General features: G+C 44.6%; 5 protein-coding genes across 15 annotated transcripts; 2 read left to right on the top strand and 3 right to left on the bottom strand.

Annotated features, from left to right (window-relative positions):
• Window positions 1-74,352: 74,352 nt before the first annotated feature.
• SPRING1 (SREBF pathway regulator in golgi 1) lies at window positions 74,353-87,510 on the bottom strand. Of its 5 annotated transcripts, none has more exons than XM_006128318.5 (6): window positions 87,373-87,510; window positions 86,539-86,787; window positions 84,231-84,384; window positions 81,061-81,212; window positions 77,796-77,909; window positions 74,353-76,029 (listed from the first exon to the last, which is right to left on the bottom strand). In XM_006128318.5, the coding sequence occupies exons 2-6, from the start codon at window positions 86,653-86,655 to the stop codon at window positions 75,946-75,948; spliced, it is 621 nt and encodes a 206-aa protein (XP_006128380.1). In that variant the 5' UTR covers window positions 86,656-86,787; window positions 87,373-87,510; the 3' UTR covers window positions 74,353-75,945. The 5 variants fall into 5 exon arrangements, with proteins under 5 accessions (XP_006128380.1, XP_006128379.1, XP_075754298.1 ...); XM_006128317.5 differs by having other exon boundaries at window positions 87,207-87,415; XM_075898183.2 differs by having other exon boundaries at window positions 77,796-77,861; window positions 86,539-87,418.
• A 3-nt stretch (window positions 87,511-87,513) lies between these two features.
• RNFT2 (ring finger protein, transmembrane 2) lies at window positions 87,514-135,386 on the top strand. Of its 6 annotated transcripts, none has more exons than XM_089775286.1 (12): window positions 87,526-87,658; window positions 89,762-89,856; window positions 90,825-90,974; window positions 92,839-93,333; window positions 98,739-99,217; window positions 101,016-101,092; window positions 103,142-103,242; window positions 108,409-108,562; window positions 119,418-119,567; window positions 127,725-127,790; window positions 128,747-128,848; window positions 132,673-135,386. In XM_089775286.1, the coding sequence occupies exons 4-12, from the start codon at window positions 93,251-93,253 to the stop codon at window positions 132,805-132,807; spliced, it is 1,347 nt and encodes a 448-aa protein (XP_089631412.1). In that variant the 5' UTR covers window positions 87,526-87,658; window positions 89,762-89,856; window positions 90,825-90,974; window positions 92,839-93,250; the 3' UTR covers window positions 132,808-135,386. The 6 variants fall into 6 exon arrangements, with proteins under 6 accessions (XP_089631413.1, XP_075754292.1, XP_089631412.1 ...); XM_089775285.1 differs by having other exon boundaries at window positions 90,808-90,974; XM_006128314.4 differs by lacking the exon at window positions 90,825-90,974.
• A 25,548-nt stretch (window positions 135,387-160,934) lies between these two features.
• Window positions 160,935-161,237, bottom strand: HRK (harakiri, BCL2 interacting protein). The gene has a single exon (XM_089775154.1). The coding sequence runs from the start codon at window positions 161,235-161,237 to the stop codon at window positions 160,974-160,976; it is 264 nt and encodes an 87-aa protein (XP_089631280.1). The 3' UTR covers window positions 160,935-160,973.
• A 5,636-nt stretch (window positions 161,238-166,873) lies between these two features.
• On the top strand, window positions 166,874-248,571 carry FBXW8 (F-box and WD repeat domain containing 8). Its single transcript, XM_075898175.2, has 12 exons — window positions 166,874-167,277; window positions 172,294-172,398; window positions 177,927-178,091; window positions 179,141-179,229; window positions 201,558-201,715; window positions 213,903-214,099; window positions 219,504-219,710; window positions 237,024-237,151; window positions 242,073-242,246; window positions 245,952-246,068; window positions 246,764-246,908; window positions 247,312-248,571. Exons 1-11 carry the CDS (start codon window positions 166,909-166,911, stop codon window positions 246,906-246,908), a joined length of 1,854 nt encoding a protein of 617 aa, XP_075754290.2. The 5' UTR covers window positions 166,874-166,908; the 3' UTR covers window positions 247,312-248,571.
• On the bottom strand, window positions 246,821-286,715 carry TESC (tescalcin). 2 transcript variants are annotated; one of them, XM_075898176.2, is made up of 8 exons: window positions 286,412-286,715; window positions 266,283-266,352; window positions 261,262-261,342; window positions 256,281-256,342; window positions 256,044-256,105; window positions 255,833-255,940; window positions 254,355-254,402; window positions 246,821-253,341 (listed from the first exon to the last, which is right to left on the bottom strand). In XM_075898176.2, exons 1-8 carry the CDS (start codon window positions 286,467-286,469, stop codon window positions 253,264-253,266), a joined length of 567 nt encoding a protein of 188 aa, XP_075754291.1. In that variant the 5' UTR covers window positions 286,470-286,715; the 3' UTR covers window positions 246,821-253,263. The 2 variants fall into 2 exon arrangements, with proteins under 2 accessions (XP_075754291.1, XP_006128375.1); XM_006128313.5 differs by having other exon boundaries at window positions 256,281-256,420; window positions 286,412-286,713.
• Window positions 286,716-288,358: the final 1,643 nt, after the last annotated feature.

The following is a 288,358-nucleotide window of genomic DNA, read 5'->3' as shown; positions in this document are numbered from 1 at the left end:
TCAGCCGCTTTTCCAGAAAAACTTGCCAGCTGCCTACACTGGCCACTTGAATTTCCGCAAAAGCACTGACTTCCTACTGTAAGAAACCAGTGCGACTTACAGAAATACTGTGCTGCTCCCATTCGGGCAAAAGTCCCAATTGTGCAAAAAGTGCTTTTGCAGAAAAGCATCCGTGCCGATCTAGATGCTCTTTTCCGCAAATGCTTTTAACGGAAAACTTTTCCGTTAAAAGCATTTCCGGAAAATCATGCCAGTCTAGACGCAGCCCATGGTTCAGTAACTAGAGGGAAAGGATTGCAGGGCAGAAGAATGTAACAGGCTGGCAAGTGTTGGGCTGGAATGCCACGCAGCTGGTACTGATCCTGCTGGGAAAGGGTTAATTGAGTTCTGGTGAGTCCCTCCCACCCTGATATAAAAGTGAGTATGGCTCTATAGGGCAGGAGTGGGGAACCTCAGGATGTGGCCCTGGGCTTGCCTGGATCTGGCCCCCAAGGTTCATGGCTCCTCTCAGCATTGGGGAACCTGTGCTGGTTCTCCAGTCCTCCCACTATACCTCTGTGGGGCTGGAGCACACAAAATCTATTAGGCTGGCATCCCTAGATTCTGGTGTGGGAGGGGAAAGTGGGGAGTGTCTTTCTCCTTCTCTGTCAGGGGCCTCTTCTCACTTGTGTGTGGCCCCTGTCAGATTTTCCTATGGGTCAACAGCACCTGACACAAAAAAGTCAAGAAGAGAGAGAGATTTTTAGTCAGACTATTCTTATATTCAGAGCACGGCTTTCTGCAGGTGGAATCCCTTCCTGGAGATTCAGCAAGCCACAAGCTGCTCTTATCAGTTATCTATTGATATATTGTGTTAAAATTCCCGTATCAGCTGCACTGTGGTAGGCCAGACTGGGTATGAATTCAACTGAGTTGACTTGAATTGCAATAAGCAAGGTTCACTGCCTACAAATTTTAAGCTCGTTTCAGCTGGCATTCCAGCATATGTAACAATAAAGTCACACAGGCATCTAGTTTCGCAAAGAATTTTAATGAATGAAGCAGGAATATGTAGGCATATCTGAGTCCTTCCTTCTATTCAGTAAAATGATTCTTGTGACTTCAATAAAGTTCCTTATGAGCTGGTATAAGATAACACTTGTGCTGAAGCGGGGAAGGGGTGGGAGGGTATGGAGCAAACAAGTGGGCAAGAATTCATTGCTGTCCACTCACGGGAAACTTCACTCTGGAGGGGTATGTCTACACTACCCCGCTAGTTCAAACTAGCGGGGTAATGTATGCATACCGAACTTGCTAATCAAGCCCGGGATTTGAATTTCCTGGGCTTCATTAGCATAAAGCCGGCGCCGCCATTTTTAAAAGCCGGCTAGTGCGAACCCCGTGCCGCGCGGCTACACGCGGCACGGGCTAGATAGTTCGAACTACGTAGCCATTCTGAACTATCTGTACTCCTCGTTCCACGAACTAGCGGGGTAGTGTAGACATACCCGAGCTGAATAAAGCTGAACACCTCAACAACTCAACCTCTTTCTAGTATGGAGAACTCTTGTGAAGATGTGTCAAGATGTATGTTAGTAACGAATTAAATAAGTGTTCTGAATTATTAGTGTCAGACCCTAACTTTATAAACAGACATGGCCTGGAATTATAGATAACTTTTTTTGTGTCTCCTCTGTGGAACAAACAGCTACAATGTAACTTCATGAAGGAGTATGGCAAAACCACCACCATCGGGATCTTCATGACATGATACAACGGCACAGTTGCAAGGTTCAGAATCAACTGGGTACTCTTAATCTGGTGAATTAAGCATGCAGAATGAACACAGGGAGTAACCTGGGGATTTTTTGATGGGCATTCAATATAAACTCCATAGTATCTAATGTAAACTCTATGAAATTGGCATAAAGGACACAAGCTCTATCAGCAGACAGAATACCCAACATTCTTGGTTGCCGAACTGGGCAGTCACCCAAGAAACTGAAAACTATATAGCGTGATTGGAGATAGATCTGAATATTTATCTTCCACTTCTTGCACATTTTCAAGACAACAAAAATCCATCAACATGCCAACCCCAAAACCCAACAACCCATCTGATAACTCAGATGCAATCTTAATTTTTGTTCTTCATCTGGGCTCAAGTCTTTGCTGATCACTACGTTATTCTGTTTTGGATGTGGCCCAGCCCCATCACCTGTTGGTTTTTACTAATCTAAGGTGGGAATGTTTTGAGATCAATGATTAGTAGGGAAGGGGGCAGCATGCAGAATCTACTTTATAATGTACTCCACCGCCTGTATCAGGTTATGGTGTGAACAGAGGTCTGTACAAACTGGAGCTTCCTTGTGTCCAGATCCATGAAGTTACTCAGCTGTGTGGTGCCACCTATTACTTTAGATAGGACAGGCCCAGCCCGCAACATTTTGGCACCTGAGGAGGGGAGCTCAAATGATGCCCCCATGTTCATGTCCCAAAATCTTGGGCCAAAACTTTGAAAGGTCTCAATTGTGCCTTCTTCCTGCTCTTTGTGCCCTCCTTCCTCCAGCACAGCACTCCGCAATCTCTGTGCATCTAGAGCAGAGAGAATACATATGCCCCAGCAGCAGACACAATTTTCTACACTCTGGGTCCTAGTGGCACCCCTCCCCCCCAGTCTGGCACCTGAGGCGGCTGCCTCAGTTTGCCTCATGGTAAGGCCAGCCCTGAGATACGAGCACAAGCTGTTCCCTCCATGCTCCAGCATAGTTCAAACCACAACTCACAGATGCTGAATCTACTTAGGCCCTGTTTCCTCAGCATATGTCTACACAGTTGCGTGTAGCTCTATATAGCACAATTTGTGTAGCTCAAATTTGGCGCTGTCTACACAGTGCTAATTTCAAAAATAGTGTGCTATTCTGATGAGTCCTTTTATCCTCACACAATGAGGTTTACAGGATGTCAGAATAACAAGCCCGTTATTTCGAATGTATTTCAAAATAACGGGCTTGCTCTTAAGAAACTCAGAACGCTAATTCAGGGTAATGGTTGCTATCCCGAAATAAATCCGCTATGTAGATGTACCCTCAGAGTGTTCCAGCTTAGGCACAGTTGCAATTTGCCAGTTAAAATAACACACCCCTGAATGGAAAGAAGATTTCACTAAAAACTTTCTGGGGGAAGATAAAGCAGGAGGAGGCAGACAGGGAGACAGAATTTGGGAGTGGAGGGGTCATTAATTAAAAAAGCATTTGGGTTTTTTAGACAGGCAATCTAGGACTATGAAAATATCACTCATAGTCTATTATTGCTGCCTGTTATGTGCACTGCTTTTGAGGTACTGGTAGATCCTGGGAAAAGCAGCAATTTATATGCAAAAACATAGCATCCTTTTCTGTAGAGGGGTCTGGACTAGACTTGATTCTCTTGAAGAGCTGTTGTGCTCTAATGTAGTCCACATGCTGTGTGTGTGTGTGTGTGTGCGTGTGTGTGTGTGTGTCAGGAGCTGGTATTTCAGTGATAGACCCAGTGGAATACATAGGGTATGTCTAGACTGCATCCCTCTGTCGGCAAAGAGGTGCAGATTAGGCAGGTCGACATTGCAAATGAGGCAGGGATTTAAATATCCCGTGCCTAATTTGCATAAAAATAGCCACCATGTTTTGCCAACTCAGCACTTTGTCAGCAAAAAGCGGCAGACTAGAGGGGGATCTGAAAAGACTTTCTTTCTTGACAGATCCCCCTCTAGACTGCCGCTTTTTGCTGACAAAGTGCTGAGTCGGCAAAACATGGTGGCCATTTTAATGCAAATTATGCACGGGATCTTTAAATCCCTGCCTCATTTGCAATGTCGACCTGCCTAATCTGCATCCCTCTGCCGACAGAGGGATGCAGTCTAGACATACCCATAGAGAATGTTTATATTATAATGAAACACCTGCAGCTGGCCTGGGCTAGCTGATTTGGGGCGCACAGGGCTCAAGGTGTGGTGCTATATATTGCTATATAGATGTTCCAGCTTGGGCTGCAGCCCAGGCTCTGGGACCCTCCCACCTTGAGGGGGCTCAGAGCCTGCGTGTCTACACTGCAGTTTTATCATTCCCCTGCCTGAGCACTGCAAGCCCAAGTCAGCTTGCACAAGCCAGTGACAGGTGTTTTACTGCAGTGTAACTGTAGCCATAGATACCATTCAAGCCCTGGACCCAGTGTTTTCATTGCCTCCCAGATAGCCAGTTAGTGGAATGGTGCTGGACAAAGCTAAAACTCACTTCGCCTTTCTCCCTCAACAAGAACAGCTCTGAGGAATGAACTCTCCTGTCTCTTCCTGTAGGGCTGTGAGCTACATAGGGAGCTGTCCTTCCATCCTCCCAACAACTTATTAAGTCTGTGAGGCCCAAGCAGACTGATAAGCAGGGAGTGCCAGCTGAGAAGGACTGCCGAAATCATAGTGTTAATGACCTAGAAAGCAGAAGGAAAATGATAATTAAATTTGGGTTGGGGAGGAGAGGAGTTGGTGGTCAGCTCTGAAAAGGGTAGATATCAGAAATCAATTTGCATAATAATTCTGTTAACAACAATGGGTTCCTAGGACTTCTATTTAAAGGCTGTAATGTTGATTTAATGGGGAAAAAATCTCATACAGTTCCTTTAGATTTTTTCAATTAAATTAATGTGATGGGCTTTAATGGATATCTAAAGTAGAGAGTGTGATTAAGAGAAATGCTGCATAAATTATACATATATATTTTATAAAAGCACTGGTGTGTGGCCCTGCTATGCGAAAGATTTTATTCTTAGGTCAAATATTCAGTTATAATTCTATTTAAAAGAAACATCACTCTTCACAGGGGCTAACCCACTTTTCTCTCAGGTCTTTTATCCTTGCCAGCACTTCACCAGGCAACAATATTGTCTTACTAGGTCAAAAATCACCAAGGACACTGAGCTTCCAGTTGCTTTGTGTTAACATAGCACATAGCACAATGGAGTCCTGGTTCATGACTGCCTTTCCAACCCCAATAAATAAATAACATAATAATAATAAAAGCTACCCCTGGGAGCAAAAGATCAGAATGCATGCCGCCTTCCAACACTTTCGGATTTCTCCTGAACCAGACACGGGTGGGTGTTGCAATAACACAAGTAACATTCAAAGTAAGGTTTTATAATAGGCAGCAGCAAAACCTCACACCAGCATCATCTTAACTTCTTGAGTAGGCACCTCAAAAAGCTGCAAAGGATATTAGACATGCAACCACAACATCCAATATATTCTGCCATAAAAAAAAATCTTGGTTAACTTTGAAATAAGCTTACTAGGTGGCATAGCCCAAATTCAGACTGTAAGAAACAAGGAAAACAAACAGTTCAGTCATTCTACACCAGATCTACTCACCTCACTGGTTCCTGTTCAACCTCAACTACCACCCTTCTACCACAGATAGCCCATATATCTCCACCTTCATCCTGAGTCTCCAATGTGCAGCCTTAACTCCCACTGTGTTTATAGGCTATGTGTTGTGACATTCATAGAGCTGACAAGCCTCTCCTAAGCTATATTATATGAATGTCAGTCCTCTGGTTTTTGTATGGGTCCATGACAGGCAGGGGAGTTGGCTATAATAGGTGAGGGAAGGCACTTCCTTCCCAAACCAACAGCCTGGCCCCACTCAGACTCTGCCCCCAGAATATCTACTGTAGGCATATTGCGGGTAGAAGTGTTGCTGTCTCCAAGTGCCCATCCTCTCCATGCTCTGGGGCCAGAGGGACTGGGGCTGCAGCAGTAGTGGTGCCTGGAGTCTCAGTCCCTTTACACCACCAGGGCACCACGACACACACTCTGGGCTCTGAGGGCTGGGAGGGGCAGTGCACCAGAGTTTGGGGGCCCACGGAAGCTGTCAGCTCCCCTGTATATACAATTACTCCACACCAAAAAGAGGTGCTCAACAAGCTGTGCAATTGTTTGATGGAAAGGAGATCTCAGTTCTATTTCCAGCAAAGGCAAAAGCTGCTAGTGTCACTCCGGACAGATTTTCAAAAGGCAGAGGCTTCTGACTTGGGGCTCAACATTAGCTGAACAACATCAACTGTGGGCTAGTATTTCAGAGTGTTTCAGCACTCACAACCCCAAGTGAAATCTGTGGGAGCTTCCATGCTCCGCGCCTCTGGAAATCACCTCCTTAATGCCTCTACAGGATATGAACACTGAACTTTTAGCTGGGAATAAGATATGCTATATGAGCTATGCAAATTGTGTATCTTATTTCTATCTCATTTCAAAATAGCTTATTTCTAAATTTGGGGTTGGGTACACAGTGCCAAATTTAAAAATAAGCCCCTATTTCAAAAAATCCCTTACTCCTTGTGGAACAAGGTTAACAGGGACATTGGAATGGCGAGCCCATTATATTTCAAAATGACGGACTTGCTCAAAAGATGCGGAATAGCTATTTCGGGATACAGGAAGAATCCTGATATAGAGCTGCTGTCTACACGTGCCCTAACTGGGCCTCCAAAAATGCAAGCATCCAAAATTAGTGTCAGCTTTGAATAACTGATATTTAATCACTGTGTTTCAGTGGATTGAACCAAAAGAAATCTGATGAGGTTCAAAAAGGACAAGTGCAGAGTCCTGTACTTGGAAGGGAAGAATCCCAAGCATTGTTACAGGCTGGGGACCAACTGGCTAGGTAGCAGTTCTGCAGAAAAGGACCTGGGGATTACAGTGGATGAGAAGCTGGATATGAGCCAACAGTGTGTCCTTGTAGCCAAGAAGGCTAATGGCATATTAAGATGCGTTAGTAGGAACATTGCCAGCAGATCTAGAGAAGTGATTATTCCCCTTTATTCAGCACTAGAGAGGCCACATCTGGACGACTGAATCTAATTATGGGCTCCCCACTACAAAAAAGATGTGGACGCATTGGAGAGGGTCCAGCAGAGGGCAACCAAAATGATTAGGGGGCTGGAGCATATGACCTATGAGGAGAGACTGAGGGATTTGGGCTTATTTAGTCTGCAGAAGAAAAGCGTGAGGGGGAATTTGATAGCAGCCTTCAACTTCCTGAAGGGAGGTTCCAAAGAGGATGGAGAGAGGCTGTTCTCAGTCGTGACGGATGGCAGAACAAGGAGCAATGGTCTTGAGTTACAGTGGAGGAGGTCTAGGTTGGATATTAGGAAAAACTCTTTCCCTAGGAGGGTGGGGAAGCACTGGGATGGGTTACCTAGGGAGGGGGTGGAATCTCTATTCCTAGAGGTTTTTAAGTTCTGGCTTGACAAAGCCCTGGCTGGGATGATTTAGTTGGGGTTGGTCCTGCTTTGAGCAGTAGGCTGGACTCCTCTTCCAGCGCTAGGATTCCATGATTCTATTATTCAGTTTCTTGATCTATAAAATCGGGTCAGTCACATTTCCCCGCTACACAGGTATGAAGCTTAATTCATTAATATTTCACAAAAGTGTTTCTGATCCTTAGAAGGCAAGTGCTAGTGAAGTGCTCTAAAAATCTTCCATGTTACAATATTTGAAAGAGAAGCTTCCAATGGACAGAAATTGCTTGTCACTTTCCACCTCAATATGTAAGATGATTGAAGTTCAGCATTAGCCATATTGTTGAATTTTACATTTCTTCCATATAGTACAAATAAAGTGCCCTCTGGAAATATACGAACAAAAGTGGCAGGTACCTCCTGAATATTTTTAATCGCTGCCAAAAACAGTCTGATGCTGTTGCCAAAGTCAATTCAGTCAGAATATCCATGGAAAGCATCATGTGGACAGTAGGATAGGCTATTTCACTTGCTAAAATACAAATAGCAAGCGCGTTCTCTAGACCTGCCTCACAATTCCAGTGCCTTGTGTTAGAAACACCCTCTTCCAAAATGTAGGAGTCATTGGCTTTGGGGTTACTGCTGCGGGCTCTGTGCTTGATTCATCGGATCAATGCAGGCAGCTTTAAACCCTCATTTGAATCCCTATGTGCTAGATCAGGGGTGGGCAAGAATATGGCAGCAGTTCTATAGAGTTAGCTCCTAGCGGGCTGCTACCACTATATTTACCTGCACGGACACAGATACCAGCAATTGCAGCTCTCATTGGCTGTGGATTGCTGTTCCCGGCCAATGGGAGCAGCGGGAAGCGGCACGGAGTGGGACACTGCTTCCCACAGCCCCCATTGGCTGGGAACGGTGATCCACAGCCAATGGGAACTGTGATCACTAGTACCTGCAGCCATCCAGGTACCTATTGTGGTGAGGGCTCACCAGGAGGTAACCCTGGCAGGCTGGATCTGGCCTACAGGCAAGTATTTGCTCATCCCTGTGCTCCTACCCCTGGCAGAAAGACTTTCAAATGATGATTATTATTTATGTGAGTTAGTGCAAGAGGCGCTGTGCAAACACAGAACCAAAATATGCTCAATTGCCACAAACAGGATAGATTTTCAAAAGGGCCCAGCCCACTAGGGTATGGCCAGGAATTGCAGCCAATGGGAGTGGTGGGTGTGGCGCCCGCAAATACAAGGTAGTACAGAAGCCACCTGTGCTCTCTCCCTCCCCATTCCAAATGGGAGCTGTAATGGGTAAGTATCGAAAAAGCCATCTGCTTTTTCAAAAGAGAGCGTCCATAGTCTGAACTCCTATGTAACACAGGGAATAACAATTTACTCAAATTAACTCCTAGAGCAGATCTTTTAGAAAAACATCCAATTTTCATTTTAAAATCATCAGTGATGGAGAGTCTTCTACAACTCTTGGTAAACTGCAGAGCAGTGGTAAATTATTCCTGCTGTTAAAAATGTATATGTATTTCCAGTCTGACTGTCTACCTTCAACTTCCAGCCAGAGGATTGTGTTATATTTTCCTCTGCTAGGTTGAACAGCATGTTATTAAATATTTGTTCCCTATGTCAATCACCCCTTCACCTTCTCTTTGTAAAGCTAATTAAATTGAGCTCTTTGGGTGTGTCTAGACTACATGACTCCGTCGATAGAGCCATGTAGATGAGTGTACTCCGCAAAGGGAAATGAAGCAGCGATTTAAACAAGGCTTACAGGATCTTATGACAAAGGGTTCTGGGGTCGGCTGATCCCCGTCTAGACTACCGCGCTGTGCCGACAGTCAGCTGATCGGCACAGCGTGATGGCCATTTTGATGTAAATGAAGCGGCGATTATTTAAATCGCCGCTTCATTTCCCTTTGCCGAGTACACTCATCTACATCGCTCTGTCAACAGAGTCATGTAGTCTAGACACACCCTTTGAGTCTAACACTCTGAGGCAGGGTTTACAGTCCTTTAATCATTCTCATGGCTCTTCTCCGAACCCTCTCCAATTTATCATTCCCTTTTTTGAACTGTGAACACCGGGCACACGATTCCAGCAGGGATTGTACTAATGTCAGATTCAGCGGTAAAATAACCTCACTGTGCTAAAGATTCCTCTGCTTATGCACCCAAGAATTGCTTTAGCTCTTTTGGCCCCAATGTCAACATGGGAGCTTGTATTCAGGCACCCCTAATTTTTTTCAGTCACTGCTACCCAGGATGGTAGCCTTGCTTTGTTATGGCTTACTTTCCTTGTTCACAGACATATACTTTTACATTTAATCATATTAAAACATTTTGTTTGCTTGCATCCAATTTACCAAGCAATCCTGATTTCTCTGACTTCTTTGTCTCCAGAACAAGCATATTTTTCTTCCTTTGTATCCAGAACAAACATACATCAGCATGAAAAGAAGTCATTAATACATCCAGCACTTTCCTCTCAAAACTACCATGATCTCATCACCTCCAAAGCCCAAAGGAAATTAAAGCATGACTCCAGAGGACAGCACTGAAGGATCTGACTTAAAACCTTCAAAAGCTGGGAAATTTCTGAGCAAAGTCTGCAAATCTAGGCATGGATAGGAAAGAGGCTTGCAGTGAGCTGTAATAAAATGATTCCAGACTGCAGCTTGAAAAAAAGAAGGTTTACCATTAAGCAAACAGGAAATCCCAGAATTTATAGATGACCCCATTACAAAGTAAATGTTTTGGAACAAACTGTTCCTTTTCTAAATGCCTGTGTTCCACAGCTTTCTCTTCCCAATTTCTCTCTGGTTCTTTGGTAAACAAGGACCACAGCGACACCTGCTGCCTGTAGTTGCTAGTGTCACTTTGGTAGGTGACACCCAATAAAGACTGCAGCAATTTAGGGCATCAATCTACTCTAGAAATGTTGTGTGTTATACTAAGAACTTCTTTCTCCCCTTCCCCAAACACTACTTTGAATACTTCTCTCATGTAGAACTATAAGACAAACACCATCAGAATGAGAAAAACAACTACACACCTCTCTCTGTCCATACTTTGTTCATTAATTTTCAAAAAGCTAAAAGACATGAGGAATGGGGGTTAAGCAGTGGCTAAAATAGATTGAAACAGGTGAAGTCTCAACATGCCAGTCCAGGAAGTGGCGAAGGGGAAATGCAGAGAAATGCTGCTTTAACCAAGCCTGATAGGAAAAGTAGCTACTTTCTGCTTTTACCTCCACCCATCTGCCCCTGGTCCAACCCTTGGTGAAGAGATGAGCACAAAGTTACCCAGTGTTGGTAAGAGCCAGTATGTGCATGCCACTCGGACTTGGGTCTCTATTTCCCTGAAACAAGGTATGCATGTGCATGTGTTCCAAGCAACCGAAGGAGGTTTTCTGCGGGAGGCAATTTTAAATTAATGGAAATGCCTGGATGTGTCAGATTCAGAACATCCAAAAAGAGGAGAGGCATTTTCCTGGAGGAATGTCCAAAAATTCCCGGTCTCTCACTGTTCCAGTTGGCCTTTGGATTTAGCATCTGACCATACTGAAACCAAGTCTAACAAAGACTCACTCCTTCCTTTCCTCCCAACCTATTCCCTCCTTTCCTCCTTTCCCTGGGTTTGTCTTGATACACCTCTCTGTCCACAGAAAGATGTAGATTAGGCACGCTGAAATTGCTAATGAAGTAGGGATTGAAATATCCCATGCTTCTGGAGTCCCCTTACTAAAGGGGTCTCTGTTTTATTCTGAAAAGACCCCGTGTGCTACACTCCAGACTACAATTCCCATGAGCCTTTGGAAAAAAACAGGAAGAAAGGACTCTTGTGTGGGAGAGGGCTGCTCTCTCCATGTGCTTGAAGAAAGGGGCCTAGCAGTCTGGGACTCTGCCTTGGAGTTTGGAACCAGAGAGGGAGCCAGGCTGCCGCCGAGGTCATTGACCCAGTGGAGGGGCTGTTGGATGCAGCTACTAGATGCCTGTTGGAACTGGGATCTAGCAGGCTGCTTCCGATAGGCACAGCATGAGGCAGTAAGTTTGGGCCTTGTTGGAAAAGTGCTGCCTGGGACAGAGCTGCTGTTTAGCCTGGACCAAATCCTCACTACAGCTGCAACATCAGCGCCCACGCAAGCAAGTCTGGGACTGAGTCTAAGGGTGTGCACGCTCTGGGGTGGGGTCACTGTTGTCTAGCTATATAAACTTAAATTATTGATATGTGTTTTGTTAATGCTATTCATTTCTAATTCTGTTAATCCCAGTTTATTTAAGTTAAGTAAAGATTGTTTATTTTAAAGTATTCCATTAGCTGTATATGATTTGTAGTTGTTGTTTTGGATCCATATTATAGTTGGAATGAGTATGTTCCTGGAGGCTCTCAAGGCACCAGTGTGTGTACAAGGCCAGCCAGGTGGAGGCACCGCCAGTTTACATTCATTGCCAGCAAGGGACTGCAGCAAGGGGGTGGATAGGGCTTTCCCCAACTAAACACCATCACCACTGGGGTGCTCAGGATCTCTTTTGGGTTAAAACACCAGGGCTACGACTACACTGGCCCCTTTTTCGAAAGGGGCACGCTAATTTTAAACTTCGGAATAGGGAAATCCGCGGGGGATTTAAATATCCCCCGTGGGATTTAAATAAAGATGTCCGCCGCTTTTTTCTGGCTTGGGGAAAAGCCGGAAAAAAGCGTCTAGACTGGCGCGATCCTCCAGAATAAAGCGCTACATCAAAGTAGGAATAAGAGATCCTCCGGAATAGGGCTTTATTCCGGAGGATCGGGCCAGTCTAGACGCTTTTTTCCTGCTTTCCCCCAAGCCGGAAAAAAGCGGCGGACATCTTTATTTAAATCCCACGGGGGATATTTAATTCCCCCGTGGATTTCCCTATTCCGAAGTTTAAAATTAGCATGACCCTTTCGAAAAAGGGGCCAGTGTAGACGTAGCCCAGGTGCCCAGGCACACCTGTGAGTGTGACCTGCTCCCCAGTAACCCGGGGAGGAAAAAGGGGGTTACATTTCATTAGCATATACATGGCCTCTGCTTTTTTTTCAAATGCAGCTTTTTTGAAAAAAACCTGGCAGGATAGAGGCAGATCTGTTGAAAATAAACCTTTTTTCAACAAATCCTGTAAACCTCATTTCTTGAGGAATACAGGATCTGTTGAAAAAAGATTTATTTTTGACAGATCCGCGTCTAGATTGCCAGGTTTTTTTTTTTTCCCCCCTGAAAAAGCTCCTTTTCGAAAAAAAGTGGCGGCCATGTTTATGCTAATGAAGCACGGGATATTACAATCCCTGCTTCATTAGCAATTTCGATGTGCCTAATCTACATCTCTCTGTCTAGACACAGCCGGGCCCGTTATGAGGGGAGAGAAAAAGGTAAAATTACAGGTTGAACCTCTAAAATCTGGGACTCTCTGGTCAGAATATTGCTGGACCAGAGAGCCCCAGCTGGCCAGGTTCTGAAATGAGGAGTGCAGCCCCAGAAAGGCCAGCATGATGGAAAGCACAGCCCTGCCCAGCACTGAGGGCAAAGAGCACAGGCCTATCTGGGGTAGGAGGCAGCAAGGCTGGCAGTCTGGAGAGTAGTCCTAGTTGGAGCTGGCGACAGGGAGCAGAGCACCAGTTGAGCTTGGAGACAGCAAGGCCAGCCTCTGTCCAGGACTGGAGACAGCTGGGCAGTGGCAGGGCGTGCAGCTCCAGTTGGGAGCAATACTGACAGCTGAGTAGGGAGCGTTAATCTCCCCGTGTCTGGCAAACTCTGTGTTTCAGGACCACTCAGGTCACAAGGGCTCTGGAGAAGAGAGGTTCAATGTGTACTATAAAGGAAAAAATGAATCATACTTTAAAATAAACCTCACACCAAATTGGACCATTTTTCTCCTCCATGGCAATCATATTGCTTGGATTTTTCTATATCCTTTTTTTCAATAGACATTCAATAAACCATCCTATAGCGTCTCTTTACTATACGCTCCCATGGGAAGTCATTGAGGCATAGTCACTAGACTCTAGGTATTCAAGGGAAATTTAGACTAATACCTAGAATACTCTTGAGAAGAGGAACTTCAGTGCATAGGAGGGTGTGCGGAATTAAACAGGGCCAAAGGGCCATATACAAATATGATTCAGAAGTGGCACTGAGACTATTTTTAGGCGTTTTTTAAAAAATCCTGTCTCCAGAGGTAATAACTTGCCTGAATCAGCTCTTACACATTTCCTGCCCATGAGCTTTGCAGGCATCTAGTGAAGTACTTTAAAGTTTGTGCTGTGAAAAAGAAACCCAGGGACAATGCTAAACCTTTTCTCCTGAAACTGATCCTCAGGAACAGGACTCATTTCACTTTTCTTATACTATCTCTGTCCATGTTAGTCCTTTTCCTATGATTAGGTTCCCAGAGAACTGAACACAGACCTAACATGCAGGCAAAATTGTGAAGTCTAATTTGAGATGAGCTAGAGCTGCCAAATTTGGTTCTGGAGTTCTCCAAAGTTGCAGCAGAGCAGTAAATAAAGTCTGATGCTGTTTGGAACTATTTCTTGGTCAAGCTAATTCTTCCAGGGTCAAATTCTGATTGCATTTATAGTGGCATAGATCTGAAGTAACTTCACTGATTTTGATAGAATTATAGTCATTTCAGCCAGTGCGGATTTGGCCTCTTATATTCGGTCTGTAAAGCTCCCTGGCTGCGTCTAGACTGGCATGATTTTCCGGAAATGCTTTTAACTGAAAAGTTTCCCATTAAAAGCATTTTCAGAAAAGCGCGTCTAGATTGGCAGGACGCTTTTCTGCAAAAACACTTTTTGCGGAAAAGTGTCCGTGGCCAATCTAGACGCACTTTTCCGCAAAAAAGCCCCAATCACCATTTTTGTGATCGGGGCTTTTTTGAGGAAAACAAATCTCTGCTGTCTACACTGGCCCTTTTGCACAAAAGTTTTTCGGAAAAAGACTTTTGCCCAAACGGGAGCAGCATAGTATTTCTGCAAAAGCAGTGACAATCTTACATGAGATCGTCAGTGCTTTTGCGGAAATTCAAGCGGCCAGTGTAGACAGCTGGCAAGTTTTTCCGCAAAAGCAGATGATTTTGCGGAAAAACTTGCCAGTCTAGACACAGCCCCCCTGTGTATTGCTAGAGCTACAAAAATAAACACCACAGCTTAAAAAAGATTATTTAACCTCCCTGCCCACCATCCTCCACACACATACCCTCCCCACCCCCAATATACACACATTTGTGGTAATAAAATTTTTAAAAGGGTGGAAAAACCATAATCAATCAGCTACTTGCTGAATGAGTCAGGTATGTGTTGTCAATGCCAACAGCTTAAGATTTTGTTATGTTTTAAAAAAAATCAGTATACAAAAGGAATATATCAAAGATTTTGGTTTTGTGGCTGTTCTGAATGTTCTACATAAATACTCAAACTGTCATGGAAATGGCCCAATAACACTGGGAGTCTTTTAGTGAAGCTTGCACAGTTTTGAAAATCTAGCCATGAGTGTCATAATGGGAGCTCTTTTGAAAATCTGACTCTTCCAGGCAATATTCCATGTCTGCACTCATGGAAGGGTCTTTGAATTGTCACATGATAACATGCCAGACCATCAGCCAATGAGTCACAAGGCAAGGTTGTGTTGCACTTTGTGTATCTTGCTACTAAAGCCAAACCCAAGAAAGGAAGCAGGTTTTGGCCCTAACCAGAGTGGAAAGCCTTCATTCTGGAGCAGTGGTTTTCAAACTTTTTGGTCCATGGACCACCTGACTCCATGCAAACCTTTCCGTGGATCACCATTTGCTAAAGGAAACTCGGCATTAATTACATAATTATGCCTGAGCCAGTTTGCTAGTGCTCCAGCTAAGGAGACCGGTTTAATTTAAGTTATTATACAGATTAAGAGTTTTAACTTTCTCGTGTTAGTTTATCAAACTTCATTTTAAATAAAGTAAAATATTAATTTAAATCCAACACAAAAGGTTTCAATGTTTTCTTTATTTACGGTAGGAGTGGGGAACCTTTTCTGGGTCAGAAGCCACTGACCCACAGAAAAATCATTTGCGGACCACACATGTGAAAAGCAAAAAAACTCCTCCCCAAACTCCCAACCCTTACTGGTGTGGCCCCCAACTGAGACACCTCACTCCTCTGGTGCTCCAGCCTTACGGGGCAAAGGGAAGAGACAGTGAGGACTGAGGTTCAGGGCTTCCCATAGTCCAGATTTACTTTCCTGGGGTTCCAGAGTTAATGGATTTTGTGGACCCTCTTAGGCTCAGGGGTGGGGACAAAAATGAGGGGTTGAGGGCGGGAGGTAGGGTGCAGAAGCAGGCTCAGGTGCAGTCCCTGCCATGTGCCAGCAGGGCCAGAGCAGCTGGAAGAGCAGTGGCGCATGCAGGACCTCAATCCCATGGGGTGGGGGGAGGGTACCAGATCTGTGTGGGATCCCAGTGGCACTTGGGAGCAGCAGGCAGGGAGCTGGGGCAGCTATCAGGAGCACCAGGGGCAGACTCGCTTGGGGAGCTGGGTCTGGCAGGGAAGGTCTGAGCTTTCTTTACCTTCTCCCACACACACGCCCTCCCATCTGGAAACCAGAGATGGGGCTCCAAGCCTCATGGCCGTGCAGGCTCCCCGCTGCGTGGGGGCAGAACTTGAGCCACAGACCACCTGGGAGGTGGCTGTGGACCACTCGTGGTCCGTGGAAAGCACTTTTAGAACCACTGTTCTGGAGGCAGGTGGCAATGTTGTCTCCTCACATTACTATCAGCCTACATTTTTACCTTTGCAGCCAGGCAAAGGCTGGGAATTTCTCCACAACTCCCACCAAATCAGGTTTGTTTGTTTAGTTTTGTTTTTTTTAATTTTAACACTAGAAGATTTACCCAGCATTTCTCGGATCCTTATCTCAGTTTTTGGTTTTGGAAAATAAAATGAAAACGTACCTGCTTCCTATGAATCGTTGCTCTGGGGTGGGGCTGGAGATGAGGGGTTTAGTAGGCAGGCTGCCCTAGGAAGACAGAACTACCCTAATCCTCTCATTCTGCAGCAGCTGGGAGCCAAGTGCCATTGCTGCTTCAGCTACAGTGGGCACAGCTGGGGGAGGGGTGCATGTCCCTGAGCTGGGGCAGGTCCAATTCATCTGCTCCCTGTGCTCCTCTGCCAGATTGGTGAATGCAGCAAACTGTGCACTTTCCTCTCAATCTCTGACAAAGGGGAACAGCCAGCAGAGTTCTCATATGAATTGGGGAGGGAGCTTCAGTCCCCACCACCAACTTCCTCTAAAGGGGGAAGCTTGGGGGGGTGAGGCGGTCCCAGAGCAGAAGGGATGCCTCCAGCCAGCCCCTTTCTCCTACCTGGTGATTCTGTCTCTTTTCTGTATGGTTTTGTGTGTCCCCATACAAATTGGGGGGGGGGGGGGAGGAGAGGGTAAGGAAGCTTCAACCTGTCTCCCTGCCTTCCCTAAAGGACGCCTGTGGAGGTGGAAGGCTTGGTGCTGGGGCAGTCCTGGAGAAGAGGAACACCCCCAGCCAGCCTCTTGGCCTGCCTGCTAACTCAGACTCTTTTTTCCCCTCTGTCATTTAATGAGAAGCATTCCCATTTAAGGCACACCCCATTGTCCTGGCACAACCAAACCCTGACCTTGCTTTAAGTTAGGATAAGAGGAAGCTGCGTACTGAATGTGGTGGTCCTAGCTCTTACCACTTGGGAGGAGTTTTTGAACACAAAGTCAGACGGATGGACCGACAGACAAACACTCTCAACGATATAGTAGAGGATGACAGAGTTGATTGTAACCTAGAAGAGAGGTGCTTGTAGAACAGTCATTAGCCAAAGTTCTATCATAGCAAATAAGGTCAGAGGACCACCCCAGGGATGTTCAAGCTGGAGCACACATGGGATTCTCTTTGCATTAAGGTCTTGTCTATTCAACTTCATTCCTGATGTGATGGCAAGTTGGGGTTTGCCCGATCCTGCACCCCCGTAGCAGCCAGAACAGTCTCCACCAGCCAGTGGAATAGAGAGGGGTTTATTGATTTTCCAGACTACATCACAGCACATAGGTGATGTGGGTACCAGGGGCAGCGGCAGGGTGGCACAGGCCCCTAGGGTTAGGGGTCCATCACCCCTAGTTCCCAGCTTAGCCTGTTCTCTCAATGCTTCCCAGACAGCTACTGCCTCCCCCCAAAGCCCTGCCCCCCAGCCAGGTGTTGGTCTTCACCTTCCTCCCTTTGTCTCTCTCCCTGGGAGGCTGGTCCTAGGTGTCTGGGTTAATACACATGTGGGTGAGTCAGTGGGAATCACACATCCCAGCACAGGGGGACACCGGGTTACAGAGCAGACAGCCTCCCACTACACCACACCTGAAATGCAGTGAACGTTTGAAAGGGTCTCTATCCCTTCATTGCAAGCGCCTCTCCCTGCCATTTCTGTCCATTGCGTGGTCTTATAAATGCCCTGAGGAATATCTCCACCAGATTCTTGTGCAGGACTTTGGTCCAGATTCTCTAAGATATTTAGGCAATTAATGTCCATTGATTTCAGTGGAAGTTAGAAGCCTAAAATCCTTCCAGGAGCTGGACCTCTGCAGCTAAGAAAGAAAACATTCCCCCACCCCCGCCCAAGGATTTACACAGAGACCAACAGGTGGTAGGACAGGCCTTTGGGAGCTTTAGTCAGTTCTGTGTGGCTATGCAAGCTATGCCCTGCTGATATGTGATGTGACCAATAAAGCATGTAACAAGGAGTCACACAAAAGACGCTTGAAAGCATAGAGTTCCCAGTTACTATTGACATAAAAAACTACTTCTTTCATTTCTTGCCTAGTTCTTGCTCCTCCTCTCACTCCCAGTCTCTTATTCACATCTCTCCCCCCCACCCACTTGGATCTCTATGCAACTACAGCTTGGAGAGACTCCCATGATCCCACCCTGTACTGGCATAGTGTGTCACTGTGAAATATATTCCCTGAAGCTTTCTTCTCTGATGAGCAGTTTGACCATTGAGAATTGCTGTCTATATCCTCTGACCACCTCCAAGTCCCTTTCTCAAGGTCTGTGAAATAACACAGGGTACGTCTAGACTACAGGCTTCTGTCAACAAAGAGTGTCTAGACTGCATCCAGTTCTGTAGACAAAGCTTCTGTCGACAAAGAGCGTCTAGACTACAGCCAGTTCTGTCGACAATCAAACCACTTTGTCGACATGAGAGCGTAGACGCAAAGGGCAGTGTAGATGCAATAACACCTTCTGTCGACAGAACTGTTGACAAAAGGCGTTATTCCTTATAAAATGAGGTTTACTGCCATCAACAAAATTGCTGAGTTCTGTTGACGTTATGTCGACAGAACTCAGTGGCAGTGTAGACGCAGGTGTAGTTTTATCGACAAAAATCCACTTTTGTCGACAAAACCCTGTAGTCTCGACACACCCTGAATGGCACCACCCAAAGGTCTCTCTGGATTGCAGTACATTATTGTTAAAAACATACTGCAGTATAGATAGGCCACATACCTGAAAGGTGGGTGGAGGGGGGAACTACAAAATGGAGGGGCTGCCTCAGTGCTTGCAGATGCACAAGAAAACAGAAGGGATTCAAATGTGGAGCTCACTTAGCTGAGGGATAAAAGTTTGGAAAAGAAAGCCAGGCTACTCTCCTCATCTGACCCCCACGCTTGCTAACACACACATAGGCACACTAAATTCATTTTTACGGGGGTATGTAGCTGCTCACTGAGACACATATTTTTCACCAAATCTTTAAAGGACTCCTCTCTCCACAGCTTTCCTGAGAAAGCAGCCAATTTGTTCTCATAACTGCGAGGAGCCCTGTGACTTGGAAGATGCAGGCACATTGGAATTTCCCTGGAGGCTTTTACTCATCTACTGTGTTGCTGTTCACAGGTTTTAGAGTGAACTATGTGGCTGCCCTTTGTGAATGAGAAACATGACAACTGTCATGGAAACTTTACAAGCTCGTACCATTGCCAAGAAGTCTTAACTACGGAAATCACTGCCCAGTCACCAGGAGCAACATTAGCATGAAATTTCCTATAAACCAGAGGATGATGTAACACTGGACTGGTCCTTATGCAACTATATTATGCATGCTTCCTTGCTCTCTCTTTAAAGGTCCTAACTGACCAGATCAGGTGAGCAAATGTCACATGACAGCAACTCAGACACAGAAGGTTTTGCCCTTTAGAGGGAGCTGGCTGAGATAGAGAATAGCGGTTCTTCTGGAGAATTTGAGCAGCAGACTCAGCAATGAAAGGCTTTAGGGAAGGTCACACACTAGGCCATAGGTATGGTAAGGAATGGTGACGTTCATCAAATCAAAGACACATCTTCCTCACAATGCAATGAACCATTTTGTTATAATAAACAAATAAACAAATCCCCAAAAGTGGATTTTACTTGAAGCATGAGTGTATTGGGGAGTTCCAAAACGGGAAGCTGAGGGGATAAACACCTGTCCTGATGAGGGTAAGATAACCTCATCTGAGATCAGTTTAAACTTCAGGAAGATGGAAGACTTGCTTAAGGCTTCAGGCTTGATGCTTTGTTGAAATTTGTCTACTTTATAATTTTGTTTACCCATTTTCCAACTATAATGCAGCTATTTAGACAAAACTTAAATATTTTTACTACCATGCCATGAGCTCAGATCAGGATTAGACACAATGGTAGAATCCTGGTTTCATCTCTCTACCCTACAGATTTCCATAATGCAATGTCACCTATCTATAATATAAAACTCCAAGACAGTCACTATGGGTATGTCTAGACTACAGGCTTTTTTCGACAAAAGTTTTGTCGATAGATACTGTCGACAAAGCCTCTGTCGACAAAGAGCATCTAGACTACATCCAGTTCTGTCGACAAAGCAAGCCACTTTGTCGACATGAGAGTGTAGATGCAAAGGACAGTGTAGATGCAATAATGCCTTCTGTCGACAGAACTCTGTTAACAAAAAGCGTTATTCCTTGTAGAATGAGGTTTACAGCCATTGACAAAACTGCTGAGTTCTGTCGACGTTATGTCAACAGAACTCAGTGGCAATGTAGATTCAGGTATAGTTTTGTCAACAAAACCCTGTAGTCTAGACACACCCATTGTGTGTATGCAGTGTTGATGTAAGAAAGAAAGAAAGAAAACTCCCAGCTTTGGGTTTCAGCTGATATTTGATTGCTGATATAAATATTACAAGCTGTATCAGCAAAGCTGCAAAAATGCCAGTCATAAACCTTCGGAGAAGGAGTTTAAAGGGAAGGCTGACATAGCAAGTTCAGAGCCAGTATGTACTCGGAGACATCCTGAACAGCTAAAAATATGTAGCAGTATTTATGGAGAAAGCCAATAGGAAAACTTCTCCTCTCCAACTCAAAGGGAAGAGGGGTGGGCAAAGTTTTTATGGAAAATCCCCCAGCGCATCCAGTTTATGAACATTTTGTGTATGTTGGAATAGGCTAGCTAGCTGTTCTGTTTGGTGTAGCAGCCAGCCACTCCACACTTGTAATACTGGAACTGTTGTTAGATGTAGGAGGGGTTTATGGAAATCATTGTACCATCATCTTTAATGACCTCTGCCTCAGCTTGATCAGGTCTTGCTCCTCTCATAGCCAGTAATAAAACCTGATTCCTTCTGACCCTATCAGTATTAACTTCCGCTAATAAAATTTCTACAGTTCCTTTCACTCGTGCATCTCAAATTCCTTTACAAATGAGAACGAAATGTCACAGGATACTTAGGAGGCAGGTAAGAATTATCCCCATTTTACACATGGTGAGACAGACACACAGAGAGGTCAAGGGAATTGACCACAGTCACACACACAGTCTATGTCAAAGCTGTGTCTAAAATGTGTAATCCTGAGTATCAGCCTCGTTGCTTTAATTACTATATCACATTCCATCCCTTAAATAGCTAATACATTAGTAGGAGCTGTGGCAGGAATACGTTACTGGAGAGGGAAGGTCAAAGCAGTCACGAAGGTCAGCTTTTTCAAAAGGGCTTAGCATCTCGCTGCTTCAGTTGAGAACAATGGGATCTACTGCATACAAAGCTTTTTTGAAAGACTGGCTTTATTTGTTGGTGCTGGGCACTTTTGGAAGCCTGCCTGAACAGCAATAAAAATCTGGCCCTACCAAGAGTGCTCTTCTGCTCAGCTGGCAAATAAACCCTAAGCCAGATATAAAATAGAAGGATTTGGTTGTTGTTTTTTTATTGGTGATAATGCAAAGCAAGAGAGAACCCAGCTTGCTTTTCAGATTCCATTCTGATTTTGTAGGGCTGGCAACTGAGGGTCAGAGGAAGTACTTTCTACTGGTAATGGAGCAAAGCTGCTCTGAAGACACTCACAGACAAGCTTGGCATCACACAATGTTATTTTTAAGAGTCACTTCTCAGAGCAGATGCACACTTTAAAAGGAATTCTCAATCATTCTCTGTAACAGATGCGGTGAAAGTGGAGGTCAGCTAGATTACAAAGGATGAAATTGCCTAGAGTGGCAAGCACTCTTTAAATGAGCATTTCTAATTCTATCTGATTTGACAATAGCTATTTTTAACCTATTTGCTCTAATGCAGAAACCCCATGGAGAGTGCAAGAACCCAGTGAGGCCTTTTTTATGCATCTGCACATTCCAAAGATCAGTCCGTTTGGCAGCTTTTGCCAGGACTCAGAGCCCTATCTTCCATTCAGCAGCATGTGAGAGACAAAGGAAGAACAGAAAGGCAACGGTTTATGTCCCAGCTGATGGAATATCTGGGAATGACATTGTGAATGTGTAGCCCTCTGCATCTGCATTAATTACCATTGGTGGTGGAGTATCCATTACCACAATACCTAGATGCTACATTTTAGGACTTAGTATCACTGAATGCAAGTCTATGAAACATAGCATCGGTTGAGATGTTAGGATATCTTATGATATACAAAGTAATTTAAATTTAACTCATATCAGCCGTGTGCTGTACTGGAAAGGAGCTTACCCCAGTGCCTTTAGCTTAAAGGAATCAGTATTGCTGGGACCTAGTGCTGCCTTGGCACAGATTCGCTGATGTGACCTTGAGCAAAACATAGCCTCGTATGATTGCCTGGGCACTCATTAATGGATCTAAAAGTAATTGTATTACTACAAAGCAATTTCAAAAACTAATGGGAGAGAGAAGCTGCAGAATTGGGTTTCATGTACCAGTTTGACACCTGGAAACGAAGTCAGATTAAGGACCTGACATGGCTGGGCCTCTACATTCTATACCTTAATGATGTAAAAAGCCAAGCACTGGGTACTTACAGCCCATTCTATTAGCCTTAGTTAGCACAGGCACTCTAAGGCTGTGTCTAGACTGGCCAGTTTTTCCACAAAATCAGCTGCTTTTGTGGAAAAACTTGCCAGCTGTCTACACTGGCTGCTTGAATTTCCGCAAAAGCACTGACGATCTCATGTAAGATTGTCAGTGTTCTTGCGGAAATACTATGCTGCTCCCATTCAGGCAAAAGTCCTTTTGCACAAAACTTTTGCGCAAAAGGGCCAGTGTAGACAGCCCAGATTTGTTTTCCACAAAAAAGCCCGGATCGCGAAAATGGCTTTCGGGGCTTTTTTGCAGAAAAGCGCGTCTAGATTGGCACGGACGCTTTTCCGCAAAAAGTGCTCTTGTGGAAAAGCGTCTGTGCCAATCTAGACACGCTTTTCTGAAAATGCTTTTAACGGAAAACTTTTCTGTTAAAAGCATTTCTGGAAAATCATGCCAGTCTAGACGTAGCATAATTGACTATATTTTTCCTTCTTTTTCCCTCCCTATCCCATCTTTTTCTCTGCTAAGTATTTGTACCCTGGGACACTTAACTCCATTCATCTGAAGAAGTGAATTGTGCCCACAAAAGTTCATGATACCATCTACAAATGTTGCTAGTCTCTAAATTGCTATTGGACTATTTTTTAAGGTTTCTTTTTTTCAGAGCCTCTGGCTACGTCTACACTGGCCCCTTTTCCGGAAGGGGCATGTAAATTTCACTAGTCGTCGTAGGGAAATCCGCGGGGGATTTAAATATCCCCCGCGGCATTTAAATAAAAATGTCCGCCGCTTTTTTCCGGCTTTTAAAAAAGCCGGAAAAGAGCATCTAGACTGGCCCTGATCCTCCGGAAAAAGTGCCCTTTTCCGGAGGGTCTTATTCCTACGCGGATTAAATCCCCCGCGGATTTCCCTACGACGACTAGTGAAATTTACATGCCCCTACCGGAAAAGGGGCCAGTGTAGACGTAGCCTCTTAGTTTATCAGTAAAATAAGGATAATACCTGCCTCACAGGTGTTATGAGACTTACTTCTTGAACGGTTTTAAGATGTTTGAGGTCACTGGGTGAAAGGTGCTGCAGAAGGACAAAGTATTACAGTAGGCAGTAGGGCTACTCAGTAGATTGTAGCTGTGGTTAGGAGAGCCCCTGCATGTGCGTGGTGTTAGGAAACTCAACACAGCTAATTAGAGGATCATGTGGGTTGGTGAGACTCACAGAACAAAGATCAGAATGGGGAAAGAATGGGACTCTAAATAAGAATGTCTTTAAATACAATCTCAAGTTATAAGTACTATGGAACAACCCATATATTTGGGGCAGCTTTCCAAGAAGCTGAACAACCATCAGGGTCCTGGAAGGATATTCAAACACATTGTCAATCTGTTCATCAGGTCTGGAATAACTGGGATTGTGGTAAACTAAGTGCATTGACAGAACCAGAGGAGACCCAATCTGGATTTGAATGACATTAGGGGAGCCAACCATGAGAAGTATAAACTGGATGTATCTGCACTGTACCTCCTTCTAGCCAAAGCTGATAGTCCCTTCTCTTTCACAAGACACAAATTCACTCAATCTCTAAAGTCATAATGGGAATAGAGACTGACTGTGAATATAAGTCTATATCCCTCCTCCCATTCCTTTGGAAAAGATTTCAGTCCTTGTGAGCCCTCAGTGTGGTTTCCTTGATGTCTCAGCTGTTCCAGGGAAAGTAAATAGGGCTTAAAATTAATTATCAATTAAAATGAGGTTAATTGGCATCAGGCTCACCATCTATTATCCTTGTAAGTGAGACAGTCCCATCCTGCAGAAAAACCCACAGAAGGAACAAGGCCAATAAGACTTAGCAAAGAAGCCAGTTCCCTCATGACCTTTGCTATGTTTAGGAAAAGCAGCTAAAATAAACCCTAATCCTCAGACATGCCATACACTGTCAATAACAGCTATATTTAACTCTTTCAATGCTCTATAGATGCACAAAGCGTCTGGGAAGCAGGAATCCCATGTTGCATTGTACAGCAATTACTAACTGTGACATATTAAATGGGGGTGAAACCTTAACACCCTAGCACACAAAGGGTTAATGTCTTGAAGGCCGCCAGCAAACAGCTGCAATCCTTCCCTTATCAGTAGAGGAAAGGGCACAGCCCTAGGCTTTGGAAGAGCTGGGTTCAAGTCCCTGCTCTACTACGGATGTCCTGTGTGTGCTGAGCAAAGTCACTCTGTCTGCTTCAGTTCTACATCTGTAAAATGGGGGCAATAAAGCTTTCCTGCCTCTGACAGGTGTTCGGAGGATAAATACATTAAAGGTTGTTACGTGCTGTGAGAGAAAGTGCTAGGTAAGAAATAGTCGTTGTTATATTACTCCTTACAAATTCTTGTCTAGTGCAGTGATTCCTATACTCACACCAACAGGCCTACATTGGCAAACTACTCAGACACCTTGAGTACCACACCTAATTTGCAAATATTTACCTGTCAGGAAGAAGGTGTTGAAGATCGGAATAGATGCAAATCCCACTGGTGTCAATGGAAAGATGCTCTTGGACTCCGGGGGTCTTTGGATCAAGCCTATACTGACCCCACAGATAACTACAGGCATGTTACAGGTTGCCTCACTTATCCCTTGTATTACACGTGGTCACTCCTTGATCTAGTTAGTATACACTTCTCAGCCTCCAAGGCTGTTCTTGGAAGTTTAGTGCCTATTGTAAAGAAAGGAGAGGGAGATTTTCAAAGTCACAAATTGACTTTTAATGAGAGTTGGTCACCAAACTGTTCTTTGTGCCTTTAAAAATCCCCTCCCGAATCTCAATGGGACTTTAGAACATTGTGCAGCCACAGGGCAATGGCCTCTCTCTGCAGCGCTGGGACAGAGTGGGAGTCTTATATGTTCCTGGTTGTCTCCTGCAGCTGCTCATTCCTTTTTAGCACAGGAAGCAGAATAGAAATAGCCATTCCTCCTCTCTTTGGCATCCCATTGGCCTCTGTTTCCAGTGTCTTTTTGTCCCTATTTTAACACTGTCTGCTGGCAGAGAAACCGCATGCGTGCACTAGAGTCTGTTCTCAAAATACATAGTAAAGAAACAAAGTAAGAACAATTTGTTCCAATCTGCTATGGCTGGTCTCAGCTGTCACTGCCCTAATGGACCATGCAAAAAGCTTCCTGCTCAGCAGTACCATATAGTGCTGAGGCCTTCCCTTTTTGGAAGCCTAGAAAGAGATTATAATGTAATAAATGGGGCTAATCTGTATACTTCAGAGAATGGTGTACTAGAGGACTCATAAAAGCAATAGAGTGCAAGACTGAAAAACTGGGTGAATCTGACCCTTATTAGTGATTAGGACAACCAAGCAGGTTGATACAGCCCATAGAGGTCCTGCCACTCTCCCGCCCCCAAGCCAATCAGGGATGGGGGAGTGTGCGGTGCGTAGAGTTATCCCTAGTGATTGACTCTAAGCGATGCATGCTGGAGGGCAGGATGGGAGGAAACTTCATGTGCTCCCCTCACCCCCAAGCCCTGATTGGCTTGGGGGCAGGGGAGCGTGCAAAGTCTCCTCCCACTCTGCAAGGGGCTCAGCACTTAGAGTCAACTGCTGCTCTGATTGACCTGGGGGCAGTGGGGAGTGCACAAAGTCTTCTCCCATTGCCAGGTTCGTGGGTGCCTAGAGGGAACTGCCAGCTGTTCAGCACAGCTGGAGGTTCTCTCTGAGGGCGAGGGCAAAGACTTCACCTATTCCCCCACCCACAGACCAATCAGGGCCAGTGGGCAGGGAAGCAGGGCTCCACCCCTTTTGCTTGAGATCCTGCCCCTTCCAGAGTGGCCTGGGGCCACTTCAAAAATTTCTGAAGTAGCCCCCGGTCAAAAATTACTGCCCACCTCTGGATTAGGAGATACTAAGGAGAAGCCATGAGGGGCAGAGCCTTAATGAGTCATGAAGTGTGTACACAATGGATAGGGAATCAGTTAACAGGGATGGGAAGGCAACAAGCTCTCTGTATTCTTCTGTCGCTGCGTTTTTACCCTGAGGTGAGGAGGCAAAGACACAAGAAAGAGAGAGATTATGGTTGTACGGAAGACTACCATGCAAGACCCAGAGTTCCAACCTGACTGAGGGCACAAACGAAAGCCAGTTTGGTAGCTTTGGTCTGAGCCACAACTGTTCTATCTTAGATTTTATACTGACAACCATCTCCCCAGCATCTGAAGGCCTGCCATATTGCCAAACCATTCTGCAGCTTGACTAGATCTAGTTAAATGACAACTTCTGTTGAAGAGAAGCCCAGCCGCAGAATACTAAGAATGCAGCAAGTGTAGATTGAAGCATGGCAGGTAGGGGGAGAGAGGTGCCCATACTATCAGAAGACCAAGACTAGCACCTCAATATTCAGTTAAGAGGCAGAGATATACAACTACCCCCTAAACTATTGGACTTGCTCTTTGATCTCAACTAGGGATATGAAGGACTAGTCGACTATCCAATAAGCAAATGCTTTACTGGATAGTTGACAAGCTTGTCAACTAGTCCCCCCGCCCCTTTGCTGCCTCTATCAGAAAGAGGCAGCAAGGGGGAAAGGTGGAGGAGGGGGTACTTCAAAGAGTCAGCGCCGCATGGAGCCAGGCCCCTGGCTCCATGTGGTGCTGCCGCTTTGAAACACTGCCATGGGAGCCCTCTCAGCATTTCAAAGTGGCAGCACTGCGTGGAGCCCAGGGTCAGCTGGGCACTCCCCCACTAATCCCAGACTTCGTGGAGTGCTTCCTCTTTGAAATGCCACGGGAGTCCAGAATCAGGTTCCTCCCAGCATTTCAAAGCAGCAGCATTGTGTGGAGCCCGGGATCAGTCCCTAACTGATCCCGGGCTCCATACAGCGCTGCCACTTTAAAATGCCACAAGTCAGTGTTTCAAAGCGGCAGCTCTGTGTGGAGCCTGGAATCAGCTGGGGACTCCCCGCTGACCCCGGGCTCTGTGCAGCCCTGCCACTTTGAAATGCCGCACTTGACAGATCTGGGAGCATGTGCGTGGCCTATTTTCCAAAAACCAATCACGGGCATATCACCTTGAGCAATCACTTCTCCCAAGGTAATCAGGTCATCCTCAGGAATATGATATTGCACAACCCACAAACTCAATGTCACTTGAGTTGCCCTCTTTTGGATGAAATGCAAAATCAAAATACCTAAACCCTTCTCAACAGTAAAGATTTCAAAGCAATTTTTGCAAGGGTAAAAATGTTCACTCTGGTTGGTCCTGGACAAGTTAGATAGCTACATTCTATCTACCTCCATTCCCACTCTAGGCGCATTATTATATGTAACTTGGTGCTTTAAATTGTTGTATAAATGGGGTAAATTATAAAAGAGCAAGTGCATTCTATCTAAGAATGGTCTGAAGTGGTTCATTATACATCAATAAGGATGCATAAATTGCATTGTCATTATGTGATTCCACCAGAGGTCACTAGCAAGCTGTGCCCTGCACTAGGGACTTAGGATATGTCTACACTACAGCGCTATTTTGAATTAACTTAATTTGAAATAGTTAATTCGAATTAAGCAAATTCAAAATAACGCATCTAGACACAAAAACTAATTCGAAATAGCATTTTTCTAATTCGAAATAGTGCGTCCATATTGAGTGGACCCTGAATCGTAGGTAAGGCTGGCCAGAACCAGTGCTGGCAGGGCATCACGGTTGGACTTAGTGTGTGGGGCTGCTGCCTCAGGCTATCCGAGGTCAGTGCTTAAAGGGACCCTACCTTCCACCCCGGACAGTCAGTTCTCAGGTTTCTCTGCTTGCTGGTCTACCTCGCTGAGGGACAGCAAAGCATTTGTGTCTTGGAGTGATCTGCTTGCCCTCAGTCGGGACACCACGGCACTCTGCAACATGGAACCAGACCTGACCCTGGGCATGCCGGTGTGTCTTGTGGGGTCGTTGCCATCAGCCCGGCTGCACTTGCTGCAGGCTGCCATCCGAGAAGGTCCATCGGGGGGGCTGTCAGGATCCAGAAGGCCCTGAGGGAGAGCGTCCACCCTGAGGAACCCTCAGAGCTACTTTGGAACTCCCCATCAGGGGCTCGTGCCCCATTCCTCCTTCACTTCCTGTTGTTTGTTTTAAACTTTTTACCTATTAATTTAACTTGGTGACCCCCTCTTCTGTTATGGGAACAAGTAAATAATGTTTCCTTATTTACATTCTCCACACAAATCATGAATTATAGACCTATGTTATAGCCCCCCTTAGTCATCTCTTATTCAAGCAGAAAAGTCCCAGACTTAATAATTTCTCCCCATATGACAGCTGTTCCATATTCCTAATCATTTCTGTTGCCCTTTTCTGAACTTTTTCCACTCTGATGAAATCTTTTTTGAAATAAGGTGACTACATCTGCACACAGTATTCAAGATGTGAACATACGATGGATTTACATAGGGGCAATAGGATATTCTCTGTTTTATTCTCTATCCTTTTTTAAATTATTCCTAACGTTCTGTTTGCTTTTTTGACTGTTGCTGCACTCTGAGTGACTATTTGCAGAGAACTATTCACAGTGACTCCAAGATCTCTCTCTGGAGTGGTAACAGGTAATTTTGTCCCCGCATATTGCTGGGATTATGTTTTCCAATATCCATTACTTTGCATTTATCAAAATTAAAATTCATCTGAAATTTTGTTGCCCAGTCACTTAATTTTGTGAGATTCTTTGGAAGCTCTTCACACTCTGCTTTAGACTTAGCTATCTTGAGCAGTTTTGTATCACCTGCAAATTTGGCCACCTCACTTTGGCAGCATGGTTATTGATGGTGAGAACTGCAGTCACGTCAGTCAATTCTCCAGGAGAAGTGATGATTATTTGGGTATAGCCAGAATGGATAAGAAGTCTTGAACTCACCATAAGAGTTGTTTTTCAATGAATAGTACATCTGTCTCCAATTTAGCCTCTTGTTTGCTTGGGTTTTGCTCATTCTAATTTCTTCTCCCCGACTCCTTCTGACCAGTTTCCCTCTATATTTAGCCTCACATTTTAGACAATATTTGTGTATTAGAGAATATCACCCACACAAGCAAGGTCCATTAATGCAACGGTCTCAAACTCCTCAGTCTGCGCAATCTGCCCTGGGACGCCCACTGGCTGAGGAAAGGGGCAGTGTCCATTACTGCCTCCCAAGCCCCGCCCCTTCCTGCCATCACCCTCATCTCTCTCACCCCATGGCTCCCCATGCCTGTGCATGCAGTTTTGTGGGGGTCCCCAGAGTGCCTGGCACCTTGAGATGGCAGTGTTCATGCCCATCCCCCTCCACTCTCTGTAGTGGCAGAAGCAATGGGGGAAGCAGAGAGCAGTGGATGGGCGACAGGAGGGCAGTGGTTGGGGGTTGGTAATGAATAAGCCACTCCTCCAGCACATGAGGAGTCTAGTCTTGCATGGTCAATTCAGCCAGGACTAGCCAGTCTGGGAGTTTGAGATCCCTGCTTTAATGCTTTTATACATCCTTTGCTCTACATCCATTTCCCACAGGGAAAGTAATAGAAGAGGCTGATAACCTTTCCAGAAGCCATCATTTCAACCTCTATACCAGTCATTCAGGGCTCATCTCCTGAAGGGAACAACATACCAGGCTTCAGATACTGAGATTGCTTTATTTGCTTTCATACCAGCTGCCAAAATATGAAACTCTCAAATAGCAAATAGATGGTTTTCTTTTATCATTTGCAGCCTAGAGTTACTTTTCCTCTTGATGTGGACTTTAGTTTAGCTTAGATTATTGGTGTTAGGGTAAAGAAGGTGTGCAAATGGTGTGTGGGGTGGGGGGTGGGGGAGGGAATTTCAGAGCACAGGAATAGAAGACATGTCAAAAATCATACTATTTCACAATTAGATAGCATCACTGAAATGTCAACACCTTGAAAGGGAAGGAAAGGTGCTAGGCAACCAGCAAACCCTGAGCCGGGTGCATGGGTGGAAACTATGGGCAAATTGCTTCTCAAAAATAAACATGCAGTGGAATCTTCAGGATTTCTACAGAAGAAACAGGACTTCAGTTTTCAATCTCTTACCCAAAAGACACACATTCAACTGTGAAACTGAAAGTATAAGTGGTGGAGAAAAGATGCAAGAGGGAAAATGTGAGGGAGATGTTATCCTTAAAGTATTTATTTGTAAACCTAAGCAGTGTTCTGTTTTACCAAGACAAAACAATGATGTAATGGAAATTAAATGGAATCCAGAGCATTATTAGAAGGAATGTCTCCATTGATTAAATGAATTGCTGACAGACAGCAGCGGCAACGTAGCTGGGCTATCAGTCTTACTTTCTTTGTTTGACATTTTAAAAGAAAATGATGAATGTCATTGAGGTTTTTTTCCCCATTATTATTTGCATGAGGTCAGTGATTCTGCCTCGTGGATTTCAGATCTTCTAGTTTAGTAGGGTCCTGGGCACATCTAAATATTGGCTGGCTGTCTTGTTTGGAGTCACGTTTTCTTTGTTTTTCCCAGTGGGCCTGCAAAATAAGTGCTTGCCTACACACAAACTGGAACTGAAATAATCTAATACCTTTCATTATTGTTTGCAGTGGGGTTGTAGCCATGATATGAGGGAGAAAGGTGGATTTCTATTGGTGAAAGAGACTTGAGACAGACAGGAAGAAAAGCTCTGTGTAGCTCAAAAGCTTGTCTCTTTCACAAACTGAAGCTAGTACAATAAAATATGTTACTTCTTCCTCCTTGTCTCATAGAAATACTTCAGTCAGTTTTAATTCACACCTGAACTCATTTCAGAGCAAGTCTGTATGTAGATATACTTCCTTTGGATTAAGGATGTCTTAAAACTGACTTAGTTACTTCAGTTCCACTTTGAGTGGAGACATGCATGAAATACACTTTTTCAACGTGCTTTTTGGCGAGCAGGGTTTCCATAAGTTTTGAAGATGGTGCAGCTGAGCATGTCACTATGGCTTGTCTTTCAGGAAACATTTATTTCCTGCATTGTGAAACCATCTATTCTGATGAAGGAGGAAAAGAAAAGAGAAAGAAATGTCCTTTTTTAAGCAAACTGATTTATTTTTCCATTTGCATCTCTAGTGAGCTGATCATTATCACTCCTTATGTTCTTCCAGAATGACCTTTTATTTTACATTAAGTCTTGAAGGGTACGTCTACACAGCAGTGCTATTTCGGTATAATGTCTGGTATACTGAAATAGTGTTCTGCGCCTCTGAACAGCATGCCTGTTATTTCAAAATACATTCGAAATAACAGGCTTCTTATTCCAACTTCCTGTAAGTCTTATTCCACGAGGATTAAGGAAGATGCTGGAATAGTGATTTATTTTGAAATTAGTGCTGTGTAGACAGCGCCAAATTTCAAAATAAGCTATTTCAAAATAAGCTACACAATTTGTGTAGCTCAAATTGCATAGCTTATTTCAAGGTTTGCACTACTGGGTAGACATACCCCACGTCTATACTAGGGAGTTATTTTGAAATAACTCCCCCTAGGTCAAAATAATAAGCAGAGCATCCACTCTACCAAGCCCATTATTTTGAAATAACGGGCTGGTTATTTCAAAATCTGTGCTGCTGCTTTCCTCAGGGAATAATGCTAATTTTGAAATAGTTATTTCGAAATAGTTTTAGTGTGGATGCTCCGGTGCTGCTAATTCAAAATAATTGTCCTCTGGAGGCCTTTTGCAGCTGCAGCGCTGTCCACTCTGCATAAAGGGGATTCAGTGGGTATAGGGTACTTAGCTTTCCAGAATATCTTCAACAAGGACCCGTATCAATGGCTCTTAAGTAAAGTAAGCTGTCATGGGATAAGAGGGAAGGTACTCTCATGAACTGGTAACTGACAAAAATATAGGAAACACAGAGTAGGAATAAATGTTCAGTTTTCAGAACAGAGAAAGGTAACTAGTGGTATTCCCTAAGGATCTTTAATGAGATCATTCCTATTCAACATATTCATAAATGGCATGGAGAAAAGAGTAAACAATGAAGTGGCAAAATTTGCAGGTGATACAAGATAATTAAGTCTAAAAGAAGACTGCAAAGAGCTTCAAAAGGATCTCACAAAACTAGAAAAGCAGCGAGGAGTCCTGTGGCACCTTACAGACTAACGGAAGTGTTGGAGCATAAGCTTACAGGATGTGACATGCATCTGACAAAGTGGGTCTTTGCCCATGAAAGCTTATGCTCCAACACTTCAGTTAGTCTATAAGGTGCCACAGGACTCCTTGCCGCTTTTTCAGATTCAGACTAACATGGCTACCCCTCTGATACTTCACAAAACTAGGTGACTGAACAACAAAATGGCACATGAAATTCAGTGCTGATAAATGCAAAGTAATACATATTGGAAAACATAATCCCAACAATATATATAAAACGACATGGTCTAAATTAGCTGTTATGACTCAAGAAAGAGATCTGAGAGGCAGCAGCAATCAAAAAAGTAAGCAGAATGTTGGGAATCATTAAGAAAGGGTTAGAAAATAAGGCAGAGAATATCTTATTGCCTCTGTATAAAACCACAGTACACCCACACCTTGAATACTGCGTGCAGATGTGTTCACCTCATCTCAGAAAAGATATATCGGCATTAGACAAGGTTCAGAAAAGGGCAAAAAACGTTATTAGGAATATGGAGCAGTTGCCATATGAGGAGATACTAATAAGATGGAGACTTTTCAGCTTGGAAAATAGAGAACTAAGGGGTAAGATGATGGAGATCGGATGGCTGCAGTACTGTTTGTATCAGAGCTACCATCCAATGCCAGACTGGTTAACAGCAGGAGGCTGCATTCAGCGATGCACTTACCATAGCATACATATAAAGTGCGCTTGGTGAAAGCATTCAAGGACAGAACCATCTGAGAGCTGTGAAGCGACTTTGGAAAAGGTTTGAGGGATCTTGGTTGATAATCAGCTGGCCAGGAGCTCCCTGTGCAATGCTATGGCCAGCGGGCATTATTCTGTCGTCTGCATTTATACAGGAGGTCGGACTAGATGACTATAATGGTCCCTTCTGACCTTGGAGTCTATGATTTGGTCTCAGCAGATCACCAGATCATATATAAAATCAGATCCACTAGGTCAGGGGTTTTCAAACTTTAGGTCACATCTCATCAAGGCAAGCCGCTGACCAGCTGCAAGATGCTTTGTGTGCCTGACTGTCCGCAGGCACGGCTGCTTGCAGTTCCCAGTGGCCACGGTTCACAGTTCCCAGCCAATGGGAGCCTTGGGAAGCAGTGCAAGCTGGGCCATGACTCCCTACAGCTCTCATTGGCCAGGAGTGGTGATCCACATTCACATGAAGCCGCAAGGAGCCATGCCTGTGGACCATCAGGCAAACGAAGTGTCTCATAACCCCCTCTATTCGCCCCTGCAGCTTACCCTGCTGAACTGCAGCTCAAAACTTGAAAATCTAGCCACACTTCTGGATATCTCAGCCCATTACATTTTATTCAGTTAACTCAGCATGGAGCCTAAAAACTTGGGTTTGGTGAAAGCACATCGTCCAGGAAGGCAGCCAGTCTTCTTTTGAAGCAGTAGCGGGCAGTGCTAGGGTTTAAGAGTTTGACCCAAGAGACTCTGTTCAATGGACATCAACTTCATGCCGACAGCTATAATGTGTGTTTTAAACGCTTTGTGCTGGTCTGCATTATGGATCGGGCTGGACTGGGTGAAAAATGCTCAAGGAACAGAGTGAGGTAGACTTTCTATCAGTGCCTCTTAGAGATGAACAATTTTTCCCCCTGAGCTTTGACAAAAGTTTGTATTTAAAGTAGTTTTTTAAAAACTGTCCATTAAGAGTGATTGATTTTAGATTACTTATTCTACAACATTCAGTCCACAAGGAAAGAGTGCTTAAATTATTAATCATTATGAATACATTTTTCCCAGTGGCATAATTTTATTGTTGTATAACTTCATGCTACTGCAGCATTAGATACCTTCTTATTTTAGCTTCCCCAGAATTGGATCCATCTTTCACTTTTCTAGAAGGTGCTCCCTAAACCTCCATATTTTACATGCCTTCTAATTATTAAAGTTCGGCAAAGCTTAGAAGCTTTTCAGACAGTAGGTAGAATTGGTACATGGCAATGAGAAGTACTTTTCTTTTTCACATTAAGTCCTTGATATTCAAAATAAGTAGCATTGTTTTTCTTCTGCACCACGGAAGCTGTCCACAGCTATACAGGTGCAGCCACCATCAGCCACCATGAACAATATACTCTGGATGAAACAATAGCACCAGAACCTTGAATATCTCAGGAAGCCTAAAGGTAAGGTGGGGAGAGAAAGCATTTCAGAATAGTTTGGTATTTGTCATTAAGATCTTTGGTAAGGTTTGCCTTCTTCCAGCTTTATATGCTCTAGGAAACGCTTAGTGGGATATTTTTACTTTATGCAAAAATATGTTGTTTAAGGCATGAAAGCCTTTGGGAAAACAAGCATAGTCATTATGTAATGATAGCTGTGTGAATGTAATGTCCTGGAAAATCCCCTTTAAAATGCCAGAGTAGGACTTGGAACAAACCCAGATTCTTTGCACCAACTACTGAAAAAGACTTTTAGAGTTTAGTTAGTGTTGTGCAGATACACAAGCAGTAGAGATATGTTCAAAAAAGCTGAGACAACTTGAATTAAAAAAGTTTACCTTAGAGTGCATCACTTGATTAACCCACTGTAAGATACCATGGGTTATCTGCATGTGTATGCAGGGCAGGGGGGACGGCTTTGCAGGCTAAGCTTCAGTTTTGCAGTGCCCATGCTCCCAATTAGATCCATTGGCCTCCCATCCCATCTATTGGCCTCTATGCTATTTACCCAGTGGACATTTCTGGAGGTCACATTCTAGGTGTTTTGTAAAAAAACTAAAGATCTGTGAAAACTCCAAGTACTGTGTTGTAATGAAAACACTCCTATTGGTTTCTTTCTAGTCCCCAGAAACCAGGGCTGTGAATAACCCATGCTCTTTAGGGAAGATCAACAAGAGGCCTTCAACCCTAGTCTTGGGTTTGCATCAGCTACATTTCCAAGGCTTTTTTTTTTGTAAATGAAAACTTGAATTATTTTTTTTACTTTTCTAGGTTCTGCAAATGAGGAGCCCTCACAGCTATGTCTGTGCAAACATGCTGGCTGCGTCTAGACTAGCAAGTTTTTTCGCAAAAGCAGGTGCTTTTGCGGAAAAACTTGCCAGCTGTCTACACTGGCCACTTGAATTTCCACAAGAACACTGACGATCTCATGTAAGATTGTCAGTGTTCTTGCTGAAATACTATGCTGCTCCCATTCGGGCAAAAGCCCTCTTGCGCAAATGCTTTTGCGCGAGAGGGCCAGTGTAGACAACGCAGTATTGTTTTGCACAAAAAAGCCCTGATGGCGAAAATGGCAATCGGGGCTTTCTTGCACAAAACCGCATCTAGATTGGCACGGACGCTTTTCCGCAAAAAGTGCTTTTGCGGAAAAGCGTCCGTGCCAATCAAGATGCTCTTTTCCGCAAATGCTTTTAACAGAAACATTTTTCCGTTAAAAGCATTTGCGGAAAATCATGGCAGTCTAGACATAGCCGCCGTGTCTAGACTGCTTTCCTCTTCCAAAAGAGGAAATGCAAATGAGGAAAATGGAAATACAAATGAAGTGCTGATTAGCATGTTCACTTGCTTCATTTGCATATCTTCTTCTGATCCTTTTTTTGGAAGAGGTTTTTTTGAAGAAAAAAAATAGCAGTCTAGATGAGGTTCTTTCGAGAAAAAAACCAACCTTTTCCGAAAGCACCCTTCTTCCTCAAAAAATGAGGTTTACAGGGTTCTTTCGAAAAAGGTTTTTTTTCCGAAAGAACTATGTCTAGACTGTTTTTTTTTTCCAAAAAACCCTCTTCTGAAAAAGGATCGGAAAAGGATATGCAAATGAAGCATGTGAACATGTTAATCGGTGCTTCATTTGCATTTCCGTTTTCCTTGTTTGCATTTCCTCTTTCAAAAGAGGAAAGCAGTCTAGATGCAGCCAAAGAGATGACCTCAGGGAGCTAAGACTGATTCCCTGATTCACTTTGAATATCAGGAAAGAAAGACATTACATTGGACTCTATAGGCTGTGGGTATCCAGCAGGGCATTGGGGTGAAGTGGCAAGAGCGACCAATGTTACTATGTCAACTTCTGCATTTTGTGCTAGTTGGGATCTTTTCCAGGCTTTCTGGCTTCATTTCTAGACAGGAGCTGCAGGTCATGAATGTGTAAGTCAGCTGGCCAAATCTGCATCTCTCTGGCCTGCTGCAAGTGGAATTTTTTTGCAGTGTGGGCTACTTAGATGTCCAAATGCACTCTGGGGCTGAAAAGGCTGCAGAGGCTGTAAACCAATAATAGCTTTTTATATGACAGGGGACAGATCTGAGTTCATCAACCACTGTAGGTCAGAAGGGATGAAAACCAGGACATAGGATTGCTTGGCATGGTGACATAATACCATTCTGATGTGTATAACTGTCTCTCCCATTTACAACATATCCAAGTATCTTAAATGCTTTGTTACTACAGACTGTCCATGCTATAAGTCCAAGATACGCTCCAAAACACTTGGACTTATAGCAAAACAACTTAAAGTGGGGAATTTTTTCCCCACAGATGACTTCCATTTGAGCAATTTGGGGCGGGGGAGGGGAGGAGAGGGGAGAGGTTGCATGACTTAAGAGCAGGGAATGGGAGGACTTCTAGTGCATCAGTTCCTACAAGCATCAATGACTTTAGTGTGGAACAGATGTATACCAGGGTGACTTGTACTGCTGATCATCAATTAGATATCTTTACTTATCTAACTATTCATATTGATTGCTTGGTCTTTACTTAAAAATACTGACAACTCAGAGCTCATTAGCATGCTGCATATGAGAAGTTTAGATTATTTTTGCCTGCATATAATAGTCGGCACTTCTTTTCATCCTGGAGTATCTTTGCAGACATGGATCTTTGCAGACAACTAGCCAGTGATTGGCCTCTAGGACAGACTCAATTGTTTTGTTTGCTTTATTTTATTTTTTTGGTATTCTATCATCTGTTTGTCTTAAGCTGCATCCCTCCATCATAGTAGTTTAAACTGGAGTCAATGTCAAATTCTAGTTTCACATCCTACTCTCCTTCCAATTGCTTTCTTTGTTTCTTAAAATCATTCTTCTTTACATCTGTCAACTTTTGAAGAACTTTCCTCTACACTCCTTTCAGCCTTCCGATGCAGCTCTGTCCACACCATAGACGGGTACTATTAGTACACCAGTTTGATAATTTTTCACTTCAGTACCAAAGGTACTGCTTCTTATCAGCCCATAATTCTGCCAACTTCTATGCAGCACTTGTAGCTAAAGCACATCTTTTAATCTAATTCTTGATGGCATTACAGATACTGATCCAGCTGCTGAAGTACACATAAAATTGCATTTTTCTGTGACTTCCCCACTACTCTATTTCAACATTTTATCAATTGTCCCTTTCCCAAGATGCAATTGCTTAGCCTGCTTCATATTGATGGTAAATCCAGTTTTCCAAAAGAGTGAAAGTATCATCATTAATTCAAACATATTATTTGCATAAACTAAAGAGTTTAACTCAAGATCATCTAATGCCATGGTCCTCTCCCTTCCCGCGACTCATGTAACACTCTTAATGTCCAGTTTAAGAACAAGACAACAAGTGGCAGTGATTTCATGCTGCCTTATCTTACAGCAAATTTTGACTTTAACCAGTTGGGTACTTTTCCACTATTTCTTACAGCGTTGCAGAAGTCTTCATACATAGCTGTTATAATTGCTTTTATCTTATCTGGCTCTCCTGTTTCCATATTGCTTTCCTGTCAACATAAGAACATAAGAACGGCCATATTGGGTCAGACCAAAGGTCCATCTAGCCCAGTATCTTGTCTGCTGACAGTGGCCAATACCAGATGCCCCAGAGGGAAGGAACAACAGGTAATCCTCACATGATACCTCTCCTGTCGCCCATTTCCAGACAAACAGAAGCTAGGGACACCATTCCTACTCATCCTGACTTATAGCCATCGATGGACCTAACCTCCATGAATCTTTATAGCTCTTTTTGAACCCTGTTAAAGTCCTGGCCTTCACCACATCCTCTGGCAAGGAGTTCCACAGGTTGACTGCGCTGAGTGAAGAAATACTTCATCTTATTTGTTTTAAACCTGATGCCTACTAATTTCATTTGGTGACCCCTAGTTCTTATATTGTTTGAATAAGTAAATAACTTTTCCTTATTCACTTTTTCTGCACCAGTCATGATTGTATAGACCTCTATCATATCCCCCCTTAGTCTCCTCTTTTCTAAGTTGAAAAGTCCTAGTATTTTTAATCTCTCTTCATCTGGAACCCATTCCAAACCCCTAATCATTTTTATGCCCTTTTCCGATCCTTTTCCAATGCCAATATATCTTTTTGAGATGAGGTGACCACATGTGTACTCAGTATTCAAGATGTGGGCTTACCAGGGATTTATAGAGGCAATAAGATATTCTCTGTCTTATTCTCTATCCCTTTCTTAATGATTCCCAACATTCTGTTTGCTATTTTTATTGCAGCTGCACACTGAGCCTATCCTTTCCCCAAATCAATTGTAAAGAGTAACTCAAAGCAAATGTCTTTGTGAAGTTGATGAAAACAGAAAACATTTTAATCTCCAGATGTTTTGCTCCTCCCCCAGAGGAGCCAATAGGATTGCCAGAACCCTGAGCAATGTGTGTGTGTTTGTGTGTGGGGGGGGGAGGGGTTCAGTTCTGTGCTCCCAGATGGTGCAGCACCTCTCCCCCTGCTAGCACTCAGAGCTGGGATTCTGGTGCGTGCCCTGCAACATTCCTGTAGTGATTCTAAAGGGCCCAGGGCTTTGGGCACTGCTCCTACTGTAGTGGAATCACCAGGGCCTGGAGCAATTGCCCCCTTCCTGCCCCTCTCTCCCCTCAGCAGACCTGTCCTTCCCCCAAATCAATTGTATAGAGTGAATATCTGATCAATTCATCTTCAAACTGGTCTGAAGCAGCACTCTTCCTTGCCTACTATTTCCTCTAAACCGGGCCTCAATCTTCTGATAATCTTAATCATAATGAAAGTAATTAAGTTAAAGACAAAAAAAAAAGATGCGTGCAACCAGAATGAAATTTGATTGCAATAAGTTAATGGATATCTATAAAGGTGAGGCTTGGAGGGCGTTTCAGGCCATTAATTTGTGATGAAGAAGTCTTACGACTTGACAGCAAATGAATTTAATACGTAGTTATAAGGCTTGGCCTCCTGATTTGCTTTGCCTAATTGGGTATGGCAAACCTTCATAGCTTGCATTATTTAAACCCAAACAGACTCACCCACAAGCTTCAGCAACATCGTGTCCATTGCCTTCAAGCCATTAGTCTGTTTAAAATACCTGCCCACTAGGACATACCTCTATTGTCTTCACTCTACTTTGATAAGAAGCCATTCAGTACAACTGGACCACAAGGCCCAGAGAAGAGCAATAAAAATGATGAAAGGACAAGAAAATATGAACTATGAGGGAAGACTGAAAGAATTCTGCTTGTTTAGTTGGAAAGTAGAAGACTGAAAGGGGACATGATGGTGGTTTTCAAGTATCCAAAAGGGTGTTATAAGGAGGAGGGAGAAAAATTGTTCTCCTTGGCCTCTGAGGATAGGACAAGAAACAATGAGCTTAAACTGCAGCAAGGGAAGTTTAGGTTGGACCTTAGGAAAAACTTCGTGTCCGGGTGATTAAACACTGTAATAAATTGCCTAGGGCGTTTGTGGAATCTCCGTTTCTGGCGATTTTTAAGAGTTGGCTGGACAGACACCTGTCAGGGATGGTCTAGACCAGGGGTCAGCAGCATACACCACATGTGCCATAAGTGATATGCAAGATGATTTTGAGGGGCACGCAGCCGCCGCCTGCTCTGGAATCTGTGCACGCAAAGCTTGGCCCTCTCCCCCCAGCCTCTGGGGGCTTGGGCCTGGCCGAAGCTGCGTGCAGCCAGGCTCAGCCCTCTTACATCCCTGGTATCCAGGAGGTTGGGCTGGGCCAAAGCTGCACATGGCCACGCTCGGCCCTCTCCTCCTCTGGCCGCTGGGGGATTAGGCTGGGCCAGGACATTCATGGCCAGGTTTGGCCCTCTCTGCCCCAGCCTCCTCGCTCCAGTGCTGCTCCTGGGGGCTGCAAGTCCCAGTACTGCTGCCTGCCAGTGTGTGTGCTTGGGGCAAAGGGATGTAGGGGCAAGGGAGGGAGTAAAGGAGGATGCGGTGCACACTTGAGGCAACCAAGAGAGATTAATGAAGCGGCAAAAATGTAAGTAGGACTATTATTGACTTTAAGAAATATCAGAGGCATGCAGATTATAAATAGAAGTGAATAAGTTAAATCTCAGCACGCCACTTCTGAAAAGTTGCTGACCCCTGGGCTGGGCAAAATATGGCCTGGGGGCCAAATCTAACCCGGCAAGCCACTGGATCCAGCCCTCGAACCCCTCTGCGGGGACTCAGCTTAAAGTTCAGTCTGCATTTCTCTACTCTGCAGAAAGGGGGAGGCTTTGTGCGATCTCCCCATCCCAGTCCAATCCTCAGCTCCAATTGGCCAGAAATAATGGGCCAATAGGAACTGACCCCAGCAAATCTCTCAGCTCCTAGTGGCCAGAAACAACCAGCCAATAAGATCTGAGAGATTGGCCTGGAGGATGGGAGCAATGCAAGTCTCTTCCCCCTCCCCAAGCTGAGAGCAACGTGGGGTTTGCAGCGTGGGGCTGCAGCAGGCAGGGAACCCAGCTTACCTTGGGGTGCTGCCTCTGGCACCATAGCCCCTCCTCCCAACTCCCCACCCCAGGTCACCATCCACCCCCCAGCTCCAGATCACAACTCCCTCTCAGACCCTGCACCCCATTCCCTGCCTCAAGTCATCACCCACAGCCTCTGTAGTCTGCATCCCCTTTTGCCTTTCTCCCAGGTCACAGCTCCCTCCCAGACTTTGCACCCCCACCTAGTGCCCCTCTCCCAGTCCAGAATCCTCTCCTGCACCCATACCCTCTCCCTGGTCGTACATCCCCATCCCGTGACCCAAGTCACAACCCTCTCTTTTGCCCAAACTTCCTCTCAGACCTCACACTGTCTCCTGCACTCCAGTCCCTTTCCTGTATGCCCTTCTGTGCCCAACCTCCATCCTAGACCCTGCATCCCTTCCACAGAAAAGTGCTGCCCTTGACCACTTTCCAAAATCTTGAAGTGGCCCCCTGCCAAAATTATTGCCCACCCCGACCTAGACAGTGCTTGGTTCTGCCATAAGGGCAGGGGACTGGACTCGACGACCTCTCGGGATCCTTTCCAGTTCTAGTGTTCTATGATTCTATGATTCTAACTTTGTTTCCTATGGCTTCACTGGTTTAGCAACTACAACATTTAATCTTTGGGAAAGAGAAAGCTGTGACACCCAGGTATTTGTCTTTGTCAAAACATTAAAGGTCAGAGTTTCAAGACAGAACGCAGCACTCAAAGTCAGGCTGTGTTCTCTCAAAAGTTTGTCTTTGAATGTGTGTGCTGGCATCTTTTGAAAACCTAACCCAAGCTCTTTTGAAGATCTGTCTGTAAGGATGCTTCTCTTCAAGCTACTAAGCTGTTCCAGAGGGAAAGCAGGAAGTTGAGTTGACCTGTCTTTCAGGATCATAAAAGCTTCTTGCTTCAGGATCATATCTCTAACTAGTAGGCTACGTCTAGACTGGCATGATTTTCCAGAAATGCTTTTAACGGAAAACTTTTCCGTTAAAAGCATTTTCGGAAAAGAGCGTCTAGATTGGCACTGACGCTTTTCCGCAAAAGCACTTTTTGCGGAAAAGCATCCGTGGCCAAGCTAGACACGCTTTTGCGCAAAAAAGCCCCGATTGCCATTTTCGCGATCGGGACTTTTTTACACAAAACAAATCTGAGCTGTCTACACTGGCCCTTTTGTGCAAAAGTTTTGCACAAAAGGGACTTTTGCCTGAACGGGAGCAGCATAGTATTTCCGCAAAAAGCACTGATTTCTTACAGTAGGAAGTCAGTGCTTTTGCGGAAATTCAAGCGGCCAGTGTAGAAAGCTGGCAAGTTTTTCCGGAAAAGCAGCTGATTTTCCAGAAAAACTGGCCAGTCTAGACACAGCCTGTAGAGTTTAGAGAGAAGGGAGAAGCTCTCCATATGAACACATTATTATTCCTTAATGGTCTACTGCAAGGCTCTTTTCACCTTCTCTTTTAAAGTCTCATGCTGGCCATGGAGGGAGATAGAATCCTGAACTAGGAGGATACGTGGTCCTATCTAGTGTGGCAATAGGGAATTAGGCACTCAATATATTGGAGAATCTAGTCTTGTGACCAGCTAGCATACCATTGGGAACTTCAACGGCATCCTGAGTCTGACCCACCTTTGGCAATCAGTGCACATTTGGAGGTCAGAATTAAAAGGTCGCTCCTTTTGCAGCTCAGCTCATCTCTTTGTCTTAGATTTCCTACCATACGGTGCTTTTTCTGCTGCAGGCTTCCTTAGTGCTCCCCTTTGTTGATTTAATGCATGATGAAGACAGCTGTCAAAATGATACTGTTGTGGAGTATCTAACATTACCCGGAAGTATTTATTTTTAGGCAGTGTGAAATAACAGTGGTAGTAGATAGAAGGCCGAAGTGTTCCCCTTCTCCTTTTATTAAGAAGACTGTTCGATCTATAACAGGACCGGCCTGTCCATATAGGCGAACTAGGTGGTCACGTAGGGTGCCAACTTAAACGGGACACCAAATGGTGGTGCAATATCATTGAGGGATTTGGAGGTGGGGGTGCCGATTTCATGGTTTGCCTAGGGCGCCAGTTGCTGGCAGCTAGTCTAGGGCCGCCCCTGATCTATAATAGTATGTGCGACAAACAAAAAGTAATTACTTGGCATATTGGACCTCTGATTCCTATTTGGGAGCTTACAACCATTAAGCATTTGGGAAGCAGAGAAAAATACTCAAGGGACATGCAGACAAAGCAAAGCTGATTCACAGTGTTTGGCATACAAGAGGGAGAAAATGATTTATTTAATGTATTGATTTATTTATTGAATATCTCAAGTAGCCACGTAGAAACATGATAGGGAATGGGTTGGCTGTTCCATTTAGTAAGTCTCCCCATCTCTCCTCCACAAGATACAGAAATCCTCCCATTCAGAGATGGGGATGTAAGCTGATCATTCAGGGAACTCCTTTAAACTGTAAGCACATTACTGTGTCAGGACAGACTTCATACTCAAGAAAGTATAGGTAGTGGTAGTTATCCAAAACACTAGCAAATTGCCAGACATTCAGAAACAGGGCTTCACTCCCTTCCTCTCCACCCCCAAGCAAAGGACTCCCTCTTCCCACCTATGATGCAGAGTGAACCCCTCCCCCTCAAGGCCTGGAGGAGTTAAGACAGGATGACAAAGTGGTCCAATTAACTGCCTACGCTGCATCTGGAGAAGGAGAGAGTGAGCAGAGATTTAAGTAGAACTGTCTCAGCTGAAAAAAAAATAGGCAGGAAGCCTCTATAGGGGGCTAGTCTCACAGCCTAGGAGACAGTTCATGTTTAATCCCTGAGAGAAGGACTTGGGGAGGCTGGCAAACCCAGAGTAAAGTCGGAAAGATAGCTCAGGAGACCAGTGGCAAGATAGGACAGTGCAGTCCTTAGCTGCTAACTGAAGGGTTTCTAAGCTGGAACCCAGAATAGAGGACAGGCCTGGGTTTCTACCAGTGACTGGGGATGTGATATAGACATGGCCTGGGATGATGTGTTCTGGAAAGACTCACCCTCTAGAAGACGGGGAAATGTGCATAGTTCGAGAGGTAAGTCCTGCAGAGCAAGCGGCAGCTGCTAAAATGAGGGCTACATAGGGTGAGATAACAAAACTGCCAGGATAGGACACACTATCTGGCTGGAATGAATCCCCAGGATGGACTGCAGGAGATACCATCAGCGGCGAGTGAACTTTGTGACACCACTCCTTATGGAAAACAAGAATTCCCCAGGAGTGAGTAAATAACCATTCCTTATAATGCAGCATCACTTTCACTATTTGGCTGCCCAGTGACAGGGAAATGTTTCTAGCTACATAGACAAGCATGCTTACTTCCCTGGCCACAGTGGGTGCTTTGCTTTTCAGCATGAGGCAATAGCTCCTTTGCCTCTGGAACAGATCCCAGTCTACCAACCCAGCAAGGAACAAAACTACCCTGCTGTGGCACCCAAATCGCCATGAGGGACACATTTCACTTGCTGTCACTGCATTGGGGACAGGTAGCAACCATATGCTAGTTGCCCTGAACTGATGCATGAAAGGCTCACATATTAGAACATAAAAACATAAGAATGGCCATACTGGGTCAGACCAAAGGTCCATCTAGCCCAGTAGCCTGTCTGCCCACAGTGGCCAGCACCAGGTGCTCCAGAGAGGGTGGACCGAAGACATTGATCAAGCGATTTGTCTCCTGCCATCCTTCTTCAGCCTCTGACAAACAGAGGCCAGGGAAACCATTTCTATTCCCTGGCTAATAGCCTTTTATGGACCTAACCTGCATGAAATTATCTAGCTTCTCTTTAAACTCTGTTATAGTCCTAGCCTTCACAAAATATCTTTTTTGAGGTGAGGAGACCACATCGGTACACAGTATTCAAGATGTGGGTGTACCATAGTTTTATACAGGGGCAGTAAGATATTCTGTGTCTTATTTTCTGTCTCTTTCTTAATAATTCCTAGCATCCTATTTGCCTTTTTGATCACCACTGAACTTTGTGTGGAAGTTTTCAGGGATAATTCCAAGATCTCTTTCCTGATTTGTCATAGCCAAATTAGCCCCCATCATACTGTACGTATAGTTGGGGTTATTTTTCCCGATTTGCATTACTTTACACTTACCCACATTATATTTCATTTGCCATTTTGTTGCCCAATCACTCAGTTTGGTGAGATCTTTCTGGAGTCCCTCACAGTCTGCTTCTGTCTTGATTATCCTAAACAGTTTGGTATCATGCGCAAACTTTACCACCTCACTGCTTACCCCTTTCTCCAGATCATTTATGAATAAGTTGAACAAGATTGGTCCCAGGTCTGACCCTTTGGGGACACCACTAGTTACCCCTCTCCTTTCTGAAAATTTACCATTTATTCTTACCCCTTGTTTCCTGTCTTTTAACCAGTTCTCAATCCAAGAAAAGACCTTCCTTCTTATCCCATGGCCATGTAATTTACACAAGAGCCTTTGGTGAGGGACTTTGTCAAAGGCTTTCTGAAAATCTAAGTATACTATATCTACTGGATCCCCCTGTCTGCACGTTTGTTAACCCCTTCAAAGAACTCTAATAGATTAGTAAGACAGGATTTCCCTTTACAGAAACCATGTTGACTTTTGCCCAACAAATTATGTTCTTTTACGTGCCTCACAATTTTATTCTTTACTATTGTTTCTATATTAATATAGGTATGTTGCTCCTTTCATCCCTAACACTTTCATTGGTGGTCAAACTAGGTGCCAGAGGCCTTGACTGTTGTTTTACAACCCTCTGCATCTTTAAAATCAATGATAGATATACAAGGGTACTTTCTTTTGACAAATGCATGGTTAAAATATGGCTATGAAACAACGCTAGACACCATGTCTATACACCACAGCTGGGCTCCTTTTTCTCACCTCGGCTCACTCTTTAGTAAAGTTAAATATCTAGGAAGTGGGGGAGGGAGGGCTGCGAAAAGCAAAAAAACTAGTACAGAAAAAGCCTCAATCTGACAGCCAGCCAAGATTCCTAGATTCTATACAGCAACGTGCCAACCTGAGAGCAGAACAGCACCTACCACACAGATGGAAGGGCGTGTTTGTGGGACCACTCAAATACAAGCAGAACCCACTACCTTCTAGGCATCTCCCTCTGCTGGAGCAATAGGTGCAAGGAAAACACTGCATGATATTTGTGGCCTACTGCTAGGAAGGGGCTGCCATCCACTGAGCTAACATCTGTGCTCACAGCCTTCAAAGTAAAGCAGTCATCCATCCTCGCTCACAGCCTACATTATTTCAGAATATACTGCCTTAGGAGTTTATGAAAGGCTGTGGCAATTCAGGTATTGCATACTGGAAGAGGCGCAAACAATCAAGGTCACACAATGTTGAATAACTGACCAGTAGACCCAGGCCGACGGATTCTGGTCAAAATAAACTCTTTTCCTGGTCATGGCTTTTTAAGTAAGCAGCCAAAAATGTTAGTTTGCTCTGAATGCTAAACCCAAAATAACATCGTCATAAAACCAAGGATTCTGGCAAGCAGACATCTACACCTTAGAATACATTTATTTCATAGGCCGCTGATGTAATTGCTTAATTTACTGTAGTTGGTCTACTCTGACACTTAGAGCAGGCAGTTGTTTTTTCTGCTGTGGGGCAGTGTTAACCTGGGGATCTGAGGCACAAATGCATTTAGTGCATTAAGGTGTACAGCCCATTTATGCAATTGTGCAATGCTAATGGCTTATTTGGTTAGTACTGTTCACTATGAAGAGTGATAGGGCTTTCCATTCTAGTCCAGGAGTCCTTGTCAGCTTTGATGGACTACGTGTTTTGTATCTGCTAGTTCTCTTTGCTGTAAGCTTTTTAGCTCCCCAAGGCGCTGCCTCATAGTTAGGTTATTTCTACCAGATGTCTTGTGTGTGATTTCTCTTCAGAGCATGTTAGCATCACTCCTTAATTATCCAAAGAAAATGCCACAGAGACTGGAAGTTTCAGGGTTGACATATTGGGTAGGTCAGGACCCGGAAGAGAAGCGCTCTATTCCTGGCTTTGGTGACGGCCAGCTTTTGCCTCTTCATGCCTCAGTTTCTCAGTATGTAAAATGGGGATGATAATGAAGTGCTTTTAAAAATCTCTGACATCTACTGATGGAAAACCCGTTAGAGCAACTAGGCATTTATATTAAATAGTGGGGGGAGTGCATATAAGTACAGAGTTACAGGGCCAAATCTAGAATGGGGGACAGAAGGAAAGAAGTTTGTAAGGATCTGCTATGATATATCTGTGTCCTTCATCTTAAAACACCCACCTCAAAACAGTGCTATCTGCCTCTTAAGTTTTATCAGCTCTAATACAACCCCTGTAATTTTAAAGGGGACAAATAGAACCGTTTTACTTTCTTATGGACTCCAAAAAAATGCAGAGATTAAGATAGATCAATGGTTCATGTCCTGTTCCCTACAGAATACATTGTGCTCAAAGGGAGTGGGAAAGGAACAATCAGCAGGTGATAAGGCAGAACATTTCTAAGGATGTGGGTGAGAAGTATTTTTCAAGATGGCTACAAGAAAATAAAAAATTGGAAACCAACACAGCTACTGATTGCCCCAAGTTTCAATGCAAAGTTCAAAAGAAATCGACAATAGGAATGAAATTCTAAAAGAACCCTGAACCACAAAGGAATCCGGGGACTTTTTAAATGACTTGTATGGGTGTGAGTTTAGAGCAGGTGTAAGGTGCCAGGCAATTAGACAACTGGAGCGGGAGATAGAAACCCAGGAGACTCCACTTACAGGGATGATAGTGACCTTCCTCTCAAAGGAGGCAGAGGTCAAAAAACTATGGAGTAAGTACGGGGACAAATAAAAGAGATAAGTGGTATGGAAGTAGGGTCATATGTTTTAGAACAAGGCAAGAAAAGCAACACTGAGTAGATAACTGTAGATAGGAAAAAACAACCTGAGAACCTGGAGACTTTAGTTTGCTATTTATTTACCAAAAAAGTACAGCATAGACAGCAGCAAGAGAAGTTCCCCCAACTGTATGTCGGCCCTGATCTGGAGGGACCCGCCACATGTAGGCAAAAGAGGCAACATCGTGTTCCATGTCTATTCAGTCCTATTCCTCACTGCTTAACTTATCCATCTGTATTGCTGCTAGGATATGACCACAGTTCTCCGGGGGAACTGGACTGTGACCTACTGAGGTATGTGCAAACAGATTTCAGAGGGAGCAATACGGGTGAAAGCATCTCCTTCTAGTAACGGCCCCAAAACTATGTGATGAAGTGGGGAGTTTCTCCCCCGCAACTGGTTTACATGTAGAGGACGTGGGGCTCTGTGTCCCTGTTTGTTACAGGTTTAAAGAGATGGAGAGACAGGGAGTTTGTTGTTAAAAAGGACCAGCAAATGGACTGGAGAATAAATACCCCAGCCAGGAGTGGTCTGAGGTGGACTGTGACAGCTGATGCCCCCGGCAGAACGCGCAATCGGAGCCCCTGCCTGCAGGGCCGTCAATGGACTGACATCATCATCGGGCGCCCCAGGTGACGGCCGAGTTGGCCTATAGTCATGGGCCGCCCCTGATCCCAGCGACTGGCAACCAGGAGGCTCCACTTGGGAGTCATAGCCAGTTCTGGCTGGTATGAGGACAACAGGCTGTGGGGAGAGGGCTCCGGCCTCTGCCAGGGGGGAAACAAAGGGTGAACGAAAGGAGATGCAGAGAGGAGAGGAGGCCCAGACAACTTGTTTATCTGGGACAGTAGACTAAGGACAGAGGTAGGACTTGGGGGATGGTGTTGCTGGATGCTCGGCTGGAAGGGGGAGGGGATTCTGGACTGCAGAGAGAGAGCAGCCAGATCCCACCTGCAGGCTGGAGCTGAGGGACATTAGGCCTGAGCCCAGAGAGTTTCCTATGCTGTGTTCAGATGCTCAGTAACCCCTCTGCTTCCTTCTGGCTGAGAGTCCCTGGGGTCTAGAGATAAGGGTTCCATTATTCTCTCTGTTGCAGACAGGCCCCAGGAATCCAGAGAGATCAGATTCCCTGAGGGGCCAAGAGAGGCATGTTGAAGGGTCAGAGAGATGTGCTTCCAGGAGGTGGAGGGGCCTATGGTTTAACCCCCTGAAACAGAGTGGACCCCCGGGAAGGGTTGTTGCACTGAAGAGGGTTCCTTGGGAACCGTACAAAGTCAAGAGACGGCAAAAGTCCTATGAGTGCATGACACCATCTCATCCTCTTATTTCGTACAGTTTTAAAAACACCCAAAGGTGCAGAATTCATTTGTATTTATTCACTTTACTTCTTTTCTGATGTGAAAGACATTTCTCTGGTTTTCTCTGAAACACCAAGGAGTCTGTTCTGGTGGTTAGATAGATCTAGATAGCAAGTGTGAAAAATCAGGACATGGGGTGAGAGATAACAGGGGCCCCTACAAGACAAAGCCCCAAATACCTTGACTGCCCCTGCAAAACTGGGACATCTGGTCACACTTGTTAGACCATAGGATTTAGCATGAGAACCCCAGAGTCGTCTTCCTGCAGCCCTGCCATAATTTTCTTTTCAGCCAAGTCATTCTTCTGTGCCTTGATTTCCCAGTTGGTAAGATAGGGATAATACCCACTTAATTGGAAAGCTGTGAGGCTTCATTCATTAATGCTGTAAAGAACGTTGAGATCCTAGAGCAGCAGAGGGGGGCGGAGAAACAGACTTGCCCACCTATGCAGAGGGCATGTGACCAGTGCTGATAGCTACTAGACACCACTATTGGATTTATTCCCCGGGGGTTAGAATTAAAACAGGACAAATTTCCCTAAAGGCAGATACTGAGAAATTATTTAATATTCTCAGGGTATGGAAAGAGGAAGTGGCAGAGGATGTTGAAGACTTTCACTTGCAATTATTAAAATGTGTGGTGGCTGCTTCAGTTGAGAAAGAGAAAAAAAAGCCCACCAAAAGTGATTTATCACGAGGACACATACCACGGCTGAACTCAGCATGTGCCACTTAATACGCACACAGAAACGAGAAAGTGGGAGACACTGAAATGTGGCAGAAAAAGTTAAAAAACCTGAAAACAAAAACCAATAACAAAACCCTCCATAGTGCTGATTCCTTCAGAAATGACAATGTGTCCAAAAATTAATGCATAACTCTCTCACTGGGAAAGATGCTCGTAGCTCTAAGAGGAGCTGTCAATCCATTCCTCCTTCATTTATTATGGCTTGTTTGAATTGGGGGAGAGGGGCCTTAGCATTTTTCCTGCTCCTCCTTCAGCATCTTCTTTCCAAAACTACCATGATGAATATCATGTGATATCATAAGTGTGATTTTGAATGTATTTTGATCTCAGCCAAGAAGAAGAGAACCAAGAATGCAGGAAGTTACTTTTGCACATGCTTATCCAGAGCAAGAAGAATCCCGTTTCAGTGCTGAGGTGACTTGGTTCACAGCAGCTCATACCTTGGTACTTATAACGTGAGTGCCGCAGACCACTTTTCACAGACTTTTTATAGCCCTCTCTGTTTTAATCCTTTAAAATTCTTTAATAGGCAGCAGGTTTAAAACAAACAAAATGAAGTTTTTCTTCACTTAGCGCACAGTCAACCTGTGGAACTCCTTGCCAAAGGATGTGGTGAAGGCTAGAATTTTACCAGAGTCCAAAAAAGAGCTAGTTAGATTCATGGAGGTTAGGTCCATCAATGGCTATTAGCCAGAATGGGTAGGAGTGGTATTCCTGGCCTTTGTTTCTCTGGAGGTGGGTGACAGGGGAGGGATCATGTGAGGATTACCCGTTGTGATTCCTCCCTCTGGGACATCTGGTCTTGGCCACTGTTGGCAGACAGGATACTGGGCTACGTGGACCTTTGGTCTTACGCAGTATGGCCGTTCTTATGTTCTTATATTTTTAAAAGTGAGGCTGTGTGCTGGTCATGACTTTCAGTGATGCAAAATGGAAATATCTGAAATTTTTCATCTACACTCATAATTGGTAGCTCACACTTTAAAGTCACAAGGCCCCATCATGATCATCTGCTTTGACTTCCACCACATAGCAGGCCACAAAACCTCATTCCTGTAATAGACCCCTTACCGTCTGGCTGCATTACTGAAGTCCTCAAACCATGGTTCAAACCATGGGCAATTGGTCAAAGCAGGGCTGGGGAAGGCAAGCCCTCAGCCCCACCTCCAGCCTCACCCCTTCTGTTGAGACCCCCTTCCTTTCCTGCACACCCACAGGGAGTCAGGATGGCATGCGTGCTCCTACCTTCCAGTCATAGGGAGGGGAGCATGCCAGTCATCTGAAGAAGTGGGCTGTGCCCACGAAAGCTCATGACACCATCCACATGTTTTGTTAGTCTATGAAGTGCTACCAGACCATTTGTTGTTTTTTCAGTTTACATGTACAGACTAACTCGGCTACCCCCTGAAGCTTATGTTCTTACAGTTATTTAGGCCCAGATCTTCAAAGATGTTTGGATGTTTAATTTCCATTTCCCATTCAATGGGAGTTAAACACCTAAATACCTCTGTGGATTTTCATTTTTGAAAATCCCACTGTAAGTGAGTAAATAATGTGGATTGTAAAGGGTGTTGTCCCAGCTTTTACATAATTTCCCAGAAGAGTTTAATTTTGTGTACCATTATAAACTGCAAGTTATCTGGGACGAGGGCTGTCTTTTTATTGAAGGTTTGTACCGTGCTGGGCCCAAGGCCCTTATCGGAATGCTTAGGCACTGCAGTAATAAAAACACAAAATAAAAATAACTTTAAAAAATAGTTGCCACTTTTGCATTTTACCTATAATTCCCTACCCCCTTTTTTTTCTATAATAAACAGTCAGTTATAATGACCAGAGAGCTCATAATATTGCTTGTAAGGTAGAAAAATTACCCACACCCCAAATATTTTCAACAAAAATTTAAAAAACAACCATTGGAAGTTCATCTATAGAAAATGTTGATTTTTCATTGAAAAAGCAGAAACCATTTTTTTTTTTTTTTTTTTTTTTTTTTTGGTCCAAAACTGAATCAAGGCCTAACTTTTTAAAAGCCTAGAAAAATCACAGAAGCAATACTGGGATGCACAAAGTTGCACTAAGTTGGGCACTTACCCTCCCTATACACTGAATGGGGGCAGAGAATACCTAAGAAGGCAATTCATAAAAGCCTGTGTACTCAGCAGGGAGCCACCCAAAGTAACCTCTGGAAGATGCCAAGCAGAGAGGTTTGTCCTAAATCCCAACGCTATCAGAGGTCGGTGCCTCAATCCAGGTAGCAGGGAGGCTCCTGTCTCTGCTAGCAATGTACAAATGGGAATCTCTTTCAGTTGGACTCAGGAAGCTTCATCACATATGTCATGTTGGTGAGAATGAATGTAGGCACCTACTTCATTTTACAGCCAGAGGAGAAGGCACTGGCCTTCATAACATCTGGCCCTGGGACTTGGGAGTGCGACGGCAAATCCTCTTTCTGCAGGATGTGAACTTGGATATTCCACACCCTGCAGGTGCATACTGTAGCCACTGTGCTGAGGGATACTCTGACATGGTGTTCCTTCAGTCCCTCCAGTTGAAGCTATTCCACTTTACCTAAATAAGGACCCTAGTGGCAGTTTAAAGACTAGAAAAGGGCTGTGTCTGTAGAATTCAGAAGGCCTGGACTCTGCTTCCCATAGGAGAGCAAATTCTCAGAAGAGATATTTAAAAAAGCCCTTCTGAGTCAGAATCTGTTCTCAGTTACACTAGTGTGAATCCACTGATTTAACTGGACTGATTCCCAGTTTAAACCATTTTAAGAACAAAATCTTTCCCTATGGTGAATTTTTACGGCTTGCTACCAATCTACCTCGGTGCCAATTTTTCAGTTCCCTTGAGAAATTTGGGAAAAGGGTAGGGAGGGCAGAAAAAGTGTAAACAAGTATTTCTTTGTCTACTGGTTCATTTAATAATTATGATGAGGTAAGGCACTTTACTACTTCAGAAATTAGACAGTTTCTCCTGCAGATGACTGATGCTGAAAGGCAGAGCAGAGTAAGAATTTGCTTTCACAGAGAGTAAGTTTCCAAAGGGACATTAAGGTGCAAAACAAAAGAACATCAAAATAAGCAATAGGAAGGGGGATTTGATGTTGCCTTAGGCTAGGTCTACACTATCACCGTTTTTTGGAAAAAGCTACGCAAATTGTGCTCCGCAATTTTTTCCAATTGCTTTTCTGGAAGAGGCTTTTCCACCATTTGGCCAAATGACGCAAAAGCCTCCTCTTTTGGGGGAACCTTATTCCTCAAGAATGAAGTACACACAAAAAAAGCAGAAGAGCAAACGTGTTCCTTGGATGCAGCAGAGTTTTTCCGGGATACCTCTGGTATCCCGGAAAAACCTGCCAGTCTATAAGTACCCTTAGAGTTTATGGGGGACAAATAAAACAAAACACATGAATTAACCTAGAAAATTAACACTGTCAGGGAAAGACTTCCTTCTTAAATATTTGGTATGCCTGTTTTCACACTATTTTAATTGGGAGCATAATAATATCACCTTTTTTTTGTCAAATAAAATTTCAGCTGGGTAGCTGTGTTAGTCTATAACTGAAAAAATGAGTCCTGTAGCACCTGAGGGTACACAGCAGCGTTATTTCAGAATAACTAACGTTATTCTAAAAAAATGAAGAGCGTGTCTACACAACAAGCTATTATTTTGAAATAAAGGCGAGCTGCAGGACTTCTTACTCTGACTCCTGCATCAACTCTTGTGCATCTACACAGCACCCTTACCGTGAAATAGCTTATTTTGAAATTTGGTGCATTTAAAGACACAAGGGGTTTCCTGAAATAGCTCTTCTGTGTAGACATAGCCTAAGGGAAGTTGAAGGAAGAGTAATCATCCTTTGACTTTCCTGATGTGTAGACAGTGCCATAAACCGAATTAAGCTATTTTGACTTAAACCATACAAGTAATGTAGTTGAAGTTGCATAGCTTAATTCAGTTTTAGCCCTGCTGTGTAGACATACCCTTAGATACTAACAGATTTATAAATTTATGCCCTAATAAATTTGTTAGTCCCTCAAAGGTGCCAAATAAAATGTGATTGATAAAATAAAAACCAAGACCTAGGTCTCCTAAAAAAGAAATGTTTTAAAAGTAGCTAAGAAATCCGAGAGATACCATGCTCATATTTTCCCGGCCTTCTACATAAAATACAAAATATTATCCAACAATGTTTTTTAACATGTGTTCAAAAATAAACAAACAAATAGCTCCCTGGCTAAGCCTTTTTGTCCAAATCTCTGCCTGGAGAGGATTTTTATGGCCAAGTTATAAATCCTTGAAATTAGGAATTTACAACGGATACAGATGCTTGCTCATAATTGCAATGGCTCCATTAGGCAGTGCTAGAAGAACTGCAGGGCACTGAATCTTCCAACTGTGGTCGATGACTCTGTCTCTCTAGGAACAGCTGTGGAACTGCAGAATTAGGGATATCTGACACACCTCCCTGTGAGCTCGGATCTACGCTATGTAAAGCCTTTTCTGGCTAGGCAGAGCGTTCCTGGAATAAGCCACTCTGAGCCTTGTTGAGTCTGCAGGCACAATGGCTGAAGAATTAATGCATTGAACTTACGCAGTGCCAATCACATGAGGAACTCAAAGGCTTGGTCTACAATGGCAGGGTAGGTCTAACTTAGATACTTTAAATCGATTTTTAAACAATGAGTCCATCCCACCACACCTGTTCCATTGACTTAAAGGATCATTCAAGTCTATTTCTGTTCTCCTGCTTTCATGAGGAGCAATGCTAAATTCAACCTTTCATGGTTGACTTTGCAGTAGTACAGACTCCGTGCTGTGAAAGTTGACATTTTTGGCCTTTGGGAGGTGTTCCACCGTGCCCTGCGGGGACAGCTCTGGCCAGGACTTTCAACTCGACTGCTCTCCAGGTGAACAGGAAAAACCGCAGGAAAATTTGAATTTTATTTCCTGTGTGGCCAGCATGGCAAGCAGACCTCAAGCAGCACACCTGACCACGAGTTCCCAGAGTCACATGCATGGCACCAGCATGAAGCATGCAGAAGATCCTGAACCTCATTGCTGTGTGGGGAGAATATGCTCTCGCAGAACAACGAGGCAGCAAGAGAAATGCTGAGATCTATGCCAAGATCGCAAAGGGCATGGAGGAGAAATGATATGCCACGATCGCCCAGCATGAAAATTAAGGAGCTGAAGCAAGTGTACCAAAAGACAAAGGAGACAAATGGACAATCTGGAGCATCACCACAGACATGCTGCTGCCGTAAGCAGCTGCACATGATCCTAGGAGGGAATTTGACCAGCTTCCCTAGCCAGTCTGTGGATTCCTCCCAAGACACTCCTCTGGCAGCCTCAGGCAGCAGTGAATGGGACAATGTGGATGAGGAAGAGGAGGAGAAGGAGAATGATTAGTAGCGCAACCAATATCACTAAGAACCAAAACATTTTTCTTGCCTTGGAGACAATCCCCTCCTTCTAGGACTGCTTACAGTCTGACACTGATTCGGGGGGGGGGGAGCGCACTTCTGGGGAATTCACATTTTTTTATCTTGTTAAAAGTGGGTAAAGGTGATTGGGTGTGATCTGGTGGCCACTGTGCCTACGCAATGGGAGATCCCCAACTTGTTAATGTGCCTGGAGATGGAACAACAATCCTCCCTGCACATCACCCTGAAGCTCTCAAATAGGAACTTTTTGATTCTTCTCATAAGGTGTCTGTGCAGGCCAGCCTTATTCTGGGAGGACACCTTTCCATGCCAAGCGAGGCAATAAGTGGTCCGGCATCTTTGCAGCACAAAGCATTGCAGGATAAGACCCAGGTTTCCTCTTGAGCAAGGGGTGAGGGAGGAAATGAGTGCATTATGGGCCACTGACACCATGTGCCCAGATCTACCTGCTGCAGTTTTTGACTCAGTGTGCACTGGGAGCATGACCCAGAATGCAAAGGGACAGAGGCGCTGTGGTATAGTCAAGTGCATCACTTTTGAAAACAACAGTAGCCATCCTACTGGGATGCACTACTTTGAATTAGGTTGAATTATTGCACATAGTTGGGACATGTATCTTTGTCTTTAGAAAATCAGGTGCTAAAAAAATCAACCTGAATACATTTGACCTTATCGCTCAGTATATACTTGGCCAAAGAAACTTGTCCAAATACTGGCTGACCAAAGCAGCCCCACTGACTGCGCCAGTGAAGCTATTTAAAATAATAGGGCTCCTGAGGCCTCTCGCAGCTGGCATTTCCATTGCTCCCCTCCTCCTATGGGACTGAAAAGTCCCAGGAGAAGAAGAAGGGTGTCTCACATGTGGCTGGCGCCCCTTAGAGCTGCCATCAGGCACCGAGTGCCCGATTGCAGCTGTAAGGTGTGCAGCGCGCCGGGGGGTGGGGTCATGCATGCACCATGTTCCCGGGGGTGGAGCCACACATGTGTCATGTGCCTGGGGGCGGATCCACGCATGCACCGAGCGCCCGGGGGCGGATCCACGCATGTGTCATGTGCCCAGGGCGGAGCCACGCATGTGTCGTGTGCCCGGGGGCGGAGCCACGCATGTGTCGTGCGCCCACTGCTCGGGACACAGGAATGGCTCAAGCCAGCCCTGCCCAGGATGACTATGGGCATATCCACCTCCCTGATTCTGATGGTGTAGTGAAGGAGAAAGTGCTGACGTGCATCTGTTGGAATAGGCAACAGGTCTGGAAGATGCAGGCATCATGTTCTTTCCCCGACCAGCTGACATTGATGTCGGAACTAATTTTTATGCCTCCCCATAGTGGAGGCACATTATTTTGATTTTGTTAAATTGGAAGTAAAATTTATTTTAGTAATTTTGAAATAGTTTCCTTGAGTCGACATGGCCTCTACGATTCATTGTATAAGAACATCAAGTGATGCCATGGGAACCCCAACAGAAGAAATTCTCAGGACCTTCCTTTCATTATACTTGTTTCTCTTCCCTTTTTTAGCAGCTGGAAGAACTGTAGCGCAGAGCAGTGAAGTGACGTGCTAAAGGTCCCATAGGTAATCGGTGGCAGAACCCTAATTATTGACACATACAGTCTATCATATGGCAACATCACACATTCAGAGAGCCCATCATTGTGTATGAAGTCAGCAGCTAGGCTTAGCTGCAAGGAACTCTGGGGCTTTAGGGTTGCTCCTCTAATCTCCTTTTCAACTGTTAAGTGACACAAACATGCAGTGCAATTTTTTTCTAGAGGGCAGCTGGCTCTTTATAAATTCTCCTCTCCACTTTTTTTCAGTCCCTTTCTATTGTTTAAGAGGGTTGTTTATTATTATAGTTAGTCATGGGTTCAAGAATGCCAAATACAGATCATGCTTTCAATCCTCTCCAATTTCATTGTTTTATGCTTTGTTTTTCAGTACACCAAGCTTTTCCGTCAGGTCAGAGGGTCTTTCAGCAATAAAATCACTGTTGTGACATGTGTATAATCTAATTTTAAAATTAGCTATCATTTATCTAGTACAAGAAAAGACTCCAAGGGAACTATTGCATTACATAGGCTACCCCAGCGGTTCTCGGACAGAGCTATGTGTGTGTCTGGAGATACTCAGGGATGTTCTGGGGGCTACATCAACTCACCTGTTTAATTTCCTTGTGTTACACCAGGCTACCTAAAAACCAGCAGTGAAGTCAGTACAAACTAAAATTATATAGACTGATTTGTTTACACTAATCTATATACTAAACACTAAAATGTAAGTATAATATTTATATTTCCAGTTGATTTATTTTACAATTATATGGTAAAAATGAGAAAGACCATTATTTCTCAGTGAGAATGTACTGTGATTGTATTTTAATGTCTGATTTTGTAAGTTTTTAAAAGTCAGGTGAAACTTCAGGATATACAAGACAAATTAGACTCTTGAAAGGGAAAGAGGAGTTTCGAAAGTTTGAGAACCACTGGTCTTACCTATAATTTTTTACTGGCTTGGTCATCTTTGGCTCAGTGATCTGTAGTGATAATTGTGCTGTAGAACTATGAAATGTGTCCAGTGTATATGCACAGGGTTTATATCAGGGGTAGAGATCCCTTTTAGGGTTGAGCGCCACTGACCTACATAAAAATCAGTTGGGGGCCTGTCACGGGTCTCCCACCTACTGCGGGGAAACGCGCCTGGGGTGCCGTGGGGTCCCAAAGTCCCTTACACAGCCCCTGGCCAGCCCAATAGGAACTAAGCTGCCTATGGTGAGTGATCCGTTGATTTTCCCTCCACTTGCCACCAGGAGGGGAGGGAAGGGGGTCCGGGCCCACCCTCGCTCCGGACCCCAGCCCAGCGCCCTAAGGTGAGGTCAACGTCCTCACTCAACGGAGGGGATAGCCGACCCCAAACCCTCCGTTCTCGGGTTCCACGGCCCCGCCCTGGACCACTTCTTCCCCCCCTCCCTTTGAGAGATTTAATTCACCCACATCCGAGGGAGGCCCTTACCCGACTCGGCCTCCTCCCTCTGTCCCTGTCTGCCTCTGCTCTCTCCCCCCTGAGGGCCTTCCTGGCCCCCTTTTAAATCTCCCGCCGCCGGCCCGTGGCCCCGACCCTTCACAGCGTCACTCTCGTCCGGTGGCCCCACCCCCGGCGCGGGGACGCCAGAGACGTCATCAGCTGGCGCTGGGGCTTGCCCCTCCTGTCCCTCGCCGGCCATTGCAGCCGCGCTGGCAGTGTCCCCGCCTGACCGCACCTCCGGATCCTCCCAGTGGGCCCCGGGGTTGGCCTGAGTGCGGGGTGCGGTCATACCAGATGCTGCCCCGCTACAAGGCCACACACAAGTGAGAAGTAAAACAACTCCCCCCCCCCAAAAAAACCAAAGAAACCCTCACTGACATGGTCCCCGACTAAGAAGAAAGACGCTCCCCCTATTCCTCTTGCACACAAGAGCCTAAGGGGGCCCAGGCTAGTCGATTTTGTGTATTCCAGCCCCATAGAGGGGTTCTGAGGAAGACAGGAGAGCCAATGTTACAATGGCAGTAGGAAGCCCCAAGCCTCGGGGGCTAGATTTAGGAGAGCCAGGAGGCTGCATCTGGCACCTAAGCCTTCCCCCAGTTTATATGGTAAACTGATTATTTCATCTGATTTGATATGCAGGCTGTTAAAGTGGCTCAAAATACTTATGAACATAGAAGGATTCCGTGAAGCGTTTCAGAAACAACATGCTTCCAAGACAGAAATTATTTCCAATAGGACATTAAATAATGTCTGTATTAATGTGCTTCGTCTTTTCTCCTGTTGGTCAGAGACAGCAGCATCTGAAGAAGCAGACTATGGTTTAGAGATGAGCAATAGACTCATCTCCACAGCTGCAATTAACTGTCTTTTCTTCCATTTCTCCTGTGTGGTTCGAAGAAGGGCTGTGTTTTCCTCCTGCTGATGAAGGCTGATTAGCAGTCAAGTGGGGAGAGACTCTGGGGATGGCACAACACATTAATTAAATCAGCTAAATGGTGAGACTTTGATTTATAGCAGAGTTAACTCAACCAGACATTGGCATTTGGTGGGTACCTAGAAGAGGAAAAACCAAGCCAGAAAGCAGGTAGGGCTGGGGAGTTGTACACTTCGCAAAAAATGTGGGGATGCTAATACATGCTGCTGATGGGGGCTATTTTCAGACCCGAAGGACAGCAAGTGGAAGATCAATAACTCTACCTTGTCCAAGCCAAAAAAAAAAAAGTGTTTTTAAAAAAAGTGCACCAACAGCTGGGTTTTTTAAAAAGCTCTTTAATATAATCATATGATAATCTTTGTTTATAAACCACTTTTCATCCTGAAATACCCCACAGTGCTTTACAAACTATAGACAGTACATGAAGCATTGTGCCTGCTGCCTTCAGACACAATAGTGAGAATCTCTGAAGTGCAAAGTGCATGAATTCAGAGCAGGAATAGGGTTCATTGGTGAGTACACTAGTCTGGGAACTGGGAGTTCTGGCTTCTATTCCTAGCTCTGCTTGTGCAAATGACCTCAACTCTATTTGTTTCTCCAGCTGCAAAAGAGGAGGCAATGCTACATAACATCCTTTGCATCAGGCTTTGAAATGCTCAGTGGGTATTAGAGAGAGGACACACAGCATGAGAAAGCGAGGGAAATACAGGGTGGACATTAGGAAAAATTTCCTAACTACCATAGGGTAGTTAAGCAGGGCTTAGCCCCAGGGCCAGAAAATTCTTCTGGGGGCTTGGAGCTAATAGATGTTGTGGAGCATGCCTAGGCTCTAGAGTGAGGCCAAAAATGAGGGGTTCAGTGTGAGGGAGGGGCTGCCAGGGAGCATGCTGGGGTTGGGGGTGCAGGGTCTGGGCTAGTGTTAGGGTGCAGGAGTGGGCTGGTGGTGAGAGTGAGAGTGCAGGGTCTGAGCAGAAAGTAGGGTGCAGGATCAAGCTGGGAGGAAGGGTGAAGGTGTGGGGGCTACCTGGGTGGGTGGGTGGGAGGGAGGGTGCAGGAGCGGGGAGTAGTGAGGGATCTGAGAGGATAGGAGGGTGCAGGAGTCGGGTGGAGGGTCTGGGAGGAAGGAGATGCAGGAACAGGGTCATGGTGGAGCGTCCGGGATGGGGTAGGAGTGTGAGGTCTGGGAGGTCGGGAGTGGGTTGGGGGTGCAGGATCTGGACGGGAGAGGGCAAGGGATTGGGGCACTTTTGTGGCACAGCTCCTGAGAGAGCACAAGAGTCTCCACATGGTTTTGTGCACTGAAGGAAAATGCTCTCTGCAGGCCCACCCGTTTTCCCCCTCTGCTGCTCCTTTAAGCTGCGATTCCAGGCTACCAGCAAAGGCGGAGGTGGTGCCGTCACAGAGCAATTCCCTGCGGTGGGCAGAACCGCTTCCTCCTCATGCCAGTCAGAGCCCACAGGATTGAATTTGGCCTGTGGCTTGCCTGGATCCGGCCCATGAGGGTCAAGATTCGCTCTTCCCACACAGCAGTGTGCCAGCCACACCATGGCTAGAGCAAAACCACTGGCTTGTGACTTGGAGGCTACCGAAGGGGGTTATAGGTTCTCCACCCATGGTCTAGATACCACTTAGACTTGTCTCAGTGCAAAGTACTCAACTAGATCATCTATCGAGGTCTTTTCCAGTCCTTCATTTTTATGATACAAGTGAAATTCCTGTATCTCTGCAATGAAGAGATTTACTTGCTTTTGAAAATACGTTGAGATCCTCGGGTGGAAGGTGTAATAGATGCAAAGCATTACGCCTACCAGCAGTACTTCAAGCTTATTTTAGTATGCATCTTTGCCTTGGTAATTCTTTGATTTGGGGGGGAATAGTTATTCCAAAATAGCTTATTTTGACATAGCACATCTACATTAGGGAAGCCTGCCTCGTACTAATTTTGAGGCTTTCCTACAATGTAGACGTGCTATGTCAAAATAAGCTATTTTGGAATAACTAGTCTGGAATAATTTATTCCAAAATAACTGTGCAGTGTCCTAGGTGAATGGGAGATAATGAAGGAAAACATTCAGTGGGCGATATTTGTCCCTTTCAGTCAATAGTATTCCTATCATGAACTGGGATTGCACTAGTAGAGCCCTGTGCAGATACAAAATTTTGTGTCCATATCCCCAAAAATGAACCATGGCTATCCATGGCTATAAAGCAGATACCTCTGGATTGGCACAGCTCTATGCACCAGTGCCTAAAGGCCTCACTCATTATTGACATGACACTGTACATACACACACAGGCTACGTCTACCCTGGCATGATTTTCCGAAAATGCTTTTAACGGAAAACTTTTTCGTTAAAAGCATTTTCGGAAAAGCGTGTCTAGATTGGCACGACGCTTTTCCGCAAAAGCACTTTTTGCGGAAAAGCATCCGTGGCCAATCTAGACGCGCTTTTCCGCAAAAAAGCCCCAATCGCCATTTTCACGATCGGGGCTTTTTTGCGGAAAACAAATCTCTGCTGTCTACACTGGTCCTTTTGCGCAAAAGTTTTTCGGAAAAAGACTTTTGCCTGAACAGGAGCAGCATAGTATTTCTGCAAAAGCACTGACAATCTTACATGAGATCATCAGTGCTTTTGCGGAAATTCAAGCAGCCAGTGTAGACAGCTGGCAAGTTTTTCCGGAAAAACGGCTGCTTTTCCAGAAAAAGTGGCCAGTCTAGACACAGCCACAGTGAAAAGATGGTTGCTGAGGCAATTGATTCAAAATCTAAGAAAAAACATATACCCCAATGATGAGAGGGAAAAAGGATCCCTACTACTAGAAAGCCAGAATTGTTCCTGCTTGCTTATGGTCACTAAAGATTTCACAATTCATTTCATATAAGGAGATGTGTATGACCCATTGTTCTAGCCACCTTGTGAATCTGGCCATTCTATTTTGCTGATCTAACTTCAACATTCCATGCCTCTTGAAAACAGTGTTTTCTGTTTCTGTCCTAAATTGTTTGCTATGTGCTATTCACACATCATTGCCATGTTTCCTCAAAGGAGATTGCTTTTATCAATGGGTGAAATGGTTTGATGTAGTAATAACTTGCATTTCTTTCATCCCTCCATGCAAGGATCACACAATGACAATAAATTGATCCTCGTCAACATGTGTAGGAGTGAAAATATTATAACTATGAAGAAATGTGGGTCACGCAGGAAGCCTGTCCCCAAACAAAGACTGGAACTCAGATTTTCTGCAGTGCTTTACCAGAAACTTCCTCCTTCTTCCTTAATGGTGTAAGGTTTATAAGCGTGTTGGGAACTTCTGCATGACAAGCACTCTATACATCTAAAAATGTTTTAACTCTGGATTAACTGCATGGCTGGCTCAGTTTTAAATGGATCCATATGCATTTCCTTTTTATCCTGAGAATAAATTTCCAGCATGGTGAGCAGGGGGTTAGCTGTATGACTCCTATTACTGTTAACTTTATTTCAGTAATGAGGTGATAGATGTAGTACAATCACAGAAGCTCACATAATCACAGCGATGAGACACAGGCATGCTGCAATAAATACTGTTCCGGAGGATGACACTGACAGCACTGATAGATTACACTGAGGCTGGCAGAACAGGTGTCAGAGGCAAAATGATGAAGTGAGGTTGAAGATCATGCTTCAGTGTGCAATAATAAAGGATGATAAGGGACAGCATTAGCATAGCTATGAAGGACAAAGACACTAGTCATGGATAGGATGGAGACAGTGAGAATACTCAGCATTCTCAACTTCCACTGAAGCCACTAGAAAAAGAGAATTTCCATGATTGAGCCTTTGAAGATAATGAGGAATAACATAGGGATGATCATGGGGGTATCTAAACTATGGCTTCACAGGTACAGGAAGTCCCCGGGTTACATGGATCTGACTTACATCGGATCCCTACTTACAAACGGGGTGAGGCAACCCCGCACTAGCTGCTTCCCCCCAGCAGACCAGGGAGACGCGAAGCTAGCGCCCCCCTCTCCCGCCCCAGCAGACCAGGGAGACGCGGAGCGGCTTTTCTCAGCAGACACCTAAGCTTGAGAATAAAGGACTGAGGGAAGTGAGGTGTGGGAGAATAAAACTGAGCTCTGGAGAAATGTTTGGCTAGAGTTTCCCCTACAACATGTACCAGTTCCGACTTACATACAAATTCAACTTAAGAACAAACCTACAGTCCCTATCTTGTACGTAACCCAGGGACTGCCTGTATAGCACCTGAGCTGTCATAGCATGGATGTTTCTTATGCCAATAGAAAGTGTTTTTCTATCCATATAGTTAATCTATCACTCCATGACATGGTAACTATGTCAATGGAAGACTCCCTAAGTGCTGTCATGTTAGTCTTGTCTACAGTGGGGCTTAGTTTGACCTAGCTACCTTGCTCAGGGTGCAAAATTTTTCATAGCCCTGAGCAACATAGCTAGATCAACCTATGATTTAAATGTAGACCAGAAGGTCAAATCCACTAATAGAAAGAGAGCTACAGGACTAGAGGGGATAAAGGTGGGTTGGGAAGTAGCATGAAAACACATTACTATTGCAGCTCTGTTACTTTGAATAATAGTTTTCCACCTAGAATTAGGGTTGGAAAGATTTGAGGGAAATTAGCAGATCCATTAGGATACAATTCCCCTCCTACAGCATAAAACCAAAAATAAAGCCTCTATTGATAAGTAAAATTGAAAGGAACAGTTAGATATGTTGCATTTGCAGACAACTTTGGGGCCCCTTTGTCAGTTGTTAGTTAATAAAAATAGTTGTGAAATATTATGATCGCATGTGATGACAGTAGGCTACTTTATTGTTTAAAGCCACAGCCATAAATTCAAACTCTTAAATTAGGCTCCTAAATAAATGTCCTCATTTTTCAGAAGTGCTGAAGACTCATTATAATGGGAACTACTGAGGGAAAATAAGTGAGGGTACTTATTTAAATAGCAATCTATGACCTTAGAAGCACAAATTTTCAATTTATGTAGCTCATAAAAATTCCAAAGCAAAGAATCCAAAATTCGGAATGCTTTTGACAATATAGTTAAAAAACACAAGTTAAGAATCAAGTTAAAGAAAGTTAACTTTAGCAGTCTGTATTTTGATTACTAACATTTAAAGTGTTTGTTTTTCTTTTAAAGAAGAGAATTTTAGAAAACCCACAAAGAAACCACATATCTTAGAATGAAACATCATGTCAAAATATATAATAGTCCATTCCAACTAAAATATAACCATTGTAGATAGTGCAGTGTGGTGCAGAACAAACCCCATTTTACAACTGCCTTGAAGTGCTGTGGTAACTCCTAAATCTGCTTAATGCCTTATCCAAAGTATTCTTCATCTGGACTGACCAAAGTATAAACTGGTTGATTTTATTTTAGTAGGGGGACTCTGGAGACAATAATCTGTTCTAGCTTGTCTTTTGTGAGCCTCTGATTTTAACACTATAGCTAGTACATCTGAGACACATTCGTGACATGAATAAAGTGTCTCTCAGTTCACTTGGATTTAGTGTCTTGGGAGAAACACTTGAATGGGGAAGCTGAATTGTTCCCACACTAGCCTTCCCCCATCATGTCCTTGGAACACAGTGTTTTTTGTTCTTCCATCCCCATTTGCTACAGTGTCTATTGTCACTGCAGATGCTCAAGCATAGCATGGAGAGAACTGATCAATATTTATTTGTTGTGCAGCTCTATATTAACTACATCTCACTTTCCTTTTGACGGTGACACATATCACATGCCGCTGCTGCCGCTGCTATGAGAAACAAGAATTTTGGAAAGCATATTCATTATACGGCTGTTAAAAGTGACAGAGCTTGCAAACCTCACCCTAATGGGGTACCTGAAAATCAACATCTCCATTTGATTAAATGACTTCCAGCCAGTCACCTTTCCCCCTTTAACCTTGATGTAGCAGGGCTGTGACGAGTGCACATAGTGGATCATCAAAAACATTTAATCTGTGCTCACAAATAGACAGCTTAGTTTATTTTAATGGCTTGGTCCCTTGCAGAGTTTCTATCACAAACCTTACTTTTCAGGATTGAATCTCTCAGCTGTGGGAAATAAGATCAAGTGGAAAGCTTGATGACATTGAAAATCCCTATTCGGTCCAAAGCCTGTATCCCGTACCCAACCAAAATACTCATTAACTTTCAAAGGAATTTAGCCTGTCTTCTGGATTTGGTCCTTAAACAATTTTGTAGGACTCAAAGACCATTTATTAGGGTCAGAAAAGTGACTTTGTATAAGTGACAGCTTATTTAACAGATCTGCTCCTGGTGCATGTTCCAATTCTCTTCTCATTTAGTGACAATTAAATGGCACTAACAGATTTATTGGAGCATAAACTTTCATGGGCAAAGACTGCATGCATCTGAAGAAGTGGGTCTTTGCCCATGAAAGCTTTGCTCCAGTAAATGTGTTAGTCTATAAGGTGCTACAGGACTTCTCATTGTTTGTGACAATTAAATGTATTCCTATTATCTTTACAGAACAAAGACAGAACAGAGAGGAAGCTGGCTTTTAGTGTCATTAATCTGAAGAACAAAATTTGGTCTCAGTAGTGATGGTCTCTTATAATTTTATTATGAGTCTTGTAACATCTCCCCCTCCCCCCCCCCCAAATCCCAGTTTCTGGAATCAAATCATTCACCTGACAATTTCAACTTCCATTTAAGAAAAATATTGTAGGCCTCATAGTTGCAAAGAAAAGCTTCAAACCCTGAACATTAAGAGATCCAGCACCAGAATGCAAATAAAAATTAATTTTAAGCTTTTAAAAAAAATCTTATGATTTAAGGCAATTTCTTGAGTTTTTAACCCATGATTATTGAGTATTCAGGTTTGATTAAACTGAATTGGATTTTATTCTGGTTCATCTATCATCAGCAGAATTATTAACTCATTTACAGCTGCAGAACCTTTAGCATGGTCCAGAAAGATCTCACTTGACTCTCCAATCCCAGTTTGGGTTTACAGAACAAGCAGTTCGAAAAAAGCCTCTTTACTCTGAGAGGGTATGTCTACACTACAGTGTTAATTTGAGTTAACTTTATTCGAAATAGTTAATTCGAATTAAGCTAATTCGAAATAATGCATCTAGACACAAAAACTATTTCAAAATAGCGTTTTGCTATTTCAAAATAGTGCGTCCACACTGAGTGGACCCTGAACCAAAGTTATGGCAGGCCAGAACCATGCCGGCAGGGCATCAGGTTAGGACTTAGTGTGTGGGGCTGCTGCCTGAGGATAGCTGAGCTCCGTGCTTAAAGGGACCCTACCCTCCACCCCGGACAGACAGTTCTCAGGGTTCCCCGCTTGCTTGTCTATCTTGATGAGAGACAGCAAAGCAGTCCTGTCTTGGAGTGCCCTAAGTGCCCATACTCGGGACACCACAGCACTTGGCTACATGGAGCCAGAGCTGCCCCTGGGCACGCTGGTGCGTCTCGGGGGTTGTTGCCATCAGCCTGGCTGCACTCACCGCAGACTGCCATCTGGGGGTATGTCTACACTACCCTCCTAGTTCGAACTAGGAGGGTAATGTATGCATACCGCACTTGCTAATGAAGCCCGGGATTTGAATTTCCCGGGCTTCATTAGCATAAGCGGGGAGCCGCCATTTTTAAATCCCCGCTGCTTCGAACCCCGTGCAGCGCGGCTACACGGGGCTCGAACTAGGTAGTTCGGACTAGGGTGCCTATTCCGAACTACCGGTACTCCTCGTTTCACGAGGAGTAACGGTAGTTCAGAATAGGACCCTAGTCCGAACTACCTAGTTCGAGCCCCGTGTAGCCGCGCTACACGGGGTTCGAAGCAGCGGGGATTTAAAAATGGCGGCTCCCCGCTTATGCTAATGAAGCCCGGGAAATTCAAATCCCGGGCTTCATTAGCAAGTGCGGTATGCATACATTACCCCGCTAGTTCGAACTAGCGGGGTAGTGTAGACATACCCTGGGAGGTTCATCGGGGGGACTATCAGTATCCAGGGGGCCCTGCGGGAGAGCTTCAACCCCAAGGAGCACTAACAGTCTCCCTGGTCCTCCCCATTCCTCGTGCCCCATTCCTCCCTCATATCCTTCCACTTACCCCTCCCTAGCCCCCCCTTCCTGAAGTCAAATAAAATACATTTTTTTTCAAAAATAGAAACTCTGTTTATTTAACAAAACAGCAGGAGAGAGGGGGATGAACTTCTGAGGAGGCAGGGGAAAGGAGGCAGGAGACGGGAGGAGAGAGGCTGGGAGAGGGGAGGGGGAAAATTGGGTCGAGGGAGCTGGAAGGGAGAAGCAAGGGGAGGAAGGGTGAGGGGAAGCTCAACGCTCAAGAGTGGGGGTCTCGTCGGGCCACATGTCTTCCAGCACGGCAGGTGCGGGGGCCTCGGCATCCGTGGGAGGAAGGGGAGGAGGGTGTGGAGGTTGAGGAGGGAGAGGCAGGAGGGGGAGAAGCAGTGGGAGGAGGAACAGTAGCTTGGGGGGCAGCAGGCGCTGGAGCGGCACGAGGCAGCACGCTCTGCACCAGGGTCTACAGATGGGTACAGATGGCACGACCCTGGGCAAGCAGCTCCCTCCGGAACTCCCATTCTTCCTGTGCCCGCTTCTCCATGATGCGGGTCAGGGCTCGCAGGGCCCCCAGGTGCTGCTCTCAGTGCCCCTGTCGTGTTGCGGTCATCCTGTGGAACCCTCGGGTGTGGGAAGATGTCTCATGTGGGATGGTGCGCCCTGCATGTGCAGCTGGTGCGGCTGTGGAGAAAGAAGAGAAGTGGTCAGTTCTCTCTGGGGACACAGTGGGTGAAGCCCAGCCCCCACTGTGAGGTGAGGATGACCATGCCCTGCACCGTCAGAGCCGATGTGCTTCCACAGAGGCCATGGTCGGAATGTCTGGCTATCCCTGGTAGTGGGAGCTGCCCCCACGCTGCACCCATGCCCCTGTGCTGTGTATAGTATGGGTGAGGTGGGGGGAGATGTTAGAGGGGACTTGTGCAGGGAGGGTGTCCTGCTGTGTCCTGCCTCGGGGTCAGGAGCATGTCAGGTCTCTTCACACATGCGTGTGGCTATCAGGCCACAGCCCGTGTGGTGCACAGCTGGAGGGACCTGCCCAGGGGTGGCATGGCACGGCACATGCTCACACATGCACAGGTTGCTGCATGATCCGTGGTAGGCAAGGCCCATGCACGCAGTCCCTGGTCTCCCTTCCCGCCCCTCCTCCAGGAAGGTGACAGTGCTGGCACTTACATGGTGAGGCCTCCCCGGACGACCCTGGTGACTCCTCTCCTGGGACTGCTTGGGGGGTCCTGCTGGCATGGCAACTCCTCCTTCAGACCCTGGTCAGGGTCCTCCAGTCCCAGCTCGTGGTCTCCCCAGGGTGGCACGGACCACACTGCCCCCAGGATGTGGTCCAGGGCGTCAAAATGGGGCAGGTGTTTGCCCCTGCTGAGGAGCTGCCCTGAGTGGCCCTGGCGTACTCCTGCCACAGCTCCTGGGTGCACCTTTGGCCTTTCTGGGCCATAGTGGCCGCTATGCGACTGTAGACAGCCACGTTCCTCTATCTAGTGTGGATATCATGCACATTGGGGGCCTGCCCCCAAACCTCAATGAGGTCCATAATCTCCCCACTAGTCCAGGAGGGAGCATGGCGTCTATGACCCCTGGCTGGCTCTTGGGCGCTGGGGGACTGGGAAGAGGATGGCTCGCTGGCACTGGCTGCCTGGCTCATGGTGGGGCCACTGGGTCAGTGGCAGAGACTGCTGGCAGGCCTGGATCTGGCATGTGCAGTCTGGCCAGAGTCTACCCCTTTAAGGGCTCCAGGGCTGTGGGAGAGGAGAGGAGTTTTCCTTGTTTGGCCCAAAGTGGCCACCAGGGGAAACTGGGAAGGGCTGGAGGCCAGCTAATTCGAATTAAGTATCTACACAGCACTCATTTTGAATTAGCTATTTCGAATTTGGCGTTACTCCTCACAGAATGAGGATTACCAAATTCGAATTAAGCGTTCTGCTATTTCGAATTAATTTTGAAATAGTGGTTTGCATGTATAGATGCTATTAAAGTTAATTCGAAATAACGGCTGTTATTTTGAATTAACTTTGCAGTGTAGACATACCCAGAAAAATTTGCTCTGAAGTCACCTGAGACACAAAAATCACAAAGCCTCTTGATACTTTTAGAGAATAACTTTTCAATCTAAATTAAGGCAACTGACTGGACTTGATGACCACTCAGGTTCCCTTTCAGTTCTAATATTCTATGATTTTTGGCCCCCTACTGAACCTCAGAAAGGTTTTTGTTTACACAGCTCCCAGTACCAAAAGGAAAGGGAAGGGTCAATGAGAAATCAGGACTCTGAAACTGAGGCTACAGCTACACTATAGCCTTCTTCCAGAAAAGCTTATGCAAATGAAGCACAGCGTGGAATATTGCTGTGCTTTATTTGCATAATTAATTAGAAGCCACTTTTGCGCAAGATATTCCACGCTATGCTTCATTTGCATAATTAATTAGAAGCCGCTTTTGCGCAAGAGGCTTTTGTGCAAAAAGGAGCTGTGTAGATGGCTCCTTATTGTGCAAAACCCCCCTCTTGCACAAGAGCCATTCTTCCTCATTTTTTCAAATGATGCAAATGAAGCATAGCAATATTCCACGTTGTGCTTTATTTGCTCCCACACACTGAACCCCTCACTTTTTGCCTCACCCTAGAGCCTGGGAGGGGCTCACAAAATCTACTAACTCCAGAATCCCAAAAGAGTTAATCTGGCCTATGGAAAGTCCTTAACCTTGGTCTTCCCTGACCCTCTTTCTCCCTCCACTATGGAGCCGGAGCACCAGGGGAGTGAGGTGTCTCGGTTGGGGTTGGGATTTGTGGGGTAGGTTTGCCTCTCACTGTTGTATGACCCTTGACTGATGTTTCTGTGGATCAGTGGCTCCAACCCAAAAAAGGTCTCCCATTCCAGCTAAATAACGACAACATTGAAACCTTTCATTTTGGACATCAATTAATATTTTACTTTATTTAAAATGAAGCTTGGTAAACTAACATGAGAAAGTCAAAGCGCTTAATCTATTTAATTATTCTGATTAATAATACTTCCTTTCTTACAAGTTATATATGTCTCCTTACGTTATAGCTCTAGAAACCTAATATGAATAATTTAGTATTTAAGGTATTTAGAGATAAGTAAAGGCATTTTGTCATCATGGATGGTTGGCTTGTGGTCCATGGAAAGGTTTGCTTTGAGCAGGGTGGGCTGCAGGCCAAAAAGTTTGAGAACTTCTGTCTTATGGTAACCTCTGCTGGTTGATCAAAAGCGTTACACTGGTGTTGGCCTCACAGCCTCCCTCTGTAGCAGTTGGTCCCAACAAAGACTAAACATAAGAAGACAGCTGAGATTGTAGGAAGCATGTTGAAGTTAATTACTCATAATTGGTATGGACTTTTTAAATACACTGGGATTCCAAGTTTGTATATTATGCAAACCATAAATGGTCCTGCCATCCTGGAATGAGTTTATTTGCTGGGATGACAGAGCCATGTAAATCATGATGGGGTGGCCCTGAAAATGCAATTTGCAAACATTTGAGAGGGGATGCAATTCTCCACAGTCCATAGAGTCTGTACATTTGGAAGCTTCGTTTTTCATGCCATGTGTGGATCAGGACTGACTTTTTTCAAAACTGATTGAGCTGCCCAGGCAGTTTCCCACTCAGTCAGGGCCGAATTAAGGAGGGGGCTAGCCGGACAGTTGCCCGGGACGTCAACCTATGGGAGGCACCTGATGGCAGCAATAAGGGGCGCATAGTGGAACTTACAGCTTCCATCAGGCACCGCGCACCCGGCTCCTGGATTGTGGGCTGCAGCAGCTTCCACTGGCCACCCTGCAGCAGCCGCTTGGGGCGGGGGCCGCGCTAACCCCCACAGTGCCAGCCAGCAGCGCCCTTCCCCCCGCAGCCACGGGGCCCTGCATGGACTGCCCCGGGCGGTCCCAGGCTGCGTGCCAGCGGGGGTAGCTGGGCTGGGCTGGACACAGGCATCCTGCCGCCACCAGCTCCATGTGCCCTCCTCCACGCGCCGGGACAGGGCTGTGCATGCGTCCTCCCACACGTGCTGGCACGGGGCAAGGGTCACGCATACACACTCCCCCAACCCAGGGCGCAATTAAATTGTCTGCCCGGGGCTCCAGAATGGCTCGGTCTGGCCCTGCACTCAGTTATTCCTTCCTTTATCGTATCACCTTATCAGAATGTTGAACTTTCTACTTACAAAGCTCTAAAAGAGCGAGATATAATTTGTATTACACTCATACAAAGAGGCCCCAGCTGGGATCAAGGCTAATCGTAGGAGGAACTGTAGATACAATAAAGACCTTGCCCTACGGGAGGGGAAATAGAAGCACAGAGAGATGAGTGACTTACCAAGGAGGACACAGCAGATCAGTGACAGGGCTGGGAATAAAACTCAAGTTCCTTGCCTTTCACTTCAGTTCTCTGTCCACTGGTCACTCAGTACATTGAGAGAAAATATTTACTTTATATCAGGAGAGCAGGGCCCAATTTCAAGCTCCCACAAAACTGACAGAAGATCAGATATGATCTGTCTCTACAATTAGCTATCTGCAATCTCAGCTATGTGCACCACATACTTGGAATCCCCTTTCTGCTGCTCAGTACCATCTATAACAGTAATTTGTGGTCTTCCCTGCCCATATGAAATTCTGCTTTCTCAAACCACATAGCGCTTGCTATCTGGTCTTATTTTCCATACTGAAGGGTCTCACAAGCCAGGGAGAAATTGTGATCACACTGGCTCTCTCAAAGTCTTGGTCTAAATTTGTTTGCTAGCATAGCCACAATGGTCAGAGGTGTGATTTTTTTTCACATTCCTAACCAACACAGCTAGGTGTGCAAAAACCTGAGGCTGTATATATATATATATATGACAGAGGCTACTATCATAGTTACAGTGCTGCATCTGTAGCACTGTAGGATAGACATGTGCTACATCCAGGAGGGGGATTGTTCCATTACTGGTGTTAATCCACCCCTCTGAGAGGCAGTAGCTAGGCCCATGAAGAAGGCTTCCATCAACCTAGCTGTGTCAGAGGTGGGGGTTTTTTCGGGGGGGGGGGGTCCCGGCCCAGCATGGTCGTTCTCCACACAGTACATGGTGCAGTACGTTAGGTTGTCTTAACTACATCTTTCAAGTGGTGAATTTTTCACATCTCTGAGTAATGGAGCTAGGACGACTTCAAATTTTAGGTTCAGGCCAGGCTTTGTGGTAGATGCAGATGTACTGGCAAAATACAGTAAACTTCCGATAATACATCACCTTTAGGACCCAGGGGGTGCCGGATTATCAGATTTGCCGGACTATCAGAAGGAGGGGGCTATGAGGGGTCTGGAGTGGGGAGGGATGCCACCCCAGACTCATAGTCCCCCCTTCCGATAGTCCGGCTCTGCCCCAAGCGTCCCTGATTCAGCCGCTGCTGGTCAGTTTCAGAAGCGGCTGAATCAGTGACGCCTGCAGCAGAGCAGCTGGAGTGCTGCCGGGTTGGTCCGGTAGCGCTGCTCTGCCCCAGGTGTCCCCAAGTCAGCCACTGCTGATACTGACCAGCGGCTGACTCCAGGAAGCCGGAGGCAGAGCTGCTCTGCCCCAGGCTTCCTGGAGTCAGCCGCTGGTCAGTTTCAGCAGCGGCTGAATCAGGAGGCCTGGGGCAGAGCAGCTGGGGTGCTGCCGGGTTGGTCTGGTAGCACCAACTCTTGGCGCTGCGAGACCAACCCGGCAGCACCCCAGCTGCTCTGTCCCAGGTGCTCCCAAGTCAGCCGCTGTTGAAACTGATCAGGGGCTGATTCCAGGAAGCCCGGGGCAAAGCAGCTCTGCCTCCGGCTTCCTGGAGTCAGCTGCTGGTCAGTTTCAGCAGTGGCTGAATTGGGGACAGCTGGGGCCCTGCCGGGTTGGGTCCCACAGCCCCGAGGGGCAGCGCCACGGGACCTACCTGGCAGCGCCCCAGCTGCTCTGCCCTATGCGTCCCCGATTCAGCCACTGGGCAGTTTTAGCAGCGGCTGAATCGGGGAACCTGGGGGCAGAGCAGCTCCAATGGTCCGGCTGCCCGGAGCACTTCTGGGTTCCTAATGGTGCCGGACCATCAGGAGTACCAGACCATCAGATGCCGGATCATCCGAGTTTTACTGTAGTCCTAAAAGTTGCATTTCCACTCAGGGTTTTAGCCAATATAGCTTTATTGGTATAGCTATATCTGCCCATCAGCGGGCAGTTGCCATGCCTCCATAATCATGCTTCCCCGAGCCCACCAAAAGCACTTTCCAGGGTATAACCTTGTATACTGTGATGATTGTTGGAGCAAGTTGCCATCGGAAGGCAGCAAATAGGAGAAAGGGATTGATATGTGTTGATAAAACTGCTGTCACAGATCCATGAGATATAAATTTTAAGACTTTTCATAGGGACTTGGTGGCATGCATATTATATTTTCCAAGACCTTATCTCACTTGAAATCTTTTGGAAAAGAATGCAGGAAAAAATGCAAGTGAATTTTCACAATTTCACGTATCATAATTTTTTAATTTTCACTTATGCCACATACAGTTTAATGATTATCACAACAGAATACCCTACAATGGAATAAATAATATTTTAACAAAGGGATGTCATAGAATACTGGCCACATTAGTCTCATTTCTTAATTGAGTAAATTGCTTTATCCCAAGGAAGAAATAAGAGGTACTGATTAGCATTCATGAGCATAAAGTCAAAAACATTGGCAGAACACTAGGTGCACAGATATGATAAAGGCAGAAGACACTAGGAGTGAGCTGTTATATACACTAGAACAGCATAGTTTGCCTCAGTCCTGGGACTTTGACTTTCAGAAAACATAAATTTGCTCAGCATTTAGAAGCAATGGAAAAACCTTTCTCCCAACTTTCTTCTTGTAGACTGGCCTCACAGAGGCATCATTTAAACTGCAGCCTACAGGAGTGATAGGAAACTGCAGGGGGAACCAACATTGTATTCAATTAGCATATTAATTAGATTGACATCACAGGCTAGAGGGTCCTCCGAGCAGCAAGGTCACAACCCCATGCTGGAATATCATTAATAAGCTGTTAATAGAACTACTGCAAAACTGGCTGCTAATCTAACTTCAGAGGAAGGCTAGAACCACAAATCCTGACATTTTAGTCTAATTACATCAGGATCTCATTAAAATCAGGATCCCCAAACACCTCGGTCCTTTTGCTTCGTGCGCTGCACAACCAGGAGTGAAGAGTTTTGGAGTTATGGTGGTGTGCAATACAAGCAGCAGAAACCTCAGTACTTCTTCTTGGGTTAAACTTCTCTAACCAAGACGGCAAATGCATCCACTCACAAAAACATGCAGAGTTCTCTTTTCTCTTTCATGATATAGGAACCAAAGGCTCCATGCATTCCAAAGGAGACTTGGCTAGGCCTGTTTAAATTGGAAGGCACACATACACCATGATGATGAGTAGAAAAAAACCCTGACAGAAGAGGGAAATGAGTGATTTTGGTCAAGATGAAGGATGCTTTTCTCGGAGATAATCTATGGATTGAAAGGAGTCAGCCAATGGCTACAAGAAGCATCAATATTTTCAGCAATTCCACATAAACCCAATAAATAATTCATAGTTACGTATAAAGGCTGCATTATGGATGCTGAAAGGTCCTCCAAGAGATAAGCTCAATAGGGATTCTTTACCTTTTAAGCACAAAAAATCCTTCTTCATATCTCCAGCAGTTAGTCTAAAGTCCATGTTCTTTGGGGATATCGTTTAACTTCAATGTACAGATGAAAGCTCTATTATGTCCTTTTCTAAGCTGATCTATAGATCAAATCCATTGTGTGCATCCTAAAAGGTAGCCCTTCAACTAGATTAACCCTTCAAATGATTTCCTCCCACCCCTCCATGGCAGGTCTACAGTGTTTTTCCATCTAAATAGGAGAGGTTTTCCCAAAGAAATAAATCCGAAGCTTAGACTGTAAATCGCTCTCTTTGTCTTTGGAAATCTCAGGAGGAGAGTTTAAGCTGTTGGATGAGCAGCTCTTGTCTTGCTGTTCTAGACACAAATCCCCAGGTTGCTTTCCCCACACGAGTTCCGATTAGGCAGCTTTCAAACAGGCAGAAGCTCCGGGGGATACTCGCCGTAGCAGTACTTTGCAACAGGGTCTCTGTATGTGTTTTCGTGCTGCACGCTCTGTTGGGAAGAGAAGGAAAAGCCCTTAGGAACAGCCCTTAGGAACATGTGTTACTAAAAAGCAGCTCTCCGGTGTAAAATACCTCACTCCTCTTCCACACAAGGCAGAGGTGTTTATAGGATAGGGATGTTAGCCTATAGTCATGTAAATGATTAACTGATAAGACTGGGCTGATCGGTTAATCCTAAGGACCACATGCTCTCCCCGAACCTGCTGCCTCTGTATCAGAGGCAGCAAGCCGAGGAAGGCAAAGCTGGTGCTTGCAAGGAGGTAGCTCCCCTCAAGCACTGGATCCTGCAGAGCCGCCTGCCCCGCCATCCCCACACTGCTGCCTCTGTATCAGCATGGGGAGGGGGTAGCTGGCAGGAGCTGATATACGTGGGGAGCTGGCTTTTAAGATGGCTCTCCAAGCATGCCAATGCTGCGGAACTGCCTGCCCCCACTCCTTCCAGCCTCCCACATAGGCAGTGGGAGGGAGAGGTGGCTGGCGGAATGCTAGAACAGCCCCTGTCTGCAGAGAGCTTGGACCCCCAGTGAACAGGGCCTTTTGCTGCCATGTACTGCTGCCTATGGATCAGAGGCTATGTCTACACTATTGGATTTTCCTGGTATCCCAGAAAAACTCCGCTGTGTCCAGGGAACACGTCTGCTCTTCCGCTTTTTTGTGCGGAAGAGCAGATGTACTCTTTCGGAAGCCCCGTCTTCCTCCTCCCACGAGGAAGAAGGGCTCTTCCAAAAGAGGAGGCTTTTCTGAAATTTGGCCCAGTGTAGATGGATTTCGGAAAAGCTTCTTCCAACAAAACCATTGGAAAAAGGTACACAAATTGCGGAGCACACTGGCTGCCAGCCCTGCCCCCAGGGACTATCAAATAATCATGTAAACACTAAAATTTGATGCGGTTACATGATTATTAAATTAAACAACATCTAACATCCCTATTATATGCCAATGACTATTTCACAGGCACGCCATCTTGGTATCTAGGTATTCTAACATAACTTAAAAAAATTTAGTTGCAACTTTACACCATTCTGTTGCTGAAGTGTAGCCAGAATTAAATACCAAGTGGGCTGGAGTCAGACTGCTCAAGTTCCCAGGAACACATTCTAATCAAATGTCATAGGAAAAACAAAACAAATCCAGGCTAGAGACAAAGGCGTTTCTCCCTCAATGCTCTAGAGACATTTGGATCAATTATCCTTGATTTACGGTGCAGGCATCATCTTTACTTTATAGCAGGAGCATCTGCTTAAGTGCATCCTACACAGGTGGAAGCATCACCCTCACCACCCCCTTCCAACAGGTAGAGTGTCTGCTTAGAACAAGACTCTGCTAACCAAGAAGCCTTGAATTGGCGGTGGTTTCAATTACAGGTACCCAGCACTGGTTTGTGTATTTTTAACATCAGTTAAAATTTCTATAGTCAGCAGACTTACAGAGGTGATTACCCAGATGTATTGTACTGTGAAGTAAACAATACAGGATTGCTAAAGCTGCTGGGAAAACAGGCATACTAATACAGTTGATTGGCCACATTCCAGCTTAGAATTCCCTTTACGGTGTGTCCCTAGTGCTAAGAAGAAATCAGTGTCCGTTTCTACATTGCTCTAGGAGAGCATCATGCCCCTAGTTTAGAGAGAAAGCTGCTCACATATTCCCCCAAGACGGACTGATTAGAACAAGAACATGAGCCCACAAACATGTATGTATAAGAAATATACATTCATACATCAACACCACCCTTCCCATGCCACCGCATCTGACCTGGGATGAAGTCCTGCACTTGGCCAAGCACAACTCAAAGTGGTCTTCCACTGCCATGAAGAGGTTCTGAAAAGCAATAGCTGCACGGTTTAGGAACCGCTCCAGGAGCAGTTGCTGAGAAAGGCAGAAAAAATAAGCATCCAAGTCAGCTAGTTAAGGAAAGGGAATGGAGAACAGTGGATTTTTTTTGTTTATTTTTTGAGGGGTTTTGAACTGGGAGTTGGACTATTAAGGTGACAGCAGAACAGTTTCTCCAAACTGTTCTTGTTACTTTCTCTTCTTAGAAGTTTGCTAGCAATGCATTCTCCATTTGTTAATGATTGAATTCAAAGTGGCCTTGGATTGTGCTTGCTTAGTGGAATATAGTCAAGTGCTGCAGTGCCAACAAACAAGGATCATTAACAGTCTGGTGGCCATTGCTCCAAGGTAGAAGAAGGAAATCTGGTTTCATTTCCTGACTCAAAGTCCCTCCCAGCTTCTGATGCCTCATCAGTAAAATAGGGATACTTCATGAGATGCTTCATCAGTGCTTACAACTCAGACGCTACAGGGATGGAGGCAGTAAGTCGATTTGTGTTTGCCCAAGCCAACATCCCCTGCTACTAGACATTACTCCCAAGCTAATTCAGCAGCACGGAATCATGCCTCTGTTGTTACATACACCGTGCATCCCCAAAACAAATGCCAAAAAGCAGGCCCGTGGCACTTAATCTGACACAGAAAGCATCAACAGTCATCTCAGTTCCACTCTAGCACTGCTGCCACCTTCACCTTGAGTTAAGAACTACTTGGAGGAGCAGCAAAGATGCAGTCCTTCCCTTTGAAGTCTGATGCCAGTTTTGTTGCACACCTGATCTGCATCTGAATTAGGGAAGTCAATGGGTAACCAGCATCACCTCCCCTTCCTGTCCCCCCCTTTAATCTGTTAACTGGTTAAACAAAGTGCTAGACACTATGTTTAACTGGTTAACCAGTTAATTGGGATTTTACATCCCTAATCTGAATGCCAGAATAATCAAAGGGCATAAATTTGCAGTCTAACAGTGACATCTGTTGGCATCCCACATTCCAGACATTCGGTTATTAATAAGTGTCCAAAAAGAAGTTTCACTAGCAGTGGAAAGTTATAATTAGATTTTTCTGGGATAACAGATGTAGTAGAAGCATAAGTAGAGTCATGCAAATCCATGGATATCCACTTTATGTCCACAGGTATCTATATCCACAGATGTAGATGTGTATATCTGGGGGTCATTTGTGTGGATATAGATATAAATTTTGTATCTGCACAGGGATCTAAGCATAAGACATGGTTGTTACTATAGTTGGTTGGAAAAAACTTTCACAGAACTGTATTCACTGAAAAACAGTTCGATGAAAGTCAGAATACGTCACAAAAATCATGTCATTTTGCCAACATTTTATTTTGGAGAAAAAAAGGAGTATCCAAAAACAGCTGGAATGAAACACTGATTTTTCTCTCTTTGGAAATGACTTTTTGTTTTGATTTTTTAAAAATGTTGTATTATATACAATTTATTTTTTTTAAGTTTTATATTATATTAAAAAGGCGAATGGAAACATTTTAATCTTATCAAGAGGAAATGTATCAATTTAACCCAAAATAATGGTGTGGTAAGGCAAAGTGGCTTTTCTTCCATATAGAGAGAGTTACTACCCAATCCACTCCATTCCTCTTGCAGGAAGTATAAGAAAAGAGCAGTGCAGCTCAATTGTATAGAACCAGTGTGGTTAGAAAAGGTGTATCTACATCCGCATCTGCATCGGCAAAAGTGAGCCATGGATATCCGCAGCCACATCCATGGATGTGGATACCCACAGCTATAAAGTGGATATCCACAAATTTGCAGGGTTCTAGATACAAAATTGGTATCTGTATCCGTATCTATAAAAAGAATCTGCAGCTAAGCACATTTTCATATGCAGAAGCAGATACCTGCAGATATCCATGGATGTATAGGACTCTACAGTTGTGGCCAGACCGGAGGAGACAGACGTTCCTCCTAGAGAGCTCATTCAGCAGCCCAGAATCATGCCTTTTCTGTTACACACACAGTGCATCCCCAGGACAAAGGCCAAAAAGTAGGCACACAGCACTTAACCTGACATGCTGGAAGCAGTAGCAACCTTCTCAGCTTCACTCTAGTCCTGCTGCTGAGTTAAACACTACACAGAGAAGCAACAAAGAAGAAGTCCTTCCCTTTGAAAGTCTGATGCCAGTTTTGATGCACATCTGGTCTGATCTGCATCTCTATAGGGTAGGTATCTGAATGTTAGGATAGTCAAAGGGCATAAGCTTGCAGTTTAATGGTGAGAGAGAGCCTGAAAGTGGAAAAGGCAACCCACTACCCCAGGAGATGCAAGAGGAAGAGACGGGGGAAAGGCTGCTTGATTACAAGATTGAGAGCCAGGTCCTAATGGCAACGAAGCAGGAACAGTTGGTAAGAAGTAGCCCAGGGAAACAAGATTCTGGTCCAGTTTTGTTGCTGGGATGTGAGATAGCAACCACATGTTTCTCCACCCATAGCTAGGGCCCTGAGCCGGGACCTGGTGAAACAGGGTGGGTGGGCGCTGTTTGGCACTTCACTAACCTTTAGGCCAGAAGGCTAGCACCAAAAACTTTAATTCTTGCTATTTGCCCCATCCAGGAGGCTACGGGCTATAAACTGTTTAATTGCTCTGCCCAAGCAGAGTGGGCCAGGGCCCTAACTTATGGTTACATGCCCAAGCCGGGAGGCAGAGGGCCACAGACTGCTGAAAAGCTTCGCCCATTGAAAGAGGGCCAGTGCCTTAGAGTCTGTAGTGGACCACCAAAGGCCAGGGCTGCCAGATGATTTCTGGTATGTCATTTCCTCCTTGATGGGGACCTGTGTAGCTGGGTAGAAAGGCTGACAGACGTACTGACTACCCGATGCTGCCCAAAGAAAGCACTATAACTTGCAGGGAGGATGGTTACAAATGCATTTAAAAAAAAATCTTTCCTACAGAATTTTGAAAAAGTACCAGTCTCTTCTTTAGCCGGAATGAAGAAATCTCAAAATCCCTGGCAAAATGGACTTTCCATTGTCCACACACACACACAACCCTAGCTGTTATTGTAAGACAATTTCTTACATGGTCCTAGCAGGTTTTCCCTGTTTTCAGGCTCCCCAATGACAAGGGCACACTTGGCCAGTTAGCAAATTAGGATGCTCAGCCGACTGAACAGCATAAGCACATGGAGCGCTGCTGGCTTTTCATGTACCTTGTTGGGCTGCAGACAGCAGGAAACGCAGTACTCGTACACGCTGCAACAACCGTTGGGCAGGCAGCTGTCACAACTATAGAGCTTTGTACTAGGCACATTGACGTTACAACAGCCGTTCACCAACAGGTCCTTCCTTTCACAGATGTAGCCTGAAAAACAGAGGAAATAGAAGCCATTTACAGAAGTCTCTCTGGTGCTCCTTCTGTTGGAGCAGGGTGAAGTAAAGCAATGGGACTGAAAGAGAGAGAGCATGCACATGTTAAGGACCCTGTCATCTGAGAATGGGCAAGTTTGAGAAATGCTGCTATCCCTCAACACCCAAGTGGCCCAGCAGATGCCCTTTGGAAATAATCACTCTTGGCCAGTCTGTCTCAAAACTCAGCAATTTGTAGATAAAATACATTGTACTAAAATACATTCTAAGGATCAAAACTCACACGCTTCCAAAATGTTTCATAATGCCATATATTTGGGGGCAGGATAATGGTTGGTACAGCTAGATATATTCAAACAACTTAACAATGACCATTTGATAAGGGTGAGTGGCCAGTGGCCTTAGAGCTCTGTTCAATTGAACACAAAAAGGAACTAAGGTAGTTAGACTACAGCTGCGCCACCTCACATTATGAACCAGTCAGATCTCAGGGTGGACCCCCACCTACCCAAAGATCATAGCAATCAGGCATCCCAGTATCGGTTTAGTGGGTCTAGTAAATTCTAGAGATGTGAAGATTTAATTAGTTAACCATTAAGCCTCACCCTTAATGGGTTAGGCTTACCGGTTAAGGTTAACCAATGGGGCAGGAGCAGCTGACAGCCAGCTCCAGGCCTGAAGGGGGCCCACAGAGGACAGGGGCGGCTCTGGTGTCTTGGCTGGTGCAGGCCCTGCCAGTGGCAGGGAACAACATGGGCAGGAACTGATCTGGCTAGGCTGGAGCTACTCTTGCCTACAGTGGGGAGGAAATGTGTTCCAGCCCAGTGGTAGATAGGTGCAGCCCCCCTCCTGGTCCCCATTAAATCAGTTAACTGGTTAAACAACATGTTAGCCAATTAAATGGGATTTTACATCCCTAGTAAAGACATGCTAAATTGACGGCTGATTGCTCTCTCGTGGATTCCGGTATTCCCCCAGAATGAGACGTGAAAACAAAGTCCATGGGAGAGTTTCTTCCATTGACCCCCACAGTTGAGACCCTGCGGCAATTTTACCTATGGTATTGTCAGCTCTAGCCACACTATTCACATAGCCGGAGTTGTGCACCGTAGCTTAGCATTGCCCCATAGTGCAGTGTTTCCTGATTTTATTTGGCCACGGAACCCTTTTCAGCTTAAAATAATTTCAAGGAACCCCTAGGGTTCCCAGAGTAAAATTTGGCAAGCAAAAAAAAAAAAAAGCCCCACCAGACGTGGTTGAGCAAAAAAACCTGCAAAATACTCTGTCTCTTTAAGAGGGGGCAGGGCAAGGCTGCGTTCTCGCGGAACCCTTACTTTCACTTTGCGGAACCCTGGGGTTCCACGGAGCACCAATTGGGAAACACTGCCATAGTGTACAATGTATGTAATTAAGTAACCGTGTAACCGCTGAGAATTTCAGCAGTTTACACAATTACACATGGGGCAGCAGTTGGCTCCCATCTGCCCCCCACACTGTTGCAAGTGGGGGGTGGGGAGGGAGAGGAGCAACTAGCTCCCCATGAGCCCATACTCATGGGGAGCCAGCTTTTAAGAGAAAGCAACACAGGGGAGCCAGCTTTTAAGATGTCCCTCCCATGCGTACCAGCTCCCACACACACACCCCTCCAAGCTACAGCCTCTGATACAGAAGCAGCAGTGAAGAGGGAGAGGACAAAGCAGGCAGCCCCCTGGAGCCAGTACATGCAGGGAGTTGACTTAAAAGTTGGCTCCCCTGCACTCCTGCCTGTGATACAGCAGTGCAGGGGGAGGGAGGCAGGCAGCCCCCGGGAGCCAGGATATGTGAAGAGATGGCTTTTAATCTATCTCCCAGCATGTACCGGGAGCCTGCGTGTAACCATGAATGTTAACCATGTACACATCCCTAGTGTACATCTGCCCTCAAAAACTAAGGTGGGCTAGGGTCATCTTCAGAACTTAGATGGGTCCTTTTAGGTTCTGCAGAAACTAAATCCTGCAGAAAGTATTCTACTCATTTCTCCAAGGCAATACTTAGCCAAATTCCAAGTCTGGCACTCTTAAAAATACATAAAAGTGAAATTACTGAAGTCCTGACTAAATTCAAATGTCAAGTAAATTTCCACTAGCGTAAATTCTTCTGCTGTGGGAAATGTTGTTTCACATGCTACTTCCCTACAATAGAACACTGTCTCCAGATGACATATAGGGAGGCATACCTGGGTGGTGGACAAATGCCTTTGATGTCGACCCCCGCGCGTCCAGACTACCGCGCTGAGCCGACAAACAGCTAATCAGCTGTTTGTCAGCTCAGTGTGGCAGCCATGTAAATTTAAATGAAGCGGCGATTATTTAAATCACCGCTTCATTTTCCTAGGCCTGGTAGCCTAATCTACATGCCTCTGTCTTCATTAAAATAAAAATGGTCGCCGCACTGTGCCGGCTCAGCTGATCGTTGGCACAATGCGGCAGTCAAGACATGGACTGGTCGACGAGGAAAGCCTTTGCCGACTGATCCTGTAAACTCCTTTTCAGGAGGCATAAGGGATCGTTGGCAAAGGCTCTCCTCATCGACTGATCTGCGTCTTGACTGTCGTGTTGTGTCGACGATCAGCTGAGCAGGCACAACACGGCAGTCATTTTTATTTTAATGAAGCGGGGGATATTTAAATCCCCACTTCATTGCCTATGTCGAGTAGTCTAATTTACATGCCTCTGTCGCCAGAGGCATGTAGTCTAGACATACCCATAGAGTGTTCGGGAATGTAGGCAATTATGTCTGGAGTGCTGTTCGGATAACTGCATTCATTCCAGATCTACCTGTTGCCATTACTGAACAGCCTGGCTTCAATTCCAGGTAGTACTCACTGTAAGGAAAGAGTATCAGACATTTCCACAAGAGAAGAATTTACTCTTATGGGAATGTAGGAGCGTGGAAGGAATTGCTATCAGCAAAGAGAGTACACACAGTGCTGAGAATCTTGGTTTACCAGAGAGGCTCTGATCATTGATCTTACCTAGCTCGTCTGTAATGAACAGCTTCCCCTGAACAGAATTTCTGCACTGGTTACTCAGCTGACTGCTGTTACCCAGGCTGAACTGCACTTTCCAGACGATGGGCTCATGTTCCTGAACTTGGAGAAGATTCCGATCGTGTACCGTCCTCTCTTCCTGCAGTGAAACACAGCAATGGAAGTTAACATGCAGTTCCTGTCTCTTACTCAACTCTATGCACCCTTCACTCTGCTGAGCTCGTAACTGTTGCAATTTCCAATACAGAGGTGAAACTGCAAGAAACTAAAGCAGCATGAGCTATCGCTCCAACAGTCAGAGACACTAGTTTACCATATACTGCGTATAACATTAAACCAACATAATGAAGATAAAGAGAGTTGTAGATATTAATAGCAGGACTATTTAACATGTCATAACTCAGACATTATTTTATACCATAAAAGTAGCATTCCCTTCACTAAGTAACTAACATGTATTAAAAGTTATTTTGCCATCTTCTCTCTTTTTCCTTTCCACCGGCCATCAGTCTTCTTTACAAAACAGGGTCACCAACCACAATAAAATGTGCAATTATACAAGGAACCCAAAGCACTTTGTCAACATTCACTTTAAATTAAGCCTTGCAACCTACTCCTGACAAGTTTACTAAATGTTGTTGTTCCCAGGTTAAGGATGGGAGAAAATGAGGAGGATAGTATTTAAATCTAGCTTTCCCAGAAACGTCTGCTAACTTTGGGTGCCCAATCTGAGACATGCTGGGCTTAATTTTCACTGATACAGCCCTTTTTTGACCTGAACTGGAGTCGTATAGAACTGCAGTTTCTCAGAACCTCTGAAAATCAGGTTCTGAGGATCTCTGACATCCCAAATCACTGGCCACTTGTAAAAAAATTGGCTTAGCTTAACATATAGGAAGTCAGTTGGGCAGTTATGGCAGATTCTGAAACTAAGAATCCCGACTCTAATCACTGAAACAAAATCTGCTAATCCTCCAGGCATTCAAAGCTGCTTTTTCTACTCGCTTAAAATAGAGATGTTGTGATATGTAATGGAGACAAATCAAGAACAATGGCCAGATTTATAAAACATTTGGATTGCCTTTGGAAAATCATATTATAGAATGCACTTTTAAATCTGCTTCAGGGGGTAGCCGAGTTAGTCTGTACAGGATAAACTTAAAAAACAACAAAAATACCATATACATGTTTTGTTAGTCTATTAAGTGCTACCAGATCTTTTGTTGTTCTTTACTTTTACATCTGCTGTGCATACCAAAAGAATAAAACAATCCAGGTTTTATGTGGGCATTGCTTAAAAAAGAACAGATGTCAAGAAATGTGGGCCTTACATTGGACTTATCGTAAGACTATAACAATTCTACGGCAAGTATCACCATCAGAAGAATATATTTTTCTTTAAACAAAGATTTAAATTACATGGATAATTGAACAGAGATCATTTACAAGGGAAGGGAAATTCCCTGGTCTTTAATAATAGATGGTTAGTTCATTAAAAAAAATAAACAGTTCACAGATGTAGACATTTTAACGTTACCCAAAGGAGTTAAGTACTCTCATTAGTTTTCACCATTTATATTTGCCTTTTTTTTTTTTTTTTTTTTGCAGCTCACTGAGGTCCCAATCCTTGGAACAGATTTACACATGCATAGATTGTAATAAACCATTAGGGACATTGCTTGGAGCAGCTAGTGACACTTTTTCTCCCTCCTGAGCCATACACAATGCTGCTATCCTGGGTGGAATAGTGGTTCACAGCAGACATCACAAGAGGACTCTTTGATCCCATAACATTTTTCAGTTGCCCTTTAGATTCCATGAACACATTGCTGATGTAAAACTTTCCCTTTGCACAAAATTTCAGATTTAGGCTCCGCACAGTCCCCTTAAATATTACTGATGAGGCGGGCTGAACAAAAGGAACCCTAGAATAAGATTTTGAGATCCATCATTAATGCAAGTTTTACAAAAATAGTACATCAGCATATTATTTTAAGTCTCTCTGCAAAACATTGTAAATAATTTACAAACTGCAACAGAAATCATGTTTAAAATCCCAGACTTTTTACTGCAAGTTTACACAGGGCGTGGGGTATTTTCTGCCTTAAGGAGCTCAGAGACAAGAGGTCCAAACCTGCAGCAATTACTATAATGTGTGGTCATACAATGGGAGGACTTCCAGTAGTAATAAGCACCATATTTGGCATTAAGTATTTCTGGGGGATTGGGCCTTGATCTACAGAGAAGGAGTGAAATGAGGCAGCAAGGGGGAAAGAAGAAAGGCAATACTGACCTGTTTGAAGGTACTGGTAAGGAAATAGATGAGGGAGAGTCCAAATACAATACCAAGGACCCAACGTTTCCTCAGCAGCCTTCGCCACACCATTGACATAAAGTGCACCATTCCCATATGCACCTTTGCTAACACTGCTGTGCTCTGGAACTGCTGGATTTTTTCCCTCTTCTCGTTCTACCTACAGCAGGTTCAGATTTTCCCTAGATTTTTTCTTATTTATCCTCCAATCACTCCACTTCCTGTTATCTGGGGAATGAAAAGAACCTCCAGATATAAACTAATTTTTTCAGGACTGCACTTTTCAGCTGCAAATCAAACTAGTTTGGGAAGACTCTGGAGAAGTTGGAAGAACGTTATTAAAAGAAAAGCACTATGGCTTAAATCCTAACAAGAAGTCTAGGACCGAACACAGAAAGAAAAGCCGCAGCTCTTCCTTCGTGAGCAACTATTTAAACAGAGCTGTTTAGGAGGTACACTTTTGAGGGGGTTCTCTCACCCGAAAATACAAACACAGCTACACTTAGGACCACCTAACTATCTTTACTCAGATATTTAGCAGGAAACGGAGGGAATCTAACAGAGCATTCTAGCTTAGAGAGGGAACCTTTGCTAAGCCAACGTGCCATGCAGTCTTCAGAAAAAGAAACCATCGCACCAGCCCGTACCTCTGTAGCTAGCCCCATTCCCCACCGTGACATGCTCCTAAAAGAGCATCCTAGGACGGATCCGGGGATTGCAGGAGTCTCCTCAGCCTGTCACCTCTCCTTCTTTCTCAGAAAAGGATCAATGCAAAAAAAAAACCCCCACACATCCTATTAGGTCCAGACCCACCAAATCTGAAGCAAAAGTGGGGTTATTTCCTGCTTCTGCTGCTTGCAGCAAAGGAACCTAAACACATCCGCTAAGTGCTTCCGCTCCAGCTGCCCTCCGGATCCCAGCACATGATCCGCTGGAAGGCTGATAGGCTGCAGAAGAAGAGGAAGGGAGGGAGTTACTTTGTGTCTCTCCTGGAAGAGGTGGGGGAGTCGGAAGTCAGCCGTCACATGGGTGGCTTTGTTTATTCCTGTGGGTCTGGCAGGGTTTGGAGGATGGCCCTTGTGAGTGCTGGACACCCAGGGTAGGTGAAGAGGCTCTGTGCTTTTATCCTCCTATCTAACGTGATGTGGGGTTTTGTTTGTACCGTGAGACTGCATTTTGAAAGGGTGGGATTGTGACTAGTTGCGAGCCGTGTCTATATACGGTGCTGCTGCGTTCAAAGAAGGGGAAAATTCCTTTCCTCCTCCCCCATGGAGTTGTTTAGCCATTCTCTTCCATCGTAAATGCTATTTTTCCAGACCTCACTCTAGCTGGGGAAGGCTGAGCACAGCCAGAGGGAAATAATCATTTCGTATCAAATCGAGCACGCCCCAGTCTTAAACCTTGTTAGGTTATCTTCAGATTACAATGACTTTGTGGGGGGCATAGAGGCAGACCTTTCCTGTTGTGCGTGGGGGCATAATAAACAGACCAGGATGTGTGCACCCTAGTTATGCCTTTTTATTCTGTATTTGTACAGCCCCTAACACAGTGTGGAGTTAGCCCTTGCCTGGGGCTTCTAGGTAGTACTGAAGTACAAATACTAAAAATAAAAAACATTTTTGCAGATATGACCCATTAGAGCATTTTGTTCATATACCTACTTAATATGTAGTTGGTATGGTACTCATTGCCTGTGATATCAACATTTGAATACTGTGCTATCTTTGAACATCCACATTCCTCTGTTAGCAAGATGTAGGTAGCCTGATTTTTTTCCCCTGATATAAATGCTTGTGGGCATACAGCACTGCGAGTGGAAAATTACAGTGTGTCACAAGATGTGGAACTGCCAAGTCCAGACCCAGCTCAACCATTCAGGGTTCAAATTAGGTGTCTTGAGATGACATCAGTGGTATCTGGTCTTAGGTTCATACTGTGTATATGGCCGAAGCTCAGTTTTCTTATTGGAGCTGTGCTTTCTTGGTTCCTAACCCCTTGGGTTCTCTACATTGCTCCCATGATTGTGAATGCCTAAAAGGGTTCCCCTCTGCAAAGGCTTTGATAAGAGGAAACATTTGAAAAGACAAATTGGTGGATAGTTATCATACAGCATAAGCTAGTGGAGCTCAAGAACTCCTGAGTTCTGACATTAACTTCTGCCTTCATCCTGCAATCCAACCTGCATGAGCAGATTTCTGCTAGCATATGGAGCCTTGTGGCGGTGCATAGGCCTAGGGAAAGTCACTTAATCTCCCTCTGTCTCGCTCCATTTGTAAAATGGCAAGAATATTGCATATGCATCTTGCAGGGAATGGATGAACATTTACACTGTATTTGGAGTGAGTAAAAGCAAATTGTTGTTATAAGTATTGTCACCGTGAATTGTGACTGTTGCAACTTCAATTTTATTTGGGGGCTGCAGAGAGGAATGTCTTTTGTAATATGTTTTGAACCCTAAAACACATTATTGGATTTAAAAATGTATATACAAAAGGGCTGTCATGAGTTACAAAAAAAGTTTGTAATTTGAACAGTGCTTGTGGTTTGGGGTGTTAATCAGAGCTCTTGAATGGAATTACTTACTTGGAGCTCATGAGTATGTCAACTTATCTGTATACTCGTTGTGTAATGTAGTTTCAGCCATGTTCATATGCAGTTTATGGCTGTCCCAACTCTCTCTCTCTAATTAGAAAATAAAGGAATGTCAGACAGAATGGCTGTTTGAAATGCTGAGAAACCATTTTTGCTGCTGGCTCTTCATCCTTCTATATAGGACGAGGATACACATAATAGACTGTAATCTTCAGGATCAGATTTACAAACTAAGGTCCTCTCTGGCTTTTGTAGATTTCAAAACCCTGTGCTACTCTTTAATAGTACAGGCATCTGCTTGTGTATTCTAGTCAAAATACCCTTTCTCTCTTCATTGGTTTGTCCCTTAGCTCCACCTCTGAGCTGGTTGTGATTCAGTGTTAGGGTTATACATGTGTGTGAGAGGGGAAGGTATTTATACCTTTATGTATAAAGTCTGTATCTGATATCTTTTGCATGGCCTTTTCCATCTTTGCCAAAGAACTGTTTATTCTGGTTCCATGTCTGTTCTTAAGAATAAAGAATGAGGGACTAGGAATGTGGTAACATAGGTAAAATGAGCAGAACAGTTTCCACATTAAATCTTTGTGTTGTTTTTTTTCTTGCATAGCTTCCTACAAGTATAGGCTACACTTCAAACAAGGTTAGGATATTTGAGGGAGTGTTGGGAAATATCACCAGAACAACTATCCTCACAGAATAAAGGTATGTGTTGATCAGGGTGGATTGAGTTAAATCAAGTTTTTTTTTTTTAAATCACTGATTTTAATTGTCATTTAAATCAGCAAGCAGGAAACCTTGATTTAAACCGCTGATTTTATTCTTGTTTTGCATTTGAACTTTCTAGTTATTTTTGTTCATTCTTTTTAGTTCCCATTAAAACATGTTGATTTGTAGCTGCTTAGCCTTTTCACTACATTTTGTGCTTCTTATTGCTAATCTGGAGGATACACACATGTAGACACATTTATTTAAGAATTGTTTAGATTAATTTACATTTATTCAGAGTCTTAATTTTTACCTTTGTGATTAGGTTAGAAAATTGTGAATGACACATCTTATTTACTAGATAATCATTTTTACTTTTGATTTGTGTCAGCTCTATTTGGGTGTAAATTCAGTTAAAATGCACATTTCAATTTTGTTGTATTAAATAAAAACTACTTTTACGATGCTGGATACGCTTTCTTTTTCTTATGTATTAAGAAGCTCATCCACATGCGCTTACATTTAAAATCAAGTAATTTATCAAACAAAGGAAATATTATCTATAGTTACCTGAATTGATTTGTTTCTGATCAAGATTCAAGATTTTAGAATAATAGATTGATCTCTTTTTTGCCTAGTTTTTGTTCTAAGAATGCAAGAGGAAAACAAGATTTCCTGCTTTTTCAAGTTTTCAATTGGTTTCTTAGTGCTGAATGAACTAGGCTTTGTCTACAGTGCCACTTTCAGTGCTAAAACTTATAGTCATTCAGGGGTATGAAAAAACACACCCCTAGCCAATTTGATTTAGTGCTCTCACCCCTCCTTTAGAGTGGACTTTTTTATTGCCACGAGAGCTCTTCCACACTGGTAAAACATGATTACGCTGCCCACATCACAGCGGTGCCGCAGCAATGATATAGTGTAGTTATGCCCTTAATCATTCAACAGAGCCAGTTTATATACAGATTTGACCTCCCTGATCCAGCACCCTCGGGACTTGACCAGTGCCAAACAGGAGAGTTTGGTGGATGAGGGAAAGTCAATTCAGGACCCCTGCCACTGGCTACTCCTGGCTAAACCTCAGACTTCCTGGCTGGCCCCCCCTATGCCACCAGGTAAGCTGGGCTCGTGACAAGCAGGGCTTCTGACTGCGCTGGCCCTGTTGGAGTCTGCTCTTCTGCCACCCCACCGAGCTCTTGGACGGCAGTCCCTCTTCCCCCAGCCCAAGCTGGAATCCCACGGCAGGGCTCCCAGCTGCTGGCCCCCTGCCACCCAACTGGCTGGGTTCCCACCCCTGGAAGGGCTCTTGGCCACCGGCTCTCCACTGGGACTCTGTTCCAGGAACATCCATGATCCTGCCTGACCACGGATGTTGCTGCACCAGAGTCCCAGGTTAGAGAGGTTCAGCCTGTGACTGAAATGAAAACATTCTATCTGCACCTGCACAGGAGGTGACTGCAGTGGGTTCCACTCCTGCTGGGGGAGGTTTTGCTGCCACCAACCCTGCTCCTAGGGGAGGTTTCCCTGGAAGTGGGGCAGGTACTAGCTAAGGATGTTAAATATTGACTGATTGACTAATCGAATAGTCAGTGCATTTTGCATTGACTATTCGGTTAGCTGATAGGGCGCTCTAGGACTGTTGCTATATTTCAAAGGAGAAAGAGCCGTGTGGAGCCCAGGTTCAGCTGAGGACTCCTCTGCTGACCCCAGGCTCTGTGTGGTGCTGCTGCTTTGAAACGCTGCCAAGAGCCCGGAGCCAGGTTCTCCGCGGCGTTTCAGAGCGGCAGTGCCGCATGGAGCCTGAGTCAGCGGGGGAGTCCACGTGGCACTGCCGCTTTGAAATACCTCAGGCAGCCTGGGGACACCCCAGCTGGCCCCAGGCTGGACGTGGCATTTCAAAGCAGCCATGTGAAGCCCGGGGTCTGACCCCAGGCTTCAAGGGGCACTGCCGCTTTCAAGTACCTCCTCTTCTCCCCCTGCCGCCCCTTGCTGCCTCTTTCTGACAGAGGCAGCAAGGGGGGAAGGGGGAAGCAACTAATCTACTATCCTGTTGACTATCTGATAAGCATTTGCTTATCAGATAGTCAGTCTAGTCCCGTGGTCACCAACCAGTAGATCGCGATCTACCGGAAGATCTCATGGGCTCCAAGAGTAGCTCTTGAGCCCTCTCTGAACTGCGCACCTGCGCAGTACATTTACATTACATTTCCTCATGTAATGTAGGCGGAGCTTCAAGTAAGGGGCGAGGCAGTAGATCTTCGTCTGTTCTGAGACTTAAAAAGTGATCTTGGGTGTAAAAAGGTTGGAGACCACTGACTCTAGTCCTTCAAGTCAATCTAGTCCTTCACATCCCTAGTACGGGCTGCTGGGCTCTGTAGCCAGCTCCCTGGGAGCAGGTCAGCAACATGTAACATGTTGGGGGGTGGGAGATAGGGGCACCCAGTGCAGGCGGACAGCTGCTCCAGCCCCTCTGATTAACCAGCACTGGTAGGCTTTACCCATTAATCTTTTACATCTCCAGTCTTGGTTTCCCTGTAGTAAAATGGACTTTGCTAGCCTTTCTCATTCATGTCTGTGTGACCCATTGATGCTGAAGTGATGATGTTTGTTTCTGCTTTCAGAATGATTACTTTAAAAAAAAAATAGGTTCAAAGATCCTAAATTGCTGCTTGAAAGAGAATAAAAAATAAATAAAACCTTATTCCAATTCTGTGAAAGGCTGTTGTAGCCAAGGGTCTAAGATTATTATAATCCCTGTGTTTACTAGTTTATTAAATAACTTGACATTGCCCAGAAGATCTGATCTCTCATGCATGCACATATTTAAGGGTCACTTAGCGAGTTTACTAGTGGGAATTATGTGATTTACTAGGGATGCTCTATGTAGCAAAAAACAAAACTTGTGTTCTGATTTGACTGCATTTTTCATAAAATATTACTTTTTTTCCCTATCCTTTTGTGCTTTGCAAATTCCTTCAGAAGAGGCAGTGCAAAAGAGCTCCTGGAGAACAAACAGCCAATTCGTATGTCACATCTCGGGTTATCATCTGATGTCTTGGAGTCCCTTCTTCTATCACCTCATTGTAGGATTCTAAAGTCCATGTGTTTTTCTGCTGTGTTCCCAGTACTATAGAAAGTGGTCTGGCTCCTTCTTGCCCTGACCAGAGTGCTGTTTTTGTGTGCTACCAAATGTCAGTGGCGAACATTTCCAGAGATGTTTCTTTGCTAGCGTACTAAAAAACTGATACACTCCTGAATCACTATTCAGAGAAACAGGCAATTGATTTTTTTTTTTTCTAACCATGTCCCTGGGTGAATGGGTGTCACAGCTCTCCAACCCTCTGGGCCTTTGTTACTAAGGATCACTGGGGATAGCTGATCTGACACGTTAATGTTAAGTGTGCTGTGTTTCAAAGTGTTAAGGAAAATGCAGAGACGGCATAGCAGCAACACCGATAGCCTTCCTCCTGAAAGGTAAGTTGTCTTTCCTCCCATGTTTCTTCCATGTTCCTTTCCAAAAGGCAATATTTTGATTTATTTGTTTGGTGCATCTAATACCTTTTTAAAAGGTAAAAGCAATAAAGTGAAAAAGGAATATTTTCCGATATCTATAACATGGCCGACCATGCTGCATGAGTTAAGAGAGCTGATATTTCATGGAAAAGTGAAACCATTTGTAGTTCCCTGATGCAGAATATCAGATCTGATGGTCCAGTGGGTCAGTTCACTGCTGCAAATCCAATACCATGATTCCTAGAGTTGTTTTTTAAAGAGACACAGTCAATTTAGTTTAAGCTCAACATGTAGCTTTGTATATATGCAATAAACATTTTTCACATTCAGCCTAGCTCAGACTCCTGATAACCAAACTTTAGATAAGCCAGAGTTACATCCCTCAGAATTCTACTGATTGTGGTTCTACTTTTGTGGAACTCCTAAACTCATAGGAGAGCTTCAGGCTACTGTTCTACGGGGGTCCTAAGCACCGAAGATTTGGAAGTGAGCTCCGTAGGTATGAAGGTCCTTTACGACCTCTGTTCTTGAGATGTTAATGTGGAACTACTCAAGAACTTAACTGCAGCTCACCAGAGCATAGGTGGCTAAAGTTCATGGTTAGCACAACCATAAATTTTATGAAGATTTTAGATGATCCCTGAGACTTGCTTTAAATCAGAGTTTATCCCTTTGTACGTGACTAGATAAAGGTAGCTTGCTGTATTGTTGTTTTTTTTATAACTCCAGTGAACACAGGTTTCTTGTTGCTGTGGTTTTTAACCTTCAATTTTTCTTGGACTAGTGCATGAGAATGGGGAAATAAAATTAATCAGGAGCAAAACTGCAACTAACCCGTCCAGATTTTTCTGTGAAGTTGAAGAAATGTGAAGCAAATGTTCCTGACCATGTTAAGGATCCCATAATTGTTTTTCATAAGAGCAGGTTAAGTCGGATCTCCTGATCAAATTTTCATGTTGCCCAGCCTCTAAGGGTATGTCTACACTACCCCGCTAGTTTGAACTAGCGGGGTAATGTAGGCATACCGCACTTGCAAATGAAGCCCAGGATTTGAATTTCCCGGGCTTCATTTGCATAAGTGGGGAGCCGCTATTTTTAAAACCTCGCTGGTTCGAACCCCGTGCAGCGCGGCTACACACGGCACGAACTAGGTAGTTCGAACTAGGCTTCCTAGTTCAAACTACAGTTACTCCTCGTGAAATGAGGAGTAACGGTAGTTCGAACTAGGAAGCCTAGTTCGAACTACCTAGTTCGTGCCCCGTGTAGCCGCGCTGCACGGGGTTCGAACCAGCGGGGTTTTAAAAATGGCGGCTCCCCGCTTATGCAAATGAAGCCCGGGAAATTCAAATCCCGGGCTTCATTTGCAAGTGCGGTATGCCTACATTACCCTCCTAGTTCGAACTAGGAGGGTAGTGTAGTCATACCCTAATTTTGTCATCTCGCATCTCCTACGATGCTAGCTGGCATGGAGTGTGGGCTGAGCATTAGAACAGATGCTTTGGGACTTGAATGATTCATAGGATCTTGGATGGACCTTCTATACTGAGGTGTGGCTTGCCCGCTTCCAGGAAAAAAAGGGCTTTACAGATCAGGACTGGTTAGGGTCCAAGTTCCTTCTAAGCTGCACAGCCAAGCCCTGTGTAGAGGCTCAGGGCTGCGGTAGGTAGAGGTGCCTCTCCTCAGAACCCCGGAGCAACCGTGGCTGGGGGCAGAGGCGCCGCCTCTTGCTAACCCAAATTCGAGGGGGGGTGCGAGGTGACCCAGCCACGACCCCCCCCCCCCATCAATCTCCCTTTTTGTTGTTGGGGGGTTTTTTTGCTCAACAATTTATGCTGCTATTTTTTTGGGGGGGAGAGAGGGGAGCATGTGAGGTTTCTCAAAAATCAAAAAGGGGGCGTGATGCCGAAAAGTTTGGGAACCACTGCCCCAGAGCCTCTATTTCCAGCCAGAACTCTCAGCCTACACCCTGACCATCTGTCCCAATCCTGAGCCCCCTCCAGCACTCCAAGCCCTGATTCCTGATCTCACCTCAGAGCCTGTACCTTCAGCCTAAGCCCTCACACTTCTGCACCTGATCTTTCTGTCCCAGCCCTGGGTTCCTTCCCCCCATTCTAACCTCTTGTCTCCACCCCGCCACTCACTTCCAAGTCTGGAATGACACATCCCAAAAAACATTCCACACAGACATAAAAAGTTAGAGGGAACTCTGGTGAGGGTGAAAGCTGCTGTACAAATTCAAGATTTATATCCGCAAATGCAAAAGGGAAGCAGTGTAAAGTATACCGGGCTCAAAAAACTTCATTTTAATACAATATACAGGCAGTCCCCGAGTTACGCGGATCCAACTTACGTCGGATCCGCAGTTACGAACGGGGCCCGTCTCCCTGGTCTCCAGCAGACCAGGGAGAGGAAGCAAAGCGGCGGAGCACGCGGGCAGCGGTCAGCCCAGATGCGTCTGGGCTGTCCGCTGCCCGCATGTTCCGCGGCTTTGCTCCCCGTCCCCCTGGTCTGCAGACCAGGGAGATGGGGAGCAAAGCAGAGCAAAGCCGTGGAGCCCGAGGGCAGCAGGACAGCCACGGCTCGTCTGGGCTGTCCCCCTGCCCCCGTGCTCCGCGGCTTTGCTCCGGACGCCTGTGGTACAGCAGCTGGGGCGCTGCCGGTTGGTCCCGTAGCGCCGCTCTGGGCGCTACTGGACCAACCCGGCAGCACCCCAGCTGCTCTACCCCAGGCGTCCTGATTCAGCCACTGCTGGTCAGTTTCAGCAGCAGCTGAATCAGGACGCCTGGGGCAGAGCAGCTTGGGTGCTGCTGGGTTCGTCCAGTAGCGCTGAGGAGCGGCGGCACTACTGGACCAACCCAGCAGCACCCCAGCTGGTCTGCCCCAGGCGTCCCCAAGTCAGCCGCTGCTGAAACTGACCAGTGGCTGACTACAGGAAGCCCCTGCCCCGGGCTTCCTGGAATCAGCCGCTGATCAGTTTCAGCAGCAGCTGACTTGGGGATGCCTGGGGTTCTTAAGTTGAATTTGTATGTAAGTCGGAACTGGCGTCCAGATTCAGCCGCTGTTGAAACTGATCAGTTTCAGCAGCGGCTGAATCTGGACGCCAGTTCCGACTTACATACAGATTCAACTTAAGAACAAACCTACAGTCCCTATCTTGTACGTAACCCGGGGACTGCCTGTAGTATCATTACTAACCTGGGCGAGGGTTATTTTAGTATATGTACTAAAATACTGGCTCCCTTGAAGTCAACGGCAGAGCTCCTATTGACTTCAGCAGAGCCAAGATTTCATCCTTAGTATTTACGTTCATAGTGTCCCTTTTTAACTATGTTTCTAGTGAACCCCTTCCCTGCTGGAGAAATAGTCATGTATCATATATCCTAGCAGCACTTTTCCAAACAGCATCATTGTATTTGATTGCCATGTGTAACTGCCCAGTATGCTTTATTGTCTGCATTCATGTTTCTGGCGATAAATATGGAGCTGCTGCTGGTATCACTGCTGTGTCCGACCCTGTTTCACGGCATTACGTGTGTCATCCAGTATGCGTCTGGTTAATTCTGAGCCACAGAAAAAAGTAGAGTATCTTGTTGCTTTGATTCCTTGCGGGTGCCTGAATGGAGACTCTGGGAGTAGCATATAGCTATGAAAAGCCTTGTTTAGCGCTTGCTTGGTGGAGAAGTGCCCAAGAGAGAGTTCAAGCTGGTTTCAGAGTGAGATGAAATGCAAAGCTGTGCACCAAATAAGAGGTCTGGGGAGAGTTATGGTCTCATGGGGGAGATGGGCTACGGGAAGGTGTTGGCACAGGGCAATGATCACTGTTTCTAAAGTTGGAGGCTTCCAGGGATTAGGATCTGGAGAGACTGTAGCACTGTGCTGAGTGTCTATTTGTGGGTTCGACATACTGCCGATCTTTGTGTTTGTTCCTTACTCTCTGTTTATCAGTTAGATATGTGTTTATTTTGTACTCGGCATTTTTTTGGCTAGTGACTTGCTTTGGGATTTGTCTCCTCTGTCCTCACTGCCATGTGGGGTCAGCCCTTCTGGATGTTCACTTTAGTGCCATGCCACTGAGCACAGACAGACAAAGCATATTTTCCCTTGACACGTGGCATTAGGATGAAATAATGAGATTCCCGAACTTCTTGGAAACTCTCTCTAAGCTGGTGGGGTACCTCCTCAGCTCAGGAAGGAACAAAAGCAGTGTCCATGTCTGTTTCAGACCCATGCCTCGAGGGTGTAAATATCAGTTAAACAGAAAATTCGGGTGTAACAAACAAATGCAGGTGGACATTCTCTTCCCTTACACCTCTCCTGCTGGGTCATGTGACAGGAAAAGTTCTTAGCCTCTTTCTGGGTGGCTTTGCCCCATGTTCTTATCATTTGGCTTTCCTTCCAGACTGTGCTAGGATGGCAGTTGGCCACCCCTAAAGAAAGTGGGAAGAGCCTAGTAACTGGAGCTGCGAATTAATTTACTCCTGAGTAGTGTAGCCATCTCAGATTCATATCCCTAAAAAATGTAGCCTTCCCCCCCCACCCAGCAAATGGTGTTTTGCACACATTACGCATTTACCCTCAAAGCTATTTTAGAGCTGACACTTTGAAACACCATGGGGAGCATGGGGCTAGTGGGGAACTGCTTGAGTACCCTGCTGGACCTGTGCTCCCTGCAGCGCTGTTGCTACACTTTAAAGGTAGAGGCGCCCTTATCGACTAATCGAATAGTTGATGCAAATCGCATTGACTATTTGAATAGTCAATTAATCTAAATTTAACATCCCTAGACCATGCACCATCTAGACGAGGGATGTGAATGGTTAACCAGTAAGTATCGCCCTTACTGGGTGGTGCTTACGGGTTATAGTTAAGGCAGCGGGGCTGTTGAGCCTGCAGCGGACGAGGAGTGCTCCAAACCAGCCAGGACAGCCCCTGCCTGTGGTGGACCTGGTCCAGTGCGCCACAGGCAGGGGCATTTCAGCCTGGCCAGAGCAGCCCCTGTCTGCAGTGAGCCCGGCTCAGTTAGAGCAGTGCACCATGCGTGGGGTCATTGCAATTTGGCCAGAGCAGCCCGTGTGTGTGTGTGGCAGGCCTAGACTGGCTGGAGCAGCATGGGCGGTTGCAGCGGACAGGAGGTAGGCGGGTCCTCCAGTTAATGAATTAAAGGGGATTTTACATCCCTAGTCTAGACCGGCTCAATCACTTTATGGCCTTTCGGGGTGGGGTGGAAGGGGAATCAGCACCATCAAATTGCCTGACTATTGCAGCCATGGCAAGATGAATCGAATCCAGCCTGGGTCCTGAGGAGGATGCTTTTTCCAATGCACAGCTTGATGTTTCCCACTGTGGGGTATCTCTTCCCATTGCAGAAGCCGGAGTCAGACCGTGAGTTCTGAGACCAGCGTGGATGAAGGAGGCGTGTTCGAAGGTCTGAAGGCTGAAACTCCCTCTCCCCAGCAGCTTTTCTCGGGACTGGCAGGCATCCCATCTGGTACCCTTCCAGCTACCCCATTCCAGGCAGGCCTGGTCCTGGGTTCCTCAGCAGGAGGTGGGGATGTGTTCATTCAGATGCCAGCCCCAAGGGAAGAAGGGGCCAGCCGAACAGAAGGGGCTGCATTCCACCACCGGCAGCAGTCTCATCACTATCACCATGGCCACCATCGGGGGTCCTCTCTACTGCACATGGCCAGTGGAGACCGGCATGGGCATGCTGAAGACAGTCCTGAGGACCAGCCTGGGACTCCCGCCCCTGCCCTCTCAGAGTTGAAGGCTGTGATCTGCTGGCTCCAAAAAGGGCTTCCCTTCATCCTGATCCTCCTGGCCAAAGTGTGCTTTCAGCATACGCTTGGTAAGCAGCCGACTCTCCATCCTCGTTTGGCTCTTTGGTTGAGAGAGGGAGGCTCAGCAGCTGGGTTTGGTCGCAGTGTCCACTGTGTTCATTTCTGTACAATTTGTTCCAGGTAGAAAAGTCAGTGAGCAAAGGGGACCTGGGTGGTCAGGGTGAAGCTACCTGTCTTTAGCATCCTGCCTTTTCTTCCTCTTTAATCTCATTACTGGCTCTTACAGCTGAGCGCAAGCCTCATGTTTGATGTCCTTTCCTGTTGTGTGATCGACTCTGGTTCTGTTCCTTGTATATATTGTCTCTGTATATATTTGTTAGTCTCTGAGGTGCCACGGGACTACTCATTTTCCTCGTCTTGGCCTCTCTTTCTGTTCCTCTCCACTGGGGACTGAGGGGCCACGAGGAATCCTCATGGGAAGATGCATAGAGCCCTGAGCAGATACCAGTTTTTTTATTTGCATCCGTCTCTGTATTCGAGATGTGAAGGACTAGTCAACTATCTGATAAGCAAATGCTTATTGGATAGTCAACAGGATAGTTGACTAGTCGCTCTCGCCCCCCGCCCCCGGCTGCTTTTATCAGATAGAGACAGCAATGAAGGGGGAGGGACGGGAAGAAGCCATGATCAGCTGTGGACTCTCCAGCTGACCTTTGGCTCTGTATGGTGCTACCGCTTTTGAAATGCTGCAGGGATCCCAGCATCAGTCATTTCAAAGTAGCACATGGAGCCCAGGATCAGCTAGGGACTCTGTGCAGTGCTGCCACTTTGAAACGCCGCCGCAGTATTTCAGAGCAGCAGCACCACATGTAGCCTGGGGTCAGCGAGTCCCCAGATGGCCCTGGGCTCCACGCGGCGCTTTTACTTTTTGAAGTGTAGCAACAGCCCTAGGGCTCTTGCTGCACTTCAAAGGTGGAGGCACCCTATCAACTAATCAAATAGTCCAGGGGTGGCCAATCCATTTAACAAAGAGAGCCAAAACAGTGGTGGAAAAACTGCAAAGAGCTGCACCAGAATTGTCAAGCAAAAAACAAAAAAAGTAAGAAAAGGAGTCTGCCCCTTTAAGAAACAAGCTTAGGCTTTTGGGCCATATCAGGCTCCTGTCAATGGCCGCCATCTTGGGCACCATTTTGAATCGCCACTCCAATGAGCACGGGGAAGGGGCAGAGTTCAATTAGTCAATTACCCGATTTTTAACATCCTTACTCTGTATTCATAATAGTGAGCTGCAGATATCCTCGAAAGATCTCAGACCACAATCTTCCTTTTAAACAGTAATTTGTAGACAGAGTATGTGACTAGTGAATGTTTGTCTTTATGGAAGTGAGATATCACTCACTAGAGGAAGCCACAATATTCATGTTTATTCATGTGGACACACATTCCCAATAATACACATCAGTCTTTGTCTGCAGAACCTCAACCCTGTATCGCAACATAGCTTTGCCTGTGCCCCTCAGTCTTGCTCTACCAAACCAGCTGCTCTTCCAGTCTTCCCTCTTTTCCTATCTCTGTTAGTGCAACTCAGCCATGACCTGCAGTATCTTTCCTGAGTCTCCCATGAACAGAGGCTGCTGTTTGTTCAATATTGTAACATTCATATTAATTTTGCTTGTGAGCTGAACCCTGCTCTATAGAGCTCAGCGTTCAGTATGTTACCTGTCCCCCACTATCTGCTGCAATTACAGGTGTTGAGTTTGTGTTGTGTTGTTTTTAAACCTAAAGTGTGGAGTATTAAAAAAAATTAATAATGTGAATACTTCCTCCTCAGGCCAACAGCCCTTTGACAGGTGTCTTTCCTTGCAGGGATTGCTGTGTGCATTGGTATGGCCAGCACATTTGCATATGCTAACTCAACTCTCCGAGAACAGGTCTCATTGAAAGTGAGTACAATGATGTTCCAGAGCCTTTGCTCTTAATGTGCAAAATAATGCTGATCCCAGATCATCAGAGTATGCACAAATTCCTTTGCGTATATGAATGCTTTGTTCTCTACTTGCCTCCCACCACTGACCTGTTTTGCAAGAAGTCTGATTTAGCGGTTACAGATTGAAAAATCAGAACAGGTTTCAGTTCCTGTCCCTGCCACTGACTTGCACTGCAACTTCAAGCAACAGTTCTGGGCCTCAGTTTCCCCATATGTAAAAATGATAGTGATAATGCCCCTTTCACTAGGATGGTGGGAGACTTAATTTATTAGCACTTTATGGAGTGCATGGAGATTAAAGATACTATTGAAGTATTATTTACTAATACTTACGTGTTATCTTGGTGTTCTGGCTGCATCTTAAATAAACCAGTTGGCCTCTTTAAGATACCATGGTTTTTAGTCATGTTGGAATTTTTGGATGTAAAAAAGGTTTAAAAATACTAATCACGTAAGTGTTAAAAATAATCGTGATTAGATCAGGCCTGGGCAAAATATGATCTCATAGTATGACCTCAGCCAGCTCCCTGTCTGCCTCGTTCCCACTCTGCGCTCAGTGAAGCTAGCTCCTGCAGAGCCAGGTGCTTCTATGAGTGTGAGAGCCTGGGGGTGGGGGCCGAGGCATCTCACAGTGCTTCCAGTGAAACGAGGAGTAACGGTAGTTCGGAATAGGAAGCCTAGTCCGAACTACCTAGTCCGTGCCACATGTAGCCGCGCGGCACGGAGTCCGCACTAGCGGACATTTAAAATTGGCGACGCCCAGCAAGATGCAAATGAAGCCTGGGAAATTCAAATCCCGGGCTTCATTTGCAACTCCGGTTGCCTACATTACCACCCTAGTTCGAACTAGGGTGGTAGTGTAGACATACCCTGAGATACCTCAACAGTATTGTACTACAGGTTTTGGGCTGCATTAGCAGATAGAGAGAATGTAAGTGGCGTAAATATATAATTATACACATGTAGTAATGAAATAAATGTGACACAATGCAGACTGATGGGATAAATTGCACAACTCTGTATTAATTATCTTTAACTTGCAAATTTGGTTGCTAACCTTACCCTGCCCATTAATCCATTGCCTGAAGGCTCAAGGTAGCATTCCTCTGAACTGCTTCAAAGAGCCACCTTTTCAACTTGCTACAGAAATACTGCCTCATTTTCCCTCCCAGTTATGGACTTCTCAAAATTACACTGGTCCCAGGCTCAGAAGAGGCAACCTTCAGACTTTCACAAGTGCTGAGCTTAGGATCTAATATTCTGTAACATCCCCATCTTCAAGAATGTAGAATTTAGGCGACTGTTGGTTCTTTCATTGGTTCAGTTGGGTTTTTTTTTTGTATTATAAACTAAGGGGCTACACCCACTGCTCACTACTCTCGCCAACTCCAGAGGGAGGGAGGGGGAGGGAGAGGAGGAGAGAGAGAGAAAATATGCTCTAAAACTTCCCTTTATCCAAACAGTATCCATCCATGCTCTGTGCAGGATTTTCTATATCTTACGCTGGTCTACATTAGAGTCTAGATAATAGCTCTTTTTAAAGCTACATGCTTAGAGGTGATAGGTCCAGTTATTAAATGTGTCCCCTTATTAGACTGTCCAGATCCTGCTTGTGGAAGCTTAACTTGTGGTAGAGAATATCAGCTACTATTCATCAAGCTGAGTGTAAGCATGCAGGATTTGCATATCCTGTTGAGGCATCCACCTTTGAAAACCAGGACCTCTGGGTTTGTCTGTTGCTTTCTGCCAATGTAAAACCCTTGATTTCAATGCAGTAACTCTGCTTGAGAAAGTACACGAGAGCAGATTCTTGTTTATGTCTGTACTGTGCTGCCTATTTTTATATCTCACTCCCATGTAAATAACTAATTACTGAATGCCTAGAAGTGTGTGTCTGTCCCCTGGGCTGGTCTCACATTTTTCAACAGTTCAAGGCGTGGCGCACAATATGCGTGTTCCCTTTAGACTTTTGAATCTGTCTTGTCTGCCTCTTGTTTTTGCTCAGGAGAAGAGGTCAGTGCTGATTGTCTTCTGGATCCTGGCTTTCCTCCTGGGGAATACTTTATACTTGCTTTACACTTTCAACTCCCAGCAGCTGTACAACAGGTGGGTAAGTGGTAAATCCTACCTGGTGGAAAGCAGCAATAATTGCCAGGGTGGAACAAAGCAAGCTTACCTCTACTCACCGTTTTAAGAGATAGAAGTGTAGTTCCGTGGAATCTGCCACCTCTGCAGAGGAGGAAAAACATGTGGGTCACTTCTTGCCCATGGAAGCTGGGATTGTGTATCGTGGTATAATTGAGATACAAAGAGCTCTGGGGCCGGAACCAGAAGGGAATGACATTCGTCTTCCCTTTCCACAAGAGATTCTTTCCTTGTGTGTATCAGGCTTTTACCCTGCTACTAGAGATGGAATTGAGTAATGACGTTTGGATTTGGAAACAGATGCAAATGTTCCCAGTATTTAGTGGTATTTGGATCTGTTGCACATAGAGGCTATAATGATTGGTTGGAGTAATACCCTTTACTGGACTTTCCAGCCATTCAGTTCACCCAAGTCTTCTCACAGTGGTTAACTCTTGAGACCTAACCCTAAATGTCTTGCCTGTAAGGGTTAAAACCATAGGACAGTGGGTCTTGGAGAGTTCCTAGGGATGCTAAGGAAGCAGGAAGTGAGTTGGCAGGAGGCCAGAAGAGCCAATGGAAACAGTGTGGGCTTTTGAATTGGAAGCAGGATCCCTGCCTGTTACTGTCTTGTGTAACCAGAGCAGAGCTAGGAGACACGAATTAAGCCAGGAAGCAAGGGATGGAGAATCCAGTGACATCCATGCCTAGGGAAGGACTAAATCTTGAAATTAATGATACATAAGTAGAACAGGGAATGTTTTGTTAGGTGTGATCAGATTATTTTCATTATTTTGGGGTTTGTTGGACTTCTCTGTGCTAACCCCTTTATGCTGTTACTTTCCAGACTGAATCCCAGGGATTTTTTTGGTTTTGTTGATAAAAAGAAATCACCTTTGTAATGCTATGATCTGATTCCTGTGTCCTAGAAGGCAGGAGGTTCTGTGTGCATGTGCCTAAGACTGTAAGTCCTACTACAGGATGAATATCTCTAGTGCGGCACCCTTGGGACCTGACTGGTGCCAAACCAGAGAATTTGCCAAAACACAGGAGGTCAGTATTGTCTAGCAGCATTGCCAATGCTTCCATTGCTTACTGGGCTCTTAGAACAGTCTTTCTCAAGGTGGCCTGCACCAGCTTGTTTACCTAAAGGATCTATAACTGTGGAGCCTCGCAGCTCCCATTGACTCCAGTTTGCTGTTTTCAGCGAATGAGAGCCATGGAAGTGGTGTGACCCGGTGAACCACTTTGAGAAACACTGTCTTAGAAGATAGGTAGGGGCAAATTAGAGCTAAAAACAGCACAGAACATTGAGAGCCAGGATTGGTGACTATACACAAACTTTATGGAACCGTGGGAAACTTGGCCACACCCATGATAAGTGGACATCCAGATGACTAAAATCATGCCAGACCAAGATGGGCCTGCAGCTGTGCAGCTTAGGAGGAACCTTATGCTAGTTCAGAGAGTGCCAGACTTCAGAGAGTCAACCTATACAAAGAGAAATTACCAATTTTTAAGCTGTTTCCAGAGGAAGGGATAAAGAGCTCGAGCGAAGGAATTTCCAAGGTTTCTCAAAGGGGTTTCAGCTTTTGGGTGTCAGCAGCAATACCAATGTAAGTCCAGGGAGTCTTTGACTGGGGGGAGTTTTTAAACACAAGCTTTTAGTGGTCGGGTATTTTAAAGTCTTCTTGCAGGCCCGTACCTTCTGCACTCAGAGTGTCAGAGTGGGGAACAGCCTTGAGAGGGGCCAGTATCCAAAGTTAGATATGGGGCTTAACTTCTCCAAAGCTGAGAGGTGTTAATAGCCACATTTGGGTCAATCTGTTATTACAATGATAAAGGAAGAATTAAATGCTCCAAATGGGAGAAGCTTTTGGCATTGGGCTAGATGAGTGTAACTGGGATAAATGGAGTGATAAAAGGGAAATGCTAGGAAAATTGGTCTGACAGTGAGAGCTGTTCCCCTCTGGAATTGTTTCCTAAGGCAAAATTGTGTAAGTCCCACTGACTGAGGCTTGGAACTTTGTATATTCAAGGTATCATTGGAACACGCCTTGTATCAAACAGTCTTGCAGCAAATGATCATCAATAGCTTAGATGACCTCATAGGTAGCCTTTCCATTTCTAATGGTGACAAGGCTGCGGTAATGGAACCATCTCTCCTCTGGAAAAAGTGCATACTGCCTGATAGAACGATTGCATGCTCAGAACTGTGGCACCCATCTGAATCTGCTTCTTTGATCCAAATTCATCCCTAACTGCGATTCACAATTCCTGTGTCTTTCACTGTTGCTTGGAGGAAGGAGCATTTCCTTTGACCCCCCAACACCTCTGAATTATTTCATTTTTAAAATTGCAACTTTCCTCTGGGGTTCTGACTGGGTATTTGAAGGGAAGAGGGTACTGCAGTGTGACTCAGCCTGGAAACAGATGAGTGTCAGGATGTTTGGGGAAAGCTGCAGCCCAGCCACTGGCAAGAGCACAGTTTGGGTCAGAGTGGAACGGGAGAAACCGATCAGGAGAATGCGCTGGAAAGGCTGCCCTAGTGGGTGGCTGGGATACAGAAGGCAGCAAGTAGGCTGGTAGGAGGCTCTGAGCAGCATGGATATCTGGACAGCAAGATAGGGGAGCTGATGAGGCCAGACAGATTTGGAAAGGAACAGCAGAAGTGGACTGGGAGAGAAGTAGATTAGTTCAAAGGGTTTCAGCCAAACAGGAGCATTATTTGTCTGGGGACCCGTGTGTAGATGCCAAAAGGGTTAAATATATTGAAAATGCTGACAAAGAGTTCCACACCAAGGCCTGATCTGCCAAGCAGCCCCATGCAGAGTCCTTTGACTTCAGCAATGCTCCACATGGATGGAGAGATCTGTCTGTGAGGAGACCTTGGCTGCATTGGGGCTCAGAGTCCTATCCAAGCTTGTGAGGTTAGACATCGCCATTCACTTTTTGTCCCTTTCAGTTATTTTCATTTCCTGATTTTGCTGGGTTTTTTTTATGTTTTCTTTTCCTAGCCCAGTAATATTTAAGCCTCTAATTTTGTTTCTGTTTTTAGGATTTAATTTTACCAGTTGTGCTGTGCCAGTGTTGTGAGTATTTTAATTTCATGCCTAGGCTTTTTGTTTTGGGTTTTACTTATTGTTTAGTTTTTGCTTTTCACATGAGAGAGCTTAGTGGACTCATGGACTTAGTAACCATGAAAAGAAGCCCCTTTGTAGTGCTTAAGAAGGTCTTGATTTCATTGGTAATCCACACAGTGGTTTCCAATCATGAAGTACTGGCACCCTCGCTTTTTCCTACTTAAGAAGCAAATAAAACTCAGTGCCTGCCCCAGTTACTGTGGGTGGCGGGAGGAGAAAAAGCAGAGGCATCTTTCTACTACTCTGTGAAGGCTATTCTTGCTCCATGACTGAAATCATGACTGTTGAGTTCTCAACTAGGGATGTGAGAGAGTAACCAGTTACCCGGTAAGAATCAGCCTTACCGGGTCATGTTTACTGGGTACCAGATAATTGGTACCTAGGGGCAGCCCCCTACCCACTGCAGGCAGAGGGCTGCTCCAGTCCTGCAGGGGTTGGGAGCTGTCTGCCCCATGCATGGGGGGGAGCAGCACATGGAAGCAGAAGCTGATCCCTCATGCTTTGGGCTGCCAGTTCTTTTTGCCGACAGTCCCATATGCGGGGGGAGGAGGAGGGCAGAGAGCAGATACCACTTAATCGGTTAACTGATCACACCTACGGTTTAACCGGTTAGCCAACTAACTGGGATTTTACATCCCTATCCTCAATACATGTGTGGGGTCTAATCAAAGTGTGTAGACATTCTGACCCTTCCATGCTCAGGCCCTGTTCCTTCCTGTTCAGCTTGAGCTTCTGGGTGGAATGGTGCACCTGGGGCACAGCCCCTGGAAACCAGCCTTCTGTGTTTGTGTGACAGAACCATGCTGGTCCTGCTGCCCCTGGAACCTTTGCAGCTGCAGGGCCTGCATACGGAGGCCTGCTGTGTCACTGCTCTCCACCTCCCATTAGTTGCTTGGAAGCTGTGACGGAGCTGGGACTGCCCTTTCCATAAGTTTGGAATACGTAGACTTAAATAGGAGATACTATTAGTGTGCCTCCAAAGTCGGTGAGACGCCATCTCTGTGCAATCATCCCATGCCAAACAGGGATGTGAATGGTTACCTTACCGGGTGATGTGTACCGGGTAACCGGGGGGGGCAGCATAGCCCCTGCCCACAGTGGGACTGACTTGGCTAGAGCAGGCCCTGACTATGGCAAGGGGACCTCTCTAGCCCAGCCATAGTGGGCCGGGGGTTGGGGGAAGTCTGGAGCAAACCCCCAAGACTCAATGTTTAATCGGTGGCTTTTACTTCCAGAAGGCTACGGTTATTTCGGAATAACACACTGCACAGTTATTTCAGAATAAGCTATTCCAGAATAGTTATTCTGAAATAGCTTATTTCAAAATAGCACGTCTACACTGCAGGAAAGCCTCATAATTAGTTCGAGGCAGGCTTCCCTAATGTAGATGTGCTAACTTGATTTAGAGCCCCAGGAGGATTAACTTAGAATGGCCCTGGTGAGGGGCTGTTTTGAAATAGCAGCAGTGGAGCATCGACACACACCCCTATTCCAAAATAACTCCATCACTAACATAGAATGAGGCTTACAGAAGTCGGAATAAGCCTCCTGTTATTTCAAAATTATTTTGAAATAACGGAATTGCTGTGTAGACGCTCGCATTGTTATTTCGTAATAACAGCCATTATTCCGAAAACAATTTTGCTGTGTAGACACACCCGAATCAATTTGAAGAAGGAAAATGTGGAGTGTCCCACCCCGCTCTGCCAGTGAAGTTTCTTTCATCAGCATGGAGTGTAGGAGCTAACTTCTACTGTTCCCTTTACTGAAAATGGGCAAGTCTGAAGCTATAGACTCAGTGGGGCTGGATAAGAGCGGGTGTAGGTTGAAGGCCCAGTGGAACAGTGAGATTAATTTGTTGACTATGCTTCTGTGATACTTATTGTTATGAACCTGTGCTCATGTTTGGTGGGGTCTAAGAGCCCATTCTTTATACTGGGGCTTTGACGAAGGGCAGAGGATGTGACACTTGCTAATGTTTGGTTCTGACTGTCCTACTTTTCAGCCTGATATTTCTGAAACCCAATCTGGAGAGCCTGGATTTCTTTGACCTGATGTGGACTGTGGGGATTGTGGACTTTGTGCTGAAGTACCTCACCATCTCTTTGAAATGCCTGGTCGTTGCCCTGCCAAAAATCATTCTTGCTGTCAAGGCAAAGGTAAAGGACTTCCACTTTCTTCCTAATCTTACATGATGGGAGCCAGCCAGTGAAACCATGCCTGTGATGTTAGATACAGATTCTGCTCAGTCCTTCTCTGGGTGTGCCACAGAAAGGGCATCTCCATCTCTCCAAACCTTTGCATGATTTGTGTAAGGACCAGACAGATTTTCATTCCTATGTTCAAGATAGGCTGGGCGCTCTTGGCTGCCTCCCTTCTTATCTCCCATTGCCCCAAAAAGGGAAGGGAAGAGACGGGCTAAACGAAAGCTGACGATAATGGGTGAGTATGAAGAACTGCCCCTTATTACAGACTATGAGCAATTTGTACTGTTTTGTCCAGGGGTTGGCAGATACCAGTCCACAGGTCAGATCTGGTTCCCCAGAGTTAGCCCCGGCAGGCTGCTATCACTATATTTATCTGCATCTCCACAGGTATGGGTGATTGCAGCTCCCATTGGCTGTGGATCGCCGATCCCGGCCAATGGGAGCTGTGGGCTGCAGCGTCCTGGTCCGTGGTGCTTCCCACAGCAGGAGTTCCATACCCATGGAGGTGCAAGTAAATATAGCAGGGGCAACCTGAAAAGGGCTGTTATATGGGTGCGAACGTGCATGGGTACAGCTTATTTTTGTAAGGGAAAGTGGAAAAGCTCCTTTACAGTGATATAATTGCACCCAAAGTAGGAGTGACAAACTATTTTGGGAGAACGTTTCAGTCCTAACATTCTATCAGTACAAAAACTATGTGTAGGCCACATCTGAGTATATGATGGTTTTCACTTCCTGTCCTAAGCTGTTGTGTGAAGTTCCCGTTCACTATTAGAGTTGTCATGTTTCCCTTGGCCCCGACCCTCCACCAGTGGTGAAAGTGGTAAGTACAGTATAGTGTGTAGATCAGTTAAACTTTGTAAAAAGACACTTTGGCAGCCTTTGACATAAAAGACACCATATAAATGCAAAATATTACTATCATCATCCCTCACTGAAAGTCTCGGGCAAAGCACTTAAAGGGAATTTTTAAACCGTGAATAGTTATGCTTAATAACATGGGTGGCAGGGGAGCTGAGCTGTTTGTTCCTGCTCACTCGGGGTACTCAAGATGGTTATTAATTTATCTTTGGCGATTGTCCAGTTCTTTTTTCTATTATTGTTATTATTTTATTTTGGGAGATTAATGTTCTGGGTCAGAGCATAATCCAGCCTGCAAAAAAAAGTGATGTGAATAGTCATTCCAAGATAAATTGCTATGCTGGAAAAGGTTCACAGCCTTTGCTTGCTTGTCTGAGCGCTATCCCAAGTACTCATTAATCCTTGTCGGGGGAGAAGAAAGAGACTTGGTCTTTATTTGCAGCTATAGTGGGAGGCTGGTAAGATCACATCTGTCAAGGGCCTATAATGGCTTGCAGCACAGATGCTTCATTTTTAATACCTTTTTCTGTACAGCGATATTTCTCCAGTTTTTAAGTCCTTTTTTGTCTTGAGATGTTGATGGTTTCTCTGTCCCTTGACATCTGAGGCTCTGTTGCTACCACTTAATCATGGCTCTTATAAACATGTGTGTGTTTACCCCCACTGTTCTCTCCATTAAGCCATCTGTGATCTGTTCTGATCTCGAAAACTAAGCAGGATCTGACCTGAATGGGAGACCTTGAAGAAGAATCCAGCACACTAGAGGAAGTGCCGTTAGTGATGGAGGACAGTGGTTTTTGCTGTGCTGACACCCCAGCTTAGATTTAGGGGGCCATGGGATGCTGGATTCGCCATTTTCTGAGGAGGACCCAAGCTCTTGATCATTTAGGAGCATTAAAGAACATATGGCACCTTAGGTGCATCAGCCTTCTGGTATGACTATACTGCAGCTGGGAACATGCCTTCCAGCCTGGGTAGATAGCTCAAGCGAAGCTAGTGTGTCCAGCACGCTGAAAAGGGATGTTGCAGTACAGATGTCTGCCCCCGTAGAAGCCTGCTTCCTTTCTCATATTGTGGGGGGTTTCATCTTTCTCTCCCCCTTTTTTATTACATTTTCGAAAAAGAGCAACAAAAATTGTTGATTAGCCACATGGGGAGGGGATGGGGGAGTCCTACAGACACCTGGGATTTCCTAAACGGCAATCTTTCAGTAACCGTGTCTTTCCTATTTATTTACTTTTAATTCCACACCCACCAAGCTGTCGTTTCTTAGCAGTGAAAATGAAAAGCTGCCATTTATAGATCTACAACAATGAAGGCCTTCACCGGCCACATGTCTCCTGCAGTTTAATTTACTTTAATTCATTTTATATTGAACCAAATGATATTTGTTGGGTTTTTTTTTTAATGGAGAGCTTTCAATATGTGGGGCCACAGCCAAACCTTCCCCCCCCCGCCCCCCCCCCCGCCTTTCCTGTGGAAATGAGGAGCCCAGCTGCTATTTAAATTTCTGCTGTGCTCCACTGGGCTTTTTTTACATGGAAAAAGAAGGCTTTTTAGCATGGTGTGTAGTTTTAGGCTTGATCTTGCTCCCATTAAAGTCCCCACTGGCTTCAAAGTTGCAGGATCAGACCCTATGCCTGGACTTGCCACCCGTCCACTGCTCCAGTTAATCCAGTCCCCCTCTTTTCTCCCCCTTCCCCCTCTCCCCACACACAGCAGGGCCTTAGTTTTTCTCACAATTTGTGGCTTCAGTATTGGCCGGGATATGGTCTTGGAGACGCAGGAGTGTTCTTCTGTGTAACTCACGTTTCATGACTAAGATTTTTCCCCACTTGTCCACAGCAACACGGCTGGAAGAACAATGGTCTGTTCCTATAGCAGTGCTAGCCTGGGCCATCTGCTTTAGGGATGTTAAATATCGGTTAATTTAATAGTTGAGTAACCTCAGGAATTCTTATCGGTTAGCTGAATATTCTGTAGTCCCCAGAGCGGGCCTGGCAGCCAATGCACTCCCTCCCCACTCCCGAGGAGTCTTCTGCCACTCTGCACAGGGTGCCAGGTGGGAGCTGATCCACGAGGAGAGCCAGTTTCCTTGCAGACCAGCTTCCTGTCTCTCTGAGCCATTTTCAAAGGTGGCCATTGGTCTTGGTACCTCAGTTTTTTGACTTCACAACTTGAGATCTCTTGGGGCCTGATCTTCAGAAGTTTTGAGACCTGCAGCTCCCACTGACGAACCATAGGTGCAGTAAAGATTTGCTCACATTTACTGAGATTAAAAAAAAAGAACACCTCCCTCCCCCCTTTTTTGAATTATTAGCTTGAGCCCTGCATGGATCCAAAATTTTGTATTCATATCCACATCTGTATCTGCGGCAATGAGCACAAATATTAAGTGGATGTCTGCAAAGTTGCATGGTTCTAGATACTAATATGTATCCTCATCCATATCTGCAAAAGTGAGCTGGGGAGATCCACATCCACATATGTAGATACCCATGGATATAAAGCAGATATCTGTGGGTTTTCAGTGCTCTGTTCATCCTTTTCACCTGCCTTTAGATACTGGCAATAGTCCTTTCTTGTCATCCTCTCCAACATCCTCTCCTTTAGAACCTATCTCCCTGCTGTCCTGCGATCTGAAAGATTTCTCCTAGAGCAGTGGTTCTCAAAGTGTGAACCATCTTGCAAGTGGCTGCAGTCTTGGGGCTCATCCTCTCTCTCAGTGAGGCTCATCCTCACCTCCAGCCCTGCACCTCTTCTCCTTACTAGGTTGGAGCACCAGTGCTCAGGGGCGAAGGAGAGCACCGCGGGGCCCCAGACAGTGAAATTTCGCAGGGCCTCTCCTTTGACATGGTGCATGCGCCGTGGCGCCACGGCGCATGCGCGGGGCCTTGGGAAGCGCGGGGCCTGGGGCAGCCACTCCGCTCACCCTGCCCTAAATCCGCCGCTGCCAATGCTGGCTTCCCAGTGTGGGGTGAGGGCTGAATCTTGCAGGCTGGATCCAGCTCGTGGGGGGAGGAAACCACTCGGTGCGCTGCTACTTGCCTTCCCTCCAGCTGAGGTAACAGCAGCACAAGAAACTGCTGGCCTGTAGCTTTCCCCACTGTTCCCATTGGCTGGAATTGCAGTCAATGGGAGCAGCAGGAGCGGGGGGGGGGGGGAAGGAGAGCAGTGCCTGTGGGCTGTGGGAGACACGGAGCCAGGTTAGCACCTCCCCCCATCCTCATGCTCAGATCTCACATCCCCATTCCCGTCACTCATTCCTCTCCCATTAAGACCCCAGACCCACCTTGCTCCTACATTCTCCTTCCAAGACCCCCACTTCACTCCTGCTCCCAACCTCCCACCCAGACCCTGCACCCCCACCAATGATCCCGCTGAGATTTTTCCATCCATGTGTGGAATACATTTTGTTATGTGCACCAAGGCATGTGCAGATGTGTACCACCAATAGAAACACATGCTGTTGGCTGAGGGCAGCTCTGGGCAATCTGCCAATCAGCGGGGTGATACCTGAATCTCTACTGGGTGGCCACCCAAGCAGTCTGCTTACAGGGAACAGACACACCCCTCCCCCCCCCCCTTCATCCTTTTTGTCACCATCGGTGGTTGGCTGGTGCTCTGCAGAAAGGTTTCATTGGGCAGGGCATGCCATGGACCAAAACATTTGTGAACCACTGTCCGAGAGATTTCTTCAGTGTCCTTTTCTTTTATATGTCCTAACAATGCCGGCAATGGAGACCCTGAACTTTTCTAACTTTCAAATCCCATTTTACAACTGTCTCTCTCTCTCAGAAAGAGAATCAAGTGCTCAGAAGTTAAGAAATACCAGAGTTAAGGTTTCCCGTGCAACCTCAGTGTAGCAGGTTTACACACATGTGTTAGGGTAATTTTTAATTACGTGGGCCTATGTCATTTTCTGCACTGGATTCCTCACTCTCAGTGCATTGCCGTGGCTTGGCCTGCTGTGGGAAAGAATCCGTGAATCAGGGTTGTGTAGGGAAGCATCTACTTATCTCTGTAGATCCTCTGCCTCATTTCTTGCACAAGCTGGAGTTGTAGAGCGAATGGAATGAGGACAGCTTCATGGATAAGCTGAATGCTGCCCTGGGGAACTGGATTCTTTCTTTGGCTCTGCCACAGAGTGTCTGTGCAATGCTGGACAAGTCACTTGAACGGATTTATCATTTGGGGCGGGTCAGTAAGTGTGCGTGCCTCATTTTCAGGTTGCTGATTTAAGTCTCTGTGGGCTGACACAAATGTGGAGCACTCACCAATGCAACTCAGTCAATGGGAGCTGCGCTTAGAACAAATACAATTTTATATGATGGGAAGCATTCAGACACAGTAGGTCATAGGCCTCTCAAACTGAGGTTTGGTCTTAGCATCACTGTGCCTCCGTTCTGCGTCTGTGAAATGGGGATAGCACCCCCTCGCCACACAGAGGTGTTGTGGAACAAAAATTAATTAATGTTTGTAAAGCAGTCAGATGCTAAGGGGAGGGGAGCCACAGAAAAGGCTTTGAGGAGATTAATAACTCTGGCTTCAGGGCAGGGTTTGAACAAGGCACAGTACATGAGTCCTGGGACCACACATGAAATGACAAACTATTGAACACCATCCATCCTGTGCACTGAATGAAGCAGAAGGCTGGAAGGGGAAAAACTAGGTGATCATGTCATTAAAGACTGTATCATAATCAAGGCTCGCCAGCCACGTGGTTCTGCGCTCTGTGGATGCGTAGGTCGTTCTGTGCATGCGCAGATCACTCTGCACCGGCTCTTCTGGGTTGTATGATCATTATTTTTCAAGCCCTGATCACAAGTGGCCTGAATTAACCTTGTACTGGCAACTTAACTTCTGGCTTTTGATAACTTCTTAGTGTTTCGCATTGCAACCTTAATGGGTTCCCCTGATTTTGTGTCATTTTCTCTGTTTAGGAAACAAACAAAAAAAGCAAAGTGACAAAGCTAATTCCATCCTCTCTCATCCCCTTTAAATCTACCACACAGGCCTCTGCTATTTGAGCTAGTGGAGTAACTGATAGCAATAGCAAAATGCAGGACAATGTAGCACTTTAAAGACTAACAAGATGGTTTATTAGATGATGAGCTTTCGTGGGCCAGACTCACTTCCTCAGATCAAATAGTGGAAGAAAGTAGTCACAACCATATATACCAAAGGATACAATTAAAAAAAAAAAATGAACAAATATGAAAAGGACAAATCACATTGCAGAACAGAAGGGGGATGCGGGGGGGGGTGGGAAGGGGGAGGGAGGAAGGAAGGTAAGTGTCTGTGAATTGCTGATATTAAAGGTAGGGAGAGTGGGATGTTTGTGAGTTAATGGTATTACAGGTGATAATTGGGGAAACTGTCTTGGTAATGGGCGAGAAAGTTCAAAGTCTTGTTAAGTCCTTGTTGACAAGTGTCGAATTTTAACATGAATGACAGTTCAGAGGATTCCCTTTCAAGTGCAGATGTAAAAGGTCTTTGTAGCAGAATGCAGGTGGCTAAGTCATTTAGAGAGTGTCCTTTCTGGTTAAAGTGGCAAGAAACTGTTTTCTCTTTGTGATCTTGTCTGATATCTGTTTTGTGGCATTAATCCTTTGGCGAAGTGTCTGAGATGTTTGTCCAATGTACATAGCAGACGGACACTTTCGGCACATGATAGCATAGATTATATTTCTGGATGCGCAGGAATATGTGTTCTTGATCTTATAACTCACTTGGTTAGGTCCAATAATGGTATCAGCAGAAAGAATATGTGGACAAAGCTGGCAACGGGGTTTGTTGCAAGGGAAGGTACCAGGGTTGGTATTAGTGTGGTATGTCCTGTGGTGGTTGGTAAGAATCATCTTGAGGTTAGGTGGTTGTCTATAGGAGACTATGGGTCTGTCTCCCAGAGCCTCTTTGAGTATGGTATCCTGTTCCAATATAGGCTGTAGTTTATTGATAATGTGTTGGACAGGTTTAAGTTGGGGGTTGTAGGTGATGACAAGTGGTGTTCTATTGTTGGTTTTCTTGGGTCTGTCTTGAAGTAGATGGTTTCTAGGTATTCGTCTGGCTCTTTCAATTTGCTTTTTTATTTCTCTGGGTGGGTAGTTGAGATTTATAAATGCTTGGTAGAGATCCTGAAGCTTCTGGTCTCTGTCAGTGGGGTTAGAGCAGATGCGGTTGTATCGAAGGGCTTGGTTATAGACGATGGATCGTGTGGTGTGTTCTGGATGGGAGCTGGAAGCATGTAGGTAACTGTATGAGTCGGTGGGTTTTCTGTAGAGAGTGGTGTCTAATTTTCCATTGTTGATGTGTACGGTGGTGTCCAGGAAGTGGATCTCTCGTGTAGAATGGTCCAGCCTGAGGTTGATGGTGGGGTGTAGGTTGTTGAAATCTCTGTGGAATATCTCTAGTGTTTCTTGGCCATGTGTCCAGATCATAAAGATGTCATCGATGTACCGTAGGTAGAGGAGGGGTGAAAGGGGACGGGAGTTGAGGAAACGTTGTTCTAGGTCAGCCATAAAGATGTTAGCATACTGTGGGGCCATGCGTGTACCCATGGCTGTGCCGCTGATCTGGAGGTATAAGTAGTTCTCAAACTGGAAATAATTGTGGGTGAGAACAAAGTAAGTTGTTGTCCTCTGTGGACCAGTGTCAGAGGGAAATGAGGCACATACTTTGCCAGCAAGTTTCACAGATAGTTGCTGAAAGTAGAGGAATGGTGAGACTCTGCGGTGTTGGGTTCCATTCCACACTCTGGAGAGGAGTGTTCCCTAGTGGTCGCAAGCCCTTTTGTCTCCTTCTTTTTGTCACTGTACTAGCCATATCTCTTCCTCACCGTTGACTCCTCATCCCATTCCCAGTCTCCGCTTTTCCAGGTTTTTATCCCAGTACCAGTTTCCTTTTCCAGTCAGTCCTAGTCCCAGTCTCACTTGAACTGCCATTCCAATTTCCCCTCACCTCAATTTATTTTTCTACCCATGCACTTACTTCCTCCTTCATACTGCTTTGACACCAGCCAGAGATCAGTGACAGCACAGGAGAGATAGAAGCTCTGCTCTGAGTTCTGATTCTTGGCCTCGCCCTGTCCTGGAGCAGCTAAGAGCTGCAGTTTCAGGGAAAAGTCCTCTTGCAGCCCTGGTTTGGTGCATGCACATCTGCTCTGTTGGGATGCCACATGTGCAGTCCAGTCACATGAAGGACCTGCCACCTCTGGGCCCCTGCTCCAAAGAGTGGTCGTGCTGCACCCTCTCTGCAAAATGGTTGTATGGACTATTTATTTTTAACCCTGGCAAAGCAATGGACTTTACCCACACTTCATTGTCAGAAATGGCTGAAATTTAGAAATTCACTAAATAAATAGCACAGAGCATGAGGAAGATAGGTGGCATAGAAGATTTCAGCTCAAATGATTGAAGTTCAGCACAGTTTTATAAGCAGCTGGAAACAGGCTTTTATAATGGGACATGACAACCAATCTTATTAGGCAGAGCTCATAGTAATGCCTGTGATAACATCAGAAATACTAAATTTTGTAGCTGACTCTATACTTGCTGAAAGAGAAAGCCCTCACTTCTTTTCAGGGTCATCTCTCTGCTTGTGTTTTGTGCCTATTTTGAGATTTTCCCCCTAAATTTAAAAAAGCGCAGTTAAAAAGAAAAAAACCCTCACAGGAGGGTTGAAATGTGGCTCCACAACCCTAAAATTTTGCTGGAACAACATCTTATATGGCAACTATTTCCTTGTATTAAGTCTCATTTGTAGCTGTAGCCAGCGTGGCTGTGATGATGAATCTTATTGGAAGGCTCTCTTGGATGGTCATTCTGGTGGTATAAGTCATCCTGGATGGTGCATACCCATTTCATGCTGGTAGATGCACTCTTTTGAAGGCTATTAACATAGCTGCAGGCTGCTGAGAAGTCCATCTCTGTGGCAAGGGCTAGCCTAGGGGAAGTGAGTGAGCTGGAATTACCTTAACACTTCCTAGCCTTAGTTAACAGAACCAGAATTTTCCATTTGCTGCAATTTCATCTCTACACAGTTCTACCTCGTCTAATGCATCTTCTTGGCCAGAGCTTACCTGATTGTTTTCCAGCCCTCTGCTCTACCCTGGGAAATTCAGAAACTCTGCAGGAGATTAGTTTTAGCCCTGCCCAGCTCCTAAGTATCTCAGGAGCAGGGATGTTTTGATCATTGGTAGATTTCTGATGTTTTGTGTGAAGATACAGGACAAGTGTTGACCTAGAACAAGACCGTCTATTATGGATGCTGAACTGTCTGAGGAAAAGTCTGAGTCTGGTGGGAGAGAGAATTACAAAAGAGAGGCAGCAAAGTGCTTGCTTTAGAAATGTTCAGTGCATTTTGCTTGCCAGTTGTTTTTGTTCAGGGATTGGATGCTGAGAGGAGGATGAAGAGCTGCCTCTGCTAAAGAAAGTGATAGACTACTCATTAGCAAACTGCGACCCTCTGTCACAGGGGCTTATGAAATAAATGATGATTGTACAGAAGTGTGAGTCTGGCTAGCAAGCCCTTCTTGCTAATTTAATAAATTGCTTACATTTAGAATCCCTGATTGTTGCTGTTACATTTTTGCTATGTGATGCCACATGGGATTAAAAAGAGAAGCGGTGGGGGGGGAGGGGCGAAGGAGGTGGGGAGAAAAAAGCCCAGGTCCTTTAGCAACCGCTGGTGTGACCTCACTTGCTGTCCCATGGGAGATATGAGATCATGAGAATGCCAGAGCTCTCTGAAGGATTCGATTTGTTCAGCACAGCAGGACAGCCTGCCAAGTGATCTCATCTCTGAAACCCAGGGGGAGGGTGCTGGCTGCTGCTTTTTTTCCTGGACTGTAGAGGACTCAATCCCCACTCCCCACCGATGGCGATTAATGACAGCGACCTGTGATGATGACATCAGTGATACTATTCCTGTGGTGCACGCAGCTGAATTCTAGGGGAATTTTCCCTTCCTTCTCTATCTTTATCAAATTGAAAATCTTGACATCTTAAAATTTAAAACTTTTAGAGTGTTAATGCCCTTACAGCTGATCTCTTAGTTTATGTTCATGACCCCTGGTCCCATCCCTTTGCCCTGGCATTAATTCTTCCTTGCAAGTGATAAGTGACAAAACAAAAATGGATACTCATCAAGGTTGGGAGATCAGAAATTAAATCCTATTTATGTAGCCAGCTTCTCGGTGCTGGTTCTGGCTGGTGGGTAGCAAAGGAAAATGGAGTTAGTAAACATACTTCTATTGTGACCTCTCAGGGATATGATGAACCTGAAGGTAAACCATGGCACCTTAATGGTGTCCTTAGTAAGCATAAAAGGTTTAAAATCTCGAGGAAATACCAAGATGAGAGAATTGTTTCAGTGGAGTTTTAGAAAAGGCACAAGGCCCATTCCTGCAAGATGCATGGCTCTCTAATGGAGAGCAGAGAGATGGATGAATTCTCTTGCCCCGTGCATTGCAAGTTGATTCACTAGGATTCTCCGCAACATAGGACTGCCAAGCTGGTTGTACAATAGTAATACTCTGCCTTCAGCACAGAGATGGGGCCAGGGAAAGTCTTGCACGCCTTTTCTTTTTTATGCCAGCAGGCTGTCTTCCTTTTGACACTCTCCAAACATATCACAAAGAGAAAGTCCTTTCCTGAAAAGCTGCTAAGTGTCAGACTGTAGACGAGAGCTGGATAAAACGAACTTCCCAGGGGAGCGCAAGGAAGAAATTAGATACTTGTCCCTTTCTCAGTGCTAAATTAGGTGGCCCTGAAGAGGGCCTTAGTTGCAACTCAACAATACTGGTCTGTGCTACCATTAACAAAGAGCCTGAGAGGTGATGGACATCCAGAACTCCTCATAACATTTAACTCTCACATCAGAGCCTTTTGCTTCTCCTCGTGGCTTCCTGGCAACACAGATAATTTGTATAATTTATGTTTTACAGGGAAAGTTTTATTTGATTATTGAAGAGCTGAGCCAGCTGTTCCGTTCCCTTGTCCCCATCCAGCTGTGGTATAAATACATCATGGGGGATGATCCATCCAGCAGCTATTTCCTAGGAGGGATCCTGATCATACTGTATAGCCTCTGCAAGGTAAGGGGGACCAAGGCGGTAGGCTCTGTACATGACCGCAAAATCCCTGATTTTTATTTTTTATGATTAAAAAAAATAACTTTTTAAAACATGTCCTGTTTTAGATGCGGTGCTAATGGGGCTATATTATATCTGAACACTTCATGCTCTTCCAAGTGTTTTATCCACCCAACACCCATATCATATATTATCTATTATCTATATAGTATCTATTATCATACAATTCTCCCCGTTTTGCTGATGGTGAAACTGAGGTTCAGAGAGATTTAAGTGAGTGGCCTAAGATCCCACAGGAAGTCTTTGTCTTTCCCCCCAGGCCGAATCTACATGAACAGTTAGAACTCAGCAAGATGGGTTATGAATCCTCCCTCACTAGCCTGCCACTATCTAACTGTCTGTGTGTACCATGCTGATGTGCAGTAACAACTCCTCAGAGCGCTTTGATCTAGCTTAGAGTGCTTTAGCTGACTGGTCACACACCTCACAAAGGTCCACACAGACAGTGAGACCACAGCTGGCTCTCACAAAGCAGATTCACATCCCAGGTTGCCACAATCTAAAAGTTCATGTGAACAAGCCCCATGTATCAAGCTGACGCCCTAATGACTGGACCATCCTTCTACCTTATGAAAGCAGCCATGAGTAGATACATGACTGCGAGAACATCATACAAGGGCAGCCAGAATGATGTCTGGACTCTGATAGATGGATATAGTTGTATGGAAGATACTGGTTTAATGCCACCAGTACCTCAAGCTAACAGTCCCATCAGCTTGATGGATCTTGTCCAGACAGGAAGTTTCTTGGATTTTGCCGTTGTTCTTAATTACAATAACCAGGCTTTTGGGCAGGATAAACCTTGATCCTCAACCTAAATGGGCAGCAAATGGACTAGATTTTGCCTTCTTCTGCAGGAGGTTTCTGTGTGTGTAAGAGTTTCTCCTCTTTGAATAGGTCTAGACTGCATTGCTTTGTCAGAAGACTAATTTTAGAAAAAAGTAGATTGGAAAAAGGTACGCCATCTGCGTATCTTTTTCCGACTTAACAGTGGAGTCTAGACATAGCCTTTCTCTTTCCTTTTCACTAGAGGCAAGATGAGGGGGGAAAGAAGTGAGTTTTGCAGTTACTTCTGAAGGATGTGAGGTCTGTAATGTGATTCTCACCATTGCAGTGAGTGGGTTGCCAACCAAGCATTGTGCCCCGCTTTTGGAAATTGGACTATTTTATTGTTCCTATGGAACGTAACCGCTAAGGGAGCTCCTGCTCTTGGTTAGTTTGATCTGTCGCTATGGATGAAACTTCAAGATGAGGACTGAGATTGTGAAGTTCACCAGTTCTGCCTGGGGAGCCAGAGTAGCGATTCGAGTGGCTCGTGTCGTTAGTGGCTGGTATTACAAATGGATCAGATTGTTCCATTCTGGGCAAGCTGGAGTTTTGTAAGGTCAGTGTGCGTATTCCCAAGTACAATGAGTTGGGATAGCCAGCCCTGGAAATCCCAAAGGCATGGATTGCTTCTCTCAGGTCCTTGAGAGACAGCCCCTAGGCAATTTCAGATGGAAAAAGCTGGTTCGAGCAGCTATAGCTCTCAGAATATGTAGAAGCTGTGATGAGTCCAGGAGAATTGCCAGGCTAGGAACTGAACTGGCAGTTAATGGCAGACTCAGTGTTCAGAGAGAGTTTTACTCTACTTCCTGGTATTGGCCAAGTACTGAGATAGTTGGTCAGTGGTGGGGAGTGAGATGTAGACATGGGATTGCCTGCATATTGTTGACAATTTTGAGTCTCCAGTGTGCCATCCTTTCTCCCCATGGTTTCATATAAACAATAGAAGAGGATGGGAGACAGTCTAGGACCTTGAGAAACATTGTGGATCAGATGCATGGTAGCACAAGGAGAAATTACCCATCACCGTTCTCTCAGAATACAGCCCCAGTGGAAAGACTGCCATCAGCCCAGTTTCTCATTGATCTCTGTTCGTCCTGCAAGGCAGGATAAAGATATCTAATGTTCACACCTGCCATGAGTTCAGGGGACTGAGCTAGATAACCTCACAAGGTTCCTTCCAGTCCTACAAGTCTACCTTTTATAGTGTTATCAACAGCTGTGACTGCAGAAGAAGGGTCTAGTGATAGGACCATAAATCTCTCCTCCCCTTATCCCCATATGGACAAAATGAGTAATGCAATTTCTAGTCAGTGTTCGGGCCTGATACCTGGCTGATGGGGATCCAGGAGCCTAGCAGTCGAAAGAGATAAATGAAGACTGGTTTTGGCATGCTTTCCATTGGTTTGTTTAAGAAAGGCAGGCTGAATGCTGAGTCTAGTGGTTCTCAAATTTTTTGGCCCATGGCCCATCCTGCTTAACACAGTCCTTTCCAGGGATCACCAACTTACCACCCATGATAAAATGGGTGCAGGAGCAGGCAGAAGGTGCCAGCTTTGGCCGGGAGGTAGGGTGCAGGAGCAGGCTGGGGGAGGAGGTCTGGGTTGGAGGTTGGGCATAGGAGCAGGCTGAGGATGGGGGGAGGGATCTGGGTGGGAGGTGGAATGCATGAGAGGGCTAAGGTGGGTTAATGCTGTTAAACCAGAATCAGTCTGTCCACACAAGGGAGTTGTACTAATTTAACTGAAGTTGGTAACTGAAGTGGCTCAGCTAGATTTGACCTATGTCTATAAAGTCCGGAGACAGCTGCTGCTTACAATATATTTGTATTGCCTAGAGCAGTGTTTCTCAAACTCTGCTCTGCGGAGCCCCAGGGCTCTGTGAGACATCTCCAGGGGCTCCGCGAGGTTGACAAGCTGGAAACTTCGATAGGTACAACACGTACAATCAGTGGACTGTTGGGGCGCCGCATAAATTTTTACTCATGTAAAGGGCTCCGGAGCCCAAAAAGTTGGAGAACCGCTCGACTAGAGGACTCCATTTATGCTTGGTATTGCACAAACGTTAGTGAGGGACAGTCCCTGGTCTAAAGAGATCACAAAATAAATAGACCAGACAAATGGTGGGAAGAGAAACTGAGGCAGAAAGGGGACGTGATTTCCCCATGGTCGCAACAGGACAGTGGGCAGAACAGTAGCATCCTAGAGTAATGCTTATTCACTGGACCGCAGTACCTGTCTGTGCTGTCAGTTGTGCTTTTGAGCATTAAACGGTTTCATGGTTTGGTGTGGAAGGGCGTTGACCGTAGCCTCCAAGAGGGGACCTAAATGATCCTATCTGCGTTTCCTGCACTATGAGGGGCACAGTTCTGAGTCCTATGTCGTGACTCTGATTTCTTGAAATGCTTTGAGTGTCTCTTGTGTAAATCCCCTTGTGAAAGGGAAGGGATGTTTCCAGTCTTGGGCTCCAAACATGGCTCCTGTAGAGAGAGCATCCCGGGTTCAGGCCGTTTTTCTCTATGGCGTAGGTTGTCATTTCTCCACAGGATGAGGGGCTGACTTCTGAGGTAGCGGGATGGCAATCCGAGTTGATGAAGCTGTCGATTGTTCTGAGAAGTTCTCCTTTTTTATGATTTCGCAGCTGCGGTATCAAAGGAGAATCAAAGTGATCTACGGCCCTTCACTGTGGCACAGGAGTAGGGCTGCAGAGTGCCTTTCTGTTGAAGTCTCTCTGCATATGCTATTAGCAGACAAGTTTCTTCCCCTTCTTCTTTAGCCACAGACCCTGCTGATCTACAAGGACGAACGTGGTATGAGGAGGGACTTCAATGCCGTTACTTCAGAAGAGCGTCTTTGTAACAGATCAGCACCTTGCTTCGCCACCGCTTATGCTGCCCTTCTTTGACATCTTTTAGGAATTCTTAGCTTGCATAGTTCTAACTGCCAGTTCTGCACCGTCCCACTCATGATGCTGCCAAGGCATGGCTGATAACCAACAGCAGAGGTCAGGAATGAGAGGGAACTGGCTCATCTATTTATCTTGTAATCTCTTTAGACCAGGCTCTCCTGCTTTAAGCAAATATCTGCTACTATTAACCAGAAAAGATCTGTTTTAAACCTAAAAGTCTGCTTGCAATGAAGGCCTCTCATCTACAGCCTCATGTTGGGAAAAGCCAAAAATTTGGGCAAAACATGGCCTGATTCTCCTCTCATTCTGCACCTAAGTAAATCGGGATAACTCCATTGAAGTCCGTAGAGTTAAACCAGTTTAAGTGGGAAGATAGTACAGCCCAGTGGCTGAAAGTCCAGGAATGTGCTGCGGATCATGATGCTTTTTGTATCCATGGCCATATCCAGGGTTTGGAGTGCTGGGGCGATCAGGCTGGGGAGCTCAACTCTCCTTTTTCCTGGGGATACTGTGTGAGAGGATAGGGTGTGGGTTGAGAGAGGGAATAAGCTGTTATTCATTTCCAGTGCAGTGCATGAAATATTAGGTGCTTGGATCCCATTTACAGTCACAGAAGTTGCAAGTCTAATTCCATGCCCGACGCTCTGAAAATATACCCCTAGGAGCCCACATTAGCAAAGCCACAAACCACACTGGAAAAACCACAAAAGCCTATTTGGTGCTCAGCTCTTCTGTGCTCTTGGCAGGATTCCAGGGCTTTGCTTGAACTGAAATGCCTCTCCAGGACATGAAGGGTAGGCCCTGCAGGTCCACGTTAGAGTGAGGTGGTGTGTGACAGCTGGCAGTGGTCATCTCAGTACAGATACCTGACTGATTTGTAAACACAGGGCTCTGATTTTGGTATTTTGTTAATATGTGTGCGTGCACCATGTCTCAATGCCCGGCCAGAGAGACGAGTCCTTCCCAGAGAGCTGCTAGCTTTCTGAGGAGAGGAGAGGGCAGGGGTAGGAAAACAGAATGGAAAGGCTGGCTCACTGGAAGGAATGGATTTTTATTGCCAGGTTAGGGACCTGGATCTGAATCCCATCCCAGTCTCTCTCCTTGAATCAGTTTAGACTGAATGTACATAGTGTTGTACCCTTCCAGCTCAGTAAGGAGCAGCATTGGCTAGTTGTGAACAGAAGTGAAACCATTCTTGGGCCAGATAGATGGTGTCTGCAATTTAGATTTCGGTGGGTAGCAAGAGAAATAAATGTAGCTGGGAGGATACTGGAAGAGACTCTGGGGCTCCAGCAGAGACATAAATAAGCCTGAGAGAGAGAGTGGGGTTGTGAGAGAGCTGTTGCCTACCAAGGGATCAGTAATGTTTAAAAATCCGTAACAGTCCACAGCCTCAAACCCGAGGAGCTGATTGGAAACATTACTGGAAGGACCCTGGGAGCCCTTTTATCTGCTGACTGGAAGCATTACTGCTGCCTCCATTTGATTCCACATCTATTGCACAGTGATCTCACTGGCATTCTCTGCAGAGACACCACTAAATCACACTGACCAAAAGACCCCCCACTCCTCCCCCCAAAAAAACATCCTATTTTTCTGATGTGTGTGCATCTCCTGTAAGTCTAATACCGTTCTTCATGTTAGATCTTCCCCTGGCCCTCCCACTCACTCCATATCTAAGCAAGTTAGAGATGGAAAAGTCCTGTTAACGCCATGCAACCCCACTCCTTGCTAATGCAGAACTATTCCCTGTGGGGCCTTTTCTCACATCTTGTTTAGTCTCATTTGCAGTATGGCTTTCTCTGTTTGTCTTGGGACACCATCCCACCAGCTGATAAATTAAACTCTCTGAAATCTATCTCTGATATTCCATTAGACTTTTAGCTCTCTCCTCACTGCTGTGTTATGCTAAATAACTTTTCTGGCTCCTGGGTATTTATCCTTCTTGATATATTTGTAGACAGTTACTGAGTTGTGCCCCCCACCACACACACTGACTCACCCATTGTCACCACTTAGCCAGTCTGTATGTATTTCAGAAATCAGCCTACACTGCTTTTGGTTGCTCTTCTCTGAACTCCTTCCAGCTGATAATGAAACATCCAGAAATGAATGGACTATTCCACTAGCAGGCATATCAGAGATCAGACCGTGAGGGACTGTTTTGTCCCCCTTTCTTCTAACATGTGTGCCCTGCTTAAAGTTATAGTCTTCTCAGTGGTGTTGTGAAGACCAAGACTATAGGAGGGTTAAAAGAACTAGATCAGCAGTTCTCAAACTTTAGCAACTGGAGGGTCCACATTTTGATTAAAAGTTTATGGGACCTTCCCTGCTCCTTCACTGATTCTCTGCCCCTGCCCCCTGCTTGTTCCAGACTTGCTCACCCTCCCTTACTTTCACATTCACCAGGCTGGAAGAGGGGGTTGGGATTAAAGACCATGTCTTGTATGTTGAGCTAAGGCAAAGTTAGTATTTGTGCCTGGGATCTTTCACCCATATTGCACAGTTAGCTCATGTGTTCTCGGGACTGTTCATCTAGATGGCAGTAAGATCAAGGGACTTTCCATGGTATAGGCACTTCCAAGAATACCCTCAAACTTATCAGGCATATCGTTACTTGGAAAAACCCAAAATAACTAGTTGAGACCAGACCTAATAACCAAGTAGGACAGAAATAATAAATGTGACAAACGACCACAAAAGGTTGATGGTAACGAACTGATACATAGGATAATAAGTTGAGATCAGTAATAAATTAATCTCTTGGAAAAAGAGATTTGTAAGATAAGGAAATACAAATAAGAAGAAAAGAAAACATCCCCTACAGAATATGCATCCAATATAGCAATGTCAGCATAACATATGATAAAAGTAGTGTCCCAACCTGGGGGTGGGAGGAGGAGGAGATGTAGTCCATGGAAGGAGCGAGAATGATGGCCCCTGGTGATGATGGGGAAGGCAAAGGTAACGAGTAAGATGATGGCTAACACCTCAGGTTGTTCTCTAGGAGAAATAGTGTGAGTATATGGTAGGGAAATATGACTGTACATTCCCTATCCATCCTACGAAATTGGACTGTGCTAATTGTATTAATAAACTACATTTGTAAATATATACAAGAGTTCCTATCGTGTGAGTGTTGCAACGGTGCACATCAGGGTTCCCAACCATAAAATAATTGAATACTGGACCTGATCCTGGGACAAAGCCTGTAAACCCTTAAGGTGGTAACCCAGCATTCATATGCAGTCTTAGAACAGGCCACATGGTGAGGGCACCAGCTAGGGGTGCAGGCTCTGGAGGGTTGTGGCTGAGGGCTGGTGTATGAGAAGGACAGAGGATGCCTGCTCGAGGAGGGAGTTTGGGTGCAGGAGAAGACTGGGCTGGAACATAGGGGTTGGGGTAAAGAGGGGGTTCAAAGTGTTGGCAGTGCTGACTGCAGCTCCCAGAAGTGGCCCCGCAATGCACACAAGGCTGTGTGCACTGCCCTTGAGCCCACTGGTGCAGCCCCTGCAGCTCCCATTGATTACAGGTCCTGACTATGGGAGCTACAGAGTCAGCTCTGGGGGGGGGGGGGGACGACAGCATGCAGAGCCTCCCTGGCTGCCCATGTGCCTAGTAGTTGCAGGGATCTGGTGGCCGCTTCCAGCAGCTGTGCAGAACCAGGATAAGGAAGCCTGCCTTAGGACTCCAGTTTGAGAAACACTGACCTAGATAAATTCATGGAAGATAAGCCCATCAGTGGCTCTTAGCCGGGATAGGCCGGGATGATGTCTCTAGCCTCTGTTTGCCAGAAGCTGGGAATGGATGGCGGAGCGGGAATCACTTGGTGACTGCCTATTCAGTTCATTCCCTCTGGGGTAGTTAGCATGAGCCAATCTCAGAAGGCAGGATATTGGGCTAGATGGACCTTTGGTCTGAACCAGTATGGCTGTTCTTATTTGCCACATTGCAATACAGCCGGTCCCCAAGTTATGCACGGTCGATTTACGACCGTTCGTACTTATGACCAAACCTCCCATTAAGCAGTCGTAAAGGTGATCTCCAAGTTATGAACGTGATTCGCGCTTATGAACAGCGCGGTTGCATGTAAATGAATGGGGTCTGACTTACGAACACTTCGAATTACGACCAAGTGTTTGGTTCATAACACGTTTGTAAGTCAGGGACCGACTGTATAAACACATGTCTGTTTCTCTGCTCCTGGTCACCCCAAAGATTCATGTGCATGACTGCTTCCCAGACTTGCTCCTATCCTATGAATATCTCTTTGGATATCATCTCTCCCGAGAAGTTTGCCAAGTTATAGGACTCTATGTCTGTCATCACCCTGTAAGCAGTGTCTAATGTTCAGTGTTTCCATTGCAGTCTTTTGACATCTGTGGCCGGGTGGGGAGTGTCCGGAAGGCATTGAAAGTCCTCTGCACCCCTCAGGTAAGTTGTCAGTGTGTGTGGCTGGCTTGATTCAGGAACGGTTCAGTAAAAAAAAAAAAAGGTTCAGTAAAAAATTGCTCAGGATGCTAGATTTATGGTACTTTTGAAAAATGTCACCCACCACTCCAGGTCTATGATAAGTAGCTGTAACTAGTTCCCATCCTTTTGAATGGGGAAGCAATTCCTGACTTCTGCCCTTCCCCAGCAATGTTAATGGATCCTGGCATGGCTAGTTTATTGTGAGATGCTGCATCCCTTTTCTGCAGACAGATTGACGTGTATGGCATAACTTTGGGTTTGGGTTAGTTTCCAGTGAGCTCTATTCGGTGAAGTAAAGCTGGACATGAGAGGAAGCATTTGTGTCCAAGCATGAGAGCAAACCAGATAATTTAAACTAGGGATGTGATAGTGTAGTAACCGATTAACTGATAAGCTGTAACGGATTAACTGATTATCGGTTAATGCTGTAGACTACACACATTTACCTCCCCCCACACGTGCCAGTAAATTTTTTAGCAGGCTGGTCAGCAGCCCCACTCAGTTCTGGCTCATGCCAGGTCCAGAACCTGCCCCCTGCTGCAGCTCTGCATTTAAAGTGTATTAGGAGAAGGCAGTTCGGCTCAATTCCGGCTTGCCCTAGGTCCAGGAACTCAGACCCCCATCCCATAGTCAGTGGCTGCTGCTGCCACATGCTGCTGCTGCTTTATCAGAGGCAGCAGCAGTGGGCAACAGGCAGCTGGTTTTTAAACTGGCTTCCCTTGTGGACCAGCTCCCACCTGGCACCCTGCGCTGCTGCCTCTGATACAGCGGCTGCCGGCCCTGCCCTTAGGGATTATAGAATAGTCGACTGATAAAAATTCATGAGGTTACTCGACTATCCAATTAACTGGCTTTTAACGTCCTTAATGTAAACCCTTTTGCAAAGAAAGGCTTTTCTTCTTCCCTCTCCCTAACAGACTTATGGAGTTCGTGCAACCAGCCAGCAGTGCAGTGAGGCTGGAGATATCTGTGCTATTTGCCAAGTGGAGTTCAGGGAACCTTTGATCCTTTTGTGCCAGGTGAGAATACCAGGCTTGCCAAATGAGTGCTGCCATCAAACTCAGTGTAGTGACTTCCAAGCTCTATTTTATAGGTCTCTGTCTCACGCCCAGTGGACATCTGCCTAAGTCACCAAAGTCCCCAACAATACTTAATAATTGGGTACAGCTCAGCCATATGAGTCACATTACTACATTATTCCGGGGGGTGGAATCCTATAGATAATGGTGGAAAATACTTATTCTATCATCCAGTCCTTCCCCCTGCCAGTGCAGAGGAGTTTTTACTTCATATTTGCTAAGCACTGACATTGTGTATTAAGCAAAAATTAATAACAGCACTCTGTGAATAATACACCTGGGCTACGTCTACACTGGCATGATATTGCACAAATACTTTTAACGGAAGAATTTTTGCGTTAAAGTATTTGCACCATCAGAGCTTTCTTGCGCAAGAGAGCGTCTACACTGGCATGTGCCTTTGCGTAAGAGATGTGCTTTTGCACAAAAGCATCCGTGCTAGTGAAGATGCTCTCTTGCGCAAGAAAGCTCTGATGGCCATTTTAGCCATTGGGCTTTCTTGCGCAAGAAATTAACGTTGCCTGTCTACACTGGCCTCTTGCACAAGAATACTTGTGCAAGAGGGCTTATCCCTGAATGGGAGCGTCAGAGTATTTGCGCAAGGACCACTGATTTTGTACATTACAACATCAGTGTTCTTGTGCAAATACTTGTGGCCAGTGTAGACAGGTGGTAAGATTTTGCACAATGCATCTGCTTTTGCACAAAATCTTGCCAATATAGATCTGATGCTGATAAACCCTTTACAACATTCCACACATTTCATTCATATATGTGAGGCTGGTAGCACTGCCTATTATGCTTGCTTAACACTTTCCTTTATAAGATCCTGTTTTCTGTTGCTTATCATTTTTTGTCAAACTTGAGTTCAAATTTTCCATGCCTGAAGTTTCCCTTTTGATGATTATTTTCTGTAAAATTTCAGCTGAAGCAATTCAGCTATTTTAGGGAATGAGGCTTGAAAGAATACATTGTAAAACAAAGTTCTTAAAAGTACTGGAGACCTTTCTTTTGAAAAACTAAAGCATTTTAAAACTGTCATATCCCCTCGCTTTGGAGCTACAGACTTCAGATCTGGAGCATGCTCAAATCTATCACAGCATGTAGTGCCATCCAGACTGCGCATATGCCATCCTCACAGTGCAAGTGAATGTGTGGCATCCAGCCTAAGGCTACGTAGACAAAACCAGACTTCCCCTGTAATGGCTGCTTCTGGGGTGGGGATAGATACCAAAAATGAGAACAGGGAATCTGTCTCCCCTGTGCTCACAGTGAAATCCCTGGTGGCACCCAGGCAAGATGGAGGAAGATGCCACATGATTCAAATGCAGATGGGACAAAAGCTGGAAATGGGGATTTAGGAAAGAGGGCAGAGGGAGAAAATTTGGATTGAAAGCTTGGGGGGGGGGAGATTGGAGGAAGAGAGAAACAGGCACCAGGAGAAGTGGACAGAGATGGAATTGCCAGGGCAGGAGACTGGACTGGAATAGTGGGGATGAAGAATGGGGGGTGAGGCAGATTGGGTGGGTCAGGTAAGGGAACTAGGGCTGGCTGGCAAAAGACACTGGGAGCAGGAGAGGAGAGACTAAGATGGAGAGTCCTGGAGGAGGGGGAGGGGGGACTAGGACTTGCTGGACAAGAAGCTTGGGACTAGGAAGAGACGCCTGTGAAGTGGAGATGGAGTCTGACCAGTTGACTAGAGTAGGTCTTGGGTGAGAGGACTGAGATGAGGACAGGCTGTGAAAAAGGGAGCAGAACAGGTCAAGTTTGCAGGGGGGAGACAAGCAGAAGGATTTGTGACCATTGGCACATACTCCCCTTCAGTGCTTAGAATAAGGATGGGGGCACTCCAAGAATTTGGTAATTGGTCAAGAGCTGAACTCTTCCATGACATTTATGAAGTGGATACAGGATTTATGGTGGAGATTGAGTGCAGGAGAAAGCTTGGGATAAGGGACTGAGGTGTGGGGAGGGGAGGGGAGGGGTGCTCCGGGAAGGAATTTGGGTGAGGGCGGAGTTGTGAACCTGGGCAGGAGAGTAGGGTGCAGACTGGTGTGCAGGGTCTGGAAAAGAGTATGGGTGCTGAAAAGGATTCTGATCTGAAGAAGGGGTGCAGGGGATTGGGGTGCAGATTCTGGGAGGAGGTAGGGTTGCAAGAATGGGGCACAGGGTTGGGGTCAGGCTCTGGCTGAAAGACACTAACCTGGGCAGCACCTGGCCAGCAGCCTAGCTGGTTCCTCAGCCATGGCTCCCTGCCTTCCATGCCCCTACGCTAGTTACGGGAGCCACGTGCAGCTGTGAATGCTGCAAGCCTGGAGGAGGAGGGGTACTTCGTGCACTGCCTGTCCTGCAAACAGGTGGCTCCTATGGGCCAGAAACTGGCCAATGAGAGCTGTAGATTGTGCTTGAGGTGGGAGAAGTGTGTGAGAGTTGCTCTGAGTAGCATGCTGGTTTGACCTGGTCGAAGCTCCTGTGGGCTGGATCTGGCAGCTTGGGAGGCCAGATTTGGCCAATGGCCCATATTTTGCTTGCCTCTGGCCTAGAATATAGCCAAGATACCCAAGAGTCTCCATTCCTCTACTGTCAGTGAATACCTTCCTTCTCTCATCCTGCTCTCGTGCTGGTCCACACAGAGAGTCGACAGACTTGGGCTAGAAGTAGCTCTGTAGACAGTGCTTTGAAGCTGCAGCTCAGACTCTGAAGCCAACCTCCCTCCACAGCATCAGTGCCTGGGCTCTGGCTGACAGACTTGCGGCCACTGGTTCCAAAATACTGCATAGATTTACCCCTCAGTTTTTGAGAGCCTGGCCTGCACATTGAAGAGAACAGATACCTAGTGCAGAGCACAGAAACCTGCTGTTATGTCTTCAAACAAACCCCACACTTACAAGAGCTGTGTTTTGTACATGTGTGTTTCATTAAGGCATGCTGCTGACTCCGTTATTGCCTGTGCAGGGCCAGTATGCTCATATTTAGCTTTTATTTTTCATGCTGATGGATGAGCTAGATCCTACAGGTTGTCCCTATCAATTCACAGGGCCAGGGCCCAACAGAGTTGTGGATTCACTTCAAGATAGAGTTGATTAGGGATAGTTGCTTTTATTAATTTCACTATGTCACTGCTGTTACAGGCTTAATCTGCCAGATGGTTACACAACTACTGCAAAGTAATACACCAATAAGTATAAGCAGAGAAATGCATAAAAGAGTAATAGGCACTTAGAAATGCTTACGCCCCTTCAATCTGCAGGAAGTTCCATTCTGGTCACCCCGCACCCCGCCACAGCGGATATGGGTCCAGCTAGGGGGATCCAGGGCACCCTTCAAGATCTAGGTCCCTGGTGAGACTCAATGAGCATGGGACTCCCTACACTAGTTATACAACAGCTGTTTACCGGGTGTGCATGTATCTGGCTCAATGCCATTCTTATCACTCTTATGAGCTGAGACCAAGGCCAAACTTGTTGATTGCTTAGTAGTTTCCCAGCTCAAGACATGGCTAAAAGATGATAAAGCTCAGCTGCTGTTTGGGCTTGCAGGGTCCCAGGCCATGCTAAGCTGGGGACAACAGGGATGGAAACTTCCATCCCAGGCCTGTTAAGCTGCAGGACCCCCATATGACTTTTATGTGACAGTCCTCTCCTTTCAAACTTATATTGCTTCCTGTACAAAAGCTTCTGTGTTCCACGCATGCCCTGGGCGACAGGGCAGTTCCCCCTTCTCATCCCCTGCTCAGCCTGACAGCCTCCCCTTTTTCTCCACAGCATGTGTTTTGTGAGGAGTGCCTCTGCCTGTGGTTTGACAGGGAGAAGACCTGCCCTTTGTGTCGCTCCATCGCAGTGGAGACTCTGCGCTGCTGGAAAGACGGCACCACCTCAGCTCATTTCCAGGTTTATTAACCCCAATGCACGTACCAGTGTCAAGATGACGTTAGCAAACAGAAGGAAAAAGCTGGGAAACGCCTTGCTTCCGAGAACTGAGTGGGTTGTTGTCTTCGTCTTTCACCCAGCTCTCTCCCGCCATGCAACTGGGGAAGCAAATTAGCATGTTGTGACATCTGTAGCAGGCATCAGAGTCTGTTAGCATAAAAAAATCTGCTAAGGAGGGGGACAGGGAGAGGGTTTTCAACTCTTCCCCATCAGATCCCATTCCTGCCACTCTTCTTTGCTAACATAGAGCTGTAATCCTTGTGTGAATTTGCTGTCTACTGCACAGATTACCCCAGGCTAGTTCCTCTTTGTATATTCTCTCTGTGTAAATAAATGTTGTGTTTGTAGAGAATGCGTTAAGAAAATTTCCCATTGTATGTGCACAGTCCACAATATTGGAGGAAAGCCTTCCTCAGCTGACTTATGAGAAGTCAGCAGATTGGGTCTGTGTCATTAAAACCCACCTCCTGACTTCCCTAAATCTGTCGCCATATAGTTACACTGCCGCTATTATATCACCTGGGGAAATGCTTCAAAGTCACTACTTCAGTGCCACTGGTTCAGACATTCATAGGGTTTGGGGAGAGGTTAGTAGCCCATATCCCTGTTGTTGTCATTGATACCATAAAACACATGGGTTGCCGTCTTGATCTTTATGAAATCACAAGCAAATGAGGACAGGGTCACACTAAAGAAACCAAAGCAGGTGGCATTTCCTCAGTTTTGAAATGTTTCCTCTTTGGTGTTTGTGGTCAGATTATCTGCTTCCTCTGCAGACGGGAGAGTGTGAGAGTCAGGGGAGAAATTAAAGCCAGGTCTGAATTTTAGTTCAAGGGCTAACAGAAGACCATGTAAGGAGATGGCTTTCTCAAGCACAGCCCTCAAACAGTACAGAGGTAACTTTTTAAAAAGGCACCTCGTGCTGTTTCCTGGGGGTTGGTTTTATTAAAAAGCAAATCAGCAGTCAGATAACCTATGGTTTTACTCAAAACTTTCTTCGTAGGCGTGGGTGTTCCTAGGATTCCTTCCTTAGGGTTGCTCAGTCCACACCTTAGATCCTTCCTCTGTAGAGAGCTGTTCCCACTTGTCTCAGTGAATCAGCAGAGTCCACCTTTTCCCCCTACTCCCCCCCTCCCCCCCAGCAGGTTTGATGCCTGCTAACAGGGTTCAGCTTTCCATGCAAATGCTCCCAGCCTGGTACAGATGTAAGGAATTTGGATTCTTTTGAGATGTCCAAAGATGATCCATTAGCTCATGTTAAGATTTCTCCTAGATCTAGGGTATGTACCTGGATCTGGCCAGCCTTGCTGCAAAGAGGCAATATTTCTAGATCTCCTATCATGGTGACAACTCCTTTAATGGAAGCAATTGGAGGTCCCCTCCTTTTATGAGAGCTGTGTGAAACAAACTTGAAGGGCTGTTTGTTATGAAGACCCTGCAGTCAGGTTCCAACTTCGAGGGTATTCTGGAACAAACATTCTCTATTGATAAAACCCCATCTCACCAAAACAAGCAAATGGCTCACTTCAGACAAAGCTTTTCCAGAACAGCAGCGTGTACCTTTAATAGGCACAGAAACATCCTGTATGCTGGAGTAGCACAAGTCTGTATTTTACTATCAGGGTGTTTGTAGAGCATCTTACACTGGCACACAAGGATGCAAATGGATTTGATGTTTGTTCACTGTATCTTGAGCTGGAGATTTCTCTTTCACTAGACAGTTTACTTTTTGCTGAACACCAGGGGAAACTGCTTCATTAAAGCAATCATGACATCTTCCATGCTCATTACTATGGAAATGGCTGTAAGGTTACAATCCCCCTTGACTGGATAATCAAGCAGGAAGAACTATACCTCTGGGAAATAGGGCTGCATGTAGGTATTGGTTACTTTCCTCCCCTCCTACCGTAGAGCCTCCTTGGGGGAAAAATTAAAGCAAAGAAGAGCTAATGGCAATTGAGTTTTGCCTCAACTTTTCTTTGAAAAAGAAAATAGCTAAGCAGGGAAGAAATGATGGAGGCAGCATATGAATCAATCTTGAATTGAGAGAGATGGGATGAAGGGAGAGGAGCCCAACAAAATGAGGTGAGGTGCCTTTGCTATAAGCTGCTGTAGAAAGGCATGAACTAAGCCAGTCAATCCTCTACTTGCTTCCAAAGGAAGAGCCTTAGATTCTGTTAGAAATAGGAGAGATTTCCTATTGTCATCCAATTTTTGGTATGTGTATCATAGCTTGGGTGAACTTTTATCTGGATGGAAAGGCAAACAGCTGACAAGAAAGCAGAGGTGCATGTAGTATGGAGGGGTTCATCTTGAATTCTGTGTGTAATACCACTGTGTGTAATACCACTAAGTGAAAGGAATAGGTTAATGTATAGTTTTTGCTTCCTAGAGTCTCATGGCTGCTCTGAAAACTTAGTTCTAGTTAGGAGTGGCTCTTTCTTTGCCTGCCTTTCATTGATATTGCAAAAATCAGTGTTGTGGGGAATGATGGTGAAGTGCATCAGAGTGATAGTAGGAGAAAGATTAAAACTACTGATGGTATTTGACATTCTGAATGTAAATAAGCTCTGTTTGTTTATCTAGTGTCTCCTCCCCCTGCCATCAATAGATGCAAGATTTCCCTGTTGATGTTGATCTTTTTTTTTTCGCCCCCCTCTCACCATCCCACTATTATCTTCTGGGTGGAACATGAGAAAAAGAATTGGTATCTTAATAGTAAATTGCTACAGGTTGAACCTCCCTGCTCCAGCACCCTCGGGACCTGACTGGTACAGGACAGGGGAATTTGCAGGATCAGGGGAGATTTGGGAAGGCAGGGTTCTTCTCTCTAGCCACCTGGGCTCTTCCCCCAGCCTCACAGCCCTGCGAGCTGCTGCAGCCCAGGTGCCAGGGTTCTGTTGCCCCATGTGCTCCCATGGCCCCAGCAGTCCTGTCGGTGGCCCCATGAGCTCCGCCCTCCCCCCCCCCCACCAGCTACAGGCTGTGATATCCTATGGGCTCTGCCACCCTGCTGGCCCTGCCAGTCAGTTCCACTGCGAGCCACTGGCAACATCTGCCATGGGGGTTCTATAGTGCAATGACATCCATGGCCCTGCCAGACCATGGAAGCTGCCAGACTAGAGAGTCCCAGACCACAGAGGTTCAACCTGTAGAATTAAAACTCTCCACTTCTGCCAAAACACTCCAGAAAAACTTAATGCTGGGCTTGATACTGCTACTCAGTGGGGAAAATCTCTAAGTTGAAGCTTTCTGTAGAATTGAACACCTGCCACCACATTCTTAATTTGTTGTGAGAGATGAGCTAATTTTTCTGTTTTTGTGTCACCACAGTCTGAAGCTTATTTTCCCTCTCTGCTATCGATCTGGATTCAGATACATGTGCATGGTTCTCCTATGTCCAGCTTCAGTGTGTTAGACCACATGTGTAATCAGGAAGCTCTGAGTGAGCAAGTCGTTGTAGGCTCCCAATGTCTCTCAGTTCTGGAAACACATGAAGGAGTTGGTTTGACACTCATGGAGACTGAAGGCCTCCATTTTGCTGCAAGAACAGGTACTGCACATTCAGCAGCAACATAACTTTCTTCATGCTGATTCCTGCCAATGAACCTCAGCCCTGATGTGGAAGGGCCACATCTAGCGTGAGAGACTAGCTCATTCTCCCTCTTACGATTGTTTAGAACCCAATATAGTGGTGCTTTTATACTGTGGATACTGGTTACACTTGAAAAACAGAGGCCAACTCATTTCACACATAAGCCACCAAACAAATCAGCTGTTCTTTGAGCCACTCCTTTTTATGTTAATTTTGGTGAAGTCCATGGGGCAGAAAAGTCATTTTCCTAGAAGTGGTATTTTAACCTTTCAGAAGGTAACACAGGGCTGGCTCCTGCTCTGTTGGAAGTCAGTTCTAAAACTTCCATCAATTTCAGTGGGAGTAGGAGCATAGTTGGGAAAAGAACTCAGAGACAGTTATCTCTATTTTTGAAAGGAAATAAAAAGACCTTTTTTCCCAGTGAACAATTGATTTTTTTTAATAAAGTCATTACAAATATGTACAAAGAGTCTCCAGCATATGAAATTCCTTTTACAAAAGAGGAAAAGAAGCCATATCTAGCTATACACAAGAGCCAGTAAGCACATGTCTTGCCTTCGGTTTGGTGTGGGAGGAAACTTGCACAGTTACTCTACAGGGTCCTTCACATACCCAGTAATGTAAAATGAATATACTGTATTTGATACATTTCATTTTTTTGATCTGTTGTTAGAGTGCATAGGGCAGCAGACTAGAAAATTCTGAAATGTAATTCGCTCTTGGAAATTATGGGCAAATTTCTTCAGCAAATAAATCAAGGCCTCCAGGTTGATCGTAAAGAGAGTTGTGAATATGATTGCAAATTAAGTCAGGTGGCATAATTTCTGCTCTCTGACTGAATGGGAACAATGATATAATATGACCTTGAATGCTGAGAGTCACATATATAGTTTTAAATCTGCCTTTATTGAATACTTGAGCATTAAGCTGCAAATTAACTTTTGGTAGGTACTTGCACACCGGGAAAGTGCAAGGGCTCGAATACCTGCAGTGAAGGAGTACAAGTATGGTGACCTCAAAATCTGCTTTTGCATTTGATTGAACCTTGATAGAAAAAAAATTCTGTTGGATGCTGAGCTCTAATAAATCTTACCAACCTCTTGTATATTGTGGGAATGCTAATTCTACAGTTTTTAATAGCACTCTAAGCCCTGTCCCATAGCTGCTAGTAAAAGATACTGTTCTTTAGAAGACTGGAGGTTGGAAATTATTCTGGGCTAGGTGGAGATCATTGTAAAGGCAAAGGGAGCATTATTCAACCCTGTAGGAGACAGGTTAGCAAGTACTATGCTACAAGGAAAGAGGGCTCCAGAGTCAAAGAGGTTACAAGTTCAGTCCTGAACAGAGTGAGCAGGGGAGACTAGAGATGACACATGTAGGTTTCTCTCCTTCCTTCAGAGTATGTAATGTCATGGCATTCTTCTGAGGAAAGTAAAGTCACCCATTGTTCACGTTTTATGTGGGTTTTGACTTTGATTAACATAGTCGTAATCAATCATGCTGAGTTTTCAAGCTTCTGTCCCACGAGATGAACATGTGCCACATACAGCAGCTTGTATAGCTGAGGCTGAACCGCAGAATTAAACCTGCCCAAAAGACGGGAATGTAGATATGGGAACATGCGACAAGTACAGTTCTAGCTGTGAAGTGTGGCTCTGTATCCAAAATGCCATAAGGTTGGGCATGTTTGGCTCCAGGGCTTTGGTTTGAAGCAGCCTCTAGTTCTATTATTTTTAGCTTGGGTTTATTTTGAAGTAATAACTGTCCCCTCCGCAGCCATATCATAAAGAAATCTGGAAAAATAAGACTTGACCTGACAACATGGGACTCAGCCTCATTATCAACACTTTTTCTACACTGGAAATTGGCTTCTCAAAAGAAGGGTTTCCTGCTGCCTCACTTCTGTTCTCTACTAGTTTCCATAGGGAGTTGCTTCTTTCCTTAACTCCTATGTTTATAGACTGAGGAATATGGCTATAGCAGCACTCAAAGGTTTTCCAGTTGCTAAAGAACAAAGAAAGTCTAGGGCAGGCCCTTCCTACACACACAAACTGTGCCCACTTCAAATAAACCTGTTTCAAAATCAGTTTAATTAAATTGCTGCTGCCTTCTTTTTGAAAACTCTAAAATGGACTTTAGGGTCTTATCTCTATTTAATTTAAATAGGTAACAAACCAAATTAAGTGTTTAAAACTTTCCTAAGAGTGTCCATGGAAGAGAGCTTCACTGATTTAACTACATTGATATAGGAAAAGATTTAGTTAAATTCGTGCAGTTTTGATGTTCACACAAGCAGAGAGTGGATCAGGGGAATCTATTAAGCCTCATCAGCACAAAACCATGTATATTTTGATGATTTGCTCTTTCTCCAACTGATAACATTTGTCCTAAGACAAAATAATGTAGGTAAGTGCATATAGCCTTGTAATATACAAGGGGTAGAATGACTTATACACCTTCCCCTTTAGCTGATGAAAATCTTTCCAGGAAAGAGAGCAGAAATCTAGAAACAGCAGATCATATTCAACCCTGGATATAACCCCACTGATTCCAAGTTTCATTGAACTTACACCAAGAATAAATTTGGCTAAGTGATGGAGGGGGCAGTATTACCCCACTCTTACTTGAATTTCTAACTTGAAATGTGACGTTCCAATATGCTATGGGATCTATCTCATTCAAGTGCTGCTTTAAAAATTAATAAAGACTTTCTTCTCAGTCACATTATGCAGTGTTCCATACAGACTATGATCTCATAACCTCCTTCCCGGGCTTGCATACACGCTGTCTGCTGAAACCTAAGATGAGGTCTTTTTTCATTTAGAGAGCACTCCTGCGTTTTGCAGAGGCTCCACTGCAAAGCTAATCAAAATCAATGGCTTCTTGGCTGCTGCAGGAGAGGAGAGAGAGAGAGAGAGAGGCACTGTGCAGGCTTCCTACCCATTAGGAAAGTACAACCCCTCTTCACCACCACCACCATCCTGCACGGTCCTTGTAACGAACAAGAATGATGGTGGGGAATACATAAAGTATTCGTTGCAAAATACAAATCTCAAACAGAGTTGAATCTGGTTATTTTTTTTAAAAAGGCATAAAAACACTCCTTGTCAAAAGATGGAGGCATTCAAGTATAGCAATTTATATCAGAAAATGTAAGGCTTTGGACACATACGTACAAACCCTTTATAAATCACTGAATTTATATACAGAGAATTTGATCTGTGAAACTTCTGTCAGGAGGCTTCTCTCGCAAAGTTTCCTTGATTCTGCTATTAGAGTAAATCTCCATGCACTTAATATTCCGTTCACACAAAACATCTGATATAAGCCTACAAAAGCCAGACAAGTTGGAGTTAAAGCAGAACCTTTGTGCCAAATTCTGTTCTCGTGTAAACTTGTGAAATGTTCTTGATATAGTTGGAGCTTAACCGAGTGTCGTATCCTTTTGTATTCTTGAGTAATTTATTGGGAAGAGCCAAAGAGGTCCCTATCTCTCTTCTTCCTGCCTTTTCCCCTCCCCCCGTCATCCTCCAGAGAACCCTTCCTGATTTTTACATCAAGCCCTGTCTCTGCTAAGGGACTTTGGGGGTTTAGTCAGTTCTGTGTGGATATCTATTAATTGATAAACCTCAGAGCTATGTGCCTCATCACTGAGTCTCAGTACCCTTGATTGAAGTAGTTCCCGCTGACCAGGGATACGCCATTGGGAGTAGAATCTGCCCTTTATGTCCTTAATCTGTCTCATTGTATCATCGGGCTGTGGCTCATCTGTGATTGACTTATGAAAACTCCTTGATGGAGCGAAAGCCACATAAGGTCTGGGAGCTGCAGACTGAGGGAGCCTCTGGGGTCACAATGCAGTTAGCAAATGATCATGCAAACCACACACATTTCAGGGGAAGGGGACTAATACCCTCTCCAGATGGGAAGTTACTGAGTGTTTAGAAGCAGGAGGCTGGTCTTTTAGAATGGAAAAGTGATTTTGTGTGAGGGAAGGTTCCTGCCTCTCCTGTACAAATAAACAAACCAGATCATATACCACTTGCGGTGACCTTGCCTCCTGGCCATCTCCTTACAGGATTCCTGTCTTGTACAGAATATCATGCAGAAATATATAAAGATACAATTTCATTTCCTTTGTGATTTATTTTCATAGCTGTGTATAGTTTTTAAAGACTAGGCCAGCCCTAGAGGAGAGCTGAGCACCCACGCTTTCCATTGAAATCAGCAGGCCTAAGGCTGCTCACATTGAAGTCAATGGCAAACCTTTCCTTTACTTCAGTAGGAGAATGATAGAGGCCAAGGGGAGCTTAAGGTGTTCAGCACCTCTCAGCATCAGCCCCCAAAAGTGATATGGAAGAAACTCTACCAATATGTGGTAGTGTCTGAGGTCCACTGGTAGCCATGTCCCACTTAAGTCTCCTCAACGAAGGAATTCTGTCATTCTTCACCCACTGCATGCCATCATTTAAGCTGGGCAACATTATTCACCATGAAAATGTATTCTTTATATGTACACCCTTTTCCCTATTTGTCAATTGTTTGGAAACCAGTAATTTTCTCAAACATGCAGGTGTGCTTGAATGTTTGATGCAAGATTTTAGCCTAGAGACTGCACCAAAATTCTTCTCTGCGAGTATCCAAAATCCAAGTCATTCTGATTAGACATAAAAGACATACAATACATTTCTGTTCCGTGGTGGGATGAAAGTACAGGGAGATTTTCAAAGTCACAAAGAGCAGGTATGGGCCCAATTTGCATTGCAAGGCAATGGAAGTTGGGCATCTGATGTCCCTTGTGCCTTGTGAAAATCTCACCCCTAACCTATAAAATCTTCTGGTGCAGATACCCCAATAACAAACCCACCATTGGCTTTTGGTATGCATTCTGCAGTATTGGTTTTATGCCCCTGTTCTGGTGAACATGTATTTGTTTGTAAATTTGATTGCATTTCCTTGTAAATATTTTTGCTCAGATTGGTTCCTTGTGTCATATGTGCCTATTTACACCTGTAATACACAATGTTATCACAAGGTAGTTTATATTCAGTGATGTTTTCTGTGTTTGATTCTTTTGTGTTCTGATCATCCAGCATACCAGCTCTGAAACAACAGAATGTGCTTGTTTAATGTGGATGTGTCAGACCCAGTCTTTTTTAAAGGTTTAATAAGAATAATGGCTAATTGGATGAAACTTGGCTGCTAAATTTCCAGCCCAGAGTAATTTCATTGCTGTTTTTATGAAACTTCTGAAAGTGTTGGTAATGGAATATCAGCTATCGCAGCACTAGTAGGAATAGTTATAATTGCCCCATGACCTTACAGACTATGAGCATTTTGTGGCTCTCTAAATTTCTAAGTTTCAAAGAGTAGCCAGGACTTTGGCCTGTAACCCTACCAGCTCCCCACCACAAAGTTCTAACATAGCTGATTATGGGGCCTAATCCTTCAGTCTTTTTTTAATATGTAGGGGTGAAAGGAATCTCCTGTTCTGCCTGACTAATATCATCACATGGTACTTTCCAACAAAACAAGAGATGAACTGCCCCAAAGTGAGTTAATTTAGAAAGGGTTGGATTGGCTGGTGTTTGTTAGTTTATTTACAGATAGAAAGGAAAATAGCACCTTGTCAACCTATTTTTGTGTATAAATATTAATAATCAAAATATCTTTTCCCCAGCTCTATGTTTCAGAACATTATGCTGGTAAAACTGTAGCACCACAAAGAAACAATTTAGCCCCAGATAAATATTAAATGTAGCACCAGAGAAAGTACTGTTGTAAGAAAAGCATATCTCACCTGGTTTCATAGAGCTTAAAATATATACACACACAAACTGTCTCATGTCAAAACAGCTGAACACCCCCTTTCCTCCACCTCCCACAGTAAGCAGCTGCTTATTTGCAGCAAATGTACTACTTGCAGATATTATTTAGCCCTGGGTTTGCAAGTGATTTTTCACACTTCTACATTTAAAGGGGCAGAGGTGTGCCATACCATAGACAATGCCCGGTGGGGAAGGTGTTAGCGCTACAGCAAGAACATCACTAATTTTTTGACTCAAACTGCAGGCGCACAAGCGCTCAGACCACAGTAATCTAAAAGGAATGTTTCTTACGTTTTCAACAAGGCATGCATGTATTAACGTATTCGCTCTATAGAAGCACATATGTGTCTGTTTTGCTGTTGCACACTTGAACAGCTCCTTCAGTACAAATCTTCTTTCCCATTGCTCAAGCCTCTTTCATCCTCCTCCTCTTCTTTCTTATCTCCATACTTCACAGCTGCTGCTCAGACTGTACTCCCTGCAGGAAAAGGGGAAATGATTTTCTCCAAGGATGCAGAGGTTTCTCCAGCCTGAAAAAGCAAAATAAGGGGTTTTTTTTATTATACTGATGCAGTTTTTACAATAAAAATATATTCTAAATGTAGGCATGAATCTTCTTGTTTATGCAAGAATTTGCTGGCTAGGAAGTACTGTATATGTAATTTATGGGGAAGACCATTTTGTGGTTAAAGGAAAGGAGATCAAGAGATCTGGCTTTTATTCAAAATGCTATCACAATTCCTGTGTGGTTTCAATTTTGAGTGACTAAGGCCATATCTATACTTTGAGTGGCCTTAGTCACTCAAAATTGAAACTACCTCATTTTATGAGGAATAACGCCTTTTGTCGACAGAGTTCTGTTGACAGAAGGCGTTATTGCATCTACACTGTCCTTTGCATCTACACTGTCATGTCGACAAAGTGGCTTGCTTTGTTGACAGAACTGGATGTAGACTAGATGCTCTTTGTCGACAGAAGCTTTGTAGACAGTATCTGTCGACAAAACTTCTGTCGACAAAACCCTGTAGTCTAAGACGTACCCACAGTGTCCCAGGACACTGCATTCATTGATACAGGCATTTGCAGATATAAATACCAGTTCTCAAGAACAGTTTGTGGAAAAACTTTTAAAATAAAGTTTCCATGTCATATTTGCATCTCCGGTCTACATGCTTTTTAAGTCTCATTAATACCCATTAATGGGGTCTTTAAGGGATTTACAAGGTTCATAGCTCTCAGATCCCAGAGTGATGAGTAATTGCATAAAAACCTCACTAGAGAAATCTATGTTGGCCCTCTACATCAGAAGAATTTCACACGCTGTGAGCAGTAAAACATCCAGCTGTGTCATCTAAGAGTGATTAGGGTTGACAGCAAGTTATGAGGCAGATTCTGGTCTGTTACACCAATGTAAATCCAGAATAATTCCATTGTCTTCAGTATTGTTACTTTATATTTACACTGGTACATATATTATCAAAATCTGACCCTAGATCTTTTCCATTAAATTCTCAATTTTAATGTCTTTGCTGTGTAACTCCTGAACTGATGTTTCAGTGACAGGAGATTGTTCTGTTTCTGTGTAAACACACCACTTTCAAAAAGTAGGCTGAGTTCCCAGTCTACATGGAACTGCAGCAATTATTCCCGTTTTCACTCCTCATCCATGGCTTCTGCTGTCAAGACTAAGATACCTAACCCAACTATGAACAAAGTTAGAAGAACGCAAGTTGCCTAACGTGTGTGTGTGTGTGTGTGTGTGTGTGTGTGTGTGTGAGAGAGAGAGAGAGAGAGAGAGAGAGAGACTTCACCTTTTCTTCAGATCTGCTTATACTTTAGGAACTTTTTGCTGGTGAGGAAAAAGGGGGAAAGATGTTTAGTGCTGAATGGAATGGGAACATACTATTGACTTAGAGTATGTCTACCTTGCAGTTAAGACACACCTGAGGCTGTGCCAGCTGGTTTGGGCTAAGAGCCTCTTGGAGTGTGTCTACACTGCACCTGTAGCTCAAAATAAGTGACACAATTTGAGCTACGCAATTGCATAGCTTATATCGATGTTATTTTGAAATTTGGCACTGTCTACACAGCACTTATTTCAAAATAAATCATTCTGAAATGTCCCTTACTCCTCGTGGAATGAGGTTTACAGGGAAATAGGAGTAGCAATATCATATTTCAAAATAATAGGCGCACTCAAAAGACGTGGAATAGCTATTTTTGGATACCTCCAGTATCTCGAAATAGCTGCTGCAGCAGTGTAGATGTAGCCCTACTGAGGGACTGTTTAATTACAGTATAGACATTGGGGTTGGACTCAGCTCAAGCTGTGAGAACCTTTCACCTCACTGGGTCTTAGAACCTGGCCTCTATCCTGAACATATTGACGTTTATTTAGAGAATTTTTAAAGACAATACATAAATTATGATAGACAATTTTGAGTAACAAGTAAGACTGAGAGAATGGGTACATCCGGTAGCCGGCTTGAGGTACAGTGGTAGGGGGGATCTATGCCCTGGGGGCCTGGGTTTATGGCCCGTGATGGGGCGTTTGGGCCCCCCCGGGGGGGCCCATTGGTGGGGTGCCTTCCTCCTTTGGAATGATGACCTAGGCTTTTCGTTGAGGGGTGCGAAGAATAGGTAGTTCCTGAGGGAGGGGGAGGCTTGGGGCGGGGGGGTTTGGAGTGTGGCTAGTTAGAAGCCCAAAGTGAATGGAAACAAGGGGGGTGTGGGGCCCTGGATGTAGACGGCCAATGGGGTGGTTATCTGGGTAGCGGATGGGGGTTTGGTGGCGGTGCTCATTCTGAGGTTGAACTGGTAGTTTAAGTGGGTTGGATTTGGATTCGGTAGGGTGAGCATCGCACCATTGGTTGGGTTGTGGGGGCGTACGCCGGGTCAGTGTGCCTGGGAGTGAATGCGGGGATCATGGGACCAATTGAGTGGGCTGTCCATTGTGGGAGGGCAAGCGTGCCTGGTTTGCGACTTGGAGTCGGGTGAAGGTTATAGCGGTCTATATTACAGTTAAACAGTTCCTTAGCCTGACCCCCACAAGCCGAAGTTAGCGAGCAAGGGTCAGCTGTGGGGTTTTAATTGCAGTGTAGACATGGCCTCAGAGTCAAAACATACCAGAGGACAGATGTCACCACACAGTTCACGTCAGTCCTTCTAATCTATGCGAGTGACAGAATGGGTTCCTACCTACAATCCTGCCAATGCACCTCAGCCTCAGTTTATAGAACTCCTGTATGTTTTCTTTCTAGGCTTCTGCTGAGCAAAGACTAACAACTGTGCAGTGCTTTTTGTATGTGTGCAGTCTTTAGAGAGAGCCTGAGAGTGCCTTAGCCATTTGCACTGTGATCTAAAATACACCTGAACCCACATCTTTAGAAGAAAAAGGATGAGTTACATAGGGGGTGAAGACCATAATAAAGGAAAAATCTCATTGATTTTAGTACCTGGAATCAAAGGAGATGAGATTCAGAGAAATGTCTATGAGGGATTAAATAAACTGAAGTGGGAACTTTGCCTGAGTAAAATCTAAATGAGAGTATTAGGGTTTTACTCAAGTTTTACAAAGAACTTTACTTGTGCTGTGGTAGCACCAACCAAAGATCATGGCCCAACTATCTTAAAAGTGTTACAAACACAGCATGAGAGAGCCTACCACCTGAAGGTCTTATGTTCCACCACCATTTTCTCTCTTTCCCCTAAACAGAAGAAAACATTGACTAAGTTTTCAAACGTTTTTTAATTCAAAAACTTATTAAGCTTCAAGGGAAAAAAAATCTGTGTGCAGACAAATACCCACCATAATGCTTGTTCATTCTGTGGCTATGTCTACACTATGCGCTTTGCCAGAAGAAGCAATGCAAATGAAGCTCTGATTAGCATTTTGTTGCGTTTCATTCGCATAATCTATTCCGAGCCATTTTTGCACGAGGGGTTTTTGCACAAAAACAAGCAGCGTGGCTGTGTTCATTTTACACAAAAAACACTTGCACAAAAACGGCTTGGAATAGATTATGCAAATGAAGCACGACTAAATGCTAATCAGTGCTTTATTTGCATTGCCTCTTGCAGCAAAGCTCATAGTGTAGATAGACATTGAGGGCTTCAGTGCTACTTAAGTTTTGCACAGGCTTCATGCTGACTCTCTGCATAGGGATGAATTTCACTTGAAGAGTGAAAACTCCAGGATCCTGGCCTGCATCCCATCTCTCAATAAAACAACTTTGAATATTGAAGGCTGTGTTAAAGCCATTCCTGGGTGCATATTGGCTGCATTTCCATTATGTGACTCATTAATGGATTATACTTGGAGCCAAATTCTGATCTCATTTACAGCACTATCAATGCAGAACCATTCAAATGGACATCAGTAGAGTTACTCCAATTTTAACACAAAGCATTCGACAGATAGATAGATTGGAATTTGGGTCTTTAAGTATGAAAGGAGCTGGAAAAAGCCAGACTCCACCCAGTATTAGAGTGTTTACAAGGAGGGAGGGAGTGCCTGCATGTCCTCTCTGTAGAATGCAAAACATGTTCCTAGCAATTTTTAAAAAATTAAAACTGGTGCTTTTTGTGTCGAAAACAGACATTTTCCTGATAAATGTCTTCAGATTTTTATTTAAAAAAAATATTTCTTGGGTTTCAAAAACAAAAAACCCTGAAATATCTTTGGTTTTCAACAAAAAAAACAACAACCCATAACCAAAATGATGTGGGAAAAATTATGGAAAAATTTTCATTTCCTTTGACATTTTTCAGGAAAACTAACGTACTTTTGATCTGTACATTGCTGTCTATCCACTTACGGATGCTCAAATTCTAATCACAACCTAGAATCATAGTGATGGAAGAGATCTCAGGCAGATATCCAGTTCAGTCTTGTGCATTGAGTAAACCTAGATCATCCTTGACTGGTATTTGTCCAACTTCTTCTTGAAAACCTCCAGTGACAGAGATTCCACAACTTCCTTTGGAAGCCTGTTCTAAAATTTAACTACCCTTCTAGTTAAAAAGTGTTATCTAGTGTCTAACTTAACTGCCTAACTGCAGATGAAGCCCACTGCTGCTTGTCCTATCTTCAGTGGACATGGAGAACAATTGAGCACAGTTGAAGACTGTTATCAGATCATACCTCAGCCACCTTTTCTACAGAATAAACATGCCCATTTTTATTTAACTTTTCCTCATAGGTCAAGTTTTCTAAACTCCCCCAATCCCTTTTTCTTCTTCTCTGACACACTCCAGTTTGTCCAATCATTCCTAAAGTATAGTGCCCAGAACTGGACAGAGTGCTCCAGCTAAGGCCTCTCCAGTGCTAAGCGGAATGGGACAATTTACCTTCCATGTCTTACATATAATTATCCTATTGATATGCCCCAAAATGCATCACATTGTTGACATTCAATTTGTGATCCTCTCTAATCCTTAGAGACTTTTCAGAAGTACTACCAGCTAGCCAATTATCCCCATTTTGTAATTGTGAAGTTCTTTGCACTTGTCTTTTTTTTAATTTCATTTTGTTGAGTTCAGACCTATTTTCCAGTTTGTTGTGGTAATTTGGAATTGTTGTCTTGTGTTCCAAAGTTCTTGCAACCCCTCTGAACTTAAGGTCAACCTTAAATGTTATAAGCATATTCTCTATTCCATTATCTGAACCATTAATGAAAATGGTAAATAATACTGGATGAGAATTAACCCCTTCATGCCCTCACTAGATATGCTTTCCTAGTTTGACAGTGAATTATTAATAACTACTCTGTCAACCAGCTGTGCACGGACCTCATACTATTTTAATCTAGACTCCATTTCCTTAGTTTGCTTATGAGAATGTCATGTGGGATTATTTCAAAACCCTTTGTAAAATTGCAATATATCACATCTACCTCTTTCCCCATATATGAGAGACCAATAACACTGTCAAAGATGGAAATTAAGTTGCTTTGGCATGATTTTTTTCTTGACCAATCCATGCTGGCTATTCCTTATAAGGCTATTACCAGATCAGGGGTGGGGAACCTCAGGCTTAGGGGCTCCTAGATCCAGCCCCCAAGGCATTGGGGAGCCTGTGCTGGCACTCCAGCCATTCCCCCTCCCCCTGCTATCCCACTACGGGGTTTGAGCATACAAAATATACTAGGCTGGGCCCCTCTAGGCTCTGGCATGTGAAAGGAATGTGGGGAGTGTCTTTCTCCTTCTCATTTGGGCACTACGTCAGTGTGGATTTTTTGTGGCCCTTGACTGATTTTACTTGGGTCAGTGCCCCCTCCCCCACCGCCGTAGTGAGGTAGCAGGGAGAAGGGGAGGAAGTGTCAGCACAGTCTCCCAATGCCTTGGGGGCTGAATCCAGGAGCCCATAGGCCTGAGGTTCCAAAAAAGGTTTCACGCCCCTGCTCTAAATGCTTACTAACTGATTGCTTAATCATTTGTTCCAGTATCTTGTCTTCGGTACACCCCCTCTGGAGCACCTAGCACTGGCCACTGCCGGCAGACAGGACACTGGGCTAGATGGACCTTTGGTCTGACCCAGGATGGCCATTCTTATATTCTTATGTACCAAATAAGACTGACTGGCCTATAATTTCCTGGGTCCCCTTTGTTCCTCTTTTTAAAGATAGGTACTATGTTTAGCCTTTTCCAGTCCTCAGGGACTTCAGCTGTCCTCCATGAGGTCTTGAAGATAATTACTAATGGTTTTCAGAGTGCTTCAGCTATTTCCTTAAGTACACAAGGATTAATTTCATCAGGTTCTGCTAACTTGAATACATCTAATTTATCTAAATATTCCTTGACATATTCTTTCCTATTTTAACTTATATTCCTTCCTCGGTGTTGTTAATATTGTGTTGAGAATCTGGAGACCATTAACCTTTTTAAAGAAGACTGAAACAAAATAGACATAAACACCTTAGTCTTCTTGATATCATCAGTTATTAGCCCTTCTTCTCCACTAAGTAGACGATCTTTACTTTCTGTTGTCTTTCTCTTGCTCTTACTGTATTTGAAGAATCTCTTTTTTTTGCCTTGTTTGCTCCTTGCTAAGTGTAATTCATTTTGTGCCTTCGCCTTTCTGATTTTGTACCCTGCGGGTACTATTCTTTTGTACTCCTTTAACAGTTCATCCATGTTTCCACTTTGTATCGAATTCCTTTTTGATTTTCAGTTCACTGAATTGGCCCCCTTTAATTTCACTTCGTAAACAAGAGCCAAGGACACAAAGAAAAGTTTTTAGACTGAAATTTTCAAAAGTTGTGAGATTTTCAAAGGTAGTGGACTGGACAGCTCATTCCCAGTGATTTTAATGGCATTTGGGCATCCAAAAACCTAGCCAGCTTTGAAAATCTTTCAGTCCTTCATATTACATAGCACCTCTCCACCACATAGCACCAATCGGGGTCTGGGGGTGGGGGAGCTACGTGAAGCTTCTTTCACCCTGCCCTGGCCCTGAGAGGAGCCTGAGCCACTTCAAAGTGCCACGTGCTCCTCTCAGGGTGGGAGAAGGCTTCCCCCGCTCCCTCGCTACCCCACCCCCATGCTCTGATTGGCCTTGGGGTGGGGGGGCATGCCAAGTCTCTTCCAGGGCATGGGTGCCTAGTGGAAAGACGGGGCAATAGGGCTCCCTCACTCCCAGACCAACCATGGTCTGGGAGTGGTGTAGCCCCACCCCTTCCTGTTTAGGCCCTGCCCCTTCCAGGGTGGCCTGGGGCTACTTCAGAAATTTTTGAAGTGGCCCCTGAGCAAAATTTATTGCCCATCCCTGGACTAGATGGTGTTTCTATCAGACAGGAAAATTGCCCTGCTGAAGGAGAGACAGTTTCATAGGAATGGGATTCAAGTGGCTCAGATAGGACGTTACTCACCCTTGCTCAGCACTTCTATGGCTTTTCTTTATTCAGAGACAGAGAGTCAAGCCAGAGTTGTATGCTCAGTTCTAGCACTATTGAAACCATAGAAGAAGCTGACTTTCTACATGGTTTGTAAAGCATTGGGTACATAGAGCCCAGTTCCCCACTAACATGGAATTATACCTACTTCCCCCTGTGATTAATTTTGCATTTCGTCCATGCTTAATACATAAAATAATTATAAATAATATATGCAAAGGGGAAATATTAGGGAAATTGGATTGTCCATGGAAAGGTCAGCAACATGGCAAAACCTGGGATTTCAGCCTGATGCAGCAGTAAGCTAGTGAGAAACCAAAGGCCTTATTGAGCTTTGGAATGAGTGAATGAAATTCCCATTGAAATCCATGGGAGATCCAACCACTTACATCAGGGCTTTTTGGATTTGTTTGTGAGGGAGGTAGAAGGGATATTTAGGAAAGGAAGATCCAGAAATACGCTATGGGGCAAGGAGTGGCAACAGGAAAGAAGAGTTGATCCATTGCAGAGAGGCTCAGAGGAACAGCCTATTTAAGAGATTTTAGGATAGCAAGATCAAGGAGGCCAGAGGCCAAGGGGGAAAGTTTTGGGGGCAACTCCAAAGTTCTAGAAGATATGGGTCCTGTTAGCCTTAATCCATCCCTAGAAAGAGGTGCATCTTGGCTGCTGTATAGCTCTAACAATAATATGCTTCTTTGCTACTGGCTTATTAGAGACTTAGGGTATGTCTACACTACCACCCTAGTTCGAACTAGCGGGGTAATGTAGGCATACTGCACTTGCAAATGAAGCCCGGGATTTGAATTTCCCGGGCTTCATTTACATAAGCCGGCCGGCGCCATTTTTAAATGCCGGCTTGTTCGAACCCCATGCCGCGCAGCTACACGTGGCACGGGCTAGATAGTTCGAACTAGCAAGCCATTCCGAACTATCTGTACGCCTCGTGGAATGAGGTGTACAGATAGTTCGGAATGGCTTGCTAGTTCGAACTATCTAGCCTGTGCCGCGTGTAGCCGCGTGGCACGGGGTTCGAACAAGCCGGCATTTAAAAATGGCGCCGGCCGGCTTATGCAAATGAAGCCCGGGAAATTCAAATCCTGGGCTTCATTTGCAAGTGCGGTATGCCTACATTACCCCGCTAGTTCGAACTAGCGGGGTAGTGTAGACATACCCTTAGGGATGAGGGTTTTCTCTTTTGCAAGGTTAGCAGTGAGGGCCTCTGAAGAGCATAAGATGGAAGATTCTTAGTTTTTCAGGAAAATAAGCAGCAAAGCTTTTTTCCAGGTGTCAGACTCAGGAAAGCACAGAATAAACACAATCTGCAACATGAATGTTCAATTTGTTCATTGTACAAAACTGTAGTCTGTTGCTGGGTTGGCAGACTAGTCCCATAACTGTAGTTCTGCCTCCAGTCCTTACTCTTTTGAGGATTGCCACACAGTTCGATAAAACATCTCTAAAAATCCTATCACCTCCATTTTAATACAGCTAATTAACAACACTGCGATGTTTGACAGAGCAGCTCTGCATGAATCTAGCAGCTGACATTGGAGGAAATTATTGGCAACACAAGGAGCATAGAACCGGGCTGGTGTTGCTGGCAGGAAGAGATGTGGGTTAATTTAATACTCTTCTACTTCTAGACTAATAGAGCAAAATGTAAATGGCACTGCATGCCAAACTGGCACATGCTAACTACACTTCATACGCTGGCTGGGTGTTTCAAGGTGATGTCAGCTTATATACTACAAAGCTGTCATTTTCAGAGCACTTTTCATCCAAAGATCCCAACATGTCACACGGACACTACAAACTAGTTTCACCCCATGAACACAGTCTTGCCTCTATTGAAGATTCTTGGGCCTAAGTTTTTAGAAGTATTGATATGTTGCTCAGTACTGGAAGGTCTAAGTGGTTAAGTGGCATGCTCAAAAGTGATTTAGGCACTTAGGAGCCCAAGTCCCATTGAGACATAGGCTCACAAATGCCTATACCATTTTTGAAAGTGGGGCATAGACATCTAAATCACATAAGCCTTGGAATGCTAAGTGAGCCAAGGCCCAAATGTCCTTTAAAACCTGATTCCTGGAAGCATCCCCCAATACAGAGAGATCATTTCTTAGTGTAAACGGCTATATAAAGCTGCTGTGCAGTATTAAACTTCTACCTTGTTCCACAACTGAGAGAGCTGCACATCACAGGAGATAGCTAGAAACAGGCACATACATGTGTGGAGTGTGAGAGAGAGTGAGAAATACCGTGTCCATTTCAAACTCCTGGAGAGAATGTAGAGGAGCAGTAAGCAATTAGCTGAGCTGGAATTTGTCCCTATTGTGAGCACCGTTCTGTTTCTCTAACCATAAGACTACAAGTGATTCAACCAGAGATTGGGCTAAGTGAGTAAGTATTAAGTGGTACAAGCTAACTCCCCTGTTCTTATTAACTGTGCCATGCAATCCCTAATAACCTGAGTGGTCAGGTCCAAGGATTTATGTTATTGTGCAAGAAGTTTATCTCTGAAGAGTTTCTCTGTAGGGTTGTGTCGAGACTGGCAAGTTTTTCCGCAAAAGCAGTTGCTTTTGCAGAAAAACTTGCCAGCTGTCTACACTGGCCGCTTCAATTTCCACAAGAACACTGACTTCCTACTGTCTGAAATCAGTTCTTCTTACGGAAATACTATGCTGCTCCCGTTCGGGCAAAAGTCCCTTTTGCGCAAAAGGGCCAGTGTAGACAGCTCAGATTTGTTTTGCGCAAAAAAGCCCCGATCGCGAAAATGGCGGCCGGGGCTTTTTTGCGCAAAAGCGCATCTAGATTGGCATGGTTGCTTTTCCGCAAAAAGTGCTTTTGCGGAAAAGCATGTGTGCCAATCTAGACGCTCTTTTCCGCAAATGCTTTTAACAGAAAACTTTTCCGTTAAAAGCATTTGCAGAAAATCATGCCAGTCTAGACTTAGCCTAGATGTATGGGGGAAAGGAAATAATAAATATTGGTTCAAAAACACACATTCTACAGCACTCATAAAGTACTGCTCTTTCTATATATCTTCTAAGTTTTCATTACCATGCTCATCACTTCAGCATCATAGAAGCATAGAAATGTAGGAGTGGAAGAGACCATGATAGGTCATCTAGTAGTTCAGTCCTCCTGCACTAAAGCCTAAACTATCTAAACTATCCAGGACAGGTATTTGTCTAACTTGTTCTTAAAACATCCAATAACTGAGATTCTGTAACATCCGTAGGTAATTTGTTTTGGTGTTTACACAGCATTACAGGAAGGGCATTTTTCCTAATGTCTAACCCAATTCTCCATTGCTGCAATTTAAGGCCACTACTTCTTGTCCTGTCCTGTGTGGTTGAAGAGAACCTCTCACTTCCATATAACAATCTTTTACCTACTTGAAAATCATTATGTTTCTCCTCGGTCTTCTTTTCTCCAGACTAAAACCTCAGCTTTTTAAATCTTTCCTCAGAGATTATGTTTAATCATATTTGTTGCTCTCTTCTGGACATTCTTCTATTTGTATTCACCTCTCCTGAAATGTGATGCCCAGAATTGGACATAGTACTCCAGTTCAGTGGTGAGTAGAGTGGAAGAATTTCTCTTTTGTTTTGCCTACAACACTCCTGCTAATGCATTCCAGAATGATATTTGGTCTTTTTTGCTACAATATTACACTGCTGACTTATATTTCATTTGTGATACTCTATAACCCCGAGATGCATGTCTGTAGTATTCCTTCCTAGGCGTTCAATTCCTATTTTGTATTTCTGCAATTTATTGTTCCTTCCCAATGGCACTGGTTCTATTTTTAAGATGGGGGTGCTGAGCTACACCTCCAAACCTTTTAGTGCCTCTCACAGCCCCAGACGGGGGTCAGACCTAGAGTTGCCAACTCTCCTGGACTGGATGGACCAGATGCCATTGCCTCTAATGGCATCCAGACCGGAGATTTGACACACCAGCCACAGCTAGAGGAGGCTATGGAGCCCATGGATGGTAGACTGCAGAATCCATGGGAACAGAGGGCAGCAGGACTCTAAGGGCTGCTGAAGCTGGCAGGGACTGGAGAGGCTGCCTGGAGGCTGGGACATGGATCTGGTGAACCCCGTGGTGGGAACAGCCCCCTGGGTGCACTGCAGCATCCCCCACATCCCTACTTCCCATGCCTATGTTCCTTCCTAAGCGGTGTATTTTGCATTTGTCCTTATTGGATTTCATCCCTATTTATTTCAGACCATTCCTCCAGTCTGTCAAGATCATTTTGAGTTCTAATTTTTTCCTCCAAAGGACTTGCAACCCTTTCCAGGTTGTTATTGTCTATAAATTCTATGAAAGTACTCTCTATGCTGTTATCATGCATGGAGCAACCATGCATGGAGCAACCTCCTGCCCATGGTGCAGTGCGGTGCAGTGGGACCCCAGCCAGCTGGAGCAGCCCCACCATCCCTGGAAGGAGCTCCTTGCCCACTGTGGGCTATCAGGACCCCAGTTAACCAGTAACAATTAAAATTATATCATGTGATCAGTTAATATTTTAAGAGATGTTTACATCCCTAGACGGTAAGTATCATTAAACGTATTTTATAGATGGGGAAATTGGGGCAAAGGTTACATAGTAAATCAATGTCAAAACCAAGTAGGGACAGAACTCGGGTTGCCCATATTAAGCTATGCAAATATTTGCAATTAACTTCAAACTCAGTTTCACTGCGCCTTAGATCTGAGGTTTGGCGGAATTTTGTGGACCTTCGCCTGGTGAGCCTGCATTGAGTGGATCTGAGGCTGCTAAATATTTTCTATGCTCCAGTCAACTTCACCAGCTCCATCTCTTCCTATAGTTGCCCTCTCTACATTCCAGCACTTCAACACCATAAGAAAATAAGTGAGTTCCTATGCTAAAAAGAATGGAGCAAATGAGATGCTAACATACATAACATCATTAAATTTCATTACATTACATTACATCACAGTTTTAATGTTTCCCTTGGAGGCTTGAGTTTGTTGAGCTCAAACCTACAAGTGGATCTCAGAGGGATATTGCTTTCCAAAAACTATGAACCATACCACATAGCTTGGTTCATGAACGTCCTAAGAAACTGAACCCTGGAGGCTAGAGAACAGTAATGGATGTCAGCAATAGAGTTGACTGCAGTTTTGTCCAGCAAGCTGAGCTGTGTTTAGGCACATGCCATCTCTGCAGAGGACGCACTGCCAGCTATGTAGAATGTAAAGTTTGAGTTTAAAAAATAAATGGTGTAGTCCTGTTTGTTGAGAAAACGTCTGAATGTGAACTGAGTGTGCAGATACAAGAGCTGTATATCACTCACCTAATCATAATAATTGTGACACAAACACATACACGCACAGAGTATAAACACACATCTCTCTATCGGAAACCCTGCTCTAAAACACTCCACATGAATACAGAAGCCTCCCACGTAATCAAATTTATATTTATTATTATTTAGACATCTAAAAATGTGCCACTGCCAGGCACCTTACTAACAAGTAGCAGTTCAGTCTTGAGTCCATATGACACTGCAGCTAAGGATTACAAATGAACAAGGGGATGTAGGAGAAGGAAAGGAAAGAACAATAATATTTTCTTCTCCGTTGGCCCTCCCTTCTTCTGCCGTTCTCTTTATTGTCATTTCATTCTGTTTTTATTGCCACTAAGGCTTCAGTTTAGGAAAGCTTTTAATCACATATAAATGAGTTGAGATCAATGGAACTTATTAAGTATGCACATTTAAGTGCTTTCCTGAACATAGCATTAAATATTTGCATAACTGTCATCTTGAAACAAGTTGTAAACTCTGATGGACAAGAAGTAAAATTCCCTCTTTATTGGAACCATAAAATATCTATCGTATCTATGGTGTTATATAAATAACAGTTATAATACAATTAGCTTTGAGAAGTGAGATTTGCTCCAGACATCTCAATAAAATGTTAACTTTGAAGAATAATTATGAGGATTTAAATGGCTAAATTATTGACTGTTTCACTGCTGATCATTTTAGCAGAACCATCCAGCATATAGCTAGTGCAAACTCCCACAAAGTACAAATCAGGGGTTAAGAAGTCAGCATTTTAGCATAGCAACTGGGAAGTACAGAAATGGGCTTCTTTTGTTTAACAGAAGGGAGATCGCCAGTAAAGAGCAATGTGGTACTTAGTATTTGATTTTTAAAATAATTAGTTATGGTTTATTTAATAAAGAAATAATGTTTATATTGATGAACATAATTTAAAAAGTGAGACCAGATTGATGAGATTATAGGGCTAGGACTCTGGCCTTATGACACTCACCATGGCAGCACCTAACCTTTAGGTGCCTAGAAAATCACAGAAACAAGACAAGGATTCACAAAGCCTGAGTGAGGACCCTGAGCTCCATATGCACTGGAGAGAGAGAGAAGTGCCTAAGAATGTGATCTACAAAAGCTGACATATTAGGCAAAGAATCAGCAAAGCTATCCAATGGGAAATGTGAACAGCCAGGGGGTGTTCTAAACCAGCTCCTTTCAAGGCCTATGCCTGTGCTGGATGGAGGCATCTATCTGTGCTAGCAATTCAGCAGCAGGGAACCCTGTCCTGCAGCTCTGTGGATTAAGAGCCTAAAGTCCTCTCATGGATTGGTAACTGATTAAAAGACAGGAAACAAGGGGTAGGAATAAACGGTTATTTTTCAGAATGATGAGAGGTAACTAGTAGTGTCCCAAAGGGGTCCATATTGGGACCAGTTCTATTCAACATATTCATAAATGATCTGAAGAAAGGGGTAAATAGTCAAGCAGCAAAAAGTGCAGATGATATGAAACGGCTCGAGATAATTAAATCCAAAGCAGACTGTGAAGATCTTTAAAAAGATCTCATGAAATTGAGTGACTAGGCAACAAAATAACATGTAAAATTCATCATTGATAAATGCAAAGTAATGCACATCAGAAAACATAATCGCTACTATATATATAAAATGATGGGGACTAAATTAGCTGTTACTACTCAAGAGAGATATCTTGGAATCATTGTGGATAGTTCTCTGAAAACATCCAGTCAATGTGCAGTGGCAGTCACAAAAGCAAACAATGTTGGGTATCATTAAGAAAAGGCTAGAGAATAAGACAAAAAATATAATATTGCCTTTATATAAATCCATGGTCCATATCTTGAATAGTCTGTGCAGATGTGGTCATCTCATCTCATCTCAAAAAAGATATCTTGGAAGTTGACATTGGAAAATGTTCAGAAAAGGGCAACAAAAATGATTAGCAATATTGAGTGGCTGCCATATAAGGAGAGATTAATAAAAATGGGATTCTTCATCTTAGAAAACAGATGAATAAGGGGGATTATGATAAAGGTTTATAAAATCATGACAGGTGAGGAGAAAGTGAATAGAGTTATTTATTCATAACACAAAAACAAGGGATTGTCAAATGAGGAAGCATTTATTCACACTACCCACAGTCGACCTGTGGAACTCCTTGCTAGAGGATGTTGTGAAGGTCAGGACTTTAACAGGATTCAAAACAGGAATAGATAAATTCATGGTGGATAGGTCCACCAATGGCTATTAAGCCAGGATGGGCAGGGATAGTGTCCCTAGCTTTCATTTGTCAAAAGCTGGGAATGGATGATAGGGGATGATCACTTGATGATTACCTGTTCTGTTCACTCCCTCTGGGCCACCTGGCATTGGCCACTGTCGGAACACAGGAAGACAGGATACTGGACTGGATGGACCTTTGGTCTGACCCAGTATGGCCATTCTTTTGTTAAGATATATCTTGTGAGAATGAGTTAAGCCCACATTTCTTAAACTGTGGGTCCTGACCCCCCCCCCCCAGGGGTTGCAAGCAACTTAGGGGGGGTTGCATTATCACAAAGTTTGAGAACCCCTGAGGGCAGTGGCTTAATGCCACACACAGTGATGAGGAGAAGGAAATGTTGGTTGTGTTGCTTAATGTATAACTTTCAGCCCAGCATTAGAACACACTCTAGGAATTTGGGGGATATTGGTTCAATTCCTCCCTTGACCAGAGGGGGAAAGGATTTGAACAGAGGGTCTCCTGCTTCTCAGGGGAGTGTTCTAACCACCGGGCTACAAGTTTTAAGATGGGCAGCACCACAGCCCCCTCCTCCAGCCAGGTTTGGAGTAGGACCCTATCCTGTCATTAAGCATGTCTATCTGACCTGTGAGAGAAGTAGCTGAATTCCTGTCTTCCCCCAGTTTGTTATTCCCTGGAAGGCTTGAGCCGGAGAGAAGCATCCTGTCAACTGTGGGGAGGTGGCAGTGTGCTTGCACCAAAGCAGAAACTGGGGTGCTTAGGAACTTTTAAGCAAAAAAAGTTAGGCACCGAGTTTAAGCCCCTACAGCTTGTGAATCACAGTGGAGCCTAAAACTGGCATGTAGGGGTTTAGATACCTAAGTGCCTTTGTGAATCCCACAGGCACTCAAGGAAGAGAGAAACTGATGCGCTAGAATTGAGAGAGCTTTCTATGCATCTGGCTGAGTCTACAGGGACAATCCATATATTGCGAGGGAGTGGGGGGAGAGAATACGGCCACCGCAGAACTCTATAGCATGACCAGCTGAGAAAGCAACTTTCCACTGAATCCATTTCAGGGATTCCTCTCTCCCCCCCCCCCCCCCAGCAAACTCCCTGAAAATGTTGCTGCCGGGCACGGTGTGGCCATAGAGGAGTGGAGGGGATTGACCACTGCCCGGCTGCCAGGGATATACAGTTCTGAAGCTGGGATCGCTTGTGTACTCAGGCTGGACAGTGCTCTGGAGTCGGGAGACATCCTGCACCGGTACCCCCAGACCCTATTCCCAGGCGGGGTGTGTGAGAGAAGAGACCGCTCGGTCCCACTCCTGCCGGCACGGTCCGAGGAGGCAGAGAACACGTGTCATCCAAACCCTCCCACGAAAACAAAGGCACATGGGCTGGGGCCAGGAGAGGAACTGGGACTAAACCCTCCGGTTTCAGCCCACCTACCTACTCTGTCTGGCGCACCCCCCCTGCCCGGCGCAGGCTCCTGACCGCGCTTCCAGCTCCGGGCTTGGGCTGCCTGGGAGGCGCGAAGAAGTAGCTGAAGTTTCTCACTCGCACAAAGCGCACAGAAGGGTCCCAAGCCTCCTGCTCCCTGCCGGCGTGCCGCTGCGACTGGGCGTCGGCAGCAAGCGGGGAGAGGGGGGTGTTGAAAGGAGACGGGGCCACCTCTGTGAGTGAGGGTGGGTGCGTGCGCGTGCGTTTGGAGACAGCCCCGGAGCTGTTCCCTGCTTCTGTTGAGCAGACATTCCGCGCTCTCTTGGCTGCGGCTCCGCAGGAGTCATCGCCCTCTTGGGCTGTGGCAAAGACTGAAGCGAAAGGTGACACAGTGGGTGTCGCTTGCCCTTCGAACCTGTAAAGTCCGCCAGCCCAAGCCAGGCACCCACTCACACTCCACAGGGAGCGCCCCTTTGCTTCCCCGGCACCGACCTGCGTTCTGAACCTGCACCGGGGTTTCCAGCGCGAGCGCCCGGCGACTCACTCTGCATTGTCCTGGCGAGAGGGTGGGAAGTGTCGAGCCCTGGTACTTCCACCGGGTTTGCAAAATGGGAAGAGAAACTGTCCGGCTGGTAAATAAGGCGCAGCTGACAAACGATGTCAGCACAGACAAGTGCGGGTGTGAAGCCGGGCCCCTCGGAAAAGTGCCCGAAAGAAACGTCAGCCAAGGCAGCTGGCGCCTTGGAATTTCAACTCCAGGCGCAGAGTTAAAGTCTTTGAAAGCAGAGGGCGTAAGTGGCGGGGGAGATGGGGACTTGCCAGGCTGGATGTTACTTCCACGGGGCAGCGACAGACCGTTCCTGGGTGTTTCCCCAGCACAAGGTTTACACCATCACAAGGAAACCTCCCCGTCCCCTCCTGACGCGCCCCGGCTTTTGCGCGCTGGAGTGTGGCAAGCGAGCGCCTGGCTACCCAACTCCATGCCCACCTTTGCCTTCCAGCTCCAGGCTCTACCAACTGTAACTCAGGCGCAGTTGACCAAATCTGCAGCTCCCATTGCGGGCGGACGGTGAGTTCTCCTGGCGCGCCAAGCACTCACAGGGAACCTCCCCTCTCCCCTTACATACACACACGCCTTACATCAGCTTCGCACGCGGCGCGCGCGTTCCGGACCGCAGCTGGCGCGGGGAGTGATTCCCACACCGATGGACTCGGCGGCAGGGAGGGCAGGTTTTCATTCTGGACTCTGCTCGGTGGCACGGTGTGATTCCCAGCCGAGCCTCGTGCCCTGTCCCTGCCTCAGTTTCCTTCCCCTGCGCGATGGGGATAAGGACCCTGCTCTTTTTGGTGTCCCTAGCCTCTGTGTGTCAGAGGGTGGAGATGGATGGCAGGGGAGAGATCGCTTGATCAGTACCTGTTCGATTCACTCCCTCTGGGACACCTGGCATTGGTCACTGTCAGCAGACAGGATGCTGGGCTGGATGGACCTTTGGCTGACCCAGTGTGGCTGGTCTTATGTTCTCTGGTCCAGGGGCTCCCCAGCTGGTGCCCCCGGCCAGATTCTCTCCTGGACTAGATTTCCCCCAGCTAGGGGCGCTGTGAGGCAGAGAGGGGCTGGGAAGGGGGAAAAGCAGAGGTCAGCGGCTGCAGACTTGCGCCTTTGTCCTTGGACATTTCGTACCAAGCCCCCTCAGCTGTCACCGGCCCGGTGGTTTTGCAAAGCTTCCTCCCTCCCCTCTAGGGTTGCTGGATGTCGCTCGCTGGATGTCCCTTACCTGTTGCTCTTCCCGGTTGCTCTCAGCTCCTGCCAGAGCCCTCGTCCCTACCCGCTCCTCTTGCGGATCAGCCAGACCAGCGCGGCCATCTGCGCGGCGGCGCACAGCACACATAGGCCGGTGGCCAGGCTTCTCCCGGCCGCGGCCCCCCGGCTCCGCGCCCGCCTCCACGCGGTGCGCTCCTGCAGCTCATCCCCCACCAGCTTCAGGCGGGCCGCCAGCAGCTGCGCCCCGGAGAGGGGCTCCCCGCTCCGGGCAGGGCTGCAGAGACAAGCCGACGGGGGGCCGCCGTGCTGCGCGCAGGGGCACATGGCTGCGCTGCGCCCGGCGGGTCCCGCGCAGAGCCCGGGAGCGGCCGGCTGGAGTTAACGTGCGCTGTGCTGTTGTTGTGCGAACTGCGCGAGTATTAATTAAAGTGTCACATGGTGAGGAGGGGGTTACATCATCCTTCCCCGTCGGGGATGCGGGCAGAAGGCAGCAGGAAAGGTAACTTTTAACTCGTGCCGCGCCGGCTGGAGCAGCCACCAGCTGCGCCGTCCGGCCTCCAACTTCGCCGCGAGTCTGGCAAAGCCGACCCGAGCGACAGCCAATCCCACGTGGCGAGGGGATGTTCTACCCCTTTCCATCCCCCACCCTTGGGGTGTTCTACCCTTCCCCCGCTTGGGGATTTTCTACACCCCCCTTGGGAGTGTCCTACTCCCTTCCCCCCTCCTGCTTAGGAATGTTCTACACACCCACCCCGCTTGGGGATGTTCTACCTCTTCCTTCCCTTTCCTCCCCTCCTGCTTAGGGATGTTCTATCGCCCCCCCCCTTGGGGTTATTTTATATCCCCTTGGGGATGTTTTACCCCAATGAGGTGTCTTCGGGATGTTTTATACCCCTCCTTCTCGCTTGGAGACATTTTATAAACCCTGCCCCCCCGGCTTGGAGACGTTTTATTTCCAACCTTCGTCTTGAAAATATTTTATACCTATTTTATGGAAGGACCGGGAAGTTGGAAAGGCCTTTCCTGGGACTTGATCTGTATTCGGACTTTGCGCCCTCCCTCATCTCCTCCAATTTTGATTTTTTGTGCCTAAATAAGAGGTTCTCTCTTAAAATACCAGAGGCTTCCCTGAAATGGACATGAAATGAGGGCATGTTTTCTGTTTTTTTGCGAGAGGGTTTTTTTTTTCTTTTTTAATTCTGATCCGTGCTCAGTTTTTATCCCTGCTGGGAAGGAGACACAAAGTCCAGTATTGTAGGAGAGGTCCTGTTTGTGCCTGCTTTGTCACTGAAAAGTGATATGTGTGCCTGTTGTACTCCGAATGAGAATCCACGATCCAAAACAGGTGTGGAATATTCTCCTCCTACTTTAAACAGAAGGCAGGTGAGTTTTACATGAAAGAGAAAAAGAAGCGTTTCTTCTTTTCTGCTTCCCACTGAGAATCAACTAAAGCGAAAATTCAAGAGACAAAAACCTTAACCTCCCCCCAGAAATGACTCCCCAGGGCGAGAGGAGATCTTAGAGCATCTGAGTTTTAAAAAAGTTGTTAAAAATGTAAAATCACCCACAATTGTGATCCTTGAGTTTGAAGCTTTCCAGGAGACGGGTGTCTCCAGGGACAGGAGCTGGGGGTTACAGGAGCTGATTAAAGAAGAGAGAACACTGACTCGTACAGCAGGCTAGGCAAACCCTCTCACACTGGTCTGTGACACCGTGAACAAAAAAAAAGTCACTTCTTTTACCACAGAGCGTCGAGAGGCTCGATCCATAGCGAGTCATGGCAAAGCTGTCAGTGACCTGGGAGCATGATCGGGCCCATTCGCGGGGCCTACAAGAGTTATAATCACTAGAGATTTGTTGTCCTCTGGGGAGCGAAAAGGGGTGTGTGTGTGTCCTGCTCTTCTTTGGGTATTATTCTAACTCGCACACCCCTGTCCCTGGGTTCACCGTTATCCGAATCCGATCTGCCCCAGAAAACAAACCGGCAGAGCCTTTCACTAGCTGTGCAGGACAGAGGAGGTTTCTGCTGCTTCTTGGGCAGCCTTAAAATCGGTGGGCAAACGGGCTCTCTTTTCCCCAATGGGTAAACTTAGCTGCGAGGCGCAACCTTTTTTGTGGGTTTCGGTCCCGCAACAGGGCTAACCTCCCTCTGTTTTGAAGCATGCCCCTTCATGTAGCCTTTCCCCGGGTCGTTTTAAAAACAAACTGCTCAGCTTCCCTGCAGGTTCAGGGCAGCTCTATCCCCGTTGTAACTCTACTGACTGCCACCGGAGGAGGGCCGGGGTGAATTGGAGGTCTAGGTTCAGGGCCGTTTCAAGCCCCCCTTTAACTAAAATCTCCCTCGTCTCAGCAAGTCTCTATTCTTTTGTACCAGCTTCCTCCTGGCGCAGCGGCAACGTTATCATCTCAGAGGCTGTCCCGGCACAGACCTTTTATTTGCGTGGGTTTGTAACTACAAGGCGCATTTTGTGAGGGCTGAAACTTGCCGTATGAGCTCTCCACCGTGAGAGGAGTTTCTGAGTGAGAGGAATCCCCCAAAGCCAGCGCTTGGAATCCACACGGCTTCTTCGGGGTGTGTTCGATTATCTTTTAATTGGGATTGGAAGCAGCGCGCTGAAAAAAATAATAAAAAAGCACGTAGTTGCCAACGGAGCAGAACTAAGAAGCAGCAACTTGCTGCTGAGCACAAATGCGGGGATATGGGAATATTTCAAGGGAGAGAGAGAGAAAATTCTCGCCACTATCCCATCGCTACACCCTATTAACACACAGCTTTGCCAGCAATTAGCCCTCAGTGAAGATCCACTGTTTTACCAATTTAAACAAATATAATTTTGCTCACTTTACAAGGGAAAAAAACTATTTCGCTTTCAAGGGGAAAGGACAGCGCACCTGTGCTGTAACTTGAAATCGATCCAAAGAGTTAGACTTCCTGAGGATTTTTGGTTGTTTGATTTTGTTGGCACCTGGTTTCAGATGGCATGTGCAATGGACAGATTTACATTAGTCCATACTGCTGCACCTCCAGTAGCAAACGGTAAGTGCCCGTAGGCCATAGTTCAGTGCTAGGTTTCAGTCTGCAACTGCAGAAAGTAGAACTGAAGACGACAAAGAAACAGTGGATTATTAATCACACAGAGAGCATGTTTTCCTGCAAAGAAACTCAGTTGAAGATGTATCCAAGTTGGAACTTGGGAGGTTCCCAGAGTGCCCAATGCAAAAGTCAGGCACAGTGGGATTCTCTGATATATTCATCCATCTTCAACTGGGTGGTATGGAAGATGTTTCCTAATGATAGGTCCATAGAGTGGTGTGCAAAAGGAAAATCTGATTTAAAGTTGAAAAAAAAACCTTCCTCATTGATCACTCTGTGGCTTGTGTGGTATCTTTCCGGCCAGATAATCAGTTTAAAGATAAACCCTTTATTAATCCTGGAAACTATATACAGAAGACAAGTAATGAAACTTTCTATTATGCTGTGGCTGTAGGATCCCCGAGACAAGGTGAAAGTATCTAAGGAATGATGACATCTCTACACTTGCTGGAGGACCCACTTCAAAGCAGAAGGTAAAAGATTGTCTCTTCCACAAACCTGCAGGTGACGAGATTTCAAGGATCTCGGTGCATCTGTTCAGAACCCTAGCACAACCCCCCGCTATCCAGAGCCACCTCTTCCTTGGCTGAGATATAGTCAAGAGAGTTCTGGATGTACGGTGCTAGCAGGCATCTCCCTGCAAGTTGAACTCCCGCTCCTCGTGGCGAAGCAGGGAGGTACAGAATCTGATGCTGACCGAGATATGCCAGTTTCCTTCAAAGGAGAATTCATTAGAACCCTACTCAAGACATTTATATTCCCTGGTGTACACGACATTCATGGCTGTAGTTCCATCAATGTGCAGGTGACAACTGTGCTCTCTATAGTAAACCCAGACAATGCAGTGTCTTTCCCAGTTGCCTGGCCATGACAGGACGTGGATCAGAGGAAACTAGCTGACACTTCAACGAGGCAAAAAATATCTACACGTCTGGTTTCTGCCCCCGTGACTTTCAGGGTTTGTCAATCCCTTCTCAATCAAGTTTTCAGTTGAGGGATATTCCTGGGTCCTCCATTGCTTTTGGAGTCTCAGGTCTCACCATCCCATGATTTCAAATAGGTCCTCAGTGACCGGAGCTAGGGACAACAGCTGAAACCATTTCTCTTCGATGTTGGCCTTGGCGGTTAAGTATTCCCTTATGAACTCCGACTAGAGTCTAGAGTATTAGACAGCTCTATGCAATGAAGACCACTCAGAAACTCTTCTGATATAAACGAAGGGAAATTCCAATGAAGTCAGTGCAGCTGCATCCATTTACACCAGCAGAGAATTTGTCCCCCTTATGGCAATGTGCAGGCTACCCTCCGAGCTCATTTGGAAGAACTCTGAGGATCGGTGGTTAGCAGGAGTACATTACACCACGGTTTCAGCTATTGCACGGGCTTCCAAATGCATTTTAGCACACTAAGATTCTATGTAGGGACTTAGAGAGTCGTCCCCCCTCCCATCCTTGAAGTACATGAATGCTTCTCCGTTATGTAAAATTAGAACTAGGAACAATCTCATCTGTATTCGTTTACTGTTCTATGTTCACATGTGGACGTGCAGAGGGAGAAGAAAGTGCAGAAAAACTAAGATGAAGAAACCAGTTTTCCATTTAGTTCTGGAAGTGGTGAGACTGATGGTCATTGTCAGGACATTCAGATAGACCCTTTCTCCTGCACTGAGGAATCTGCCTTGCGTGGGCGATGATTTTATTGTTCCGATAGGGTGCAGCTGTCTGAAGGAGATCGCCATGAGCATGGAGGGAGAGGAGTATCTCAGGTAGTTGGGAGCCAATCCCATGCAGTGTTTTGGATATGAGGGCAGTGAGTTTGAGCTGCGCTCTAATATTCAGTAGGGAACTAATTCAGAGGGCAGAAAAGAGGTAATGTGCTCCCCGCATCCTGTGTTGCTAAACATGCAGGCTGCTGTTTGTATCATTTGGAGTTTTTTCAGGATGTGTGGCTTCAGTCCTAGAGATAATGAGTTGTAATAATCAAGGCTGGAAATCATGAATGCATCCATCACCACGGCCTCATCTGTGTCCAACAGAATGAAGAGCGGTGTTCTGGCCAATTGCATTTGGAACTGGGTTCTTTGCCATCATGGCTATTTGGGCATGATGTGTCCTGAAAGACCCCCACGGCCACCGACCTACACTTCTTCCTGGTGCTCTGCCTAGCACTGGCTCCTCTGGTAAAAAAAAAAAATCAATATTATAATGGGCTTATTTGAATATAATGCATGACCGAAGGGTCATGGCTATTCCGGAAACATGGGACGAAGACTCTCTTGTAATAACTTGATAATAGGGCGGGAGAGACAAAGAGCAGGAATAAGCATTGTCTCTCAAGACACGAGACAAGCAGTCCCCCTATTGCAAGCATATTGATCTATTCATTCACTCACGCTGGCACAGTTGCCTGGGGCCAGGACCTCATTTTGCTGCGGGGCATGACAAAGAGATAATACATGCACACTCCCCGCACCCATAGGACGTGCAAGGTGGAGCCCGCACCCTTGCAAGCAGGGGCTTCCCAGGGCATGGGTCTGCCTGCGGTGGGCCAAATTTGCAAGAGCAAGCTCCCCATGCACGGATCCTGCAAGCACCTGTGTGTACTCATCGGAGCGCCAGGGTGTCCCAGGGCCAGGCAGGACCGGGGCTAGTGGAACAAAGCAAGGACTTCCCGGGGCAAGCCATGCGCCGCGAATATGACAGGCGCTTGAGCGCAGCCCGCACGCAGGGGGCCCAGCCTGGGCGGCGGTGGGGGAGGGGATTGGCCCTGCAGGCGCGCGCAGGGCAGCGGCGAGAGCGGGGTAGGAACCTTTGTGCGGCGGAACCGAGTGGCGGCGGCCGCGGTTTCCCGCCCGGCCGGGAATCCCGCGTGCCGGGGTTGCCGGGACAGGCCCGGGCCGTGATGGCCGCCGGGCCGAGCGAGCTGGAGCTCTTCCGCCGCCGCTGGCGGGCCGAGCTGGCCGGGGCCCGCCCGGGGAGGAAGCGGCGGCGGGCGGGGGAGCCCGGGAGCGGCCCGAGCCGCCGGGAGCCCGTTTCCGGCTGGAGCAGCTGCGGGGGGGTCCCGCTGGCCGCGCCCCAGGAGGGCGGCGGCGAGGGGGGGCGGCGAGGGGCCGGGTACTTCGCGCTGGCCCGCAGCTTGCTGGACGGGAAGGCCCCCGGGGCCCGGAGCCGCCGCCACCGCCACCCCCGCCCGGCCCCCCCGCCGCCGGCCCAGCCCGCCGCCGAGCCCGGGGGAGACAACGACCTGCTGGGGCAGCTCATCCGGGACCTGGTACGGGACCCCCCCCCTCCCGGCAACGGGGGGGGGGGCTTCTCTTGCCGGTCCACCGCACCGCCCTGCCCCCCTTTCCGCCGCTGCATCTCCCCCCAGCTCCTGGGCTCTCTGCGCCCCCCCCCCCCGTTCGCCCCGCTTCTCATTGCCCCACCCTCCATGGCTTCGCCCCCGCTCTGTGCTCGCCGGCCAGGTGCAGACCACAGCCCCGGCCGCCTTGCTCCCCGCTCCCCCGTGATCCCGTCGAGCTTCTCCTTCCAATACCCCCCCTCCTCCCCCCGCTCCTCTCTTGGGGTTTCAGCAGGGGCTGGGTACTTTGTCCTGTCCCGGGGTTGTGTGCAGAGTGCGGTGCCAGGGGCCTCTTGCACATTCTGCGCTGGCTTTTGCTGGAGCAGTCCCGGCTCCTTCCTTCGCATTTCTTCTGCTTCCTGTGCCAACCACAAAGCGCAGCTCTCATGGCATAATGTGGGCCAGGCTGCTCCTGGGTAGACGATAAGAGGGTTTTCTCTTTCTTTGGGTGTGAGAAGCTCTTGTAACATTTCATGGGATAACACCAATTCAAAAGTAGCTTGTAGTTTTTTGAGGCACCTTGTGACTTCATAAAAGGCCTGCTATGTATTTTAAGTTTGCCTCTAGCACACAAAGTAACTCCGTTCTGGACCTGCTGCTGCCTTCAGAAATAAGTAATTCACAGAAGTAGAATTGTACACTTCTGTTTTTCTCCTTCATGGTTTTGGATTAGTTTGTGTGAAGGATAGTTTGTCAGTTGAGAAATCTGTAGTTAAATAGGACTACAGACTGGATCTGCTGAGTCTGGTGTTGCATGTTGGCAGTTTTGTTATCAAAAGTCTGAGCAAGTTTATTTTCAGTTTTTAATCTTAAATGTTAAAATATGTTCAGCTTCATGAAACTGGTAAGAATATGTGATAGGATGCACTTAAACAAAAATGTCACCTCCAGTCACTGTCATTTAGTTGGAGCTGTGCATGATACAAGTGGCCCTTTATATCTTTGTTAATATTCCATTGACTTTATTGGAACCCTGCATGAGTACATTTGTAAAATCAAGGCCTAAATTTTTTAAGTAGGTCCTGAAATAACCCCCATGGTCATGATGTTGCTTCTATAGTTGATGAGGAAAAGGAAGAATGATAACAAGAAAAACTCTCTTTTGAACCTTCACCCAAAAAGGTGAAAGATTTTTTTTTTTTACTCAAAACTGACTTAATACCCTAGATCAAGATTCGAGTCACATGGGAATTATGTGTTCTTTAAAAAAACAACAACACCACAACAACCTCTTTCTGAAGGTTTATGTACTCCAGGAATCATAGAAGCACTTGACTAATGACAGGGACTGCTTTTAAACCAAAACTATACATGGCTGCCTTCAACAGGAGTTACCATTATTTACACTCCTTTATACTTGAACAATTTCTCTGTTATGGGATTAGGAAGGTTTATATGTAAATACTTTAGATTGTAACTATTGAGTTTTTAATTACTCTAAGCCTATTTTACCTTGGTTTCTAAATACATGGTCTTTTTATAACAGTTTTTCTTTGACACCAAAGTGTTTGCTCTTCAGTGTTATGAAGAGGTTGCAGATGAACTTTTTTCTGTTAAATAAAATCTAATCTTTTATCTCAAGATAGTGGCTACTTAATTAGTTTGCCTAGACGAATATTTTGTTAAATTGTATCTCAGTGGATTAGCATTCCTTTCACCAAAGAAACCAATATTAATTGTATAAATGAAGCAGTTAATTTGAAAGTAGTGCTAATTACTATTCTGAACAAGTTAAAAGCTATTTAGGTACGTTCTTCTTGTGTTCTCTCACTGCATTAGAGATTTTATTTTACAGTCTGAGAGAAATCGGGGGAAAGCCTTTGCTGCTTACTAACTTAGCTATGACTAATTATTCTTTCCTTAAAAAAATAAAAATAAAAAAGCAAATTATACTTCTGACAGCTAGACACACATTAATCTGTTTACAGAATTAGTGCTCCATTAGCACACAAGAGTGCAAATCCCTCTCAGAGGGGATGATAGTATTAGAGTTTTGGATTCATTCCAATAGACTTTTAGACAGACCAGTGCTGATTTAATATAATATTGTTCCTTTATCGGTTTTGCTTCATGTGCTATGCTGAGCACTCTCCTACTGACAAATTAATTGGGGATTTTGACCGTTTGTACCATTGAACATGCATTCTGCTTGGCATCCGATATTAGGAGTTAGCAAGTTCTGCTATTTGTCACTGGAAATGGAATTTTTTTTTGTTTTCCAGTAATTAAGTCACTATCTGTGCTTTGACTCTGATGCTACAGTGTGACCATAAATATGCACATAATATCAAAGTTCTCTCTATTTTTTTATCCAGGTATGGAATAAGTTTTATGTGCCCCAAAGCAGATGCAGATGTGCACCATCAGTAGAAACACATGCTACTGGCTGAGAGTGCTCTGCTAATCAGTGGACGGCATTTGAATCTCTCCTGAATGGCTGTCCAAGTGCACAGCTTACAGGGAACACTGCTTTAGACCTAGACATTTTTTGTCTGTACTGAAATTTGGTTTTATTGGGCTGGAAAGTAGGAAGCATTTGTCTGAAGTAAGCTCAACGTTGCCCATTTTACTATTTTTTTTTTGTTCTGCATTTCCTTTATCGGGCTGCAGAGGGCATAAACTTAAATGAGGTATTGGCAATGATGGGAGTGATCAAGTAGAGGTGGTAGGTAAGGCAAGCTGTGCACTGCAGCAGCAGTATTGGAGAGCAGACAAAGCTGAAGAATCAGAATATGCTTGACTTTGGCAGAGATAATGAATAAATGGGATTCATTTTGTTAGTTAAATTTCAATAATTATTTTATGTGAGAGATGTAACAAAGATGTATGAGACTCTTGATGTTTGGTATGTAAGTATTATAGAAACAAAAAAAATTGAAGAGCAAAATTTTAGAAATAGTAGATTTTCTTGAATATTACAGATTTGCCAAGATTGCCATTATTATGATATGAAAAGTGTCTGAAAATTTCAGTTATGATCTGCTTGTAAGTTAAGCATGAAGACTGAAGCTGAGAGTTGTGATTGGATATAAGGGAATTTAATCTTGCTTTAGCTGCAGATCTCAGTGGAACATTACATTGTAAAATTACCCCTTCATAATTCAGTAACCTAAGTTTCCCCCTAAGCTGCATGGCCAAGCAGGGGCTCAGGGCTGCAGCTCTTCCGTGCTGGCTGCAATACCAAATTTTTCTGGCTAAGAGAAAGAGGCCACTCCTCACCATCCACAGCAGGGAGCTACCAAGATTAGTCTGAGCTCCAGATCTTTGCCCCACCTTATTTCCTCCAGCCCTGAGTACCCAAAGCCCACTCCCCTCCCCCAGCCTGGAACCTGTACTCCCCTCCTGTACCTCAGCCCCGAGCCAGTACCCTTCCTGCATCTCTGTGTCTTGCCCTGATCCTCTCCCCAAACCTGGAGTTTCCTTTCTGCATTCCAAACCCCTCATCCCAAACCTTGCCCCAGAGCCCGCACCTTCAGCCAGAGCGCTTGTACCCCAAACCTCTGTCCTAGCCCTAAGCCCCTCAACTCTAGACCCACCCTAGAACCTGCTCCCTTAGCCTGAGCCCTCATGCCCCTATACTCAGCCTTCTTTCCTAAGCCTGAGCCCCCTCTCATGCCCAGAATCTCTTGCCACATTAATTTTATTATGTGTGCCAATATGCAAGTGATATGTCACACAACAAACCACATTGGTGCACATAAGAAAATCCATTCTGTTCCGGGGTGGGAAAAATTAGAGGGAATACTGTTTACTACTCCCTGATGGCTGCCCAATCTTTTATATGCAGAAAAACAGTTATAACGCAAGTGTGCCATGGAGTTTTTATAGCATAATGGGAGGAGAGAGGGTGGGTTCAGAAAGAAATAGATTGAAAAATCTCTGCCATAGAGTATAATTTCATTTTGATCTATTAAGTGAATCAAGATATTAGAACGCTACATTTTTACACACTGTAGTTAAAACCTCAGTGAATGAAAGTGTTGAGGGTATATTCTTTTCAAGTGCATTCATTTTACGCTTATGACTGAAATTTTGAATTTTTTTTTGTTAGAAACTTGTCTTCAAGATCCTTCTGGTTTTTGTTTTAGATTTTGATGTTAAAATGAGTGTGCATGAATCTTGTATATCTTCATGGCCGTGTTACTTCATGGCTTATTCAACTATAGGTTGAACCTTTCTGGCCTGGGAGACTCTGGTCTGGCAACATCTGTAGTCCAGTAGGACCATGGATTTGCTGGAGCAGAGAGCCTCTGCGCCAGAGAACCTCTTGCAGCTGTTGATGCAGTCTAGTGTCCTAGGGGTCGGCTGCCAGCAACTCCGGAGGTAGGGAGCGGAACCCAACTGGCATCCCCCGGCGCAGAGGTCTGGTAAACCTCCCTCCCTTGTTCAGGACTGGTCAGGTCCTGAGGGTGCTGGACAAGGGAAGTGCAGCCTGTATAATCAGATAAAAGACTTGAAAAACTCTAATTTCTGAGCATTAACAATTGACAAGGAAAATGTTTCTCATTGGCCTTCTCTTTGCAACCAGTATAACCATCTGAGTACAAAAAAGAAGTGTTGCTCGGGAAAGCTAAAATTTGTGTTTTCTTCATGTTTATAATCCTTTTTTGTGATTAGAAACTCCTCATGAATCATCTAGATAGGCCTTAGGTCTCTCTAGTCTGGGAGAGAGGTTCCCAAATGGAACTAATGTGACTTGCCTGATCTGACTGTTAGGATGAGAATAGCTCTGCACCTTCATGTAGGAGTGACAGCCTGGCATTCTGGTATAGTAGAGTTGTAGGGTGGAAGAGCATAGAATGTCTGCCTGATTTTAGCTAGATCACCAAGAGTTCTTATGATCTCTTCTTGATTTTACTATAAGACTATTACTGCCTTGCTACTTACAATGTGCAATTTATTCCTGCATTACAAAAAGACTTAATTTATTTTCCTTTTTCTTCTCAGAATGAGATAAATGAGGTTCCTTTCTTTGATATCCAGCTACCTTATGAATTGGCATTAAACATTTTTCAGTACCTGGGAAGGACTGAGCTGGGCAGATGTGCTCAGGTAAGTACTAGCCAAGATTTTCTTGTCTCATTCCATGTAAGATCAGCATGGGTGCTCACTGTGATGCATTTCAACTACTACACTGTGCAGTAGCCCTAAATGACATTTTCCTCTATCACAGACTTAATTTATAATTCTTTACGTATTAAAATATAGTTCAAAAGCTGAAAATTGAAAAAAGTATTCATTAGACTTGATTAATGGTTTGCTTCTGTGTATGCTGAACCAAAATGTTGAAGGTTTGATAGCATGAAAATGTAAGAGCAAAAGAAATGTTTGCTTGGATTTTCAATTCCAGTCAGTATAGTTGTTTATAAACAAATGAACATTTCCTGCAGTGTTTGAAACACAAACAATGCAGCACTGAGAACCTGGAAGTGGAACTGATTGAAAAATTGATTTTTCTCAAGATACGTAGAAAGTAGACAAATAAGATAGTGAAAAATGGAATCTTAACAATTCTGTCACTTCTGGTAGTTTAGTAAGCTAACCTAGGGTGAAGACTTTTTTTTCAAATTCATCCTGTTCCTTTGAGGAATTATTAAGAGGTGTTATCAGCCTATTCTTGAGGACCTCTCATACTGTATGTATACAGTAGCTCACACTCATCTCTGACTTGAGATTTGGTATTGTTAACATGGAAATTTAAGGCTAATACTGCATAAAGTTACCTTGGGCTCCCCTCTTGGGTTTGTACTCACAGACTGTTCAGTCCACACCCTTGATCCTCTCTCTCCAGGGAGCCCTGTTGCCCTCCTGTCCATATAGATTGAACAATGTGTCACCTGCTTCACTGAATCACCAGAACCCACTTAGCAAATGCCAGTTAGCATGGGGAACGTTAACAGGGTGCAATGTTTCAGGCATTCATTGCCAGTTTATTACATGGATACTGTCAGATGTTTTGGGACGTGGCATTTAGGATTGTTGTCATAAATGTCAATAAAAACAATCCAATAAAAGCAGTGTTTTGGGGGTGGACTTAAACATCCTCTAAAGTCTGAGAGGGGTGGATAACTGTGTTAGTCTGTAACTTTAAAAACAATGAGTAGTCCTGTTTGCAACAGTAAAACATCATATTATTACTCATCAGCCAACATATAAAATTGATTAGCTGAACTAAATGGTAACTATTTGTAACCAGCATGAATGATTAAATTTTACATTTTAATCTTTTTTCAGTTTTAATAATCTAAGATATTAGGCATATATGGATAGCTGTTGTTTAAAAATTTGTGTCACTTAAAAACAGCAAAAAAGTAACCATAGTAGAAAAAGATTTCCTCTTTCAAGAGTTCTACTTCAAAAAGTTTCTGTCTCATTACTTTGTGCTGACGTGCTTTGTAGAAGGCCACGAAACTTTCACATCTGGTCCTATTTGTCAGCCATCCTATAAAAATGGATCAGGGCAGCCTTTCAGAGTGGTTTTCAAGAAGACCAGACTAATTTTTGTGCTGTCATAAACTATTTACTTTGCAGCATAGTAGCATGTGGTAGTATTAGCTACCAAAAGGCTACTTTTTATCAGATCTTTCTTTAAAAAAAAATCAAAGCCCATTTTTAGGCAGAAGTTAAAAGTGAGATGTGCAAAGTATCGTTTGAAAAATACAGAGGATATTATACAGTGGCTAACAGATGAGCAAAGGCCCAATATTTTTCAAAGGATTCAAAATGAGGAATATCTAGTGCGTTAGTGCAGAACTGGCTTCTTTAAGTGTTCAAGTAAAAAGCAAACCAATACAAATAAATATTGTTTTCATTTTTTTCTTCATAATTGTGTTCTAAAAGAAAATCTCCACCCTCTTAAATGGAATGCCCTGCTGCTTTATAGGGTTTTGTAGGAAGATTTTCTTTATTAAGGTGTCTTGGGATTTTAGTAAAATTGGGCCAGTTAGTGGAATTGGCATCATGAACTATGCAAGTGCCTTTGGAGAAAACCTCTTTGCTTAGTTCTTTATGCCAAATTGGTAACTGACTAACAGTAAAGTAGCCTGACTGCTGAGTCTCTTTGAGATTTAATCACACCACAGACTGCTTGGAAGAACTTTAATTTTATCGTGATTCCCCCCTCCCTCACCATCCTCCTTTCTTGCCTACAGCTGCTCTTTGATTTCTTCAAACTAATGCTATGAAAGGGAAAGGTGTCTGTATGGTATTTTAGACACTATAAGGTCATGTGCATCAAGTAAATTAATGGTGTCATCAATTCCTTGAACTCCTATGGTTTCATTGGCCATCTGAAATATCCATATTGTTATATGCTGCACAGCTGCGGGTAGGGGACTGGATTTGATGACCTCGAGGTTCCTTTCGGTTCTAGTATTCTAGCTGTTCTTTTCTGGTACCATTGATGGCAGTTGCATTTTGAGAAGTCACTAAACGTGCTTGTTTCTCTTAATACTGATAGTGAATAGGAATGAGAAGAATGAGGCCCTTGGTGAGCTGTGCATGTGTCAAGAATTGTAAACAGTTTTTTTTAATAAGTATAATATGGAGGGCCTGATCCTACAGATGTGTGAGAGTAACGTAACTCATTTCCTGATCCTGCAAAGGGAAGTCATTGCCTGAAACTAGTGGGATCAATGTATCTTGTCTGTGTTCGGTAAAATGTTGTGTGAATTTTTGGTACTATTTAAATGTTTTATAGTTATTAATAAGACAGCATTCAACACTTGCATTTTGAGGTGGAAATGCTCCTATGTGAGGTATATTAAAAGCTATAGCTAGAGTGGGATTGAGTTCTGTTTGTAAATATGTTGGTGAGTCATTTGATCTAAGTATGTTTATCACCTAACGTCATGCTTTTCATCTTCAGAGTGACTTAGAACCACTAATCTAATTTTAAGGCTGTCACTGGAGGAGCTGAGTCTTGTATTTCAAGAATGAATTGTCCTTTGAGACAAGAATTTTCAGTTGCATGGTTATGTTACCAGTAGAGTTATTAACCTGAATAATTGAGATCTACCTTGAGTTATTTAATAATGCTTTTAAGATCTATTTTAAAAGACACACATGGTTTGGTATTCTCAGCTTTTTCAAGTACAGTACAGTTCTGAAGCATGGAGCATGAGACTTAACCTGTTTCCTTACATTCAATGAGCTAAACTCAAGCGAGTCAGGAGGATGAGAGAGAAAGTGGAAAAGCAGATGTATAGAGATTTCCTGAACTTGGTGTTTGAAAAGAACTGATAACTCTTTTGTTATTAACAAAATCAGTCTCAATAGCTCTTGATGAAATTACCATATTAGCATTTAAATTTAGGCTAAATTTTGCACCACATTGCAGCCTATACTTTTCCGTTGAAGTCCTTGGGAGGTAGCTTTGTAATGGCTTTGTGCAGTGTGGTTGTGGAAGAGATAAAACTTAAAAGGGATGGATAAAGTGTTCAACTGAATTTTGTTCAGTCAAGACAGAAGTCTGGAATCTAATGGAAAGAGAACTGTAGGTTTTATTAAACACTGCAGATGGCTTTAAATTAGGTGAAAATTCGAAATTCATGAACACCGCTTTCATGCACATTTGTGTGTAAGAAAGATGTAGTGATGCTCCTGTGTGGAGCTGAGGGGAAACTGAATTTTCTCTGATATAGTCTGATGTAACGTGATAAAAAGATAATGGTGACATAAAAGGTTAAATAAAAAAAATAGTTTCTAGATACAGGGAAAACCCTGCAAGATTTTATTGATGAAAAACTTTGGAGATTTACATAAAGAAACTTGGAAAATAATTATGGTCCTAGTTTAATTTTTAATGAGAATTTTGAGTGTTTTGACTGAGCTCTTTGACTAGCCTTTAGCAAGCAGTTTGTGAATGTGTGTACATGTACACAAATAAAGCCATGATTTTTTGGCTCCCAAGGCCTCACCTGAATTTCTAACTCAAGCCGAGCTAATAAAGCTGATTTCAAGCCAATAGATGGTTTTTAATGCTGCAGCTCACAGTAGTGTTGTGAAGTGAAATGCTTGAGACACTTTTATTAGAGACTTCTTGCAGCTGAGGCTCGCTCAGTGGGGCTTTTACTAGGGATTGTCATGCCAGTTTTGGTGCATTAAGGAAAGGTTATGTTAGATATCGTTTATTACAGTTTTAATTTTTTTTTACTACTTAAAACCAACTTAAACTTAAAATTGGAAATGTCTCAGCAAATGTTATCCATTTTGGCAACACTTAATTTTTTTTTCTTCAATATAATGGTAGCAGGGCAGAAGTTGGCATGGTTTTGTTTTGTTTACTTCTCCATTTGTGCACAAACCTGCCTCATTAATGTCAGCAAAAATGAGTTCCAGCTAAAGAGACAGAGAGGTTTGTTTCCTATCCACCATGTTTGCCCAGAGTTTTAACTCCCGCAGAACAGCTGCTTTTTTGTTGTGCCAGCAAAAAATGGTAACTTTTGTCTTTGTCTAGGCAACAGTGTGTAGATTTGTATTACTTTCAAATAACTGGAATTGAAAGGTGATTCCCTACTGGGTTAGAACAGTTTTAAGTTTTGGCATCATTTTGTTTCTCCAGAGCTGCATGGCCGTGTTCCTTTAGGATGGACATGATGATGGCCATTGAAGTCTATGAAGTTGTATGGTACCTTAAAGACTAACAAAAGCTTTTGTGAAGCTCTTGTTATTGTTGTTTTAAGACATGTATAGCCAGAGAAGAAACAGTGCACGTTTCCTCACTTCTAAGAGAATAACTGTAACCTAGATCATTGTCTTGTTTGATATTTCTAGTTGTTTGATTCCCATGAGCAAAAATATAACTGCATTTCTGTAAAGCGTTTCTATTTTCAGTCTGGATTTTCTAGTTTTTATCTGGCATATTTAATGATTGGCCGTGACATGTGTAAATGAACTGGATGCAATAAATTCTGGGTTACTTGTTAAATGACACTTAGACATGAGATACAATTTAGGATTGAAAATAGGCTCTAGACATTTGATTATAACTCACTAAAATATAGTGCAACCTTCAGGTTGCATTTATGTTTCTTAATCAGTGTGTGGCTTATCACTGATTTCATTGGCGATCGCATCTCTCACGTGGAGATATTTCACTTGTATTTTGCTGTTCTCTTTCATGCAAAAATTGTAGAATCACCACTCAAAGCATTTTATTGAATTGTTTAAAATGGAAGTTCTAGATGCAGTTAATTGTGGTGAAACATTTCTGTTTGAAATAGACAGCAACTTGAGGCTACTTACAATTTTTTGCTTAATACTTCATTCTTATTGATGCAATCTGTAATTCAGTATTTTATATCTCACTGCTGTCACCTTACTAATCAATCATTGTCAGCAAGACTTTAAAGGGATGATGCTTGCATCAGAATTATCTTTATCCTATAAATGTGCAAATGCAATTTTGAATATGAATTTATATTGAATCTTTAAAAATACTACCTCCTTTTTCCCCCTCAAATTCTAAAAGGGCATGTTATCACAAAGGTAGAGCAAAATAAATGCATTGAATTTGGATGACAGTTGGGCCTGGATAATTTCCTAATCTGGTATATATTTCATTTTTTGTCTGCTTTTAGGTGAGCAAGACATGGAAAATACTTGCAGAAGATGAAGTGCTGTGGTTCAGACTGTGCCAACAGGAAGGGTACCTGCCTGATGCCAGCATCTCTGATTGTTCCTGCTGGAAACTTGCCCTTCAAGATTGCCGTGCCAAAGAGCGGACTTTAAGAACCAATTGGAAGGTAAAATGAAAGGATTTTTTAAAACAGTACCTAGTGATGACCATGTAACACAATCAAATCAGTTGTTCTACTGTTAGGCTACGTCTACACTGGTGTGATCTTTCACAAAAACTCTTTAGCGCAAGAGTTCTTGCATTAAAGTAGTTGTGCAAGAGAACGTCCACACTGGCGTGGATGCTTTTGCGCAAGAGCACATGCTAGCGTAGAGCATCCACGCCACTGTAGACGCTCTCTTGCGCAAGAAAGCTCTGATAGCCATTTTAGCCATAGGGATTTCTTGCGCAAGAAATTAATGTTGCCTGTCTACACTGGCCTCTTGTGCAAGAACAGTTGCGCAAAAGGGCTTATTCCTGAGCGGGAGCATCATAGTTCTTGCGCAAGAAGCCCTGATTTCATACAGTAGAACATCAGTTTACTTGCACAAGAACACACGCCCAGTGTAGACAGGTAGCAAGTTTTTGCGCAAGAGCGGTCACTATGGCGCAAGATCGCGCCAGTGTAGACACAGCCTTAGTGAAAAGTGAACCTCTGACTGCTGCCTTTTTTGCCAATAAGATAGTGAAGGCAGTGCAGGGTTTAATGTGCCCTCTTGCTTGCCTGTTTTGCTTTCACTTTGAAAATGTGCTCTGACTCTGGACCATAGCTTCTACGCCCTATGTAATCACCACTTAAAGTCCAGGTTTTTCAGTTGTTGCTTTTGAGAAGAGTCCCCACTGGAATTAGTCTGTGCAGGTAATTCTATCCCCTTTTCCAGCCCATCCCAAGTCACCTTGTAATTTGATGAGTGGGAGATGCATGTAGACTTCTACAGGCTATTTCTTGCATAGTAAATCAATGTCATTCTTCTTATCAAGGGAACACATGGGGAAGTAGAGACTCTGAAACGCACAGGGGATCGGCAAATAGTGGATGGATATTATTTCCTCTAATGGCCATTAAAATGAAATCTTGACCAATAAAAAATGTAGGAGGGTGTGTGCTTCCAGGAGAATCTGGTGTTAGATGAGCCTATTAAAGGAAAAATAGCGTGTCCCTGTATTTCTATGCAGAACCGCATCGGTGCTGTGAGCCAGCTGCAATACGAGTTGGGTAAAGTTTTGTGTGATGTTCATTCCTGTGACGGAGTTGTCATTGCTGGGTAAGTATGGAATTGTTTAATGTTTGTGTAGTCTTTCTTATTGTGACTTCTTGCATGCTGTATTTTGATTGATACACTAGTAAATCCAGACAGACATAGTAGAGAGGAGTTATGTTTTCCAGCAGCAGCTCTTTTCCTGTTAAGATGTACTGTCACCAGGATGAAAGATTGTTGGCAGTCTGAGACAGATAAGATTGACTAAGGCTTTGCTTTTGCTATTTTTGGTTTTGTTTGTAGTTGCATCAATATGAACACATAGCATCGACAAGTTGCAAATGTGTACATAAAAAGTGACTTGGAGGTAAGCTGCACCAAAAATCATTTTTACCTGGGATGTAAAATCCCATTTTATTAGTTAACCAGTTAAACCTAAATTTTAACTAGTTAATTGATTATACCGGGGTGGGCAGCTCCAGCCCAGGTGCTTCTGACATAAGCTGGAAGGCAGGAGCCCGGCAATACTGGAGCAGCTCTCCATGTGCAATGGACCATGGGTGGTGGCCTGCTCCCTGAGTACTGGGTAACTGTTATCCAGTAAGCACACTTACCAGGTTAGCGGTTACCCATCAGCATCCCTATTTTTTTACATCAGTGCAGTTTTCCTTCAGGCTACTTTTTACACTAGTGCATTGCAATTACACTAGTGCAGCTACACCATTGCCACCTTCCCCAAATCCAGTTCACCCCCATCCTTCCCCATGTTGGAAAGCTCAAATATGAGACACTATGGGACCACAAATGAAAGAAGAAAAATGGAAGGAGATTACACATGTGAATGGCGTCTGAAAGATTTTTGGGTTTTAAGGAGAGACAGTAAGTGTAGGAGACTTTCATGTACAGCAGGATGCATGATAGTCAATAATAATAAAAACAAGTACCCATTACTAAGAGAAGGAAATGAAGAAAGGAGTAAAGAGAGAAGTCTAGGAGAAGTGTTGGGAAAAAGAGGCACGTAAAACTACTTCTGTTCTAGAAAAGTTGACCGCTTTTAAATAGATGTAGTTAAACTAGTAAAAGCAGCATGAGCCTCTAAAGCAGATGCTCTAGGGCAAGGGTGGGCAATAATTTTTGAAGGGGAGCCACTTCACAAATTTCTGAAGTGGTCATTCACCCGCCCTAGAAGGAGTGGGGCCTTACACAGGAGGGGCAGGGCCAGGAGGCTTCCTGTGCTCTCCTGCCCACAGACTCTGATTGGCCTGGAGACAGGGGAGCTTGTGAAGTCTTTGGCCCCGCCCCCAGTACTTAGAGAGAACCACCAGATCCCTCGTCCCCAGGTCTTGGTTGGCTTGGGGGTGGAGGTCTGGCAGGGTAGCTGTGGGCTGGATCGACTGGCTTGGTGAACTGCATCCGGCCAGTGGAGGCTGACTTACCCACCCCTGTTATAGGGCGACTTTTTAGTATGTACAAGACAGACAGATTTAAGGATGTGTAAGGCTGTGAGGGTGGGAACAAATGTTTACCTGGACATAGTAAAAAAGGTGATTGGATTCAAGATAGCAATATAAAAGGGTAATTGATTACCCAGTTACCTTACCAGCATGAATACTAGAGTAAGTAGTTAACTGGTGCCTGGCTTAGCTGGAGCAGCCCCTCGCCTGTGGCATGGTGTGGCAGGCTTTACCTGATGCAGCCCTCTTAGGGTTGGGAGCTACTCCAGCCTGGTAGAACCCACTGCACAATGGGCAAGGGACTGCTCCTGCGGTCCCAGCTGGCTACAAGATGCAGCAGGCCAGTAAACCAATTAATTAAACATATAGTTTAACCGGAAGATAAATGCATAGGGTTGCCAGATGGTTTAACCAAAAAATACTGACCTCCCCCCACCTTCCCCTCCCCCCCCCCCAAAAAAAAACCATTGGGGAAAAAATTCTGTTGAGGAAAGAAAAAGGGGAAGACTGAAGTTATTGAGCAAAAATAAAGGGGAGGACCCCCAACAGTTAAGCTAAAAAAAATAAAACAGCATTAAACAGCATGGCCCCTTTAAGAAGAGGCTTTAGGCTTTTTGCCAGCAGCCTTCTTGTTTTCTTGATCGGAGCCAGAAGGCATCTTCCCTGCAGAACCAGGTAAGTGGGGGGTCTGGGAGGGAGTGCAGGGGCCTGGGGAGGGGGCGGGGACTGGGCTCGGTTGCTGAGTGTGTGTAGGGTTGCCAGGTGTCTGGTATTTTTGCCTCCTGGTGGGGAAAAAAAGATCAGAAAATACTGGACGTTTTAGGTGTCCAGTATTTTCTGATTTTTTTTTACCGGACAGAAGGCAAAAATACTGAACTGTCTGGGTCAATATCAGACACCTGGCAACCCTATAAATGCAGCAGTTATTTTTGGAATAAATGTTGGCACAGAGATTTATGAAAAGTGGAAGATGAGAGAGGAAGGCGTTACTGTTACTAACACAGGGACCGGGTTTTGAGTAGAGGACAGAAACAAACAGATTGAAATTAAAAGAAAGGACGGACATCTTAATATTCAAGAGGAAGAAGCAACATGATTTAGCAAGAGCCAGGATATTGATGGAGTAAAGAACTTACCTTCTTGTTATTGCTGTTTCTGTTTTGAAACGGTCGTTGCAATACTTCAATTGAAAGGTTTTCTAATTTCATTGTAATTTTTGTACACACGTAAGGAGCTTTTGATTAGATAAAACTATTATTTATATTGCAGTAGCACCTAGAGTGTGTAAAGAGCCAAACAGACCTCCAGGAAAACGTTTCAATATTTGTTATTTCCCCCAAAACGACTCTTCCTGAATTACAGGAGAGATGGTTGTGTTTCCTATAGTAAGAGTATTCCAGGGGGACTATTTTTGTTTACATCTGGAAGCACTACAGGGTTGTGATGTGACCTTATTTAAGATGCAGACCTAAATATTTAGTTTTCAGGAATTCCATTTATATTCAGTTCTTCCAGCTTTATTGCCACCTCTGTTTGGTCTGCTATTATTCATCTCTATGGTACTGAAAAAGTGTTTTTGACTCTTAGCTCATCCCAGACTTGCTGATTGCATTACCCTGAGTATTCCAATGGATGTATGATTTTAAATTGAAACTAGTTATATTTTGCAGATTTTGTAATTATTGTCCTTTTAGAAGAAGTCACAATAGTACAGGGGTGGCCAACCTAAGTTTGCAGAAGATACCAAGCTGGGAGGGGTTGCAACTTCTCTGGAGGATAGGGTCATAATTCAAAATGATCTGGGCAAATTGGAGAAATGGTCTGAGGTAAACAGAATGAAGTTTAATAAAGGCAAATGCAAAGAGCTCCACTTAGGAAGTAACAATCAGTTTCACACATACAGAATGGGAAGCGACTGTCTAGGAAAGAGTATGGCATAAAGGGATCTAGGGGTTATAGTGGACCACAAGCTGAATATGAGTCAGCAGTGTGATGCTGTTGCAAAAAAAGCAAACATGATTCTGGGATGCATGAACAGGTGTGTTATGAGCAAGACACGAGAAATCATTCTTCCACTCTACTCTACGCTGGTTAGGCCTCAGTTGGAGTATTGTGTCCAGTTCTGGGCACCACATTTCAAGAAGGATGTGGAGAAACTGGAGAGGGTCCAGAGAAGAGCAACAAGAATGATTAAAGGTCTAGAAAACATGACCTATGAAGGAAGGCTGAAAAAATTGGGTTTGTTTAGTTTGGAAAAGAGAAGATTGACGGTGGACATGATAACTGTAAGGAGGAGGGAGAAAACTTGTTCATCTTGGCCTGTGAGGATAGAACAAGAAGCAGTGGGCTTAAACTGCAGCAAGGGAGGTTTAGGTTGGACATTAGGAAAAAGTTCCTAACTATCAGGGTAGTCAAACACTGGAATAAATTGCCCAGGGAGGTTGTGGAATCCCCATCTCTGGAGATATTTAAGAGTAGGTTAGATAAATGTCTATCAGGGATGGAGACAGTACTGGGTCCTGCTAGGAGGGCAGGGGACTGGACTCGATGACCTCTCGAGGTCCCTTCCAGTCCTAGTATTCTGTGATTCTATGATTCTAAACCTGAGAGAGCCAGAATTTACCAATGTACATTGCCGAAGAGCAACCGTTATGTCACCAGCCCTGATCATCTCCCTACCACTGCTCTCAGCACATCCTGCCCACTGGCAGCCCCACTGGTCAGTGCCTTCTTCTCCTTTTTCTCCTGCCCGCTGGGATCAGCTCTTTCTCAGTGGGAGACACGGGAGGGGGGAAGCATGGGTGTAACAGGCTCACTGGAGAGGGTAGGAAGTGGCAGGAACCTAGGGGGAGAAAGGGTGGAGGGGGACAGCGCCTAGGGCAGAGCTGGGGGTGGAACAGTGAGCACCCCCCTGGCCCAGTGGAAAGTTGTCACCTGTAACTCCAGCCCCTCCTTTGCAGAGTTTGCTGGAAGGTGAGTGGTGCGACAGGTGGCTGCTCTGGCGGGCGGGGCTGGAGGAGACTTTGTGGTGGGGGGTGCTATCAGGGGAGATGGGGCTTCCTCTGGCAACCGGGGCCGCTTAGTGGGAGAGCTGTGGCCTGTTGTGGCCATGTAGTTGGGAGGGGGACCAGGGCCTGGTCCGGAGGCTGGGTTCTGTGCTGAGGCCATGTGGTGAGGGCCAGTTGGGGCCTGCTCTAGTTGCATGGTGAGGAGATCGGGGCCTGCTCTGACGGCTGGAGCTTGCTCAGGAGGCTGGCACTGGCTGCATGGTGGTGGTGAGGCCCTATCCCAGTGGGGAGCCAGGGCCTACTCCGGGGGTCAGGGCCTGCTGCGGGCACATGGGGGGGAAGGTGTGGGTTGGGGTATGCCCTGGCAGTTGGGGCCCTGGTTTGGTGATTGGAGGCCTGCCATGAGGCCGTGTGTTGGGGGCCTGGCCAGGGCCTGCTGCATCGTGGGTGGCCAGGTCTGTCCCAGTGGCCGGGCTGCTCCTGGGGCCAGGTCCAGCCCTTCCCCAGGGCTGGAGCTGGGCTGCGGTTCAGCGGCTCCTGGGGCTGGGGCCCCATGCATCTCCGTTTCTCCCCCTCCTGCACCTTTCCTTCTTCCCTCAGAGCCCCCTGTCCCCAACTCTCTCCCCACAACTCCCTTCACACATGTTGTTGCTCCACCAACAGCACCTCACTCCCTGCAAACCCTGGGTGCTGGCAGCAGCTTCCATCTGCCCCAGGTGGGGACTCTCAGCCAGCCCTCTGAGTGGTAGCCCGGGGCCTCCTCTGCCCTGCACACAGGCTACCTGGGGAGCAGTGCTCCCTGGGGAGGGGGGCATGTCTCACCCTCTTCCCATGAGGTGTTGGAGGGCACTATCTGGGAGAATCTCTCGGGTAGTCACGTTGCTGGTGGGTGCCACAATAGCACCCACCCAAACAAGCACACATGCCCTCCTTGTTGGCACACAAGACAAAACTCTCTCCGCTCATGGTTGGAAAATTTTAGAGGAAACACTTCCCCACATACCAGATTCTTCGGTACGGAGCAACGAAATATCTTCGAATCGTATGGCTGTGTGAGAGAGGTGATATCTAAATCAAAAGGAAACGAGTGAAAGGGGATGTTACCCAAACACTTACTTTCTACTTCTACTTTTTTTCTTTCATAAATTAAAAACCCTCCCTACTTGGTTTCTATTTGCATGTTCCCTTTTGTATCCCATTCCTTTTCTTAAACTTCCTTACTTTTTTCTTCTTTTTTAACTCCAGCAATTTTTATTTAATGACAGGATGTCTATTTTTTTGCTGTTGCAGTTACTTCCGTGGCTTTCAGTTTACTAGCAAAGGGGCTGTGCTCCAATGTGTTCTGTGATCCCACAGTTGCAGAATTTCCTGTGAACCAGCTTCTTGTTGGGCTAGTGTGTTACAAAGTTTTTGCTTTTTTTTTTATTAAGTGCCTGGTTGTAAGGCACAACCTTGCAACCCTAAGCAACAGAAACTGTGTGTAAACTGACATAGTTATATTCATCTGCAAATCACCTGAAAAACAATTCTCAGAGGCCTGACTTGTGCATATTCTTGTCAGCCAGTTAGCTTTGAAACTGTACAATACCAGTTTTAACCATTTCATTGTAGCAGTAGCAACTATCCGGGTCAGAACTCAGGGTGCATTGTGGCTGCTCTGCACAGCAACACTGGTGGATTCTGACCATAAAGCCACAGGCAATGGGAAGATTTCACACTCTTCCATTCCCCACTGTATGGAGGATCCTCTAGATTAGCATATTTGCCACCCTATGCTACTGTTATATAGGGAAGGCGCTGGAGGAAGCTGAATGGATTTAGGGTGTCCCTAAGTTGGGTCAGTTCTGGACTGCCTTAGCTGCCTTGAGCAATAGCAGCTGGTATAGTTACAGCAGTTCTGCTCTGGCATATAGCTGAAAAACAGGTTTGCAGTATATCAGTCTAGAACGTGACACATCTTTGCACCCAGTAACTTGTACAGTGTACTCCTTGGCTTTACTTCAGGATATAGTGTATTTATATCGGTCTCGAATAGAATTTTTTGGGTGCCTGAAGCCACAGTTGACTACTGTACAGCTGCCAAAATATCCAGATTCTCTTTTTCTCATTCATTCCTTAGTAACATTTACACTGCATTTATACATTGTGTAATTATCTGCTGCACATAGAAAACTGACAATGTTGAGACCAGAAGATTTTTAATTTCAAAATAAAAATGCCTAATGTCCTGATTGTAGCAATCTGTTTCACATATAATCTCACTTCTTAATTTTTCTGAAGCTGTTGCAGTTTTCTTAAAATTCTGCATTAGAGTGCCCCAGAAATCAGTGAGTATTGCAGCAAAATGTAAGTCCAAAATTCAGTAAGAGTTCAGGGGGACTGGGCTGTACATGTATTTTAGCCTTCTAAAGAAACTTTGTAATCTTCTACAAGGCTATAAGGAACAGCGGTAAGAGGACACTATTAGGTGAAATCATACTTAATTCACTTTTCTTACATATATTACTAACAACCATTTAGGATATTAAAACATATTTTAATACATTTGTTTCTTCGTTTTCTTTGTTTATTTTTACTTGTAATTCACTTTTCTTTGGTAAGCTCCCAGAAAATATTCCTGTAACTGGCCACATTCACAAGTGTATTCCATATACCTAACACAATTTTTCAAAAGAGAAGATGCAGCTGGCATTCTACCAGTGACATTCAAGTCCTGATTCTTTCAAGATAGCACAAAATATCATACCATCCTAAAACTGTCCTGCTGTTTTTAAGAATAGTTGTTTTTTAAATGAGACCATTGGTACTGCTTTCACAACCTATAATTATGTTTGCCATTTGTTCAGTGTCTTCAGCTTCCTGTCTATGGCTTTCTTTCCTAAGTATCTTGCCTTTTATGCTCTCCTGCTCTTTTAAATTTTGTGTGTGTGTGCGCGTGTGTGTGTGTGTTTGTCTGTCTGTCTGTGTGGAGTCTGCAGTTCCTCGTTCCTTCCATCTGAGTTTTAAAATACTTTATTTCAGAAGGACTTTGGCCTGGTATATTGGTAATTTCAGATTTTTTTTCTTTTTTATTATCCGTGTTTCCATTTTGGTGTTTATTTAGACAGACCAGGTGGATAAGGTAGTATGAATATCTTCATTGAACCAACTTCTGTTAATGAAAGAGTCAAGCTTAGACACCACTGTCTTTAGAAATAATAGGAATAAAAGCAAGAAGAACCTAAAAAAAGAGTAGCTAGAACATACAAGCTGCTAGATATATAAGAAAATATCTTATGTCACATGATGAACAGAATTATTGAAATATACTGCTTTAATTGAAATAGGTGGTTATTGGATTCCAAACATTAAAAAACCCCTCAAAAAACCTTTAATAGTATTGTGGTTAATGGCATCACATCTTTCAGATTTATAAGTCATAAAACTATAATGAATCTAGTGATCAATATTTAGCTGTTGCATCCTAGTAGTGAATGAGTAATTTAATAGCAGAGGTTAACAGAAGTCAGTTTACTTCTGGATGTAAATATCAGTAATCTTTTACAGCCTTGTAAAGACTTATGCTTAACTTTACACATGTGAAGTCAATGAAACTCACCATGTACCTAAAGTTCAGCTTGTGCATAACTTTCCACAAGATTGGGACATTAAATATTACTTTTGTAATCTTAAAACTGCAACGAGTGGCATTTTAATCAATATTTTACTGTTTTGAAAACAGTGGCACTTAGCGTGCTAACTGTTATAGAGTCATTTTATGGCTCTGCTTCATCTCTTTCACTTGCTAGAATGGATTTCTAAACTTGTCTGAAAGGGAACTTGAACAAGTGAAAGACAAATAATTCTAAGAGGGTGACTTACCACTTTTATTCTGAACTGTATTATGCAAATTTTATGGTTAACCTGTCTAAACTAGTTCAGGAGTATGCAGTCATCTGGAACCAAATAGGTTGAGACATTGTTTGTTACCCGCCTTGTATAAAGAAGCAAAACATGAACAGATTGCAACTTGTTCCTGTATGGGGATTGGGAACCCATAGTTTATCTCCATCTTCCCCATTCTCTCTTTCTTGCTGCTAAGGCCTAAGCCAGAAAATGGCAGAATATCAAGGACTGATAAAGTGCAGCTTGAGCTGTGAGTCAAAGGTGGCTGCTCAGATTTCTTCTTTCTAAAAGGACATTGCATTTATGGCTTTGACATCAGATCATTCAGGTTGGCCTATGTGTGGAGCATCTTGTGTTTATCATTAAAATTTTATCTAGTGGTTACGATGCTTGTTTTCTGGGTCAGGCCTTGAATTCCTTTTCATTTGAGACAGTGATGTTTGTGGTTACCTCACTCCCAATCAATGTTGTACACACCAGCCTTTCTACAGTTACGTGTCTCAAAGGATCCACTTAAAGAAACACTGGCCTTCTACCCACTCCCAATGTCTCTAGCAAACATAATTGGCGTTTTTATTAACATGTAAAGGTCAAAACTGGACTAAGCAGTAGCTTATCTGTATAAGTGCCTCTTATAAATTGGCATGGAAAATATTTCACTATTTCTGAATACATTAATTTTCAATACATAATCTGTTATGCAATAGTTATGTGTAGTACAGCTGAGTTCTACAGCAGTTTTTCCTTCCATCAGTATAGTATTCCAGAAATATCCATCACAATCATCTAAGCTAACGTATACCGTTCAGAGTAATCTCTTTTGCTACCATTGACATAACCTATTAGTAGAGCCCTAACAAATTCACAAACATGAAAAATGCATCATGGTCCATGTAATCTGGCTTTCTCCCATGAAATCTGGTTTTGTGTGTGCTTTTACCCAATGCTACCTAGCTGCCATGGCCAACCTGCGGCTCACGAGTCCCATGCGGATCTTGCCCCCCAAAAGTGCAGCTCGCAAAGTGGCTCCTGCGCGCTCCCCCCCAAATGGCTCCCGACCCTCATCAGCTCCCCCCCAGCTTTCCTGTGCTTACCGGGTCAGAGCTGCGGGGTTTTAAAAATGGTGTCCAAGATGGCGGCCATCTTAAAGGGGCAACCTTCTTTTTAAAAAGTTTAAAAAAAGTCATTTGCTTGACAATTCTGTTCAGGGGGCTTTTTTTGGGGGGGGGGGTCGATAATTTTGGTGTGGCTCTTTGCATTTTTCTGCCGCTGTTTTGGCTCTCTGTTAAATAAGTTGGCCACCCCTGCTACAGAGATTTCACATTGGAGATCAGCATTTCTTAAATTGGACATCCTGATCTAAAAGAGAGTTGCAGTGGGGAGGCATTACTAGGTAATTTTAGGAGTAGTGATGTTAATTCTCAGGAATAAACTTTCAGAGAATATTCTCAAGAATGTTCTTGAGAATATTCTCCACTGCGAGAATTTTTGAGAGTTTTCTCTTAAATACTTGTTCAATAGGTTTTAAAGAATTTTACTAATTATAATAATGTCTTTCTTTAATAAAACTTCAAGAATCATGAAAGTTTCCAATTATTAAAATGAAAATTTGGGAAAGTAAAGAAAAAAAGACAGAGGTTTAAATTATTAGAACTTTTATTACTAATCTTCTGTTGCAGGGTACAAAGATTTTTAACTTTCTGGATTAAATACAAGTCTAATCAGAATCTGCACTTTCTGAATCTGACCCATATATTTCTATCTCTTCTTCTTCCTCATACATATCCTCTTCTTCGACTTCTTTCTCTTCAGCATCATCAATTTCTTCTTCCTCATTTCTCTGGTTCTGTTTCCTTTTTTCTCTTGAGGATTTCAACGGAGCATCATTTGGGTTTTTAAGAAGCTTTATATTATGGGCTATGAATGTCTGCTTGCCTGCCCTTTCTTGTATTAACTTGTTTTTTTTTGCATTATGAATGATACTGAGTCTGTAAGTACTGAAACTTCTTTCAGTTGCTGCTGTTGTTGGTGGAATATTTAATATGTTGATCACTGCTTTCCCTAATTTTGATCCATAGCAAATACCTTTCCACCATGTTACTGCATCTACTGAGTCAGCTGATTTTGTTACATATGATATTTCAAAAAAACTCTTCTTTAACACAATACTCTGCAAGCTCTGCAATGACTTTTGCTGAGTGATCAGTGCCATACATTCTTGTGGCTAAGTTATCGATGAATTCATTTACTTGTATTTTTTCATTTCTAGTAAGGCATTCACCATCGAATTTTGGATCTAGAATATTTGCAGCATAGTGAATGTGTTTTAGATCCATATCTTTTCTTTTTTCAAAACTTTTCATCACTTCCTCTTTTTCTTAGTTGGTAAGTGGACTTTTGGGAAATAGCCTATCAAAATGATTGCTTAATTCCCTGAAACATTCAGGAATTTTGCTCATTTTTGGCTGGTCAGATTCAAGCAGTGTAATCCATTTAACAACAGGACTTATCAGTGCATGCAGTTTTTGGACCCGTACTCAAAATATATCTTCATCCAGGATTGAATTCCTAGTACGTTTGCTCAGTTAAGTCTGTAAATCTTCATGGACAGCAAGGCATTTTAAAACATATTTTTTATTTCAATAAGCTTTTCAAACAATATAAAATGGAACCCCACCTAGTTTTAATTGGCAATTTAAGTGCACAAGTTTGATTTTTTTTTTCTCTTTTTGAAATGCAGTAAAATGAGCTCGTAAAACTTGCAATTTAATTTCCTTCACAATAGTTTTACAGGTAGCTTCAGTTTCTTGAACAGATTTTAAGTTATTGATGTCACCAATTAACAAATTTAGTGTATGAACAGCACAAGTGTACATAGCAATGTGATTGTATTTTTCGTTAACCATTGATAAAGATGTCACCATTGCTGCAGCATTATTCATGACAACGGCACCACATTTTTCAGTGCCTATTTGTCATTATTTCTTCCATACGGAATGCCATATACTCAGCAGTATGGTGTTCAACATTGGTTGCCACTGTCTTGTAAAACACTGGTTGGGGTGTTGATATAATAAAATTTATAACATTCATTTATTTGGTTGCTCCAGGCATTACACTGCAGTGCAAGAGAAGAGGCTTCAGCAATTTTTGTTTTTATAATAGCATTAACACGTTGATATTCAGCTTCCAAAGGTGTGTTAGAAAGTGTGTACCTGGATGGCATCTTGTAAATGGTCTTAATTTTTGCATGAAAGTAATCCAATCTTCGTTTTCAACCAGTGAAAGTGGCAATCCCGATGGAAAATATAGCTCGTGCAAAAAATTCATCCAAAACTTTGTTTTCAGTTTCATTCATAGAATCAAAGTAGCAACTTATAGAATGACACACCTTAGCTGAACTAGATGTGTCAGGTGGTGATATAAATTCACTAGCACTATCACAGTGTTCTATAGATGTTGATGTAGTTGATGATTGAGGTGATCTGCTTCTGGACTCTGAGAATTTTGTTGCCTTTTCCTTGATGTAAGCAGGAGTCTTCAAACAATTGGAAATAAGCTTTCTCATCCTTGTCGCATTTCTGATGTATTCAGCCTTGTAGTACTTACATTCATATACCACTTTGTCTTTAACTGTTTTATGAAGGAAATAATCCACACATCACTTCAAGGCTTAGTTTTTCTTTTCATACTGATGAAAACACAATTACATCTTTCACAAAAGAGAATAAATGTGTTATTGCCTCTTTATATACTTTTTGTGATGCTTCCAGAAAGTTCCATAACAGTCAGAATTCCTGACTTGTGAATGTTCTAGAAAGTTCCATAACATTCTGGAACGTTCTATAATGCTCTCAAACTATCTTGAATGATCAGAAAGCTTTTTAACATTCAGAGTGTTCTAAAAGTTGAATATAATGTATTATGTCAAGAGGAAATGAAAAATTAGAAAATTCTCAAATTCTCGAGAAATAATCTTTGTAGAATATTCTCAGAATATTCTCGTTCTTGGAGAATATTCTCCAGAGAATATTCTCACCTCACATCACTATTTAGGAGGATTATATTCTTGTCACCCTTACTGTGCTACCTTTACACCTAAGTAGCAACAGAATAGTGGCTGTTGGCTGGGCATCTAGCTCGGAAGTAGTAGTGCCACACCAGAAGTAGTGGAGAAATAAGGGTGACCGTACAATGCAATCCCTACTTCTGCATTGCTGCTGGCAGCATCTCTGTTTTCAGAGCTGGGCTCCTGGCCAACAGCCACTGCTCTTCAGCTGCCCAACTCCGAAGGCAGTGTTTCCACCAGCAGCAGTCCAGAGGTAAGGACAGCTATACCGCAACACCAAATACCCTCAAGACCTTATTGGGTCAGGACCCCTACAATTAAAACACAGTGAAATTTCAGATTTAAAAGAAATTGTGACATTTATAATGGACCATGGCTGTGATAGGGCTTTACCTGACAGGCGTTGCAGTCAGTTGTTAATCACACCCATTTTGCTAGCACAGTGAATCCCCAAAACACAAATAGTCAAAGTCCTGCTTAACAAGTCATTTGGCATTCATTAGAACAATGGGTTATTTCTAGGTAGACTATCCTGCCAGTATCACAGAGCACTGCTCTGGTAATACAACAGCAGTTGTTTCATTGCTGCCTGATAGACTGTATGTGGGGTTCTTAGAGGAAGACATTCTTGAACTGTGTTGGAGGCTTCTTTCAACTTTCACATCTATGCTAACACTTACTTTGCTGCAAGTCTGCTTCATCTCTTTCCCTTGCAAAACCACAAACCCAACAATAAAGAAAAATCTGTGATCTTCCCCTTAAGGATTTTTCTCTCTCTCTGTGTAGCCTGATAGAATGTGGTTTTTTGGAAATAGTACTTTATTTGGCATAGCATTTACTGCTATTGTACATATTTTTGAAAATGCTGTGCATCAAGTAAAATGTCCATAAACAGCACTCAATCACTGGGAAATGAAGGGATGATCCCTCTGTTTTAAATTTCTTTGTATGAGAGAAGGGGTGGTAGAAAAGTTATCTTGTTGCAGCGCATATTTATGTGTGGAGAATTAGACATTACTTCACATTGTGTGCCACAAAGTTTAACTAAGGGTGTGACATGTTGAGTCACTGCGTTACCCACAGCACAAGCTGGGGGTCAGTGTCCAAAGGCCACTCAATATCCTGGAGTTGTTCTTTATTTTTAGTTATGAGCAGTAAACATAAACTGAAGCCTGAGTTGGCTATTTCTATGTCTTGTTCCTGCATGACATTCTGCCTCACCTCCTAACTTGTTTGTTGTGTTTAAAACTCTTGGGTTTTTTCTCTTATCTGCTCTGATTCTTGGTTTTGCTGTAAGGTTCTGTAGATACTCGATAAGCATTCTGAGAGCTAAGTATGTTAAAATGTGCTTATTTAAGTAAACATGTAACATCTGAAATTTTCAGAGGCTACACATACATGTGGGGTGAGGCATGCCTTCCATCCCGCGTTGATGCCTCTGTACAGCAGGATGGGAGGCAGCTCCCTGGGAGCCAGTGCTTGTGGGGAGCCAGCTTAAAAGCTAGCTCTTTGCATACACTGGCTCCCGCCTGCTCCATCCCCTCTGCGCTGCTGCCTATGATAGAGGCAGTAGCATAGGTGAGCTGCCTGTAACTGTGCACATTAACCGATGTACATGTTTACACTTACTGGTTAACCGTGTACATGTTTACACTTTTACATCCTTAATATCGGTAGCTTTCGCACCTTAACTGAAGGGACAGAAATGTTTGAAAACATTTCACAGATGTTTCCCCAAAATATTTCGTCATTAAATTTGAATACTTTTTAACAAACAAAAGTTCTAAACGGTCACATTAAAATCCTTTACTTTTTTAATTACCCACTTTTCAGTCTCTACTCTTGTAAGCCATTTTGGCACTTCTTTTTCATATGGAGTGGGGCCTGAATGCAAAAACACAAACAAGAAAGGAGACATTTAATAGACAAAAAAAGCTTTCAAGTGCATGTTGCTCATTATTAAAAAAAAAAAAAAAAAAAAAAGCCTAAGCTTAATATTCTTTCCTTTTGCAGGTCAGCTTTCAGTGAGTAGAAAACAAATGACATCACGAGTTCAGATAGAATTACAAAACATGTGAGAGAGTTCAGATTACAAGTATGTTCACTTAACCTCCACCTACTGAAAAAGATTCTTTCAGGTGAAACTGGCAAGAGAAACCTGAGACTTGCCCTTTGTAAAAGCTCCCCCTTCATTTTGTCTGACCATTAAGCTATTGGTTTACACAAAGCTTTTCATCAGGTTTCTAGGAGGGCATGGCTGTTTTGAGCTGCAATGATGTGTAATACTCCTAAATTCTCAACACTTTGTAAAGACCAATTTTCTGCTGGACTAGCTTAGTTTACCTTGCTTTAAAATTAAATTTAATAAAATAAGCAAATTCATATATTTCATTTTCTCTTTCTCGCTGCATAGAAAAACTTTTCCTGTGGGATGACAGAATGATGTTGTCATGTCACACTGCATCCCACAGCCCCTCCCTATGCCCTTAGCTACTCTACCTCCTCCCTTCCCAGTACTCTAGCATGCGGAGCTATGCAGACTGCCCCCTCCCCCTTTGTGGGAGGGGAGTCTGGGAGCTGGGAGGCCTCTCCCCTTGCAGGGAGTGGGGTAGGCCAGGTGCCACAAGATCTCCCACCTCCCTACACCCCTAACCCCATCACACACACCCTTGGCCAAGACGCTGTACTCCCAACCCCCTCTCACAACCCCTTGGCTAAGATCCCACACTCCCAGCCCCCTTACCACACTGCTGAGACCTTGTACCCTCAGGCCCCTTACCCTGTCCACCAAGACCTAGAACCCTCCAGCCTGCTTCTGCCCCTCCCCGTCTCTTGCACCCTCCCTGCACCCCCAGTCTTCTCCTACCACCTTCCTCCGGCCACACATCTACCCCCAGGGAGAGGGTGGTTGGCAAGCATAGCGAGCAGGGGGCACAGCCCCCTAGTAAAATTATAATATCCTTATGCCTTCTTGATTGTTATAAATATTAAAGTTAAATTCGCACTTTCTCTTTTTCACTTTTTGTTGAAATTTGCGTATCTTGCTGATGTAAGAACATTACTTTGTATCTTCTTAAATGGAGCTGTCATTTCTCCCCTATCCCAACCTAAAGTCTGAGCAATTATTGTGTGTTTCTTGCATTGTTTTTTTGTCCCCTTTGGAAACTATTATGCATATGTACCAGTAGCCCTGTGCAGTGATGCTGTGGAAGAGGTGAATGCCAGTTACGTGACAGTCACAGTCCAGCACTATTAATTAATTTGGTTGTTTGGGTATTTTCTTATTTATACCAACCAAAGATTATATCACAGTGGAAAACTTGAGTGTTATAGAAACCAACTACCTTATAAAAAATCATGTTTTGCCTTGGATTTAAAGGAGGAATTATAATAAAATGTTAAAATTAAATTTGCTGTGAAATATTTTTTTAAGGGCAGGTTACTCACTTTGAACAAGAAATGTTCTGGATGCTGTTGAATTCTTTGTTCCGACTGCCATGGAATATCAGCTGTGTGCACTTAATAAATGAATAGAAAAGTTGTTTAATATCTGTAGCTTTTGTAAATATTTCTGCATGCTCTTTTGAAATGTTATTTTGTTACATTCAGTATAGATTCTCAACAAAAGAACTACATGCCTTCCCCAACAGCACATCATTGAGTGCTATTAGACCTTGTTTCCTAGGGATTGGAGTAAAGTGATGCCCACAATTATTTTGCTGGGTACAAAGTCGCATACACTCCAACGCCAAAATGATCCATATTTACTTTTTGGCTGTAAACTGAGACATCTGTTTTGAATAACAACAAGCCACTCAAAACTAAGTGTGGGATGGAATTGTGGACATTAAAAATGAAAACGATAATTCAACTTATTCTTTTACCAGTTGCAAGGTTTGTTCCATGTGCTTTATCTCTCCTTCCACCTTTTACATTTGTCTACTGTTCTTTTAAGTGATGGAACATCCATCATTCTCCTTTCCTGAAATTAAGCTTAAATTTCTTTTTCTTATTTTCATCATATTCTACTTATACTTTTGTCCCCTCATAAATAATTCCTTCCCCTCCCCTTGGGTTTGCGTCATTTATATTTTTATATTTGTAGCTCAGTTTTGCTCTCTTTCCTCTTAAGTCATTATTGAACCAAGCTTTCTGTCTTTAAATGTGTCATAAACTGTGACAAATTAATATTCACAAATAACTGCTTTAGAGGAAGCTGGAACATAGGTAAGGGTTGGGCACTGTTATCCCTCTGTCATCTAACCTTACTCTATGCAGGGTCAGAAGACACTGGTACTCAGACCCAAACTATGCCTGTGCTATAGCTTCCACTGTTTCTGATAGCAGTGAAGATTTGAGGGTCCTATATCAATATAGACAAAGGCCATGGAATCTGTTTAATCACTCTGTGTGTGTTGCTTTTTGATGGACTCCGAATATGTCATAATTTTGATGAGGTATTCGGAACTGAATATATAATCTGTCACCTTGTAACATGGGCATTGCAGAAGGTCATTATCTTGCACATTGGACAAGCACTTTAGTCTATGTATGTCTAATTTTTCTATCTGTAAAATGGGTTTGATAGCACTGCCATATTTCACAGGAATTGACGATAAATGCATTAAAGACTATGAGGCACTCAGCTACTATGGTATTGGTACCATATAAATACCTGAGATATGAGTGATAAGATGTATGTGGTTTGAATAAGTGAGGCTATGGATTTTGTGGACTGGTTTTGCATGTTTAACTGCATTTTGTTCTCAAATAAACCTTCCCTCACTCCCCCCAAATAAACAACGCTATGCCAGAAACCACTGACTAGGCACCTTCATTAACTTCGTGAAGGACTGGTTAATTACTGTTAGAAGAATAAAGATGAAAGATTTGAGCTGTTCAGTGCAGCATGACCGTACAAAGTGCTCATTATTATTTAATTTGCTTATCAACAGGCACTGTTTAAACTCTGTGCTATGACTGTGGATCATTACTTGAGCAAAATTCCCACTGACTTCAGTAGGAGTTGTGACTTAATAAGGATTTCATAATCAGATCTTTTGAGTATTAACAGATGGTCATTGACTGCCTGAAACAAAGTTGTTGGGTTTTTTTTGTTTTGTTGATCACCACAGGTATCTGGAAACTGAACAGACTTTGCCTTCTGGAAATTAAACCTAAGTGCGAGGCATTTTTTCCCCTTTTTTCTTGTTACATATTCTTTAGAGGAATTATGAGAATACTAAATTTAATTGTGAGCCTGCATATCTGAGGTCTGTGGTATTAAACCATTCAAGGTTAGCTAGGTGCTGTGGTATGATGTAGTTGGGGTAGCCCAAATCAAGGAGCTATCCCAATATCCTAGAAAAATAGAAAAGAAGTAATGGCCCATATGACCTATTTGTTTGGAGTGAAAATCTGTCCTGCCAGTACTGAGAACATTAAGAAGGAAACAGTTTGTCTGCACAGTTGCAAATGGACGGAATGAACAATTTCACTACTGTTTTGAAAATGCTCCTGGTAACAGTTTATCTTTTTTGTATTTGTTAGCTTATGTATTTGTTGCAGTTTTACTTTGCACAAACACTAATTAGACAGCCATAAACACTGAGGGCCAAAGGCTTACTAACAATGCAACTGTGATAGCAGTGTCTTAATTGGTTGAAGGTAATTGTCATTAGGTAACCATAAAGACATCTGGGGCTCTGGAGAGAGATCAGTCTTCCTCCCCCTTCCCCAAATTTGTTCTGGCTCTTGCTATCCGATATAGTTAAGCTTTTTCAGATCTGATTTTGTTTTTGTCCAGTTTCCCAGTTTTTGTGCTTATGAAATTGTCTGCTTCTTCAGTACCTCTTCATTAGAACAGTGTCCAACTCCCACACTTTTGTGTTCTTCCACGTGTGCTGCATTTCACTGCCCACTGCTGAGTCAGCATGGAGTACCTGCTAAAGCAGGCCACAGTTTGTTTTTCCTAAGCACCTGTCTTCCACTTTCAACATCATAAAAGAGTTTAAGGAAGATATTGCTTACCTTCTGGTAAAGATACTACTAGTAAATGCAGTTAAATTATCTCCATAAGTAAACAGATTTTTAAAAGGCTCATTTGTAGTGTGCATTCAGCTTTGACTGTAACACTTTTAGCCTTGGGCTAGACAGACCTAGAGTTTTCAAAGTATTTAGGCTTTGCTGCACTGATTGTCACAGTGCCTAACTGATTTAGGAGCCTAAATCCCATTTTCAAAAGAGATTAAATAGAATTTAGACTTCTGAATACCTAATTTTTTCTTGAAAATAAGATTTAGGCTCCTTTTAATTAGGCATTACAGTGCTGATCACACCAATCCTAAATATCTTTACAAATCTGAGCCTTAACTTCTCTGGCTCTATTTTCACGTCTATAAAATATGGATCATAATCCTTATCTGCCTCAATGAGTGTTTCAAGAATTAATTAATTTTGTGAAGTATTTTGATGTAAAGAATATGCTAAATATCACATGTTCACTGTAGGATTAAAAATAGGTTTAATTAACATAAGCAAATTAACTCGATGTGGTTCTGATTTTGTGACTTCCTTCGAGGTGTATTACAGGCTGCTTTTCAGAATTATGCAATAGCCTTACCAAAAATTGTATTAGAATAAATAATATGGTTATGTCAAAAAAAGATTGCTTTTAGAGGTGGTAAGTGATGAGGTAGGTAAGGGGGATAGCAGGAGTTTCAGAAGCAAAGGCTTTCTCACCACTGTTGGTAAAGTAGCAGATTGTGGCACAGGAGGTGTGTTCTTGTAGAATACTAGGCTTGGCTGAGAATTAGCCAGAGAAAGGGTCCTTAGAAGTTTCAACAAGACCACAGAGAGTAAGTAAAGAATATCTGGTCTGGAACTAAACATGCAGAATTCTTTCAGTCTTCCCTCGTAGCTTATGTTCTCTAGTCCTTTAATAAATTTTGTTGATCTTCTCTTGACCTTCTCCAATTTCTTCACATCTTTCTTGAAATGTGGTGCCCAAACTGATCACAACACTCCAATTGAGGCCTAATCAGCACAGAGTAGAGCGGAAGAATGACTTGTATCTTGCTCATAACACTCATGTTAATGCATCCCAGAATCATGTTTGCTTTTATTTTTACAACAGTATCACACTGTTGACTCATGTTTAGCTTGTCATCCACTATGACCCCTGAATCTCTTTCACTCGTGCTCCTTCTTAGACAATCGCTTCCCATTCTATATGTGGGAAACTGATTGTTCCTTCCTAAGTGGAGTACTTTGCATTTGTTCTTATTAAACTTCATCCTGTTTACCTCAGACCATTTCTCTAGTTTGTCCAGATTATTTTGAATTTTGACCCTAAATTCCAAAACACTTGCAATCCCTCCCAGCTTGGTATCATCTACAAACTTAATAAATGTACTCTCTATGCCATCATCTAAATCAGTAGTCCCCAATGTGGTGCCTGCTGGCGCCATGGCATCCGCCGGGGCATTTACATGCACGTGCAGAATGATCTGGGCCGACCCCACATGGCGCATGGGTGCCCTCTGCCCTGGGTGCACAGCACATGCACAGTGCTGGCCTCTGGCGTGTAGCGCATGGGCAGCCCGTGCCTCGGGCACGTGGTGCATGGGTGGCTCCTGCCTTGGGCGCGTGGTACATGCATGGTGCCGGCCCTGGGCACGTGGCACATGGGCGGCCCTGGGCATGCGGCTCGTGAGCGGCCCCACCCCTGGGTGCCCGGCAGCCCCAAAAGGTTAGGGACCACTGATCTAAATGATTGGTGAAGCTGTTGAACAGAACCTGTCCCAAAACAGACCCCTGCAGAACCCCACTTGTTATATCCTTCCAGCAAGAGAAGCCAATGTGAATAGTCTTAAGAGTTTCTGTACCTCGTCTGTGTATAAATTACTTCATTTTGTGATTCTCTCAGTTTAATATAAGTCATCAGAAGAAAATTTGCATGAGAACTCTAAAAATTACTGAGGTTGGTGGGAGAGTCTTTAATTGGAATGTTGGCATTAATCTTTCATCTAGGAGCAGTTTATGTATTGTTCAGCATGTCTTTCTGCTGAGCCAACCTCTGGTAGGCAAAACAGCCACAAGAACATGAAGTTTTGCCTTGTGCAACAAATCCCTTGATGTAAAAATTAATTGCTTTAAGTAGAAAATCTGCTTTCCTTTTCTTCTAGTACTTCAACAATGTTTAAGTTGCTAACATTGAGACTGTATTGTCCTTTAGAATAAAGTTAAAGCTTATTTTTGTTCTAGAATTCACTGTTAAGGAATCTAACACCAATCGTTTTTATCCTCTTGTGTAGTAGCATGGTTCAAGACCCAGAGTGATTATCTTGCATGCTATACAGAGAAGTTAAGTTTAGTGCTTATAGAAATAAAAAAAAATCTGTTTTTTTTTCCTCCTAATTTTGCTCAAACCTTTCGGCCTTCCATTCCAGACTCCTGCACTTTTTATTTACATTCCCACATCTGAATAAATGCCAACAAATATGCATTTGTGCAGGAAGAAGATGTTATTGTTTTTCCTTCTGTTAAGCGTGGAGGTAAATACTCTACTGCTCAGTGCTGCCAGCACTAGCATGCATCTCTTAAAGCGCTAGCTTCTGGAGTGATATGCTAACATAAGTGCTAGTGTAGTCGTGGCCAGTGCTTTAACCACAGGACCATCCTTCCTTTCATTTACAATTAGTATTTATTAACTTATGTAGCAGGAAAAGTGTGTTATACACTTTATAAACAAGAAGAAAACTAGTCCTGTGCCCTGAGAAGCTTTCAGTTTAATGAAAAATGTTGTTATAAAAGAAACTGTTCTTCAAATGTTATGGCGAATGTCAAAATTAACGAGAAAGGGGTTTGTCTTTTATTTATAAAACACTGTGTGCTTCTAAGCATTATGGAAAAAGAGATAAAGAAACTGGTTTAAAGTTTTTATTGTTGCCTGTCCCACTGTGATTTCATACTAGCCACTGCTGTGCACCATAGCTTTATTTTTTCCATTTCAGACTGATATTCCTCTTTGACAAATAGTAAGGGAGCTGGTGTGTCATTCTTTTTGCAGACTGTTCCACTCTGCATACAACATTCTTTACTCTCTCCCTTCCCCCAATTTTATTGTTGGTGCCTTAAAACATACCCTGTAAGTCAGGTTCTGTGCTACTCTCATCTTTGTGGCCTTAATTGATCTATTAGGTACAGCTCTTGTAATCTGAGAGGCTTGTTTTGGTTTTTTATCTTCTTAAGTGGAGTAAAACTAGAGATTGCCACATGTTCCAGCAAAAGAGCTTTCCGTGTGAAGGCAGCACTGCTTTGAATCTAAAGCCGTGACTTTATTGTATGAACAAATCAATTAGTCTTCAGGGACTTGACTCAGTCAACTTTGATGCATGGATGAGACATTGGAAAGCTTGTGCCTACCAAAAGCATTAGTTTTCACTGTCTGTCATCTGTGCATGTGAAAATATTGCTGTTGATTAAAAATGTCTGTACATGACCCTTGCAGTAAAGGCAGGTCTTAAGGACAAAGGAGGATTGATACATAAACTACAATATAGGTTTCACCATGCGTGGTGTAATGTAATGAGCACTGATTCATCTCGCCTTACACCCTTTCTAGAAAGTTATATGTTGTTTTAGCATTTTTCTATAACTACATTGGGATCACTTTAAATTCTAGACTGTTTGAAAGACTTAATTGACCAGTTTCTATATATAACAGTAGTATGAATTGGAAATAACTCCACTGAAATCAGTGAACTTATGCCAATATCTAATCAGAATAAGTGAGAGGCGGCTCAGATCCTATATCTAAGATGTCTTAGTTATGTTGCAATGCAATGAACTTAAACAGAGGGAGTCCCATTCCTATGGGGTTTGGTTTTAGGACTCTTTTTGTTTCCTTTCCGCCCAGCTCTGTTTTCCCAAATCTTTTCAAACGTTTTCTGAATTAATAATATTCTTCCCTTCCAGATATACATCAGGAGATGTGAGGTTGTGGGACACCCGCACCTGGGACTACACAGCCCCCATCCTGGAACCAGTGCATGGCTCTGCTGATCCTGGACCTCAGCCACATGTCTCCTTTGTGAGGATAAACAGCTCTCTGGCTGTAGCAGCTTATGAGGACGGTAAGTAACCCACAACTCTCCTCCCCCCCCCTTTTTTTTGTGATAAACAAAGCTTAACAAAAATGAAGCAGCTGTGCTCAGCTTTTTGTGGATCTATAATCCTCTGTATACACACACACTTGCACATACACTTGCTTTTATGTGAAGAAGTTGGCCAATAACCCTAAATGCATTAGAAAGCATTGGAACACAGCACCCATTAAAACTGATGTGTAATTCCTACTGGAACTGCTGCACAGGGTTTGAGTGCCAGGCAGTGATCCAACCAAGCCGTCTTAAGCAAATAAATTGTTTGCTGTAAAATATTCTTCAGCAGCCTTGTTTTTCTTAGGGCACCCTGAGGCATGTTTATGGATATATGGCTAAACTTTCAGTACCCGGTTAATCAGAATTCTGTATCGTCTCTCATAAGACCCTATGTGTAGTCTATCTAGGGAGTATGTAAAGAATATTGCCTGTACTGGTCCCTTAATTTTCACTGGTATTGGACTATGGTATGTGGCGAAGAAGGAAAATTTCTTTTTGTAAACAATACCAGTTGCTTATTTTATCACGTACTCTTATCTGGAAAAAAAAAGCCTAATTATGTTTTCGTTAGGAATCTACTATAATCCTAATAATCTTTTCCTGCTTAGGATCTATCAGATGTGTGTGAGATAGAGTTAACATAAGAACGGCCGTACTGGGTCAGATCAAAGGTCCATCTAGCCCAGTAGCCTGTCTGCCGACAGTGGCCAGCACCAGGTGCCTCAGAGAGGGCGGACCGAAGACAATGATTTGTCTCCTGCCATCCTTCTCCAATCTCTGACAAACAGAGGCCAGGGACACCATTTCTATCCCCTGGCTAATAGCCTTTTATAGACCTAACCTCCATGAAATTATCTATCTTTTCTTTAAACTCTGTTATGGTCCTAGCCTTCACAGCCTCCTCTGGCAAGGAGTTCCACAGGTTGACTACACGCTGTGTGAAGAAGAACTTTATTTTATTAGTTTTAAACCTGCTACCCATTAACTTCATTTAGTGTCCTCTAGTTCTTCTATTACGGGAAGTAATAGATAACTTTTCTTTATTCACCCTCTCCACACCACTCAGGATTTTATATACCTGTATCATATCCCCCCTCAGTCTCCTCTTTTCTAAACTGAGAAGTCCCAGTTGCTTTAACCGCTCTTCAAATGGGACCCATTCCAAACCCCTAATCATTTTAGTTGCCCTTTTCTGAACCCTTTCCAAGGCCAAAATATCTTTTTTGAGGTACACAATATATTCTGTACACAATATTCAAGATGTGGACGTACTATAGTTTTATACAGGGGTAGTAAGATATTCTGTGTCTTATTTTCTATCCCTTTCTTAATAATTCCTAGCATCCTATTTGCCTTTTTGACCGCCGCTGCACACAGGGTCGAAGTTTTCAGAGAACTATCCACGATAACTGCAAGATCTCTTTCCTGATTTGCCCCCACCATAGCCAAATTAGCCCCCATCATACTGTACGTATAGTTGGGGTTATTTTTCCCGATGTGCATTACTTTACACTTATCCACATTAAATTTCATTTGCCATTTTGTTGCCCAATCACTCAGTTTGATGAATAGTGATAGAAATGTAGCCCTGTTAGTCTGGGGTAGCTGAAGCAAAATGCAGTACAATGTAGCACTTTAAAGACTAACAAGATGGTTTATTAGATGATGAGCTTTCGTGGGCCAGACCCACTTCCTCAGATCAAATAGTGAAAGAAAATAGTCACAACCATATATATCATCTAATAAGCCATCTTGTTAGTCTTTAAAGTGCTACATTGTCCTGCATTTTGCTTCAGTTTGATGAGATTTTTTTGGAGTCCCTCACAGTCTGCTTCTGTCTTGACTATCCTAAACAGTTTGATATCATCCGCAAACTTTACCACCTCACTGCTTACCCCTTTGTCCAGATCATTTATGAATAAGTTGAAAAGGATTGGTCCCAGGACTGACCCTTGGGGGATACCACTAGTTACCCCTCTCCATTCTGAAAATTTACCATTTATTCCTACCCTTTGTTTCCTGTCTTTTAGTTCTCAGTCCAAGAAAGGACCATCCCTCTTATCCCATGGCAATGTAATTTACACAAGAGCCTTTGGTGAGGGACCTTGTCAAAGGCTTTCTGAAAATCTAAGTATACTATATCTACTGGATCCCCCTTGTCTGCATGTTTGTTAACCCCTTCAAAGAACTCTAATAGATTAGTAAGACATGATTTCCCTTTACAGAAACCATGTTGACTTTTGTCCAACAAATTATGTTCTTCTATGTGCCAGAAGTTGAGGCAGAGAGTGAGTAGGTCAGAGATGCATGGTGACAGGTCATTGAAAAAATGGAATCATGAATAAGATCAATTCAAGTAATTGGGATTCTGCTTTAGGAATCTAAGCAAAACTAATTACTATTATAATCTGCATTCTCCATGTAACTTGTCACGATTTGACATGCGAAGGACCTATTCCTCACATCTGGTCAGAACCAAAACCTGTTAGTTACAGAGCTATGATATAAGTGCTGATTTTGATGCACTGTAATGTCACCAGCTGGCAGATGGGGAAAAAACACAAAGTATGACAGAGAAACCAAATCTGTACATATTTTTTTTTAAACAAACCAAATCTCTGCTTTGAAACAAAGTATTTTGATTGTAGTATTTGTCTTTTGCAGCATTAATTCTGTCATTTGTTGTAACCAGAAAAGGTTAATGGTATATTTCCTAACAACAGCCATTCTGTTGTGATTAACATCTGTACATTGTGCTTGGGTAGTTAAGTCACTGGGTATTATAGCACAAGGGAGCTGATCTCTGGCTTTCTATCCAGTTTGTGCAAACAGGTAAAAGAGCAGCGTTCTCTGTTTTTATATTAGTTTGTGTTTTGGTCTTTCTTTGACTACAGGTCTAATTATCTGTTTGTCTCATGGTCCTTGTGTTGAATTGTGTGTTTCAATGTGACTGTCATGAGTATAGCTATATGTCTTAACTCTCCTGGATGCATTACTTAATGGACTTTGTGTCAGGTCAGTAATTATTCACATTTGAAAGCCTCAATCAAAATAGCTTAGTTTCCATACACACTTGCTTTTTAATTGTTTTTAAGTTGTTTACTGTCATGAGTGACAGGGCACATATTGACGATTTACTGGAGAGAATTATTTTTTATCTAAACTAGGGGGCTGTGTCCCTGTTCATAGCGTTTGCCAACCTCCCTCTTGTGGGCGGTAAGGCAATCCCGGCTCCTCTCCCCAGCCACCAGGGAGGGCTGGGCTGCAGCTGTGCCAGCCCGGGCCCCTTCCTTCTCCCTTTCCATGCCAGCTCAGGCTCTCCTCCTTCCTCCTCCCCCTGCTGCGCCAGCCTGGCCCCTTCTCTTTCACCCGCTGCAACAGCCCAGGCCCCTCCTTTTTCCTTCTTTTCCCCCACCCAACCAGCCTTGGCCCTTTCTCTCCTTCCCCCCAACTCTAACCTCCCCCACCCACAGCATGCACCAGGCCCGGCTCTAACTCCGGTGAATGGGGAGGCCCAGAGGTGCCTACATGCCCTGCATGGGGCGCAGTGATACACAGGTTGTGCCGTGTGCACATGGAGCTCTGGGGCACTGCAGCCTGTTGAGGTGGGGGAAAGCAGCAGCGCAGGGGGCTGCTCACCCAGCTGCTCCCCCGTGCAGTCCCACCTGTGCTGCTCACCCCTTCAGCCCTGCCCGCAGAGTCCAGGGCCACCCATCTGGCCACTGGGCGTGGAAGGGAAGGGGCAGACAGGTTAGCGCGACGATTCCCCCAGATGGCTCGGAAGTGCTTTGGCTGCTTCAGGAAGTGCAGCCGCTGAGGTGGGCATGAGTTTCCACAGGGGCAGCTGGACTTGGAGCAATCAGGCACTGTGCTCCAGCTCCCGAAGAGCCTGGTGACAGGGGAACCTCCAAGAGGCTGCTGCTGACATATAAACCCGGCTGGGACCACTGCTCCTACGCCTGTCCCCAGGCTGCTTCTTGAGCAACATAGCTCCCCTGCCGCCCCTGGATTGTCATGACTGTGATGTGGGCCTGCTGCCTACTGTGACATGTTTCTTGGTGTTGAAAGCCCTATGGGGTGGAGGTGGAGGAAAGGAGAAGGGGCTTGATTTAAAATAGCAATTCCAAGTGGCGAGGGGAAGCAGCAAGGTTGGACTCAGTCTGGGAGGGGAGAAGTGGGGAGAGGAGGAGGAGGCAAGCAGGACGCAGACTGATGTGATCAAGTCACTCTGTTGTCCCGCAGGAAAAACTTTTTTTAATATATAGAGAGATGACAAAAACTTCCTAAATTAGTATGTGCTTTTGCTTGTTGTATTTTTCCAGCTCTCTTCCTTTTGTAAGTTTAACTAATATACAGAAACCATCTGCTGGAGTGTTGAAGAGGGTGTTATCAGGCAAAGAATCCATGGCTAGCAGACTCATTGAGAGAACATCAGTTTCTCCCAGTTCTACAGTGCTCAAGCACTGATGTCCTTGACATCTGATTGCAGAAACGCTAAGGCAGATTCTACTCATTCAGCATCTGCCGATACAGCAGTTGCTAACATTTCCTAAAGAATAAAATATAATAGCAAGAAAAGAGTGCATCCTGTAGGGATGCTATCAGTGATTTGTGCCTGTGTACTATGGTAAACTTGCTCTGTGACTGCACTGAAGAAAAGTTTAATTGTGAGTCCTGGCGAATGCATCCATAGGGATATTCTTTGGGAATCTACCACAGAGGAACCATATGCAAGGAGAGGTAGATGGGAAAACAGTATGGAGAGGAAATGTAAGTTCCATCCTCCTCTCCCTATGTCCAGTAGGCACACTATATGTACACCTGGGGCAGTGGGATTTGGCAACTTGATCCACAGTTGTGGTTTTTGAATTCCAACCCACTGGCCTCGTATTTCTTCTGCCTTGTTTCCTATTGTCAGCACTGGCCGTCCTCCAGTTTGATTTTACCACTAATTGTGTTGCACGTTACCGTGCTGAAATGAATCAAATCAAAATGCTTTTCCTGGAGCATTAGATAAAGCAGGCGAGGGTTCTGGGTAATGAGCAGATGCTGCTAATGCAGAGACAGTGGCAGCCTTGCCAGGACTCCATCTGCTCCATGCTTGCCTGACTTTGGCCATAAGCCACGGCTTTTGGGGAAGTAAAGTCTAATTTAACTGCCCTCTCCCCCAGAATCTCGTACTTTGAATTGGAAAACTGCTGTGGTGTAAAATAGAACGTCCTTTTTGTACCACTTTTTAAGACTTAAATTGTCATTTGTGTCTGTGGGTATAGAAGGGAAAAAATGTTGATGCCATTTAGGTTAATATTTTGAAACCTTATCAGCAGTATATAATAGTATTTTTCATAGGGTAGTGTAGAACAAATGAAAATGACTTCTGCAGTGGTCAGAATGCCCTTACTTATATGCATTCTCAGTTATTAAGAAGTGAAGCAGCAGTGCTTTTGAACTGAAAACCTGGCATGTCAGTAAGCAAAAGGGTGAGTGAGAGAGATTCTCAGAGCCATTTCCTCATCCACCTTCCACCCTGTATTTACAGTATCGGATGTGGTTCTAGTGAACCATTGGAGTGTTCTAGTGAACAGGTCTATGTGTTGCACTCTTCTAAGTTTCAAAACATGGCACAAAAGAGTGACAACACTAAATAGTGTAGCTTTCACACGCCTTGAAGAAGAAGGATGCCTGGATAAATGTTGCTGTGAATTTACTGTTCCTCTTCATTGGTGAAAAGTATGTAAATAAAACTTGATTTTAAATTTTAAAAATAAGACTCACATTTTAATCAATTGTAATCAACTGAAATTTCAAGCTTTCTGTACTGAAGATCTAAAACTAGTTGGCCAAGGTTACTTCTATTTTGCAGTTGTCAAATAAAGGGGTCAGTGTAATTATAACCAGTCCATTTTACAAATGAGAGAAAGGAATTAAGGAATAATTTAACACCAGTGAGTCACAGAGCTGGGAGGAGAATCCAAGTTATCTTTCTCCTAGTTCTATGCCTGATTCACTGCGCCTAAATGAGAATCTCAACTTTCCAGATGTGTTTGATATTTATATAGATTCCTAGATGATATCCAGTCTTGCTGTGTATCAATACCGCTTATGAGTGGTTATTGGCAAAAGTCTAGGATGCAAGACAGCAAGTTAGAACTGGCCTGAAGTCTCAATTAAAAAAAATCCTGTTTCGTTAAAGGTTTATTTCTCTATAATTTCAGCCATTTTCATACTTATATATAGTGCAGTTAGTATTCCAGACCATGACATGAGTTATCTGTTCATATATTTTCCTGTTTTCTCCTTTTGAAAGTAAAATACAGTATTCTAAAATGAGAAGTTTTATATTTAAACTAACTTGGATCTGGATAGGAAAGGTGGGAGTTGGGGGTTTTAAACAGAATAGAGAAGCATTAACATTAACATGAGCATTTACACACAAAGGATGTTAAACAGTGGTTGATTAGGTAACTGTGTAACCATTAAAAATCTTAGTGGTTACGTGCTGCAGGCTCTGCAGCATACAGCTTATCCTGGAGAGCCCACAGCACACCTGGCTCCCCTGGAGCAGGCCGGCAGCCAGCGTGTGCCGGAAGCCATCTCCTGAACCTCCTCCCAAGGAGCTGGCTGCGCTGCGGGCTCTGCAAGACAAGCTCCCTGCGCACGCCGCCTGCTACCCCATTCCTGGGGAGCCAGCTGCTGCTCTACACTGCTGCCTGTGGTACGGAGGCAGCAGTGTGGGACAGAAGTCGGTGAGCCCCAAGATCTGGCTTTTAAGTCAGCTCCCAGCATGTACTAGCTCCTGGCCTAGCTCCTGGCTCTGCTTCTAGGGAGCTGGCTGCCACCCCATGGGGCCAGGAGCCGGCATGTAACCATTAAGCTCATACTTATCAGTTAAGCATTTAAATGGGTACATTATTGCATCCCTTTTACACCCACCCACCCATCAAAAAACCAAACACTGTATATCAAGATGGTTCTGGTAGTCTTACATGACTGTGTGGCTTTGAAGCTGGAGTGAGAGGCTATTAGATCCCTATCACCACGATGTCCAGGCACTCTGTTCCAATATGGAATCATAGGAATGATTTTCTTACCTTGTTCCTTGCAGATAATGTGCATTTAGACTGGTCTATGTCTTGGTCTACAAGGTTTACGGCAACAACTAACAGTACTGTCGTAATGAGTAAGAACTCTTGAAGTAAACCCCCCAACATGAGTCATCAGCAGTGTTTCAACCCAGGATCTTTAGATTCGAATCACAGTCCAATTCCACTTAAACGATTGTTAACTATTAGCTGGTAGCAGTAGTAGGCAGTTATCCCCTATTTTGATTATCTACTAAAAGGAAGATGCAACAAACACTGGTACAGTTTTAGTTTACATGACAAAGTTTTTCTGGCATAGCTATATCAGTGAGGGTTGTGGAAAAAACCCACACCCTGTAGCCAACATAGCTATGCCAGCAAAGCCCCTTGTGAAGATAAAACTCTGCCAACAGCGGAGCGCTTTTGTAAGCTTAGCTAATGTCATTTGGGGGGATGGTGTAGCTATGTCGGCAGAATTTGTCAGCTTATGCTGCATCTCCACTAGGGGGCTCTGCTGGCATAAACAAGCTCAGACAGACACATGATTACAATGTAATACTTTGCAGATAAGGATTTTGCCTGTCTGCCTATGCAGACCTACCATGTCATGAAATTAGAGTACTGATGTGAAAAACAGTTCAGGTTAGTATGGTGGCAAAGCATCATATGTGGCACTAGAGACAAATATATGTGAAACTACATAATACTAGTTGTGTGGGAAGCTTCCATTGCTAAATGGGGAACATCTCACTCAAACTCTTACTCAGGGAAAAAAACCTATATAATTGTCTGATTCTAAATCAGCATGTAAAGGCCTCGATCTTGAATCTGGGCTGCATTGTGTGAGGCACTGTACAAACAGTGTAAAGGAGTGCATGTTTATACTAAGTGATCATCAGGAAGTGCAAGTACAATGATTGTAATATTGCAGATAGCAGCTACACTATCTTGGTGTTAGCTGATTACTTGCACTTAGACAATACAAATAAACATCTGTCTCCTTAAGCCAAAAAGGAAAGCAAGTATGCAAGTTTCTCAGTAGTCTGAGAATACTGCACTATCACAGCTCAACCGGAGAGCAGAAAGTTGTGGTGTAACTCTGGCTTGTTGTGGAAGTGCCATTTTTACTCACCATTTTGTGCATTTCTAACACTTGATGGGGTTTTACTTTTTAAACCTTAATGATCTCAGAAGTGTAATATGTGCTTATACATGGTTATATGCTTACAACCTTAACTTCACCTTAGCAAAGCTTTTTGTGTGGAAATGAAATATGAGCTGCTGCTGGAGGCAGGAAGACAGACTGGGTAGATCAGTGATCTCATCCACACTGACAAATCCTATGCTTCAATATTTAAAAAAGATTTCTTTTCAATGTGCATTATCTCAACAGAGATCATTTCAAATGTAAGAACGACTCTTCCCCCATTTTATCCCATCAAATACAATGTAAGTGAATAAAGCAGAGGCTGACTTGCCCATTAATTAATGCATTATCTGATGTTTTGGAATGGAAGAACCTGCACTTCCATTTCTGTGCTTCATAGCAATGCTGCTTTAGAGGAGGTCATGACCCCTCAGGGATTGGTAGATTATTTCATGGGGGGTCACCAGCTGTTAGCCTCCACCCCCAAGTCCCACTTCTCCTCCAGCATTTATAATATCATTAAATAGAAAAAAAAAAGTTGGTAATGTATAGGGATGTGAATGACTAGTCAACTATCCAATAAGCAAATGCATATCGGATAGTCGACATGCTAGTCGATTAAGCCCAGGGTTAGACCCTGGCTCCATGTGGCACTGCCACTTTGTAACGCCGCATATAGCCCAGCTTGCCTGGGTCGCATGCAGTGTTTCAAAGAGGCAATGCCGTGTGAAATCCAGGGTCTGCCCCTTTGAAATGCCGCATGTAGCCCAGGGCCAGCTGGCAACTCTGAGTCCCCAGCTAACACTGGGCTCAATGTGGCGCTGCCACTTTGAAACCCTGTGGAGAGCTCGGGGCCAGTGGGGGACTGCCTTAGAAGTGTAGCAACAGTCAGGAAAGTGGAGGCACCCTTAACAACTAATCAAATAGTCAATGTGAATTGCATCGAATAGTCTATTAGGCAATCTCAATTTAACATCCCTAGTAATGTATAAGGAGGAAGGGGTGTCACTTCACTGGCTTGCTCTGTGAAAGAATCCCTGCTTTAGAGGTTATATGCTCCTTACCTTTTGGTGCCCCTGATGGAGGCATTTCTAACTGTTCCCTGGAACCAAGCAAGCCCTATACATATTTTCCAAACATCACGCATCATGTGTGCACATGATATTCAGTTCACTCATAATGAAAGAAAATACTAATCAACCCTTGCTCCCCATTTTGTGCATTCATTCTTCAAACTTCTGCCTCGGTCATCTTCTATTCTTGGCTTGATAATTTAAAGCAAACTTGGAACCCCGTATCTTCACAAAACCTTCATTCTCTGATCTTATCAATGATGTCTGCGTACTCGCTTGTACAGGAACCAGCTTTCTGCACATTTTATTTTTCTGGCTCGGAATGTAAGTGCCTTAGGGAAGGGAGTTTTGTCTTTTAAATATTTGGTAAAATGGTATGTACGTTAAAGATTAGTTAAATGAGATTGTTTTTATACTATGTATATATAATTGCATCTCATAACTGGAGCCCCTTTGATGCTTTTAATGGATACCATCTGCCATAAACATTTTCATGAAATGGTTTTTGCTTCTCAGAGTCTGAAACCAAAACATTGAGTCCTCGAATTCTCCATTTTATTCATGGGATAGAACCAGCTTCTCTATGGTGGGCGTATTTCATGTTGTCTTGCCTTAAACTCTATGGTTTCTGCAAAACAATTCTTTTGTGAAGAGAGAAGGAACTCATTCTTTGTGTTTCTGGTTATACTCTTCTCTGACAAATGTTTCTGTGTTTTTGTTCATAGAGGTGCAAAAGGTTGGTTTGTAGTTCGATAGAGTCTATTCTCAACTCTTACTGTACTTCATTTGACAGTACAATGAACCAAGGGCCTTTGATCCTTATCTAATTTTGTGGTCTTTGGGGGTCTCTCTTGCAGTCTGCTGTGTTGACTGCTTGCACAAAGCCAACACAATACACAGAGGAGCGTATATACATGTAGCCAAATGGTCATTGATGGAGCAGGAGACCTGTCATGACACCATTACAATTTTCGGCCAAAAAATATGAACACAGGACTGATTCCAGTGAGCTTACAAATGAACAGATTAAGTCCAAGCATCCAGTTCTCGTACTTAGAAATATGCGCCTCTTTTTTTTCTCGAAAACTTGGCTAATCACAATATTGGTGTACTCAGTAGCTGATCTAAAGTTCATGAGATCTCAGCCCTGTTGTATCAGTATGGAGATACGGACTGCAGTCAATTACCAAGTAAGGTAACCAAAAATCACGAAAGCCTTACTCCTCCATGATGCATAAGCTACAACTCCCAGAACAAACAATAGTCTACACCATTCATTGAAACCTGTTCACTTGTTTTAAACATGGGTGTGCATGTATGATGTGCTAACATTCTGTTTCTCAAAACCAGTTCAGCAGTTATTTACCTTTCAGGAAATTAACATAATTACCATTAGGCTAAGAAGTAATTTTGGAAGTTCTGCTCTGAGCCCTTATGACTCCACTGGGACAGTTTTAGTTGGGACTTATTTTTTTAATGGAAGCCTAATTGCAGTTTTGGCTTTGTGCACACAAACAGAGGTGGCTAACTGTTTAGACAAATAGCAGATTAATTTAAATATGCATCCCTAATAAAACAAAAATGGTCTCCATTATTGTTCTCATTCCCATGACAAGGAATATAAATATTCTGCAGGAGTGCCATTAGGGAGAGTCCTTAAGGAATGTCTACATTATTTTATAGTGGTAGCACTTTCAAGATACTGAATAATCTTTACAAAAGGGAACATAAATCAATTTAAACTCATTTAGATACCATTTCCACTATGAGCAGTTTCATTACCACACTCTCGCTTTGCCTCCTTTGGGACGCAGGCGAGGCGTTTGCAAACTGGCATGGGTGCCCATCCACAGCTGCTTGTTAGAGCTTTTATGTCTCCTTTTGAAGTAGAAGCCACCATTAATCATTTCTTCATTAATGGCCATGCTCAAGTAGAGGGAAGGCTTCTCTAGCTCTGATCCTGTCATACTGAAGAACTGCTGCTCCGTTTCAGTTCAGGGGTAGCTTAAAAGTGAGCTCTAGCTCACTTTGTGTGTTCAGCCCTGCTGGTCTGTAATTCACTAATAACTCCAATTTACGCTTGTAAATTGAAATTAAAGTGCTTGACTTTATGTATTCTCCTTTTTAAGTGGAATTCTTTTGAGTCACGCAGCAAGCTAGTGCAATTGCCAACCTGTTATCCACTGATCTGAACCACTGAAAGGAGTAACATTCCTTTTCCCTAGCCAGGGGTACTGTTCTCTTTAGCTTTCAAAAAGTGATAATCATCTCAGCATTTCCCCCATTCTTTGAAACATCAAGATTGGGAATAAAGTGTTGATTGCAAGCTAAATGTAACTGTCCTGCTAGGATAAGGCCTTTGATTCCACTTTCAGAAGGGCACAGAATCTCCCTTCCTGTGCACAATCCAAATCTGTACAAAGACACTTAGAGTGCGAGAATGTAAGGGGGCGGTCACTTCAAGCATTTAACCTGGATCTCCAGAGTGGTTCCTTGTCATTAAATGAGGGTAAGTATAAAAAGTTAAGTCTTATCATTTGCAACTTTTTTTTTTTAAGAACTCCTTGTATTCTAGCAAATGGTTTGTTTCATTCCTAGTGCATCAAGAGGAACATGGTCAAGGCAATGTTCTCTGGAAGTCAGAATGTAAGACTTGTTCAGGGAAAGTACAACTATTACCCACACTGGAGCCCATTTGGCAGTGCGCTGGAGTTCTCGTGGCTGTAGTCCTGCAGGTGCTCCGGGATCTGCCTCCCATGTGTCAGCCCTTTCACTAATACACAGACACTGCTATCTTCATGCTATTTTTGTGTATTAAATAGGGTAACAGAAGCATTTGTTTTGCCTTTTGTATGCAGGCACTGTTAATGTTTGGAGTCTCATGATAGGGCGTGAACCCATCCATCATTACCAGCACAATCAAAGGATACAGGCTTTGGCCCTTGGCTCGGAGGGTGCAGCCATAGCAACTGCATCTGGCTTCCAGGTCAAGGTGGAAAGCGCTGATGACAGGGGATATTGGCAAACTACTGCACAGTTTGAAATCCAGAAATTGGTGAGTATTTTCCAGCTGGCCAGTTTGGTTCCAGGTGTTCCAGATCTTCTAATCTTCCTGGCCAAGTGAAATCTTACAATGTCCTTAAGGATGTTGCATTGGCTATGTGAGAGCATTAACAGGTAGCTGGGATTGTAGTGAGTTAATGCATGAGCCTTTCATCCCTGAAGAGCTAGGATGAAATCCTGGCCTAAACCACAAGTGAAAATGAAGCTGAGCCCATATGGTGTGGGAGGTTTTGTTGTTTTTTAATTATTTTTTGTCAACATTAAACTAAGTTGGCTCATTTATGGATCAAGGTTTTCTCACATAGAATTTCAGATCAACACTAGCTGATGAGTTCTGAGGCAGGATATCACAAGCTAGCTAATGCTGTCACTTGTGAAGCTGTAACGGGTTGCACAGCTTCTTTAGTTTACACCTTCTGTCTATGGAGTTCTGAGGCTATTTTATCTTTTAAAAAAAATCCAAAGTTTATTATGGGCCAAGTCTGTTAAATGGCGAGGTAGGAAATGAACATATTAAAGTATAAATCTTCTGATTTCTGACAAATACAAGAAAACTAAATGTACATGGAATAACTGTAGAGCTCTGATGAATCAAACCCTAATAATCTTCTACCTGGAAACATCCTTAAACTACTTAGAACAATGAAGCTGATGATTTTTACATGTTTTAGTATTTGACTAGAAAACAACAAAGAAATAACTGCATTGGAACTGGATCACCCTGTTCTGAAGTGCTCCCTCATGATTATTTCTGTGCCTCCATGGAAGGAGATCCATTGTCAGTATTCTTTCCCCTTCCTCTGTATGTAATACCAATTTCTGGTATTTGAAAGAAACGCTGGAGATCCTGTCAGTTGGGTTGGATTAGAAACCACAGCATGAAATTATCTATCTCAACCCTTTCCATACTGAAAGTCCCAGCAATCCTCTTTCCCATTTATCAGTATGGCAAAAGCAGAGTGGCTGTGATCTTCTCACCTGACTGTGATTTCCCTGCCCCCCACCCCTGGTTTGAGAACTCCCTCAGCAGTTTCACCAGCACATTTGTTTAACCTAGAAATGTTGCTGTAGTCTCTTAGTGGTTCTAGCAGAGAACTGAAAGTCAGGACTCCTGGATGCTAATCCTGCCTCTTCCACTGATTTATTATGCCATTGTGCAGATCACTTTATATAACCTCTTGGTGCTTCAGTTTCTCCATCTGTAAAATGACTCTGTTAAGGAGATGTAGAGATAGTTCTTGAGGTGCCCAGGATCAGGAGTCACCTTCTTACCCCCTTGCCTTCTTTCCCCCTTGCTTGTGCTTAATTGGTAGTTCCCTGCCACCTTCAGTTTTAGCCATTCATTCATTCTCCTTTTGGCTGTGAGAGTCCTGTCCAGGATCAGGTCAGCTGTCCCCAGAGGAGCAGTGGACTTACCATTCAACTCAGGTCAGCTTCAGTGTCACCTCACAATACTGAGGTGGATTTATAGTAACACCAAGCATATGCTTATTATCGAAGGTTAAGATTTACAAAACAGTGAGTAAGGATAATGGGAGCAGAAAGATTACATATAAAACAATCATAATCATAGAATCATAGAATAATAGGACTGGAAGGGACCTCGAGAGGTCATCGAGTCCAGCCCCCCGCCCTCAAGGCAGGACCAAGCCCCGTCTACACCATCCCTGACAGATGTCTATCTAACCTGTTCTTAAATATCTCCAGAGAGGGAGATTCCACCACCTCCCTTGGCAATTTATTCCAATATTTGACCACCCTGAGAGTTAGGAATTTTTTCCTAATGTCCAATCTAAACCTCCCCTGCTGCACTTTAAGCCCATTACTTCTTGTCCTGTCCTCAGAAACCAAGAGGAACAAATTTTCTCCTTCCTCCTTGTGACACCCTTTTAGATATTTGAAAACCGCTATCATGTCCCCCCTTAATCTTCTTTTTTCCAAACTAAACAAGCCCAGTTCATGAAGCCTGGCTTCATAGGTCATGTTCTCTAAACCTTTAATCATTCTTGTCGCTCTTCTCTGTACCCTTTCCAATTTCTCCACATCTTTCTTGAAATGTGGCACCCAGAACTGGACACAGTACTCCAGCTGAGGCCTAACTAGTGCAGAGTAGAGCGGCAGAATGACTTCACGAGTTTTGCTTACAACACACCTGTTGATACAACCTTGAATCATATTTGCTTTTTTTGCAACAGCATCACACTGTTGACTCATATTCAACTTGTGGTCCACTATGACCCCTAGATCCCTTTCCGCCATGCTCCTTCCTAGACAGTCGCTTCCCATCTTGTATGTATGGAACTGATTGTTCCTTCCTAAGTGGAGCACTTTGCATTTCTCTTTATTAAACCTCATCCTGTTTACCTCTGACCATTTCTCTAACTTGCTAAGGTCATTTTGAATTATGTTCCTATCCTCCAAAGAAGTCGCAACCCCACCCAGTTTGGTATCATCTGCAAACTTAATAAGCGTACTCTCTATCCCAATATCTACATCATTGATGAAGATATTGAACAGTACGGGTCCCAAAACAGACCCTTGAGGAACTCCACTTGTTATCTCTTTCCAGCAGGATTTAGAACCGTTAACAACAACTCTCTGACTACGGTTATCCAGCCAATTATGCACCCACCTTATCGTGGCCCTATCTAAGTTATATTTGCCTAGTTTATCAATAAGAATATCATGCGAGACCGTATCAAATGCCTTACTAAAGTCTAGGTATATGACATCCACCGCTTCTCCCTTATCCACAAGGCTCGTTATCTTATCAAAGAAAGCTATCAGATTAGTTTGGCATGACTTGTTCTTCACAAACCCATGCTGGCTATTCCCTATCACTTTATTACCTTCCAAGTGTTTGCATATGATTTCCTTAATTACCTGCTCCATTATCTTCTCTGGGACAGACGTTAAACTGACCGGTCTGTAGTTTCCTGGGTTGTTCTTATTCCCCTTTTTATAGATGGGCACAATATTTGCCCTTTTCCAGTCTTCTGGAATCTCCCCTGTCTGCCATGATTTTTCAAAGATCATAGCTAAAGGCTCAGATAGCTCCTCTATCAGCTCCTTGAGTATCCTGGGATGCATTTCATCAGGACCTGGTGACTTGCTGACATCTAACTTTCCTAAGTGATTTTTAACTTGTTCTTTGTGTATCCTATCTTCTAAACTTACCCTCTCTCTGCTTGTATTCACTACGTTAGGCACACCTCCAGACTTCTCGGTGAAGACCGAAACAAAGAAGTCATTGAGCATCTCCGCCATTTCCAAGTTTCCTGTTACTGCTTCTCCCTCCTCACTAAGCAGTGGGCCTACCCTGTCCTTGGTCTTCCTCTTGCTTTTAATGTATTTATAAAAGGTCTTCTTGTTTCCCTTTATGCCTGTAGCTAGTTTGATCTCATTTTGTGCCTTTGCCTTTCTAATCTTGCCCCTGCATTCCCGTGTTGCTTGCCTATATTCATCCTTTGTTAGTTGTCCTAGTTTCCATTTTTTATGAGACTCCTTTTTTATTTTGCGATCGTGCAAGATCTCCTTGTTAAGCCAAGCTGGTCTTTTGCCATTTTTTCTATCTTTCCTACACAGCGGAATTGTTTGCTTTTGGGCCCTTAACAACGTCCCTTTGAAATACTTCCAACTCTCCTCAGTTGTTTTTCCCTTCAGTCTTGCTTCCCATGGGACCTTACCTACAAGTTCTCTGAGCTTATCAAAATCTGCCTTCCTGAAATCCATTACCTCAATTGTGCTGGTCTCCTTTCTACCTTTCCTTAAGATCATGAACTCTATTATTTCGTGATCACTGTCCCCTATACTGTCTTCCACTTTCAAGTTCTCAACTAGTTCCTCCCTATTTGTTAAAACCAAATCCAGAACAGCTTCTCCTCTGGTAGCTTTTTCAACCTTCTGAAACAGAAAGTTGTCTCCAATGCAGTCCAGAAACTTATTGGATAGCCTGTGCCTCGCTGTGTTAGTTTCCCAACATATGTCTGGATAGTTGAAGTCCCCCATCACCACCAAATCTTGGGCTTTGGATAGTTTTGTTAATTGTTTAAAAAAGGCCTCATCCACCTCTTCCACCTGGCTAGGTGGCCTGTAGTAGACTCCTAGCATGATATCACCCTCGTTTTTTTACCCCTTTTAGCTTAACCCAGAGACTCTCTACACAGCTATCTCCTACGTTCATCTCCACTTCAGTCCAAGTGTGTACATTTTTAATATACAAGGCAACCCCTCCTCCCTTTTTTCCCTGTTTGTCCTTCCTGAGCAAGCCGTACCCTTCCATACCAACATTCCAATCATGCGTCCCATCCCACCAGGTTTCTGTAATACCAATAATATCATAGTTGTATTTATTGGTTAGCAATTCCAGTTCTTCCTGCTTATTACCCATACTTCTTGCATTTGTATATAGGCATCTAAGATACTGATTTGATCTTGCCTCCCTGTTGTGCCCTGACCCTCCTTTCTCCTTGCCATTATAGGCCGTAGTCCCCCCCATTTCCAACCCATCTCCCAGTCCAGCACTTACCTGTGGGCTTTGCTCACCTGCCCCCGTCGAACCTAGTTTAAAGCCCTCCTCACAAGGTTAGCCAGTCTGTGTCCAAACAAGGCCTTCCCGCTCCTGGAAAGGTGAACTCCATCTCCGCCAAGCAGTCCTTCCTAGAAGAGCACCCCGTGATCAAGGAAGCCGAATCCCTCCTGGTGACACCATCGTCGCAGCCAGGCATTCACCTCCAGGATGCACCTCTCTCTGCCCGGGCCCCTACCTTTGACAGGAAGGATAGAAGAGAATACCACCTGCGCTCCAAACTCCTTCACCCGTACTCCCAAAGCCCTGTAGTCACACTTGATCCGCTCAGTGTCACACCTGGCAGTATCATTTGTGCCCATGTGGATGAGTAGCATGGGGTAGTAGTCAGAGGGCCAGATAATCCTCGACAATGCCTCCGTAACATCTCGGATACGGGCCCCTGGCAGACAATACTGATTTTAAAGACTAAACTTTAATGTGATTAATCATATGTCTAAAGAAATTTCTATCACCCTAATAGTCTTTTGCAACGTTACAGCTGAGCTCGATTAAAAGCTTATTTTTTATTAATGTAAAAGTTGTGTCTATTTAATTCCTCAGGTGCAGGAAAAAGGAGTATTTTTGCCTTCCTCTTATGTTCTCCAAAGTTTCCTTGGCTGTCCCCAAAGACAGGGCAACCCCCAGTAGGTAGTCTACATTTTCTCCCAGTTGATTTTCCATAATTCTTTAAGGATTAATTCTTCTCTTTTAATAAATGTGCTGATTATGAAAGCCTTAGAATGATGAAGGGTGTTGTAAAGAGCCCTAATTAGCATATGATTATGCCTTGTGTAAAAAAACCTAAGAAATGTTTGTGCTATTGTAGGTCAAATTTCTCCATCTGGTTCCAGATGTTGGGAGTCCAGTGCCTATAGCAGCTGCTGAAGATACCGTCTACATCTTAAAAGCAGAAGAGCCAGGCAAAGTTCTCCATTCTGTATATGGCCAGCCTGTCACATGTCTAGATGTATCTGCCAACGAGGCAGCCTTTGGAGTAAAAGGCTTTGGCTGGCTGTTGAATGAGACCAACAAGGTATTCTGAAAACCTTAGATTATGTAGTAGTGTTCTGTTGTAGAAGTCAAACTTCCAAACTTTCAGAACGATTGGGATTTTAAAATGCATTTAATTAAGTAATTGTGTAACTACTGAAAATTTCAGTTTTTACATGGATTTATGTGGGGGGCAGGTGGCTCCCCTGGAGCCAGTGCACACAGGGAGCTGGCTTTGAAGATGGCTCCCCGCACATACTGGGAGTCTGCGTGTAACCATGAACGTTAACTGATGGGCCCTGGCTCATGGTTTAATTGTATACACAGTTACACTTTCACATATCTACATCACAGTAAATTTCAGTGTTGCTTCCCGGAGTACTCAGAGTCTAAGTTATTTCTAATCTGCACAGCCACATAGCTGACTAATAAACCCTGTGCAGAGGCTCAAGGTTGCCACACAGAGAGATGCCTCTTCTTCAGCACAGAGTGCTGCCTCTGCTTGTGAGCCGCAGCATAGACATGCTGCGGCCAAAGGAGAGGTGCATTCCTCTGGCCCCAGTATGTACCTGCCGCACTGGGGGAGACGCACATCTCCTGTTGCCTGGCCTAGTGCAGCCCCACCAGAGCTGCCACGGCTGGCAGAATGGTGCCCCTCATCTGGCCTGCAGCTGCTGGGTGTGAGAGAGCTGAGAGGAGCCATCTCTGCTAGGGAAGCCTGTACCTGGAGTCCCTTATAAAACCATAGAATTCTAGAACTAGAAGGAATCCTCAAGACATCATCAAGTTCCCTGCACTCAACGCAGGATCAAGCACAGTCTAGATTGGGGTGGGCAATAATTTTTGATGGGAGCCACTCCCAACTATTTGGCAAGTGGTTGAGGGCCGCATTCTTCCATTATATTAATGGAGGAGGTGCTCACGCCTGGGACGGAATTTAGATGCAGAAGGGATTTGGGGGTAAGGAATTGGGGTGCGGTATCTGGGAAGGAGGGGATTGCGGGAAGGAGGGGATTATGACCTGGGATAGCAGACTTGGGTGCAGGGTCTGGGAGGGGAGTGTGACCTGGGGTAGTGGTTGCAGGAGTTTGGGTTCTGACCTGGGACAGGGGAGCAGGGTCTAGGAGGGATATGGGTGCAGGAAAGGATTCTGGATTGGTGGGAGCAGTGTAGGAGGAGGGGAGTGCAGGGTCTGAAAGGGAGTTGTGACTGAGTGCAGGACGGTGTGCAGGGATTTGGGTTTTGACGAGACAATGAATTGGGGTAAAAGCTCTGGGAGGGGGTTGTGACCTGAGGAGAGGTGTAGGAGGGAATACAGTGAGTGTCTGGAAAGATGTATGGGGCTGGAGCAGGGGTGCAGAAAATTTGGGTTACATGCGCTATGGGCAGAGAGTTGGGGAGGGACTGGGGTGCCAGAGGCAGGCTTTGGCTGGGAGATCTTACCTGGGTGGCTCTCAGCCAGGAGCCTCGCAGGCTCGTTAGCCAGGGTCCCTGCCTTCCATGCCCCCGTATGTGCTCAGAGCAGCTCCAGGGGCCATGTTTGCTGCTGCGAACTGAACACTGTGAGCTGGGAGACATAAGAGGGGAAGGGCACTTCACATGCTGCCTGTCCTGCAAACAGGCAGTGGCTTTTGGTCAGAAACTGGCCAATGGGAGCTATGTGGGGTGGGGACAGTGTGAGAAGCCTCTCGCCTCCTCCCCTGGGCTCTCAACATTCAGAAATGCACATATGGCCCTGCAGTGGGCTTTTCTGAGTGCCAAGTGGGGGAGGGAGAGGTGCAGGCAGGGAGATTCCAGAACTTTTCTAGGCAGTTTATTCGCGCTCCATCTCCGTATTAGTGCACTAATAAAATTCATTCCCCACATGGACATACAAAATTAGAGGGAAATGCTGCTTGAGGCATAAGGGATTGGTTGGAAAAGGCTTTCCTTGTTGACCGATCCGCGTCTAGACTGCCGCTTTTTACCAGCAAAGTGCCACATTGGCAAAAAGCGGTGGCCATTTCTATTCAAATGAAGCGTGGGATATTTAAATCCCTGCTTCATTTGCAATAGTGATGTGCCTAATCTACATCCCTTTGTCGGCAGAGGGGTGTAGGTTAGACACATCCTATGTTTGACATAGCCTTGTCTATGTCTTCTGTGGTTCATCTCACTGAAACCAACAGCTTCTGGCCTCACCAGCACAGACTTACAGGTTTCTGTAAACCTCACCTTCATGATACGTGCTATAGCTAGGTACACTCTAACCCTCATATCCTCAGAGCACTTGCAGCAGTTTCCAGCCTGTCACTGGACACTTACAGTAATTAGCAGGTAAGTTGCTCCCAACAAAACCGTGTTTTCACCTCTTGACTGGTCCAGCACTATAATCTACTTGTAGTGAAAACAAATGCTTTTTTTAACAGAGATTAAGATGTAAGTGATACTTAGATTGAGTGGAACCAGAACTGGTATTGTCACGGTCTGTGGAGGGAGCTGTGACTATTAATGCCTGCCTCTGGTCAGACTGTCAGAAAACAGGGCAGATACCCCAAACTGGTGGCATGGTCGATAATTAGATTTCACTAAGCCAGTGACAAATGTGAACTCCTGTTTTACTATGGTGTCACACAGTCATCCCCTTAGACTGTGTATTCTATTTTACCACCCAAAAACTGGACTTAGTGTGATTTTTTTGGTATAAGTTACCTTATGTCACTATCCGGTTACTCCAAGTCCCAAGAAATCAGTCCCTCACCCATATCAAATTGCATTCTAGATCTTACACTAAAGATTATGTTGGTAGCTAATTCAGTCATAAACTAGCTAAAGGCTTATTAGCTAAGAAAAAGAAATATTATTGAGAGGTTAAAGCAGGTAAAATATAGACACAGATGAGTCATAGTTTGTAATTCCAAATGGTGGCAATGATGCAATAAGCTGCTAAAACAACAAGAAGACTGATGACACCTTAAACTCTAACATTTATTAAGGCATCAGTTTTCCTTTCTCTGCTTCCCTATAGATCCTGCCACTGCCGGGGACCCAACTGCTGCTGCTGTGCAGCGCCACGTCCCTGCAGCCCCAAGTGATCCCCAAAGTCACATCTTCTGGGAACAGGGTGCCATCGGGGGAAGAAGGGGAAGGACGGAGAAATGGGTGGCAGGGCTTGGGGAATGGTAACAAACAGGCCCCCAGAGCCTGCTGGAACTTCCAGACCAGATTGAGCAATTGTTCTGGCCCGGGATTTGAGAACCCTGATTTAAGTTCTCGCATGTAGAATGTTAGCTATCGGTTAATTGAATAGTCAACTAACCACATGAATTCTTAGTGATTAGTTGACTATTGTATAGTCCCCTGGAGCAGGGCCTGCAGCCTGTGTACTCTGGCCCCTGCTCCCAGGGAGCCCCCTGCTGCCCCACACTGCTGCAGGTGGGAGCTGGTCTGCAAAGGGAGCTAGTTTAAAAACAGAAGCAGCAGCAAAGGGTGGCAGCAGTCCCTGTCCATGGGGTGTCCAAGGTCCCTACGGAGAGAGGTAGCTGGGGGGAGAGCTGGGGAGGCTGCCCCGAAGCAACCTCTGTCCATGGCTAGCATTGACATTGCCATGGACAGAGACTGCATTGCGGCAGCAGCCCCTGTCTGGGGGGGGTCCCAGGCCCCCACGGACTGGGGCTGCTGCCAGAACAGTCTCTACCTGCAGTGAGTCTGGGACCGCTGCAGGCAGGGGCTGCTTTGCGGCTGCCTCCCCCAACTCTCTGCACTGCTGTCTCTGTCAGAGGGGCAGGTGGCACCATGGAGCCAGTGCTGGTGGGAACTGGCTTTTAAGCAGGCTTCCCCAAGCACTGGCTTCTGCTACCCGTGTCTGTCCATCCTCCCCTTTCCTCCCTCTGCTTCTGATACAGGGGCAACAAGGGCGGGGGGAAATGCAAGTAGTCAACTAGTTAACCGATGAGCCTAGGCTTCTCAGTTAATCGACTAGTCAACTACTTGTTCACATTCCTACTCGCATGACAGTCTTTATAGATAAATACTGTGACAAGTGTGTTAGATGTAATGAGTTTATCAGACTTGCTAGGAGTTGCTGTTACAAAACATTGAATTCTTTCCTAGTTGGCATTGAGTGGTTCTTAGAGTCAGAACCTCAAAGAGGAAAACTCAGGTCCTTTTCTACAGTTAAAGGCAATAATAATTAATAATAATAAATTGTTGTTATTGTTATTATCTTTCTGTGGATGGAATGGGAGGTCAGTTTCTTAACACAGTGCTCTGAGACTTGCAGAGCCTTTCAGTATTTGTTTCCGTGAGCAAGAAATGAGGAAATGCCAGTATTTTGGTAATTTAAGCTACTCTGCAGTTTATGTTGGTGTTCTGTATGTTGGTTGAAGTAAGAATAAACCAGCCTCCTAAATAATTTGTTTTTTAATATTGAACCTTTTGACACGAACACAGTGGTTCCCAACCTTTTTGATAGCGGGACTGGCAAACCCATTCACAAACTTTTGTCTGATCTGTAACATTGTATTTGCACATTTGCGTATTCTTTATTCAAATGATGATGAATATGCAAATATGCAAATAAAATGTTACCGGTCCACTAAAAGCCCAGTCCCCAGAGACCCCAGTACCAGCCCTAATCCCTAGAGCCTCCTACTCCTCCACTACCCCCGCTGCCAGCCACTGACCCCAGTGTCCTCCAGTGCCACCTCCCCATCTGAAAATACCTCTGTACCAGCCTCCTGCACCTTAGAGCCCCCAACCACCAGACCCCCCAGTAGCAGCCTCCTGTTTCCAGAGGCCCACTGCAGTCAACCCCCCTGAGCCTTCCCCAGTGCCAGCCCCCAATGTTAGTCCTGTCTCCAGAACCCTGCTATGTCAGCCCTGCCCTTATAGCCACTCCCCACTACTAGCTCAACCTCCAGAGCCCCCCAGAACTAGTCCTGCCCCTGGAGCCCTCAAAGACTGCTCTGTACCCCTCACCTCATTGCTGCTTGCAGGGTGACGGCTCTGGGGGCTGAGGCTGGGGTACACCTCCCAGCGCCTCTCCTCCTGCTGTGGCTATTGGGAGAGGTGTCTTCTGTCCTACCTCCCAACCCTCCAACACTGGGCAGGGGTAGGGTCTCCTCCCAGCAGCAGAAGAGCAGTTCACTGCTCAGCGGGAGGGCCATGCGGGGTCTCCTTTCAGCCATGGAAGAGCATTTCTCTGCATGGCAGGAAGATCCCTTCCACCACTCAAGGAAGTGCTCTTCCGCATCCGGGAGGAGACTCGATCCCCGCCCAGCACTGGTTGGCTGAGAGGCGGGGCAGGACACACCTCTCCCAACAGCCGGGGTGAGGGTGGTATACCCCAGCCCACAGAGCAGCCATGACCCGACAGCCATAGGTCCACGGACAGTGGTTGGGAACTGTTGCACTAACAGGCCAATGAAGAAAGTACTGCTTTCCGGAAATACTATGTCCTGGGATTATCTTCTAGACACTACCAGTCCATGGAATTCGTAGGGAGAGTTTCTCCCACTAACATAGCTACTGCTACTCTCAGGTGTTCTTTTATGCCAATGGGAGAGCTGTCTCCCGTTGGCATAGAGTGTGTTCACCAGATAACCACAGTGGCACATCTGCATTCATACAGCTGCAGTGCTGTGTTTGCAGATATGCTCTTGGGCAAACGGCTCCATACTAGCTTCTGTACTGTATTTGCAGGAGATACTCTGAATCTTCTACTGCTGCAGTTCTCTAAGTGGAATTGTTTTCTTTAAAAAATAAACCTACTGGAGACATCCTAAATAACAAGTTACACCCTGCTTGTGTAGTCGCTTGGAGATTATTATTTTTCACTTTAGTATTTAAGATAAGTTTTACTTCCAAGCCTATACGAATTGTGAGATGTTGCTAGGGGGCTAGATAAATCATCTTTGTGTGTCTGAAGCCTTCTATAATGCATTCTGGTACCTTTAGAAGATCTTTTGTCAATGGCAGAGTCAGTAAGCTACAGATTCTGTTTTTGCAATTGCACTGAATCTATGCTTAAAAAGGTTACCAGGTGATGCTTACCAGTTACAGTTAACTGAAGGGTGCTGGAGCAGCCTCACCGCCTACCATGAGCAATGTCTCTGCCCGCCCCAATTTAAGTGTTTAACCAGTTAGACATAATGTTTAGCCAGCTGACTGATTAAATGGGATTTTACATCCCTAGCTCAGGCAAGTTCTGTATCTTTTAAAACTATGGTACTAGTGCTTTAGAGATCAAATGGGCTGAATTCCCCAGTGAAACCAATGACTCCACAAAGCTTTTAATTTTTCATTGAGATTGACATATGTCATTAGCTACATCATAAAATATTTATTTTTTTCTTGAGCTAGCATCTTGATTGGTCCATTGGACATACTCATCACAACTTTATGTTGCAGAATGGGCATAGTATATACAAAAATTTACTGTAGAATTTAAACTTTCACTGGGGGAGGGGGGACAGCGCGGAAAGCTTCTAGTTCTTTTGGTGGTGGTTTTTCCCAAACATGAATCAGATCTGGACTGCCACTTCCCGCGGTTCCCCTTGGCTGAAAAGAGCGAAATGGAGCCAAAGGGAGCATGAGGCTCCGTGGCCGCGACGCTAGTAAATAAACAAAGTGGGGTGGCCAGTTAATGTATTTCTCAAAGTGATTTCGCAGAGCACTTTCAGAAACATTGCTCTAGGAGCTGTAGACAGACTAAAGCAATGGCTCTGAATTGGGATGTGATAGTGTAGTCGGTTAACCAATAAGCAGAAGCTTATTGGTTAATGCTATAGACCACATGCATTTCTCTCCTCCCCTGCCCATAAATTTTTTAGCAGGCTGGCCAGCAGCCCGGCTCAGTTCTGGCTCGTTCTGGGTCCAGAACCTACCCCTGCTGTGGCTCTTCATTTAAAGTGTATTAGGAGCTATGTGCCCAGGCAGCCTCGCTCAGTTCTGGCTTGCACTGGGTCCAGGAGCTCAGACCCCCCCTTAGACAGGGGCTGCTGCCACCCCAAGTGTCTGCCTCTTCATCAGAGGCAGCAGCACTGGGAGACAGGCAGCTGGTCCACAAGGGGAGTTGGTTTTTAAACTGGCTCCCCTCATGGACCAGCTTCTGCCTGGCAACCTGCACTGCTGCCTCTGATACAGGGGCTACTGGCCCCACCCATGGGCATTATAGAATAGTTGACTAACCAATCAAAATTCACGAGGTTACTCGTCTATTCAATTAACCAATATTTAACATACCTAGCTCTGAATAATGTGAATCGACTCATTTATCTCACTGGAGTAGTAATCCTGAAACTGCATGAAGACCAATTAAATGTTTAAATTATTTACTGCTGATGACTTCATTAGAAACATTCAGCTACTATATATTCATTATCAGAGGGGTAGCCGTGTTAGTCTGAATCTGCAAAAGCGGCGAGGAGTCCTGTGGCACCTTATAGACTAACTTCAGTTAGTCTATAAGGTGCCACAGGACTCCTTGCCGCTTTTATATATTCATTGTGGCTGAATAGCAAAAATGTTACAGATTATAAAGGCATATTAGGTATTAGTTCCACTTTACTGGCAGCATACGGATTCTTTACGTAGCCTAGTGCAAGGATGGTAACCTCTAGTAGGTCTGTGGCTTGCCTTGGTCTGGCCCGGAAGGCTTGGTGCTCCACCCTCCTCTGCATGGTTGGAGCCCCAAGCCTGGCGAGCTGGATCAAGGCAAGCCACAGGCTGCATCCAACCTGCAGTCTGTGCCTAGCAGGTGGGAGGAAGCGGCTCTGGGAACAGCAGCACGGAGAAGCTCTGTCCCTGTGCTCACTTGCAACTTCCATCCCTGTTGCTCCCACTGGCTGGGAATCGTGGCCAGTGGGAGTGGTAGGGGGCAGTGCCTGCAAGTGCAGGATGGTGTGGAGTCACCTGTGCCCTCTGCCAGGAACTGTGCCAAATAGAAGCCCAAATAGCCCCCCCCCCCCACTGCTTCTGCACCCTACCTTTGGCCCAGACCCTGCCCCGCTATCCTGAGCCTGCTCCCTAGGCCTCACCCTGCTCCTGCAGCCTGCTCCACCGCATCTCTCTCCCAAACACTGAATCTCTAATATTTTGGCCCCACCCCTAAAGCCTAGGGAGGCCCACAAAATCTACTAGTCCCAGGCTCCCAGGAGAGTTAATCCAGCCCTAGGGGTAAGCCCTGAGCCTCTGTGCCCTCCCTCTCTTTCCCCCGTGGGGCTGGACCTTGAGGAGAGTGAGATGATTTTTTTTTGTCTTCGGGGGCCATGTCTCTGAGGGGTTTTCCCCCTTTTCACTACGGGGCCAGGTCAGTGTGGGTTATGGGGTTTTGTTTTTGGGGGGTGGGTTTTTTGGTTTCTTTCTTGTGTGTATCTCCCAACTGATTTTTCTGTGGGTCAATGGCCCCTGACCCAAAAAAGGTTCCCCACTCAACCCCTAGGCTACGTCTACACTGGCCCCTTTTCCGGAAGGGGCATGTTAATTTCAGCTATCGTAATAGGGAAATCCGCGGGGGATTTAAATATCCCCCGCGGCATTTAAATAAAAATGTCCGCCGCTTTTTTCCGGCTTTTAGAAAAGCCGGAAAAGAGCGTCTACACTGGCCCCGATCCTCCGGAAAAAGTGCCCTTTTCCGGAGGATCTTATTAAAAGCCGGAAAAAAGCGGCGGACATTTTTATTTAAATGCCGCGGGGGATATTTAAATTCCCTGCGGATTTCCCTATTACGATAGCTGAAATTAACATGCCCCTTCCGGAAAAGGGGCCAGTGTAGACGTAGCCCTAGTGTCTAGTCAGTGCCTTGCCCAGTTCCATTTTAAATGACTCAGGCAATGGGGTTTCTGTCACTTCCCCTGGGAGAAAGGGTTCCTCTGTTAATAGATCTCATTGCTAAGAAATCTTTCTGGGTTCTTTTCCTTGTCTAAATTTTCCACTGATTAATTTAATTCCTTTGCTCCAGCTCAGGTGTGTAATGAGCTAGTAGGAAAGAGGTGAAGGGGGCTGATGGGGAAAGGTAAGGCATGGAACAAAGGGGTTGTTGCTGGGATGGGAACTGTGGCAAGTGGCGCACAAGTGCAGTGCTATCAGGCTTCCCCATGTGACAACCAAATAGAATAGGGCAGCTTCTTTTCTGTATAGTTCCACCCTTGATGTAAATCTGCATCTAATTTCCCTTTAAGAGTCCCTTTCGCACACAAAATACTGAAAGAGCTATAAATACCTCCAGGGGTGAGAGGTGCTATGAGGCTGTACTGTCTTTATTAATACCTTTGCCATCCTAATCCAATATTTTTCTGCACAGAGGTGGGAGGTTAGAAGATGGGATTGCCTCATTCAGGACCATTACATTGGCTATTGCCTTTGTGTCTAATAAAGGTATAGAGAAATTCACTTACAGTCTTTAGCATCATTCTGTGGATTCGGACATATTTCCTAATTTAGTTCTGAAGTATTTGGCATTTGATGGCAGATTGTATTAAGCAGTGCATCAGTGCGCATCCTAATCAGGGTGATGTGACTGAAGTAGTCCAGACGGCTGGGGTGTGGTTTGACAAGGAGGCTTGCTTGGCATTGCTACACCAGCTGACATCACGCCGGAAATTAATTACTAATGTCTATTATGATAATTATTCCCCACACACAGACGTGAAGGGACTTTGCATTGGTTGATTGCTTTAGTCGCAAGTTGATGGCCTGTCTTTAGAAGAGCTTTAGATCTCAAACATATTGGTAGTGAATTTCAGTGCTATTTCTAATAGCTACATCATTCCAGTATAAAAGTTGCATCATATTTTGTTTCATGTTCAGTATACTGTTGATTATTAGCTGGCGGTCATTTTTGTGGGAGTATTTTTGGCCATTAGATGCTCAGTATTAATTTTTTTTTCAATAGTGAACCTTTTGACACTAACAGGCCAATGCAGAATGTATTGCTTTCTAGAAGTACTGTGTAGGGATGTAAGCGACTGGTCGATTATCTGATAAGCATGAGCTTATTGAATAGTTTACTAGTCCCTAGACTAGTTGCTCCCCTCCTCCTGCTGCCTCTATCACAGAGAGGTAGCAAGGAAGGGGAGCAGGAGCCGGTGCTGGGGGGAGCCGGCTTAGAAGCCGGGCCTTATCTTGTAAAATGTTAAGGTAACTTTTGGGATGAAAAACACTATTAAAATAATATTGCGCTTTTTATTATTTAGTATTGATTCCTATGTATAATTGTCTCTCCTTCCTTTTCATCCCAAAAGGAACCTTGTAATTATCTTTCTAATTCAAACCTTTAATAACATCTTGATATAACTAAGATGAATGACTTAAGTCAAGAAAACTTCATCACACAGACTATAGTATTTGACCAGTATCTTGCCCAAGAATAATTTAATTTGCCTTCATAATTTTCCATTGAAAACTTGTAAATTGTTTACCAACTTGAAAGAGCCATGCATTTTTGCAACTTTTAATAAAAATTAGGGAAATATGTTTACTTAGATTTCCTAATGAAAATGACAAGCCACTTTTTATATGCCTGCACTGAGACTTGGCACAATGCTTAGACAAGTATCTCAGGTTTTGAAAATATTGCCCTTAGGATACATCATGAATATTTAAGGAGATTATCTGCAAAGCCAGGCAAATAATTCATTCCATTTTGAGGACCAACTTGCCTTCATGTTATCCATCCTAATCTTATCAGGCAGAAGAGAAACAAAAAACTGTTGTTGTTTTTTCCTATGTGGTAGATGGTTTAGTGGGCAAACAATATCTTTTCACTTCTGGCTATCTGAACTTGTGCATCGGTCTTCAGCCACAAGTTAAATGAGTTTTGTTGACCTCGTTCCAGTCCTTAGCAGACATCTGTCCACATCACAGACCCATCAAGTTTGGCACAATGTTGGATGATTGGCAGGCCCTATTCAGGAAGAGTCCAGTACTGGAACAGCAGGGGTTGCAGGTGCATTGGCAGAATTGTGTTGCTGAAGCTTGTACACTGCCTGTCTGTACTATGTCTAGCTCTACTTACTGCTATCAGCTTTGAGTATTTTTATATTCTATTCAAATAAAAACTTAGAAGGAAAAATAAACCTACATTTGCATATAGCTTCATAGATAATTTATATAGCAGGCCATAAGTATTTGTAAAGAGCATTGTGAGAGAGACCTGACTCTTGCACTGCTGGGAACACCACAGGCTTTTTAGATGAATCCTAACATTACTTTCATGGATTCTCTGAGCTGCCCCTTTGAGCCCTGCTTAGGGCTAGGGAGGACAGCTAAGTGCACCTCAGATAAGAGTTTTTGTTTACCAGTGTAAAGTCACCTTTGGGATGGCAGGAAAGTCAATTTTCCACATGCTTACAGACATGGTTATGTTACCAGTCCTGCACAGTTACTTGTATCTGGCAAAGACTTGCAAAATCGTCTCTCTGGCTAATTGTCAAAAATTACATCATATTGGAGTAAACTGCTTTTAAATCAAACATCCATTATTCATGTGTATTAACCGCGTATTTATTTATTTATTTATTTTTACTGGCTGTTTGATGTATGATTTACTCTTTTTTTTTAATCTCTGGTTCGCTTTCTGATTTTTTTTAACTCTCTCTCCCTCCTCTGCTCTTCTTAAATCTTAGCTCATCTTTAAATTTATGGAGCTAATACACTTGTTTCTGTGTACAAGGCTCTATATGCTGACCTTGCATTTGACAATAGCCACATTTCTTATGTTGCTATACTGTGTTGTATTTACAGTACACATTTTAACAGTTTGGTACACTTGCATCATCAAACTGTCCCCCTAAGGCTTATAAACTTTTTATATTTTCCCCACATGTTTCTTATAAATAAAATTCAGAACTTGCAGTAGCATCCACCAGAAGCTAAGCTTAATTTGATGAGATGTAAAAAAAATTATCTGAGAGCGCTGTTTCCACTGTGTGTAGAGGAGATGTAGGCTGAATGTGCCTTGACCCATGGATTAAAAAAAAATCTTCACGAGTTCTGTTCTTTTATTAAAAGAAGCAATGTCTGAATAGCAATTCCATGATCTTCCTTATTGCTGTGTGAAGACTGGTGGATATAGGCAATGTGTACAGCATAATCCAGCAGATAGGCCACAGAACTGAAAACAAATTGATGCATATTCTGTTCCTGACCCTGGCATTGAGTCCTTTTGTGTCTTTGGCAAGTTTATAATTTTTTTCTAGTCTTTGGTTTGCCACTCGGTGAAATAGGGTAATATTATGTGTCTTGTGTAGAGCACTTTGAGATCTGAGGACAGTTCTGTAAGTGCCAAGTGTCATTTAATCTAAGATCTCTTCTTTCAAATGAATGGAAAGTTAAGATGCTCAAAGAACATGTGTGCCCAGTATGTTGTTCAGTATTGAAGGGGCTAATGATTTGAGTATACTGTTGACCATTGTTATACCTTTTCCTTATTTTATTTATTCTAATTATTTACACTTATCCATCACCTCTTATATGTATAAAGATCATTTCACCCATTGCTGAAAGGAGAACCCTTCTTTGGGTGTTACTGGCAATAAAACACGACAACTTATTGCAAGAAGGAAAAACATAACTCCCTGCAGAGCAAATCCAGCTATTTCAGAATGCAATTGCCTGAGTTGGCTTTTAGCCAGGACACTGGGGTGAACACCTCTGCTCTTGTGAAAAGTACTGCAGGCTCTTTGATAACAAGTGCTTGGGGACTCTGTTTTTATGTTCCATCCAAAAAAGGCATCTCCAAGAGCACAGTACCCCAAGCACCATGCTGGGATATTGGATGTGCATGGAAGAGTTCCATCAACACCATTTTCTTCAGCCCCTGGGTGGTGATGGTGTTTTGTTTTGGTTTTTTTTGGAAGTGTTTTATCCATAGAATTTATGCCATGCTGGACTTTAGTCAGCTATAAGATCTAACAAAGCTCACTGCCGAAGTTGGTCTAGCTACAGAAATTAATTTTTTTTTGTCTGTTAATTCTCTGTTAGGTTCTTGGACTGTGTTTTTTAAAATTTCCACACACCTGCTGATTTAAGGTTTCCTAGCTACAGTAAGTTTTCCATTCTCTTTTTCTCCTACCTCCCCTCTTTCCTTCTAATAAGTCTGTAAGCCAGTTTCTCAGCACATCTCTCTGAGAACAGTGGCCACAGGCTGGGACTTGCCAGACTCGTGCAACAGAAAGGGAAATTAGTCTAATGCAGTGCCTTAACAAAAGAGAGTAGGATCATGAATAATTAATATCGCTAGTCTGTGGCAGTCAGATAAAATGAAGTCCCATTTGCTCAGCCTTATTAAAAGGGAGAGAGAGCGCGCGAGGGAGAGATGGTAAAGGTCGTTAAGGGACTTGTAACATGGAAAGAATCGCCTCTGAGATGGATAATGTGTTTTCTAATCTCTGTGGTCTTTAACTAAATGTAATGGTAAAGGTATTCTTTGGATACTTCTGACTTGCTGAATTATTAAACATTTTGGGAGAACGCTTGATTCTCATCCAGTAACTTAGACTTCTGCATTTGAAAATTTTGGATTTTTAGATCATTATACATATATAAATAGTATCTGTTTACATGTAATGCCATTCACCCCTCTTGTCCCAAAAGTGTTGTGGAAGAAAAGGACACCTCATTAGAATATTACTTTAGGGTACCCCATTTCACACCCAGAAGCTTTTGGTTCACTTACCTTTACCAGATTTGTACCCATTAAGTCACTAGCCTTGTGTGTCCATTATAGGATTACCGGTATATCTGTTTTTAAAAGGATAATCCATTTGTTGTGTGCAATATAAGATTATAAACCTCCTAGAGAATCTTATATTTTGTTTGCCCTTTAACATGGTGAGCCTTATTTTAACTCCCCAGTGAAAAGATATTTTCATTCTTTATCCTTGGCCTTTATAAAGAAAATCCTAGTTACTTTAGGGAGTTATGGCAGAGCTCACTAGAAGTGTTACAACAACTTCAAAATTGTGTTGTCATTTCAGCTATAACCCCTCTTTTTAAAAGGATTTTTAATTCAGGTATAAAATTGCATTCTGGTTTGAAGCGTGGTAGACTGAGACAGTAAAACTGAATGAGATGGGTTTAAAAAATTAAAATCTTATACTCAGCAAGGAAAAGATGAGCATATGTGCCAATAACACCATTGTTTTTTTGTAGACAATGAGCCAGTAAGTCAGAAAAATATATGTATGTAACATACACAAATCTCTATAAAGAGGGGAGATTAGAAAGTGGAAAGAGAAACAGACATTTATCCTATCATTATTGTCAATAAATATGGAAAGGGTGATTCCAGATTTTTGCTACAGATAAAAAGATTAAAGCATTTGGCAGTCTGTAAACTACGTGAGTTAAATAAGAAATGAATGTTAATTTAAAAATGCCGTTTCCCAATTACTACAGAACTGTAAATTGTTTTGATTGCGATTAGGACAGCGGGTTCAGTATTTGCTTAAAAAATAGTGTAAGGTATTTATATGCCTGCACATTAACAAGTTTTAATAGACGTCATTTCTGTTCATATTGAAACATATCTGGAAATTGTGTTCCAGATTTATGTTGACAGGGTTGGTTAGAGCTGAGATCTATTAGGTGAATTAATAGTTTATAGATACTCAAAGTAGCAGCCGCAGGGAATTCCTCAAGAACAACAAGAGGCACTATCTTCTCTCCAGGGACTAAGTGCATCCAGAAGGGTGTGGTCTAGTTTCTCTGGAACTACAAGAATCGTGAGAGGGTTAACTCAGTCACTAATCTGTCTCAAGATAAATAAAGTGAATTCAATAGAGATTATTGCCTGTGTCTTTAAAATGAGACCTTCAAGACAGAAGTCTGATCCGCCAAGCATGCCTATTAGCTTTTTCTGCAGTTTTAGTGGTTGTACCACAATGTATTGGCCAAAATGCCTTTTCCTCTTGTGTTGTGTGCAGTGTTCTGATTGGTTGCTGTGCTTTACTTCAGAAAGGGATGCATTTCCGTGGTGAGATATTGAAATACCAGTGATGTTTGCATTGTTGTTGTAGCCTTGTTGGTGCCAGATTGTGAGAGACAAAGAAGAAGATACGACTTCTGTGATGATGATTGGGGGGAGGAGGGATAGCTCAGTGGTTTGAGCATTGGCCTGCTAAACCCAGGGTTGTGAGCTCAATCCTTGCTGGGGCAAATATTTGTCAGGGGTGGTACTTGGTCCTGCTGTGAAGGCAGGGGACTGGACTCAATGACCTTTCAAGGTCCCTTCCAGTTCTAGGAGATAGGCAATCTCCATTAATAAAAAAAATATATATACCCACTAAAAATGGCTTAATTTTGAGACCTGTACATCAATAATGTGTTGATGGAAGCTAATGGAGTAATTTCAGAGGGGCCAGTAGACTTGCTGGGCGTGTGGGCATGGTGGGGCGGGGCAGATCCATGCTCGTGGGAGGAGCGGGTTTAGGCAGCTAGCCCTCAGTGCTGCCTGGAGCGTGTCCTTTCTCCATCGCACCCAGCAGTCCTCAGAGTTGCCCAGAACGCCTCCCTGGCCGCGATTTAAATGGCCCAGGGCTCCAGCAGCTGCTGCTTCTCCTGTGGTGGTAGTATTGGCATGCAGGAGCCCTTTTGAATCACTGGGCCCCAGGGCAGCTATTCACCTCCCCTCCCTCCCACCCCCCACATCAGTGGGTCTGGGGAATTTCAGCAACCCTCACTACAAAGACAGTCTGGGACCAAGAATTGGGGAGTGATTGGTTGAGTAATGATAAACATTGCATACTATTGAAGAAAAATCACGTATGGGTCCTTTCTTGGTTGCTGCTAAGATATATTAGTAGAATCTAATGAAGCTCTGTCTTTTTTATGGCATCACCATAATGCGTGTTTTGGGCTGGATGGGAAAAGGGTTGGGTCAAGCACATTGGCTGTTGCTAGGGCAGTATGCATGAGGGCACTCTCTAAAAATTGCAGTGATACAAGGTGCAAAGTTCTCCCTGCAAACACTATTGCCTTCTCCTCAGGGCCAGAAGGAAAGTAAAAAAATGCAATTTTTCTGCAATTTTTGTTACATTCCTCACTTTTTCTAAACTTTCATTATTAAAAAAAGGGGAGGGGAGACTGTTGCCAAAAGAGTCCTCACAAAAGATGTGCTACTGCTATACTTTAGCATTGCAGAAAACTATCTTGAGGGAAAAAAAGGGGGAGCTCTTCTTGTGGGGTGTGAACTGAAAAGCTAGTAAAAGCTGTTCAAATGCTTATCTGCATTATATCCGGGTAGCTTTTTTTAAGATGCTAATGCAACATCAAGGTTGCTCAGTTAAAATTTGAAAGTTACAATGCTAATAAGGTTACAACAGGGTTAACTTGCCTGTGTTTCACATATGTTTGTTAAAGTCATTATGTAACATATATTAATCAACACCGGCTATTGCAAGAAAAAATAGGAGTTGAAAATACTACACATATACCACATGGTCATGTTATTGTTCCTATAGAAACCTTTGTTTTTTTCTTTTGCCTGACATTAACTGTACAACCGTAATATTATATAGATGTAGATTTGTGATGAATTTGTTATCTAGTTACCTTCACAGAATGACTTACATGTATGTTTAGTTCTATACCTACATTTGGGCCTCCTTGCCAATTTTTATAGTTTGATAAACATGTTTTTCCTGTTCATGACAAAATTTCTGTCTCCTGTTGCTATGGGAAGGTTCCATATAAACAGCTGAAGCTGATTGAACCAGAGAAGCAGAACAGCTGACTATCAAAATAGTGTTTTCAAATGCAAAAAGTACACAAATAAGACAAATACTTTTTCTAATCTTTGTAACAGTGAGCTGTAGGTTAAAAAAACCAGACAGAATTGTGATTTAAGTTGACCATCTAAGCAGGAGTTTTCTGCATTCCTGCAAGATCCAAGTAAATTATGTTCCTTTATTGTTCTCCTTGCCATAGTTCATGGACTCTTTCTCTTGCAGTTCTTTCTTTGATACACTTTTAAAACGTATTTGCTTAGTTTCCAGTACTATTTCAAATACAATTCAAAGTCTGTTCATGAGAAGATTCAATTTTCAATATTGACTTCAATATGCCCTGAGCAAATACAGAATTTGAATCTTTCCCAGAGCTAATGTTCAAGCTACATGTCCCTAATTCATGATTGTCTACTATAGTGCCAGTCTGGTTGTCTGCCACCCCAAAATGCATTTTATTGCTGCTGTCCTCAGTAGTGGTATCTGTATATCCTGATTACATACTGGATGGTTGAAAAGTAGGGCTGTAAACTATTTCTTGAATAAAATCTGAGTGGTAATGACCATTATTTGGTTTATGCAACAGCAAAATGCACTCAACTTGCTCCTGTTATATTTCACCTTGTGCATTTTTTCCTTCCTTCCGCCAGATACTGCTCTACAACCTGGAAACAGGTCAGTGTTTAACAAAGCTAGGCAGCTCATTGGGTGACTTCACATGTGTCAACCTCCAGAATTGTCCTCCATGGATGCTTGTTACAGGCAATAAAGACAGGAGGTATGTAAAAGCAAGAGCAATACCTTATCTAGAGTTAGTTAACTTTCTGTCCCTCATTCCCTGCTGGCTTATGTTCTCCCTCGTATACTGCAAACACGGCCTGCATAAACTTCAAGAGTACAGTGTTAGGTAATAGTTGGCGGGGGCTGCCATTTTGCTTTGTCTCTGAAAGCACAATGGGAAGACTTTCTTTTTAAGCCATTTGGTGGACACAGTTGGTGTACAGCCCAGCGAGACCACTTGGAATATCTTCCACTTCCCCCCATCACCACCCACAAAATTAGTTTGGCATTTAAAAGCTCACTTTCTGATATTAAAAAAATAACCTCGGGGATGAATCATGTAGGACGAGATGGGCCCGCCTGCCAAATGATGTCAAGAGTGTATTTCGGAACACTGCAGAGTCCCTCAGGTGACAGCAAAGAGACTTTCATGTGAACAGATTCCAGCTTCTATTTAGCTGATTAACAGCCTTCTCTTTAACTCCTTGGCTTGGCAAGTTGGATTTTCCCTGCATGATATCTGGTGCCAGAAACGGACGCGCTGGGAACAGTCAGTGTGAAAGGATTAAAGTGCTTAAAAAGACCCTTTGAGTCCAATTTTTAGGTTTTCTTTTTTGGCTGGTGATCTGCAGGGTCACTCCACTGCACCAAAGAGATGTGGGATGGCAAGAGGCCAGTCTCTAATGGCTCCCACTCTTTCCCTCCTCCCCTAAGTGCTGGGCATGTGGCTGCAGGTGGTAGTCTGGTTCAGTGGTGGGTATCAGATTGTGAGGCGGATACTTTCCATTGCCAAATCCCAGACCTCTGTCCTGCCAGTGCAGCAGCTTGCAAAAATGATTATTTTGTCAAACTATTTTTTTCTTTTCGGCAAAGAGGCAATGTAAGCAAACTGCCTACTTTGTCAGCAAAGAAAATACAAGAAGCAGCTTACGTGAATCCTTAAGATTTTTTTCTTAAATTAACAGGTATAAATTTCTCCTGGGTATGCTAGGATCCTGTGAATCCCAAGAAATCTGATGTAGTTTTTATTCTTTTGCATAATGAAGTGTTAGTATGCCCAGGTGCAGACAGAAGAGCACAGGCACATCTGATATCGCTGTTCATGTAAGACATTTAAAGCAGCGCCTCTTATATGAGAATAAATGCACAAGTCCTCTCCTCTTAGAATATCATTATGAAAAGCTTTTTATTCTGAATTTTTCAGCCCATTTTTTTGGTGTATAAGGGCCTGATTGGAACTCAATTGGAAAGCAGATATCCAGCGGTTCAACAGTTAAATAGGGCCTGTGAAAAAGGACCACCCACCACCAAAAGTCAAATTACTTTGAAGGTTTGTTTGGAGGGTATTAGCAGCAGCATAGTATTTTCTTAACTGGACCCCTATCTCTGTCAAGTGGACCTCATAACCCTAGATTGCTTTTGCAGGGTAAGTATTTGCAATGGGGCATTCACAATATGAATGTTAAATAATAACGGCCAATGGAGGAGCCTACTGCTGGATTTAAAATGGACATTCTCAGGATTTGACCACGTTTCTATGTGATAGGGAAAGTCCTCCTTTCAACATCACCTGTTAAAAACAAAACCAGAAACCCCTAACTCCCTTCCATTGGGGAAAGGAGTGATTCCTTTGAGAGGAGCCAAAGAACTTAGACTAAGTGCACTTTGGTAGCAAATAACGAGAACCAAATAGCATTACAAGAATGAGAAGTGCACACGCTCCACAGCAGCTATGTCGCTTTTCTTGAAGGTGCCTAAAATGGTGGATAACACTGGAAAACTAAATATCAGGGGAATCTGGTACCTGCCATTGTGGGAAAACTAGCTGAGCAGATACTGGTTTACATCTATTCCTAAACCTGGCTAGGTTTATTTCTGGAGCAATCAAATATCAGAGACAAAGACATATACCCCTCATTTGGACTAGTATAAAATTGAGGCATTCCCACTGAGCATAACTGTCATGGCAGAGCCTGGAGGGGAATGGCAGTCTGCAATAGCTGAGACTCCAGTTATTTAGAGCTTCATCTCGGGTGTGTAAAATGCCTTTTCTTTTTAAAACAAACGTAAACAACTCAAGAGTTCTTTTTAATTTTCTGAGGGCATGCAGGAGGGAAATGTGCCTGAAAGCTGGATCCTTGCTGATGTATCAACTGGGATGCAGTCAGAGTTTCGTTTCCAGCTGTGCTTACTAATAGGAGAAACCTTAATTATCATACAGGGCACTTGCAGCCAAATATGGGAAGAGTGCTGTAAATAAGAGAGTTTCTGCAATATTATACCCTTATCCAAAGTTCTAATGCACACCAGAGGCTCTTTCTCACTGTTGAAGTGGGAGAAAGCTAGGAGCTGTTTTCACTCTGTGAGTGTTCTGATGAGCTATGCCATAGGTGTTGCTACAGAAAAATCCTCAGTGTACTCCCATCTCTGTTCCAGCATGTTTTCTTGCCTGTCAGATGGATGCTACCCTGTTGGAGTCTTTGGATGGTTCTGACTTCTTTTGTTTTAATTGTTGGAATAGAGTTATTTGCAAACTCCTATGGTGTGGTTTTCATTAGAACAGGGAAAAGTGGGGAGGGCTTTTTGGAACAGCACAAGTATCAAATCATGAATATTGAACATAATACAATTTGGACTTCAATCTGCTTGCCCGTTCCATTTCTGACATTTATCAGGTTATCTTGAAATATTAAGTTTTTTAAAAACACACCATTTTTTTACTATAATGCTGGATTTGATGTTTTCTTAGGCATGTCAGGCAGTGATATAGATTTGAATTCAGCTGAGTTCTCTGAGACAGATTTTAATTGGTATAAGTAATCCTTCCCCTGCACAAAGACTTCCATTCTCACTGTCTGTAAGGGAAGAAGTGGCTGATAAACTCAATTATTTATCTCAGAATAGACTTGATAAAAGTTTCCCCCTCTCTAACTGACGCTTTTCCCTTGGATGCATTTGAAACTTTTCTCTCTCCTACCCACTTGTATGTTCCAGTCATCTGTCAAGGTTCTGATTCAGAAGAGCATCCTTATTCAAGAATGCACCTAAGCATGTGGCTGCATTTCCTGAATTGGAGCCCGTAACAGAATTTTTCTCTCTCAGGCAGGATGGTATCCAAACAGAAATTAACTTTTCTTCTGTTTTACAATCTGTTTGAAGACCATTATAATTATAATGATCCCTTATTAATAAGAAGCTTTAACATACACATTGACTCATAAAAATACTGTATGCTATCTTCTTGTAGCCATATTGGTCCCAGGACATTACAGAAGCTTAAAATTTTCAGTGTCTGCTATTTGAACTGTAGCAGTGCTTTGTTTGAATGCAGAGGAAGCACACAACTCTTACGGTCAATATTGTGTTCAATCAGCACACGCCTCACTTCATGTGCCCTTATCCTATGTGCGTGTCACTTTAGTAACAATGGTAGGAAAAAACATATGTAGATGGAAACCAGTGAAATCTGGCAACCTTTCACATGGGCAGTGGTAACAAAATGTCTTGTGGGCTACTCATAGAACCCCCATGGGCCTCAGGTGGTCCACCGCTGCCTTGGATAGAAAACATGGACTATTTTGGTTAATTGATCTAGCAGTTACAACCTCAGCTGTTCATCAAAAGCTCTGTTGCTCTGAATGTTTGACCTGTGGTGTGCTAAATTGAAGGGGTAGCTTATTTGGGTGCTCAGTACTTTCTGAAAATCAGAGTTTTTTAAGTTGTCTTGAGTTGAGCACCCAACGTCACTAGTCATTTTTTAAAATCTAGTCCAAAGGTTCTTTAAAAAGGCAGCCGTTTGCAGGCTCATCTATGGCTTTGTTCAGTGTTAATAATCACGCTTGTGCATGTTAACCTACAATTCCCTTGATTTTTTTTTCTTTGTAACATTTGGTTCCATGTCCTTTAGCTGCATTTTGGTATTGTCCTGACATTTTTATGGACAGTGCTTAGATACCTAGATACCAGGGAAACAAGCACTGTAGAAATACTTCCTTCCAATACATTTCCATTTATGATTCACTGCATTGTTAGCCGTTCATAAGGCACACAGATCATCTCTGGACTGAAATTCTCTATATATTTAATTGTAATATTTATATAATGCATGCAAAGAAGCCAAGTTCCAAACAGTTGGGAAGAACCCTGATAGAAAATCTTTCAACTGACAGTGGATATTGCACTGGGAAAATCCAGTGGGGCAAAAAGACGTACAAAAGATCTACTTCTGATTCCATCAGTCACGTGACACTGAACTGGAGTAATTTTAAATATGACATAGAAGAGAATTTCATGCTAGATGCTCTCATTGCTATGAGGGGTATTTTCAAGGCCAGAAGAACTGCTAGGCAAGCATTAGCAATTTTTGTAGCCCAAGTTAGGAATGCATTGACTACTGTTTCATATTATATTAATAAGTAATCCTGATGGGACAAATCTCCATTCTCAACAGTAATATCTAATCTGTATTATAATAATTGGTCAGTAAGGTGCATGTTTAATATAATGTTCATAGTTTTCAAATGAAGAAATCTTAACACTCCCAATAGAATCACATCTTGGTGTAGATGTCAAAAGGCCTTTTAGAAAACAGATATAGTAGTAGGCCTTGTTTGCCTGGTTGATTGGAATTTAGTTTACCATATCATAGCTATGGTATATAGTGCTCATAGTATAGACACGACTTCAGATGGCATATAGCCAATAGAGCAGTCAGATTAGCTGAAAGTTTTTAGCTGCTGATTTTGTTGGATTTCTGCCTTTGCCAATGAATTGCAGGCTCTTTAAAAGTATTCTGGTTTTGTAAGGGTAATGTAACTGTAATCAATATCCTAATATAATCCAAACAATGTTTGACTTCTCAGGAGCTGCAGACGGGAGTATAACTGCTGCCTCTTTGTTCTTGCTTTCCATTTGTTCAGGGTCAGGGTATACGACCTCCGAAAAAGCAAATCTTTGTGCTCACTCTATGCCCACCATTTAGGAGTGTCTGCTGTGCAGATGGATGACTGGAAAATTGTCAGTGGAGGAGAGGAGGGTCTGGTCTGCGTGTGGGATCAGCGGATGGGCACCAAGCTCTGGGAAATGCATGCCAGGTAACTTCAGCTGCTCGGGGAGCTTTTCTGCCAGGGCATTACCACATCCAGTGGCAGTAGGAATGACTGAGCTGGCAAGTGTTCACTTTAGTCCTGAACATCCTATGCCTAAAGTTGCTGCAGACAGCACAGTAGTTCTGTTTGTTTTCAGTCTCAAGTGGAATCTACGGTCTGTTCAGTTGGACTCTTAAGTTAAAGAGGAATCCAAATGGTTAATCGTGTGTGTAAGGGTTCTCCACAATTTTCATAGGGATTGTTGCTCATTTAATTTAAAGGAGCACTGAAAAAATACAAATGTGTAATGGCCAAAATCCTTTAAATAGGTTACTTCTAGCACATCATTACTGCAATGAAGGTAATTTTATAAGTTTGATTTTTCATGGTTTTTTTTTTTTCATTTTTCTAAGACTAGACAATAAATTGTTAATTTCATTTGCTTCCTTGCCATAGGACAATGTTGCCACGTATTGCTTGAAAACACTATCAAAGGGAAATGTTTTTGTTAGGTTGGTTCAGGGGGACAGAGCAGGGGTATCTTATACTGGTGTACGGTATTGAGTTTGGGTAATATTTCTTTTGTATTAGCTTTTGTCAAATCTCACTTTACAAACCCTGACTTTTGGGTAGTTTTGGCTTACCAGTCTCTTGTCTGTTTTACTGTTGTGCTAACTGTTTGCACCTGCTATGGCTTGGAGAGGTCAAAAAGGAGAGCTTCATTTAAAAAGGGTTATTCAACTACGGAGATTATTCCATCTTTAAGCACACACGCATCCACCAGCATACTCCCATACCTTTAAAAGGACAATAATCAGAGGGCCAAACTGATGCTTCTGCACTACTTTAGTAATACCGGTAGGAAAAAAAAATATGTAGGCAGAAACCTACAGATTTACATATCTATAGCTGTTTTATTCTGAAAGCACACAACGTTTGAACAATACTTTGGAAACGAAGAAAGACTCATTAGGTGCATGGGCCATATCTTGACAGCTTCCTTAAGCAGTTCTTATCAGGCAAAGTTCCCATTCGATTTAAGTTCTGCCCAAGCAAAGACGACACAGTTTACCCTTTAATACGTGTGAGAGTGATATCCTACTATTATCTCGTGATAAAGTGAAGAGAAGTGTCCTAATTTTAATGACCCTTTCTCAAGACCCAGGTGGATGAGACAAGGTATTTACTGTCTGGAGAGTTCAAGTCAGGTCATTGATTAATTTCAGGTGGTTCCCTTCTCTTTGACCCCATGAGTTGTTAAGTTCATTGTGATCCATCTGATGCATTAGGGACATTATTGTATTGATTATTTTCCAAGGCAACACTTAATGAATATGTCAGAGAAGAGGACGATTTGTATGTGATGGGCCTTTGGGGTGGAGGAGGAAACACAGCATATGACTGAAGTCATTCGATTTAGCAGTTATAAAATTATTAACCTGTGGATGAGCCAGAAAGGATAATTGAAATAAATAGTGCCAAGAGGCCTTCTCTGAAAGGGAAGGCATTATCAGGTATCTGTGTCCTAACCCACAGATGGGAAAGCAGTGGAGATGATTTGTTTGGTTGGACAATGACAGGAGGCATAACACACAGCCAATGAGATAAGCTATTTTATCATCCTCTGGGGTCATTTCATACTGAAAGAGTCCTGCCTTGGTACAAGAGTTCTGAGGTCAATACTTAGAACTACACAAGTGAAGGGTATGATGAGGGGAACACTTCAGCTTTGTGTCATGCAGTGGAGGACTGAAACGTTCGCAACACATGATTCCACCCGAAGTGTCACACACAAAGTGGATACTGTTAGCTTGGATGTTAGTGCATTCACAGAGAAGATAAGCATTTGTTCTGCTTCATAACCATGCCTGCAACGTGCTCTCCATTCTGTCTGTGTTCTAACAATACTCCACTAGGTGGTGCTAAAGGCAGCATTTTCATATTTAAATAGGTACTGTAGAATAAGGATGAGGAATCTTTTTTGGGTCGGGGCCACTAACCTACAGAAAAATCAGTTGGGGGCTGCACGCAACTGAGAAGCAAAAAAAAAAAAAACCACAACCCAAAAGAAAAAACACCCCTCACTAATGTGGCCCCGGACTAAGAGAGACAAACACTCGGCATATTCCCTCCCCTAACACACAGAACCAAGGGGGCCCAGGCTAGTAGATTTTATGTGTTCTACCCGTGCAAGGGGGGAGGCTGGAGAGCCAGCATGGGCTCCACAATGCTAGGGGACGGTCCCGAGCTTTAGGGACCGGATCCAAGGAAGCTGGGAGCCACATTCGGCCCCTGGACCTTAGGTTCCGCACTAAGGATGAAAGTGAGTCGCTGAATAGTCAATCACCCAATAAGCCTAAGCCTATTGGGTAGTCAAGTCAACTGCTCGCTTGCCTCTCCTACCCCGGCTGCTTCTGCATCAAAGGCAGCATGGGGGCGGGGAAAGAGGAGCCAATGATGAGGGGGAACTGGCTTAAAACACGGTTCCCCCCTGCACTATCTCCATGATGCTGTCTGCCCCCACTCCAGCGCTGCTGCCTCTATTAGAGGCAGCAGCGGGCGGGGGCAGGAGGTAGGGAAGGCTGCCATGAAGCAGCCCCTGTCTGCAGCAGCCCAGGTTGGCCATGTGCAGAGGCTGATGGACCTGGTGCAAACTGGATCCCACCCAGCTGGGCGGCTCTTACTACATTTAAAATGCAGAGCCGCAGCGGTCCCGGCTCTGTCCCAGCCCATGCTGGACCGGGACCTACCCCCACTATGGCTCTGCAGTTTAAATTTAGTAGGAGCTGGACTGCCTGCATGCCTGGCTCCTATTACATTTAAACTGCAGAGCCGCCACAGGGGGATAGCTCCTGGACCCCGCATGAGCTGGGTCAGGGCGCCTTCCCTTAATGAGTAATCATTTAGTTGATACAAATTGTATCGACTATAGAATTAGTCAGTTATCCACCTCTTAACATCCTGCTATAGAATCTCAAGGTTAGGAACACCAGATTTGCCAACTGACCAGTCAACCACACACCTCATTTGGAACTGGAAATACACAGTCAGGCAGCATCTGAGAAAAACATGCACGAAGAAGCAAATATAGTACAGTACTGTGTTAAATATAAGTTAATAAAAAATAAAAGGAAAGCAGAATTTTTATTCTGTATAGTAAAATTTCAAAGTTGTATTAAGACAATGTTCATATGTAAACTTTCGAAAGAACGATCAGGATGTTTGTCCAGTATTACGAACAACCTCCCTTCCCGAGATGTTTGTAACTCTGATGTTCTCTGGTACTGCCTAGAGCATTGGTTCCCAAACTTTTCGGCATCACGCCCTTTTTGATTTTTGAAAAACCCACCCACCCGCCCACATCATGCCCCCTTTTTGATTTTTGAAACCTCCCCCCCACACACACACCCCCAACAGCAAAACTGACTGGGGCAGCAAAACTTGATGGGGATAGGGGAGACTGTGTTGCCTCACGCCCCCATGGAATTTCTTCACGCGCCCCTCCAGGCCCCCCCCCCCCCCCCAGTTTGGGAACCCATGGCCTAGAAGAATGGAAGTCTAGTTTCTCAGGCTGTGAATAAAGACATGGAGCTGGTCACATGGATCATTGGCTAATTCAATAGAACAATTTCTGGGTTCCTGATTAAGTCATTTAGGTATCTGGCATGTGTAAGTAGATTCTCTAACCCACTTCTCCTGTTTATTTTCCAGACACCCCGTCCGTCATATCTGGTTCAATACTCACAGCCTCATCACAGCAAATATCCCAGATGAGAAGAACCCTCGGGGTGCCAGCAACATGGATGATGACCTGACAGCTCACCGTAGGTGAGTGAATTGGCTCTGGAGGACAGAAATTTCTGCACCTGAACACTCAGTCTTAAAGAGGAGTGGAGACACTTATGAAAATGTCGGTTAAAAAAACCCAGGTTTTGATGCCAAACCAGTAACCAGACAAATGTGCAGCATTTAAAGCAGATAAATCTTCCAAGTTATCGGGAAATAATGTGCTCATTATTTGCCTCTGAACTTAGAAGTCCCCTCTTCAGTAGGGGAACACACAAGCCACTGAAACAGCATAGGGAATGCAGCTCTCCTTGCCTGGCTTTAAATGTTAGTCATGGCCTCTATTCCCTAAGAGAAAACGCTGACACCTAAACTAAGGTCTTGTCATTTACATATTTGTTCACTTTTGCCTTTCTGATAACAAGTACCAAGCTGTAATATAGGGATTTTTTGTGTCTCCGAATAAGATCATTTTAGAGCAAGTAACTGTTATATCTATGTGTTGCTAAAGTAAGTGAAACAAATTTAATCTTTCAGAGGCCGGGAAGGGATTTCCTTCTACCTACAATATTGCACAGATGTTCATGATGATTTGAGCCTTATTTGCTTTCTTGAAACAACCAATGTTGGCTGCTTCTGGAAACTGGATACAGACTTCTTTTGTGTTGGTAAAGATTTAACTTTGCTTGTAACACAAGTCAGAATAGCACATTGTCCTCTTTTTCTTTTTGGCCTAGGCATCGAGGAATCATCTATGCCTACGAATTCTCAGTGGACCAGTTGGTTCGAGAGAGTGTCCTTCCTATTTGCCGTTCTTCCTATGATGAAGTGATTGGTTACAACTACAACATTGGCCTTGCTGTCCCCTATGACAACATTTAGGTAATTTAGGAATGGTTTTTCATTGATTTTCTGTGGTCCAGTCCACTATGAACCAACATGGAGCAGAAAGGAAATAGGGAATCACAAAAAAGGGATTACTATGATTGCATTGATTTGATATAGCATAATTAGTGAGCTGGGTTCTTGCTGAAAACTGAAGGTATATGAACTGATGCTGAGGCTGTCCCCAAAAGTACCACTAGAACATACTGATAATCCAGAATGACCTTTGCTCTAGTCAGTGGAGATTGAAGAATAAGTGGGAGACTTAAACCTGGGGAAATGGTCCAATTCCTACTGGTCATAGGAAGAGTGCTGATTATCCTCATGGCAGATCGATGTGTCAAGGTGTGGGAAAGGAGACCCCTGAGTGGCAAAATGAGAGAGAATGCTTTCTCAACAGGATCATAAGGGCACAGAGAAGCTCAAACCTGTGCATATGCTTGGCTGTCCTGAGTGAAAGGAACGAGAACTGGGAGAAGGCCTACTGGAGAGCTGCAACCTTGAGATCTCTTTCCTGCATAACAGCCTGCGTGTTTTGGAGGGCATGTCCAACAATCTGCAGCTGAACGAAGCGCAGTATACTTTTCACAGGCGGCAACTCGCTCTCGTCCAGGCTGGAGCAGCATGGAAACTAAGCTTGCCGTACACTTCAGAATTCTTTTAAAAGAAGTTTTAATTTGAAAAATGTCCAGACCTGTACATTAAAGGTTCATACATATATACTATTGTAAGGATTTGCCTTCTTAAAGGTTTTAAGGTTGGCTAATCCCTATGTAGTACTGGGAAAGGCTGCCATTCCCCTGGTCTCTGCTGTACAGTGCCTTGTATTGTACTGCCTCCCTATATATATCTGAAGTTGATTTGATTCTCTGGATGTCTCTAAGAGTAATTCTATGAACCTTCGTAAAATCACTGAGGTAACATGATATTAGAGACTGATCATCCCCATTTAGCAAAGCAGAGAGGACATAGCTGGCAAACTAAATGATTATACAAATTCTGTCATTCATCTTCTCTGTGTGATTAACCTATGTTGACCTCTGAGAATTGTACATGCTAAAGGATTGCTGGGTCTAACCCTGAATAAGAGAAGTTAGAGCTAAGGCATTGTCTACAGAGAGAGCCTGTGTTGATTTAACTAAATTTGGTTTAAAAACTGATTTGGCTAAGCTGGCGCCAAATCCTGCATGGTTGTAACTGCCATCAGTTTAAAACTGGTGGTAGTTCATTTAGCTTACATCTGTACTTTTCTGAGTGCAAAGCTAAACCAACATAAATCATGTTTAAGTGGATTCAGAGTGTCTACATATTTTCACTGGTTTATCTAAATGGGTTTAAAATTATACCTTTATTTAAATCAGCACAATTTTTTGTATAGAGCAGGCTGAGAAAGTTTTTGTGAAATGGTTTCTCTTTGTGTTGTCTCTGCACATAAAAATTAGTCCCAGAGTAACGTCTCCTGCCTGAGAAAAGACATCGTTTACAATTATTTATTGTATTTGTTTGTGATGTTTTCCATGACCCCCAAGTAAATTTCTGTGTGTTGTTGGGTTGTAACAACCCTGTTACTTTTCTCTAATACATTGTATTACTGGAAATGTGTAGGGAAAAACTCAGTCAAGGAGACCACACAATAAAATACATTTTATGTTTTCAAGAAGCCCTTGTTATTTCTGATCTTTGCAGTGTAACTGAACAATCCCTTCCATTCTGAAGATGCCTAACTTCTCTCCTTCTGCTCTGTGGTTTACTGCCAGGGCAACTGGTTTCATTCATACATGTAATAGAAATCTACCGAAGAACATTTCTGCTATAACTAGGCTATTCATTAACTGGTCTAGATGTCCCTCTATTCTAACCTTGACCTCGCTTTAAGTTAGGACAAGAGGAAGCTGTATATCGAATTTGGTGGTCCTAGCTCTTACCTCTTAGGGGGAGTTCTTGAACAGACACACACAAGCAAGAACTCTCACTCTCAAATATATAGGAGATGAACACACAAGTAAGTATGTTACCTCTGTCCCCCATAGAATACAATGGTTGCTGTGCCTTTGCTCAACCTTATGCCATGCTGAGTCACTCGGCCTCTCCTTAACCTTGCATCCTTGTCTTTGGCAACATTGTCAGTAGCTATATCAACAGAATAATTCCTCCCTTGCCCTCTCTTTACATAAGAACGGCTGTACCGGGTCACACCAAAGGTCCATCTAGCCCAGGACCCTGTCTGCCAACAGTGGCTAATGCCAGGTGCCCCAGAGGGAGTGAACTGAACAGGGAATCATCGCATGATCTCTCCTCTGACACCCATTCCCAGCTTCTGGCAGGCAGGGCTAGGGCCACCGCCCCAGCTAATAGCCATTGATGGACTTATCCTTTGTCAACTTAGGTTCTTTTTTGAACCCTGTTATCATCTTGGTTTTGTCACAGCATCCAAGGTCTCATAGGTTGACTGCATTGTGTGAAAAATTATTTTGTTTGTTTTAAACCTGCTACCTGTTAATTTCATTTGGTGACACCCACACCACCAGATCTAGTGTTATGAGGAGTAAATAACTTCCTAATGTACTTTCTTCACACCCCTAAAAACCCTCCCAGGACTGGTACTCCACACTCCTGCCCAGTCCTAAGCTTCTCCCAGAACTCACACCACAAGCTGCTCAGTAGAGGCAAAATCCCACCTCTCTCCTTCAAGCCCCCCTCTCCCAACAAGAAGGGAACACTTACACTAGGGAACAAGCAAGATCCCGTCAGGAGAGCAGTGAGGACTGGCTCTGCAGAGGGAGAGGGAGATTTTATAGATCTCTATCATATCCTCCCTTAGTTGTCTTCTTTCTAAGCTGAAAAGTCCCAGTCTTATTAATCACTCCTCATAGGGCAGCTGTTCTGTACCCCTAAGGACTATATTTTTGGGGTTAAGTCAACTTAACTCCAGCTTATTGCTGAACTAGCTTGCCAGAGTAAACCAGCCCTAGGTGTGTCCTTTTTTCTCCCACCCCACCCTTGTGTGCACCTTATAAAATACAACCATAAGCACAGATACATATTATTGGGCAGGATGGAGCTTGCAAGAGGGAAATAGTGGCATCAAGTGACCCTGCTCTCCTGATGGGATCTTGCCTGTTCCCTGGTGTAAGTGTTCCCTTCTTGTTGGGAGAGTGGGGCTTGAAGGAGAGAGAGAGAGGTGGGATTTTGCCTCTACTGAGCAGCTTTTCATGCAAAAGAGCTGGGGTATTAGTCAAGTGTACTACTCCGTCACCTTCCATGCTGCTGAACTCACCTCTCCCTCTGCAGGGCTAGTCCCCCCCTGGTTTGCAAACAGCAGACATTTCTGAAGGGTTCAAGGACTGGGAAAGGAAGAGGACAAGGAACAAATGGAAACCCTGCTCGATCACATATAGGTCATCGGCCGTGCAGGGTGTGAGCCCTGGGAAAAGCTAAGGTCTGGCCTGGGGTGTGACGTGCAGGCTCTGGGAGAGTGTTTAGGAAGTGAAGGGGGCTCAGGGCAGGGCCAGGGGACTGAGATGTGGAAGAGAATGTGGGAAGCGGGATCTAGGCAGCACTTACGTTGGAGGACTCCTGAGAAGTGGTGACATGTTCTTAGCAAGAGGCGTGACCAGGTGGCGCTGTGCTGCCGTTCCTGACCAATGGCAGCTGCACAGTTGGCGCACAGGGCAGGGGCAGTGCATGATTTCCCGCCCCTCCGACCATCCTGCCTAGGAGCCAGAAGGGGGTGTGGTCATTTCTAAGAGCCATGTGGAGCCAGGTGGGGAGTCTGCTAGTGGCAGCCTCCCATACCCCACCAACTCTTAACAGCTCAGCAGTGCAAACTGGAGCTGCCAAGTTCCCTTTTTGACGGGTAGTGCGAGTCAAACACCAGACACCAGGCAATGCTATTACACAGTTCTATATAGAGGCAAGATATTTTGGGGCTGAGCTTGGCTGGTAGCAGAGTAAAGCGCAGCTTGTTCGTGCCCTGAGCTAGCCCTGTGCATTAGCCCGGCCATGCAGCAGGGCTGGCAAGAAGAAGGGCAGAGGTTTGGCATCCAGGTTCCCTGCAAGCTGCACAGCAGGATGGCCACAGCTGCTTAATCAGCCTTGCCAGGCCAGGGGCTTGGGGCTCTATGCAGAGCTGCCTGGCTGGGGGAAGGGTACTTCTCCCTCAGAGACAGCAGCAGCGCCCTGCTAAGGACAGAGCAGGGAATCTCTCCCAGCCCAGTTTCTTGCTGCTTTGTCCTCAGCAGGGAGCTGTGGCTGAGGGGGAAGTGCCTCTCCCTCAGCTAGGCAGCTCCCCATGGAGCCCTGAGCCCGTGACTGGGTGGGGCTCATTAAGCAGCTGAGGGGCTGTGCTGCCCTGCATCTTAGAGGGAACCTTGTTTGGGGTGGCTGCTAGCACTGCAGGACAGGACTGGTTTGTACCATTCTAGAACCTCTAGAGGAGGAAGGGATAGAGGGTTGAGCTTCATGGCAGCAGTACTAAGCCCTAAGGACAAGAGATCTTTCCCCTTGTAAATGGTGCATTCATCTTCCCCCAACTCCATGTGGTTCCTGGACATTCACATGCTGCCTAGAGCCTGTTTAAAATCCCATTTCAGCAGGGTGTGTCTGGTGTCACCACTGGTATGGACAGCACGAAACCTGCATCACTTGGGAGAGGTGGGAGGCATGATGCGGGAGAGTGAGGGGTTTACACCCCGGAGTGATGTAACATAACATGTGACACTCACCATGGATGCTCCTGAATTAGGAAGCTTCCCCTCCCAGACAGCACTTGCTCTTAAGAACTCACTAGCTCTCAAGTATTTTCAAGATTCCCAGCGCACATTTGCTCATCCTTTAAATGAGAGCAAATCTCTCTTACCAAACATAACGGGGCCCAAGGATGCTTGCGTAAGGCAGAGACATGTACTACACCATTTCTAGTACACCCACACGCTGTGTGCCAGCCTAATGATTTACTGGCTTCCAAAGGCGGGGGGAGGGACAAGGGCTGACCTGCTCATTTGTGGCACAGGAACATTTTTGTGTATGCCACCTAGATTGCTCATGCCACATATTTTGCAGAAAAAGCTATTTAAAAACAGTCTGGAGTTTCTAAAAATGGTATTTTTTCCCCCTATTTTGCCCACTACAGACTACATTGGTATCAGATCGCCAAAGGAAGATATATATTATTAATATCAGCCAACAAGATAGTCTCAGTTTGCTTTAATCTGCCAGGCCTAGGAATAAGTGACCATCCATGTGGCTATTGGATCTTAGCCCCTTTCATTGGTAGAAAATTTCAATTCCTGGATCCTACATTTGGTAACATTTTAAATGGGTCATTGTTCCATCCCCACATTAGAGGTGGAAATGTACAACTGAGAAGAAAAGGAAACTTTTTAAGGCAGATGATTTTATTTCTTAAAATGGGGTTTTATCATTTGTAGTGTGACTGCACCTAGAAATGCCAACAAAGATACGGGCCACTCCCTAGGTTAGACGCTGTGTAACTGCTTTGCAAGAGCTGCTGCTTGCCCCAAGAGCCTATTGTGCAAAGAGATGGGAGGGGCTGTCTGAATCGGCTCAGCTGGTGGGAGTCAGAAGCCCATTGGTTAGTGGGCAGAGGACAGGTGAGTCAGAGGCACATGATCAATTCGGGGAGGGGAGGTGTATTGGGAAGGGTGGGGAATAATGAGTCAGAGGTTGAACGTGGGAGGCCTGCCCATCTGTGCATTGTTATCTTGCAGATCCAAAGACCCAGTCTAACTTGTTTTCCTATAACATTAAGCACGAGTCCCTTCTTGGTTTGGGGTTTTTTGGCTGCTGTTATCAATGACCAGTGTGAAAATTGCAAACTGAGGAAAACACATTCCCCCTTTCCCCAGCCGCACCTGCGCTTGGTGCTTGCGCTTATCCTTGGCTAGAGGAGGGCTTGAGAGCAGTTTACTGTGTTTGCAGTGTGCCTGGAAACAGCAGCAGCTGCTTTCTAGCTGAGGCCAATGGCTGCCTATGCCCCCTCCTTGCCGCTAGCCTCGGGTTGCTCTGCAACAGGCAGTTACAGAGAAACTGCCCTTCCAAGTTCCAGGCCACTTTGAAGGGTGGTAACATTTCCTCAGGCAGGTGTACAAAACAAAAGGGAATTTTATTATACGAAGGAATCTGCAATCAGACATTTTCTACACAGCACAACACTGTGCCTGTGGGAACATAGGGATCTCACAGGCTTTCATCACACATGCATCCGCAGCAAAACGACAGACATCTGGTACCCAAAGCATGGACCTGCCATTAGTAGTCACCGGCCTTGCTCCTCTGCCCGCGGCTTTGCTCCCCTTTCCCTGCAGTCCAGTGGCTCTGGGATGGGCGAAGGTCAGTGACAATGGGCAATAGGTTCCATGTTTAGAAAGCGGACGTGCATCTTGGTGTCAATGTCAATCCCCTGCCACATCTGGAATTGGAACAGGCAGAGTTAAATGCAACGGGTGGGGGGGGCTGGTAGAGCTCGCAACAGGAGTGTACTTGGCTGGCACTCCTGAGAGGCAGGGGGCCCTTTTCAGTCCTTCTGCCGTGAGCTGATCGGTTTCACACCTGCGCTGATGCCCACGGATGGTGCCAGGGCTGGTAATGGCTGCGTGTTGCTACCACCTGGCAGCTCTATGGTGAAGCAGGTTCATTGTCTCTGCTGAATTCATGTGGGGCGTAGGTCCACATCACACAAACCACTCTCCCATCTGGCACCCCTCGCTGACAGCCTCCATCAGATCAAAGCGGCCGTGGAGACCAAACTACTCTTAGAAGTGTGCCCTTCAGAACAACGCTGAGCAACTGGCAGGAGACAGCGCATGGGAAACCTGCCCAGCCAGTGCCTGTGTTGCACGCCTGGAAGCTGTTACTATGCTACTGGCAGGGGCTGGAGGGGAGAAAAGCCGGGGGCAGTGTGGCTTTGCTACTAACAAAAGGACAGGTGGCAGTGGGTAAATGAGGCCTTTGCAAGGTCACTGGTAGCCAGCCCTGCACAGGAACCATAGACACATTAGTGCATGGGTTCCCAAACTGGGGTGTGTGTCCCTCTGGGGGGCATGAAGAAATTCCAGGGGGATGCAAGGTGACCCAGCCTCCCTCCCCCCCAATCAAGTTACTTTTTGCCCCCCCCCTTTTTTTTTGCTCAACAAGTTTTGCTGCTATTTGGGGGTGGGGGGGGGTGTGGCTCAAAAATCAGAAAGGGGGGCGTGATGCCAAAAAGTTTGGGAAGAACTGCATGATTAGTGCAAAAGGATTAGGTGCTGCGTGCAAGTACATTTGCTGTCACAACAACCGCAAAATGGATTGGGACACAACAGCTGCACAAGACAAGTCTGGGGAATGAATTTGCCTGCTGGATTTAGCCCGAGGGGCTCTTCCCACCCCATTCAGGCTCCCATTGCAAAAGTTAGTCGGACCAACACAGAAGTCTTTGCTAACCTTCAGAAAGTCTTCAAAAGTGATTCCCTCGTACACCTGGTCTGGCTCCTAGGGTTTGGGAAGAGACACAGAATTAACGCCACTCCAGTTCTGTTCATAGCACTGAAAAGATTGGGAAGAGACAGGGTGTCTGGCTGGGGGCTTGGCAGTCAGAAGACCTGGCTCTTCCTCCATTTGTGCCTCAGTTTCCCCCCATAAAACAGGAATAATACCTAGCTACCTCTGAGTGCTAGGGTGCAAAGGATTGCCATTGCATAAGACCAGGGGGAGGAGGGAAAACAAGTGTAACCAGTTAGTTTTTGGCATGGGCTGATATTTGTGGGGGGAGAAGCTTGGAGACTAATCAAGCTAGAGGAAAGGAATGCAGCTGCAAAAGTTACAGAGTAGAAGGCCAGCGCCCAGGCACTTGGCCTTGTGGGGGCTGAGGCTGCTGGGACGTAGATTGGCACCGGAATGCCATGGTATCACTCTCTGAGCAAACAAGCAATGCAATTCTGATGGCGCCAAGACCAGAGCCTGCCACTATCACCTGCTTCTCAGCCTCAGGGAGAAGTCTCAGTCAGAAGCAAAAGCTGAGCCAAGCCAAAGGAGCAGGCACCAAGTGCTGACTCATTAGGACAGTGGAAGGAGACAAATTCCTTCGTTTTCAGGACTCTGGACCTCTTAGCCCAAGGAGCCTTGGAAGTTCCAGCCTTCAAACCCCCTAGGCTGCAATGGGACTTAAGTGCAAGCAGAATGGGACCTAAGGGCTGTGTCTACATTGGCAAGATTTTGCGCAAAAGCAATTGCTTTTGCACAAAAACTTGCTGCCTGTCTACACTGGCTATGAGTTTTTGCGCAAGGACCCAGACGTTCTAATGTAAGAAATCAGGGCTTCTTGTGCAAGAACTATGATGCGCCCGTTCAGGAAGAAGCCCTCTTGTGCAACTGTTCTTGCGCAAGAGGCCAGTGTAGACAGGCAACATGAATTTCTTGTGCAAGAAAGCCCTATGGCTAAAATGGCCATCAGAGCTTTCTTGCGCAAGAGAGCATCTACACTGGCACGGATGCTCTTGCGCAAAAGCACATGCCAGTATAGACACTCTCTTGCGCAAATACTCTAACGCAAGAACTCTTGTGTTAAAAAGTATTTGCACAAAATCTTGCCAATGGAGACTTAGCTGAGCTGTCTATACACACACAGTGGTTAGAGCTGGGACATTTACTCCTCCAGCAGGGTTTGTGTGCACTCATTTTGCAGATATGCAACCAGCTGCAATCAGACAGCGAGAGGGAATGCAGTGGCAGCTCCATGTACATAAGGTCCTGCAGTGCTCCACCCAAAATCATCCCCGGAGTGCAGTCAGTGGTGCATAGGTGCTGAACAAACTGGAGCTGGGCAGTACACTGTCCCATTGAGCAGTGCCAGATTATCCTGCAGGGCACACACAGACATGGCACAACAGCTGCACACTCCTATGACATCCAAAGGGGCCCACCATTTGTCCCACACAGATGCTGGCAGCCTCCATCATGGCACCATCTGCAATTGACCTCGCTGACTCCTTTTCCAGATGTGGGTTCCCTGACAGCAGCTCTTCTACCACCTAGCGGGGAGCAGGAAGCAAGTCGGACCAGAGTTAGGGGTGGCGTGGCACTGCTTGGGGGGAAGGCTTTTGGGGTGAGGTGGAAGCGAGAACGATACATTACTTTTCTGTATTCATGCAGGGTGATCTTCCCGTCGTTGTCCGAGTCGTACATGTGAAAGAGAACTAGGAAACAAGAGAGCTCAGTTATGAGTGCCAGGAGCTGACATCTCCAAATCACAATCCTGGAGCCCAGCACCCTACTACAAAGAGAGCAGTGGGAGAAGTGGTGTGTCTGTACAGCCCACCCGAAAAACTGTGAGGGAAGGGCCCTGAGCAGGGGACTTCTGGTAAGTCTCACATTTGAGTTTCTCTTTCCGAAAGTGATCCAGCTGCTCTTCATCCATATTCATCTCAATAGGCCTGAAATAGGACATGATAGTCAGGAAATCTTCGAAGTTGATCTCGTCAGTTAGCCCAACCGATGCCTGCCGTAGGTTCCTGCAGAAGCATGAGATGATGACAAGGTCAGAGAGGACAGGCATGAAGCTACTGGCAGTGATTCAGCCAGCAAGTGGCTTTCCATAGCAGAAGAGTGATTAGAAGAAGATTAGCATCTGACGAAGTGGGTCTTTGCCCACGAAAGCTTACGCTCCAACACTTCAGTTAGTCTATAAGGTGCTACATGACTCCTTGTCGCTTTTGCAGATCGAGACTAACATGGCGACCCCTCTGATACTAGAAGAAGATTAGCTCACCTTCTCCATCCATGCCACCCAGGTCAGTGCAAGCTGGTCTGGACTAGATTTCTGCACTATATTTCTAGTGCTTTGACCTGTCTAACACGAAATGTCTGTGACACCGAAGTTGATGGTTGCTTAGCCACTCATCAGACCCAACATATTCACTACATTGAACACGCTCTTGTCATGTCCTGCAGTAGAACCTCAGAGTTGCAAACACCAGTGTTACAAATGGATCAGTCAACCCCGCCCCTTATTTGGACCAGAACTTGGATAAAAACTTTGCAATCAGGCAGCAGCAGAGACGGGGGAGGAGGGGAGGATACACTACAATACAGTGTTAAATGTAAACTACTTTAAAAAAAAGGGAACATAGTTTTTTTCATCTCAATAGTGAAAGTTTCAAAGCTGCATTTGGAGGATACATTTCGGAAAGAACCATAACGTTTTGTTCAGAGTTACGAACATTTCAGAGTTATGAACTTAGGGATGTTCAATATTGGTTAACTGAATAGTGGATTAACCTCATGAATTCTTATCAGTTAGTCGACTATTCTGTAATCGCTGGGCAGCCCCTGTCTGGAGGCGGGGAGGTTGAGCTCCTGGACCCAGGGTGAGCTGGAACTGAGCCAGGCTGCCTGCCCGCCTGGCTCCTAATACACTTTAAATGCAGAGCTGCAATGGGGATAGGCTCAGGACCTGGTACAGGCTGGGTCTAAGGCTGGCTAGCCTGCTAAAAATTTACTGGCAAGGAGTGGGAGGAAATGTGTGTTCTCTGTAGCATTAACCTATACACTTTTGCTTATCGGTTAATCAGTTAATCAACTAGACTATTACATCCCTATTATAAACAACCTCCATTCCTGTGGTGTTCATAACTCTGAGGTTTTACTGGATACCCAAAAGGTGTCATGAAATATATCCTTGGGATATTAGTCACTTAGGCTGTGTCTACACTGGGCCACTTATTCCGGAAAATCAGCCACTTTTCCGGAATAAGCTGCGAGCTGTCTACACTGGCCCTTGAATTTCCGGAAAAGCAACGATGCTCTACTGTACAAAATCAGCCGCTATTCCGGAAAAACTATTCTGCTCCCGCTCGGGCATAAGTCCTTATTCCGGAACACTGTTCCGGAAAATGGCCAGTGTAGACAGCCCAGTAGTCTTTTCCGGAAAAAAGCCCCGATTGCGAAAATGGCGATCGGGGCTCTTTTCCGGAAAAGCGTGTCTACATTGGCCTCAGACGCTTTTCCGGAAAAAGGCCTTTTCCGGAAAAGCAGCCTGCCAATGTAGATGCTCCTTTTCCGGAAAAACTGAAAACAGAATAGTATTCCGTTTTAAGCAGTTCCGGAAATTCATGCCAGTGTAGACACAGCCTTACTGATCATCACTGTGCTTGGGTGTAAATATGTGCTAAAATTATGTTCTTAAAACGTGTTTGGCAAAAAATGCATAAGCCATGTCTGCCTTAGAACGGGCGTTTGCTTGTCAGGCAGAAACATTGAGGAGATGAATAAAGCTATCAAGTGAGCAAGAAGACAGTATGGGCAATTATGCTCCAGCAGGAGAGCGATGTTTTGCTTGAGTTTACTTTGCAAAGAATATATTTCAAAGAGTTACTGGACAAGAAGAATGGGGAGAGACCCATAGCTGTACATTAGAGGGCCCATAAAAGAGGCTAGGGCTCTTGTACCTCTGAGAAAAATGGGCCTATGGGATTGAAATCTCTGGGAACAAGATACAGGCGAGAAATCTCCTTAGGCAAAGACTGTAACTCACAGAAACTAAGTTTTAGAATTAGCAGCATATTTTTACTTCTGTTTGGGACTGTTTCTATCCATACTCCTTCAATCTGGTATCACTTAAACCTATTGCTTTTCTGCTTAATAAACTTGTAATTCAGTGCTGTGCTTGAAATACAGGTGTCTGCCAGTCTCTAGGTCCATTGATATACTGCCGCATATATTGACTTTGTAAAGGAGTAATAGGAGCAGAATAGTTTCTGTGATGGGGCCGGGAGAGGGCTGGCCACTACCAAGACCGACTGTTGGAGTCTGGAAAAAGGACCTGGGCAGGGGAAGCCAGGATGTGACCTGGTAGCTTGCAGGCTGGCTGATTAGTGGGATCCAGGCTTGGAATCACAGCAGCACAGCATGGGCACCCAGAGTTTCAGAGCAGGTGGTGATGCAAACCCCCAAATGTCAGATCCCTCCCAAGTTCTGACACCACCAGCATCAGCAGGCTGCTCTCAGGGCTGTCCTTAGGATTTATGGGGCCCTATACAGTCCTATTAAAGTAAATGCCTGACAGGAGTGAGGATTTTTTAAGAGATGTGATTTTATGATCTTCAGCAACACACTAATGACGTTTTTGAAGCAGATTTTAAACCAAGGTCCTGCACTAACACAGTCAAATCAGAAACTGACGGGTTATGCCTGGGGTTGGCAGATGCCTGTTACATGGCTTGGGTACCACTTGATTGGCTCTTTCATAGGTTGGATGGCCTGCTAATAGCTCTGGCTGGCTATTTCAGTTTTAAATTAACTACAGCCTCACAGGACAGGGATAGGAAGAGGCGAGTGGGTGGACATTAAGACCTGGTGATGCCCCCACACAGCTGTCTGTTCTGCCTATCTGTAAGAATGACGTCACCCTGGCTTTCCCCAGCCTGGATACTCCTGACAGGGTGACACCAATGGCTCCGAGAACTTCTCTCTCGCAGAACTCACCCCGTTTGCTGCGGCACTCTCAAATTTGCTACTCCCATACAGCAGCAGTTCGCAGCACTGGCCTGTTCGTTCGGCTCACTGGTGACCCAGCGACAGCATGAAATCCCTTCCCAAAGAACTGAGATGGAAGTGACACTCAGGTGAGGGACTGGAGCTGGCTACCAATGACGGGAAACAGAACGACACTTCTAAAAGTAAAAGCGAACTTGACACACTCGCGCCGTGTTCTCACCTCAATTGTCCTTCAGCCCATTCTTACGCTGGATTCAACACAGCCAGGCCTGCCAACAGGGGAGGCAAAGGGGGCAGCTGTCCCGAGACCCTGCGATTCAAAATGTCCTGGCTCTCCTGGCCACTGCCACCACTACTGCTGGTGGCCAGAGCCCTGGGCGGGTTGGGGGTGGGAGGGAATGACACCGTGCGGTCCAGCAGCACTAAGGACCGGCTCCCCCCAGCCACACCCCTTTTTACTAGAGCCTTGCCTCTTCCTAGAGCACAAAACTAGGCCAACGCACACCCTTTGCCCAGGGGCTTGGCAATTCTGTCGGCTCCCCTGAACTCAGTGCTAGGCTTCTTTGTCTCTTCCAGTCTCTTTTCTTTCTATTACCCAATGTCTGTTGTCTCTGTTTCAAGTGTTGGCCTGAATTCCTGCTGTTCCTCTCTGTGTTGCCACCCCCGCTAGCTGCTGATTGATAGGTCATAGAACTTCCCTTGACTTGATTCCATAATGCTTCCCTCCTGTCTGGGAGAAAACCTGTTTCTCCCCATGTCTGTTTACTGACTTTATATAAGGACATTGATAACCTGCTTTCATGTTAATACAGACATTTCACAATGGTAACGATCACCAGTGCATCCCTGGCTTTCATAAAAAACCCAACTTGGTGTATGTGTATAATGCAGGATGTATGTCTATAATACAGTGACACTGTGTACAATCGGTTGGTGTTCAGATCCCCTGCTCTTGGTCTGTGTTGTCTGGACCCTGATTGTCGCAAGCGCTACTGTAGGGCCACTCCCATAACCAGTGGTTAGAAACACTGAAAATGAAATTCCCAAGGGACTGAAACAGTTTTGAGTATCAGCTGGTGGGCTAGAACTATCCAGTCAATTATTCACGCACTAGGTTCAGATGCAGACAAATTGCCCTGCCCTTTTCAGATCCTTTGGGACTTTAACAGTGCTGTCTCAGACCCCAAACTGCACACATGTGCCTCTAAATGTTCCTTATGCATCAAGGCATGATCATTTGGGGTTTTCCCCCCCAAGACTTTATCTGGTGGGATTCTATACTCCAAACTGAGGTTGGCCAGGGCTTCAGCCAGGATGCCGTTCTTGGCTGTGTCTAGACTGGCCAGTTTTTCCGGAAAATCAGCCGCTTTTCCGGAAAAATTTGCCAGCTGTCTACACTGGCCACTTGAATTTCTGCAAAAACTGACTTCCTACTATAAGAAATCAGTGCGTCTTGCAGAAATACTATTCTGCTCCCGTTCAGGCCAGTATAGACAGCTCAGATTTGTTTTCCTCTAAAAAGCCCCGATTGCGAAAATGGTGATCGGGGCTTTTTTGCGGAAAAACGCGTCTAGATTGGCACAGACGCTTTTCTGCAAAAAGTGCTTTTGTGGAAAAGCATTTGTGCCAATCTAGACGCTCTGTTCAAAAATGCTTTTAACAGAAAACGTTTCCGTTAAAAGCATTTCCGGAAAATCATGCCAGTCTAGATGCAGCCCTTGTGTTTTCTCTCCAGTACTATTTGAGGATGTTAGAGTTTAAATGAAATGTAAAAGGTCATACACACAACCCTGCCCTCTCCCCCCACCCGATGCACACACAACCCCCTGGCCAGTGTGGCCAGAGATGCTTGTCTTACCTCTTGTCGAAAAAGGCACGAACAATTTTTGACCTAATTGGATTGAACTCCAGGTCGGGGATCCTGTCAAAACTCTCTTTGCTGTAAAGAAAACAGAGACAACACCAACATGCAGGTGAATCTGAGCAGAAAGGAAAACAGAGACAAGGCACCAGAGGCTGGGTCAGGAAAGTGAATCTGGTTCCATGAAGTGCACAAGACCATTTGGTCACAGACTACGACAAACTATCCATTTTCCAGTGCCCAAGCAACGCAGCTTCGTCAGATTCACCCCTGCCTCAGGCTCAGCTTGCTTGTGCTAATTAACCAGCAGAGCAAAGGCAGGTAGAACACCACCACACAGGTGCAACACAACTCACAAAACTGAAAGAGGACCTTGCCAATCACTGGCAGCTGTGTGCTAACGGGACAGCCAGACCTGACCGTTGCACTTAGTTGCTGTAAGATATGCGTGCAATGTACAAAAACAAAAAACAAACAAACAAAAAACACCACCCCAAAGCCTCACTGATGAAGGCTCCATTATTTTAACCCCTCTGGTAACGGAGCATTTATCCAACATGTGCCAGGCATTGCTCTCATATTCTAGCATGCCACGCAGATTAGTTATCTCATCGTGAACCTGTCCTGCAATGTGAGCAGAACGTCATCAGCAGCCAGCTGCATCAGCCTAGCAGAGCTGCAGACCCTCCCACCCTACCAGGAGTTAATACCCAGGCTACGTGTGGTCTGTTTGGGAAAGGATTGGAGGAAATAGTGTCTTTCACTGGCACTTTCACTGATGCTGCATTGCTCAGTTCTTGTTCTGTTGCCCCTTGTGCTTTGTTGCTTTCTGCATTTGGCTGCTTTTCCCCATTCACTCAGCTTTTGTTTGGCTTTATGCTAGTTCTACACACCCTGGCAACAGCATGGGTTGTACAAAGGATGTTTATCAGTACTGTGTGTTATGGAAGCAACGCTACCTCAAACCCAGCATTACTTGGTCATGCTATTTGCTTAAAGTCACAGCTCCTGCGGTCATGTGATCATGCAGGAAAGCTTTTGAAAAAGTTTCTAATCCTTACTGCAGAGCAAAGCTGGAGAGCATCATCTCAAAAAATGCGTGTACCCCAGAAAGCCAATTAAAAGAACCCAACATGTGCTTTTTCTTACACGCATGATTTTAGGGGGCCTGACTCATGACTTTTTATTGGTCCGAGCTTGGGGGAGCAATTCTGCCAACTCCACTACCTCCTTTCTGCATCTGCATGTGTGCACCAATGGCTGAAGCAGCCAAGGTATAAAACTAGAGCGTAGCAGCCTTTCCAGGAAAGTGCTGCTTCCCTTTGTGCTTGGCATTCCCCTGCAGTTGTCACCCCCTGCTTCATGGGGAGGGAGAAAAGGCTGTCCCGAAGGTGGCTCCGGTGCTCGGGTGGCAGAGAGGCGCATACACGACAGGAGTTAACAGGCCCATGCATCCGCAAGTACTTTTGCGGAAAAGCGTCCGTGCCAATCTAGATGCTCTTTTCCGCAAATGCTTTTAACGGAAAACTTTTCTGCTAAACTTTTCTGAGCGTAGGGTTGCCAGGTGTCCGGTATTCACCCAGACAGTCCGGCATTTTCACCTCCTGTCCAGTGAAAAAATTCAGAAAATAGTGGCCACCTAAAATGTCCGGTATTTTCTGGTTTTTTTCCCTGCCAGGAGGGGAAAATACTGGACACCTGGCAACCCTATGACATACTCAACAACTGGGCTCAGCCTCTGGTGCCCCTGCTTACCTGGTTCCGCAGGGAAGCTCCCGTCTGGCTCGACCAAGAAAAAAAGATGGCCACCAGCAAAAAGCCTAAAGACCTGAGGAAGGGGAAGCAATGCCTTCTCTGGGTCTTAGTGCTCAACCTCTCCTCTTCCTATCCATATTCTGACTCTGCATGCACTTAAAGGGGCCATGCTGTTTTAATGTTTTATTTATTTATTTGCTTGCTTGCTTAATAACTCTTGGGGTCCCCTTTTTTTTTCTCAACAACTTTTTCCTGCCTCCACAGATTTTTTTCCCTGGTGTTTTTTTTTTTGAGGGGGGGGGGAGGGTGTTCGGTATTTTTGGTTAAACCATCTGGCAACCCTATTTGAAGAGGAGAAATTGTGGGGGAGGGTGGAAAGTATCAGTTGTCAGAGGCTCCCCAGGGAGGTGCAAGGGAGATGTTCTTAGGAAGGATCCATAGGGAGCTGGTCCCTCATGGAAGGTGGTTAGACACCCAATAGCTAGGCAGCTGTCGCAGGATAAGTTCTCTCGGACGCGCTGTTGTTCTGCACACACGGAGGCTGTTTGTCACTGCCCCGGAGGGAACAGCACATCAGGGTCTGCGTCTCTCAGGGCTGCCGAGCTAATCACCCTTGGAGAGGGGATTGCAACCCAGGTCATGCTCACATTATTCCCCCTGGTGCCAGATGGCAGGCTAGGACCTGGGATGGGCTGCACTGGACAAGAGCCTGAAGGGCCAGAGGTGCAGGTAGACCAGGCACTCTGATTACTAACCCACCTCAGTGCTTGTTGAGGGGGTTCCTAAGCCGGACTGTGGAAGAGGCTGTAGGGGGACAGAGCCACACAGGGCATCAGCAATGACGGGTCACTTGCTCCAGGGGCACAGACTGCACCTCCCTCCAGCAGAAGAAGTCATCTGGCACAACCAAGTGACAGCAAAGCAGTGCTGGGCCTCTCAGGCAGGAGTCACCGCGTGCCAATCCGCAGCACCGTGCTCTGCTTCAGGGACACTCGTTTTAATGAGCCTGGTGCACGCCCCCCCCAGGCTAGAGCAGGGGGAGCCCCCGGAGGGTTAGATATTTGCATCGTGCAATATTTATTTTCTTGGTCATCATGGCCGCTGAGGTTTGTTTTCTATCTTGAAGACATGGGGAGAGAGTGACAGGCAAATTATGCAAAGCAGGTTTCTGTGCCTCTCTGTGGTCTGCTGCAGCACCTTCCTGACAGTCAGCTTGTACCACAGAGCGCTGCCACCTTGTCACAGCTGAGTCTCCAGCTGACTGTGCAGTGGCAGAAAGGTCAGACCTGTGGCTTCTTGCAGGTAGGGCTGACTCATCACGGCGCCCTGGAGAACGCGGGGTGGCTGGTTACTGAGAGATTGCATCAGCGCAGGAAAACATGCTATCGATTGAGCAGCTTTTACTGAGCAGGGCCAGTCTCCCGTGGAGGGAGACACAGCAGGCTCAAGGACCTGTCCCTGCAGTCAGTGCGTCTCCTGAAGAACCCGGTGGGAATCTCATGGCTAGCTGAGCAAAACTCTGGAACAAGGGAACAAAGCTGGGATATGCGATGAGGTGGGGATCTAGCTGGGACATGGGATGAGTTTCAGGCACTGGCTTTGGGGACTCCTCCACCACCTTCACCTTCATCAAAGAGTCAGGTTAGGAGTCAACCTCCCAGTTCCTAAGTGGGTAGCTTGCGATTCCCCACCAATATCCCTGCGTGTGCGCTCACCACACCCTGATGGCAGCATGTTCCTTCTGGAAGTGTCCTCCCCACTCGATACCATCTGTCTCCCACATGACACACCACTTCGTGGCACAGCGCTTAGTGGGCCAGTGTCCAGAGCAGGGAATGGGGCTGCTAGCAAACTCCTCTGCCATTTTAGAGCCCAGACGCTGAGAGCTTTGGGAATGATCTTGAACCCCTGGCCTACATCCAGCGCCTGATCTTCTCACTGCCTTGCAGCCCCCGGAGTCATTTACACCTGGGCAAATGGGGATGTGGAGCGAGACAAGCTGGATAGCAGAACCTGACACACTGTTGCCCTGGTGATAACAATTTATACCCACTTCCTTCAGGTGTAGGTGGTTCCCCCCACTGGGAGGCAGTGGGGAAGCAGGCCTTGTGTCTGGAGTGGAGAGAGGGATTCCCTTTTCTTATATCCATGTAGGGCCTCTCTGCAGAATCCATACTTCCTTATGCTCTTCCCCCATCTGGGAAGAATTTCTGAAGACTCCTTAAACTCCCTTTCTCCCACATATCACTTACAGAAGTGGCTTCTCCTCTCATCAGTCCCGCACGCGAGGGAAAAAGGCCCCGTAGGGTCTCCCCTCCAGCATTCTGCAGCCTCGTGGTCCAATGATCACACACACAAATCCCCACCTGAATTCTGCAGACCAAGTTCTCAGAGGCATGAGGAGTTCCTCTGTGCTGCTTCATTTGCAAAATAATCTCAGGTTTATGGCACCTGGAACAGTAACAATTGGCTAAAAATTGTCCGTTGTTCTAAGCCTCCTCGTCTGGCCAGGTCTTGCATTAAGAGGAGCAGTCACAGTGATCCAGGATGAATGGGGCCCTTTCAGGCTTAACAGAGTGAGACGAGTCCTTTTATGCCACTACATCTTTTCTCTTGGCTCAGCCTCGTACCCCCATCTCACTGCGTTTTGCACAGTCACTTTTTGATAAGTGGCTGTGCTGAGAGATAAACATATGGATGTGTATAAAACAAGCTTCCTCAGAAGCACCATTGCCTGCCAGAGCCACAGCTTATTAACAGGGACAGTCAAGTTATAAGCATAAAGTGTCCCCATTGGATAAGATCACTTAAGAGGAACTTTCGAAAGAAGGCGTTCTTCCTCGTGAAACGAGGTTTACCGCCATCGAAAGAAAAGCCGTGTTCTTTCGAAATAATTTCGAAAGAACGCGGCTTGAGTCTGGACGCAGGGGAAGTTTTTTCGGGAAAAGGCTACTTTTCCTGAAAAAACCCCTGAGTCTGGACACGGCCTATGTTGTGGCATCCATTCCCTTCTGAGTTAAATATGGTCTTTTCCTGCTATGACATACTACGTCCATTTTCTCTCTCCCTTTCTGTCTCTGGGCAGTTCCAAAAACCAGTCACCTGTAACGCATGGTATTGTGCGGTGCTCCGGATGGTGCTAGGTAGTTTTCTGTAATTCCAGAGGGAGAGACAGGAAGAGCACCAGTGCCCTAAAGGTTTGAGTTTATAAACAACCCAGCCAGGGCAATGAAGAAAGAATAAAGACAGAGGAAGCATCTTACCGGATTGTTGGCTGGTCCCCACTTATCTGCTTGAATCGCCGATGCAGGTGCTCAATTTGTTCCAAAGTGACTAGGAAGACAGAAAGATCATTTGTCACTAACTTCTTCTGCCTCATCTGCTTTGCCAGTAGCGGAAACTTTCCAACCAGGTGGGGTCTCAGAATAGGGCTCCTAGACCCTGCCAGACGTTCCCTGGGGGAAACAGCACTAGCATGGAGGACACTCACAGCAGGACGTTTTCACCTCCTGCAGATGCACTGAAAAGGGGCTGGGCAGATTTCCTGGATCTCATTCCTGTTACAGCTACTGACTGTTGATAATAATCATATTTTTTTGCCTTCAGAGAAAGCTCCCACAAGAGAGAATACACCTGGAACATCTCTATCACATCACACACCCAGAGCATAATGCCAGATGCCCCAGAGGGAGTGAACAGGAACAGGTAATTATCAAGTGAGCCCTTTTCTGTCATTCATTTCCATCCCCTGACAAATAGAGGCTAGGGATACCATTCCTACCTAGCCTAGCTAATAGTCATTGATGAACCTAACCTGCATGAATCTATCTAGTTCTTTCTTGCACCCTGTTAAAGTCCTGGTCTTCACAACCTCCTCTGGCAAGGAGTTCCACAGGTTGACTATATGCTGCATGGAGAAAAACTTCCTTTTGTTTGTTTTAAATTGCTACCTATTAGTTTCCATTGGTGATATTCCCTCCCTTCCCCCCAGTTCTTGTGTTTTGAGAAAAAGTAAATAACATTTACTTTCTCCATACCTGTCATGATTGTATAGACCTCTATCATATCTCTCCTTAGACTCCTCTTTTCTAAGCTGAAAAGTCCCAGTCTTTTTAATCTCTCTTTATATGGCACCCATTCCAAACCCCAATAATTTTTGTTGCCTTGTTCTGAACCTTTTCCAATGCCAATATATCTTTTCTGAGATGAGGTGAACACATCTGCATGCAGTATTCAAGGTGTGGATGTACTGTGGTTTTATACAGAGGCAATAAGATACTCTCCATCCCTTTTTAAATGATTCCCAACATTCCGTTTGCTTTTTTGACTGCTGCTGCACGCCCAGTGGGTATTTTCAGAACATCTCCATTCCCCATTCCTTCCCTGCTCCCCTCTGCTGCACGCACTCCTAGCAAGGGTCATATTTTTGGTGCTGCAAAGAAAGCCCCATGCTGTGTTCACAGGAAGGTGTGTTAATCTAGCGTTTGCATCTAGGGGAATCGCAGACGGTCAGTCCAGTAGAAAGCCTGTCAGGTGAAAATCTTACTCCAGAGGAAAGCACAGCTAGTGCATCTCCACCAGTAAAAGTGAAAATCTCTTTGTGCATCCAGGTTCATGAGTGGCACCTATAGAATAATCATAGAATCATAGGACTGGAAGGGACCTCAAGAGGTCATCGAGTCCAGCCCCCCGCCCTCAAGGCAGGACCAAGCTCCGTCTACACCATCCCTGACAGATGTCTAGCTAACCTGTTCTTAAATATCTCCAGAGAGGGAGATTCCACCACCTCCCTTGGCAATTTATTCCAATATTTGACCACCCTGACAGTTAGGAATTTTTTCCTAATGTCCAATCTAAACCTCCCCTGCTGCACTTTAAGCCCATTACTCCTTGTCCTGTCCTCAGAAACCAAGAGGAACAAATTTTCTCCTTCCTCCTTGTGACACCCTTTTAGATATTTGAAAACCGCTATCATGTCCCCCCTTAATCTTCCTTTTTCCAAACTAAACAAGCCCAGTTCATGAAGCCTGGCTTCATAGGTCATGTTCTCTAAACCTTTAATCATTCTTGTCGCTCTTCTCTGTACCCTTTCCAATTTCTCCACATCTTTCTTGAAATGTGGTGCCCAGAACTGGACACAGTACTCCAGCTGAGGCCTAACTAGTGCAGAGTAGAGCGGCAGAATGACTTCACGAGTTTTGCTTACAACACACCTGTTGATACAACCTAGAATCATATTTGCTTTTTTTGCAACAGCATCACACTGTTGACTCATATTCAACTTGTGGACCTAATGTAGAGAGTGTAATTGTAACTGTGCCAGGCCCAGGATATGAGAGAGATGAAGTGAGGAGAGACAATAGATGGAAAAAAATGGATACAGACACCTTGGCCTGCTCTGCACCTAAAATTTAGGTTGACTCTGCTACATCACACAGGAACTCAAAAACTCCATGCCCCTGAGGCTACGTCTACACTGTGACCTTTTTGCAGAAGAGGTTTTTGCACAAAAATAAGCAGTGTAGACGGGGAAGTTTTGCACAAAACCCCCCTTTTGCTCAAGATCCCTTAAGCCTCAAAAAAGGAGGTCTACAGAATCTTGTGCAAAAGGGTTCTTTTGCGCAAAATGGCCCCGTCTACACTGTTTGTATTTGCGCAAAAACCTCTTCTGCAAAAAGCATTGGCAGAGAATATGCAAATGACAGTGCGACAAATGCTAATGAGTATTTCATTTGCATTGTCTCTGCAGACAAAAGGCGGTAGTGTAGACATAGCCTGAGAGACAGAATTAAATCAAACTAAAACACTGCCAGGGCAATGGACAAAGTCTTTGGGAAACTGCCATATCTCCAGGGGGTGGCTTTACTACTGCAGTGGAAAAGCCCCCTCCTCACTGGAATGAATGTCTTCAGTACAGTGTTACAGTAGTGAAGCTGCAGCTGTGCTACTGGAGCGCTTCTAGTGTAGACGCAGCCTAATGTAGACACGATTCAATGCTCCAAGCAGCTCTCCTGAAAGTTGCATGTTGGTGCCATGGAGTACTGGGAATGTGTCACTTCCTTAAGAGGAGACATTGGAGTAGGCTTGATACTCAGCTCTGTCACAACTCGGGTGACTTTCTGGAAAAGTCGCCCATTAGAGCAGAGGTGGGCAAGAGGCTGCCAGCGGGGCAGATCTGGTTTGCGGCAGAACAGCTCACACTTTAAAAAGCCAGCTGTTCTCCATTCCAGATGGCTGAGGAGGGAGACTTTTCATGCTGTTCCCATCCCCCAGCAAAATCTCTTAGCTTCCATTTCTCAGTTTCTGGCCCATGGGAGATGAGAATTTTTGCTAGGTGCACAGGCAGTATAGGAAGCCTTCTCCCTTCCTCCTCGACCCCTTACCCCATCCCTCCCTCCCATGCCCAGAGCAGAGCCACATGGAGCAGTGAGCAGCCTGCAGCAGACAGTCTGCCTTAGGTTTCAGCTGGTAAGTGCCTCCTAGTCAGAGCCTGCCTCTGGCATCCCAGCCCCTCCCTTCCCCAACCCTCTGTCCCCCCCCCACATACCCAAACCTTCTGCCCCCTCCTGCATCCAAATCCTCTCTCAGATCTGGCACCCAGTCCCCTGCCCCAGATCACAGTCCCTTCCTACCCTAGGTCACATCCCAAAACCCTGCATCCCAGTTCTTGCCCTAGGACACAACTGCCTCCTTCATCCAAACACCCTCCCAGACCCCATTCTCCCTCCTGCACCCCAATCCCTTACCCCAAGTTTCCGGCCAGACCCTGGAATTCCTCCATTGATATCCTGGAAGAATGCCACTTTTCCAAAATCTTGGCATCCCCCCCATCAAAAATTATTGCCCACCCTTGTGCTAGTGCTACATTATTTGGAAAGCAGCAGAGAAGATTCATGCAAAGAATCATGCAAAGAGCGCAGGACTGGTTTCAGGAGATGAAGCGTCTATTCCAGCACTGCCACTGGCTCCCTCTGTGGCAGTAGGCATGTCACTTAGCCTCTCTGCAGTTCTGTTTTCCCAGCCGTAAATCAGGTGTCATTACTTGCTTATCTCAGAAGGGTGTGCGAAGGGCATGTTTGTAAATTGCTTTGAACATATGAAATACTATCTGAGCCACGTACTAACTATGTGGGGAAAGGCCTAGGGCGGTTTATGCAGGGAGAACAAAAACTCTGACGTTTACCCCAACCATATGGAGCTTACAACTAATGCTACCACCTTAGTAAAAACTCCATGCCTGGGAGTGAACTCTATTCCATTCACTGGCATAGAGCACCACTTGGCTGCAAACTTCAAGGAGATTTACAAAAACACATGCCACAAAATAAGTAGGAATTATCCCCAATTTATAGATGGGAAAGCTGAGGCAAGAGCAGGAAGTCAAATTACACAACACCACACTGCAAGTCTTACAGAGCCTTGGACAAACTTCAGATTCAATGCTCTAGCAGTGCTCCCCTCCTACTGCAAGAGGAAATTGCCTTAATACGAACCAGCAATAAATTCTGGCAAGACCGATCACTGATTGGTTGACTTCTGAATGTCTTGGTGGAAGTTCTTTTCTTTTCACTCGCTGATCTTTTGCCAGAAACTCATGTTCACATTTACAGAACTCAAACCAGTCATGGGCTGGTACTTTTCAAACTTGCATAAATATTGACGATAGCAATTATTAGCAGTGGGAAAAGAAGCCTTCTGCTTTGTTTGTGTAACCACCACAGGGTGGATTTGAACCTAGGACCTCTGAAGCAGAATATAGGAGCTTCTACCCACTGAGCTAAAAGCTAGCTGCCTTCCAGCCCACGCGGTAGAGGTCTCTTGATGTTAGCTTTTGCTGTGGTCTAGGTACCACTTGCATTGCTCAGTAACCATACTAGGGCTATGTCTACACTCATGGCTTCTTGCATGAGAAATATGCAAATGAGGCTACGCGTGGAATATCGCTGAGCCTCATTTGCATACCTAATAAACTACCATTTTTGCAGAAGAGGCTCTTGCACCAGAAGGAGCTGTCTACACTGCCTCTTCTTGCACAAGAAAAACTCTCTTGCGCAATGCTGCTATGCCGATTATTTTCAGGAATAACCTGAATAATTTTGAACCTGGTATTTATCCACGGAAGGGAGGATGTAAGTCAGAAGATTCCCACCCTGGGGAAAAGTCTATTTAAGCAATGGGACGTGATCAGCCCTTTGTTTAAGAGGGCTTGCAAAATTGCCCGGAATACCCTAAAAGGATACAAAGGACTCTAAAGAGGGTTGAGAACCCAAATCAGAGCAAAAGATTTTTGTCTCTGACGTGAAGATTATGCCTGAAATATGAACGGCTTTTCAAGGTGAGAATTTGCATGCAATAAGTTTTAGTGAATTAGAACTAGCTATGTGTTTTCTTTTCATTTTAATTTGGTAACTTATTTGATCTGTCTGTTTTACAACCACTTAAATCCTATTGTTTGCACTTAATAAAAACACGTTTGTTTACTTTCAGGCCCAGTGTAAATAATTGTTAGCTGAAGGGAGCAACCACTATGCCTATCTCTGTTTTATTGATAAAAGTAGCTTACCTGATAAGTTTTTCCTGCGTAAAACATTTATGCAGAGAAAGATGGATTATTTGAGGGCTTTTGGTCCCTTTTGGAGGTTGGTTTCCTGGATGCTGAGCCCTAGAACTGTGTCCACCCACAGTTGAAGTGGTTCGGTGTCTGCATTGCTTTGCAGGGGGCAGTAACCCCAACTCTGTGCCTTGTCTGGAGAGGCCAGAGGATCTGGCCCAGCAGGACGCGGTGGAGGGGAGCCCCAGACAGCAAGAAGGTGGGCACCAGTGGCATGTTCAGCACACTGGGGAAAATTCCCAAGGGGACTCCTGTGACCACACCCATTGCACACATCCAGATGGCCAACATCTGGGCCCCTTGAAATTAGTAACTTGTGTCCTTGTCTATTGGCGCCCTTGGCCAAATGTGATGGGTTTGGCCAAACTGTTTGAATGATCAGGACTCTGTTGTATTTCAGTTCTCTAGTTCTTAAAGTGGGACTCGCCCTGTTACTCTTAGGTCTCCAGCATGGCCATGTAGTACTTTTAAAATCCTGCTCTGGTTTATGCTTTACTTCTCTTCAAGGGTGGCACATTACTGGAAACTTTTTTCCTACACATTGCTTGCAAAGCTTAGTGATCAGTTGTTGTCCTTTCACATTGCCACTTGATGACATCACCATTACCATGGAAACAATGGGGCCAGGAAGTCTTAAGCATCTGGAACTTGGTTTTAAACCAGAACCTTATACAGCCCAGGGAATGTACAAAGAGTGACAAAAAACCTTCCTGGCAGTGAAATGGTACCTCTAACTCTCCCAGCCATCACAATGCTCTGAGCAAATCTGTGATTAGCACGGGGAATTTGGAAGTAGGACAGGTGTGTTCTGTTCTCAGCTCAACCAGTGAGGCTACGTCTAGACTGCAGGCTTCTTTAGGAAGAAGCTTTTTACGGAAGAGATCTTCTGAGAAAACTTCTTCCGAAAGACAGAGTCCACACAGCCAAAGTGCATCGAAAAAGCTGTGATTGCTACAGATGGAGTGGCCACCAGGGCACCTGTGCTTTCTCCTCTTTCCTCTTCTTTCGAAAGAACTCCCTCTTCCCTGTCCACACGCCTTTTTGCAAAAGAGCTCTCTCAGAAAAAGGCTTCTTCCTTGTAGAATGAGGATTACCAATGCCAGAACCCCCCCTCCGTTCTTTCCATTTTCTTGCAGTGTGGACATTCCTCAAGTTTTATTGGAAAAAAGTCTGTTTTTTCTGACAAAACTCTGTAGGGTAGACATAACCTGAGTTTGGGCACGTTGCAACTTCACTGTAATGCGGCTTTGCACATACGTAAAATGGAGGGAACACCTCAAGAGGGTTGTGGAGCACTTTGGGATGCACAGATGGAGGGCAGAATGAGTGCCCAGTGCTACTATTGTGCATTAGGGACCACCGGTGGTCATTAGACAGCCATTTCACATGCTAGTGAAAAGCTGGCATGGCTATGTGTGCTGCAATATGGGCTCACCACTCCCTCCCAGGTGACTCATCTGCCCCTGGTACAAAACAAAAGGGGGTCTCCCAAAGCCAGGTCTCCTCCACATGCTGCCATTGGCAGCACAAGGAGGGACCCACCGCCCCTTTTGACTAGGCAGATGACCAGTTGCCCTCCACACTGGGTTCAAAAGAATTGCAGTGCCTTTCCCACAAAGTTAGGCTGATGTAGGCACCCGGGCATCATCAGGAGCTGAGTTCCAATGGCACTTCTAAGGGCTCCTGCTCCACAGGTAGACAAAGTCACTGCTCACAGAGCCAGGGCTGGTGTTTTAAAGGCACTTGGGTGCCTGAAGACACAGGTAGGTCTCTAGGTACCTTGGAAATCCCACAAGGCGCTTCTCTGCATCTCCAGATCCCTTTGGCTCCGAGTCCCAGCAGAGCAGTGAAGACAGTCAGTGGAAATGGGTCTGTCTGTTCCCATTGTGCTGCCGTTGATCCTAGGCAGTATTTGAAGTCTGGTGGCACCCAAGCCAAGTGCAATACAAACACAGCCTTGCCCCAGAGAGATGACATTCTAGGTCTAGCTGTAGTCGTGGGAATCCACTTCCCAGTGGAGTTCTCAGAGCCTGGCTTATCCTGGGTCTGGGCCAACCCTACATAGATTTGGCTTCTAATATAACTTTCAGAAACTTCCCCCTCTCCTCTCTGCCAACTAATGCACATACATAAACAGCCAGGGAAGGAACAATAAGCCAGGGTGATGACCCCTCCAGAGGCCAAACTTTCTGTTTTATTCTGATTTACACGCACAGCTGCCTCAATCCACACACCAACTACTGCTCCAATTTATGTATCTCAATGGAGAATGCGCTTCAGACTTACCTTTTCCTGGCGAGGGATGTCTTTTCAGCCATGCAGGCTAGAACTTCACACTCCTTTCCAAACATTCCCCTCCCTTCTTGTCCTCCTCTGCTCCCATTGGGAGCCCTCTCCCTAGCCAACATCAGCTGCAGTTATCCTACAAATGACAGAGGGTAGGCAGCCTCTGTATGACAGTAGCATTGCTCCACCAATAGCTGTTACAGGACTTAGGGCAATGCAGGAAACCTGTCTTTCACTCCCGCCAGTGTGCTCTCAGGAATACTCCACTTTGGAAACCTGGGGGCCACAGTGATACTCATGGAACATGCCGAGGGCTGCAACCTAAGTGTGGTTGTATACACATGTAAATATATCTGCAAATATATGCAAAGAGCTTCTTTCTTACTGAGAGGCATGAATACAAAGCACTTCCCACAATGCCCTGGTGCTCCCTGCACCTCCTTCCTGGGGGTTAGAAATACCAACACTCTGCACCCGTCTGTCAAGACAGCCTGTCCGCTTGCATCTTTCAATGCTCATCCGGCCTGGGAGATGCCTCGCCGTTACAGAGCATGTTCCCAGTGAGGCCATGTTCAAAAGATCCCACCTGCGGGCCGCGTGTTGAGCCCTGTGTAAACCCAAACCGCACTGTGGGCTGCAAACTAACAGGCCGAGCCGTGTATTGAGTAGCCCTGCTGGAGGGAGTCAGCCTCTGAATATACACAGCTCCTGAGCGAAGTAGGGAGGAAGCAGAGTTCCTCTTGAGCCTCGGCCTCTCAAGGGCCTGACGATGGGGACTGGCCAATGTGATTCAGTACTGAAAAGTGACTCTAATTCAACAGCCACTCTTAGACAGAGTTTCCATCAGTCAATCTTGAAGTGTTTTATAAAGGTCAGGTTTCATCAACAGCATTTGACAGATGGGGAAACTGAGGCATGGGGGGGAGGGGTGATGTGACCTGCCCACGATCACCCAGCAGGCCAATAGCAAAGCCAGGAATGGCACCCAGGTCTCCTGAGGCCAAGTCCAGTGACCTCGTCAGTTGGTCACAATGTCCCTCCTTAGCAAATAGCTTCATCTAGTTACCCAGCCAATGTTCACTGATTCCAGATCAAACCTGCTCTGTTTACAAATGAAAAGCTGAGGGGGTTTTGTTTTCTTCTTGCTACGAGCCCACCAACTTCCCTTGCGTGGCTCCACTAGCAAGCTGCAGGTTTGTGTAGGTAACACTGAGGGCCAACTCTAAAAACAACTCATGTTTGACCTGTTACTTCACGTTGATGTCCCCAGGCTGTCCCCTACCCCACCTCATCTGCCCAAGCCCCACCCCCTGCACCATGGGGGTTCATTCCAGCTCCATGGGGAGAGCAGACAGTGCAGAATGTGACCCCAACCTTCCCAGCCCCAGAGCACCGGGGAGGGAGAAAAGCACATGATCCCAGCCTCCCCAACCCTGGAGCATGGTGTATGTGTGTGTGCGTGCGGGGGGAGGGAGGGTGCTAGGAGCAGCAACCCTCTGCCCCCCAGTACAGCTGTAATAGGCATTCCCCCACCTAATATCTGCTGCCCTTGCTTTTCATTATAATTGTACTCTATATATGCCAAATGCAGATAGACATTCAGCTTGAACTAGACCCACCTTCCCGCTCTCTAACCTCCCTCCTATTTTGTATCATGTGCAGCAGAGACTTACATATTTTATTTTGGAAGAAGAGATGAAGTATGATAATAACTTAGCAGACACCCATTGGCACAGTTCTCACCCCCATGCTTTATGAAATAGCCTTATGGATACAAATATGCACAACGCGAAGGTGCTTTGGACAAAATACTTCATCAGATTTAATGTCACAATCTGCTGGCTCTGTATATCCTATTTTGGTGAACATAACATAAAAACATAAGAATGTCTATACTGTGTCAGACCAAAGGTCCATCCAGTCCAGTATCCTGTCTGCCAACAGTGGCCAATGCCAGGTGTCCCAGAAGGAATGAACCGAACAGGTAATGATCAAGCAATCTCTATCCTGCCATCCATCTCCACCCTCTGACAAATAGAAGCTAGGGACACCATTCCTTACCCATCCTGGCTAATAGCCATTAATGGACTGACTCTCCATGAATTTATCTAGTTCTCTTTTAAACCCTGTTATAGTCCTAGACTTCACAACCTCCTTAGGCAAGGAGTTCCACAGATTGAATATGCACTGTGTGAAGAAGAACTTCCTTTTATTTGTTTTAAACCTGCTGCCCATGTATCATTCTTGTGTATAAAGTTGGGATATGGAATGGTTTATGGCTTTAAATATGCAAATGAAAGCCATCAAGAGTGTTTCCAATACTCTGGCAACTTTAACGACTGGATGATCAACTTAATGGCCTGTAAACAGCCCGGTTTTCTGTCTGAAGTTTGAGAAGTGCGTGGGCCTGGAAAGACAGGTGACCAAACCAACTTATACTGATATACTGTTTAACCAGGTAATTTTCCATGGAAGGGGAGGGGTATAGAAACAAAGGATCCCTCCTAAAAGGAAGTCTGAAAAGCTATCAGTCTCTTTTTTCTTTGACTGGAGTGACATACTGTTACGTCTCCGTCCCGGAGGGAGTGGGAAAGGGGGGGGGTCCCCCCCTTCCTGACTGGTTTAACGCCAAACAAGCTAAGCTTCCTAGTCAAAGCCCTTTAATTCCGCTACACTCGCCGCGCCGCGCCTATCCCGTAATACGCGACCGTGGCCCCAATGACCACTCTTTCGGGAAAGGGTGAGAGGGAGGGGGTCCGGGCCCGCCCACACTCCGGACCCCAACCCAGGGCCCTAAAGCCAGGACACTCGTCCTAGCCAGTAACGGGGGGGGGGGGGGTGCGACCCCTAAACTCCCCCGTTCTCGGGTTTCGCGGCCCAGCCCTGGGTCACTTCTCCCTCTTCCCCTGGTCCCACCTTGCTGGCCCCCGGGGTTTTACCTCACCCAGGGGCGCCAGTATCCACTTCCCCACGGTCCTCCGGGGGCCTCCCGATCTCCCTGCTCGCCTCTCCCCTCCTGGACGGACGGCCAGGCGTTTAAAACTCCCGCCTGACGCCGGGGAATGACGTCTCCCCCGACGTCCTTTGTGCGCGCCGACTGGCCCCGTCGCGGGGATGACGTCAGGCTCCGCGCCGGGCTGGGGGAATGCCGCCCCCCTGTGCGGCGTCTGCCGGCCATCCCGAACCGCGCCTCGCGGCGGTCGGGGTAAGCCCGCGCTGCGGTCAGCTCCGGGAGTGGCGGGGCCGCCCTGCCACACATACCCAAAAGGAGAGCCAGAGACCTGAGTCAGAATAAAAGATCTCTGACTTGAAGGCTTGCCTGAAATAAGAGCAATGTTACAGAAAATTTTCAATGAGCCCTAGTATATTAGAACTAGTTATGCGTTTTCTTTTATTTTAACTCTGTCACTTACTTTGATCTGCCTTTTTTCACTTGCAACCACTTAACTCCTACAGTTTGTACATAATAAAAATACTTTTATTTACTAGCAAGCCCAGAGTAAATAATTGTTACCCGGGGGAAACAATCAGTGTGCATATTCTCTTTCATTTTTAAAGGGGGGCTAACCTGAATGAGCTTTCAATGTGTGAAACTCTCACACAATGAAAGAGATTTATTTGGGGTTCTGATTCCATCTGGGGATTCAATTCCTGGGCCATTGTGCCCTTGAACTGCATTCTCCCAGAATGGAAGTGCATTGTCCTTTGTGGGGTTGAGGGGCATGGGAAGCTCTGTGATATGTTGGGGGAAGACCAGGCAATCTGGTCCTGCAGGGCAGGTTGGTGAGGAGCCCCAGAGAGCAAGGATGCAAGTGGCAGTGGCTTTGACAGTGCACTGGGAAACAGCACCTGTCACACTCGTACAACATTGTGACTTGACTTTGGTGCCTAGATGCCACAATGATGGACGTGTTACAAATGCCACAGAGACATATAACCTATATAGCAGAGCAGCCAGGTACCAATATTGTAAATTTGGGGCTTGAGTTGTGATTTAGCTGAACGGGCTACTTCTTGGGCATTATGTGACACCATCTTACCTCCTAATATGTTCCTCTGACAGCCTGGATGTGCACTGTAGAAGAGGGGAACCTAAGCTGTACCATTTCATTGTTTGTATTCACATGAGAGAGAGGAATCATGGCTGAGGATGAAGGCTGTGTTATTTTTGCCTAAGTGAATGTTTGTACCATTGAAAGGTGCTGGATTAAATGCTGCTCTACAGAAACACGGGCCAGCCAGGTTTCTTCTGCCCACTCTGCAGCTGATGAACCTGTCCTGACAGCGAGTTTGGTAAAAAGAACACCTGTGCCCTGGAAAAAGGCTTTGAGCTCATCAACTCATTTCACAAAAGCCACTGAACAGACAGCTGGCAATGACTAAACACTGCTGTCTCTTCCCACCTGGGCAGGGTAAGCCTTTAACTTCTCAGGTGGTTGATTTAATATTTTGGCTCAGGAGTTCTGGCCTGCATGAGTCACAGTCTGGTAAGCTACATTGTCCTGCATTTTGCTTCAGTCTGGTAAGCAGACTGCACTACCTGTCCATAAATGATGCGATTTCTCCTCCAGCCAAAGCCAGGTCCTTCCCTGTGTGGAAAGAAGTGTGTTCCCATAGTTCTACCCGGCACACCAGCTGGCCACTGACTTAGGCCTTGAGGTCCGACTCTTAGGGTTGCCAGATGGTTGAAACAAAAATACCGACCCCCCACTCTCGCTTCCCTTCCCCCCCAAAAAAATACCAGGAAAAAATTCTGTTGAAGGGAAAAGAAGGCAGGAGGGAAGACCAAAGTTGTTGAGCAAAAAAAAGGACTCTGAGAGGATTTTTCCCTTTAATCATGGGGCAAGCAAATAAATTATAGTTTGTGTTCCTGCCACCTGCTTCTTAAGCGCTTGATCCTTCTGCCACTGAAGTCTACAGCAAAACTCCTTCCTCCTTATGCTTGCAAGAGAAAAGGTATCCAGCCCAAAGAGATCATGGGTGAGTGACTGGGCAGTGGTAGCAATGTGTGCTCTCTCTATCCTCATGCTTTAGAGCAGGGATAGGGAACCTTTTTTGGGTCAACTGAGGTATCAGTCAGGGGCCAGACAAAAGTGAGAAGTGTGTGGCCACCCTATGCAAGGAAGGGAGAGGGGGGATGCTGACACTGCTGTGGCCTCCCCCATGCAGGCAAAGGACTCAGGGTCTTTCCTTCCCTCTCACTCCAGTGATGAATTTCCCCCTCCCACTTCCTTCCCCGTCCCTGCACATTTCCTTAAGTGCTCCAGCCCTTCAGAGTTGCCTGGTGCGGGGCGGGAACAATAAGCACAGAAAGGCTGGCGCTCTTGTTTACTCAGGAACTCCAACATGCGGCGCTTTCCCCATCTGGCGAGGTCTCCTACGTGCCTCTCCCATCTGCAAGAGAGGAACCAGAAGTGTCCGGCCCCCCACTGCAGGAGAGTCTGGGGGAAGTTTTGAAAGCAGCCCCAGGAAACTCCCACTTCCCCATCCCCCGCCCGCAGCATTTCATGGCCGCTGGATCCCTCTTCCCCCCCCCCCCCCCCCGAGGGCCGGATTAAATTGTTTGATGGGCCGGACTCAGCCCATAGGCCGGAGGTTCCCCACCCCTGCTTTGGAGGGTGAAGGCCAGAGAAGACTATCAGTGACAGTCACATGCCAGTTCATGGAGTCAGAGACCTGCTGAGTCATCTGGAACATCCTCCAGCCACGGAAGGATGGTGCCTTAGGATATTCACAGAAGGGCCTTATCTAGTCCAGTTGCACACAGCTCCAGGGATGTGCCTTTCACCCCTGCCCTTGGGAGACTTTTATGGTCTGACAGCTGCATTGTTAGGAAAGTCTTCCAGGGATCATCCTGAAATGGTCTTGTTTGAACTGAGGCCCCCCGAGCCCATTTTTGTCATCTCTCCTCCACCTTGGCATTCACACCCTAAAAACCCTTTGGGCAATTGTCACATTTCACCCAGCCCCACCATGAATCTACTCTCTTCCATGCTTCTAGCCCCAGAGAGATGGAAAGGATCAGCTGGGTTATGAGGACCTTTCTTTCTAATGACTGGTTAACTGGCATAAGCCTTTGCACACTTCAGAGCAGTGCTCAAGGCATGGCTGAGAGCAACATGCGCCAACAGTTCCCACGACACCACTAGTGTCTCCCTCCTCCATGGGAGCTGGTCTCCAGTTGGGCTGTGCTGCCTTAGCTGCTATGCTTAGCCTGTCAGTGACTGTCTTGAGGGATTGACATGGCCAGCTTCTCTGGACATCTCAATCTGCAAGTGAAATGTTAAAAAAAAAAAAACACTCACACTTGATTTTCAGGGGGAAGTCGAGTTAGTCTGTTACAGAAAAAAAACAGCAAGCAAATGGTCTGGTAGCACTTTATAGACTAACAAAACATGGAGAGGGTATCATGAGATTTCGTGGGCACAGCCCACTGGATTTGGGAGCCTGTAAAACACCTCCACATTCTCTGCTCCTTCCCTCTCCATGACCCCCGTGCCTCGCTGAGAATTAAGGCAGCAAGAGGCCCACCATGAACACATGACATTGTAGGACTTGCATATGTGCATTGGCAATGTCCCTGTGCAGATCACAGCATCCCCCTCCCACCTAGTGCTGGAAAGCTAGATTGGACTTTACCTCCTTTAAAATCAGAGCTGCTCTATTGTCACCTGGGAGAGCACCAGAAACTCCCTAGAAACTATACCGTGGGTTCAGCACACCGCCTACCCAGCAATCCCGCCTCCATTGCAATCAATGGGAGGGTTGAGCTTGAGTGTCCTGAGTGCATAAGTTAGCCCTGAGAGAATTTGGATCTCCCAGCCCCAATGAGACAATTAGTTCTGCTGCCTCTCCTCCACCATCTCAGCCTTAGAAATGACATTTCTAAGTTTGTCCCTATGGCAACTATTTCAGCATCAATGATAGACCCTGGAGGCCACATCCCTATAAAAACTCCACCAGGGACCATGCTTTGTCATGTGTATCTGATGTTTCCACTACCATGTGAACCTTATCAAGGTGGAATCCAACCTGCTGATCCTTTTTCAATAATTTGTTTTGATTTTTAAAAATTCCTACAGTAATTTAAAATATATTTCCTCACTCTACAAACATCCCTTCCTTGTTTGGTGCTACTGAGGGTTGAGTCAGACGCACACTGAGACAACAAGGAAAACCAAAGGCTCCAGCCTCTCTCTCTCTTAAATGTTAATCTAATAGATAAAGAAGGGAGAGATATCAACCAGGCCAACATACCCACCTGTCTGCAAGCACAGGCACTTAACAGGCAGCCAGATTAGCCCCTCATTAAAGCCCATTAGTATATTAGAACACGCAAACGCAATAAGCATGCTCAGACTCAGAGCAGAATGCAGTCTATGGAGGGCCCTCAATATAGGATCTCATGGGAACATGGCATGGAACTTTTGATTTTAAAGACAGAATATAGTGTAGGCTGCTGGCATTCCAGAGTCACTCACTCTAAATGTAGCCTACCAAGAGGCTCTGATAAGAAGGTAGGATCCACTTCACAGACCCCAAGCCTCAGAGGGTCAGGTGACTGCATTCACAAAGGAGCTGGCTGTAAATAACTCAATATCAGATTGGCCTGCTACAAGCTGCTTTTTTTTTTAAATAAAGGCTGGCTCTTGCCATTGTTATTTCATTTAGAGTAGCCTCTTTAGAGCAACATCAGTCCAGATCTAGGCAGTACAGTACAAGTGCATAGTACAAGCCAACCCCTGCCCTGTTCTAGAGGGATAGGACAGACAGTGGAAGGGGAAAAAGAAGCAAAGCGGGGAGAGGCGAATTGCCCAGAATCATGCAGCACGTTCATGGCAGAGCCAGGAATACAAACTAAGTCTCCTAGGGCTCTATACGCTAGACCACACTGCCTCTCCCTTTTGGCTGTTTACAGCTCTTCCTTGATGCAGTATGAAGCATCCATGAGACAAGTTCTTTGGGGCAGGTGCAATATCTTTGTCACTTGAACCTGTGAATCATGCTCAAAAATCAGTCAGTGCCTAGAATTAATCCTGGGTTTGCTGCAGCCTCCCCAGCCCTCTTCCCTTATCAAGTCCCAACAGAGGAGGTGAGCATGCTGCTTCTATGCCACTCCTTACACTTGGAACAGCTACCCTGCTTCTCTGTACCACATTGATTCTCCTCGTGTCAAATCCTAGATGGCCAGAAAAATGTTTTCTCCCTTGTCTAGACATTGCATCTCTCCTTCCTATTTCATTAGGTATTATTCAACTCTGTAACTTGTACTCATGCCATAAAGTATCTTAGGATATAATCTGAATGAAAGACTCTTTGCAAAATGAAGTGGTATGGAAGATTTATGATCTATTGATTTGTAGATCCAAGCAGCAATAGAATTAGAATTGGGAACATATTTTTGATGCCAAAACTAATTAATTGCTGCTTAACTTCTGGTTGCAGTTGCATTTATAACCTTTCATCCAAATTATTTGAACATTGCACTCAAATTCACTTTCAGAGGGTTAATATTGTTTAGGTTTCTACTCATGCCGAAACTGATCTTTGTGTATGTGTGTGTTTGCATGCCTAATTAATCCCTAGATCATACCAATTCTTATTATTACAGACGGCTATGAGGGCAATGAGGATAGCTGTATGGTGAGTATTTCTCAGCTCATCCCATTTATATTGTGGTAGCATTTAGGAGTCCTACTCATAAGCCACACCCTCATTGTGCTAGCTGCTACACAAACTGCCCCCTGCATATTTTATCTTTGAAATTATGCACTGAAAAAAATTGTAAATCAAGATTAAAACCAAATGACTGGTTAAGTCATCTGTGAGTGTTTTGATTCCTTTTGTGATATCTCTGTGAAATTGTCACTGTGCTGGGCAATAGGCTATTATTAACTAACACTAGGAATAGTAAGGAAAATAACCTAATACTTTCCCTAGCTCTATTTTATGGAATGAATCAGCCCAAGATGACCTGCTGCTTGTAATCACGTTGGCATTTTACACTTCCCATGTGCCCTCGCTTTCTTGCTGTCAGCTTTAGGATGCAACTGCAGCACAAATGAATGAAGCAATGACATCTCAAAACCTCAAACAAATCATTCACCTTAAAACCCCCAAAACAAAATGAAAAATCCTTGGTGGCACATCCCCAGAAGGGACTCAAGTGCCAGACGACTCTGCAGGGAAACTCATCAATTACGATTCTCAAGGTGGGAGGCAGGGTGAGCACGTCATACAAACATTGTCTTTGGGGGTGCTTCACACAGTTTCTCATACCACTCCACTGCCCAAGTTTTGCTTTTGGTTCGTTTAAAATAAACCCAGATCTAAGTATTGGTGCATTTGTGTGCTGGAGCTGCACAGACACTCATGCTCGGTTATGAAACTGAGCGACAAGCAGCAATTTCAGCTGATTCCAAAACTCAGCTGATCATAGAACCATAGATTTGTAGACTTGGGAGAGACTTTGAGAGGTCATTTAGTTCTGTCACCTGCACTATTGGCAGGATAAGATTGACTTATCTGATTTCAAACCATCATGACACAATACTCTAAATCAACCAGGCTGAATTTCCATGAAAGGGTTTTATTGATAGAAAGTTTCTCTCTAGCTTAGATCAATTTTCTGGGCAATTCTGTTGGGATGATTTACACCATACAACGTAAATCCTTCTATCTTAAGGAATATAGGATAGAGGGAAAAAGTTCTGGAGCAAGCATCTGTATCATATTGTGTACCTTGAATATACCTCTCATTGGTTATAAGGAAACACTTTCATGATGGTATAACTCCAGTGACTTTCTTGAAACTGAGAGTATTTACAGTAATGAATTTGATTTTGTAGCCATAAGACAGTATTTTCTTTTCTTGAGGCACCAAATCAGAGTAAAATTTATTCATCTGCTAACCAGGTCCCTCGTATGCAAACTGGTTATCTTCCTACCTATACGTTTAATAGTTTAATCATCTGGATGAGAATCTGGAAGATTGTCTGTTTAAATTATTCCAAGTTAACTGATTTTAATTAATTGGCTCTATGTGGTTTTACTTAATTTGTTGTTTCTGTCTTGCTTGCTATGGGCAGGCTAATTTTTCTGTAATCAAAATGCTTCATCACATGCAGAGCTATTACTGTTTTTTGGATGTGTGTGTGTCTTGTTTCTATTTAAGAATATTTTGTACTAAAAATTCTAATAAGGTCTAAGCATACAAATAGTGAACTAGAGGGAAAACAACAACCTTTAAAAGGTCAGAGTAGCATTAAAAGACAGAGCTTTTGAATCTAGAAAGCAGCTACGTTATCCTTCCCCAAATGTATTAATTACAAAATGCATATAAGTGATTTTTTATATTAATATTACATACCCACTTTTAAAAATGAAACAACTCGCTCATCGTAAGATCCCAGATCTTAACATTTCAGTGTTCAGAATCCGACTCTACTGCTAGATCCAAACGTTACACTTTGTCCCTCTATGAAAAGGCCCAGAATAAAACTCTGAGCTTTGGGTGCAGGGGATGAAGTTGAGAAATGAATTTTGAAGCTCCTGGATGCAAGTTGTTTAGGATCAGGTTAGCAGCTAGAACATATGTGTGTTCATTGCAGTAGTTATGGCAACCCCATGAATTGTCTTTTGGGATCATCATGACACTAAACTTATGACGAGTGCGTGTAGGATTGTGCTCTGCTCCACAGGGGAAGAGTACCATAGCTCCTCCAGAACCCAAAACTCTGGGGGGAGGGCAGTGGGGTGAGGTGAGTGCCCCTGAGACTGGACAATCCCAGAGAGGTACCAACCCCCAGGAGGGTTTGCATATAGAGGTTTAGGCTGGGTTTTGCAGAGATTAGGGAACAGTGGGAGGGGCTTTTGGTACACTGGGATGAACTTGAACTGACAGTCTTGCTTTTGATTCAATAATCACAGAGACCCTCACCCCCTACAAGAGCACTGGGTTGGAGAGTTAGGAAAAGCTTACCAGAGATTGCTACCAAGTGCATGTTTGCCCTAAGAATAAATTCCTAGAGCAGACCTTTTACCAAAAATCCAGTCTTGCTTTCACTGTCATCAGTGATGGGGACTCCACTATGACCCTGGGTAAATTGTTCAAAATGTTAAATTCACTCACCGTTAAAATGTGACCCTTATTTCCGGTGCGAATGTGTCTGGCTTCAGTTTCCAGCCCTTGCATTGTGTTATACCTTCCAGACACTCCTTCACCTTCTGTTTGCATTTGTCACCAGAAAGTGGTTTTTTTAACCCATTAATCATTCTCCTGGCTCTTCTCTGAACTCTTTCAATTTATCAAACATCACTCTTGAATTGTGGGCATTAGAACTGGATAGAGGATTCTAGCAGTGGTCACATCAGTGCCAAATCCTGATGTAAAATAGTCTCCTGGCTCCTGCTCAAGATTCCCGTTTATACCTCCCAGGACTGCTCCTTTGGCCACGGCTTTGCACTGGCCACTAATGTTCAGGCAATTATCCACTAAACCTTTAAATCTTTTTCAGAATCACTGCTTACCAAGCCAGGTCTCCTCACCATGGAAGTGTGGCCTTCGTGCTTTGTTCTGGAGATACACGTTTGCATTTAGCCATACTAAAATGTGTACTGTTCTCCTCTTCGTTATTTTTCACTCCCCCAAATTTTGTGTCACGAGCAAACTTTATCAGTGACCATTTTAGATTCGCATTGATAAAAACATAAAATAAGATAGGGCCAAGAACCAATCCCCGCAGGACCCTATGTTAGAATGCTCCCAACACTTAAGTGGCAAAGGCGAGACACCCAGGAATTATATAATCACTAGGCATTTCCACTTCTGCCTTGCTCACATGGTCAGATGTGTCTCACTGGAACAATCAATGAGCAGCAATAGTAGTTTTCATTTACTTATCATCTAAGGAGCTCATCACAATTTAGGAACATTCATGATCAGAGTTCCACACTCCTGGGAGGTTGGGACATCTTCATTTTGTAGCCAGAGGTGTCAAGGTACAGAGAGTTTGAAGAACTAGCTGTTATTAAAGCACTGCAAGGTTGTGTCTCCAATTTTTCAGCTCTTAGCTGTCCTCGTGAACCCATCCGTCACATAATCAGCTGCGAGAGGTACACAAAACTAACTGATCCCTTAAAAGGGCTGAGAGGCAAGAAAAAGCAGAGGGAACAAGATTTGTGTTTCGAGTTCACTTACACAACCTTCCTGTTCAAACCCGCACTGTCATCTTGCTGCTAACACTTGTCTAGGTTTCGAAAGCCACTGTAAAATGCAACAACATAGAGCAACTGAAAGTCTGGGTGAGAGTCACTTATGCAGTTAAACCACATTCTTCATCAGTTCCACGCTTACTGAACCTTGCGGAAACAGCTGTCTATTGGAGATGCAGTAGACAAGAAAGCGAGACCTTGCCAGTTTCCCATTAAAGCCATTTGCAATTATTAAAAATCAAACATTGGAAATAAAGAAACTAAACACAGAGCAGTACTCACAACCAGTCTTATCAGCAAGTTCTTGAATCTCTTCTGGCATAGAGTTGGAGGAACCCATCCCTTTAAATGTATAAAGTAATAAGACAAAACAGCCTAAGTAAAATCCAGTTAACCCAAGCTAGGGTTGAGGGTGAGAGGAATATTAAAAAGTGGTGGTGGAAGTTGTATAACCAAAACAAATGAAATAATAAACATTCAAAGAGAACAGACAAGAAAGTAGCTCTGCGAAGAGAGTTTTAAGGTGTTGGCTAACAGCACTGCCAGCCGGATGAATGTACAGTGCATCGGTTTAAACCTTGAGGAAGCGTGAGGCACTAATTATAATACATACATCTATAGAGCTCCAGGCTTCCTCAGGGTCCAAGAGTCCTCCAAGTTTTAGAGAGACCTGGTTTAGGACAGCAGGGAGATAATTTGTTACCTACACACTTTATCACTTGGGATTAGAAACCTACAATACAGCTCATTATTTCTTCATTGAGAGCTGCAGTGGAAGACATTATATTAACAAGAAAAACATATTACTCTGCATTCACCCCTTGTGGCAAGGCATGCTTGCAGGGAGGATGTGAAATAGTCACATTTATTAGTACTGCTTTGCACTTATATAGTACATGGCATTCAAGGACTGCAAAGCAATTAAATTAAGCAAGTCTTACCATACTTCAGTGGGACAGATGTAGTGTTCCTACTTTGTAAGGCACAGAGAGAGATTTCTCTCTCAGTTGTGGCTTTAACTATAGGCAACTTTTCTTCATGCACAGAAGCTTCCCTGATCTGGAGCTCAATTGTTTCCCAGGATTAAAAAGCTGCATTACACCAACATCAATCCAAGCTTCTTCATTTGCAAGCAAAGGAGAAGAAAAATGTGTTGCTCTCTTCTTAGTTCTTATCACTGTTTTGTTTTCATCTCGCTTTAATAAACATGTCACAGGGGAAGGGGGGAGAGTAGATGTCTCCAAGATTTGGGTAGGTGCTGTACCATAGTTGACCACCAGAGAAATAGCCAGAGGAAATTCTTAATATACCATTAAGTTTCAGTGTTAACAGATGTGGTAATATGTCATTTCACAACATCTTAATTTTGTCAGAGATCATGAAACTCTGTATAAATCTGTCACTGTGGTCTTTTTACCTCCATGCTGGATTGAAATTCCCAGGGGGCAGTGATAGGCTTACAAAGGACACTGTTAAACCATGACGGGTCTCTGCTCACATGGATGCACTTTGGAATGACTTATTATGCTCAGAAAAAACTAGTCCACTCAAATGGGTTGGTAAATAAGTAAGGAATCAGCTGGTGGGGGACTTGGATCACCTGAGGAGGTCACTTACAGGGTCTGGAGGATATAAAAAAGTTTCTCATTGAGTCACATTGTAGGGTGACAAAAAAAGACCAGATGGCTGAGTATAGACAACAGAGGAAACACCATGCACAGAAGGAGATGTAGGATCCTAGTTTCCTTACAAGACTCTGCACTGAAGAATGGTCCAGAGTGGTGAGGAAATGGAGGCCAGGAAGGATGGGAAAATGTTTTATTGATTTGCCTGGCCCTGTAACTCTCTTGTGATGTCTAAAATAAAAAGTAATGATTCAAGATGACTTCTGCAAAGCCTGTGACCTAAGTGCTTCAGCTATTCCATGTACCTGGAAAGGTGACAAACTGTAATCCCACAAGGTAGGAGCTTGGGGGAAGGGATATAGAAACAACTGGAGTGTCTTGGAGGTTACCAATGATCCGGGGTGGAGGTTATTTATGGCAGCTGGACTGTGGGGTGCTAGCCAAAGTCAGAAAGAGGGTGCCAGCCAGACAAGCCGTACCCTGACCAAAGTGTGTGCCTTGACACCAGAAGGAAGGGCTTGGGCTGCATTCAGCCTCAGGGGGCTTGGAAGTACACACAGTCCAGTTTATGAAACCCAAGCCCACTAGCCTGGTAAGCACGCTG

The sequence above is a fragment of the Pelodiscus sinensis genome, chromosome Z (assembly GCF_052426305.1).
Source record: "Pelodiscus sinensis isolate ZL-2025 chromosome Z, ASM5242630v1, whole genome shotgun sequence".
NCBI classification, from domain to species: Eukaryota; Metazoa; Chordata; order Testudines; family Trionychidae; genus Pelodiscus; species Pelodiscus sinensis.
Note: the sequence above shows the minus strand (reverse complement) of the source record. Positions and strands in the feature narration are given on the sequence as shown.

Bases quoted from the DNA above. Each gene is read 5' to 3' on its own strand.
- SPRING1 (XM_006128318.5), bottom strand. From the start codon at position 86,655: ATGGGAATGGTGCACTTTATGTCAATGGTGTGGCGAAGGCTGCTGAGG. The intron at 84,385-86,538 runs GTCAGTATTGCC...GTTTCACTGCAG, and splicing joins TTACCAGTACCTTCAAACAG to GAAGAGAGGACGGTACACGA. The intron at 81,213-84,230 runs GTAAGATCAATG...TCTGTTTTTCAG, and splicing joins GTTCATTACAGACGAGCTAG to GCTACATCTGTGAAAGGAAG.
- RNFT2 (XM_089775288.1), top strand. From the start codon at position 93,251: ATGTTAAGTGTGCTGTGTTTCAAAGTGTTAAGGAAAATGCAGAGACGG. The intron at 106,353-108,408 runs GTGAGTATTTTA...CCTACTTTTCAG, and splicing joins AGTTGTGCTGTGCCAGTGTT to CCTGATATTTCTGAAACCCA. The intron at 127,791-128,746 runs GTAAGTTGTCAG...TCTCCCTAACAG, and splicing joins AAGTCCTCTGCACCCCTCAG to ACTTATGGAGTTCGTGCAAC.
- FBXW8 (XM_075898175.2), top strand. From the start codon at position 166,909: ATGGCCGCCGGGCCGAGCGAGCTGGAGCTCTTCCGCCGCCGCTGGCGG. The intron at 237,152-242,072 runs GTATGTAAAAGC...CCATTTGTTCAG, and splicing joins ACAGGCAATAAAGACAGGAG to GGTCAGGGTATACGACCTCC. The intron at 242,247-245,951 runs GTAACTTCAGCT...TTTATTTTCCAG, and splicing joins CTCTGGGAAATGCATGCCAG to ACACCCCGTCCGTCATATCT.
- TESC (XM_006128313.5), bottom strand. From the start codon at position 286,469: ATGGGTTCCTCCAACTCTATGCCAGAAGAGATTCAAGAACTTGCTGAT. The intron at 256,421-261,261 runs GTAAGACAAGCA...ATGCTTCTGCAG, and splicing joins CGTGCCTTTTTCGACAAGAG to GAACCTACGGCAGGCATCGG. The intron at 253,342-254,354 runs GTTAGCAAAGAC...TTCCAATTCCAG, and splicing joins CTTTTGAAGACTTTCTGAAG to ATGTGGCAGGGGATTGACAT.
- HRK (XM_089775154.1), bottom strand. From the start codon at position 161,237: ATGTGCCCCTGCGCGCAGCACGGCGGCCCCCCGTCGGCTTGTCTCTGC.